Source organism: Chanos chanos, chromosome 8, assembly GCF_902362185.1.
Source record: "Chanos chanos chromosome 8, fChaCha1.1, whole genome shotgun sequence".
NCBI classification, from domain to species: Eukaryota; Metazoa; Chordata; class Actinopteri; order Gonorynchiformes; family Chanidae; genus Chanos; species Chanos chanos.
In genome coordinates this window covers 38,680,022-38,892,521 of record NC_044502.1, presented here as the reverse complement: position 1 = coordinate 38,892,521, position 212,500 = coordinate 38,680,022, and the positions used below count along the sequence as shown (strand labels likewise).

General features: G+C 40.7%; 17 protein-coding genes across 29 annotated transcripts in view; 8 read left to right on the top strand and 9 right to left on the bottom strand.

Moving 5' to 3' along the window:
* The window catches only part of nkd2b (NKD inhibitor of WNT signaling pathway 2b), a 22,172-nt gene extending 7,948 nt beyond the window's left edge, over positions 1-14,224 (bottom strand). The window contains exons 1-3 of the mRNA XM_030783286.1: positions 14,200-14,224; positions 14,056-14,082; positions 13,852-13,946 (exon numbers count right to left, since the gene is read on the bottom strand). Of these exons, the coding sequence (XP_030639146.1) occupies positions 13,852-13,946; positions 14,056-14,082; positions 14,200-14,224 (147 nt within the window). The remainder of the gene's footprint in view (positions 1-13,851; positions 13,947-14,055; positions 14,083-14,199) is intronic.
* Positions 14,225-18,407: 4,183 nt separating this feature from the next.
* On the bottom strand, positions 18,408-21,932 carry trip13 (thyroid hormone receptor interactor 13). The gene is made up of 13 exons (XM_030782711.1): positions 21,847-21,932; positions 21,451-21,637; positions 21,147-21,273; positions 20,650-20,705; positions 20,448-20,538; positions 20,109-20,181; positions 19,888-19,951; positions 19,709-19,795; positions 19,404-19,510; positions 19,039-19,192; positions 18,824-18,936; positions 18,600-18,669; positions 18,408-18,503 (listed from the first exon to the last, which is right to left on the bottom strand). Exons 1-13 carry the CDS (start codon positions 21,930-21,932, stop codon positions 18,408-18,410), a joined length of 1,311 nt encoding a protein of 436 aa, XP_030638571.1.
* A 658-nt stretch (positions 21,933-22,590) lies between these two features.
* Positions 22,591-28,508, top strand: brd9 (bromodomain containing 9). 2 transcript variants are annotated; one of them, XM_030782295.1, is made up of 17 exons: positions 22,591-22,688; positions 23,348-23,568; positions 23,662-23,745; positions 23,838-23,970; positions 24,093-24,150; positions 24,330-24,474; positions 24,625-24,735; positions 25,331-25,512; positions 25,796-25,928; positions 26,025-26,100; positions 26,250-26,345; positions 26,457-26,589; positions 26,717-26,828; positions 26,963-27,013; positions 27,174-27,276; positions 27,631-27,801; positions 28,357-28,508. In XM_030782295.1, the coding sequence occupies exons 1-17, from the start codon at positions 22,640-22,642 to the stop codon at positions 28,455-28,457; spliced, it is 1,959 nt and encodes a 652-aa protein (XP_030638155.1). In that variant the 5' UTR covers positions 22,591-22,639; the 3' UTR covers positions 28,458-28,508. The 2 variants fall into 2 exon arrangements, with proteins under 2 accessions (XP_030638155.1, XP_030638154.1); XM_030782294.1 differs by having other exon boundaries at positions 23,662-23,751.
* Positions 28,509-30,436: 1,928 nt separating this feature from the next.
* On the top strand, positions 30,437-34,767 carry zdhhc11 (zDHHC palmitoyltransferase 11). Its single transcript, XM_030783194.1, has 11 exons — positions 30,437-30,445; positions 31,308-31,529; positions 32,305-32,483; positions 32,757-32,858; positions 32,982-33,106; positions 33,354-33,509; positions 33,642-33,757; positions 33,986-34,044; positions 34,288-34,351; positions 34,428-34,503; positions 34,595-34,767. Exons 1-11 carry the CDS (start codon positions 30,437-30,439, stop codon positions 34,765-34,767), a joined length of 1,281 nt encoding a protein of 426 aa, XP_030639054.1.
* Positions 34,768-42,679: 7,912 nt separating this feature from the next.
* Positions 42,680-46,064, top strand: tppp (tubulin polymerization promoting protein). The gene is made up of 3 exons (XM_030782618.1): positions 42,680-43,008; positions 45,554-45,707; positions 45,855-46,064. Exons 1-3 carry the CDS (start codon positions 42,680-42,682, stop codon positions 46,062-46,064), a joined length of 693 nt encoding a protein of 230 aa, XP_030638478.1.
* Positions 46,065-49,006: 2,942 nt separating this feature from the next.
* On the bottom strand, positions 49,007-53,381 carry cep72 (centrosomal protein 72). The gene is made up of 11 exons (XM_030783193.1): positions 53,306-53,381; positions 52,777-52,904; positions 52,465-52,657; positions 52,188-52,302; positions 51,895-52,058; positions 51,639-51,709; positions 50,493-50,586; positions 50,188-50,366; positions 49,866-49,992; positions 49,570-49,681; positions 49,007-49,097 (listed from the first exon to the last, which is right to left on the bottom strand). Exons 1-11 carry the CDS (start codon positions 53,376-53,378, stop codon positions 49,007-49,009), a joined length of 1,347 nt encoding a protein of 448 aa, XP_030639053.1. The 5' UTR covers positions 53,379-53,381.
* Positions 53,382-53,654: 273 nt separating this feature from the next.
* spire1b (spire-type actin nucleation factor 1b) lies at positions 53,655-85,785 on the top strand. The gene is made up of 22 exons (XM_030783192.1): positions 53,655-53,741; positions 54,680-54,773; positions 54,979-55,060; positions 55,165-55,534; positions 57,009-57,084; positions 63,456-63,700; positions 66,236-66,267; positions 71,899-72,138; positions 73,352-73,477; positions 75,968-76,042; positions 76,293-76,457; positions 77,037-77,123; positions 77,443-77,572; positions 78,598-78,639; positions 81,480-81,640; positions 81,833-81,926; positions 82,049-82,191; positions 84,026-84,163; positions 84,523-84,593; positions 84,754-84,781; positions 85,157-85,305; positions 85,521-85,785. Exons 1-22 carry the CDS (start codon positions 53,714-53,716, stop codon positions 85,783-85,785), a joined length of 2,841 nt encoding a protein of 946 aa, XP_030639052.1. The 5' UTR covers positions 53,655-53,713.
* Positions 85,786-89,540: 3,755 nt separating this feature from the next.
* Positions 89,541-90,703, bottom strand: baalca (BAALC binder of MAP3K1 and KLF4 a). The gene is made up of 3 exons (XM_030783191.1): positions 90,502-90,703; positions 89,914-90,059; positions 89,541-89,630 (listed from the first exon to the last, which is right to left on the bottom strand). The coding sequence occupies exons 1-3, from the start codon at positions 90,701-90,703 to the stop codon at positions 89,541-89,543; spliced, it is 438 nt and encodes a 145-aa protein (XP_030639051.1).
* A 1,013-nt stretch (positions 90,704-91,716) lies between these two features.
* Positions 91,717-98,914, bottom strand: atp6v1c1a (ATPase H+ transporting V1 subunit C1a). Its single transcript, XM_030782280.1, has 13 exons — positions 98,815-98,914; positions 97,226-97,398; positions 96,585-96,652; positions 95,441-95,526; positions 95,239-95,333; positions 94,638-94,729; positions 94,329-94,427; positions 94,040-94,108; positions 93,119-93,211; positions 92,737-92,830; positions 92,532-92,629; positions 92,220-92,346; positions 91,717-91,812 (listed from the first exon to the last, which is right to left on the bottom strand). The coding sequence occupies exons 2-13, from the start codon at positions 97,355-97,357 to the stop codon at positions 91,717-91,719; spliced, it is 1,149 nt and encodes a 382-aa protein (XP_030638140.1). The 5' UTR covers positions 97,358-97,398; positions 98,815-98,914.
* Positions 98,915-107,328: 8,414 nt separating this feature from the next.
* Positions 107,329-111,727, top strand: azin1a (antizyme inhibitor 1a). 3 transcript variants are annotated; one of them, XM_030782166.1, is made up of 10 exons: positions 107,329-107,491; positions 107,624-107,797; positions 107,968-108,140; positions 108,254-108,391; positions 108,726-108,807; positions 109,066-109,140; positions 109,388-109,553; positions 109,642-109,751; positions 110,040-110,254; positions 110,411-111,727. In XM_030782166.1, the coding sequence occupies exons 1-10, from the start codon at positions 107,384-107,386 to the stop codon at positions 110,520-110,522; spliced, it is 1,353 nt and encodes a 450-aa protein (XP_030638026.1). In that variant the 5' UTR covers positions 107,329-107,383; the 3' UTR covers positions 110,523-111,727. The 3 variants fall into 3 exon arrangements, with proteins under 3 accessions (XP_030638026.1, XP_030638024.1, XP_030638025.1); XM_030782164.1 differs by having other exon boundaries at positions 109,636-109,751; XM_030782165.1 differs by having other exon boundaries at positions 109,636-109,751; positions 110,022-110,254.
* Positions 111,728-111,896: 169 nt separating this feature from the next.
* klf10 (Kruppel like factor 10) lies at positions 111,897-114,653 on the bottom strand. The gene is made up of 3 exons (XM_030782639.1): positions 114,406-114,653; positions 113,190-114,015; positions 111,897-112,876 (listed from the first exon to the last, which is right to left on the bottom strand). Exons 1-3 carry the CDS (start codon positions 114,565-114,567, stop codon positions 112,599-112,601), a joined length of 1,266 nt encoding a protein of 421 aa, XP_030638499.1. The 5' UTR covers positions 114,568-114,653; the 3' UTR covers positions 111,897-112,598.
* Positions 114,654-121,416: 6,763 nt separating this feature from the next.
* On the top strand, positions 121,417-152,594 carry ubr5 (ubiquitin protein ligase E3 component n-recognin 5). 6 transcript variants are annotated; one of them, XM_030783363.1, is made up of 59 exons: positions 121,417-121,590; positions 126,296-126,340; positions 126,661-126,742; positions 126,984-127,060; positions 129,631-129,750; positions 130,443-130,453; positions 130,550-130,728; positions 130,982-131,141; positions 131,259-131,408; positions 132,616-132,827; positions 133,087-133,203; positions 133,307-133,417; positions 133,616-133,770; positions 133,947-134,064; positions 134,327-134,511; positions 134,617-134,726; positions 135,343-135,455; positions 135,970-136,113; positions 136,278-136,389; positions 136,479-136,633; positions 137,078-137,275; positions 137,517-137,727; positions 137,970-138,096; positions 138,551-138,702; positions 138,829-138,924; positions 139,217-139,340; positions 139,460-139,557; positions 139,721-139,875; positions 140,072-140,163; positions 140,291-140,437; positions 140,679-140,797; positions 141,023-141,149; positions 141,284-141,413; positions 141,759-141,919; positions 142,198-142,437; positions 142,679-142,802; positions 142,920-143,031; positions 143,509-143,640; positions 144,612-144,869; positions 145,182-145,450; positions 145,849-146,060; positions 146,274-146,507; positions 146,790-146,863; positions 147,325-147,497; positions 147,633-147,746; positions 148,011-148,228; positions 148,339-148,459; positions 148,579-148,921; positions 149,341-149,428; positions 149,547-149,691; positions 149,889-150,019; positions 150,119-150,179; positions 150,292-150,467; positions 150,592-150,676; positions 150,785-150,940; positions 151,083-151,196; positions 151,562-151,706; positions 151,924-152,009; positions 152,213-152,594. In XM_030783363.1, exons 1-59 carry the CDS (start codon positions 121,529-121,531, stop codon positions 152,423-152,425), a joined length of 8,379 nt encoding a protein of 2,792 aa, XP_030639223.1. In that variant the 5' UTR covers positions 121,417-121,528; the 3' UTR covers positions 152,426-152,594. The 6 variants fall into 6 exon arrangements, with proteins under 6 accessions (XP_030639223.1, XP_030639222.1, XP_030639219.1 ...); XM_030783362.1 differs by having other exon boundaries at positions 150,289-150,467; XM_030783359.1 differs by having other exon boundaries at positions 130,443-130,728; positions 132,634-132,827; positions 145,849-146,081; positions 148,579-148,924; positions 150,289-150,467.
* A 916-nt stretch (positions 152,595-153,510) lies between these two features.
* On the top strand, positions 153,511-161,018 carry mtdhb (metadherin b). 2 transcript variants are annotated; one of them, XM_030783357.1, is made up of 13 exons: positions 153,511-154,020; positions 154,869-154,970; positions 155,105-155,189; positions 155,695-155,880; positions 156,416-156,466; positions 156,637-156,807; positions 157,147-157,215; positions 157,412-157,486; positions 157,880-157,998; positions 158,265-158,375; positions 158,459-158,545; positions 158,665-158,779; positions 159,303-161,018. In XM_030783357.1, the coding sequence occupies exons 1-13, from the start codon at positions 153,682-153,684 to the stop codon at positions 159,365-159,367; spliced, it is 1,575 nt and encodes a 524-aa protein (XP_030639217.1). In that variant the 5' UTR covers positions 153,511-153,681; the 3' UTR covers positions 159,368-161,018. The 2 variants fall into 2 exon arrangements, with proteins under 2 accessions (XP_030639217.1, XP_030639216.1); XM_030783356.1 differs by having other exon boundaries at positions 155,692-155,880.
* Positions 161,019-164,384: 3,366 nt separating this feature from the next.
* Positions 164,385-169,452, bottom strand: LOC115819688 (beta-1,4-galactosyltransferase 3). The gene is made up of 6 exons (XM_030783190.1): positions 169,182-169,452; positions 168,100-168,335; positions 166,315-166,502; positions 165,795-165,917; positions 164,983-165,087; positions 164,385-164,601 (listed from the first exon to the last, which is right to left on the bottom strand). Exons 1-6 carry the CDS (start codon positions 169,450-169,452, stop codon positions 164,385-164,387), a joined length of 1,140 nt encoding a protein of 379 aa, XP_030639050.1.
* Positions 169,453-184,469: 15,017 nt separating this feature from the next.
* On the bottom strand, positions 184,470-209,256 carry psmc4 (proteasome 26S subunit, ATPase 4). 3 transcript variants are annotated; one of them, XM_030782027.1, is made up of 11 exons: positions 209,196-209,256; positions 190,160-190,258; positions 189,663-189,849; positions 188,958-189,104; positions 188,066-188,175; positions 187,760-187,853; positions 187,450-187,617; positions 186,531-186,607; positions 186,259-186,427; positions 185,818-185,873; positions 184,470-185,074 (listed from the first exon to the last, which is right to left on the bottom strand). In XM_030782027.1, the coding sequence occupies exons 2-11, from the start codon at positions 190,241-190,243 to the stop codon at positions 184,961-184,963; spliced, it is 1,206 nt and encodes a 401-aa protein (XP_030637887.1). In that variant the 5' UTR covers positions 190,244-190,258; positions 209,196-209,256; the 3' UTR covers positions 184,470-184,960. The 3 variants fall into 3 exon arrangements, with proteins under 3 accessions (XP_030637887.1, XP_030637886.1, XP_030637888.1); XM_030782026.1 differs by lacking the exon at positions 209,196-209,256 and adding an exon at positions 190,950-190,985; XM_030782028.1 differs by lacking the exon at positions 209,196-209,256 and adding an exon at positions 190,950-190,985 and having other exon boundaries at positions 189,663-189,756.
* On the top strand, positions 196,397-206,621 carry scn1ba (sodium channel, voltage-gated, type I, beta a). Its single transcript, XM_030782029.1, has 5 exons — positions 196,397-196,457; positions 203,461-203,627; positions 204,511-204,751; positions 205,983-206,124; positions 206,555-206,621. The coding sequence occupies exons 1-5, from the start codon at positions 196,406-196,408 to the stop codon at positions 206,619-206,621; spliced, it is 669 nt and encodes a 222-aa protein (XP_030637889.1). The 5' UTR covers positions 196,397-196,405.
* A 959-nt stretch (positions 209,257-210,215) lies between the features above and the next one.
* The window catches only part of gramd1a (GRAM domain containing 1A), an 18,108-nt gene continuing 15,823 nt past the window's right edge, over positions 210,216-212,500 (bottom strand). The window contains exons 19-20 of one of the 2 annotated variants that reach the window (XM_030782025.1): positions 212,063-212,183; positions 210,216-211,498 (exon numbers count right to left, since the gene is read on the bottom strand). In XM_030782025.1, the coding sequence (XP_030637885.1) occupies positions 211,409-211,498; positions 212,063-212,183 (211 nt within the window). In that variant the 3' untranslated portion in view covers positions 210,216-211,408. Of the gene's footprint in view, positions 211,499-212,062; positions 212,186-212,500 lie in introns of both variants that reach the window. The other variant, XM_030782024.1, reaches the window with a different exon arrangement.

Below are 212,500 nucleotides of genomic sequence, written 5' to 3'. Positions count from 1 at the left end.
CGAGCTTAAGTTGACTTAGACCTTATTAAGCTTTATAGCTGTGTGGCGTGTGGTTGTTCGCCTTGATGTTTGAGCAGGCAAATCTTACCAAAGCACTGTGTATAGTGTTATATGAAAGTCTGAAATGTATTACACTAGATCTCATCACTTCATCAGATACAGTTTGCTCATGCTCTCAAATATCTACCAGATGTTGGAGGCACCCGGCACTGGCAAATCCCCCTCACAAGCCAGGAACCACAAATGTGTCAAACGCTTCAGCTTTTACAACCATTTTCAAAGGCCAGTTCTTAACATGATCCACAGTGCTCATGTAACACTCACAGATCAATGAGAAAGCAGACGAAAATTCAATCTGGACAATGAGAACACACACACACACACACTGATATATTTAATATTGTCGTCATTCCAGATGGTGACCCTCCAGAAAAACTCAACCGGCGTCTTACACATATCAACCTTCTTCTATAAGCTGTGAACACTGCTTCACAGAGGTTCTGACAGCTGGTGTTTTCTAACATGAGGAAAAATACGACAGACTACAAAACCACACACACACACACACACACACACACACACACACACACAGAGACTGGACAAAAAACATTCTTCAGTAGAGGGGCATGCGAGACTGGGCCGGGACAGTATATCAGCGCCAGTGCCGGAGAGGCGGCTAAATTCAAACAGGATGTTCTTCTGTTTCTGTGCTCCATGTGAAATTCTGTAAGCTGCTGCTCAGGCCCCGAGCTCATCCCCATAGCCAATAGTGAGCAGGCAAAGGCCACTCCAGCTTAAAAGATTTGTTCCACATTCCACAGGCCCTTTAAAAGCCACAGTGGACCCCAGATTTGCAGCCCGTCCGTCAGGTGGTAGTAACGACGCGGACCCCTTTGCCGTTCCGCTCTCGCTACGTTCTCATAACATTAAAGGCTTAAAAAGAAAGGCTAAGCTAAAATTAGTATCTGAGGCATTGTGCATCAGATCTACTGGCGAGATCAAAATCTCTGATTCATTACAGAGACATCAAATGTCCAAGTGACTTAATATTTGAAACCAGACAGCAGAAACCAGAGCAGCAGCATTCCACAAGCCCGGAGTCTGACTACAAAAACATCCTTTTGAACCGCAGCTTGGATGTCCCTGCATGCAAAGAATACTTATCAGTTTGGTCTATTGTGCAAAATGAATAAATAAACATAAAACAACGGACATTAAAGACGACGGAATGGCATCGACAAATATGGTAGAAATAGATAAGCCATCAGCAGACACCTTTTGAAATTTGAGACCGTGGATGACAGCTGATTTATTCATTGATACCAAATGGGTATGTCACCAGAAGGATCTAAACACAAAAACACGGTAAACAACACTAGACACACAGAATGCAATCGCCTTATTACAGTATATTCATACTGAGAGAGTAGAATTAATGAAAATATGCAGGCTAATACTTAAAGGGTTTTGACATCCCAAAAGAAGATCAGAGCAACTTTCATCGTGTTTCATCACGACTTATCAAAAGACCTGCCCATCAAATCACAACACCATATCTCTGTTTGCCTTCTCTGACATAAGATAAAGCCTGTGATAGAGGAGATAGGAGCTTCACCATGCAGGGCAAGGAAAAGATAGCAGTTCACCCATCAGCGTTACAGCAATGAAAGGGCAAGCTGGAGCAGATCCAGTAAAACCCCAACATGTACTCACTCCACACCTCACAGTTTCCCAAACCGCTGCCAGTACAGGCAGCAACGATGACCAATCAGATTGTCATGTCATCATCTTTCTGAGTCATTATACAGGCAGGAACAATGACAGTCTAACCGCATGTTTAGCTAAAAACACAACCTCCCTACTCTCAAGCCTGGCTCCCTATCAGATCTCTGTGCATTGTACTGGATATCCTATTTCCATAGAACCTTAGAGGACCCGTAGAGCTGCCTCGACTATCTTGCCTCTCTGATTCCCTGTGTCCGCCGGGGCCGCCTCCCGTGGTGCTTGGGGACTGGCTGGCCCATTGAAGCCGTGGACATTCTTGACACGAGTGCAAGAACAGGCTTAATTCCAAGCTGCGAAGTTCCTCAAAGCCTTGGCACTGGACAGGGAGGTCATTCTAGGGTCAACTGTTACTCTGTTCACAGTTCTACCTAAAAATACTCCCCCGGACACAGGAAGCAGGGGGCATCTTCGGGAACACTGACGTTAGACAGAACATGTGAAATGGACCCTTGCCAATGGATCACTTGTAACAATGCTTGGGCAAGAGTTGCGTAATGTTTCTTCTGGGGAAAAAAAAAAAAACGAAAGTGTAAATGGATGGATGAATCACATCACATAATAGAACAATCTTGCAAATATCAATGGAACAGTGTTTATATATATATATATATATATATATATATATATATATATTCTGTTTTTGTTCTTCTGAAGTTCTTCTTTTAAATCTTTCCTCTTTGAGTTAACACACCATCGGTTTAATTTGGCACTTGCTTCTTACACTTGATATGTACAAAAAATAACAGTTCCCTCAAATGAGCAAATAACTATAGCAGTTCTAATTCTTTGATATTACTAACCAAACCATGGCTCCTTATAAGCTAATATTATTTTATTGCCTTATTTTCCACGGTTCTAAAGAGGACGAGCTATCAATCTTTAAGGCACATGTTTGCTATTCTCCCATGCAAACATCCTTGTCTGCGCCTTGGTGACCTGAGAAACTGACACAGTATGAGCATGTATGTGTGTGTGTGCACACACATGTGTATGTGTGTCTGTGCATGTGTGTGTGTGTGTGTGTGTGTCTAAAACAAGGTTCCCTAGTGTGAAATTCTGGAGCGTAATTCATCCATAGCAAAAAAGCAGAGATCAAAAAGGTTCCTACTCCTCCTCCTTTCTCTAGCTTTTGCCTTGCGCCTACAGAAACCTGCGCGTTCGCACTGATAATTACAGGAAATCAGCACCGTGAGAAAGTTAAACTCAACATCGGCAGAACCTCTAAGAACTCCGACCATTACTACTAATTACGGTGCTGATTAGGATGTAGGGTGCATTTTGCCTTGAGGCACAGTCGGACATACTAAAGTATGCAGCGCTGATCAGGTAGACTGAGCGTGAAGCCGGGGTAAAGAATCTGAACCCATCACTAAGAATAACATTCAAACGCTACAGATATAACATTCCTTTTTTAAAAGGACTAAGAAAAAAAAAAAGCAAAAACACAATGTCATGTAGTGATGTCTTTTTTTCCTGAGAAACAGAGGGCAAGTGGAATGTCACTCAGTGTGGGTTTCACATACACACTGAATAGTGATGTGGGTAAAAGTTCATAAAGGGTTGAGATGTAGTGATACAATAACATTCTTGTGTAGATAGGATCAGTCAGACCCACATCAACATGAAGGGGAGAGGTGCCGCGCCAATACTCTCCGGAAAAGTGTTCCTGCTGCTCTGTGTTGCCACAAAGACCCGAGAGGTTTTCCTGCCTGCACAGTTTTTTAATAGTAACCTTACCAGTTCTGTGTGAGAGAAAGAAAGAGAAGGAGAGAGGGAGACAGAAAAACAGAGGAGGGGTAGTCAGAGAGAGAGAGAGAGAGAGAGAGAGAGAGAGAGAGAGAGAGAGAGAGAGAGAGAGAGGGGCAGAGGAGGGGGCAAAGTATATTCTAAATATATCTGAATGAGGTTTTTCTTGTTCAGCAAACAAAAATCTCTTTCAGACAAATCTCAGTTAAGACTGTAATGATATAGAATAAATGAGTTCATGACTTTGGGACCCGTGTGGGATCTTCGAAGGGAAGAAAAAAAAAAAAAAAGATCCAGTCTCACTAGTTTGAGTTCATGTCTGTCTGACATGAGCAGATCTAGAATGTTCTAAGAAATGCCTATGGTCGTAATGTGCTCAATGGCACTGTTTATTTGAAAGAAGCCTGTAGGTCAACAGTACGTAACATAGCAGACAGACTCCAGGCTGCTTTTGAAGTAGTGCAGCCTTTGCAGGAAGTAGGTGAGAGAAAAGAGCTACCTTCAGAAGAAACAGGAACAGTGGCTTCTTTCAGTCTCTGTCTCACCCACCCACCCCTTTACATTTAACACAGGTAAGTAACTCAACAGACTCATATTACCAGCACAGATACCAGCATAAAAACCTACACTGAACATGGTCCCTAACAGGTTTAGAAGGAAATAACAAAGAGAGATGGTCACAGAGTTTAAAGTGAAGAAGAACATGCTTTATTCCACATTGACAAAAGAAAAAAAAACCCACCTTTCTTCCACACGGGGGTTGGAAATTCAACAACACCACCCCCTGCCCCACACACACACACACACACACACACCCACATTACTTTCCTCTAAGCAGACAACCTTTTCATTCAAAATGTAAATTATAAGCACACAACATCATTGATGCAAATATAACACAAAAAGAGACCATATAAATCCGAGTTTCACTTCTATGACCGCAATAATATAAACGTCTTATTCTAGCCGAGACACATCTGGAAGTGCGTCCTGATGGGGAGAGCAGGTCGAAGTAACAAAGGGCTGTTTGCAGCTATTCCCAATCGGAGAGGAATGTGAAGTGCAGGAGACCCGCCAGGCTAGCTCTGTCTGCAGACCTCATTTCGGCCTTTGAAGCTGCCAGTGTGTTTCGACAGCTAACCAGTTTCAGATGTGACCATGTAGTTTTATGAGCTGAATAATAGCGATACCTACACATGTGCGCGCTTGAGGTCCAGAAGAGGGTGGCTCATCTTAGCGTAGACGGGAGAGAGGCCGAACGCAAGCTCAAACTTCTTATCGCTTTATTCAAATTAATGACACGGCAACTGCCGTTAACAGGTAAAAGAGAAGAAGAGAGGTGGGCTTTTAAAAACTGCCTACGACACCGAAACTCTGAATGTAAAAAAGCCAATAAGAGTGGCTTAAAATACCACAAAATCACCCATAGCAGTATTCCCTTTGCTGGATATCTACTTAACACTCAGCTCTTACGCAACGGACTGTCCCTGTCATCACAGTCTTTACTCCACTTTCATCAAAAGAGCAAAACCAGCAACTAAGGCAACACCTCCGTTTCTCTCTCTCTCTCTCTCTCTCTCTCTCTCTGCTGTGTTTGTTTTGTGTGCAGACAGGAAGCAGGGTTTAGGGTGTCTGTAGCCTTAGTCTACAGGGACATAAGCTTTGGAATGTGGAGAGAGGATGATGTTTCGGAGGCATTTAGGGCGAGAGCAAGGGAAGCCTGTGTTTGTTCAGAGAGCTGTTGTTGTGAACGCATTATGAACAAGCGTTACATCAAGCATTACGTCAAAAAAAAAAAAAAAAAGAAAGGAAACTATATAAGCCCCAAACAAAACTAAAGTCAAAGACAGAGATACCTCTTTTTTTTTTTGAAGTAGGCACAACGTTCAGATCTGTGTCACAGACGTACACAGGCGTTGAGAACATGGCGCGAGCTGTCTTTCCGGCATATCTCTGTAATGTTTACCCCACACCTGTGCAAAGAAATCGATGTATGCTTTTCCTGAACTTAAGGGCTCAAGACACAACCTCTAAATGTGACCAACGCCTTAAAGAATAACAACACAGTCACTGTTAACACACAAGACTATGTCTGATGACTAAGTCTAAAACATAGCTATAATGTCCCTATCATTTAGACTTAGGCCTAAACATATTTAAGAGCAGAAAACATGATGTTTAATGAACTCTTCCTGCTTTGTAACGTGTTAATTGCAAACTGCGTACTGATGCAATTTCTAAAGACGTATAATTAACGGTTGAAAACAATGCCTTGGAATTTCAGCATCACAAGACCACATTAATCCTTTTTACAAGTCAAAACGGAAAAAAAAAAGAACAAACAAACGGAAAAAACGTGACAATAGGAATCTGTTTGCCACACTCGCAAAACATGAAAAACGTACATTAAATGGAAGTAAACAATTTCATTGTTTTGATACAATGCAAAAAAAAAAAAAAACCCCGATCCAAGATGATGACTGAAGCTTTTCAATCCTGAAAAGTTTCACAGGTTTTTCCGACCACAGCTAGCTCTCGTCAAGAAATGACTGATTAAAACAGGCTTTTCAATTAAGAACCACTTTAATGACACCATCTATAATAATGAGCATAATGAGAGGAAAAAAAAAAAAATCAAATACTCCCTCGACTGTGCTAGGGCTTGCAAAATGAAGTCCGCTTGGAAAAGAACTAAAGCTTTCTATGAGGGAACAGGGGTTTATATGGAAACATACCTTACACACTAAAATGTAATAACCTTTGAGTCTCCTGGTGTTTTACTTGGCTGGGAGCTGCACAAGATCAAACACAGACTCAGATCCAGCAGGTTTAGCCAAAAATGTCAGCAGTGAGCTCTTGACTCTGGCTCCAGGTATTTTCTTTCCTCCAGCTTCGAGCTACAAGAGGAGCGCTCCAGTGTTAACCCTGCCCGCAACACCAACCGCAAGCGGTCAACTCAGTCATTCAGGAAAAAGGCTGACCTTGCCAGCGATCATTGCTCTCTTCAAGACTCACATTGAATAACCACAGCCCAGACCTGAATCCAGTTTTTATCTGTCAGATTGATACACGAGCCAAAGTAACACCCTGTCATTATAGTCATAAAATTTAACTGCTTGTGATATACTATTTGTCAATGTCTACATGGATAATGCCACAATTTGCTGTCCAAATAACTACAGATAATTTAGTAATGTGTGATGAAAGTACAAAAGTGCTAATCAAGAAGAGACAGAATTCTTTCTCGGTAAGTAAATAAATTCGGGATATTGTTTAAACTTCAAATTTCTCGAAGTTGAGAAATAAAGCCGAAAAAGTTGGAAAGCTTCTTCCCATAGAATCTGACCACAGTAATTGTGGTTCCATGAACAGAGCAGTAATTTGCATTCACTATGGAAAACACTCCATTACATGTGATCTACCAGTTGGGTTTGATGGAGGACCACTCCCTCACTCCCCCACCCCCGAAAAAAAAAGCTGCATTATTCCCTAATGTCCCTCCTAAACACTGCTTAGAGGAGGATTTGGCTTCAAGTGAGCAAACACCTTCAAAGAGCCTTTCACAGTCTAAATATCCTCCAATAAATAAACATGCAATCTGCCTGCTGTGTTCAAAAATCTTTTTTCCATGAAACCCTGGTCATGCACAGCACTTGCAGTAGAAGAGAGAGAGAGAGAGGAGAGAGAGAGAAGAGACAGCGAGAGAGAGAGAGAGAGAGAGAGAGAAAGAGAGAGAGGAGAGAGAGAGAGAGAGAGAGAGAGAGAGAGAGAGAGAGAGAGAGAGAGAGAGAGAGAGGAGAGAGAGAGAGACAGAGACTGAAAGTGTTTTTCTCATTTACATTGCAACATTAAAATAAAATGTATACATCACTTCTATATCTACCAATATCACACATAGAAAAAAGAGAACATCTCAACAGTTATGATGTACTGAAGAGCCCTGGCCTTAAAGGCGTAGACATTAATACTTGTACAGTTCCTGGTGTTTGGTTTGGATCTCGAGATTGGAGAGGAAAAAAAAAAAGTGAAATAATGAATCGAGGATGCAATCCTCATGCGAAAAGATTTCATTCATCTCTCACGCAAAAGCAAGCAACGCGATGCATATCGACATTGCATCAATACCCAGTATAAAAAAACCAAACAAACAAAAAATACATTGTTAACGCCAACATCCATTCTCCTCTTGCACTCCTGCTTCCCCGACACTCCTGTGTAAACCCCCCCACCCCACCCCACCCCACCCCATCCCCCTCCCTCAGACAAACACCCAGGCCCTGCCCCCCACCCCTTTTTGCCACCACAGTCCCTTCTTTCCCTGCTCCAGGATTTCTGCTGTACAAACCAGGAACAGATGTGTGCTGGGGCCTTGCTGAAAGACCCCGCTGTTCTGGAAGGCAGCCACATGCTTTTCATTCAGAGATGAAGGCTCGCAGCTCCCCTTCTTCTGCGGCCAATTAAAAAAAAAAAAAAAAGGAGGAGGGAGGTGGGAGGAGGGAGGAGGGAGAGTGAAAACCAAACTCTTCAAATATCCTCAAGTCTCTTAAAGATGAATGCTACACAAGCACACCTTCGGCGTCCGCCGCTTCGGGCCAGAGCCGCCCGCCGGTTTGGGGAGCGAAGCCGTCGTCTTTTTTTTTTTTTTGCAATAAAGGGAAAAACTGTGAGGAAAACACGTGGTTGAGGACAGGAAAGATGGAACTGTGATGAATGGTGAAAAAAAAAAATTATAGTTGGTTTATACAGGTAACCGCCAAAATAAAGGAAACATTTGAGTAAAGGATGTATGCAAAGTAATTTGACCACAGGTGCTTTCATGCATACATGTTTCCAGAGTGAATTTAGCAATTGACATGCCATCATGTTTATGGTTATGTATAAATATATCAGAAAAGGCCATTATTTGGGCTGTCATGGCTAAAGGAAGAGAGATATGTCATGTTTGAAGGGGGTGGTTTTTGCAAGTTGGAGTGCTTGTTTCCCATGGTAAAGATTCTGGAGGCTCCATTATTGTGTGTGTGTGTGTGTGTGTGTGTGTGGGGGGGGGGGGGGGTGCATTTTTTTTTTAAAATGGGTTAGCTGTACTGCACCCTCCCTTAGAGAGTAAAGTTAAATGCCAACAAGAACAAATCGATCCGAGCATTCATCTTCATCTAGTGGTGAAACACTTAATGGGACGGGTCTCTCCCAGGATGACTACACCCTCAAATCACGGGGCAGAGGTGGTCACCGAATGGTTTGATGGTCCCTGGTGTAAACTGTACAACATGGCCATTTTAGCCACCAGATTTTTACCGTTATTGAAAAAAAAAAAGGGCAAAAAAACGAATTTCTCCAGGAAAACTAGTGCTGCATCCCTCTTGGCAGGAGTTCTGGACACTTATATGACTTATTCCGAACCATATAAGACATGTTTCGTTGGTGTTTCCTTTATCGTGGCACTTACCTGTATTTCAGAATAAGGCAGTCAGTGTTAGAGAGATTAATGGTTATGACAGATATGTTATTACACACGATAGCCACGGGCTATACATCCATGCCATTTTTCCAGACAAAACACCGCTGACTCGGAATTAACATTTGAAGACGTAAAGACATGCCAGAAACTGGCGGGCTCCAAACAAAACGTTCATTCTCTGGTACACTTCTGTCAACTGGGAGAGAATTATTTTTCTTTTTCAGACAGATATGAAGTTATAACTTAGTTTGAAACAGAAACCTGGATGATAGATCACTACGGAACATTATGGCTGAACGAACAAGAGATTAACAACTGGCTATAGCACAAAATGCTAAAACAATGGACTGCTTGTCTCTGGTGTCATTTTCTCTGTGTATCCCAGAGGAGCTCTGGACAACACTCTCATCTTAAAGAAAAAGCTCTCCTGAATTCTGCATTTAAAGGTTCTAATAGTGTTTCTAAAGTTCGTTCCAAATGTGCAATGTGCTCATTTTCATAACAGACTAGCACTAATGAGAAAGAGATCCCACTGGGATGAGATAAGACCTCAGTACTTGAGATAGTCATTTACATAAAAATCTTCAACAGAGCAGTGGGTGATTTGCTCTACTTCAAGCTGAATAGTATAAGCCATTGTTACATGTTGTCACAGTCCACCTTAAGAGGCTTCACACTTGGGAAGCCGTGGAAACAAAAAGAGCGTTGAAAAGTTGAATTTGTCTATCATTGCAGGGGCATCTAAGCATGCCTTAGAAGGGGCCACAAAACTACAGAGAGAGAGAGAGCGAGAGAGTGTGTGTGTGAGTGTGTGTGAGAGTGTGCATGTGTGTGTGGTAGACAGTGAGAGAGAGAGAGAGAGAGAGAGAGAGAGAGAGAGAGTGTGTGTGTGTGTGTGTGTGTGTGGTAGACAGTGAGTGAGAGAGAGTGTGTGTGAAACAGGACTGTTGATGTTTCCAGTGTTGAAATACAGTGAAGCCTCACATGCACTCAGAGCTGGGTGAGCGTGTTCAGTCTGCTCTGAGCATTAACTACAGGGTTGGGATGGAATCACAAGCTTTCCATGATGATTCTGCACACAGGGGGCTCTTGTCACAGCTTCCCACAAGCTTTTTGAGCAACTGCTATTTTGGCTCACAAATCTGACCACCATTTTGATCTTGCCTCCAGCGATATTTCTACTTGGAGCCAGGTGTTTATACAGGTATGACTTGTAACACCTGCGACCAACAGTGAAAAGATGTTTTCTCAAACAGGGCCAACTCACCCCACTGAGTCAGCCCACACTTGAGAACTGAAAAAAGACATTAAGCCGGTTATTCAGTCAATCATCGTTACCTCCCTGTTCAGGGTTAACCATTTCAGCGCTTCATTTTTTTTACGTTCTTCATTTTGTTTTTGAAGTGCTCTCAGCCGTTATTGGTGCTAAATGTGAAGATCTCTATACAACATCCAATTCAATAAAGTCAAAATGCGACAATGAGACGGGAGTGAGCGACCTAATTTAGCGCAATATTTGGCCAAAAAGCATATCTTAACTTCAAGTACTCTCTCTATCTTTCTCAAACTCTCTCTCTCTCGCTCCCTCCCTCTCTCCCTCTCTCCCTCTCTATCTCCCCTGTCTCTCTCCCTCTCTCTCTCTCCCCCTGTCTCTCTCTCTCTCTCTATCTCCCCTGTCTCTCTCCCTCTCTCTCTCTCCCCCTGTCTCTCTCCCTCTCTCTCTCTCCCCCTGTCTCTCTCTCTCTCTCTCTCTCTCTCTATCTCCCCTGTCTCTCTCTCTCTCTCTCTCCCCCTTCCCCCCTGTGGCTGTTCATCCCCTCACCCATCCCCCAGGATACAGGGACAAGAACTCGGTGGCTCCAGTGATATCAGAGAGCTTTAATAACTCCCAGCTTCACTCTTTGAAGTTGCAGCCAGACAGCTAAGGAATCCCACTCCCCCTCGCCTCTCTGACAATGGGTAAGGGGGGGAGGGAAGTCTGACCAAACACCAGATTCGGCCTCTCCTAATCTGCAGCCATCAGGATTGAACCTGCCTCCACAATACCGAAGGGTTTGGTGAAACAAGACAGCCAAAGACAGCACACAGACACCTTGGTATTTGTTTCATCGTAAGTAAATTAGTAAATTAACCCAGTTTTACCAACGATTGTGCACATCTGCATTAAAAGACGGATTGCTTCAAACGTAGCTGTCTAATCCCATTTTAATTAACTCATCTCTAGTCTTTAGAACATACCATCTGAATCTGTCCAAAGCTGGTACATTTTTCCAATTAAGACTCCTATCTTTTGCATATGTCTATCAGATTCTCATTAAACATTAAATATTAAATATTACATCAAACATTCAATTTTCACAGCTATTATGGTGCATTTTGATTAGGGGATGAATATGAATATTAACAAAGTCACGCATTCTGCAGTTAAAATACCTGCGCTACTTAGGGATATCTTTTTTGTTGTAGCTGTTGTTGTTGTCTGTTATCGCAACATCAAAGAACTGTTTCCTCATGCACACATTTCATAGAACTCTAAAAATAGAATTCTGAAGGCTCTTTTCTTTATGTTTGTTGTTTTTGAAGAACACATAAAAAGCTAAGAATACCACAGCACAGCATACACTAGTCAAGGCCCTCATTAGGAACTGAGAGACGAGACCATTAAAAACCACTTGTGATATTTCACTTTTATATTACAGATGAAAGTTTAAACCCTGTCAACATTCCTCATGGTGAGAAATTCATTAGCATATTCATTGGTATATTTCATATTCAGAAAATCCACCAGCTTCCTCCACAGATTCTGTTGGTCTTTGTTGTTTGTTTCTTCCCTTTCAAATTTGCGGTCCAATTAATCTAATTATTTCACTGCCAGTTGCTGAGTCCAGACTGAAAGAAAGCTATTGGAAACCGCTTGAATAAGAGCAACTTCGACTAGCGTATATTACAGTAATGTGTGGATGAGGGCGAAAAACTACAGGATGGCAAACCAGTTATCAATGGCCTTACCTTCAAATTCATCCTACAAAGACCTGTGCAATACTGGTGATACTATTCTATTATTCCAGAAATAATATTTAAAGTATGCGAGCTCTCAGTGAGAGATGGCTATGACAGTGAGAAAAAAATGGATAAAAATAAAAATATAAGGATAAGACAATTCAATATACAAAAATCTGTATTTCTTTTTCAAACAGGTAGTGCAATTAGCAGTGCAAACTACAGAAACGTACACACAAACATGTTTCGACAACACAAAAGGCTGATTTGTGGTGGATAAATGCTGTGTTAACTTAACATGCCCATCTTTCCACTTTACATCAGCAGACTTCCTGAAGGGCTTAACTCCAAACAAACACATAATGCAGAGTTTCATCTGTCAACAGACCTCTAATTCGCCCAGTTCTGCGTTAAGAATGAATGAGTCTTTAATATGCACTTCAACAGACAAAGAATAAATCAAGGCCAAGTCTTTGATTAAATCAAACATGGGATCCACCCAATAACGACTTTCAAGCCTGCAATGTACTGATGGTGGTTTCCCCTTGAGGGAGCACTTCAAGTCGAGGGAGAAAAAAAAAAAAAAACCTCTCTTCTCTTAATATGTCATAGGTGGGTGGGTAATGAGTGTGATTTAATCCATAACTCTTCCAGTAAAAGCCACCCACCCACATAGGCCAGGCCCCCACCATGTTAACCAATCATAATTTCTGTCTGGAGCTCTTTTTAGCCTTATGCCCTTCAACATGACATGCTAATTGATGTGATGTAATGCTGAGGTACACGGCGCTGTCCTGTGGGAATAAGGTTATAATGGGAGGCATTGAAAGAGAGACACAGGACTCAGTGATGCTGCCAGAAGCAGGAGGAGCGACCTTTGTGTCCACAGTCTGACTCTACCTTTACCCAAACCGAGCTCTGACAGTGATGTAACGGTGCCTCGGAGCGCGCCACATTGCCAAATCCCCTACAGGTTCAAAGCTGTCAAAAAGCTACTTGTGTGCAAGGGGGGGGAGTAACCACTTTGTTTCAAACCTACAGCCAAATATGACAAAAACAACAACTCTTAACTTTATGGGGATCTGAACATGTCTTTGCAAAGGTCCTCTGAATGCTTACTTTGGTTGATTTGTTCCCTGTTGGTGTGATGACAACAATTTCTCTCTTTAGGTAGCACAAGTATGCTTTGACAACTTTATGGTCTGTCACATGTTGTTCATTATGTGGTACAACTTCCAAAAGCTTTCAGTAGATACCATGATACTGCAAAATCGAGTTTAAACCATCTGCTGTAACTGAGTATTTAAATACAGAGAATTAATAACTGCAACATCAACTAATTGTTTTCCTACGGTACAGTGGTTGTTTTAGAAAAAGAATAAACAAATAAAAAGTGATTGAGCAAAGTGAATAAAGGAGTGATTATACATACATTTCAATGCTCTGCTAAGATATTTGAAGATTTACAGCAATTACAAGGTGTTTGTTATCTAATAATGTGCACGTCTGTTCAAGTCTGTTATGAAGACAGCTCAATTAGCCTTCGTGCCCTCGTGAGACAAAATTAGTAGCTTTAGACAGACACATTGTTCGCTGCGTGTCGTTGGTTCAAAAACGATGCTCCCCCCAATTTCTCAATGCAGAGCATCCAGCTTTTGAAAAGCAAAATAACTGCCATCTTCACATGGTAACAACATTAGAAACTGATTCTGGCTTCTTGAATTATTGTTATTATAAAAATGTAACTTAGCCAAATAATTGTGACAGTAGTAGGTGTACCTCTAAACATATCGTAAAAGTTAAGGGATAACCACATCCGAGACGGATCTAAATAGTAATACAAAATAAACCGTAATTTTTACCTGAATATCTTTTATTTTGTGCTCCGACGCGCCATATCTTTCGCACTCTTCAACTCCCCTTCTTGAAATGAATGAATTCACAACAAAGCTGTCTCCTGAAAAAGTGTAAATCGACAAAAGTAAGATTTTTGGAATCAATTGACATGATCCTATTTCATACGGTATTATCGTGAAATATGTTAAAGGCAAAACTGTGGCACTTACCCTCAGGGTTTTCCCTGCGTTTACATGCTACATCCCCACAGCGCAGGGAGCAGACAGAAAAAAAACATTATTATGTGCGCAAATCATATTCCTTCCACAGTCTTATAATAAACAGTCAGGCGCATTACAAGATGCACTGCTTACCATGCTTGGATTGAAGTTTGCCCATTTTACTACAAGTTCCACTTGATCCGTTAAAACCAACACTCTTCCCCTTGTAGAGTCAAATCACTCGATCGACTGTCACATTATGTCCGTTTGCAAGTGCACACGAATAAACTCCAAATTCGGCAGAAAATAACATTCTTTACATGGCTGTCTTAGGAAAATATATGCTTTTCATTCATCCATAGTAGACCGGTGTTCCAAGAGAGAATCAACAGAGAGAGACTACACACTACTCCTTGCCTCGCTCATCGCTCAATGCGCAAAAACTTAGGATAAATGAGGTAGGAGAGAAGCGCTCGGCTAGCCCAACCCAGTCCCACCGATGACAATGGCGCCCCCTGTCGGATATATCCGAAACACTACTTAAAGGACATCGAACGTGTTAGCGACCGTAGAGATATTGATCCGTAGTATCTGAAAAAAATATTTTGCAGCAGCAGACACTGACGAGTCATTTCTTTAGCCCAACATAAAAGACGTGTTCAATGGTAGGAGTAGATAGCTTGTGTCCTTGCTTCAAAAAAGTCTGTGGTCATTGATAAGACACCCAGTCTATTGTGTTTTGCTCTTTCCGCCAAAACTGCTTTCAGCTGTCTAATATTCTTATTGGGTCTAATCAAGGATCTCTTTTGAGGCAACATGAAGTAATATACTTGCACCACAGATTCATCAAAAAGACACCTAAATAGGACTAAACACAAAGCACCCTCTGATCACAGTTGTAAGGTACAGGATGAACAAAGACAATTCCTATGGGGAGACTCTTTCGAGCCTATGCTATGTCATAGTTTTAGCAAAAGACATTGTTTTCAATCCCCTCTCATGGGGGATTGTTATGCCTCGTTATGCCTAGCCCTGCAGTAGACACTCTAAGAGAGCTAGCTAATGTTACAAACAAGACATTATGATTGGCAAAACTTAGATATTGTTGAGTGAGCAAAATTTTTGGGGGAAGTCTGGAAGATGCATTAAAAGCCCAGGCACTGGGGGGGTGGGGGGGGAGACAGCCTTAATTCTAGCCGCACCGATGACATGTATTTCCAACTTGCTGACTGGTCTGCCGAAACGCGAGCAATTATCTTCTCCCCAGCGTGATCATTCTGTTTCTTTTTCACATATTTCACAAGCCCTGATGTCCTCATTGACACGATATGTCAGTGCAAACCCCACAAAACTCTATCTCCTCATGCCAACCGCTTTGGTCACCCCTAATGACTTTTTCAGCAAGATTTAACATGAAACCCATTCCTTTAAGGTTACCGTCCTCAGATCCAATGTGTGACTACACAACAGATGTAGTAACCGACCCCCCCCCCCCCCCCCCCCCCCCGCTCCCCCTCCCAAGCCCACCTCCCCACAGACCACTACCAACAGCTGGACCATAGCCAGAAGATCTGCTTGAAGCCCAGGCAGAGGTGGGGGTGATTAGTGTGGGTACCACGACAGGGAGGGATCAGAGCAGTTAGCTGCTTGTCAGAGACCGTCTTTTAGATCACCATCTCCAGCTGACTAGAGAAACAGACATTTGCATAGCTCACTGATGGCCGCTCCCTTTGATCCCCCCTCGCTGCAGCTAATTATCACCATTCCTTTTTCCCAGGCAGGCGTTTGGGTCGTCTCACACACTTCACTAGCTTTCCCTCTCTCTCTCTCTCTCTCAAACTCAGCTCGTATCTATCAGGGTTTCAAACGAGACACCAAAACACAGGGGGATGTGAAGGGGCAGTCGTGCACAACTGAAACAAATTGTTCAGATACAGATGTAGGAATGTGCGTCTTTTATTCATCTGAAATCAAGTCAGGCTCCCGTCATGACGATTCAAATGAGTCATCAGCTTGAATGGTAAAAAAAAAAAAAGGAAAAAAAAGACTGCACTGGGGACTGTGTACAGTAGTTGCAAAGTGATAATTTATTACTTGTGTCAAATGACAACACATAATGAATGAGGTGAAGTATATAAACTGAGACCCCATTGTGGATGGAAACACATTTGTACAGGAAAGAAAATGACTTTAAAGGGACCATATTTTGCTTTCCAAACAATCACAAACTTGAGTTTCCCCAAATTTGTCTGAATCAATCTTTTGATTACTCCAAACAATGCGGCGTTTCTCCTTTTGAACCCCGTTTAAATAAAGCTTAAACAGTAAATGTCTGGCTGTTTTCATCAACATGTCAACAGGCTTATTAACTCCTCACTTTGTATATTACTATTGGCAGTTACACGGATGTTCCAGTGCTTAGGGGCATGTACCTGAACAACCTTTTGAGAAGATAAACATCACATTGTTTGTTTTGTTCAGAAATTTCTAGTAGTTCCAAACCATTTAGGATAGTGATAAAACTCTGTAACAATAAGGCTTTTGACTTTTGCTTTCTCTCATGATTGCATTAAAACAGCTGCCTGCTGTTGGAGAGAGAACAGAAGAGTGATGAAAAAAAAAAAAAGAAAAAGAAAAGAAAAGAAAAGAAAAAAAAACGCCTCCAGACATTGCAATTATGGGTTCTCTTTCCCATCAGGCTTGTTTTGGTCTGAGCCCCTCCTTCACTCTGACGATTTTTTTTTTTTAATCATTCTGTGCATTCAATTGAGAGAAGGAGAGTGAGAGAAAAAAAAAACAGGGCATGAATGTTTTGCAAGCATTCACTTGCTTAAAACCATCAGTTGGCAGGAGGGATAATGTTGACAAATGTCAAGTCTTGTTTTCAGTTGTTAGAACTGATGCTATGGATGTGTTAGGATTTATCTGTGACATTAAAAATATAAAGAATTTTAATAAGGTGGAGCTTAGTAAGGTTTGAAACTTCGATTCACGAAGTCCTATATTCAGTAAATACTACGGGTCAAAAATCAAATGAAACAAAGCTTATGAAGGAAAAATAACCCATAGGGCTTAAATTTGTATATAGAATTGTATGAGGGTGATCTTCATACATGTAAATTCTCTTGGAATGAGCATAATCAGTTGGATATACTTTTGATTTTTTTGTCGTCGGCTGTTTGCCAGGTTGCCAGACAAAGTCCTCATTGTCTAAGCAAATATGTTTCAGGTACACAACAGCACATGTAAATTGAAAAAAACCAAGAGTGTGGATATACCGGTTCTCCTGTCACTGCCATCTGGGCGCAACCGAAAAAACACATATTCAAATTGTCCTTTGAAATGGTGGAGAAAAAAAAAAAAAACACACACACACACATTTGAAACTTTATACCAGAGGCCTGTCAAACATGGCATGGCAGTAATCTCAGAAGATCACGAAGTGTTATATGAACTTGTTTTAATAACCTGCAAGGCATCGTCATATTTACAACAAAACTTGACAAAGAAAGACGAAACAAAAGAGCTTTGCAGAAGAAATACGTAAAGATCTTGCATAAAGTTACAGAAGATTCAATTATAGTCAGTAAATCAGAATATCTGCTCAAAACAAAATAAAAGCAGTCTCCTTGTAACGGTCTGACAGCTACTACATGTCTTCACCTTTAAATGAAGAGACATTTTCACTTAAACCTCAAAAACACAGTTGCAGATGAATGAGTCCATTCACAAACTCTGTACCTTTGTGCCATCTGGTGGCTGTACACTTAAACATGACTAACTAATTACACGATGGCGTAAAACATCACATTCACAAAAAAAGTTCAAACTTTTTTATTTTACCAAACATGTAATATACAGTAGACATATATATATATAAAAACACCAGTAAACAGCAGGAACAAAACAAACATATGTCAAATAAACTTTTCAGCTTTCAATGATTCCACTTCTGCATATTTAATACACCTGTCACATGCAATTACAAGTTCTGTCTAAACAATAAACAAGGAAACAGATGTCTGACAGGTGGAACGGTGACAGACTATTGTATTTGTATGCTAATTAAAGAACAGAAGAAAAAAGAGGGAAAAGAAGAAGGAGAAGAACTATCGCGGTCGTGTGTGACCGTACACGTAGAAACCATTTCGTTAGCCGTAGTGTAAAGGATGTCACGAGCAAGCAGACGGAAAACCAGTGCCAAAACACGCTTTTCCGGACAGCTCGAGTCGTTCTCGGAGGACACGACACAGTTAACATTAGTTTTCACGGGATGAGGGGTAGCGGTGAAAGATAACACTGATGGACCGTTTTAAACATTCGTAAAAGCTGAATCGTCACTGAGAGTCAACAGGCCATGCTCAAACGCAGTTGACCAAGTTCGCCTTCTCCTCAAGCTGTTTGTCGACCGCTCGGTCCATGGCATTCAAGAATTTCTCAAGAGTCACCGTGGGCGTCTAAGAATGGACAAAGGAGATCAGATTAACTGTAAAATTTAAACAGATATGTCACCCTTCGTACATCCAGGTAATGGCAGTATTACTGTGAGCTACCTTCACAAACAGTGCATGGGCCAAAAAAGGAAGTTTCCTCAGTACTCGTCCACTTAGACCTTTGCTCTTCCTGTAAGGAGGGAAGGGGGTATGAGAGACAAGCAAATACAAAGGAGCCCCAGTGAAAACAAAATAGTTTGCTTGTGCCACAGATATTACTGACAAAACCCAAAGTGTACGTTGAACTCAACAAGGGGTAGTCAGCGAAGGAGGAAAACACTCACTCAGCGATGTCCCGAAGAACGAGGCTGAAGAAAGACACGTCGCTTTCCACGTAGCCCATGGTCTCCAGCTCAAACATAGTGAAGAGCTGCTGTCTTGGGTAAACGATCTGACACTGTAAACCATCACAGCGGGTGCACCGTTACTTCTCTTCCGTTTAAAAGAAAATGTAAGACCAGGTCAGAGGGTGGAGATGCGGCTGGTGAAAGAAACCCACCTTCATGAGCTCCTCAAGACAGGACAGGTAGATGTTGAAGATGCCGTCCACTGACGGGGGGCCGATGTACTGCTTTATGTCAGCTCGGTCTACAAAGGCCAGATCAATCTTCTCTGTTACGTTGGAGGTGGTGAGGATTACCACGTTAGAATGCCTGGGACAGAAATACAAACGTATGCGCATCGATTAAAGGAAATAGGAAGCGAAGACACATAGATTGAACATTGGCATTAAAATAAGAAATAGAAACACAGGTTAGATAAGGAGCTGAAGTGTATAAATGTGAATGAGAGAAGTCGGGTTGAGAACGGAGGGGGGCCCTGTTCAGAGACGTTGGGAAGCTGCCCTTGCATGAAGAGACTAACCGTTTGATCTGGTCCAGCTGAGTGAGGACTGAGTTGACCACCCTGATGGCATCAGACGGCTCAGTGCCGGCACAGGCAGCGTTACGCGCTGCTGTGAGACTCTCCACCTGTCAAAGCACAAAAACACTCCATCTACCTCCACCCAATGACCCACGAAACATTCACAGTAACGGCACAAACTAACTGCATTTATGTATTGTATACACAGATCATACACACAAAACAGGAATGTACCACAAACCTCAATCTGTCCACACTATGAAACAACGACACACAGGTGTTGAGAAAATACAGAGAGAACAAACCTCATCAATTAAGACAAAGACCAGAGCTTCTTTGTCATCAATCAGCTGTTGAATTTTCTGGAACATCTTGGTTACAAGTTTTCCACTCTGTAAAAAAGACGCGAGTCTGGTCACGGTTAAATAGCACAGACTGAAAGAAGCTTGTGACAGAGTGATATGACATGAAGGATCAGCTGTACCTCTGAGAACCATTTGGAGAAGAGACTGTGACTGTTTATTTCCACAAACTGACCATAAGAGTACCTGTTGGGTTTGAAAATAAACATGTCTAAAAAGCGGGTAAAAAAAAAATGGCTCATTAATAGCTACAAATGTTGGATTATAAAATTTTTTTAAAAATATAAAAATTAAACTGAATGGTTAAAGAATGGTAATTGCTATTCCTTTAATCATAATTTACCTGTTTGACATTCGAATGGAGAGTTTCTGAGCGAGTGCTTTACACAAGGATGTCTTCCCGGTACCTGGGGGCCCTTTAGGATGAAATCATATGTAATACCAATATGAAAACAACCATTTAAAAAAAAACAGTGAATGAATTTTCATCAACAGGTCTAACATAATGCAGATGTACACAGTTGAGTATATATCAGAAGTCACATTACTGAATCCTGGTATCATCAAAATACCAAAAAACGTATTTTTATGACATGACAGTCTGATTCTATTCCATTATTAACTAAATACATTTGCAGTTTACCAGAATGCAAAACAAGAGCATATTTCCTTTATCCCATACCATGGAGTAACACCACCCGATTCCATGCAATAAGGTTGCTGTCAACATTTTTGTCAGAGAAGAAAATTGTTGTTGTGACATAATCCAAGAGCTAGAGAACAACAGGAAAAGCAATGCCACTATAAGTATTTCCATAGACAGACATTCATGTCTATACACTGGTTCATTAGGTAATATTCCAGAGATGGAAAAAATTTCTTACTTGAGTTTTAATACCACCATCATAAACCAGGCTTTCCCAGATACCATGAAATTCAGCTGTAAAAGAAATTGATGATATTTTACACACAATTTAAAAAATATTTTATAGAAGATGTAAACATTAAAAGAGTGAGTGTACGAAAGCTGCATGACATCACAACAAAGCAATAATACAGCAACAGACATAACACTGTAGGACAGTTACCAATCCTGTTCCTGGAGACCTAGAAAACTGCACTTATTAAATCTTCTTTTTCACATCCACTTCAGCTAACTTATCAAGCTCTTGATTAGCTGATGCAGGCGTGTTTTAGCAGGGGAAATCCTAAAAGCTACAGATCCACCTAGATGAGGACTGCGAAATGGACCTATGACATATGAATGGACCTATGATGTATGAAGTAATTTGAAATATCTTAAGTACGAGCTAATACTTAGAAATGATCATAAGGCAGACAAGGGAAACAAAGGATGATCACATAGATTCGAGCTGCCCACCTGCTGGTAAGAGCCAGCTGTTGGCAGCAGAGAGCTCTTCATCTTCCTCCAGGTTAAGCGTGCTAGGACCATCATTGTTCAGAGTAAATATATGGATACAGAGGTTCCTGCTCTTCAGGTCAATGGGCTACAGTGAAAAAAAAAAGACATATATAACGAAATATCTAAAAAAGGGATGAAGAAAAAAGTTCATCTCTTTAAATGCATCTGAACATTAATGCATAGAAGAGGGAGTTAAAAAGAAAAACGGTCTTTCTTCTGTGATCAAGAATCTGATGATATTAAATACAGATCAAATTAGCACTTGGGAGAGGTACTGTAAAAGTAAGAAGTAATGTACCTCATGTTCAACGTCCACAATGGCAACCGACTCCACATGTTTGGTCAGGAAGTCCTCATCAAATTCAGTCCATTTGTAGGGGCCCAAAACCACAGAGTGTCGATTCAGCAATGCATGAACATACATCCTTACCTCTGTCCTCTTTGCCGTGCTTTGGGAATCAATTACAATAATATGATTATAGCTCCCCAACCCAAATACATCCCATCATTCAAATTCTTCAAGCCATTAATATGTAAATACATTTACATTATAGGCACATCATTTAGATTACACAAAATTTTCATTTAGAACATTGTACTTAGTACGACATAAACCCAGCACAAAGTCAGTCTCCCTTCATTTGTTAGTCATCAATACCTGTTGGATTTCACAAGCACTTCCACGTGGACATTGACAGCAGGATTTTTGTTGGGGCTTTTTTTAAGGTCCCCAACAATGTCCATTTTCTCGCCATCCATCCCTCTAAACAATAAAGTGTCAAGTGTGTTTCATAAGCAGTTTTTAAATAACAGCAAACAAACACAGTAAGAAAATGTTTCATCGTACCATACAGTTAGCAGTCGGTGTATTTAGCGGGGGTTCAATGTAAACATCAAACCACAGTGATTTAAAGTGTGACAACACTGACAAGCTACGGAGTGCGACAATATGACACTGATACAAGTCACAATCACTTTAAGCGTCACTGCTCATCATCACTGGCCAAACATACCACCGGAGGTTAGCTAGGTAAGTAGCCCAGTTTTGTATACCAATATGTATCCAAGCATTCTTTATGCTAATTCCAACGCTAAAACATCTGTATTCGATCGTCTGCCAGTTAAGCAGTTAAAATAACCAAAGCATGGCAGTAGTTATTTAACACGATCATATCTGACAGTGAACGTTTTCTACTGATGTACATTTCTAAATGTAAGTCGCTGTCTATTAGCGTATAAAATATGTTCTTTTATAGAGAAGATTAAACTACCTTCCGATTCACACCACAGCTGAAGTTTTAAATTGGCGCGCAGGACATTTTTACCCGGAAGTAAACGCCCATAAAGGAAGTAAACAATCGCGAGCTAATGTTGCTTTGCTGTAAGGGACAATTACATTTTTGAGACGTTATCCTCAAAAGCAAATTCATATCACCACTGAGAAAATTAAAATGGGAAAAAAGCACAAGAAATATAAACCCGAATGGAGAACAGTAGATGGTGAGTGCGCAGATTATTCAAACTTACCCCTCCCCGAAGCTATTACTGCAATATAGTTGTTAGCGAGTTAGCTACGTAGCGGGGGGAATGAATCAACGATGCAGTTTTCTGGTACTCCTAATGGGCAGATAATAGGCTTCATGCCTAGTGTAGGCACAACTCTCTCAGTGTCACTGGGCTGGTTATACTTACTTCATTGTTTGCAAACTGTGTAGTATCTGCGATCTTTATTTGATTTGATTTAAGTTAAATAATGTTGCTATTTTCATTGAATATCTTGCCGATCACGTATAGCTGAATGAGTGATCAGAAATTAGACATTTAGCTGCTCTTTCCAAGTCATAACGGCAAAATGGCACGTTCCCTCTAACATATTTTGCTTTTCATTTGCATTGAACAAGTGCTATAAAATGAGCTGTGAAACTCGTTACATCCCAGTTACAATTAGGCGTGGGCGTAGAAGGATAGGGAACAGATACGGTCTGCCTGACTGTCTGTTAGTGTAGGAAATATTGGTTGATGGATCGTATTTCAAAAGGACATCAAACAGAGTGTAATAATTTTTATCTGTGTCTATTTTATGTTGACAGATCCTAGATGCTGAAGGGTGTTGTCATGAAAAATCACCTCTAAATCTTTCACTTTATTTACTTTGTCAGACTATGAGGACAAACCTTTGGAGAAGCCACTGAAGCTTGTACTGAAAGTAGGAGGAAGTGAAGTCACAGAACTGTCAGGCTCCGGTCACGATTCCAGTTATTATGACGACAGATCTGACCATGAGAGAGAACGTCACAAGGAGAAGAAAAAGAAAAAGAAGAAAAAATCTGAAAAGGAAAAAGACAAACACCTAGATGATGAGGAGCGGCGGAGGAGGAAGGTTAGTGAAAGGAGATAATATTTATGATTCTCCGTTTTGTTAGAGTGTTTTTAGTCGTATCATCGCTGATACTTGTATTTCGATCTTTCTTAGGAAGAGAAGAAGAAGAAGCGAGAGCGGGAACAGTCCGAAATTGCAGCCAGTGGACCGGTGGACCCCTTCACGTTACCCAGACCCGTTGAGGTGAGATCACCGTGTCAATTTATCAGCGCAAATATGAAAACAAATGAGTGCGGTGAGGCTGAGTTAACACTGAGATGGTGTCGCAGGTGGTGGAGGAGAGGAAAAGGAAGAGGGATAAGTTTGAGTCTGAAGCTGAGGTGGATGAGTTCCACCCGTCAGTGAAGGTCGAGGTGGAGCAGCAAGCGGACAGACCCATCCGCGCCTGCCGGACCCAGCAAGGTACGGCAGCGCAATGGGACGTGAAGAAGCGGCGTTCTGTTTTGCCCGTTCATAAGCTGTTTGAGATACGGTACCGATAATGAGTAAGCGCTTAAGTTGTGTTCGTTATGTTCTCCGTCTAGAAAGTGAATGCACACCCCGACAGCAGCTCCTGGAACATTTCCTTCGCCTACTTCAAAGGTAGAACTCTTCTGTCAGAGTCTATGATGTCTATGACCAAATGTCGATGATCAGGCGCTGTATATGCTCATCAGAGACATCCAGATCTTAAGCTTAATTAAAAACTTACTCTGATGGCTTTTCACTCTTTTTGTTTTTCTTTTTTCTTTCTCATGTTGGTTGGATCTTTCTCTTTGCAGAAAGGACCCCCATGGCTTCTTTGCCTTTCCAGTGACAGATGCCATTGCTCCTGGTTACTCTATGATTATCAAACATCCCATGGACTTCAGCACGATGAAGGACAAGATCACATCCAACGAATACAAAACAATCACAGAATTCAAGGTATGATATGAGTGTTTCATGTATCTCTGGTATATTATTTATCACAGTTGAGAGGTTAGGATCATAGTCGTAGGATGTTAATTTCATTTATGTAGCTCCATAGTTGTATTGATGTTAACCCCGTTTTGCCTCTGTCTTTTTCATCTTTAGGCCGATTTTAAGCTAATGTGTGACAATGCCATGGTGTACAACCGGCCAGAGACTGTCTACTACAAAGCTGCAAAGAAACTCCTCCATACAGGCTTCAAGATGATGAGCAAAGTAAGTCATTACAAATGCAACCTGATATGTCATTATAACATAGATTCCTGAATGTCACAGTTTATCCTTGTTTAGATTATGTGCATTTAATGTCGCAGTTTTTATTTACATACTCTCTCACAATGATGTTATCAGTCTGAGGTCCGTACTGTACAGTTATAGGGAATTTTGGTTACCCCTTTATTGCTGTTAATCCACTCAAAATCCACTCACTCACTCACTCAATATCAAAGCCGCTTCTTCTAATTAGGGTCGCGGGGGGTGCTGGAGCCTATCCCAGCGGGAAAACACCCTGGACAGGTTGCCAGTGCGCCGCAGGGCAGACACACGGACAAACACGCTCACACACACATTCATACCTAGGGGCAATTTAGTGTCTTCAGTTCACCTAACCTGCATGTCTTTGGACTGTGGGAAGAAACTTGAGCTCCCAAAGGAAACACACACAGACATGGGGAGAACATGCAAACTCCACTTAAAAACCATCTTTGTTTTAAACAAACTATAACATTATCCCATTCCCCATCACGGTAAACGGAATTCTTGCCTCAGGAGAAGCTGGCATGTTTGTCCTCTGTCTATGTTCCGTTCACAGGAGCGGTTGTTAGCTTTGAAGCGTAGCATGTCTTTCATGCAGGACATGGATTTTTCGCAGCAAGCTGCCATTTTAGGTGACGAAGACCTCGCTGCAGAAGAGCCTCCTCCCGAAGTCATTCCTGTCCATGTGGAGTCGGCCAAAAAATCCAAGAAACAGCCCGTCAAAGAACCCATCATCAGGTAATGTAACTGGCACTGAAGCTGAGTTGTACCTGTTCTAATTTCCCTCAGGGTGTTTTAAGGGTTAGCGTTTCATTGCTAGGTCTGTCACTAAGAGCTGATTCTCTTGTGAAAACGTAACGGTGACGCCTGAGTTATTAGTCAGCCGTTAGACACAATTCCAGCAATTGAATTTCCTGCTAAAATCTGAAACGTTTAAGTGAACCTACCTGTATGTAACAAGCCATGCACAGTGAATCTAAAGCTGTGTGACTTTCAGCCTGTCTGCTCCTGTTGTGTGTAGCGACCTGTATGAGCTGGAGGGAAACGCTTGCAGTCTGACAGACAGCACGGCAGAAGAGCACGTCCTGGCTTTGGTAGAGCATGCAGCTGACGAGGCGCGGGATCGAATCAATCGCTTCATGCCAAACTCCAAGGTACAGAGCAACATAACGCCTCAACGCTGAAGATGACCGCGTAAAGCCAGTGAGCTGATATTAACGTATTTGATTCTTCTCTCACTTTTCATCTAGATGGGCTACCTGAGAAAAGAGGCAGATAATTCTTTAGTGTACACTGTGGTGAATCAGCAGGATCCAGAAGCAGAGGGTATGATTCTTAATGAAAAATGTATAGGTTGTAACATAACTTAAAGAGTCCACTTGCTCTATTACAGTTGTCCTTTTCCTTCATACTGGCTCTCTAGCCAAGATAATCCATGAAGTAATCTCTTGTTTTTCCTCATTAATTTTTCACAGAGGAGGAGACTCACCCCGTGGATTTAAGTTCCCTGTCCAATAAGCTCTTACCTGGCCTTACATCACTGGGATTCAAAGATGATCGTAGGTATAAAGGTATGTTAAACTTTTCGCTGGATCCGCAGTTGCATCAACGATATAGTTCCTGTGCCACAAATTTTTAAATTGACAGAGATTATAAATGTATATATTTCTCATTTCATCTAGTAACGTTTTTGAGCAGCGCATACAACACACAGACCCTTCAGAATAACTCAATATACCCTGACCTGCTGCCAGAGGAGATGGACTTGCTCTATTCAGCTTATGGTGATGAGACTGGTGTGCAGTGTGCTCTCAGGTACTGCCTCAAATCTCCCATGGACACACTTACGCTTTCTGTTAGTGTTAAAGGCCGAGAATTCAGTAATCATGTGTTCAGTAATCATCTCAAGCTATTATTCATGTGTCCTCTTTGTGTTCTTCAGTCTCCAAGAGTTTGTGAAAGGTTGTGGGGGTGTTACCAAACGACTTGTGGATGAACTGCTGGATAAGATGACAGGTGGCGATCACTCTAAGGCTGTGTTCCAAATCCGACAGGTACTTCCTTCATTTCATCATGGTCTCATGCGGTGAGGAGGATGGGTCTTGTCCTTATAGCACATTAGCTGAATGTAATGTTTTACAACAGTTGTTCATGTTTCAAAAACTTTTCGTGCTCTCTGCCATTTCAGAAAAGAAACATGGTCACTGATGAGAACAAGTCTGGTATTTGTGGCATGCAGGTAACTTACCATCAGCACAGAATGAAAATTTTTTTGTCTTGCGTTTTTTTTTTTTCAGTAGTTTTTATCGAGATGTTTCAGTGTCAAATGTCCTTGTATTTTGGAATTCAGAATTCTTAAACATGTAGTGTGATCTTATTTACTTGTTTCTCTGCCTCAGGGTGCAGAGGGGAGTGGAGTAACAGGGGAGAACAACTCCGTTTTGGATTTCATGTCTATGAAGAACTACTCAGATATGTCACTGGATATGCTCAACACTATAGGTGAACCATCACACCCTCTTGTGGTAGAAATTTGTATAATTCACAAGCGTCACTAAATACTATACCCCAACGTGTTATGTCTTGTCTTATAGAGTCTTTTTGAACAAATATTGCTTTTCAATACATTCTCAGTCAGATTCTATCAAAGAAAAAGCCATTAAAAGAAATTTAAAATTTTCACCAGTAGTTTATCATACTTTATAAAATGTCACTCATATATTTAGCGAATCTAGCTCTCGTTTGCCAAATATTTTTTGTACATGCTAGTGTCTGTAATGTCTGAGACAGAGACAGTGAGATTAAAGAGCACATGTACTTCATGCGCTCTCCTCTGGTCTCCTCCCTCGTGTTCAGGTAAATCTGTGAAGAAGGAGCCTGATCATGAGGAAGGCCATCCGCACTTTGATGATACTGCCAAGTTGCTGCAGGAGTTCCAGGATGCAGCAGTGGACAGGGTGGGCTCCAGACCCTCCTCCAATCTGTCCTCTCTCTCAAACACTTCAGAGAGGGACCAGCACCACTTGGGTAAGGCACGAATGACAGGTCCAGATGTCGTCAGTTAACATGTGAATTTACTGATTACAAAATATACGGAGCTGGAGTCTTCAACATTTAGTGAATTTCAGAACTTTGACAATGAACACAGAAACAGGGCTGGTTGATTATGTTCTAAAAGAGCAGAAAAACCTATGATTTTCTTGGAGAGAGAGTGAATGGGTTTTTGTTTCACAAACATTTAACACAAGTGTAGTTGCTTAATAGGTGAAGCAATAATAGTGTTTAGAAAAAGATGTGTGGATTTCCCTTGAATCGCATTTCCAAATGCCATTTGTGATCTAAGAAGATTAGTGAGAGTCAACTTGTGGATACAAGCCACTGAATAAATGTTTTTTTTTTATAAAAAAAAAAAAAAAAGGATGAAAGTGTTGCCGTGTAGTCATGTAGCTCATTGACATGAAATAGCTGGAGACCCCTGACATAAAGACTTTCCAGTGAGCACAATAGTGTACACTAACATTGCTGTCTAGGATGAAATTAAACAACAGAAATGTCTTGTTTACTTGCCGCTCTTCTTATCAGGGAGTCCATCACACCTGGGTGTGGGAGACCAGTCGGAGATGGTGCATGATCCCTATGAATTCCTGCAGTCTCCAGAGCCAGGATCCACTGCCAACAGCTGATACGCTCTGCCCTTGGCACGCGTTTCTGGAGAAGCTAGCTAATTATATGCTGTGTAATTACGTGCTTTAATTTCATGGAAACAGCCTGTGCCCTTATGTTTGTACAGATTATTTGTGTTGCTCGTCGTTTATTAAAAAAAAAAAAAAAAAGTAAATAAACGTTCAACTGGTGTTTTCCATTTTATTTTGTTCGTGTGATTTTTTTTTTTCCCCCCCTCAAAGCGAATTTCGGATTTGTTTGTGTCGATGGTTGAATCTTTACGGGACCTTTCTTCTCTTGTGATCTGGGCCATGTCCCCCGCCCTCTCACTGGTAACTGCAGAACAGCCATCAGAAGGAAGTATCCATTTTAGCATACCCACTTCCCCACTGTGACCTGGTGTGATATGCTTCTGAGCTATCCCTCTTTGAAAGCAGAGATGCATTTGTTTGTTTGTTTGTTTGTTTGTTTGTGAAGGAAGGAAGGAGAGAGCTAGAGAAAGTTTGGTGTTGATGATGACATGAAAGGGAGGTGGAGTTAACGGTCAAGTGTGAAATACAAGAAGGGGCAATAAGCCATCTGGGAAACTTCTGTACCTTATGTAGGACTTCTCTAAAGCCTTTTCTCTTTGTTAATTATAATTAGATTTGACTGAAAATATAGGCCCTGTGTAAGTCTTTAACTGTGTAAATAAGATTAAGTGTGTAAAAAGAGCGAGTTATTCATAGAAAGTTGTCATATTTTGATTTTCATTTGCATTTAATCTAGAATTGCTAGTCAAACTGGATAGGATCTCTCTATAACATTTCCTGGTGCAGCATAAGAGCACTACTTTATCTGATCGGACCTGATGTCTATCCCTGACCAGAGAACAAAGAGCCTCAGTACATATTGGTCTTATTTATTTAATTTATGTGCAAAAAAAAAAGCCTTAAACATGTAACATTGGTATGATACCAACAGTTTCAACAGTGTATTTATGTTCACACAGAATTAAAAAATATGCAAAAAGACAGAAGAAGGTTATATATAAGCATCATGCTCCCTAATTGGGGATTACGTTGTGTGACTTTGGCCAGTGCATCAAAATGCACTGTGAGGTGTAATTTGATCAAAAGGAAAAAAAGAAGAGGAAGAATTTGTTTTCATCAGCGACACTTCCTATCTAACTGTTTTGTTCCTCTTCTCTCTGGTTCCTTAATATTAGCAATTACATTGTGATAGATCAGTTGCCAAATCTTACTTTACGTACATGTGTAACTGTCAGTCAGGTCTTTTCGGTCGAATCTGAGTACGCGACTCTGTAGCTTGGTATCAGATCAGATGATTAATATTTAGTTGCGTCAGAGATGACATATTCAGATGCCTAAATTGGCTTAAATTGGCGAAAATATCTTATGTGACGTCGACAATATTGGAACCGTGGGAGGACCGTGCCGAACGCTCTTTAGGACCACGGGGACGAAGATTCAGACGAGGTCTGTTTCCATAGCAGTCGCGTTGAACTGGAGATAACTTCGTGAGCACCTTCTCTGACTCGTATATGGAAAGTAATTTTCCCAGGTTTATTAATATATACTACTATGCTCCGTTTAACTGTTTAATTTTTTGTAATTGTTACTGAATGGAATGACATGGTTTTTAGATTGATTTGAGTTTCAGGTCTTTTTCTGTGGCCTTTTTAATAAGACACATTTCAGTCCAAGCTGAATGTGTCGACCAAGTACAGCTATTTGTTTTAAGCAGCAAAACATTTTCCTGTCACTCTCCTTTTGAAAACTACTGAATGACGACGGTGAGTATACACAAAACATGTTTTGGTCTGTGTTGCATGTTTTAATTCTTTGAATAAGTCTCTCCAAGCAGTATTACAAGCAACTACGTTAGTTTTTTAGTAGCCGTCCTACTTTATATCGAACTAATAGGGTTTTTTTCGTCCAAGTAAGCGTTTAAATCAGAATCATAAAATAGCCTACGTATTGCTCTTCTAAATTAAGTGATGACTAATGTTAAGATGTAATTTATTGATATATTACCCGAAACAGAGCATTAGAAAAGCATCATAATCAAAATACTGGTAGTGTTGGAATGTTTCAAATGGAATCTGTCAAATGTGAATAAGATTTCTTATGACTTGAACCCACAGTGACGACAACTACCCTACGTTGTTCGATACGTACAGCAGCTGAAGTGAGCCTGGAAACAAGCCATACGAGGTAGGTAAATAGCTTGGGATTACTGATTACATTTGCTAGGCAACCGCATATCTTTCGATCATTTTCACACAAGTAGTTGAAGAGGACGCCATCCTATGTTGTTGTAGCCTACGTATAGGCAGACTATTAATCAAGGTAACCCTTTATTACTTTTCCATCATTTCGTATTTTACTGATTGGGTGCCATGCCACCCTTTAATTCAACAGAAAAGACAGAATATGATTGAGTGTGTTTGATTAATGTTGCCACTATTATTTCAGAACAGTTTGAATCAGAATTTTTATGACTGTTACAACATACTGTTTGCTTTTTAGAACATTTTACCAAATCCTGCCAGTTTGATTTTTTCAACTCAGTCATATGGTTCCACAGCATTTCACAATTCTTCACCTCTCAGTTATGTAAATAATTCAGCATATCACCTCTATCATAATGCAAGCTGTCCACCACTACACGGCCATACTTGTAAATGACTGAAGAGCACAGAGCCAATGTCACACTCTATCTAAGCTAATTTCCCTTGCAAATGTGAGCCTTTGTCCAGCTTATGATGTCCCAAGCAGCATTGCTGTCTGTCTGTCGCTGCACACATATATATGCTTTTGTACACAAATGGAACAAACTGTGATAATTCATCGATATCCTTTTTCTAGATGAAGTGTTTTGACCCTCGGCTGCGGCGCACAGCCCCCACACGCGAGGGTAGCAGGAATGATCTGGTCACTCCACCGTCACACTCCAGGCTCAACGGTTGGTCTCTTCCACTCCATGTCCTCCAGCTGGTTGGCTGGTTCATGTACAGTTTTATGGCCATCGTGGGATTTGGCGTCTACATCCCACTTTTACCGTCACCATGGAACTATGCTGCATATTGTGTATCCTTTACATTTGTCTGGATAAACACCCGGCTTTCTGGACATTACGCCCAGTCTTTCTTTGCTTATTTGTTTGTTTTGGCGACGCCTATGGTGACATAACACCCTTTCCTGGACATAAATCAGTTTTCTTTATGAGACATGGCATATTTAGTTCCTTGTGTAAAATAGTTTCAGCGAGCTTTTCAACTATACTTTGTGGTAGTTCTCTTCAATTCCCAGTTTCATGAGCTTGTTGCTTTTTTTTTTTCAGTTTGGTCGTTCATGAATGTAGAACAGTTGTGCTTAGTGTGTGTTATATAACACAAAGAGATGTTTCAGAGTGTTGGAGCAAAGCATGGCTTTGACTTGTGTCTGGGCATGGCATCATTTCACAGCAGATGGGCTGTTGTACTCAGCCATGACACCACCACAAACATTACTGCTGTGTGTGTGCTGTGTGACGTCAACAGTCTCTGTTAATGTAGTCAATAGGAGTGCATATAAAGCTTTAATTTATACCAACTTAACACCATTCTGAAGAACAGTAAGATTTTTATAGAATAGTGGCTTGTGGCAGACCATGGCCGTTGTTGTAGGTTTTCTCTTCAAATCAAGCACGAGGCATCCTTTTTCAAAAATAATGGAAAAGTTTCAGGTTTCAAATTTGAATCATTTCCATTTAGAGGAGATTCTAAGCTTAAACTCTTCTTTACAGTCTGTTTATCTAGACTCTCTGTCTCTCTTCTGTCTAGAGATGTTCCCCTGTCTTCCTTTAACATTTAAACTGGTACAGGTCATTGGCACAGCTTTTGTTCTGCATTTGGTGACTCACCTGGCAGCAGCATCCATAGACCCAGCAGACCTCAGCGTGCGTGCCAAAAAAGACTACTCCTCTCCCATGCCTGTCTTTGACAAGAAGAAACACCCTCACGTCATCCATAATCAGCACTGCTACTTGTGTGAGGTTGACGTGTATGTGTCACTCAAACCATAACCCAGTTTTGAAAATGTTCAGCTTATTCAGATTTTTAGGCAGTTTTGGGTTCTAACTTTATGTTCAGGAAATGTTGTTTTGTGTTCTAACTTTATGTTCAGGAAATGTTGTTTTGTGCTCTAACTTAATGTTCAGGAAATGTTGTTTTGCTCTCAATATGAATCATATTAGTCATTCAGCATCCTGCTTGTTTTATAAGTGACTTAGTTTGTGTTTGCTAAGGTTAATCTTGGTGCTGTGTTTCTCTGCAGAGGGCCTAAAGTTAAACACTGTAGTAATTGCAACAAGTGCATTGCAGACTTTGACCACCACTGCAAATGGCTCAACAATTGTGTGGGAGGGAGGAACTATTGGTAAGGAGAAGCATAAGTTAAGAGTACGAACACCCTGTAACTGTTATAGTTTATTGCTGTTTTATTCGTGACTCATCCCCCCCCCCCCCCCCCCCCCCCCCCCCCCCCGGGGTTCTTCTCCAGGTTTTTCTTCGTGACCGTTCTGTCTGCTGTCTTCGGAGTGTCTCTTCTCCTTGTTATCATCTTGTTTGTCTTCATTGAGCATTTTGTGAACCCAGCCAACCTGCGCACCGCACCTCAGTTTCGCTGTAAGCCTACCCTGCAGTCCCTTCCGTTTGTTACCAATGGTAGCTATGCATTATCTAAACATCTATATTTTGTGGTTTTCTATCACTGCAAAAAAAATTTGTGGTTAATAACAGATGTTTTTATTTGAGTAGACTGGGTTTTGATGTTACAATGCTAGAGACACCTGATAGTTTTTAGCAGATGGTGTCTCAGTGCAGTTCAAATAGTTCTAATACTTATAAGAGAGGACTTGCATTATCTACACAGATGTAAGAGGGAACAACACTTGGCTTGCCTTTCTGCCACTGGCACCTATGGAAACCAGCTCTGCCAGTCTCATGGTATTGGCCTTTATCACCATCATGCTGTGCTTTGCATCTCTGTTACTACTGTGCCATCTACTGGGCTTCCATTTATATTTGTGTAAGTTTACCGTCGCACAGTTAAACAGGTTTTACTACATATTTATTTGTGTTTTTGCCAAGTCTGTCAACACCTCTCACCTGGAGGATTGAAATAAACTCCATACAACCTGTTTTCTCTCCCTTTCCGCAGTATACATCAAGATGAGCACATATGAGTACATTATGAAACAGCGTCATTCACAGAACACAAAAGAGCGGGAAGCCGGAGCCAGTCGCTCCTCATCCACCAACAGTGCCCCAGCACTAGTGAGTGACTCAGCAGCATTTGTACCATGTGCTGTGTCAGTTTTTAATTAAGTTCACTGATTCCCCTTGGTGTTAATAAGACCAGGGAGCAGACACATGACGTGCTCTGAGCATGCAAGTTTGCAGAACGGCAAAATGTTCTACAGTTAGTGGCGATGCTGTGGTTAACACCTTGTTTTCCATGTGGGTTACTTGAACACAACTATGTACTGCTTCACTTGCCCGTAGAACCTTGGCCCCTTGGAAACGTCCATAGATTGTGATGCATCTTTCCCCAGCAAAACCAGGTAATAATGAAGGCACACGTATATAGTACCTCACAGAGATGGGACATTTCAAATATGACGATTATGAAGAGGGAAGTGTGTGCTGTTGCAACGAGGAACCACCTAAGGAGTAAAGTGGCTCAAATAATAGTTTCCCATAATTCATGACCTTTGTAACCCATTGAATCCTCTATAGTGAGTTGCTAAGTTTTTTTTTAAAGTTTTAGTGCATCAGTTTAATTTACTGTCACCTTTCACCTTCAGTACCCTCAAATACAAGGATCAAGGAGAAATTTCGGGTCGACTCTCAGGACCTCTTTGTGCTGAGGTAAGAATCATAATCAACATTGTCATTTCTACAGTCATCTGCTCACTCATCATAATAACTCTAGTCTTTATTGCAGATGGAACACTTTAAGCAGTCACCTAATGCAGAGAATCATTACTATGGATCCAGAGCATCAACACAAGCCATACCAGGTTTGTTGAGACAGTTTGCCAGGGGTTCATGAGGCACTAATGCAAAGCAAGGTTTGTGGTTTGTTCTTGACTTCTTTTCTGCTGGTTGCAGGTGAGGCAGGGAAGGCTAGCTCTCTTGGCTTCGGTCTTAGTGGAGTAGAGAAGGCCCAGAGTTCAGAACAGGTCAGCGTGAAGTCTGTGGAGGGAATTCCCATAGTCCAGAACACAGCTGGAACATCCATCATGGATGCTGCAGTGGTTCATCAGCAGTTGTCCACAGATTGACAGGAAAAATCAATGCATCCTCCATACTTGGGATCTAAGGATTCTGGAGGAACATCTTCTACTTGATATGGGCTATGACATGGACCAAACATGCAGGATTTATTTTCTGAACAAAAGATCTGTATTAAGTTAGCCTGTGAAACTTGTCCTGTACAATGGACTGGACAGAAATACTGTTGACTTTCACTGTGTGAAAAGTTCATTTGTCTATGCAGTCAGATAAGCACACGAAACACGGAACGCTCCGGTGCTTCTTGATTTTATTTCAGAGCAAGTCGTTCATTTTGTTTGCACGTTGGCTTTTTTTATGTGATCAGGTTTTATTCTATATGAATTCAGTCATCAGATGACTAGATGAAATGTATTTGTATAAATACCTCTACTCTCTAAATTATTGTGAATCACGTTCATGTTTTACCTGTATTTGTTAATAAAACCCCTCCAATACTGAAGAGACCCTTGCTATTTGTTTCTAGACTCTTCCACATGATGGAGCTGTTGTGAGGTAACCACTCACCCTGAATGACTCCAAATGACAGAGCACAGAAACATCCATTGGTTGCTATGAGTCATGGTGTGAGCTTTAGACTTGGTGCTCTCTCTCTCTCGCTCTCTCTCTCTCTCTCTAATGACTTCATATCCACAATGTGCCCTCAACTCAAACCTGTCCTAGGCTCCCTCATTTGCTTAGCACTAGTGGATATAGTATTATGCAATGTCAGTCTATGAGAGCTGATCTGTGGTTGTATAACTTCAAAAGGGTTTCATGAGATGCAAACTAGCACACTATTACTGGGCATAGTCATTGAGGAAATGCTAAAAATGTCTAAAGACATAAGGAAATTACTTTAAAGATAACCATCAGCTGTCCCAAATGCATTCTCATAATCTGCATCACGATAAAGGAAGTGGATTGAGTTTAATCTTGGTCTCTGTTTTTGGGGAAACATCTATTCTCCAGAGAGAGATTACTGCTGGCCTTTGTTAACTGAGTCGCCAAAGACATCTTGTGCTCGGCAAAAAACCAAAAGGTCACTTCCTGGAAAAATATTGTGTTTTTTCTTTTGAATATATTTATAAAATAAGTTTTATTCGAAGCCTTGGCTAAGTGACAGACTGCAATTTTCTGCTATTGGTAATTTCTAGCTCCATGCTCGACATTGCACATTGTATTCTAAATATCATTTTAACTCACCTGTCATCTTTTAGCCCTGCATAAACTGTCATCTGCAATAACAATAAAATTAACATTTAACATATTAAAATTACTATATCTACATAGGCACTATAATTGCCACTCAAAGACAGTGACCTGTCTTCTCTTGATTATACCTGTGATTTTGTATTTTATTTTGCATTGGTGAGGTGAGTACGTCTGTGCAAGAAAGAACAAAAAAGACTTTACCTTGAAAGCTAGACCAATAGCAGACGATGAGCTTTATCACAATGTATTTGTTCCTATCGTGTATGTATGAGATACTCGCTCCTCATAAGACTGACAGGGCTGACAGCCAATCAGCTAGTGTACTGTCTTTCGGCATGTTCCAGGGCTTCAACCATCTCGCAGAATCGAACGCCAATTACATGAGAGCAGTGTTTTGGTCACATCTCCAGTTCTCACGATTATTACTGGATGTAAATATGTTTATATAAACAGTGGTTGGACGAGAGGAACCAAACGCATAGGACATATCGTATAGGTAAGTTAATGCAACCTTTTTTGATTTTTGCATAACCTGTGCTGTCAAAATGAAAAGCCGTGGTTTTTCATGCTGCTGGAATTATATATAACGGTTTTACAGAGATTTATCAAATGCATTCTGTTTTTGGTGAGCCCGACGTCTCAGTGCCTCAGATGATATAACGTTACGTAGAGAAAATCGGTGTGTCATATTAAAACGTTATAATAACAGGAAGTATTTTTTCTCACGTATGGTTTCATTTTCTCCCTCGGTTTTTACGTAATTTCGCGCCTTACCTTTTTATGTCCATCAAGAACTTTAATTGTTAGACATTTTATGTTATTTGTAAATTTGAACCAATTGCACCACTGCAAGCTATGCACTGCACATTGTACAATAACAATGGTCATGTGGGTTGTTTCCTTTCGCTCGAGCATGAACATCGCCAAGGCAAGTTTATGTAACGCATCTTAGAAACAGGTCTGGGATAGATCTCCGCTGGCATATAGTCTCTGTGTTCATGGCGCCTTGATAGATTCATACTCACTGCCAATTTTAGCAATCTTGTAATCGACAAACATATTTCTGAATTCTGCTGCTGATGACATCACTTACTATCGATCAGCTATACTGGCAGGGTAATAAAAGTCAGATGTTGCAGCCTTTGTTTATTTTCGATAACTCAGTGTTAACTGATGTGAAACTACATTGCACGCTGTATATCTGATTGTGATTATACTTGTGGCCTGATATGAGGACATTTTGGTCAAATGATTGTCTAGTATCTTATTGAGCATTTTAAGTTGTACATTCAGAAAAAAAAGATAAGTGTATTCAATCAGTAAAATAAGCGTGCTCATCCAATAACAACAACAGCAATAATAATAATAATAATAATAATAATAATAATAATAATAATAATAATAATAGTTTTTTAAGAGTGACCTGTTTTGCCATATGTTCTTAAATTAGATATGCATGATGAGAGAACAGTAATTTGCTGAATTTGCCCCAGATTCAGCTGTTCTGGGCAGCACAATGCTCTGAGAGCCAATGGCTTCTGTCATCAGCGATCTGACTCAACACATAAATTGTATGACCTACAAATAAGTTTTCTGCGCAAGAACTGATTATCTCATTATCTCATGCAATAAAAGCAACCTTTCACATGAGTGCGAGCAGTGTAAAAGGTTACTTTCCATCAGGGAGAGTGGAAAGTGTAGTCTATTAACATGTAAGTACATTTCCACATTTAGGAGAAATGGTTACTGGAAGAGGAATGATGTTTGTGAAATATCAGTACATTAGATCAGAGGCCCTTTTTGGGCCTACACCACAATACTCTGTATTTTTTTTTTTTAATTAGAATTCTGTCGTCATTCAAACTGAAATTAAATCAGTTAGAATGGAAAATCTACCTCAAGCTTATACCTCTTAGTCTTTTGTTTGGCAGTTAGAATATGTGTTATTCTCAATCCTTCAGAGTTCCCCCACAGTTGACATGCAGCAGAAATGGCCCATACTTGAATTCAAGAGAGCACCTCTGTCATAACAGCCCTTCCAGGGAAATATATACACTTCTTTCCCTCTGTCTGAGCTGACACTGAGAATGTCCGCAGTCATTTTTCATTTGGAAGTCATTTTTCATTTGGAATAAATATGCCACTGACAGCTAGAACATAAGGGTTCCACATATTCTAGCTCTATCTCTGCCGTGAACTATGCCTTCAAGATTCAAGAACTTTATTGTCATTGTGTAAGCACAACAAAATTGCAGTTGTGTCATCCTCAACTGGTGCATTCTAAATGTATTGTGTAGATCGGTGTTTCTCAAGGACTTTATGCCATGCACAGTTTTGTATCTGACTTACACTAACCCACCTGTTTTAACCGATCAGTTAAGTGTTGGGTCGTTTGAATCAGAAATGCCAAAGTTTGTGTATGTGTCTGCGCGTGTGGGTGGTTGGGTGGGTGTGTGGGTGGGTGAGTGGGGGAGGGGCAGTGGGTACCTGAAGACTGGGTCAGACATCATGTATACTACTCTTGGGAAGCTGTAGTGCACATGATGCCTGACTCTTTGTACACTGTTTACATGTTTTTATGGTGCATTGTTACACCCAGTAGCGTCCACAGGCCGGACGGATATAATACATTGTTATAAATGGGATGAGGTTGGGGACAGTGGTGGGCAGTGGTGGTGCCCGACGTACAGACACACAAAGCGGTGACTTGAACACGCTGAGGCTGGAACAGGACGGGTGATGTAATCGCTTCTGCAGGCGTTGAGCGGGGGGTGAACAGGGGGCATCTCTGAAAGACTGGGCGTTGTGGTCGCTTGGCAAGGCCCCATTTCAGCGCAGATACCAGAGCAAGGCACTGCTCTGGAGGATGGGCAGGCCCTGAGCAGATGGGTACTCTCCATGCCCAGGCACTACCACAGTACCCATCCAAGCGACGCCCTCAACAACGCACACCTTTGCTCCCTTCCTGTTTAACACTTATGTCATCGCTAATTTCGTTTTGTTTAAATTTGTCATCTTTATCGTATGTCCGTATTGTTTTCGAGTATAAAAAGTGTCCTTTTTGCTGTGGCACGTGATTCGGTTAAAAATAGATGGTTCGAAATAGGGCAATGTTATGTAAAATCAGTCATCTGTGCAATGCAAGTCCAGAAGGCAAATATATGGAAGCATGTACTCATCCACTCACAGATTTGTCTCTTGAGATCTGTCCTCATGCTAAGAGCTCTCTCGTTCTCTCTACCCCCACCTCCCTCTCTCTGTTTCACTCTGTAATTAACAAAAATAGGCAAAAACAATTCATGCCTTAGAGAATGACAGATGTTTGACATATTCATTTTTTTTCCATGTCAAAATCAGTATGTTAATGAGGTCTCGTCTAATAATGTTACATTTTAATGTGTCATACATACATGGAACATGAATTACTATCTAAACTGGTGGCTAAAACATACTATACCAGCAGAGAAACTTATGGCAGGACAGTCACTCTGTTTTACACTGGGTTTTCTCAGTAGTAATACATTCATTCTGTCACATTTGAGTGGAACTGTTAATTTATTAGTGGAACTGCAACTTTAACTATATCTTTTAAATTCAGGAGTTGAAGTGCTTGTGGCTCCTGATTTTCCACACTTTTATATTTCTTGTTTGTTACATAATTGAAAACTTTTAGCACACAACTTCTTGTGTTGGATATGCCACTGTTATTTCAAGATTCCTTCATCTTTGGTTAGTGCTGTTGGTTTTCTCAGAGCCAAAAGGATGACAGTAAATAGAAGTAAATAAAAAATATTTGCTAAACTTGCATACTTACAAACGTCAAGTTCATACTTGCAGGGGCACTCTTGAGGTCTGAATAAACTAACTTGTTCAAACACATGCTTCAACAAGACCTTCAACATTATACAGAACAGATGCACTGTTAGGCACTCGTTAGTCATGAACAGTGGGCAAGTATCTCCCTGGTTTTAGTTAGGAAGTGGAAGTGAGATGAACCAATGTCAAATCATATTTCAGATATCTTCTATTTCGTGAGAGAACTGTTAAAGCTATGCCACATTTTTTATTTTCACCTCAACCTCTTTTTTTTGATAAATTGGACGGATTTTAGCAATAAAATACATTTTAATAAATTCACAGAGTAAAATAACTAGCATCTAATTTAATTTATCAGGCTTCTAAATGATCCTTACTGCAACCGTGATAGTCTGCGATGTCACTGTGTGTGTATGTGTGTGTGTGTGTGTGTGTGTTTAGGACAACAGACACAGCTGACACATCGTCAGACAATGGGCCTATAGTTTATGCTGAGCTGAATGGCATTATTTATTGTCATTAACAAACGTTTGTCTCTTCGTAGAATGAAAAGTAAAATACTGAGCTCTTCAATAGGGACATCTTCAAGTGGATTTTGAGGATCTACTGTTAGATTGACTGTATTTAGAGAGTCCTCTTTTAGCCCATTGTAAGTATTGTGCCATATACAATAAAACAAAAATCTAACAGTTGGTACCACCCATATAATGCGGTGTGTGTGTGTGTGTGTGTGTGTGTGTGAGGAGGGTGTTCTTGATGAGTTAAGCAGCCATGACATTACAAGAGGAACCCAGTGTTTCTGTGGCTTTGGGATGTTAACTTTCCATTCATGCTGAACCGCTGTTAGCTAAGGTTTAGCTGCTGTTTCACGCATCTTGGCCAGGCTAATCACCCAGACAGACTATTGACATAGCAGAGGAAAGCTTGGTGTGTTGGCAAAAATGACAAGCTATGTCAGAGACTTCATGGTGTTGTTCTTTTACCATGGCAACCTTGGGCCTTTGAGGCTATGCTTATGATGCTTGTCCATTATGGGAGCCACCGGAAGGTGAGTGCTGTGTTGTCAGTGGTTCAAAGTTTAAATGTTTAATGTTTCTAATTGATTCATGTTTAAAATGTGATGGAAGCTGTTTGTAAGCTAGATAATCAATACTTGAGTCCTGTTATCCTGAATGCGTGTAAATATGGATGCATAAGTTCATTTAACATTTCATCGCTGCCCTAAAATATGCTCTTTTAAACTGACCCTCAAAACTGTTTTCAGATGCCTCTCAGATTACGCAAGAAAAAACACTACCAGGGTTCTGTTGTGGTCAGAGGAATGACATGTTGTGATCAGAAGAATGACAATGAGAATCATTTATTTTCAAATGTACAGTTTTGGCTTTTAAGCACATCTGAATGAATGTGAAGGCATATAAAAGACACGAATTGCAACAGACACACGGGGAAAAAAAATGCTGTTCAAATTACAAGTTCGATGAATCTTTTTTATCCATTCAACTGGGGAGATGTGTATACTTTGCACACAGATAAAACTGAGTCCTCAAGTGCACTGGAGAAGACTGGGGTATGTACCCAGATTCCAAGAGAGTTGATTGCATTTTAGTAATCTTAGAGTAATAGCTCAACAAGGCAAAACCCTGTGGGATTTGGTCATGTGAACTCTTCCTGCAGAAATCTGGTATCCTCGTAAATGTTGCCTTCAAAGGTGTACAACACAGGCTTTGCCTAAAGTTAACAGCGACGCTATTTTAAATAAGAGATAACCATAAACATGACATAATGAGGTATGACAGAATATGAAAGTGAAAGTGATGGTGCAAGTATGAGGGTTAGCATAGACAGCTTGACAAGGACGAGAAAACTCTTAAGATCTCGTTTTATCCTCATTTGTTTTTTGTCTCATTAACACTGTCAGACCAACAGGAATTTAGATGTAGCTTGTCTTTTTATTCTCTTTCAGCTGCATCAGAAGAAAAAGAGAATCACCCAACACTAGCAAAGTGGATACCAAGACAGAGCAGTGGAGAGGCACCACAAAGCCTAGGTAAGACTGGCACTCGGTGCTTTTGATTTTAGCGTGTCATTATCCTGGTTTATTTCACAACACAAAACAGGAGTGAATGTTGTAATACTCATCCTTTAAGAAGCCTACAATGCTTCCATCTTGCCGTTGATTCAAATGCGATAAGCACACTTTCATATAAAATGGTCAGTCATAAAGGTTCTGAGAGAATTTGGGAATATAGGTCCAGCAGTATGGCTGTGGGAAATACCTTGATATGAATATAATGAAGTTTTGCACACTCTTATCAGGCAGACCAGAGGTCTGTCTGCTGCTTGCTAGAACCTTGGCTGGCTGTGTGCTGAATTCCCTACATGTCTATTAATAAATGCTCAGCTCAGGTCTCGAGCGCTTACAACATCTGCCCATTCACAGTCAACTCACTCACTAAAGAAGATAAATAGTCTCGCTGCTCTTCCACACATGGCAAACTTTGGCAGATCGTTTGAGTCGAGCTAATAAGTGTGGTATGAAACATAAGGCTAAACTAAGCACAGCACAAAAAGTGTTTCAGTCTCAGAGGATCACAGAATCAGTGCGAACTGGAAATCCTGCTCTGTTTTCTCTAGGCATTAGAATGTGCTGATCCGTAAACCACACACTTCCGAGACATGGTGATGAATTCTCTTTGTGTCAGTTTTAGCAGTTTACTTGGACTCAGTCATCACTTTTTACACATCTCTTGAAGATGACGTTGAGAACATTATGCTATGCTGTTTTCTCTAAAAACACTTCATCCACTGAATAGAGTAAAATGCTCAGTGCAGGGTTATTGCAGCCTAATAACACTGGCACCACAATGTTGTGTGTATCGTTACAGTGACATGGAGGAGTTTAAAGTTCAGACAGCAAAGCACCCCGCTCCTAACCACGCTCCAATGCGACCACATAGTGACCAGTCCAAAGACAGGGCATCCAAGCGGCTCTCGTCCGAATCTAACGGCACCAGCGAGGGAGGGGCCGGAGCTGCCACACCCGTAGAGGTAACAGCCCTGGAAGAAGCGTTCCGCAGGTTCGCCATCCACGGCGACACACGGGCCACTGGGAAGGAAATGCACGGCAAGAACTGGTCCAAGCTCTGTAAAGACTGCGGCGTCATCGACGGCAAGGCGATTACGCTCACAGACGTGGACATTGTCTTCTCCAAAGTCAAGTATGACAGCATCTCTACCATGGTGATTTAAACAACATATGATTCAGTATGGGCGTCTGTGCACCGGGGGTTTTCAATGCGTGTATGAGGCAAGCTAGGAGACAGTTCGCTCTTTCACAGGACAGATCGGGGCTTCCATTCAGGGACCGGTTCAAATGGCACAGTAGCGTGTTAAGAGGCTGTCAGACAATGGTTTTAGCTATTTTTCATGTGTTTGTCCCTCAAGATGTGATGAAAGGGTAATGTTCCTCAGTAAAGGAGCAGATTCATGTAGAATCACGACCAGATCTCACAGAGATGTAGGCCCATGATTGCCCACTCTTACTCACTATGATGTCTGCAGGCCAGATGGAGTCATCGCCATCACTGCACGCTTAGGCTGAAATTTTAATGACAGTACATCACCATAGCAAATTCCCAACAAACACCTTATTTAGTAGCGCAGTTTACCGGGACAGGGAACTTCATTTTTAATAAGATTTAAAAAAAAAACAAAAAAAAAAAACTGCCTGTTTATTCGAGACGGTCCACGCCTTGTCGTTTGTTATGTGGCATTTACGTTGATCAGAACGTGGGTCGCGTCTGATCTTCACTGGGGCCACAGTGAAGCGATTTGTTTCACCCTGGCTGAGCCCTGAGAATAAAGATTATTCTGCTAGACAGCGTCAGAACAGCAAGGCCAGAAAAGACAGCACGTGCAAATACTGGGTCATCTGCTGGGAAGCTTGGAAGGCACATATGTCTAATGTGCGTAGCTCCCCTAGTGAATGATTTTACAGACTGTGGGTCCATTGCATTGTAGTACAGTATTCAGCATGCATTAATTCTCTCCATTCATACATGGCTGTGCTTGGCTATCCTCAGTTATTCTGCTTGTTTGCCAGCCAAGGCACTGTACAGTAAAATCCTAACAAAGCGTGTGGTGTGTGTATGTACGGAGCTGGCTGAGTGTAGCATGAGTATTGTCGTGGGGGGAAGGGTAACGCTGGTGTCATAAGAGGTTTTTTTTTTTTTTTTTTCTCTAGGCAGGGTCGAAAAAGCCAAGCATGCAGATCTAACCTTTCTTTTAATCATGGCTGAAGCTTCACATCAGCATGTAAGAGATTAAACGTGCTCGTGTACAATGTAGGTCCTAATGAAGCTCCATGAAGCTCCACAGTCCCTCAGGGTCGTTACCATGGTACTCCAGCATAACACAGACGGATAATTTATGGATTTTTTTCTTTTTTAATGTTTAATTCCAGGTTTCCTATATATCTTCAAAAGAAATGTCCTTAGATGTGTTGAAGTTTTACACATTACTCAACTTATAATGGCTTTGCTCACACGATTACGCTGACTTGTCTCAGACAATGAGAAATATTAAAAAGACTATACATATGCATTCTTAACAATGCAACCCAATGGTTATTAGAGAATACAGAAGACTTACTTGTCGTTTAGCATTTTAGTCATATAAAGATATTTTGCATGCTCCTGCAAAAGAGACAAGCACACCAGCTGGGAATAGCAGAATTTCACATCTGACATTAGACAGCATGGAACAGTCAGAGTGGAATGGTGCTCTGAAGTGTTTAACATTAACGGATCACCCAAACAAAACTGGTCACCAAAGAAGTCAAATTCATAATAAACCCAAAGAGACTGTTTACTGAGGCTTGTTGCTATGACAGCAGGAGACTCCAGGCTTTATGGACTGTTGTTTAGGTGATTTATCACCACAGCAATGGTTGTTTGTATTTGTGTTACTATGCACATTTTACCATGGAAATGAAAGTTGGTACAGTTAGATTAAACAGACTTGTGCCCTTTGTAATGTGCAAATATGGCTAAAGAAGGAACCTGGGGCTGACTGAAGGAATAACGGTAAAGCTGCTAGAAAAATGCAGATGTGAGCTAATGCTAATCTACACAAAGAAAGTCTATTTTTGCATAGGATTGAATGATATTAAATCTTCGTGTAATGTCTTTTTTGTTTTTTTTATATTTGTTGGTTCAATTTCTTATGAGGCAACTGTTTGTTTCTGGTGTAATCCAAGATATCAGGAGTAACTTTAAGTCATTTCCCAGTGTATCTGCAGGTGTTGCCTTTCACCCCTTATTACAAGTGCCTGTTCACTAAGAGCTGTTAAACGGTGAATGTTTCAGTAATGCTTGTACTCAGATAGCTGTCTATAACGGTGGGGCCCTCTGGTCTGATATGTTTGTTTTATCGCATATGGCTCTGTTTATGTGCGATCTTTTCTCCTTGGAAACACTCGGCACAGATGAGAAGCAAATTCTTCCTGAAGAGGACCATTATCTGAGCAGTCACAACAAAAACTTGAGGGCGGCTACTTATTTTATGCATGTCTCCCTCACATTATTCTATCAGTGAGATCACAAAAATAACTGATTTGCAGTTATGAGTATTAAGCTCTAAGTCTTTCTTTCTCAGGCACCGTAGGGAAATTTGATTAGTGCTATGTGAATTGCAAAGTGATTTTACTATACCATACTATAAATGATCATTTTCTTCCCCTTTTGTGTCTTATTTGTATTTTAGGAACAAATCCAGTCGTACCATCACATTCAACCAGTTCAAGGAGGCCCTTGGAGAGCTAGCTAGGAAGCGTTTTAAAGATAAAACTGGCGAGGCAGCAGCAGAAGAAGTTTTCAAGATGATAGAGGGGAAATCGCCCGTCATATCTGGAGTAACGGTAATTTTCGGTTCCGGAAGAACAGACAGTTCGGATTTTAGTCCTGCAGTCCATAAGCAAACACCTTCTAATACATAAAGAGTTTTTAATGGATGTGTTGTGGGATGTCTCTCGTTTTTAACTGTCTTTTTTTCTGCCTCTCGTCAGAGGGCTGTGGCCTCCCCAACAGTGTCCCGTTTGACTGACACCACCAAGTTCACAGGCTCCCACAAGGAACGATTTGATGAGACGGGTCGTGGGAAGGGTAAGGCAGGGCGGGTGGACATGGTGGACACATCCGGATACGTCTCTGGATACAAACACGCAGGGTCATATGAGAAAAAAGTTCACCAAAAACCGCAGCCAAAAGCCATGTGAGATTTACTGTCCTGACAAAGAAACAAAACAGAAGACAACTTTCTCCTTAGGAAAAAACAAAAAAGCACAAAAAGATATGACTTTGACAGTATTTTTGTTTGTTTGTTTGTTTGTTTCATTCTCTCTTTTTTTGGTGACTGAAATACATTTTTGAATTCCTACTTCTATGCTGTTTGAAAACTGGAACACTGTTTACATCAATACAAACACATCACCAGCTGGTACATTCCCGAGAAATCGCACAGTTCTGCCAAGCTCTTAGATGAACCAACAAGATCTCTGAGATTAAAATATATCAAGTTTCATTATGCAATAGAATCTTAAAGTAATTACCATTAGGTTGGATAACATTGCCAAGATACAAATATTTAAAAAAAAAAAAGAAAAAAAAAGAGGCATCACATTGCTAACACATAGCACTTTTTGTTGTTTATGTTTTGTTTTGGGGTTTTTTTTTTTTTTTGGTTTGTTTTTTTAAAGACAGGAAAGCACTTTTGGACTTTTTTTATTTTTTGCTTAAGTGGATGTTAATTTCGCAAGTATTTCAGAATTACTTGAGCTTTTTTCCCTCTACCAGTTAAATGTTAACTGACTTATCTAAATCTCCAGATAATTTTTTTTTAAATAACGTTTTTTATTTAAATGTTTATTATCAGCACTATATACACGTGTACCTGAGTTTGTTATGCATCTTTCTTTGCTGTTAAGTTGTTGCCACAGGTCTCCCATTTTCATAGATGACAGCTTAGCTGCCGGTCTTTTCATATAAGCACTGTTAAACTTCAAAATCCACAAATGAATTGACGTTACATTGAAAAATTCCATTCTAAAATTAGATCACTCTTGTGTGCACCACACAACTTGATATTAAGGAAAATCAAACACAAATCCAAGGTGAATTGAAACTACTACTTTGGCACGCAGAGATAAGATGAAATGTGTCGAATACGATTGTATTTATAGTTTATTGGTTTATTGCTGTTTTTATCCAGCTGTCTAGAGTATTTTAGAGTATTAAAGTATGTATTTCTAAAACTATGGCTTATTCGTATACAGAAACACTGGCTGCATCTGTGTATTTATTGTACATTGTGCATTCATGGTGTAACATCAAAAAGACTCAGCCTGTTCTGAAATGAGAGACTTGGCAAAGGATACCCACAATGTTTGACCACGATTTAGAGCAAGTTTGTTTTGAGTCATTATAATTAGCGTTGGTGCTCTTATGACTAGAACAAACATCAGCTTCAGTTATGGTAGAGCACAGAACAAACCACTGAGGCTAATATCTGACAGTTACAGCTGTGTGCAGAGGGACTGCTGAGGCCAACAATGTGCTTTTAAGTGTAATTTGGCATATATATATATATATATATATATATATAAAACTGCATTCTTGTAGTGATTTCTTGTAACAAATGAGTCTGATACTATATTACTGAAATCTAATATTACTTTTACTGTTGAAAGTGAAGATTTTATAATCCTCTCTACAGAAAAAAACTCATTTATGAATCAAGTACCGAGCATAGATAGTTTAGTGAGCATAACAGCTCTGTAATAAGTTTCAGATAGGTACTGAATATTGATTTAACTTCTTACAGTTTATGTTAAGGCACTATGCTATGTTTTAGCATGTGTAGCTTGTCAGACTAAGAAACAATGTTTACAGTAAAAGTGTTTCGCCAAATAATATGCACTAACTAAAAAGTAATATATTGTGATTATGTACGCCCTTTTTAATTTCGTTGTGTTGAGAGTTCTTTGTAATGCATCACTACATGAATTAAGACAAAAACAAAAACAGATGAAATAAACTATTATGAAAAGAAAAAAAAGTTAAACAGGTAAAGCAGGTAAAAAAACAACCTTTATTGGTACAAAAATGATATTTTGTGGAAACTGTAAAATGAGGAAAGCACATAAAAGCATATTCTTATACAAAACATCTATTTTTCAGACATAGTGACATAATGCTCCTTTCTTTAATGTAATGCAAGTCTGTAGATTTTCTGCTTAGAAAGTGATTCATATTTATAATACCAAACCACCAATTAGTGTAACTGTTGTTGTGTTTAATATATGATTTGATGTCTTGTGTGCTTCATGCCAAATACTGTAAACCTTATGTTTGGAAGAACAATGTATTTTGTATTTTTCAGATAACTTTTTTAAATGTTCTCTTGTGCCCTGATGCATGTTATGTGGTCATGGTAACGTTCTGGCGACTTAAATGTGTCCGAGTTTTGTAGCATCGTTGAGAATAATAAAATGAAATCCTGACCTGGAAAAAACACCTGAATCTCATTTATTTTTTATCTATGCACCCCCAACTGCTCTCAGGCAACGATACCATATCGAATATGATCCTTAAATTTGACATTCTTTTATAAACATAACCCTAACAGAGCAATACAGTTAATAAAACTTCTAGCGACAGATCTTTAGCCTGGTGTGTGTGTGTGTGTGTGTGTGTTTGAGACGTCAGACACACAGGACATGTGAAGCTAGGTCTCAAGCGGACTAGGACAAGTCTGCAGGTTCTCTCAACTGAGTAAATGTAAACATAATTTTTTTATTATATTTGTGCAAAATCATGTATTACACCACAGATAAACCTTTCCAAGACACTGAACTTTTCATTTGAACTTTTCATGGTAAAAAACAAAAGAACTGTGAAAATGTATTGTATTGAAAATTGACTAAAACTAATAAATTAATGACAAAATGAACAGTTTATGAGCACAATGTCTGACAATGTACTAAACTAGCATTAAGACTTTTGATGGCTTTGGTGGGGGAGAGTGTCCATTAAATAAATATTTTACAAATATCATCCTTTACAGGTCCGTGACGGCAATCAGCATGAACTCATTTTGGGTTTAATAGTGAAGTTGAAGCAGCCTGTTACCATGCCACTGTAATCAGACACTGTCCTCATGTCAATGTTGAAGCTTCTCTGTCTCTGCTTTATGATGTGCCTTGGTCTCCTTCAGTTCCTGCAGTAACCGTGTGTTAGTGGCCATCAGGGACCTGAGAGAATCACCACAGACCATCACCATGACCAAACACCAAATAATCTGGCAAAATGTCACATTGCCATGAACTGTATCCACTATTACCAATTCAATTACTGATAGTTTGCTGGGAAGAGGACTGCGGCTTTGGCCTGCCAGGAGTTCTCTGACTAATCTGCGGTCTGTTCAGAGGAGTCTACTTTGACTGACATAAGTGACAAGAATCATGACTCCAGACAGGTGGCTCCACTTACGTAATGGTGTTTAAACACTCAAGTGGCCCATTAGGAACACTCACAGCTCTCAGTCATGTAGCAGACTAAAACACTGTGAATGGGTCACAAAAGCTACAAAGTGTGGAAAAAAAAAGAAGACATACACACATGCTAACACTCACAACCATTTAAAAAAAAAAGGATACCTAAAAACACTTTGAGATAAAACACAAACACCATGCTCATGTGAAAGGAGCTTTTCCTTTGACTTACTTGTGGCTTTCTTGCAGCATGTCTGCAAGTTCTTTCACTCTCTGTCCCTCCTGAACTCTGTCCTTCTGCTCTGCCAGCTTTTTCTGCAACACATTACCCTCAGACCGTCCCCCTGAGAGAATACAACCATATTATCACATCAGCAACTGAAAAGTGGTTTTACATCCATGTCATTTTTCCACTTAATTCAGAAACACCAGGAAAAAAAAAAGAAATTCCTGAATCCTAACACATAGCTTTCCCATAAAAAATACAGACAGATCACCTTTTTAAAACAAACAAACAAAAAAACAAACCATTGTCTTTGGAGTTGGGTATTTTCTTCATCCTAGAGGACAGAAGTTTTTCCTCTAATCTGATGAGTTGTTTCTGTAAGGACACGTTGTCTTCCAACACACTCTTAAACTGCTGATTAAGCTTTTCCTGTAAAACAGAGGACAACTTCAATGACATTTAACATTTGGAGGATGACATTCATTTTGGTGAAACTGGTGTGTGTGTGTGTGTGTGTGTGTGAGAGAGAGACACTATATGAGTTAGCAGGCTAAAGGGGTGAAATAAGACACTGGAGAGAGTTTAACGTGTTTAAAATTTTCTGTTGATAAGTGATAAACTTACAATGGAGACATGAGCCTCTTCAAGTCTTGTTGAGAGACTCTGAATCTCTGTTTTATATTCCTTCTCTTGTAGCTCTGTTTGAGTATTTAATGCTTCAATCTTCTCTCTCAGAGTCTGGACCTCTTCTTCTCCACTCAAAATGTCTTGTTCCATCATTAAAATGATCTGAACAGTGTTCACTGGAGACACAGGAACAAATGATGGAGAGTAAGAATGATAATCATGTCTAAATGAATCCTTCTCACACAAGCCAAATGGATCTCATGACATCTTAAAAACCAGGTCTGGAGACACTGAACACTCACTGAGCAGACTCTTATGAGGATGTTTCTCTCTTGGCTCGGAGCAGTACTCATTCACCACACCGAGGAGTAGCTCCATGGGCCTTTTGTAGCTGCCCTGAAAAGTTAACTTTTCAACATTAACCAAGGTTTCAATCCAATGTATGTTCTACGTTTTACCATTCTAATCCAGGGCTCTGTGAGGGACATATGAGAGCCTAATGCAATGTACATGCTGTGGGACAACCACACAGAGCAACTTTGCGATAAATAGTATAAGTAAGAGTCATGCTGTTCACCTTCGGTAATCTTAGTTTGCTTTTGCTGTCTGTCGACGAGGAGTCTCTCTCTGACTTTCCTTTATCCCGAGGGCTTCTGGGAGACAGCTGCATTTGATATGCAGCATTTGACAGGCAGCTCTTTGAAGAAGTAGCTGTCTGATCATCTTCTTGAATAATGCAAAAAAAAAAACAAAAAAAAACCCCCCACATTAAGAGAATTTCTTTTAACTGTTCTGAAAACTTCCCACGCAAGAGCTTTAACTGAACATATAGGCATTTTAATACGACAGTGTCTTAATCCTGCACGCCACCTTTTTCATTAGACCTTTTCACACTGGGGTGCGGCGTGAAATTGCTTTGTCCTCGCACCATACTGAGCCGATGGGACTTCTTTGAGAATCTTTGAATCAGAGATGCAGAGAAGTTCCCCTCCATGCCGACAAAAGTAACTCTGGGTCCATCACCTTCTGTTGAAGAAAAAAAGACTTTCTGAAGAGTGCACCAGGAATGAATCTGTACTAATTTTTGTTTTCAATCTAAAAATGCAAATTATGCCAGCATAAAGACATTAAACTAAAGCACTTGTAATTAATTCTACATGGAAAGAAAACAATGAAAAATGGATCTGTTGAAAGGAGTCATTCATAATGGGCAAAACCGCCCTAATTCTACGTTAATGTTTGATTATACAGGGGTCTGTGAGGCAAATGTCTCCCCCTAGTGGATAAACAGGATGCTACACTTACCATCTTTCTTCCCTTGGTTTCTGAGAATGGATTTAGCAGAGTCCTTAATGGGTGAAATAAACAGATCAACAATAGGTCCAATCACTAGTCTGATCTGCAGCAAATACAGTTATGAATATGTTTTGGTACATACAAAAATTCACCTGATTGTGTGAGGAGGTTACAATCTCAGGATTATAATCATTGAGTAAATTAATTATCTCTGCGGAGCTTTCTAGAGAAGGAAAATCCATAATGACATATATGAAACATTACAGCAATTACAGAAACACGGAACCTAACAAACAAAATCACTAAAAAAAAAAAAAAAAAGTTATAGAAACAAATTAAATAATCAGCTGAACACTGATATTAAAAAATGTAAAGATATTGATGACACTGGCTTGTGTCACAGCTCACCCTGTTCATGATGCAGATATGTTTGAGCAGAGGTAGAATGACCAGGCATTTTTTTAGGCAAGTCTGTGTTGGCCACGTGGTTTAGAGCAGTCTCCTCATTACCGTCTAGCACTGAGAGTTTCTTTATCATTCTGTTCACTAAAGCCATCCTGCGTTCACTACTCCTGCAAACCACACACACACGTGTAAGACATCCAGAGAAAGAGACAGAGCGACCCCCACACAGTTTCAAAGTGCTGCACATTCAACTTTTGTTTTCATCGTAATTGGTTTTGCATCGTGTTTAGCAATACCTGCAGGCTTTGTAGGCTGTAGATGAATGAGATTCCTCACTAGACTCAGACACTGCCTCAGAGGAGAAAAACATAAGAGCAGCTCTTCTCTCTCTGTCTCTTACTGGACAACCATCTGAAGCCAAACGAAAAACACTTTTAGATAGATAGACAGATAGATAGATAGATGCTAATATCACATATATATGAGGGGAGACATGAGAGACACTGTAGAGTGCACTGGACCACGGGTACACTGGGAGACAACATTATTAGACTAAAAGATGGTCATATGTACCAAGTTTACGAAGTTTAGACAGGCCGTGGATTAAGTACAGTCGGTAATCTGGATCTCTCGTTACAACAGGGTTCAGTCTTAAATCCAGTTCCGTCAGGTTCTGCAGTTTATGTAAGACAAGGACGTTCTTAAGGGATGGTATTCTGTTGTAGTATAAATTTAGGCTTTCAAGCAGTTTCAGATGCTCAAGTCCCTGTAAAGTAAGAAGGGGTATAAGCAAAATTTCAACGCGTTTTAATAGCAATCTAAAAAGCAAATGGCATCATGATAATTACTTTATGAATGGAAAAATAGTCGGTTTATAACATTCACCTCAAGAGAAACCAGCGCATTATACGAGAGATCCAAGGTCTTCAGTCGAACGAAATTTTTCAAAGAAATTCCTAAATGACTAATTTTCCCTTCGTAGGTCCCTGGTAGGAACAGCGATCTTACATCCGCTGCAACATGGATAATAATCAATTAAACAAATATTGTCTTACAAAGACGGCTGTACCGCGATCTCGACAATATATTGGTGAGTTAAGAAAACGTTTACAAAATCACTTTGTTAATGAAATATCATTGAAGGACAAAGGATCTAGGTGTAGATGGAGGACAGAACAGGACAGGAGGGACAAGATGTAGCCCACTACACAACGGAACTATAGCAACGTTTACTAACTTAGCTAAGGATGGGTAGCTGGTTGACTTCACAAATAATTATTAACGCATGCTAATACTGGCTGTGTACTACACATTTGCATTTGTGGTGTAAATAACTACAAATAACTCGTATCTGTAAACAATACACTATACTTTAAACTGTAAGCAATTTTCAAATCGCCGATAACGCTTTTACCGAGACAGTTGTGCTGGAGACGTAGCTTTTCTCTGATCCATTGCTCTGTTATGGTTACACAGCTTGCCGCCATAGTTTCAAAACCTTATGTGACACTGAGCATGTGCAGTAACTCAATGTTGTTCATGCGCCTCCCCGCTGTAAACAGTGGTGTGTTTCAAAAGAACGCGACGCAAAATTTACGAGCGACGCAAATGCACGAAACGTCTCAGCATGCCTTCTTCTCTGTGCTTGCGTTCCCGTGGACTTGTGAAACGTCATCAGTCACAGCCTACTGTTTCAATTCAAAGTTCGCACCTCGCCAAGTACAGATCAAATACCCGGAAGTATCCTCGATTCGTGGGTTTTTATCAAGGATGCATCAGGAGATGACTTGTGTGTAAATGCATTTTACACAAAGTAGAGGCAATGGCGACAGAGGAACTACCACATAACTGTAAGTTTCGTATTATGACTGCTGTTCTGTCACCAAATGTAGTTTTTAAGATTTTTCAGACGAGAAAATAATCTTTTATATTTCGAATATGGGTCGATAAATATAGCACCTCCCTTAAATGTTAGGAGATGTGACATCTGCAAGCGGACCAAAGTAGCTCTAGCCAGAAGCCCATCAGCTGTGATGTCAGTAAATAAGAACGCCGCTGTTCCAAATGCAGAGTGCACGTCGTCGGGAGTCCGTGGACTCCCGAGCTGAACTTGCTAGGTCCGAACTCCCAAGAACGGGAGTCTGTACTCGATGTACTCTGTGTTGAGAAACGGCCAAATGTAGATAAAATACCCGGAAGTTTTCTCAATTCGCGGGCTTTGTTTTATTAAGGATGCATCAGGAGGTCACTTGTGTGTACTTGGGCAACGCGATAGGAAAAACATGTAACTGTACGTTTCGTATTATGATTGCTGTTCTGTCACCAGATGTATTTTTTAAGAATGTTTCGAATATGGGTAGATAAATGTAGCAATGTACCCCTTGAAAGTCCTAAATGTTCGGAGATGTGACATGAGCTAGCGAACCAAGCTAGCCAGCAGCCCTCGTCAGCTACGTTGAGTGTCCGCGGTAATCCCTGGACAATAGTCTAGATAAACCCCTAGTTTATTTCCCGCGGGCTCTGATGTCTGTAATTTTAAAGAAGATATCGTTTTGGACGAGACTGGTAGTCTATGTCAACATTTTAATGTTTCATGCAAATCAGATTGGGGTTTAGGTTCACAAAGGTATATATTATTGTATTAATGTAGCTAAAACTTTTCCAATTGTGTAATCGTCTTCATTCTTAAGTGTACGTGACTGTAAGTGTGCACCAGAAAAACTTACCTATATAAGCAGTGTGACATTTTAAATTAATATTAAAAGTAAATACATATCTCTTTATCCAGGGACAAACGAGGAAACCCAGTCGCTCATTGAGTGGCGTGCTGCCAATGACAAACTTTTCACTGGCAAGCGAAACTCATCAAAAAATGGATGGGAGTGAGTATGATTTTGAATGATTGTGTCAGTGCCTGAAAGTGTGTTTGTGTGGGGCAGAGTGAAGGTCAGATTTGTGCATCTCCCATAATGATCAATACCTTATTGAACTGTTAAAGTGTTACAACGTCTTAGACTGTGCCATAAAATGAAAAAAAAAACCCCAAAAACAATCTTATCTAATACCTGACACTTTTATTTTGTCCAGAATCTTCGTGGCCGCTTCTGGCCTGGACATTACTGCCAAGCAGGCCAGAAAGAAGTGGAATAACTTAAAGGACAAATATAAGGTAATCCGCCTGTGTCTCCACTTTGTACAACACAATGAGCTTAAGAAGCAGGACTGTGAATATGTTCAGCAACCCACATTATAGTAACTGAAACCCATTTTCAGGAGCTTAGGAACCCAGCCACGGGCAAGGGAGTAGAAGCTGGTAGTGTGACTACTGCCACCTGGCAGTGGTATAACATGATGGATGCTGCACTCCAGGGGCAGCATGTCATCAGTCCGCCCCGGGTCATTGCAGCTAACCTGACTGCCGCTACAGGTTCAGCTCGAGCAAAAATTTCATCTGCCGAAAGCCAGTCACTTTCAAGTATAGCTAAAAGCTACGCCCCTGTTACGGAAATCTCTTCAGTCAAGATGGAGGACAACCTGATCGTGGCAGTGTGCTCTTTGCCCAAATTGTATAATACCACATCAACAGCCCACCAGGACAAAGAGAGGGCATGGCGGAAGGTCGGCAAGACAGTTGGAGAGCCTGGTAAGTGTTTTGTTAAGAGAATAATGTTTATTTAAAATGGAATTTGATTAACGCTATAGCTTGCTAGTGGTTTTGTACTGTTGCTAGCTTTTCCAACAGTATAGTTCGCATTAAATTAATCACATTAAATAAATTCATAAACACATTAATTCTTTTGTAATCATGAAACACGTATGTAGTTAACCATACTCCTAGGTCACCATTTACTGCACTATTATGCATCATGCTAATAATGCCTCAAGAGCTAGGTAACTAGCTTGCTGAAACATCATCAATACTTGGCTGCAGTGATTTGTGAGCTATCATAGAGCAGTGTTTCTCAGACTTTTTGGTGTCGGCACCCCCTTTACATGAAACACTCAGGGTTACGTGCCAAATGTGTGGGCAGCCGTGGCCTAAAGGTTAGAGAACCGAATTTGTGACCAGCGGGTTGCCGGTTTGATTCCCAGGACCAACATCCACGGCTGTGTGTGCGAGCAAGGCACTTAACCCCAACGCTCCCTGGGCGCAAGGAATGCTGCTCCTGCGTCTGTTGTTTGTGTTCACTGCTGGTGTGTTGGATGGGTTAAATGCAGAGGACAAATTCACTGTTCACAGTGTGTGTGTGATCACGGAGATTTACAATTTATGAAATACGACGTATTGTTTTTCAAATATATTTTTTGCGGATCCCAGTTTGAGAAACACCGTCATAGACCATGTAAAACTAAATTTGGGAGCAGGTAGCCTATGCCTGACAGCCACTATTGTTGGAAAACTTAACTGTGTCTTTAACTGTATGTATCTGTCTATTTATCAAACTCTGATAATCTTTTGCTGTGTTAAAGTAAATACAATTGAAAAGTATGTAAGGTATACATCACAGTATTGCATTGAACTATGCTTTCTCTTTGATATCAGTAGTTACTCACTTTTGCTTCCTTTCTGCTTGTATTTGATATTTCAAAAAAAAAAAAAGTAAATTTTTAAGTCAGATTTAGTCCATCTGTCAGTTTAAGCTGTTACGTCCATTTAGTCTTCTCAGAGGATGTCTGTTGCAAGCATATTTTAAAGAGAGGAGAAAGGAGCTTGACGTCAGAAGTGGCTCAGCTACAGGCTCAGGGAAGAAATGGAAGTATGCTGGTGTCTTGTCCTTCCTCGACCCCTTTGTCCAGCTACGGGAAACCAGTGGCAACATGGACAGAGGGGTTGTGGAAGGACAGGCCCAGTCAGCAGGGCAAGGGTCAGGGCAGGAGCCAACATGCAGTGGGGAGGCAGAGGCAGGCGTAACTTAAAGCAGGGAGTCAGAGAGAGGAAGTTGGTTGTGAAGAAAGACATAGCTTAAGATACTCACCTTCAGGTTATTCATTTAGTACATGTGTTAGTTAGTACATGTGAAAGGACCATTATGAACGGTTTGCTCTTTTAGGAAATATGCTCCGACATAAGAATTTGTACTCACCTGATTGCTTGTAAACTCTGTCATTTCCCACAGAAAGTGACTCTGGTGCACCTGACCTTATTGAGCAGAAGGAGGAGGAGGAGGAGGAGGAGGAGGAGGAGGAGGAGGAGCCTGCCCCAAAAGCACCACGTAGGGCAACCAGAAGGAGGAAGACAACCAGTATCTCTGTTTTTGAACAGCAACTCCTGGCTGCCCTTCAAAGACCAGCTGAGGCCACCCCTGTCCCTCTCAGTGAGGACGAACTGTTTTTTAAAAGTCTCCTTCCATCCATGGAAAAGCTGACCCCTGAAAAAAGGGCAGAGGTCCGGTTAAAGATTCATCAGATTGTGTACGAGGCATTGTACAATTAGGCCACCCCCTATTAAATTTGTTCTCGTTCAACTTACCAGGCACTCCAACTGTCTTACTGACCTTCACCCATGCCACTCTCCTTTAACTTGTCCTGGTAGCCTGTTAATGTGGTATCATACAGTGTTAAAACTCAAATATTTTATTTTAATGTCATTTTTTTAATCTGAAAATTTGATAAAACACATGGATAAATTGGATATGAAAAAATAAAAACAACATATTTTCAAAGAGAGAATGTTCTCTGCGCAGTTCTAATAATTTAATTGTTTCTTTTGTCACTACTTTTTATTACATTTTTATTTTTAATGTAAGACCTGAAGGACACACTGACTGAGTGACTTGAATTAACTGCTGTCTCTGCAGGCGCTGTTGAGAAAAGAGGGAAGAGCAAAGCATGGGTCAGTTTCAATGAAGTGATACAAACTGTGGTTTGATTTTTGTGGGCAGAGCTGGAATTTTGCTTTTTTTTTTATGTTGGTATGTGGGTCGCTCTTAAAAGAGCTGTTTGGATGATGTAGTTGTGCTCCACACCATGTCTTGCCAGGGAACTGCATCTTCAGTGGAGAGATATGAGGTGAAGGTTTCCCTTACTTGAATGGCCTGTCACTCTGCGTTGTTGGTAGCAATTCTAAACTTATAATTGTTATATGCAAATAAGAATAATTTTACATGTGTCGATACCCACCGGAGACAGTAGTTGGCAGTGGTGGACAGTACGAAGTAATGAAGTACCCTTTTCAACTATCTATACTTCAAGTATTTCCATTTGGGCTGACTTTTTACTTTAACTCTACTACATTGTAAAGCAAAATATCTTACTTTCGACTCCACTACATTATGCAACATGTCTTTCCTTCTTACTTATGAGTTTAAAAAAAAAAAAAAAAACAATTGTCGAAACTGAAGTGCAGCAAGCACACCAATCAGGGTACATTGCACGCTCTAGTTGGCTAATTGGCTTTGACCTGTCGCACCTAGCCTATTAGATGTAGCTAGCTAGTACAAGAACAGTGCAACAAAAAAGCCCAAAAGCCTAAAATTGATCGCCTGGAAAAATGACAGAAAGTTCTGAATCTAACTCGCCTATAGAAGTCGGCTCACTTCAACACCTATGGTCTTATTTGAATGAATGTTTTGAAGTAGTGAAACAGAAGAAAGACTCCTTCATTTGCAAATGCCTGGTCTGCCTGCCTACACACAATTTCTTCCTTCAAGAATTCCTCCTCAAATTTGAGGAAACACGTAGAGGTAAGCCCATTTTTATGCTAACATGTCATTAATGGGTAATCTAATGTTAGCTTGCAGCCTTGAAATCTTTCATTGTGTGTGTGGTTACAATAATCCGTCATTACCATGATTATGTCGTGTGCATAGCTAGTTAGTTAACAAAGTAATTGGTAACTCTAGAGCAGCAACGCAATACGACAACAGCAACTGCAAACCTTTGGTGGATGCCCTCTAAGAAGGACTGCAGAAGTGCTTTGGTGACATGCTTACCGAACTAGAGTTCACAACTACTGCAATCTTTGTGCCTAAATTCAAAACATCCTGGACAAAGGATGAAAACATTCTCAAACTAGGTAAGACTGTTTCAGTCATCCAGTTTTGTTTTTGACAAGTGACATTACTTAAAGATTTGGGGGAACTGAACCAAACCATTTTAAAAGGATATCTTACTCAAACGATTATATCATGGAATTCATATAAAGTTGTTTAGTGGTTAGTTTCAAATGCACTTTGGAAATACACAGGGCAATACTGTTCTTTTAAAATTCTAATCTGGAGAAATGGTTATCAGTGTGATTGCAAAAAGTTTGAACAGATTCTGGTCTGGACTGTATCAAGGACCATGTGCAAGATGTCGTCAAATGATGGCTCCAGCACCTCTGATGAAGAGGACTTCTATGCAAACATGAAAGATACTCATGGTTAGGAAAATATCAGGCAGTTAGATGGCTACCTCACCTGCAAAGTTGATCATAAGGAAATTCTAAAGTCCTTCCCAGCAGTGTGCAAGTTGTCTCTGAGGGTGAATACTGCGTTACCCGCTTCAGCTGTTTGTGCAGGGCTTTTCAGCACAGCAGGACTTATTTTCAGTCCCAGGAGAACAAGAATGGACTCAAACAACGTTGAGAATCAGCGCCTCCTCAAGCTGAACAAAAGATTCTGCAGCTTTGCTTAGATCATGAGTTCAATACTATATTAGAAGTTGTGTTGTGGGGAAATCTCAATTTGCTCCAAAATACCCTAAAACTGATTTATCATGCACACATTCACCTAGACACACCTGCACGTACACACACACATACACATATACACACCTGCATGCATATGCACGCAGACACTCCTGTCTGCACACACACATATACACAGACACACCTGCACGTGCACATACATACACAGACACCAGGGGTGGAAACGATACACTCAGGTCACAAGACAAGATGATCCTCCATACAGGGTTCACAACACGATACAGTCTCGATACTCTTTTTATCAAATGTAATCAGACTAAATGGGTAGCCCAGTATTACTATCTACACTGAAATGTAACAAATCCCAACGGACAAAACTTGCTTTTAAGGTAGTTTTAATGGCAGAAAACAGGGATTTTACACCATTCCTGTGAGGTTGTGTGATGTGCTTAGCTATACTTGTTGCATTAGAAGATGTTTAAGGTAAAATTAGTTTGCAGATCTTACAAATAGGCATGTAGCTAATGGACGGATCTGACGGGCATAGGCCTGCCCAAAAGACGCATAGACCCCCCGAGTTAGGATGGAATTATTTAATTTTTATATTAAAAAGTAATTCATTCTTGTTTGTTAAACTGGTTGATAATATAACTAAAATATCACAACAAACGCTCCTGAAATAAAGAAAATGTGCTAATTTTTTATTTGTATAATGCTTGATGGGTTTGACTGACATCTGTATTAACAAGTTTGGTTTTGACTTTATAGTTCAAGCGGTGTAAACATTTTAACAGGAGATAGCAGCTGGTTTTCCACCCAACACATTCACCTATTTTAAGGGCATTCATGAAAATTTGGCTAAGGAAATGTCTGTGCACGTTTCCATCAGCTGTGTTATGCGGATTAAAAATGTATACTCTCCTCATCGCAGGAGGAGTTGTGAACAGCTGTGGATTTAAAACTTGTCTTGGGGAACTTCAATAGAAATACATGCTAAAATTGCAACAAACCCCTTGTTGATGCAATGAACCTGTTTCCTTCAACCAGTATCATTTTACCCTATGCTGATCACCTCTTTCCAGCGAATAAATTTCTTATGTGACTTAAAAGACTTGATCCGAGGTTTAAGTCCTTTGTATTAAATAGTTGGATGGAAACTCAGCTAGTGTTGTGACAGCATTATATTGCCTGTTTGTTGTGACAGGGCATGTGTCTTACTTCTGGTTGTGCTTGATGGAAAAAAAAAGCAGCAGTACTTTGTGATTTACTACATATTCCGTTTCAATGCAAACAAAGACCAGAAGATTATGTTATTACTACGTTACCCGAGTCACTCCCCAGTTCAACATACTGCTCTTCACCAAGACCTGACGGCGAAGCGGGGCAGACCAGTGTTGTACCTCGTTCCACTCCTTCAGGGAGCAGCAGTTGCATGCATACTGTGACATTCTCTTTCAGTCAGTTCACTCAGTATAACTCAGTATACCCATTTTAGCCATGTACTCACGCCCCGCTGTGGAGACGCTGAACTAGGAGAAAGGAAAAACACGTTAGCGCAGTCCTGACCCATAGGAAAGGACAGCATGGGCTAAAGAAGAGGTCGCGACATCTAGGCTATAAAAACGCACAAATGTGTGTGGTGCAGCCCAGGGGACCATACACCCCTGACTGTAGCCCCACTGCACAGTGCTCCCCAGCCCGTCATGGAAGCATCTGTTGTCACCACTTTGCAGATAAGAACTCTCCCTATTGCAGAGCCTTGGCAAATCAGACAAGGCTCCCTCCACCGCTGCAATGTAATTCTCCTTTGGAGATGATGTGACGTACTCAGGCGGTGTGACAATGTCCAACTCTAAAATGCACGTATTAATAATAGACCTTGTGGCACCACCACTATCATTGACGGCATCATACCTAACAGCAGTAGGTATTTGCAAAATGTGAATTTGTGTCCCAACTGAAAATGCGCGAGACAGCTATGAAATGCGGTCACTCTGCGCCCTGACAGATACACACGACTGGTGAGAGAGCATATTTCTGATCCGATGAAAGAGAATTTCTGATTCAGAATCAAAGCTCTTTTTCAGGTTTATTGAGAAACCCAGATTCCGAGGCTGAGGCAGCAGAGCAGCAGTGTGCTCTTCGGCTTGCTCCCTCAAATGCGAAATTATAGCCAGATTATCTAAATAAGCCAAAACGCTGCCTCGACACACTTTGTGAAAGTGCGAGGTGCCAGGGCAAGGCTGAATGGCAGAACCAGGTATGCGTAGGCTATGCAAACCTCGAATGCAAACCATATGCACTAGCTGTGATCCGGATGTATCGCTCTGTGAAAGTATGCATCTGTCAAGTCTACTGACATGAGCCAGTGCTCTGGGCTGACTGAGCGCAGAAACTGGTGAGGTGTCAATACATGAATTTGAAAACTCTCAGATGTCTGTTGAAAACACGTAGATCCAATATAGGATGCAATCCCTGTGCCCAGGTTCATTGGTTCATTTTGTGAGCCAAAGTGCCCTTTATTGCAGGAACATTGTAAGGCATCTTCATTGAGACCAAATGATGAAACACATCCATACTGGGAACCTGAGTATTTTAACATACCCAAACTGGGACTCTGAAACCCACCCCACCTAAGAGTAAGAAGATTGGGCTGGTGAACTGTAAGTGCACCTGTGTTGGGGGCAAACAGCTTGTGCTTGGGAGTCTGTATTGGGCAAAAATGAGTCCATTTCGGACTGGGCCATTGAACAGAGGGGGGTCAACACCACTTGGGTGTCACAGCCCAGGGGAGGGCTGTGACGTGTCCTGACCGAACATGCCTCTCCCCACACACACCTGAGCTAGGAGGAGTTATTCTTTTTCTTCCTCACAGTAGGGTCTAGCAAACTTGCTAGCAGCGTTGATGTAATCAAAAGTGATTTGCTGTCACGTGACGTGAAATTCGCTTGCTCATTTTTCAAACCCGAAATTTCGCTTCGCGTCTGGTTGAAACGCACTGTAGGACTGTGCTTTCTTGGTTTTTGTTGTGTATTATTGACTCTCATTCTACAAAAGATTTCTTGTTTTCTGCAACAGACTGACAGCACAGAGCATAGCAATCATATCAAATATCATGTAGGCTACTCAGTGTGACCTCCCCTGAAAATCGCTGTGTGAACTTAAAAATGTATTTCAGGATTGGATAAATTATAATTTATGACTGTAATCTCTTAACACCAACACCAAAGCATTCCTGATCCTGGAATGTCTTAAACAGAAATTGGAAGCCTATCCCATGTTTGAGCGCAAATACGTTATATAAAAAACGAGTACTAATTATAGTTGATAGAATTTATCGGATACTGAAACCAAACTAAGTGACACCTCTCATCTTGAAATGTTGGTGATGATGACACTCTCACGAAGCCCTATATTCTGGAGCGCTTCTCTCGAGCGTCTTTTTAAACTTTAATATTAAATCTGACGTTGGTATGAAACAGCATCAAAGATAACCTGATTGTTATTATGTCAGGTGATTAGTGGGTGTGTACTTGCGTTGATTGCGCCATACACTTGTCTCAGAGCTGGAGAGAAAAAAAATTGCTCATAGGTCCAAACGTGCCAATATGAAACTTGGCTCTCTTTAAGACCATGCAATTTCATCCATCATATTACTTGTGTCTGTACGAAACCACTGCAAGGCGTGAAGCTGGCCATTGAATGGCAGTGCTGTTGCGAGGGTAGGGATCCACATCACTCTCAATGACTCCAGCTCGCGAGGCAATCTGTTTGTTTCTCTCTCCAGCACACCTCGTGTTAGTGGTCACTCCTCTTGTGTATAGAATGAGAGGATGGCTGAACAACCAGATGCTGATGCGGACAAGCTGATGGATCCTGCGGTCCATCGGACTCGAGACGACGAGCAGGATCCCTCGCATCACAATATGGATAGTGATGATGAGGAAGACGAACTGTCGTTGGAGGAGATTTTAATGCTTTACAGTCAACCGATTAACGAGGAACAGGCCTGGGCAGTATGTTACCAGTGCTGTCGGTCTTTGGCGCAGGAACAGGGAAGAATTAATTCCAGATCTGCCGATGTATCGGTCTTGGGTCATGCTAGAAAAATTGAGGGTCCAGGAGATGTGAGAATTCACAAAGACGGCACTGTCAGATTGCAGTGTACAAGCAGTTCAGGTAAATACTGTATAACAAATATGTAAATTGAATTTGCACATTTGAACATTTCCACAGAAGTGGGTTCATAAAACAAAGTGATAACGTTTCGGTTGCTTCACCAAGCAATGTGCCATAAATCTTACCAACAGCGGGGTTCTCTTTAGTCTCAAGATGATGGAAATAAGCTCAGGTGACTGTTTAGTATCACTGAACAACGTCTGCTTTAATGTAGACGCTCAATCCTATGCATAATCTTAATGCAAACATTTGAAATAGGACAGTTTGCGCCGAAGACACGGGCTATCAGTATTCCTTGATGTGAAATTCAGCCATTTTTGTACAGCTTAACTGCTTAGAATTATGTAACATCCGTAGGTTTCGAATCAGTCTATCATATATAGAAATATACATTTGCATTCGTTTTCAAACGAATTCAGTAAACGTACATATTTCTTACACACTAAAAATAAGATTGTACTGAAAAACATGGCAGTTGTTGACGCCTGGTGGTGATTCACAATTTCTAGATTGGCCGTTGACACAAAGGTGTTGACAGAGTCTCTCTTAGTGGCGGAGACATTCCTTCTCCTAATTCGAAGGAGTGGATTGATACGGCCCAATTATACTCACCATAGGTGAAAGTGTTTGCATATCAGTAAAATGCTAAGGTATGTTGCTGTCTGATTTTTGAATATTTTAATTTTATTGCTTGTAAATGTGAAACTACATTTAATCTCCCTATCACTGTTTATATGGGTGTTGATGGATTCCTTCTAATACGTTTAGGTTTAGGAAAAGGTTACTAATGTTATTTCCTAGTGTGACTTCCTTGACGTTCACCTAAGATGCAGAAATTCTGTGTCATTTTCATTCAGGCATTGTGTTAGGTCATGCTGTTTGTTATTTACCTAGGCACGTCTTGCAGAGTAAGCAGGTCCAAATGACGTTTTGCTGTGTTTCTGAAAGCTGTCAGTGAACCTCTGATAGTTCTCTGTCCTCAGTAGTCTGTGGTCAGGGTTTGCACCAAACATGTCTGTGTAGGCTATGTCTGTCTTTCACCACCATGAATCTGTGCCTGGCAGTGGAATGTGTTGCAAGCATAATTGATGTCGAGACGAAATTGTACAATTGTATTAAAAGAAAAACACTTTCCCCTCTAAAATCCACTTGCAACATAACAATACAGTAATAATCTGTGGTTATTAATCCATACCCAACACCAGGCATTGTCATAAATAGGATACAGACACAACCACTTTAGTTAAAGGGTTTAATCATTGCTGTACATACTGAATCAGGTGTTTTGTCAATAAATGAGAGAGAAAACATTCCATTCAGTGGGCTGTTATAATTAACACTGCAGAACCATTAAAAACATCAATCAGGGAAAATATTGGACGAGAATTTCATAGTTCATAGTAAGTCCGAAGAACATTCAAATCTTTTAAAAGCTGATATTTTCACCAGGATAAAGTGGTTTTGTTGCTTGGCAGAACAAAATCTGACTCAGATGGCCTTAAAGAGACCTCCCTTACATTTAATGAAACCCATTGTGTTGTATCTTTATTTCTTTAGTGTCTCACTATTACAGTGAACCATTTAGGCCTAAGAATTTGAGGGGAGCGATGGTTACTGCCAGCTTGTAGTCAAAACAAACAGTACTTTAAGTAGTTTTGCGACAATGTTTGCTTCGCTATAAAGCTAATAAAATAAATATGTGGGTCATGGTAACATGGTCTTGCTGACAATTAAATAAGTGGTTTCTTGATGTTTTGGACCATGGTTTCACTTAGAAGGAATTTGGGCCAATCACGTTATACGAAATTGCTGGTTGGCGATGACCTCATTGCAAGCACAACAATACACCTTGATTAACCTAGATCTTTGGCATAGATCTCAACTATTAACTAATTTGACACTGGGTAACATGAAAGTATAATCATAAAATCCTTGTAGATACAGTCCCATTCAGAAGGCAAACACAGCTTACTAGAATCTTAGCTGATAGTAATATGTATAGTCTTATGAACAGAAGCTACTGTTCTGTTTGCTGGAATGATGCACAGAGCTTGAAACTGAATTGAATGAGATCATGCACCATTTTAGAGCAATATTTTGTCGAATCTGAGTCTAAGTAATCTGGGATTTACTGCAAACATGTATTATAATGAAATATCACACTCTCTGTTTGTGCTCCTAGATTCTTTTGACTTATGTGGACTGTAATTTAATACTGGCAATGCTATCAGCACCACATAAGTTTGACGTTAATAACGAGATCTGATTGGATACATTTGCTGAGCTTTCATTTCTCAAGATGTGGGTTTTTTGGGGGTTTTTTTTTTTAACTAAGGACGTATTTGATTACTGGATATGTTGCCAGTTGCAGCTGCTCCCTTCATATCCTACAGATTCCTCACGCTTTACATAAGAACAACAGCGCTGCAGATCATACATCAGTTGCATAACAGATGCGTATGTATAGCACTTTAAGCTGCTTTATCTGACTCTTTTTCATTCATGACTGATTGCCATCTTTTTCTCCCCCACTAGGTAAACACGACTCAGCCTGCTCATCATCACAGGTGAGTTGGGCTTTCTGCAATCTCTGCTTGACACATCAGTGATTAGGGACAACACAAGAAAACAAACAGGACGATTGAGGATGTTGGCAGACGTTGCTTGTTTTAAGCCTTTACGTAGAATTACTTATCTTATAATGCTCAAACCCCTCCAAATTTACGAGCTTTATTGTATTTTGCATTAAGAGGCTCCAAAATTAAGGTGGTTCCTCTTTGGTGGCATATTTCCCAAAACCGGTAATAAAAATGTGTGTATTCTTGACAGTAAGTTTGCCACCCTCATGAACACCTTTTTAAAAAGGCATATGAGAAACAAAGGTGTGGTGAGAAATGTATTTTTGGCTAGTATGATCATCAGTAAATGTCAGAGATTACAGAATGTTCTCCCATGGAAGCAAGGATGTAAGCTCTCCTCAATCACACATCTCACTGGATTGTCTGTGGATTGACACCAGGTCCCATGTTAGCAGTGGTCCAGTGGTCTGCTACTACACCACAACAAATACATGGCTCGAGTTTGTTTCAAAGGCAGCTATTGTCTCAAAATTATACAGACTTTGGCTTAGAGCAACGTTTATCTTTCTCAATCTTTCAGAAATCACAATTTATTGTTCACTCTTATCTTAGTGTCGGCCTAGTTTCTGGTCTATCTACTTAGCACGCAGTAGGCACAACGTAGGAAATGTCAGCCTGCTAGCCTCTTGCTTTGAAGTCAGAAGATGCTGACATTTGAAGACCAATTAGTGAACTATAACAATTACACTCCAGGCTAGTATTATCATCAGCAGTCCAGGCATTGATAGAGACCCCTTATGATCCAAACCTTGTTTTTAGTGTGTGCCAAGCATATTTTTAGAGGGCCGTGGCATAGCTCCTAGTTTAGAAACTAAACACACCAAGGTTACTCTGTCAATAAGACCGTTTATTAGCTGAAACTGAGAATCTGAAACTGTGCTTAAGAACTTGCTACATTCCGTCAGTACTGTTTTGTTTTATGGTTGTTAGTCACTTGTACAGTTGCTGATTTTTTTTTTTTGGCAGTTCCAAACAAATATTTGTCACGTCAAGTTGCTTCTTATCTGTCAGGGCTGGCATTCAAACCTTTCCAGCCTTTTCAGCAGTCCATCAATAAGCTCGAAAAGCTTTTTAATGTTGTCATAAATAGCTGGGATAACATTTTTTCTGTACACTGTGCGGTGTGATCAGACACGACAAGGGGGTTACTTTGATCACTGCTCTGTCTGCATTTTCCGCATTGGGGTGTTGTCGATGATGCAGCGCGAAGCCTGAAGCAGCATGAAGACTGAGGGGCAGATGGAAGGAGAATCTGACACTCCATAGAAACAAATCCTCTAAGCAGCTTTACAACTGAAATGAGTTCTTCACTGCTGTTTTTAACAGGCTGGGCAAAGAGGAAAAGTGAAAAGCCAGTGAAACTGGTGTGATGCTTTAATACTGGACTCTGGTCATGACAGGCCATATTGTCCCAGTTCTTGGTTGTCTCTATTCATTCGCCAAATCCTGGGGCTTCAGGGCCTCTGAGATAGCCAGTATATGCTTCTTATATCCATAGTCCATATCCTCTCAAGACTGCTCTGACCTAGCCCACAGGCCCTCACACACACACACACACATACACACACACACACACACACACACACACACACACACACACACACACACACACACTTGTTACCACCCTCTATTTTTATCACTCCCTGTCTTTCTCCAGTGCAGTTAAAGAAAAAAAAAAAGCATAATTCTTTGTGCTGTGATACTCCTATGATTCAGGTTTATTAACTTTAATTTTGTTTTTCATGCGCACGTATGTTTAAATCCATCTTATGCTGGCAGTCCAATGCCCAGTGGACTCCTGTTGGGCAAACTGACCCACTTTACCTCATTGCCAAGAGACATCATCTGACAGTGAACCATCCCACGTTTCATCCAGAAAATGTTCAAAAGCTACCCCTGCTGTTTTGGACCCACAGTTTCAGGCTGCTCATAGAGTTATCACCAACTCACAAAACTGTGTCAAGCTATAACAACTCAGACATTGCAATAGCATTATACTGAAATTAAACGGCTCAATACTGCACCCAGGTAGCCTTGATCTTGGATAATCTGTTTATACGCTGTAATTATGTGATTTTATAAACAAAAAAATGAATGGGATTATTCTAAATGTTATCCTAGTCCAGAACTAATTTATTTTCTAGGTTGCTTGCAATGTGGTTAATTCGCATAAACATGCTGACGTTATTATGGTCCATCATAGCTTGTCTGGACAATTGAATGTGCCTATATGATTTTGGACTCGCGTGTACCCTAAAGAAAAATGATTTAATTTGAATATCTTGAGCTATGTTCATTAAGATTGCCAGGAACTGTCAATGACTGGTTTCATTATCATGTGTGGACATTTGTAATAGAGACAGTGACAAAGCCACACCAAGCTCAGAGTTTGACATTTGAAAGAAGTCTTTGTTCTCAGCAGTCTGACTCTATAGTCTCAGTAGCTATTTTTGTTACTAAGATGTTTATTGTGAAATCGTATTTATTCAGCACTGTATATCAGAAAATGAAGTGTTTTCTGTTACCATACAACCTCTCACAAAAGATCACTTTCCAGTGTAGGAAAAAACTGTGTTATGTTAGCCTGCCAACGTACAGTCCTGGATTTGATGTCCTCTTTCTGTGCTGTAGTTAAAACTCTCCGGTCTCGTGACGTTACTGACTCTGTGCTGGATTAAACTTCATCATTTTTTCTGGTCTTTACGGTCAGAGTTTACATTCTCATTGCTTGTTATTTAGTTAGTCGAGCCTTGAAGTCAAAGCATACTTGGAATTGCTGTCCTAATTGTCAGACTTAGTACCTAGTGTAAATGAAAGCCTTTGAAGTGGATCTCCTAAGAAAGACTTACTTATTTAAACTGTCATACACACTGCAGTGATTTTGAAATATGATCAGCAATGCAGTGAATTGTGTGTGTGTGTGTATGCGTGTTAGAAATGTGAAAAGTAGATTAAATCAAATTTGTATGCTTTCATTAATTTATAAGGTTTTTCTTCATCCTTGTTGTAATTTTAGTTTTGCACGGTCATGTTTCTCATTTTATTCTGATGACACTGTTGTCTGCAGACATACTTCACAGTGTATTTATTCCACTGTTTCAGAAATAATAACAAACTAATCATGTTAGCCAAGTAAATATGTTATTTGGAACAACAATGTGTGTTCACTAGAATTTTTATTTGTAGTGTTTTTACTTGAGTCCAGCTATGCAACTGTGGAACATTTTAGAATGATGGTGATTTGAGTACATCACAACAGACCAAGAAAACAAATGTTTATTTGTTTCCATCAGTACTGTGGTGACTGAAGAACACATGAAACGCAATATTTTTCATGTGGAAGTCTAATAAACCAGTTTGGGCTTAATCGTTACGTAGTAACTTGGGATATGAGTAACTTAAGATACGTTACAGAAATGTGCATTGAAGTGGGATGCAGGCTTGCTCTGCATTACGAACTGCATGTCTCTTCCAAAGTTAATGCTGGATGAACTTGGCACTATATCTGGAGGCAGTTGTGGATGTCCCCATGTTTGTTCATTGATGTCATTTAGGGTTAGCCTGCGTGCCTGTGTTGCTCCCCTATACCAGAGTCTTTGCAGCAGCCTGATGTGTAAGCAGCAGTCATTCAATGTCATATTTTAAGCTTCTCAATCTCTTGGAGATGACAGGACCACTAATTTGATTATGTAACACAATGTCAGAAATCATTCCGAGTAATAATTTTGATTCGTATATTTATCTGGTTTTTTCTGCATGGACAGCATTCATTCATATATTCACTAAGCGTGGTATTCTAAATTGGATTTTTGCATGCCCTTTTTGTGGTTATGTCTGTGGCTTTTTTCCATTCTTTAACACTGTTGAATAACTACATGAATACCAAGAATGGATATAGCAGGTTTCACTGGACAATAGGTTTAACTACAAGACAACAGGTCACAAATAAAAGTCTTGTCTTGTGGGGAAAATGTACCACAGTCAAAACATTTCATAACAAAATGTTATTACTTAAATGCCAGAAACTCCCTGATACCGAATGTAGAGCAATAGAGTAATAGGAAATAAATGTTTGCCTCAAAACTACTATGACATTTAATACTTTTAATATGCATTCTGCATTTACTGTTGTATACATTACGACACACTGGTCTCTGTGATGTTGTTCTTCACAGGGATGTTTATTACATGGGCAGGCTTTTAGATGTTTGCCGCTTCTTCATTTAGCCAAAGCTCTTCGGTTCCCTTCTCTCGCTCTTTTTCTTTCTTTTTTTTCAGTTGTAGGCTTGGGAATGAAACTGTGATTCATTGGAAGTAGAGTAATGCTGGCCTCAGCAATCCTGGCAAGCAAGAGAGCAATTTCTTATTGTCAGCCTGCCTCTAAATTCTTAGCATGTTAACTCTCAGTATCCAAGGGTAAATGTATTTTATTGCACTTTTTTTAAGTCCATAAATGAGAACTTGCTTTTTGTATGCCTGTCGGCCATGGAAAACCCACGTATGAAAACTGGGCAGAGATGTATTTTCCTTGAGACATATATTGTGTCCAGTGACAGAGGCATGAGTAAAACTGTGTTGAGTGGACAAGAGAGTAGGTCTTAGGAGCATAAGTAGCCTGCATTAGGAAAGGTGAATAAAATGGGGTCATTTCTCCTGGACAGCGAGGTCTCTAGGTTCCCAGGCCTAGCAGACTGATAGAGAACAGATTCACTCTTAAGCAAATCACTCGTCCTCTCCTGTTTCTTGGTGATGCATTGTTTCACCGAACAGAGCCTAGATTTATCTGATAAACAGAGGATTCAGAGCGCTGCCGGTTTCACCCTGTTTTGCCTCACAATAACTCTGGTCCTCAGCGTACGTTTATCAGAGACTATTCATTTGTTATGTCCCACTGCATAGAACTGTTTTGTCACTGACAAATCTGCTGTTGTTTTTTCGTTTTTTTTGTGCTTCCTTTTTGGATGAAAAAATAAGTCTTCTGCGGAAGAGAAGAAGTGCTTTACACATGCAGTCCACACGGCAGAGTGTGTACCCACGTACAAATGTGGAAGTGGATTACATAACTACGATATAAATCAATATTTATTTGTATTATCCACAGGATAAAGGATTAACGTCTATTTAAAGCCGAACCACTGTAAAATATTTGTTGTCTTTTAATATGAGTGTTATGTTTTCGAGAGAAGATTGTTATTGTGTCGCTTCAAATAAAAACCACTTTAGCTTCATCGTTTAGAAAGGGACTTTAAGGCTGTTGTGATTAGAAATGTCTCTCCATGACTTTGTGTTTGTGTGAATACGTATTGTGCCTTTTGGCTCTTTGCATTATATCCTATGATGTTATGGTGAGCTGTGTACTTTTGTAACAGGTGAGAGCATATTTCGACATGTTCATAAGGTCCTGTACTTAAACCCTGTGAATGTACAGCATATGCCCCATGTGCTGACATATGGAAGATGTGTATAAAGTGAATGACTATAGCACCATGTTTGGATATATGTGTGTGTGTGTGTGTGTGTGTGTGTGTGTGTGTGTGTGTGTGTGTGTGTGTGTTCCAGGTGATAGAGTCTCTGGGCATTATGATCTATAAGGCTTTGGACTATGGTCTGAAGGAGAACGAGGAGCGGGAGCTGAGCCCGCCGCTGGAGCAACTCATCGACCTAATGACCAACATGTCAGAGAGTGACTCCTGTCCAGACGAGGGCTACGAGGCCACAGAGGAGGAGGAGGAGGAGGAGGAAGGAGTGGAAGGCCTCACTCAGACATGTAGGATTCGTAGCTTCCGGGACGTTCTCAAGGTATTAAGTGTTGAATAAATAATAATAAGTTAATCGTTTCTTGACACCCTGTAACTGTTTTAAGTAAAAAGTATTTAAGTAAAAGTATTTATTTAATGTTTATCAGCATATATACATTATCATCACATTATTTCTTGATCATCCGAAGCATTGCAAAGATGTTTTCATACAGCTTTTGAACAGGAAGGACCATGTTGTTAATGATATGACAAGCAACATAATATAATTGTGCTTTACATATCTCATGTTAATTGAGGAATTTTTAATAGCTCTATTTACATACAGTACTGATTACATATGAGCAGTTTTAATTTTCACACAGGCTTGTATTTTTATGATGCGTTCCTATGTTACATATTCTAATGAACTGGTAATTACATAATGCTCCGTCTGCATAGTGCTTACCCAGTGCAGTTTGCACTCTGCAGGTAGGGACATTAGCTGCTAAGAGCATGAGGGTTTTTTGTTTTTTTTCCCTTCTTTTTTTTTTTTTTTTTTTTTTGCTTGTGTGCAGAAATCATGACTAATGTTTGGAGGAGGTTAGCAGGGCAGGAGCTGAAGAGGTATCCTGAGGAGAATAGCGTGTTACTATTCCAACTCAGCACTACGTTATGTAACTTGTACTCTCCAACACTCCTCAGCCTGGAGAGCCGCAGTAGTCATTTTAGGGCAGCGAGATTGAATCAGGAAGGATTTTAGAGGCTGCTGGGGAGGGAGGCATGTTCACTGGTTTTGATTTCAGTGTAGCCGGAATAACCTACAGGCCCTCCTTCTCTTGACGATCACGTTCCTTTTTTCATTCTTTTAATTTAATTTCCGTATGTATTGTCCTGCCCATACGCTTTCACAAACTGTCCTTAGATTTGAAATCATGTGGGGTTTTGTTCCTCTGGTCTGATGGGTAGAAAAGAAACAGCTCAAGAGTGAAATGTTTATGAACGTATAAGCAAGCGAACAACCATTTTGTGAATCATATGGCAGAGCAATGAAAAAAAATAGTACAAACTGATATACTGCAGCCAGAAACCAGCAGAGTGTGACTCAAACCTCCATCTGTCTAGTTATGTGAATCAAGGACAATTTTAAGCTGATGTATATATTTGGCTTCTCCATATTCCACGCAGGATGTGGGTGTTGTGAATTTCAACATAGCAATTACAAAAATACTTGAATTATTTACTGACCTGGTGTGGAATATGTTTTCCATCTGTAGCTATGCGCCTCCCACCTACCCAGTCCGTCAGACGCGCCCACGCACTACCAGGCGGTGTGTCGAGCTCTATTCGCCGAGACCAAGGAACTGCGCACGTTCTTGGAAAAGATCAGGAGTGCCAAAGAGGTGAGGCTTCAAACGGGCGCCTCTCATTTCACAGACATCCTAATTTATCGCCGAGGACGCTCCAGCGTTTTAGAGACTTGCCGTGCGGGGACTAGGGCCGTGTCATACAGCATTAAAGCTGTCGGTGTGAAAGCTGAGCGAGTGATGGTGTTCGTTCGTGTGAACTTTGCATTATTAATAGGATGGTCCCAATATGAACCAACGTATTTGGGTGATTTTATTCCAGATTGTTAAGCACTCTGCTCTCACATGTTCCAATGACCTTTACATCTTCTGTCAACTACAGCTCTGTGATAAACTTAACTGTGTATCAACTAATTGGCTATTTACAGAGAGGCCCACAGTGAGTGGACAAATTGGCGCCACAAAGTGGTTCTCAGTTGTTATCTAACATACATAATTAAATACATCAGTCTTAATGAAGTCTGGAGTGATTGGTAAGTAATGAGTCTTAAATAGGTGGTCATTAGTCTTAAATGACATTTAAAAGGAAACGCTAGTCATGTTTGATAGTCTTTCTTCTGGTCAAAGCTGTCATGAATGTTCATTTTTAGTTTAAGTTTTCTTTATGAACTCTTTTTAGTAACATGTTTGTCTCTCTCTGTGGAGTATCTCTCAGGGCATAAATGTGTTAGTTACGAATTGCATTTTTTTAAAGACTATGTTTATGGTTTACGTTTCATTTATGTTGATGAAATAGCGCAAATCCAATTGAAAGTGTTGCTTGGTCTGACGTTGTAAGTGTTCCTCCCTCCTTCCTCCCTGTAAGTGTGCCATACTGGACAAGCCTCCTTGGCCTTTTGTTTGCACAGAAAGGAGGATTTTGAGCATTATATAATTCCTCATTACAAAAGAAAGGAGATTCTTATTACAGGGCAAAGTGCAAATTGATGAGGGTGAGAGGGGAGAGAGAAACCTTCTGTTGCTTTGTGATTTGTTTGTTGAGTTATATTCCATGCTGTTGTACAGTTAACTAGTGGAACATTAATTACTGAATGGTCTTCATTTATTGCTGATAATTCGTTTGTGTTTACACAATAGTACTCCATCACAAAATGTGCCAGTGAAGGGAAAATTACATGAATCTAAGAACTGGGTCAAGGTCACACTGTGTGTGTGTGTGTGTATGTGTGTGCGCATGTAAGATGAGATGGACCCCTCCACCTTCAGGCCTTTGGCCGTTTCTGATGGAACTGTTCTTTCCCATGAGGGGTTTACTGTTACCACACTGAAAAGCTGCCCTTTTGTATCATAACAAAAGCTGTCCTACACAGAGAGCCTGTTAGGCTGCTATAATTGCACCTGCATTATGCGGGCAGCCTAAGGAGAAAACACTCTCAGCTGAAGGAGAAAAGCTTACGCTTTCACAAAAGATGAGCTACATTGTTCATTATAGCACCGAGTAAATAAATACATGATGGGTTGAAATGTTAAATATCTAGAAAATATGACCATCCTGTAGTTGTCCCTCTATGTTAAAATAATTTTATTCTTATTGGACAAGAAGTGTAAAAGAGGTATTTAATGTGTTTTTTAGAGCTCCGACCGAATGCAGAGTCTATGCCTGCCCTTCTGGAGCAAAAATAATTGCAATTTGTTTCGAAATGGTTGTCAAAGTGTCTGTAATGTGATCTTTGATGCAGAAACCTGTGGTATAGTCTGACTCTTAGAGAGTCGGAGTCTCAGGTTAGCAGTTCCTGTCTCTTTCTGTCAGAGAACAGATCTCTCTCCGCTGAAATTTAGGTGGGCGTTTGGTTACGTTCCTAGCACTCTTTGTCCTAATCCTGAGTAGGGAAAGTGTACGTCTTAGAAAAGACCAAATATTTTAAAAATGAGGGTCACGCCCTCCGTTGCCAGGCCCATCTGGTTCTGCCTATCAGTGTTCATCTGCCCCTGTCTGCTGATTACCGGACTCGTTAGCTTATTATTACCCACACCTGTTCTGTGCAATCAAGCCCGTTTGTCTCCTCCTATTTATACCTCCTGTTTGCCAGTCTAGCAGTGGTAGTTTTCTCGTTTTCACTGAGTTTCTGAGCCGTGTTGTTTACACTTCTGCTTGATCTGTTGTGTCACGACCCCTGCTTGTTTTTCCTCTGCCCTAGTCCTGCCTACACTGTTCCTGTTTGTTCTGGTTATTTCTGAAACTTTGCCTGTTTGTCAGATTTCATCTTTGCCAAGCCTTTTATTCTCTGTTCACATTCTCTCGGTATTTGTTTGACCTGAGTTTGTTTGAATAAATCATTGCCCAGCACATGCATGTGGCTCCCTCATCTAATTGTGACAGTGAGTTGTCAGGTATTAGTATGTTTTTCATGGTTATACTCTGTCCAAGGACCTTCAAGTATGTTCCCCTTGTGAATTGTAAAAGTGCACTGTTTTGTCAATCAGCTGGCACAACGATGTCACGGTGGGCCTAGACCCCTTTCAGACCAAATGGTTATCAACCAATATTTTACGACTGAAGAATTGTATTCTGTTGTTATTTATCAGAATCTTCGTAAGATGGAGGGAGACACAGTTGATGAACCTGGTAGAGACCTGAATGAGCTACAGAATGCTGATTGGGTAAGAACCTGATCATATTCTCCACAAGCTGTAATCTGTATTTAGGGGCTTTGGTTCACTCCAACTTGTCTTTTAGTCATTCATCTGCTCTCAGCAGTAAGCCTTTCCCCTCAGTACTAAAATGGTATGCATGATTTAATACCAAGTAGGTTGCATTGACCTTTAAGTATATGAGGCATGATTGACACATTTATAGAATAAGACCCACCCCTTATGGGCTTGACAGTCGTTGTGCTGTGACACCCTGCAGGCACGGTTCTGGGTTCAGGTAATGAGAGACCTGCGTAATGGCGTGAAGCTGAAGAAGGTGCAGGAACGCCAATACAATCCTCTACCCATCGAGTTCCAGCTGACGCCATACGAGATGCTGATGGATGACATCCGTTCGAAACGGTACAAACTGCGTAAGGTCATGGTGAGTGGAGCGGCATGGATGGATTTAGTACCAACCTGGGCTGAAATCTCATTGTCACGCTGTAGGATTATAAAGCAGCTCTAAATTTCCCAAACAGATGTTCTACAATGTTCCCCACATAATATGACGCAATGGTCCCAAATTTCTCCTAAAACTAAAACCTTCCAACGAGTCCTAAGAGGTTTACAAAATCAGATCTTGTGTTTTTAAGTGATTATGTTCTTTATTAGAGGAGCAGCATGTTTTTCAGATTTGAATGCTCAGTATCATCTTCCTTCATTCATTTGATTACCTGATTTCTAAACTAGCTGTTGAAAGTTTATTGTGATGTTTCTGCTTAATCACCTTTCTAGCCTCTATCTGTGACTTCACTCCCTTGTTCATTTTGCACACTTATAGTCACTTTCTTTTGTTTTGTCTTTTTTTATGTCTCCTCCTTGACGAGTGAGGGCTATAGTCATCAGGACAGTGATATGATTGCTGTGGGTGTAGATAATAGTATAGAGAACATTTGAGATGAAAGAGAATCTCAAAGATAATGTCAAACTGGCTCTCTTCATCATTCCTTGTCTTAATCAGGTGAACGGAGACATTCCTCCCAGGTTAAAAAAGAGCGCCCATGAAGTTATACTGGAGTTCATCCGATCCAGACCTCCTCTCAACCCTGTAAGTGCCGACATGAAAGCCCTGAGAGATGTAGCCACTGCTGTGAATTTGCTGTATGTGGGTTTAAATTTTTCATGCCTACGGCCCAATAGTTGAAGTGCAAGCCATTTGACGCATCACCTCATAGACTTCAGGTAGTTTAAAAAGCTGTAGCAGTTTTTCTCCTACTCGTCTAAGCTCTGTGGTAAGCCATTTGAACAGTTTGCATTTAAGTATGTGTGTGTGTGTATGTGTGTGTATATGTGTGTGTGTGATCATGTTTGTGTGTTTGTGTTTGTGTGTGTGTCTGTCTGTCTGTCTGTGTGGTATTTGTTGACAGGTGGCAGCCCGTAAGCTCAAGCCCCAGACTCAGAGACCTCAGAGTCTGCACGAGCGCATTCTGGAAGAGATCAAATCTGAGAGGAAACTCAGACCTGTGTCTCCTGATGAGATACGCAGGAGCAGGCTGGGTGAGAGAGGACCACACACACACACACACACACACACACATACATACACGTGCACATATGGAGATTACATGCACATTTCTATACACAGAAAAACATGTATCATCCATGTTAGAGACACTATAGTATCATTCTGTCTGATACTATAATGCTTTTAAACAAGCATGACCTATGACAATGGTACTGTGAAAGCTATTAGAAGGCATTGTAATTACTTTCAAATGTCATTTCAAATGTCTGTGGTTACTGCAAATTCCAGTATATCCATGCTTACATAATGCTCGCAGTTTTATGTTGTAATCAAGCTTGTGCTCAACTGGTATCCAGTTGAGACTTTGCTATGCTATTACTGAATATGTGGCATATACAACCTGACCTTTCCTCTCTGATTACAACATATTACCTTTACAACATACACACAAGAGCCAACAGCTTCTGGGCTGCATCAGACATGGATGAATGGAAGACTGCTTTGCTCTGAGTGTTTGTGGTATAATAACAGGTCAGCTACATCAGATAACACAGGAGCTCACCGTAGCCTAGCGATTCTCAAATCTGGTTCTGAAGGTCCAGTCTCCTGTCAGTTTTTGTCCTTTTACCTGGGAAACAGGTTTGTGCAGTCGGCAGCCAATCAGAGACCACGTTGACTGGCTGATATGACTCCAGACCTCCAAAACCAGATTTGAGGAACCCTGTTGTAGTTTCTATTTACCCCCCCCCCCCCCCTTTACTATACAGTCTATCAGATTGACATTTGATGAAGTTAATGAATTTTTCCATTCGGGTCAGTATTTGATCTGCTCCCCCAGCTCTCCTCCCTTATGTGTGATTCACTTACAGTGGCACTTATCTGAAAATGCCACAACGATGGAGTCAGAATCTAAACAAAGACTGAGGTGTCTGACCGAATTTCTTCTGTTTGATATTTTACCCAAATCTCTCAATAGAAGGCTTTGTTTGCCTCCACTCCATATTTGTCTTGCAATTTACTTTACTGCCTGTGTAACTCCCTGACTGTTTTCTTGCAGTAATTCGACCACTTAGCATGTCTCAGAGTTTTGACTCGTCAGGTAAAGCTCTGCTTGGTTACCTGGCCTCGGTTTTTTCCCCGTCCTTTGTGTGCTGTGATTGGATCGATCCATACAACACATCACGGTCGTGCATCTTCACGCTTTGAGTTTCAGTTGAGGGAACATTTTTAGGATTCTTTTCTTATGAAAAGCATTCTTTGTAATTGTTGTCATGAGATAAAATGAAATTTTCTGCAACCAACATCCCAAAGATCTTGTTAATTTGAGCAGCAGTTTCTTAACGATAGTTAATTCTTGTGTAACAATAATTAACACAAAATAAATGCACAATCAGTGGCCGGTTTATTAGACACACCACCCGTTAATGAAATTCAATGGCTCCTGCTAATACTCTCATTGTAGTGCCTTGCTATATAAAGCAGGCAGACAGGCATAAAGAGATCCCATTACTCCTCGACTGAACAACAGAATGGGAAAAACAAATCACTCAAGCAACTCTGTGTTGCCAAGTGCATGGGATGCTCAGAAATGGCTTCATTTCATGGCCTTTCCCACATGACAGTGTCTAAGATTCACTGATACTGGTGCAGCAGACAAAAAAACCCATCTAATTAGAAGCAGTCATGTAGGCAAAAACAACTTAGTGATGAGAGAGGTTTAGGTAAAATGACAAGTATCATCCAAGCAAACAGGCAAATAATTGAACTGTACAACTCTGTTGGTAGAGATTTGAAATAAGTAGTATTAGTCTGTAAAAAGGTCCTGCCTGGTGCTGAGAGAGCAGGCAGGTGGTGTTTAAGTATAATGGTGTGGGGAGTGTTTACTTGGCACACATAAGGTCCAATAATATCAGCTGAGCAGCATTTGAATGCCAAAGCATATCTAAACAGTCGCTGCTGAGCAGGTGCATCCCATTAGGGCTACAGTTTACCCTTCCTCGCATGGATGGTTCCAGCAGTATCATGCACTAAGTCATAAAGCACATACCGTCTCAGAGTGGTTCCAGGAACAGGGCAGCCAGTTCACTGTTCTTGAGTGACCCGCACAATCCCTAGATCTCAACCCAGTAGAACAGAGTTAGAGCGAGATAAAACAGGCTGTTCGTTGATTGGACGTCCCGCTGTCCAGTCCACTGCAGTAGCATGCTGCCTTTGTGACTGCTCGGGCCAACATCTCAGTGGAATGATTTCAATACCTCATAGAATCTATATCCCAAAGATTTCAGGCTGTTCTTGATGCAAAGGGGCATCTGATCCAGTGAAACCTAATAAACTGGCCATTGAATCTATTTTTAAGAGATTTTCCATTTATCCACTTATCCCTCAACTCAAATGTCCTCACCGCTTTTACCTATTGGCTCTGTCATTGTTTTTGGCTGTGCAGTTGTTTGATACTGGTCAGCAGGCTAACTGTCATACGCAGAAATGAAATATTGATATGACTGGTGAAAAGAAGTAGCATATGTACCATTATTGAGACTTTATACATTACCCAGTGTTTTAGGAATATTTCACATTTTGTGCTTATTTTACGTTTAGCTTAATAAGTTATTAGTGTTTTGATGATTGATGATACTTCATAAAAAAAAATTGTTTGACAGTTCAGAGCAAAATTACATGTTGTTTCATAAGATAAAACAGTTAAGCTATATCAGGACTTTCATAGAAAATAAGCTTTGTGACACAAAGAGGCCTTTCATCTTTGAGAATGAGTCTGCAGAATTTAATAGGAGGGTTAGCCATGTCTTCAAACAGGGGACTGACTGTAGTCACACACTCTTGTGTGAACAAGAGTACCTGGCCATGAAGCAGCTCGGCCTATAATAATAAAGTCTGTGTTCAATGATAGTTTATGTTTTAAGGCCAAATTTACCAGTAAGAACTAATAAAATAAATAAAAATCAGACCTTTCAAAACAGAAAGATGACAGATTTTGATTAAATGACCTTGCGGTTTCTGACCCTGAATTAACCCAGTATAAAATGTAAAAATCAAAGAAAAAAGGCCTTATTCAGAAGACAGACTTCACTGGTAAATCAATGTGTGCTTGACATGGTACCTATTCAGACCAGTGTCCTCATCCAATCACTGCTTTTTATTTTAAATCTGCCTTGTCCATGGCTGTCATCATCAATGTGGTATCCATTGTGATGCTTGAGTGTTTGTGCACATGTGCAGACCCCTCTGACTAACCACCAATCAGCTATTACTCAGACAGGTTCTGACTCATTTTAGAACCCAACAACACCACATTATAACATGTCCTGACTGAGACAGAGAATGTGAGCATTTTATCTCTTCTGTTCACTATTGCATATTCTATTCTGTCTCTTTATCTCTTCTGTCATGCTATTACATACTCTTATAGGTTGCATAGGTTGTATTGCATATTCTTTGTTTACAAAAAAGCACACTATGAAATTTGCCTGTTTGAAACAAATAATGTGGCAACGCTTATGTAATGTAGCTGGTGATGGTGTCTAAATGAGCAAGAAAATTCTAGTCTCTACTCTTTTGGCTGATTGTCAAGATGAGTTTTCCTGTTTGTAGATTTTTATGGATTTTTGCAATTTGCATTATGACATTATAGTTCAGTAAGTTTTTTTTTTCCACAAGGAGAGAGAAACCACCTGAACGTACACATCTCAATTGTGTCTTATTTGAAAATGTTATAACTAATGAGGAATGATATTTGGGAAGTCAAAGATCAAAAATGATTTTCTTATTCATTTTCCAAATCATTTAACACACATGTTGTTTGTTTGATATTCACTAGTTACATGTTGTGATAGACTCACTTCTCCTTCCCTCATTCACCTTCCTCTCTACTCACTCTCCTGCTTAGACATTTACATAAAGCGTTTTTGCTGCTCTCTGCAGATATGTCGACTCCAGAAGGTGCTAGAAAGGCATCCAGCACGCTGTCTCTGGCCAACGGTGCACCACATCATCAGAACGGCTCCACAGGCTCACAGGGGCTTTTTCAGAGAAAAAGGCTCCAAGCACCTACGCTGGCCGAACTGGAGAGTTCTGACTCAGATGTGAGTGTGAATATGTGTGCCTTTCCTTTCCATCACCTTGTCTTATTTTTTTCATGTCTGTCTATTTTTAACGTCTGGTTATTACAGCAATAACATGTTTCTTTAAGGTTGAATATTCTTTACAGTTTAGTAACACAAACATAATATAATGTAGGATGAGTCAAGCATTAGCATGGATTGATTGTGCCATAGGATGAAACTGTGGGTCAAAGGTCAGTGAGCAGTTCCAGCATCTCTACTTCTGTAGTGGAGGACACTTCTCCGGAGTCTGTCCTGGGCAAGAAGAGTAAGTCTGCAACCTCAGACAACTCACTCCCATCATCCCTCCATGTTTCTCACAGCACATTGCTCCTCACAGGGAGATATGTGACAGTATGTCTCCCTTTACTCCCTCCCTCCCTCGCTCAGCTCCGCCCATGTTCCTGCCCATCTCCACCACCCCTCAGCCGGAGCGACGCCAGCCTGCCCAGAGAAGACACTCCATCGAGAAAGAGACACCCACCAACGTCCGCCAGTTCATGCCACCATGCAGGCAAAGCTCCAAATCCCTAGTAAGCCCACTCACAAATGCGATACATTGTGATAAAAAAAAAAATGATGGTTTGTATATGCACTGCAACCTCACTTCCTGATAGGACAGTGAGTTGCTTTACGTTATTGTTTTTTTTTTTTTGTCATTCAGTGGAATGGGTCACACTAACAAACTCCTCTAAACAATGACTCCTTCGTGCACTAGAGCCTACAACAAAGTTTTTGTCCTCCACACACCCCAGAGTTATTTCTTCATCTCTCGTTCTCCAAACGCCTCCACCCTCTGGTGTTCAGGTGGAGTTGCTAGCCTGTGGGTTCAACCACTCTCTCTCTGCTCTCCATCACTTGCGGAGCCCCCTCTCTTTGGAGGCGAGTGTGTTTTCTGCGCTAGGGGCCGTGTTTGCTCTGTACAGGCAGGCGTGTGCCAGTGGAACAGAGCTTCAGAAGGTTTGCAAGTTTCTGACCTCAGTACCCACTAACATAGCTGCCGCAACCACGCCTCTCGCTTGTCTAGGAGCCGTAGCCAAGTCTGTTCTTTAGCCTGGGTTACGCTGTACGCTTATGTTGTTTAACACTTAACTTGACCTCTTCAGAAGCTTATACGATCCCTCATAAATATTCATGGTTATTCTGTAAGGCTTTAACCCGTGACATCATGAGACTTTCATTTGTTCAGTTATACATTCTATGTTAACAGAAGAATAAAACATTTAATTTTTTTTTTTTTAGCGGTAATTTGTAACAAGCCCACTCAAACCCTGCTTATGTCAGTTGACGCAGCACATTTAGTAAGGAAAGCTTCTTCAAGTTAAGTGTTAAATAGAGTAGATTGTAATCTGGTAGTCTGCTCTAAGAGACTGAGGTCTTTACAGTTCATTGAACATTAATCTAAATGCCTACTTTCTCTCCCCCTAGCCAGAGTTGCCCATGCCCATGATGAAGAAAATGTAAAGAAAAACAATATGCACATGCCTTACTCATTCAGTATTAAAACGTACTGTTTAACATGTGATGACAAATATGAAATGGCTGAGGTGTCTCACATTAATTTTTGTTTGGTTGAAATTCTTCTTGTTTCTTTAATCTACCAAGGTAACGTTTTCAGAAGATTACTCAACACACAGACTACTTTGACTAACACGTATCTATTTCAACATAGCCGTGTTCATTCTAAGCTTGAAAAAAACCCCAAATCACTGTGACCTTGCAAAATTTCTAAAATCATTTTAAAAAGATTGTGTCCAAAAACAGCTGTACCTATGTTTTGTTATAGCAAATATATTCTGGCAGTAAAAATTGGCCTTAGCCACAGGGCCACATAAGCACTTGAAATGGAAGCAGTCCTCTCCTCTACTTACTCAGAAGAGCAATCAATGAGGAGAGTGTGTTGAGTCATCAGTACTGTCAGGGAACAAAAAAAAAAGCAAAACATTCTATCCATGGAAACAGCAGGCCTTTAATTAGCTAAGTAAACTGTGCTTCTGACAGTTTTAACATCAACATCCCTGAAGAGGGGTTTACCTGAACTGAACTCCTCTTAGCTATAATTTCACGTTCCCTAGAATCTTTAAGAATTCCAAGATCAGTTTGCAAGATGTGCTGGGAATACCATATGCACAGTGATGTTGTTCATTTAATGAAATTCACTCCTATATTTTGGTTCTGTACTCTCTCTCTGTCTCTCTCTGTGCACAATCAAGACATTTTGTCACAGAGTGGAGCCTGTCAGACTTCATTCTGACTGGGTCTGGAGAGGTTTGCAGACGGCCGCTGTTTGGCAGGGGTTAGGGTAGAGACAAAGACCCGTGTGTCTGATGTCACCATGGTAACGGGAGCACTTTGCGTTCCTGGCAGGAGGAGTTCTGTTACCCGGTGGAGTGCCTGGCGCTCACGGTAGAGGAGGTGATGCACATCCGGCAAGTTCTGGTCAAAGCGGAGCTGGAGAAGTTTCAGCAGTACAAGGATGTGTACAATGCCCTGAAGAAGGGCAAGGTGAGACATGGTAGTCAGGAAATCACAAACTAATTATCACAAGCTGTCTACAGGTCACTAGGTACTTAGTGAAACAGTTAATCTATTGCAAAGTCACACGATGGTCAGGTGACTGTTGGTTATGTATTAAACAGTTAGTGCAAATTCAAATCAAATAACCACTTTCTGTAAGGTTTCGGTGATGGCTAATGTTTGCATTTTGAGTAGATATGTGAGTTTTTCACAGTTGTGTTTTGCGCAAAAATAACACAAATGACTTAGCGCTGTGGTATGTGTGTCAGTGTAATATCCACTTTCAATGTTTGGTCACGGCAATCAAAAATGGCAACCAATCACAATTGTACTCCTTTGTCACGCAGCTCTGCTTCTGCTGCCGCACCAAGAGGTTTTCATTTTTCACATGGTCCTACACCTGTCAGTTCTGCAAAAGGTAAAAAAAATCAAAGCTCTTTCTTGCCAAATATGTAAACTTGGAAACCCTGCGGCCTCTTTATGTTTAGCCTGAATGGTTTGAGAAAGGTTTTCTATTTTCGATTCAGCCTAAAAGCAGAGAACATTAAGAACATTCTTTCTTATTCTTTTACGTACAGGCCAGTCTGTTCACAGTGCTGCAAAAAGGTAAGTCATGTCTTCATTCCAATAGAAATGTACATTGAACAACCGCCGTGATATTCAATGAAATTCAGTCTTTTATCAGCTTTTCTTCTGTCTTAAACAATGCAACTACGCCGCAAGAAAAATGCTAGCAAGTGAAACTCTTCGTCCTTTAGTACCTTAGTACTCTTAGTTCGACCAAAAATAACAAGAACTTCTTTGGAAATAAAACTCTTGATACAAAATTATTGGAATTATATTTAGATGTAATGTACTGTTGTGCAATATATTAGTTTGAATAGGAATACATATCTATGAATTCATTGTTACACACTGTGGCAATTTTGGGTAACGTACTCTGAGTACTGATAGATTATATTTATATGATATTTGACTCAGATGAGGCTGCCCTCTAAGCCCTATGCCAGCCTACCCATTTACTCCCTGGGACCCTCAACCTCCACCCTGTCCAGAGAGGAGTCAGCTAACAAGCCAGAGAAACCCGGCCCCAGCCAACAGCGACCCAGCCTCCAGCGAACCATGTCCAGGTACCAACACCTACACAGCAGCACTGGTTCAGAGAGAGTAATGGTGATGAAAAGCGTTATTTGTGGGTGTACTACCTCCACTGTTATTCATAACCATTCGATATTCCTTCACAGTGGTATTCTAAGGGTATAGGTGTACTTAGAAATTTCATGAAGGTTTACTGGTTCTTCTTTCAATCTCAGCATCTCAGAGTTTTTCTTCTTCCCTCTCCTAGGCTTTCTAAGCACAGTTCAAAGCCCTCATCTTCATCATTGCGGGAGGAGTTGGAGCTCCCAAAGGAACTGACCGAGGACTGGAACACCATGGAAGTGTGTGTAGACTGCAAGAAGTTCATCTCCGATATCATCTCCTCTAGCAAGCACAGCCTTTCTCTGGCCAACAAACGCGCTCGCTTAAAGCGCAAGACACAGTCCTTTTCAATGTCTACGCCTAAGGGTGCTGAGTTCCGCCCCTCAGAGAGGACTATCAATGAGGTGTAGCTTTTCACTCCCACACAGAACAATGGGGAAAAACAAACAAACAAAAAAAAAAAACGAACAGGACTAGACCCGGATCGCTGGATCCCCGTATGTCCTTTTGTTTTGCCTCTGTGTAAATTAGCACTGAGGTGGGCTTTCAGAATGGAGCAGTTTAGTGACTGTGGCCTATTCACTCTTATCATTGAATACCAGCTCTTCCCGAAGAGATGAAAACAGCATGGTCAGCTCTGTGTTTCAGCTTTTAGACTCGTGTACATACGAGTGCCTCCTGGCTGCCCGTTTCCCTACGTTTATCTCTGCCATCCATACGGCCAATGAACAGTGGAGACGTAACAGTTAAGTGTAACGTGTTACCCCTAGAATCTGTTAGTTTAACCCTCATTCAGGTCGCTGTGAGGGATGGATCCCTCTGTTATTCATCCATCCAGAGAGTGACAAGCACAAATAAAGGGTTTGAAAACAAAGTGGGTATTCAGAGTGACTTTATAGAAGGCTACGTTTTGAGTTTGAAATAAAAAGTGACAGGGAAATGCAAGGAAAATATGACCAAAAAAAAAATTTAAAAAAAGCTAAATCATTGAAGTTTTGTGCATTTGAAGTACTGAGGATGTGTTTTGTAAAAGGTCGATTTTTGTATTGTAAAGAACTTACATGTGTATGTACGTGGTGTGAGGTCCCAGTCTGGGTCAAATTTGTAATAAATAATTGATTCATTTGATTTGACTGATAACTAATTCAGGATATTTACAACTTCCATAGCTTAAATTTAGCAACTGCCTTTTTATATATATATATATATATATATATATATATATATATATATATATATATATATATTTTTTTTTTTTTTTTTTTTTTTTTTATTTTGATCTGGTGGGTGAAGTGAGGTGTATGGCTGATTTGGACTGGAGGCACAAAGAGTCAGGCCACAATAAAGCCTTCGTCTTTCTTTCTTTCTTCCTTTTTTTTTTTTTTTTCAAAAACTCTACCTTTAAGCCTTTTAATCGGTTCATTTTTTTTTGTTTTCTTCTGATGTTTTGGAAATGACATCTTAAATAGTGAAATATGTTGTTATGTTAATGATTTTCTCCTGCTGTAGAAAAACAAGACTACAACTGGATAACCAGAGCAGCACGAAACATACAAATGTATAGACAGTTACAAATCTGGCTAAAGTCTGAATTACAAAACATCTTACCCATGCTATGTTTCTCTTTGTGGTTGTAGGCAAATGGGTGGACAATGTTATATAAATAGAAGCATCCTTTTCCCAGGATTCCTGTTTCAGAGCTCCAGCCAATCCTGAACCTTAAACTTAAAGTCTCGACAGTTCAAATATCATGTACTGGTGGATAAAGAAAAGAGTCTGTGAGTGGTTGAGTATGTAATGTTTGTCTTGTGTAGATTTTTTTTAATTGCCTGTAAGAATTCATTTTCACTTCGGTGACTGGAATCTTTTTTTAGTACGTTATGATTGTACAGATCATTTATGAAACTCTGTAATTTAATTTTATATGAAGTGAGTCATATGCTACCGTTCAGCCAATGATGTTGAGGCTTTGTAAAGATGCCTTTTAAATGTCTTGATCTGTCCTGACTCTAATCTCGTTTGAAAAAAGGCTGCCCTTTTTGCGACTGTGGTGCGCATGTGTGTTAAAACAGCTTCAAGGCACAAATTTTAGGAGAGAGGATTGAACTGTTAAATGTCCTTTTTTGGTTTTGTTGCATTCATTTGATATATGTTTCTCCCGTCATTGTAAGCGTTAGAACAGTACAGCATCATGTTGTTTAATCGTTTTGCCTTAAAATCACTGCCTCTTTCTAAGCATCACATCGTTATGGGATCATGGTCCACCCAAATAACATTCACATTGTTCAGTGATTTCCAGATACCTGCGTGTTCTCAATAACCATACAATATAAATTATGGCAACTTCTGTGCAAGATGCCTCTCTAATAACCATATTGTTATTAAAACACACTGAAAAGTCCAGTAAGTACAGAAAAAAGTGTATCTACAGTGAAGTTGTTGTGTGATTGTGTAGGTTAAATTGATAAACTGGCACTGGGATTTTTTGTAAAATAGATTAAGGTCATGGATTCACAGCTTATCATATAAAAGGTGTCCTTGCTAACCTCTTCAACATAAGCACTAGAAATGAGTTTGAAATGAGATCAATTTTCATGCTCAGGTTTTGTTTTTTGTTTTTTTTCCAAATTTGTCATTCCAAAACAGACATGTTAATCCAATGGCTGCAACGTGCATGTATGTACCTACTGTGTAGCTTGTACTAATAAGCTGTTGCTGTGATGATTGGTTCCCAGGGTTTCAAAGATATCCATGATCATAGTAATAAAATCATGCAATACCTTTGGATTGTATGTTGAATGTTTTTATGAAGGCGGCGAATATCAAATACAGTGAGTTGGAGATGCTATGCGACTTATCAAACATCTATTCAGTGTGTTTTGAAGTGGTCTCATTTTTATCTCTGGAGGGTTTGTGTTATGAAACAAGTGCTACAAATACCCACATAGATGAATATGCTGACATTTTCATACATAAGACAAAGCAGACGAATTGAATCAGTTCATTGATGCAGATGCTTGCAAATGCTGCGGATCATGCAAATGTTAGAATGACTGTTTTGTGGCCCAATTTAATTTCCATTACTGTACCAGAATGTCGAGTTTGAACCGTCTCTAACTGCATACTTATTACTGCTTGCCTCCTGGACGATGGTATCACAGCTCTTACATTTTGACTCTTATTTTGGTTAATTTTCAGAAGCCATCGTTTCTGATATTTGTGAAGCATTCTGAGAAATGCCAGGAATATGCCAGGCTATGATTCATAAGCTGATTTGGGAAATTAGATTTCGTCAATTCCTGATAAGATTATATGTAGGGAGATTTCATTAAATACAGAATATGAAGCATTGTTCACATTCTGAAGGTCTCCATCTAGGTTACGATACTATTCCTTTTTACAGCTCTCCAATGGAAAAAGTGAGATAAAATTAACAAATACATATTTGATATGCATCACTTTAATGACAGTAAATATTTTCTGCGTCACTGAACAATGTAATGATATTGGAGAAAAATAAATTCCCATTTTTTAAAAGTATTAGATCCCAAGCTCATGGCATACCTATACTTTCTCCACAGAATAATCATTTTTATACAAAGCGCAGCACAATATCAGTGATCTAGTCTTCTGTAAACTTACAATAATATTTTTATACAAAGCTCAACACAGCTTCAGTAGTCTAGTCTTTTGTAAACTTACAACCTGAGGCATTTTATCAAACCAGCTAGGCACTGTGATATCTACACACATTAAAACACCACCAGACCCTATGTGTCGATCTGTGTGCACATTTAAGTCAGATAGAGAATAAAGCTTACAATAACTTTGAAGAAAAAACAGTAAAAGACAGTACAAAAACACTAAGTATAGAGCTAAAAAACAAAGACTGAATTCTTCAACACACTTAAGTAACATTCTCTGCAGCATTTTCCAGTCGGCAAGGGCACCCCCTTTCCCAAAATGTCTTTTTTGTTTTTTACATGCTGTCAAATCACAGTCTGGACATCTAATCCTAAAAGAAACAGTAACCACCTTGTGATGTACTTTAAAAGGCCATTACATTTGCATCTGCAACTGAGGTGCGTTATACTGGCCCACGTCTCGGTTTTGAGGATCTGAATTCCTGCACAAATCTATGGAATCCAACCTCTCAGCCTGCACGTCAGGGTGCTGTTTTCTCCATGCAGGATACATGGTGAACACTTTTGGTTGCAACCGCCTCCTTGGAGGGTTTCTTGGTATTCAAATTCACCTGGGGAAATGAGAGGGAAAAATGCTTAAAAAAACAACAACCAAGCAACAGAAATCCTTTTGCTTTAGACCACTCCATACTTGATGACAAAGTGTGTGAACGCTGGAAGTGGCCTTAGTCAAAGAGAACTAAATGCTGGTTTCCAGCCACTTCTCTCAACTCTCGATATTGCCCCTCTACACAATCGTAGTTGAACTGAGAGAGAGAGAACAATGGGTACTGATTTAAATATTTTACTATTCAGAGGCATCTGCAAAACGTGTGAATGGCACAGGAGTCTAACCTCATCTCTCTGGAGAGGTCTCTTCTGATTGCTCTTGGTGAAAGTGGAATGGAAAGGCTGTCTTCCACATTGTGTGCCTATGTTCACCATCTTCTTTTCCCTGGCAGAGGAACTGGTGCACACTGGATCTGTATGGCCACTGTCTTCTGCTTCACAAAGCACAAATGAAAGACCGTGAGACACGTGGACTTCTTTTCAATGTTTTTCACAAATGAAAGACAGGAACTGTGTTTAGAGGGTAACATCAGAACCTTCACTAGAACCTTCGCGCACGCACGCCTGCACGCGCGCGCGCGCACACGCGCACGAAATAAAAACATACAACCATTAGATAACACTACAATGGAGAGGAAATTTGGAGACAGGTGCTATTTTTAAAAAGAAGTAATCTAACAGAGGTTTGCTATCTGCAAAAAAATGCAGCTTCTATAGATATGACGTCAAAATGTACGATGTATTCATGCCCCGCTGTAAGATGCGCTTATATAATAAAACAATCTTTTATTATTTGAGAAACACAGTTAAACTGAACATTAATGTAATGTGAATTCAATCTTTCCCACCCGACAAGGTTCACTTAAAACTAACCTGGGCATGTTGCCGTGTTTTCCTTCATCGCCGTGTCTGTGCTGTCATTAGTCCCACGTTGATGACTGTTACTATAGCTGACGATGGCAGTCTGGGTTACCTCTGTATCTGTGTTCGTAAGCCATGTCGACTCAGTTTCTCTGGTCCAGCTCTCGTAGTACCGGGGTTCGATCGTATCAGCCCTACTTCCACCGCAACCCATTGAAACCACAATGCGCATCCTAGGTACCACTCGACTCATATGAGGCTTCTACCGATGCTGTGGTTGAATCACAACGCATTCCCTTCTCATTGCAGTTCACAATGCACTACCGAAAGTCCTCGCTTGCACGACTCCCTTTCACAATCAATTTTTCTGGATTTAATGATTACACTGGGCTATGTGATCACCCACGTCATGACCTACGTGTAAAAATGTAAATCAAAGGTGCGACGGACGGGTCCATCGCGGGATGGGTAAGAAACGTGCGTTAAGTCACGCTGGTTTGATGCTCTAGGCTTACACGTTAAAAAGAAAAAAAAAAAACCTGCGTTGTTTTGTAGCTGCAGGACCACACACAATACAAAGTGTTTCAGCGCTATGCAGTTATTAGCTGCAATTAGATTAAAGTCAGTGTTTTATTTATTTATTTATTTATTTTTTAAACTCTGTTTCCATAACATCTTCACGTATACACACACACACACATATATATATACCTTTTAACACCAAAATGTACAGATCAACACGTATATATATATTGGATCTTTACAACACAATTCAATTTTGAAGAGAATCACAGCTGGGTTAAAAGGGGAAGGTGTTCCCACACAAAACAATATCAGTAAATATTATTAGCAGATGCAGCTACCACAAGGAACTACACAAGGGAGGAATGATTGAGACTTCATGATCTCTCATCTTAAATAAATCACATCCGGTCATTTAAGCACATATAAATAAGGTAATGTTGTAAAAAAAAAAAAATGTAAACAAAATTGAAACCATAAATAAGAGATAGTCCCCTGCCTTGTTTGTTGAAGGGGCAAAGGGCAATACTTCTCAATAAGGAATGTGGAATGATCATGCAAGAGTGAACGAGGGAGAAGGAGAAGGAGAGAGAGAGAGAGAGAGAGAGAGAGAGAGAGAGGATGGGGAAATATACAGAGCAATGAACATAGTTCTCCACGAACACGACGCAGCACAAAAAGGGAAGGTGAGAGAGGGGTGCGGCTCTATTTGAAATCAAGCAGGTTGCAGTCGATTTTGTAGTACACATAGGGATAGTACTCCTGTTGGCTCAGGTTCAGACCCGGAATGTCCATGGCAGACTGCTGCAGAAGGCAAGGAAATTACACGGCTCATTTACATATTCATGAGTTATGCTAATACACAGTGCAGACAAATGAATTTGTAATTTTTTTTTATGTAACACTATTACAACAGAATTTAAACTGCAATGAAACATCTGAAAATGTAAAAAAGAGGTGGAAATTGATCTACAGAAACAACAAATCTGGAAATTACATAAAATATAAGAACTACAGAAAAAATGTACAACCTAATCCAACAATGAGAACACTGAATATTTCTTTCAAAACGCTGGAGTTTCCAGACATGATTATACGGCCAAGTTATCACTATCACTGAAAAAAAACCCCCATCATTCAGTGATATCAACACTATCACTATTCTTTGAGAGCACACTGGATCAAACCTCACCAAGGTCCAAACTTACATCTATGATTGCAGCTGCACTGCTGTCCAGGTGTTTGTACAGGTCATAGAGAACTTCCCTCAGTTTCTTCATGTTCTTCTTATTGGGCTGTAACAGCATTGCTTGGAAGTTCACGGGCAACCCATATCTGCGAGGACAAAACAAAGAACGCGTTCCATGGTATTATGCTGTAACACAACTTCCTGTGATATCAAAATGCAATGACATTTTAACATCATTTTAACAGCAGAACCAGCTGGCATGTAAACTGTCTCACAACCAAGTCGATGCAGATAAAAATACAGTTCAGAGGCAGTTGTTTGTCTTCAGTACCTTAACACAGATTCCACAAAAACTCTGAGCGCTTTAATGTGGATCCAAGCAATGAAGGCTTCACTGAAGTTCACCTTCAGCCATCGTACCAGCGGCCCCTACAGAGACACCAGACAGATTTGATTTAACATCAGCATCATCAATCACCACTCTTCATTCACTGACAGGTTTGTAGCTTGTTTGGGGGACGGTGACTGATGCATACAAACTGCTTTTTCTTGTCAGTGGAAAGCCTGGTCATCTCCTCCTTGTCTGCCTTCATTTCCTCCTCATTGTACTGAAAGTCTCGAACAGTAAATCTGTGACATAAAAAGGAAATATGGAACATCCATATTTGTAGAAATAACTCAACGTGAGTAAATTATAAACTGACCTATCCCGATCTCAGCGGGATCGGGTCCAGGAATCTTTCAACGCATATTCTACACGACATATACTTAACGCATACACGTTTCTCTGCTATGGAAACAAAAAGAAAAGTAAAATACAGTATTTTTTTTCTGACATAGGTGCCAGAGGTGTCTTTAGTATGAATGGAAGTAAAGCGTGAAGGTTAATACTGGGCCAGCAAAAGGACTCTGTCTTACTTGTTCTCTCTGGCTTTGTGCTTGAAGTCATCAACAGCCTTCCTGAAAAGAGTGACACTAAAGAGGCCACTGTCCTGGTCTTCAAATAGCAGACTGTAACAGGGGAAAAGAGAAGATTCTCATCGTTTACAGCTAAAAGGATGCTGATAATAACGTTATGAAACTTAGGGACAAATCCCATTGAACTGCTTTAAAATGAGATGTCAACTAGGGCCCTATTAAGGTAATATACTGGTGGTGAAAAACAAATTCTGCAGATCTGACCTTCGAACATGCATTTACATGTCATTTCAACAGTTTGGACACAAAAGTCAAAAGCATTTAAATCTGAACATGTAAAGCAGTTTTGAAAATGATTCAAGTAATTCTCATAAAGATTAAATTCTGCTGTCTTGAACTGAGTATGAGTTGAATATACAAAACAAGGTTTTACTTAGGCGTTAATCCTCCAGTCTACAATTTTTTTATGAGCCTTCACAAGAATGGAGCAAGTAAGATGGGTTGCATTACAGACAGAAAATTAAACTTCATATTTCACAGTGAGCAAGTGAAAGAGAATGAGTGAGTGAGTGAGAGTGAGAGAGAGAGAGAGAAAAGCCACACTCTCTCTGGGGGGATGAGGCTCTTGTCAAGCAACGTTTCAGTGATAATTGGTTTCCTTAGCAACCGCTTGAGCACTAATCTCTCGCTATACGAACTCTCAACACTGCTCTCATCTGGAGGTAAATCAAAAATGTCTACTCCTATCTCGTTCCTAGGTTTCACCCCCTCTTCCTCCGAGCACGAATCTCAATGCCATTACGGTTTTCAGAAATCATTACACTCAATTTCATTTCAACAAAGAAAGCTATATTCCAATATTCCTCTGTCGCAGACTCTCATACGTCTACAGTGATAACCACAAACACACTGAGCGCATACTTTGTGGATCGAGGCACCACCATCTCGGCCAGGGTTTCATAGGTCTTCTGCCAGTCAGCATAACTTGTCCTGTTGAGTGTGCAGATTTTTTGTGTGAATTTAAGGGAGTAAAAATAGAAGGACAGCACTAGCATAGCACAAACACAGCAGGACTGAAGAATGTTAAGATTCACCTAGCACCATGGTACAAAAATCAAACCAGATTGGATTCATCAAGCAAAAGTTCACCAAAATAAATAAATAAATAAATAAATATGTTAAAAATAAATAAATAAATAAATAAACTTACTTAGGTACTACAACCAGCATAGTGATGAGATACTCAGAGTCAAGCACAAAGTCTTCTTTCTTGACAATGTCAGCCAAGCTCCTTGTCAACAGACTCCCCCTGGTGAGATCATTTTGATCAAATTATAACAAATTACACAGAGTGTACAAACATTCTGCAAACGTTATACAGCCTCACGTTTCTTTTGTAAGCATATTTAACGGTTCATTTGAGAAGAATCAACTTAACTCTCAATAAAATGCAAGTAAAGTGAGTTTGATAACTCAATTAGGACAGGGCTAGGGGAAAAAAAGTGACTGCTCCACTCACGCGTTCTTTCTCTCCAGGTTCTGCAGGTTGCCTTTCAGGTTGTTGTAGGCTGACGCTCGAGCCTTCAGATCATTGTCAATCTGTGTTACTTGCTGTTGAACAGTAGGGGGAGGCAGAGAGAGAGACTCAGAGTTTTGTATCACTGGAGGATAAATATATTCTATAATCATACTGCCCTAACATCAAGTTTGACAACGTGTATTAGCATTAGTATAAAAATATATCATTGATATGAATACATGACTGAATACATCATTGTTTCATTATGATATAAATGCACCATTTTTCACACACTCAAACTCAAGTTTTGCAGAATTTTGACATTAGAATCAGCAACTTTCACAAAATGTCAATCACCGTACAAGAAGATAATACATTGATTTTAGTGACTGACGTTTGAAAATAATGCCTTTATGTATGTGGTCCGCATCTTAATTTTTATTTTTAAGTTACATTTCCAGCCTATGTCCCAGATTACACATGTATTATACATCATTTGCAACCTATATTTTTAAATCATTTCTAATGTTATGGGCCATTACACAATGTGATCTATGAGAAAATTTACACAGGACATGTATGTTTATGTCATAAAACTTGCCTTGGATATAATCTCAGATATATTCTTCAGAGACTGCTTAATAGGATATTTGGCCATATCCCATTGAAATCTTGTGATGTAGGTGACCAGGTCCACTGAAAGAGACAAACGAGAAATCAAGTCGTTAAAACTGGGTCGGTTCCCGTCGTTCCCGACGTGACAGATTACGCGGGAGGCGTCAGCGTTGTCGGTACATCCTCACCTCCGTTCGCCAGCAGGTTCTCCTGCACTTTATCTCGGCCGTCCTCCAGCACATCGGCCATGTACTGAGCTACCTTCTTCACCACACTGCGAACGGCATCAAAAGGGATCACACACAGCTGATACAGCTACACACACTTTCTCTATGTTTTTCCACATGCTCTTTGTCAGAGCATCAAAGGTAAAACCGACTGAAGGAGACACCTAGACGTTGACACACCGTGTGCGCAAATACATAAATAATCAAACCGTCTGAAAGAGAACACTGTAGTTTCTAAACCATATTTTGACCGTAATGTAGCTAAGTGGAAGACAGATACGTCTTGAAAAAAAGCTTTTTTTTTTCCCCCTGAATAATCTTATGGCGGTGGTTTGAATTGTTTGAGTACATGTGAGACTGTGTGTGTGTGTGTGTGTTTGTGTGTGTGCGTGTGTGTGTGTGGAAGTGTGAGAATGTCTAGACGGGTCTGATCGCATCATCAGTTCCTCAAAAAAAAATTCAAACTAGCCAAACTACTTTTCATTCCAGGATATAAAAACTTTCAAAATGTAAGAGTTTTGTTTAAAAAAAACCCCAACTAAATAGAAAAAAATAAATAAAACAGAGAATTGATAAATATTTCTACTAGTGACTGTATCAGGTATGTGTCAAAGAGTCTGCCTGTATACAAAGCAAGGAAGACATGACTATGTGTGATTTTGAAGTATTTAAGCCTTGCAAACATTTATAAATAGGCTAAATTCTGGGAGCCACGGAAGCTTAAGTCATGGGATTTAAATATGACTGAGGAAAGAGGTGCTGATGTGTCACCAAACTGCTAATGGCTAATTTTAGCAAGAGGGCACATTAACCACATTACTGTGTAAAATTCCTCACTTTGGGTGGGTAAACAGACGGGATTAAAGCGTTTCGACCGCCTGAACTTTGGGCACCGCTTTCACTTCACAAGACATTAGATGAGAGATACAGAGAATCATACTATTTAGGCCTAAATATAACTGTGAAAAGAAAGCTTTAAAAAGCTGGTTAAATGTAATGAACCACATAACCCTTGTGCAGTTTTTGACGGCTGTTAGCTCAGATGCTTGGTTAATGAATACAGTGACACCAGAACCTAATCAAATAATGGACAAACTAACAGTACCTTTCAACAAAAGAGTCCAGTTTGGCAAGCTCATCTGACAGCCCCACTAAGACATCTAGCGTCCCAACCTTTGAAAAAGGGAAAAGAGACAGAAGCATGGCTAGTCTTTGATCAGAAACCTGCATAATGAAGCAATGTAAACCCAGCAGGGCTGTGTTTGGTCAGCATCATGTGAGAGTTAGTCAGCCAGCAGGGACATCTGAGGCCCTGAACGCTTCTGATGGCGCCGTCTTTTTTTCCGACTCCGCCAGGCGTAAGAAAGAAAGGGGGAAAAAAAGGTTTGAAGCGACACAAGGCCACCCAATGTGAGGGAAAGGGCAGTGGGGTCAGATCGCCCAGGGCAACAGTTCTCAAGGTCAAATCTAAATGGTGAGTCGGTAAACAAATATTTCATGACAATCAGTTTACTTAACAAGCGCTGTTAGAATAACGAAAGCGTCCTGGATCCAAGCTGATGGGATCTCCTATCAATCACCTCATTGTTTGTTACTCAAATCATGTTTGCTCCCATACAGAGTGGATTTGAATACAGACAGTGGATACTTCCTTTACTATTAAGAAAGACTGTCAAGTTCTCTTGTCCTTTGAGCTGTTCAATAAAGAAATATACTTTCATCAACCCAACAGTACGAGAGTCTTACCTTAAGGTCAGGAATATTGAACTTGTTGTTGGTGGACAGGTTGTTGGTACGGGTGGTGGCCATCATTAGCTTGTCCCATGTCTGCTGACAAGTCTTCTCTCCCGGGGCCGAGATCAACCAGAACTCCGTCATGACTCAAGACCGTTAGTGTGTGGAGGCTGTGCAAAAGATGGCTGGACAAAACACAGACTTATTATTTTTAGCATGTCTCAAAAATGATCTGCTCAACACTTTCAACAAAAGTATTAGCTGTTTTACTGATATTAACAAATCTGGAGAGTGATAAGATTTGTATTTTATGCTAAACAACAGCTTTGCCATTGCTGTTTTGTCGTGAGATCCAGCAGTGTGGGTAACATTATGGCTGTGTTAATCCGTAATATCATAGTCATATGTTAGTTTACTCCATTCCATTTATAGCAACAACCCATAAATGCAATAAACACCTTTTCTAAACTGCAAATGACAAATTACTCTGAAAGAGGGGAATAAAGTAAGTTATTAGTCTGAGAAAGAATGCTGCACTAAATTAATATTTTGATCATTTATAACTTTGAGACTGGCTTGCCCAGTATATATGATATGACATGTGTTCATAGTGGGTGCAAAAAAGCTCTTCAACATCCTGGTCAATTGAGTTTTTTTGGGAGGGGGAGCACTGATGCAATTTATGTTTTGTCAGGATAATCTGTCCACTATAATATGAAGTAGACAACTGACTCACACTTCATTCTCAATAATAATAATAATAAAAGAATCTTTACGGGCTAAAAGAGCTCGCTACAAGTCAAGTGAAAATAATACATATGTAAACAACACATCATCTTCCGACAAACAGAAAACAAACGGGAAATGGACATAGTTTACGGAGATGCCTTGCGCGTCACGGACTGTGTATCTAACCTAAAGGCTGTGTGTATGCCTCATTTTAGGAGGTCGACTGTTTATTTTCAAGATCGTGCAGTCATATCACATACTATGGTCGTGTCTTAGTGAGGACGCTATAACGCATGCACTTCTGAAATAGCTGTCTTGTAAATTCCTGAAAATCGTCATCCCCTGGAAACTTTGTTGCACGAGGCCATTTCCTTAAACTATCACTTGACAGGTCACGAGTTACTCCAGAAATGAATTGGCCGCAGGGCCCTCGCCTTACGTCTTCATACAAATACAGATACAAGTAGATTTTTTATATTCATTCAAAAAAGCATAACCGATTGTTCATACACACATAACGCCAGCCAATTATGATGTATCGAAGCGACAGATCAGGAGGGTTGCAGATGTCCATCTTCAGCGACCAATCAGTATTGCACGATCGAAACATAAGAGGAAGGCAACCGCTCAAAGTATGATATTCTAAACCGCGCCGCTACGTTCATAAATGATTATCTACTCTATTACTGCAGTACTACAACATGCTAGGTCACGAAGAGAGTTTAGTGGCTGCCTTGCCAGCTAGAACAGATCTGATAATCCACCTGCATCAAAACAAGGCAAATGATAAGAAAGGTTAAGATGCTAGCTGTCTTACCTGGATAGTAACAAATAACATGAACAAAGTAGTATCAAATGAGTGCCTGACTTACCTCTTCAGCAAACGATGATATGATTACGAAATTTCTGTCAGTGTCTAATTTTCACGATTTGACATTCATAATTGCCCGACAATCTAAAATATTGCTCTTTCCACACAGCATCAGATCCAGGGTCAGCTGATCAGATGAGACGTCTTCTTAGCTGAGTACAGCTCCTATACGAGATGCTCCTGTCAAAACATACGACATCTACTGGTTTGGAGGTGTCATGGCAGGTTAAGAGGAACTCGGAAGAGACGAGTTGAAATGTGTGATTACAACAAACAGAAAATGTGTAGCTTGCTGTTGGTGGTGCTGAAATAGACACATCACGTTTATGACAAGTGCAAATAAGCAACCTTGTTGAATTCTTAACCTGTTAAAGCCTTTAATTCAAAATAAATGTCCTAAGAATCTCCTTCTGAGCTCATCCTCTTGGTCAACTCTCAGTCTTACATTTTTAATGTAATTTGGTTTACTTTTCATTGGCTGCCTAAAAATTGTTAATGATGACTAAAAGGCTTGAAGTTCTGTCAAAGTGTCCTTTGAAAATATATAATGTCTGTAGGGATATTTACAAACTGAACCAAATTGAATGAATCAAAGTGTCTAAGTGCTCAAAATACAAAGAGAAAAGATAAACAACAATGCTAACAATATTTGTCTAACATGTACTTTGAAAATGCCAGTAGAACACTAATTCATATCTGATTCCTTTTTTTAATCTGCAGTTCTTATTGTGCAATTGTAAGCAGTTCAAGTTATTGATCCCATGAAACTTTGATATAAAGGCCTGTGTCCAGCTTCTGTTAAACTTCCAAATTCTTGTTGCTTGCTTTAATATGTTGGTATTTACATTTTTGCTGCGAGATGAATGTATTTAGGAAAAAAATTCAATAAAATAACAAGACAGACAGCTGAATATGATGAACTCCATTTTTATTGTCCTGTCCAGGTCCTGTACACATACAACCTTTTCTCCCCACTAGCATCCCATGTTCTGTATACAGCAGTTCTACATATATTGGTTCATGTTTTACATTTTTCATCTACCCTATTATTATAAAAATCTACAATAGCTACCCTGTTTTCGAAGAACTAAGGCCTCCAGCTGACTTAAAGCCACAGATAGGAATGCCCAGTCAGCAGCCACTCCAAGGGGTCATGGTATTCTAAATCTGGACAGGAGTCCCTCTTCCTGACAGTGGGTGTCTCCCACCCTGAGTTCGGGGAAAAGCCCACAAAGGGATATGTTTATGGAGTTCAGTAGGTCTGGGGTGCATTGTTTAGGATACAATACAGGGACTGGCTGGAGCCAACCCCATAGATCAAACAACAGGGTGGGCTGCCCACTGTCTGGCCTCCATCCAGGCCGACAGGGACATGTCTGGGCACGCGGTCCCTAATCATTCAGCCGTCTGCAGGCCAGGGAGGCAGCAGGCTCAGGAAAGGTGGATATTTAATCTGTCCGGCCTTGGCCCCAGAGGACTGCTATGTCCTGAGTTTCTTTTTTTTTTTTAACCTCCTAACAGGCCAATATGTGAATATGTTCTATTCTTGCAGAAATGACATCTCTTAGTGACAAAACCCTCACATATACTTTAACATATGCTGTAATTAACATATGCTGTAATTAATTTCTTTCTGGATACTCACGAACGATGTATTTTTCAGGATACAATGTACTAAATGATAAAACAAACTGACAAGGTTCTTGGAGGGAATCCATATCTACTTGTATGCAAACCCAGACAGGAATATGTTTGTACACTATATTAGACAATTAAAAAGGGACAGCAGAGACCTAGAGACATTGTTTCTTATGTTTTGCTGAATTGGGGAAAGACTGCAATGTAACATGTTATTTCTGTACACACTACATCTCATCTTTATATAGATAAGGGTACCATAAACTCAGAGATAAAAGGTAAAAATACAGAAAGGATACACTTTGTGTTATGTCTGAGCCAATGCAGGCATAAGGTAAATGTATACAACACTTGTATCTAAAAGGAAAGGCTTTTGACTAGCAGTAAGGTAATTTTGGTAGACAAGATAGATCTTGGAGGACTGAGATGTACAATTACATCATTAGTAGTAATAGGAGCCCTATGCTATAGAATTGTTTGGTGTTGGCTTTTGTACTATAGCATGTTCTATAACAAAATATCTATTTTGAGCATGTGATTTTAAAAAGAAAACCACAATGGACAGTAATCAGCCTACATTTAACTCAACAAGACATGTTTGTGATTAAGTACAGGACAGCTTTAATGGAAGCTTACAGCAAATCAGTCTTTTAAAATGTTTTTAAACTACAAATAATCTTGCTTGCACTTTAAAGAACAGTGCTAAACAATAGAACTGATCCACTGAGACATTTTATGTAGTAAAAGATGCTTCAATGTCAAATATTTGCATCCTTGCTACTGAGTGATTTAGCATAACATAATTGTGTTACATCAATAGATTATTATCTACAGAGTAGATATTTACTATAATTACAATATCCTCTGTTATCTAGAACTCTGAAAACGTAAGAAGCCCTTCCTTGGAGGAGTCATAAAAGGTAGAATATGTCACAAAATGTTGTGCTCAAGAGATCTAAAAAAAAAAAACAAAAAGAAAATTTTGGAGATACGTTGACAAAATTCTTAACAGGTTTAAGTGGAATAAATCAGAAATAACAATTTCTGATAAACCTCTATCTGTTTTCCAGGAGGACATATCCATAAATGAAATGTGCTACTGTTTTCTACCAAGCTTGAGGCCAACCCCCCCTCCGCCCCTCCATGTCGAGCCTTTATTGTCATTTTACATCGCGATGAATCATTAACTGTAACAGGTAGGCGACAAGCATATCATGAGTTCATTTAGGTTTTCTGAGAAAGGAGAGATGAAAGGTGACAGATAATGTGGAAAGTGTACAAGATAAGCCATGGTGTTTTGGTACCAGACAGTCTGTTTTTCAACCAAACTGACATTCAGTGGTCAAAGGGCATAAAATGCCTTGAACAATTCAGAGACAAAAACAAAATTTAAGTTTTGCTACCATCACTACCATTCACTATATACTGGTATTACATCATGCCACAATATTCTAAACTTGCTGTTTTGCTGTTTGGTTGTTTTTGTTGTTTTATTTTTGTTGTTTTTTTGTTATTCTCACTATATGGCTATGGCTCCTTTAGTTACAGTTACTATGCCCATGAAGCTCTCATTAAAAATGTTAGCTGTGACAGTCCACCTCAGCAAGTCATTTCAAAACATTATCATTTTTGAAACAACACTACCAACTCTCTTCAAAATATCAGCATCAGAATCCTCAATTTATAATAAATATTCTGCTCTCTGGGATCAGATAATAAATCAAACCTAAGAAAACTTTATTCTTTATGAGCCTCTTTACTTAACAGCGCCCAGAGTCTCATTGATCACTAGCTATATACAGTAAAATAAACTTTATGAATTACAACCAGAAAAACAGAGCATACAAAGACCAACCATGGTTACATAGCATTCAGATCAGTGCTATTTTAAGGTATAAGTCTAGCAAAACTTAAATGTCTTTGAGCATGATCTGCGAGGCGATAATTGTTCACATGATTACAGAAGAGTAAAGAAAATTACTTTTGATAACACACGTTATATATGTTTACGGTGCTGATGTCCAGCTCAGGTTGTTGTCTTGCACAATGTCTGATCCAAAACATATATTTGCCATGACTGCGCAAAGGAAATAAAAGTACTATTCCTTTGGGAGGCCTTTCGGATAACATATGGCCCTATTGCTAGTCCTCCAACCACACATTTCATTTTGACTGTTTTGATGAATTTGTTTTTATCATATCCCACACAGCAGTTAATGTAAAACTTTGATGAAGAGCGGGACTTTTGACTAAGCTTGATGGAGGAAATGGTACTTACTGACAGTTGCTAAGCACTGTTTAGTAGATTGATATTTCCATCATGAGGGTCAACAATGGTCTATAACTCTGTACTTGAACCTTACTTAGGCGTCAGAAGAAAAGATACGTTAGGTGACCTAGATAGCCCATTGAGACAAATTGCGTCATCTATTTTCACACTAGTTTGCAGCAAGAGATTTAAAAATCATGAAATTAAAAATGAGTAATAAGATGGCCCAGAGATCTTATGAGGTTATGAAGTATTAATAGAGAGACAATAGTTGTAAAATTAACCATAGGAGCATTATGTTTTTTTCTCCCTTTGTGGTATAGCAGATTTAAAATGTATTAATTTCTTTGACAGTCCTTAGATATTTTGTCTCCAGGATGAATTCCATGAACCTGCGTTTTTTTAACATTATATGAATAACTGACTGACATCATCTTTAATTTAATGCTCTTTGTTTAGTTTGGTCTTGGTTTATTATAGCGCAGACTTCGGAAGGTCAGAGCATGATACAATCTAGCCTGCACTTGTAAATGAGAATTCCTGCTGCACAATGCAAGCAGCAGACTGTTTTCACTTGCGGTGGGTGAAATGTATGTCTTGACAAGGGCGAACACCCAGAGGCAGATACTATTATGACTAGAACAATGGCAATCAAACATTGCGTTCTGCTGGAAGCCACTTTAGATGCTATGTGAGATTAAATGCCATATTTCTCATTTATAGTCTGTAGGGAGCAAGCACAAAACTCGGAACAGCGTTGTGTGGTGCCAGGGAGAAACTTTCACTCGCAAGCTTTGACAATAGTCTGAGCAACGCTGCTCTGATGTAAACAAACAGAGCCATTGTGTCATTTTCCCCGACCAGTTCCCTTGGCTCAACTTACTTTCATGTTAGGCCGGGCATATTTTTGGTACAATTTCATGCAAACGGACACAAATAAAAAATACATAGAGACGGATTGCACAACAGAAGACCTGTAGAACTCTGAAATTTAAAGCATGTATGACTGTAATTTTCATGGTTTATTTTGCCACATGACTCATCTTATAAATGTATTAAACATTTCATGCTAAATCATGGTTATCTAAATTATTTACACACAGTTGGTTCCACAGTTTACAGTGTGTGACAGACATGAATGACCATGCTGATCATGAAGAGGAAGAAGATGACGGAGTTTAATAATAAGATTAAGAGTAAAAAAAAATGAACTACTCTCTTGCATGTGTGCCTGTATGTGTGTGTGAGTGTGTGTGATAGTCTTTTTAAACAGCAATAGTTTTTTTCTGAAAACAATTTACCTACTGCAGTTACATAACCAAAGCATTTAAATCGTTATTTTTTGCGATACTGAGCAATGAGCAAAACCAACAAGTTAACATTAAATAACACTATATGTAGATGATTGTGTGCATTTATTTTTTATCAAAAACTGAATAGTACTCAAAATGCTGACGTTCTTAAGAGCGTTGTTCTGGTGGTGCCCAGCAGTTTCAGCAATACGTATGACTGAGGAAGTTAAAAAGACCAAACCCCTTTCTTATCACTGGACACTCGGCGATAAACCTCGTTGGAATAAATGCTCCCCTCAACACCGGATTTTTTAAAGGTGCGACTCTTGTGTCTATGAAACAACATCTCTACCCGCACAGGTCACGGAGAAAGCAACATTTTTTGAAGATCGCACACCAGAAAAGTTCTAATTAGGCTACTAATCGACTTCGTAGCATTATGAACTACGAGGAATTATTTGTACGATGCCTGGACACAACATATTTTCGTGAAATCTTTTGACAGAGAGTGTCACTGCTGAGGTATGCAAGAATTATTATAAGATCCTATTAACTGTAATTAATAACCAATGGTTTTGAATTATTTTTAGGCACTCAAAAATTATTTTCACAATATTTTGTATTTGTGCATACTGTAGTTGACTTTATATTTTTGAATAACGCCAAACTGCCAAAACATAAACCTCGTTTTAGACATGCTGTAATTTTAAATTGTTTGAAAACACTGAATATCTGAAAGAACTGCTTGTAAGACTTTCTTCAACATGCATAATATGTCTACTTTACCTACTTGGTTAAATTAATTGCCTCTCATGAGAAACATTTAGTTTGTTACTAAACAGTCAGTCCTATGATGAAACGACTTTATTTTTCGAATGGAACTCCTCCCTCTTGCTTCCATCTACCGTACGAAGACAGCGCGCCTGTGAAGGGGCAGATTACCTCTAAGGTCCTTGCAAGTGGGGTCGGCCAGGCTTGGTTATGTATAAACCGAAGTTCCTCGCACACAAAATCCGCCTCGTTTCATATATTGTTACCCGAAAAATCCTGTAAAAATTCCGCCGAAAAAGAGAAGACGATTCACCCCCAAATTTGGGAATTCACCGGACGTAAGTGGCTAACCAGTGTAGCTAGCTACCTCTCATATACGTTAGTTTAGATTCAAAACGGTTGTCATGTATTACTAAACTAGTTTATGTCTTTTGATAACGGTCGCCTCGATTAGATTAACTAACCCGGTTTAGCTGGCTTCTAATATAATTTCCTTGGTTACCTATTTGTATTTATATTGGCATTGCTGTTATTCTGCTAGATATGGATTATTTATACTGCTTTCTATACAGTCTTTCCGTTCAATGTTGTGCTAATACTAGTTTAATTCCATCTAAAACACGGTAGCAACTGTTATGTTCGTTGATATTTGCTGCTGGTGGTAAACCTATCGTAACGTACAGTTAGAACTATGCCTCTCGTGTGGATGGGAGTGAATGGTGGTAATGTAGCCAGCTAGCTTACTCACTCTGAGAGATGTCAGAGTCGCTTGCAAAGTATTGCGTTGCATTTAATAGAGGGTCTTAAAGTTATTTTCAGCTGATGCTATAATTTACGTACAAACACCGATCTGATGTTTTCAGGAAGCAATTTTAGTTGTTTTTCAGAAATGTGGTCTATTTTAAAATTTGGCGGACTCATTCATTTCCTGACCGGATTTGAAATGATACTGTCGCCGTGAACTAGCTATATTTTTTTCAAAAATGATTAACGTTTTGACCACACCTTCGTCAGACAACCAACACGTACAGTATAAGCAAAATGGTTGGCTATCAAACAAATTGGTTAAAATTGCAGAATTGTGAACAAACAGAATAAGCATAGGTTGCATGTGTAAGTTGCTCCTCAGTCCGTTACAATCCGTCACGAGATGTATGCATCGTGTGGTGCATGCAAGTTTTAGTACATTTGATCAGTTTGAATTGTCAGTTGTCGAACTTATTGTGCCCTCAAGGTTTGCTTGACTGTTACTATAAATGGAACAGAAGACGGTTCTTGCAGCAAGTGGTCTTTCGTTAGTAAATAGTCATTTCATGCAGAAATCTCTTTTCTGTCCCCTTTGTTCTTTTCCACTGTTTCAAAATTTCCAGCAACTTTAAGATTTTTGAAGACCACAGTTTTGACGTGCTATGATTCATTTCTCAGGCACTGAAGTATCGTCAGAGAGACCTAGTGGCAGCTCTTTACCAGGAACACTTTGACTTTAATGCAGAGCCCCCTTGGGATCCCAGCTGATAGCTGGAAAGCTCCACTGTCTGCGTAAGTATACAATCCACACATCATGTATTTAACTGTGTGTGTGTGTATGTGTTTAACCCAATACATGTTGCAGTGTTATTTACACAAGTACTGGCTCATAGCTGAAGGTGAGGGGGTGTGCTGATTATTACTTAGGCAAATTACGTTTTCCATAGAACACAGAGAGATTCGTCTGAAACCCAGCATCTCCCCTGTTGTTTTTTCAAAGCTCTGTAGCTTCTTAAGCATTTCCGTTAAATCTATGAGACGAAACCCCATGGTTTTTTTAAGACGATATCTGACTTGATCACAGCATTTCAGGTTGAAATTTGCAGTTGTACTTTATTAAGTTCAGTTAGTCAGGCTGGACATGCCTAGGGGTCAGTGGGGACAGTTCTGTGTTCCTTGCTGACCCTGTGGAATCACCCACCAAAGCTTGTACTAGAGTACCCATGTGTCAGGACACCACAGTGTATAATAATATCAGACGTCATGTTATGACGCCAAAGATTTCATATGTTTTGTGCATGTTAATACCATCAGACGAAATCTCCAACAGAGTTCCTAGAAGTCATTGTGAATAATGATAACAAGCCATCGTTAGGCAGAGATGCGTGCACATTTGTTTTTAAAGCAACTTGTGCTGACATTCGGAGCTGAACTCACTGATCTCTGTAAATGCTGTCACACACTAGTTCCTGATTGGTTGTAAGTAGGCAGGGCTTTGATTCTTTTGCATATGTGGTCCCAGAGGATCTTGATGTCCGCTGAACCGTAAACTTTGCTGGTTCACCCAAAGTCTATGTCAAATAAACAGAACAGCTGCTGTAATCTTTTTTGTCATTTTAATTAGTGGCATCCATTCTGCTGTTATGTAAAAGACTTTGGCATCAGCTCCCTATTGCTTTTCTTCTTGTTATGATGGGTATTAATTATAATATGCAGTTATAGATATTGTATGAATTTGTATTTTAAAGTCTTCTAATTTTTTTTTTTTAATTTTTTTTTTTTTACAGTTTCTAGCATATTAAGGATCAAAGGGCGGGGGTGTGCTTTATGACTTTCAAACCATCAGATTACGGATGAAGATGAAGGGAACCGTGAGTGATGCGTGCCACTCTGTTAAGGTGGTAGAAGGAAGTGCGGCTTTCCAAGACGTGATTGATAACCATATTTATGAGCAAACTCTGGTAAGTTACTATCTCACTGTAAGGCGTTTCAGATTCAGCGTTTGTCAGAATGTTGTCCTCTGTATAATTTTCATTTACTCAGAAGCTCATATTCAGATATTTAATTATGATTCATGATTGCGTCTCCCTCAGACGCAGAAGAGTGCCTTCTTTGTAGCAGACCTCGGGGTTGTTTTGTGGCAGCATGTTCGGTGGAGAACTCACATGGACTGGATCCGACCTTTCTACCCGGTCAAAAGCAACAGCAGCCCCGTGATAATTGAGCTCTTGGCAGCTCTAGGAACTGGTTTTATTTGTGCCAGTAAGGTAAATACACACGATTATTACAACTGTAGATCCATTTGTCTGCCCTCAGCCTTGTTTGGACTTGTGTATGACCTTGTTTTGCGTTTTCAGAAAAGTGACATGACTTGAAGCACACTGTGTTTTGATCCCTCTTTGTTTTGTTTTGGTTTGGTTTTTTTGCATCATTTCAGCGTGAACTCGAATTGGTGAGAGGTCTTGGTGTCTCATCTAAGGACATCATTCTTAGCAGTCTGTGTAAGCAGCTCTCCCAAATCAAGTATGCAGCAAAAAATGGCATTGACCTGCTGGTGTGTGACAATGAGGTCGAGTTGCGTAAGATTGCTCGCAGCCACCCCGGAGCAAAGTAAGTCACGTGAAATGTGCGGTGTTATAGACAATAAGAACGTGTTTCACTCCATCACTTTGTACGTCATGTCACCTGTTTAGCTTTTCTGATCATTCATCTTGCTGCTTCAGGTTACTATTGCAGGTTGCTGTGATGACTGGTTGCCAGGAAGAGGAGGAGACAGCTATGTCATTGGGTTGCTCTCTGAAGGACTGCAGACACTTGCTGGAGTGTGCTAAGGAGCTTAGTCTGCAGGTGTCAGGAGTCAAGTAAGTCTGATTGTGCAGTCCTGTCCACAGAGAGAAAACTGGTAAATGGTAGCTTGCCTAAGACACAAATATGTTGCAGAAATATCATGGACATGTACAAGTCAGATAAACCCCTACTGACTGCTGAGGATAGTTTGACAATTTTTTAAAAACTTTGCATTCCCATAGTTTTAATTTTCAAAGATGAAACAGCATGCATTTACGTATTTTACAAATTATGTAAAGTGCACATTTTTATGACTTTTATTTATATGTAAAAGTTTAATTGGGTGACTCCCACAGGCTACACATATTTACGGAAATAAAACCAAATCATATTTCTGCCCCTCGTCAGGTTTCAAATCCCCCGCCACTGTCAGGACCCTGAGGTGTACACTCATGCTGTTTCAGATGCCCGTTGTGTTTTCGACATGGGAGTAAGTGACAGACTATGAATGCAACTATTTTGTGCAGATTAGAACAAAGTCTGAAATATCCTATTAGTGCCATAATCCTGATAAATTACTGCCAGAAATGGTGGGTTAGTGATGTAATCCTATCTATTTAATAACATAAATCTATTTAAGGAGTTACTGATATTTTAATTGATGGGAAGAGGTCTCTGTATTTGTGTGGTATTCGTTGAAAGTCGTTTTTAAGTGTTAATGACTGATTTCCTCTGCCCTTCATTCTAGGAGGAGTTAGGTTTTCAAATGCACATTCTGGACATAGGAGGAGGTTTTGGTGACACAGAAGATATGTTACAAAAGGTATGGTAAACACACTGAAATACATCTTATCATGCCTGTATTTTTCTATAACTGAATTTTCTAAATTTACACTATAAACATTTATCATAAGCGCTCCCCCACCAATAACTCCTGCTAGTTAGATGATTTAACTGCAGTTCTTTCACAATTTTGTCTATGCTGACGTTCATTTTCTACAGTTTCTACCTCACTGAGATTCATTTGTGAGAAGAATTTATGTTTACCCTTTTAATATTCACTGCTGTAGGCAAAGAGGGCCGTGAAACCTATCCTGGATGTGTATTTCCCTCCTTCTACTGGTGTGTCAGTCATTGCAGAGCCAGGAGCCTACTATGTTTCTGCAGCCTTCACGCTGGCCGTGAACATAATCACAAAGAAGATGGTAGCCCGTGATTGCAGCAATGACTCACAGGGTTAGTGTGTCTTTAATGCATTGGTCTTTCTGTTTCACACAATCAGGAGATCAGGGACTCATGTGGTTCTGTCTGTCCTCAGATAGAGTATCTGCAGATGATGAGCCTGAGTTCCAGTACTACATGAATGACGGGGTTTATGGCTCTTTTGCATACAAGCTGTTGGAAGATTCTATCCCAGCTCCATCTGTGCACAAGGTAAATAAACACAGGAGGAGACACACCCATGTGCTGCCTTGGAAAGGAACATTTAGACGATTGCTCGTGAACAACGAATGTCAGCACATACTACGTGGTTTTATTTAACTCACAAAGAATGTTATTCAAATAGTTACGTCAGCATAGATTAAAATTAAGTTGTTGAAAAACTGCTCACAAGTGTCAGTATTCAAGTTGGAGAGACTGAGTAAAGTTGTAGACAAGTAAGTTTGGATCAGTGCCTTAGTGTTGTAATTTGTAGATAATAAGGGGGCCATGTATCTGCAGGTGGTGTCTGCAGAGGAGCCTCTGTTCTCCAGCAGCCTATGGGGGCCCTCTAGTGATGGGCTGGATCGGGTTGTGGAGCACTGTCTGCTACCTGAACTCAGTGTAGGAGACTGGCTCCTGTTCAGCAATGCTGGGGCCAATAGCCTGGGAACCTTATCCTGCCATGGAGAAGAGCATATACCGCACATCTACTACACAATCTCTGCAGGCGATTGGTATGGAAGGAGCATGTGTGTGTGTGTTTGTGTATTTGAAAATGGACTGTGGTTCAAGGGACTCTTTTTTTTTATTTTTGTCCCTTTCCAAAGTCTATGTTTTTGCGTATATTCCGTTTCATCAAGATCTTGATGAAATTTTGATTTTCTTAACAGGTACGAGATCCAGAATTCTGGCATCATCTTAGACACCACCATGAAAAGCATCTCCCTGGTCCATTGTCTTCCATCTACCTTGCCAAAGGATTCAGTTTCCTCTCCAGCTTAGCATAAGTCCCTGCCCAGGGCTGGAATTCCCTGGTATTTAAGTCTCTGTAATTGTTATTATAAAGGCAGACAGACAGGCATTGAATGATCCTCCAGCCAAGAATATGATGAGGAAATTAGGATGAGAAGACCAAAAGGACAGCAGGTTTATATCAGATGCTGTCATTGATGAAAGGTGTATCTGAACAACCTGTCTACTCAGAAATAAAGTATGCAGCAAAAAAAATGAGAGACTTGGTCTAGATGGGACCTCGGTTATAGTGTCTGTAATTTCCGTTTACACACATGGTCAATCTATTTAATTTTTTTAACAATATAAAATATCTCCATAATATATCTGTATACGTACACAGATGATCTTAGTCAGTTATCTGCCCAACATGGGTCAACTATTTATTGAAACTAAGTTGGTGTTCATGAAATGTTAGGGTGTTTTGCATACAAATATATAATTGTTGTATGACATTATTCTGTCCTGAATAATCTACATCATACATACATAAATAATTATATTGGCATCTAATCATACCACAAACAGGCATGCTTATTCAGAAGTCCTAGAAATGCTGGACTCATGGCAGCATGAACAGGACCTTAAACTCTTCTTTCAGGTGGTAATTTTATTTTATACATGTCTTAAAGGCAATTCTTGTATTTGAATGGTTTTGTGATATTGTCTCGCATCTCTGAGTAGACTTGTTATGAATATTTCAAAAGAGTGTTCAGCTGGTGAATATATTTAACGCGAATTTTATGTTAATAGTGGCCTCCAGGAGACCACCCCACCCACCAGAGTTTGTTTCCAAATATGCTTGCTAAATGTGTTGAGCACACAAAATAACTGCCCTGTTGCAAGCAGAGACTATGACTCTCCAGTGCTCTGAAGTCGCCGTGTTGACAGGTGATTCAGCACTGTGTTGGATGCCTGGTTGTACTGAATAGTACCAGGGCTCATGGAATGTGTTTTGGATGGTTTTGTGAAAGTGTGGATGGTTTGAGGGGGCTGTTTTTTTAGAAAGGTATGAATTGTAAGTTCTACAAATCTGTCTATGACTGATGGAAGTGTGTTTTGTAAAAAGGCTTCAAGACAAAACGAGTGGTGTTAAATGTCAGATGTTTCACATCAGTATACATTTTTACACCGGTATGGGAAAATATGCACATGAAGTTCAGGCATCAGCAACAGGTAATGGCCTTTGTTGTGCTTGTCAATAAAGAAATCTGATTTATTGCTCAAATGGTTTCTGTCAAGATTCTCTATGATACTGTGGTCCACTTGAATTTAGTTCGATTCTGTTGTTTCAGGTCATATAAGAGACTGAGAAATGTGTTCCACAAAGAGACAGTAAAGACAAAGAGGGGTGAAATGTTCACATATTAATTATTTATTGTAAAACAGAAGTACAATCTGGTTTCTCACAAAGTTTAAAGTTTAACAAAAGTAGATAGGTGAAAAAAAAAAAGTCAAAACTTGTGCAAAAAATACTCGCTTTTCTAAACATTGCTTTGGTCAAACTCGTAGAGTATATCTTTACTTGTAAATGATACCCTGAAATAAACAAACACTATATAGATAACATTAATAATGAAAAAAACAGTATAATGCACACACCTCATTTGCTAATACTTTTTGTTTTAACACTGCTACATTATTGCCACTTTATTAAACAAAAACATCCAGCTCCTTTGACAGCTAGGGGCTGTTCTGTTTTACACTGAAAATATCATGCAAGTCATTTAAGCAGCGGTGAACTCAAATGGTGGTAGAGCAGTACCGTACCACTGCAGAAATAAAAATGTTCGTCTGTACAGGTATTATACCACTAAATTACTAAACTGTGACAAGATACCATTTTGTTGAGGAGACAAATGACAGGTAAGTGAAACTGAAGTTGCTAACTGCTGTGAAAAAAGTTGACCTGAAGTGACATCTTGAGTAAGAGTGGTGTATGGTGTAAGTATTCCCCATACACTGCAGAGTTATGTGCCGAGTCCTCTATCAGTGATTTGAGTGAGGAAACTGCCGGTTTGCCAGTGGCCTCTTTGGGATGCTTCAGTCCTGCTATACTTGCTGTATTCAGTTCAAGTTTGCTCTAGTCAAAACTGGGTCTGAAGGACATAAGGTAGTGATGTTGCTAATATTTCTGACCTCTAGCTGCCAGCCGGGCGTCTTCTTGCCTGCGAGGTGGCGTCGGGCGTGTTTGGTCAGGTGGTCGCTACGCATGAATCGGCTGTGGCACACGGGGCAAACGAAGCGCTTCTCACCCGTGTGGGTGCGCCGGTGACGGGACAGTTCGTCTGATCGGGCGAAACATCTCCCGCAGCCCTCCCAGCTACACGTAAATGGCTTTTCACCTGCAGGACGTGAGGAGGATGTCAACAGCTGTGCACCTTTTTTTTTTAAATTGTCTTTGCATCTGACCTCATACAACAATACCCACAATTACATCTTTTAAGTTTAAAACCGTTCTGAAAATTTTTTGGTTGCTACTCACTAAACAGTATCAATTAGTTTTGTAAATTCTGGGCATTCAATTGGTAATGTGCAGAGAAGGGGGGAAAATGCAATTGAATTGAACATTCATTCAAATATGCAATATTCAGGGACTTTTAAGTGTGGCTAGGAAGTATTGCATTAAACATATATTCCATGAAACACCTATTGTACCTGTGTGAGTCCTGACGTGGGCTTTGAGATGAGAGCTCTTGAAATAGGTCTTGCCACACCCTGGATAGCTGCAGACGTGACAGCGAACCCGAGATGTCTCAACACATTGAGGAACGATGGTTTTCACTACTGGGTTGAAGCCTGGTGCAGGAGCAATAGCGGGTAACTTGGTACCTGTGGTTGCTGCCGACTGTTTTGGGAGTGCTGTTTGCGGCATGAGAAACATGACTGGACCGCTAGGAATCTGATTCCCTACAAGGATCACAGATGGCTGGCAAACTGTGGAGCCTGCTGTTGGTGCACTGGCCACAGGTTGAGGTGAGACGGAAACTACTGAATTATTAGGGGGTCCAAACGAAAGCACCTGGAATACTGACACTGACAGACCACTCACAGGAGACCCTGCAGTGGTTAAACCAGACATCACGCCAACAGGTGAGGGGAGATTTACAGTCTGTTGAATGTGAGGAGGAGCTGGCTTAATGAGTCGGTCAGAGTTTAGCAGAGCAGGGTTTACCTTTGAGTCATTTCCAGAAACGTCACATGACTCGTTTTGGCAGCTCCTTTGTGAGTCTGGTATGGTGAAATGCTCGGTGGTTTCTCTCGCCTCCTGCTGGCTAGGACCGGTATTGCATGTACCGGGTAAAACATCTGAAGTGTGCTTGATCACACTGGTGGCGTGGGACCTCATCTGTGTGTCGTTCCTCTCTTGGAGCACCAAGTTCTCACCGGAGGCAGTCTGAACTGGTCCTTGAGAGTTAGTAGTGGCACAGTCAGTGGGTTCAAAGTTCAGCGGGCTGTGTGGTGGAGTTATACACTGTAAAGCCTGGTAAAAGAGAGAAAGAAGTTTGTGTTGTGTAGATATATAATGATAGTCTTAATATTTGCATTCATGTTCATTTACATTTTACTGTTGTATGGCCTATTTCATATGGGTTTGTCATGAGAATGACAAGGCGCGGATTTGTCATGACATTACAGTAGGAGTACATAAATGTAAACGGTTCAAAAATCCCATCACACAACTGTATAACAAAATCTCTTTTGTTTGACCTCTTTATTACACCTCTTTATCTGGCTTCATGTAGTGACGACCAACGAAAGTTTCTTGTTACATTTTTTTTTTTCCAGCCAGTCTCATCTTCTCTTTTTAAATGGTTCACGACATTTGATACCAAGTGTGTGAATATGAAGGAAACAAATACATAGCACTCACACAAGGAGATTCTGGGAATTCTGCAGGACCGGGCAGCAGAGAATCTTCTCCACAGTTATCAGAGCAAGGTGTCAGAGGCCGAAGTTCTATTGGCTGAAAGTTTCTGGACCTCCAGTTGCTGTTCATAGACATCAGAACCTCCACAGCCTCCAAGTCTCCCATGTCTGCAGAGTGACTCCCCAGAGTCCGGCCGATCACTTTGTTTGAAACATCCTATGGCCCCGTTTTGAAGACAGCACATGAGTGACTAAGATAAAATGTGTACCTGATAAAAGCAATTCTATTCAGATCAAAAGTCTTAAGTTAAGTTCTTAAGTTTGCACCTCTACCCCAACTAACTAAAGCCAAAACTCAAGTCAAACTAGAGTCCTACAATATATCTCCTTCTCTCTGACTATGTGACTTTGAAAGTAGCAGCAGACGTATTTGGAATGGATGCTGTATGCAAACGTTCATGTGAACCCTGCATGATCGGGGAGTGTTCCCTCTCAACTTAAATACCCTTTCACCTATTTGTGAGACGCCACACGAAGTGCGCATGAGCAAACGACCAACTTCTCTCTAACCGTGCGAATACCATGGGATTCGTAGTTTCCCCGTTCCTTTATATTTTTAATTTATTTACAATTTTAAAATTAGCACGAAATCAGGATTAATTACTGGATCCGCACACTATTTTCCATGTACCTATTTTTTCATTATTACACCTATGTCATTTTGGCTATATTAGCGGATCCATTGACACATTCCGAACATTTATCATTTTTATGGAAACATACTCACATCATTCGGCATTTGTGAGAGAGAGGGTAAAGTGTTCATGTTGTTCGTGTTGTTACAACGGCAGCCTCGTGGAGTTTTTTCTACTGTTCCCATGAGGGGGTGTTACTTCTGTTTTCTTGTCTTACGAGGGATGCAACTTTCTTCCCTGATTCATTCAGACATTTTAAACGCGGGGGGGCCAGTGTAGGCATGGTTCCACTCTAAGCCAATCAGTAGTAAAGGTGTGTGGACAGCTGACCAATGGAGTAGAAATAGACGCGTGATCAGTAGCTGATACACGTCGTGAAATGTGCATGGACGTTGCGCTTCGGGCGTGTGAACATGACGGACATGCGGGCTGGTGAGTGACCAGGGTGACACAATTTTGAGTCATCACAGCAATGATACGGCATGTTTCATAAGATATCTTTGCCTGTGCACGCTTACTTTGTTTTCCATAGACTAGGATTCTTCAACTCTAAAACACGTATTTTATCCATTAACTTTCCAATTACATTTATGGTCACTACTTTATCAAAACTTTTATGTATTGTGGTGCGTGAGTCTGGCAGTGGTGCTCTTGAATGTAACCTGCTGGTGTACGAAAGAAGGAAAGAATAAAACAATGTGTTGTTAATGCTTCAGTGTAGCATTGACTAAACAATTACAAAACTATTTAAATAAGATTAAATTATTTCTTGTAGCATGTTCTGTTGTTAATTTCAGGTCATGTACAACCACTGATGCATCTGTAAACTCTTACCAACTCTTTTTTAATACATTCCATTTTTAGAAGAAGAAATTTGTCTGAAAAAAAAATTGTCAGCTCTCTGCTGTGCCAGTGTTGATCAGCCTGGGCTGGCATCACCATGACCCTGTTGACTTGTAGTACCAGCTGTACCAGTCTTCATTACACATTCCTCTCTCTCTCTCCCACACAGCCAGTCAGGTCGGCTTGATCGGTTTCAGTAGCTTGGTGAGCTCTGGTCTTGGTAGACACATGCAGAGATGTTGTGTCATTTCAGCTGCTCCCAAGAATAATAAAGACATGAAGCATACTGTGTGTGTGTGCATGTGTTTCTGTCAAAGACCCACAATAGTACTGATATATATTTTTCTTAAAAGCTCACAAAACTGCTAAGTGGCGTGTGTGTGTGTGTGTGTGTGTGTGTGCGTGTGTGTGCGTGTGTGTGCGTGTGTGTGTGTGTGTGTGTGTGCACGCGCGCGTGTGCGCAGAGAAGGCCGGGATTGGATCCATTTGTCTGTCTAGCTGTAAACCAAAAATGAAACAAATATGAGGCGCAACTTTGTAGGTGATCATGTGCATTTTACATACATATACCATGATTACATATGTGCCTAAACTCAGTATGTCATATGCAAATGATATCTGTATATTGTATATTGAGTTTAGGCACAAATTACTGCTAACCAAATTCCACTTTCTAAATTATTTGGTGAGCACAGTCCTAGGATATGAGCAACTTTCCTTGTCTTTAAGTTATGCCAGCAAATGCTGATAATAAGCAATCTGTGAGGACTATTGTGCAAGTAAGTCTGTTTATCCTTTGCAGACAAAATGATACTGTGGTTTTCCGGGACTGAATCTGAAAATTCCGTGGATTCACAAGTCCAGCAGTTATTCTCAGAATATGCCATTGCCTGCATAAAGACGGGTTATTTTGGTAACTCCCACACAGATGTGATCCGGTTACAGGACTTGGAAGACTGAAAGTGTTGATGTAGCCTGAGTGACAAGAGCTGATGTTACTACTCTGATGCCCAGTATTGGCACCCATTTGAAAGAACTTAAGAGTAATCCTAGGATTGTAGGGCCACGGAGACTTCTAGAATTTGTTGTTCTTTGGTGGTTTACTTAATGTATATTACAAAGACAGCCACATTATTTTCTTATCCTGAAAATGGATGCTAATTGTAAGACTGCATCAAAGCCCTTGGTAACAGTGCTGATAAAAAAGTGCTTATTCCACCTAACATTGTGCTCAGTTTGAACCCAGTTCAGACTGAATGACCTAGATAGCGAGTATGTACACAAGCAGAAGCATAAGCTGGTCCAAACAGCTATAGCCCTGAGGAATCTCTGTTCAGTAGGATCCAGTGAGTTAATTTTGGTATAATTCTGCAGAAGTGTGGTTCTCCAAGAGCACGATGGCTATCCTTCACTAAAGCATGTGTCCTTTCCTTTTCGAGGTCATTCAGTTAACCTAATATCCAGTAACACTTCAAAACAAAATTATTGCAACCTACGTGGCCTGGACAGATTCTTGAAATTTAAAATAGTTCGTAACATCCTGTTATTTATCTTTGCCTTAAAAAAAAAGACATCTGCTATTTTTGGAGATGTACGAATAATCATTGTACACAAACAGTTATCTACGTTTTGAGGGCAGTGAACCCAGAGACCTCCCATGCACTGATAAAACAGTTTTACATTTCCCTTGATAGTATCAGGGTATGTTTACCCTCGTAGTTATTCTTTAACCATTTTTCAGCTAAAAATAACTAGAGCTATATTTGACTTGGCAATTTACTTTTAGAATGCAAAAGTGGTTTTTGAAAGACATACGCGCCTGTTCAAAACAGATGACCCCCATCACTTGGATTTGGGACTAAGACCACGCCCCAAGACTCCATCCGTTGGACCATTCAAAAGGTAGACATCTATAGTAAGGTCCATCATTTCACAAGCATGCCATAATGCATATACATTTTACCGTGACTGCATAATAACATCTTTTTTGGTGCATACATTATTTTTAAATGATTTCACACATAAATGTGACAAAGGATACGTTCTTCATAGTCTTTTGTTTGAAAAAGCACCAAATGGTATGTCACTCCAACACAGTGCTTCATGAAGACTTGTGTGCAGCAACACCAAATAGTAACATTTTCATGAATGATCCGATTTCCTCCAAAGCCAAGTTTGATCTTAGTAACTGGATACAGCATGTATTAGACAATCTTACAGAGAACTGCACAACCCAACATGATCATTATTCCTGTTAGAACAGGAAAAAGCGCAGAGTGGTCAGATCTCTCCCTCTCAGAGAGACTGTAATGTTTGTCGGACATAATATAGGCACCTGATCTTGTTTTTCTAAAGCGAGTAATGGCTGGAAGATCCCAGGGAAGTCCCCATATAAAAATCAAAGGGTACAAACAGGGAGTTCAAACAGAAGCTAAATCCTGCCATCTGCTGGTGCTTAAGTGACATGAACCAATTACTCACCAAATAAAGAAATAAAATACCCATGATCATGTTGATAAATCTGTGGAAGGCGCTAAAATGCACCCAGTATTTATCAAATGTATGTCTTTATGCTTTTTTGTACACAAGAGGTCAGTATATTGATGTAAATCGTTTAATTAGGAGGTTTATGAAGGTATACCTTTCCCCCAGATTTTTTGCAAAACTGAAATTGTTGTAATTTGTGTGCAAAGGCATCCCTATGAAGTTTTCCTTTCACATTTTAAATATTCTTCTCTTTGAGCAGATTTTGCATATCAGTTGTTAGTTGACCGTGACCATTTAATTTTAGATACCATTATTTTCCTCAAATATGACTGAATGGGGTTCGGTAGTGCTCAGTGGCTATGATAAAACATAAATAAACAGTTATTTAGGTATTTATATATAAATTGACAAAAGCATAGTTTTTACAGTGGGTGGTTTTTGGAGTGTTAGCCAGCTCAATTTCAGCCTTTGTGGAATAACAGTAAAACAGCAGTAAAGATAATATTACCCAAAGTTATGCATATGTAGTTGTGAATAAGCAAAATGTCTGTTATGTTTGTGAAGTGTACACTCATTTAGACAATTTCCAGAGCCACAGTAAGATGTTTTCATTCTATATTTGAAGGCTAATCATCCCATCAATGGCAAAAAAAAAAAAAAAAAAAAAAAAAAAAAATATATATATATATATATATACACACACACACATATATATATATACGTGCGTGTGTGTGTATGTGTACACACACACACATATACTGTATATATTTTTAAATTATTATTTCCACAATTATGTTGGCCCATTGTTCCTGTGGTATCAAGTTATCATTCTAAGACAACAAAAGTGGCTCATACTGAAATTATTGCACTTAATACGGTAGATTCTGTTGTCTGAAAATAAATTCTTTCTGTTTATTAATTGGCCTCACTTTCAGTTTTATTGTGAAAAATCCCCTCAGTTTCCATTTCAAAGAGCACTGGTTTAGAATATATTTGGAAGGGTAAGAGTCCCTATGCATTCTCATAATGTAGACTTGGACAGATTAGTGTATAGAATACAGAGTGCTAAGAAAAAAATGATTACAGGAGGTTTTGTTGTGACAGTGTATAATTCTTACACAGTAAATATTTTAAATGAATTTTAGTTCATTTACTGATGAGAAACGTCATTTTACCACAGTTCCTTCTCTTCTGCACATACGGCAACATAAACATGTAACTGTCCTCAATCACACTCCAGAGGGGCTGCCTGCACCAACTGCTATTTGCTGTATCTCTCATTTATCTCTGAGGTGATGGGAGCTGGGGAAATACCAAAGGCAAATTTTAATTGAGGTTAATTGACTAAATTAATGAATATATCTTGATGAAAAGGTATATACTAAGACTGTTGTTGCATTACCCATGTGGGATTGATACCTCTCCTTTTCTTCTTTGTTTGCCATGACAAATAGTGAAGCTACTAAACAACTGCATTAAGCCATTTCCACTAAACAATCAGTACAATAGATCCAGTTAAGTGTGTTGTATTAAAAAAAATGTTGTTTAATGAATGCGAAACCCTTTATCACTCCACGTAATATATTTAGACCAATAACATCTAATAAGTGTATAACATCAAAAGCACCATATAAACATTAAAATGGCACTGTATCAGAGTCCAGCACAAATATGGTGTTTTATTGCATCACTGTCTCGTTCAATTCTGCCTAGCAGTAAAGATCTATTATAAACACAGAATTTACTACAGTGCTTTTCCTCTACTGAACAGATGCATTAAAAAGCAATATTTGCATTCCATATATGCTTCATTCTTTTAAAATAATTAAAAATTTACACAACTCCCACATTAAAGAAATATATGTGTAGCTTATCCAGCTAACCTACATTATTATTGTCTGAAGTGTTATCACTTCTAGGGTAAATTCCCACTGAGACTCCAGTTAATTATGGATTTGTTAAGTCAGAAGGGGATTTGTTAATCATGATTTTCCTCACATTTGCCTAGTAACAGGAAGCACTGTACATCATCTGTACAAAGTAAAAACTTGGAATTAAAAACTCCTTGCAAATTATTAGGAAGATTTCTAATTTTTAAATACAAACATGTGGTATATTAAGGAATTGACAAGCAATGTTTTTGAATATTTAGTTTTCACTGTGGTCTAACATAGACATATAAATGCATGCTTTCTCAATTCTTATGAACATAAGCGTGGATCATAAACTTTGTTTTAATAAGTAAACTGTGAACCGAGGCATCATATTTCACTTTTGTTGCAGAAAAAGGCACAATGAACAGACACAATAGCATCAAGGCATGTCCCACAGGTTAGCCAGGAACAATCACAGATCAGTCTCAACAGACCAATCAAATCTATCGCTCTCTGTTGCTCTGAAATGTGAGACTAATCCAAAACTCAGAGCTGTGACACAGCCCTGATTTCCTCAGAACATTTGTAGTCCCATAGGACACACACACACACACACACTCTGCCATCATCATCATCATCATTCTAAAAACCTCTTGCTATAAAGAAAACATAACAGAGGAGGCAAAAGAACACAGGCATGAAGATGTATGTTCAGTGTTGGCTCTGCTGTATTCCCTTTAGAATGGCTTTTAGAATTAGTTAATTTATTTTATGCTTCTTTTAACGCTATTCATAAAGATAAAAATGAAATGAAATAACGGAGAATTGACTACCAATGGTTATACTGCGGTTTATTAAGTGTAGCGAGCCTTGTGGTGAACAAAAAATAATACAATGCTTTCTCACTGACAACATATGCAGATTCTTCATGTGATGCAAGTGTCTGTTTCTTGCCTTTACCCACTGGTCCAATCCAAAGCGCGTTACCATATTTTCTTGTTAGTGTTCAAGGTCCAACCAGAGTCAGTGTTGTATCACTGCTTGTCGACACTGAGCGAAGAAGCCAAGTAGAGTTAAGATGGCGGCATGTGGGTGAGGAGGCTGTAGATCTGTGCTCTGGTTGTCTTTCTAAAAAGGACTTACATGAAACCACGTTATTAGAGTTAATCAGAAATTAACAGCCCCCCACAAAAGTTACACGTTTTTTGTCTTATTTTGGACTAAACTCATGACGTCTATACACTTTGTGGTTCACCCGTTGCCCGGGACCGAGGACCAGCTCAATGACAGGTATTTGTTTCGGGCGGGGAAATGAGGGTTTAAATCATTTTAGGTATAGGGTGCGGTAAAGAACTGTTATTTGTACCCTTATAGTTTGTTATGGTCAATCTGTGAATGAATCTAACCTGAAGAGAATTTCGTCTGAGTGCATAATTAGGCCCGGTATTTGGTTCAATCTTGCTCGTCGTCGCCGCTAGACAGCAAGCTAGCTAGCAATGCTAACTGGAATGATTGGCCGATAGTCAAAGTTGAGACGGACAATGCGGGTTGGGGGATGGGAAGAAAAGAGAGGGAACATCAGTGAAAAATATTTCTATTTTTAGAAAATGTTGTTTTTTCAGATTATTATTGTTAAATTTCGAAGACCTGTATTGATTTTATTCGTAATTTCAATATTTTTGCATGTTCATGTGGAGCAAAACAAAACCACTGAAAAAGTCGCTAGCTAGCTATGCTAACTGCTTAGCGAGCAGTTAATCGAGAAGATAACTGCTCGCTAGGCAGCTATCATTAGCAAGAAAAGCTTTTAGCTTGATATCCTGCTGTCTAATCAGCTAACCATATCCAGCTATCTAGCTGCCCTGTCGTAATCATAAGTACTGTCCTTAGTTGGTTTATCTTGTTTTGTGTGCATTATTGTAATTTTTGTTGGCTTTCTGGCTAGTTTGTTGGCTTGTTAGCAGCGCCGTTAGATCTTCTAACCTAATTTGGGTTAGCTAACCTTGGTAGGATAAATGCTGTGCAGCCTGGTGGCTAAAATGTGGGAAGATACGTACAGTAGTAAAATTGGGACGAGAGACAATAAACAACATAGCTAGCATGGCACACAGTAATATACTGTTTGCATCGTGAGGAGATGCTAAGTATTTTGGTCTATATCTTTTCGCTTGTGTTTGTCTTTGCCACGAACGAACCAGAAAAACCTGAGAGACCATAGCTCCACATTCAATGTGCCTTGCAACGTTTTGATTAATTCTTCAGCCAGAACATCGATCACCTGATAAGTTGCATTTAAAGTGCAAAAAGATTAAATAGATGTACTAAAGTACAAAAGCCAATAGTACCAATTCCCTTGGTCATTGTGAGTGTGATGGTTTATTTAGCTTGTCCACTGACGGTTGCTAGTAAGGCTAAAACCAGTCGTTTAAATAGCTACCAGCATTGCAAAGGCTTTTGTGTCTGTCTGCAGTTCAGTTTACCTTTCACTGTATTTCAAATGCCCAATTCTGTAGTAATCTCCTTGTTTTCCGAATAAAATACGACATTCTCTTATTTAAGAACCGATGATTATGATGGATTGCGGTGTACGATATATTAAAAGTGACGGGAATTTTGCTCTTAACCATTAACTAGTATAGAAGGATTCGTTAAGACCCAGCTTGGTGGAACAAGGGGAGTCTCAGTCATGACAAATGCCAGAACGTGTGTGGCTATCTTTGTGCTTCCTTTTGCACAGGGTGTTGTGACCTGTATTTAGAAGCCACATATGTTCTGTTGTGAACCTGTTTGTGCTCCTATTTTGACCGGTCTACATTAGTCAGAGGAAATATATGTTAAAACGATTATTATATGGCTTACAAGTTAAAATGTTTAGGCCTAACGTGGCTCTCTGTTGTGTTAAATTAACGTACTTGAAATATTGTGAAAATGTCTTTATTGTTTGTATGGGCTTTCTTTATAGAGGATTTTTTTCCCCCAAATGAGTGTGATTTTTAATGTAGGTCGTTCAAATTCTGGTGTAGCAGGTTACTATGTATGCAAAAAAAAAAAAAAGAATTCTCTCATATTTTACTGATGACATGTGGCCTGTATGTCTGTTGCCCCTGCACTGACACATCCTTTACAACTATCTGCTTCCTTTGGTTGGTAATACCTTTTGACATTTCTTCAGTAGGCTTTTTTTTGCAAACTGTTGACTAATGGATATCTTAAACAATTTGTTGCCATTATGCAGTCAGACAACAGTCTAATATTTAGCTGGACCTTGAAAAAACTGCCACATTGTGGTTCTTATGGTTACTTGGCCCCCCCCCCCCCATTTTTTTTAAATGTACTATTAGTCGTGCTATTACAAAAGCTCACAATTTGGGGTTTACTTGCCTTTTTCATACTTGTCAGCATATTTCATAATACTTAGCTGATTCACTTGATTATCTTGTATGATTGCTCTTCACAGTAAGGTCTTATGTGTCTCCAGGTTACAGCTTGTGAAGTTAATTGCAGTGGTTTGTGAATGTCCTACACAGTTATATCAGTGTGCATGTAACTATATCTATTTTAACAAACATTTTTAGGCTGCTCTTTCAATATGCACTATGGTAAAGTAACATGAGGGTTACCTTGTGTCATTTCAGGAGTAAGTAGTCTGTAAAAGCTAGTAATGATGTGCACTAACCTGCAATTTGTAAGCAGTGACGTGTAGAGGCTGTGGAAGTGAATTAATTTGAGGGAAAAGAAGCCGTTTTGAACTGGGCTCACTGGAGCTTTTACCAGGATGTTAGTTGGTTCTTTTGATACTTCCAGATACTTAAAATATTCCTTCTTCTTTGTCATAAACATGCATTTTCTGTGATGGGTTTAACAGTGCTTAGTAATGTATTTAAGTATCGGAGAGTTAAAAAAGCAAAGATCTCTTTGTTTTCCTCTATCATCTTCCATACCAAGTTATAATATAGTTCATACTGTTGTTATTGTTTGTCACAGGAGTCAGCAAGAAGTAGAGTCTTGCAGTTTTAGTCTTTAATAGGGATGTGCACTAATCTTAATTTTTTTCGTCGCTGAGTAATTAATGGAGCATATGAACAAATAATTACTTGTTCCGTCTTAATAATTTCTCAGGCAGATTCATATCTGGAAAATGGCTTTTGACTGGCACAGGTCAATAAGTAATCTGTGTTACTTCTGTTTAGATCTTCCATTTAACGAGACGTCGGTCATGGACTGCCACAGAAGAAAGTGTTAATAGAAGGCAGTGTTTACAGATGACATCAGGCCCATGCTGACATGAATGACTTTGAATTAATGTGAACTGGCAGTTTAAAAATCAGCTTGGATTATGGCTAGAGATTAGCCTGATCAAGTCACTATTTGCCTAGTCAGGAAAGGAGCCACGAAGATATTTTTGTTTGGTAAACCTGTGAAGGTTATTGATACATTGATTGATTAGATTTGAAAATATTGAAACAAAAAAGGGGGAATTATTTATCTGAAATGAATTAAATGAATAATTGGATTGAATGTTGAATTACAAGGAGAGAGGTTTATTGTCAAAATGTGTCTAAATGTCAACAGAGGTGAGCTTTCCTTTTGTCTCTGTTGTGCATAACGTTGTTACATTACTGACTGAAAATGCAGCCTGGCTGGTGCATGCTAGGTAGGTTTTTTTTTTTTTTCCCTCACAAAATGTTCTGCTCGTCTGTTATGATGACTTTTGTCAGTTAATTATTGCAGCTGGGGCAGTGATAATTTTTTGCACAGGTGTATACTGTAGTGGAGGATATTGCCACTGAATTGTTTTTTCAGGAAAGGAGGCCCAGTTTAGCTCATGTGTCCTGCTGTGTTACCACATCAGACTGGATTGTGAAGTGATGCACAGAAATGTGGGGAACAAACAAGATGCTTTGAAACGGCATTCACTGGAACCCATTAAGTTTTGCTGAAATTAAAAGGTTTGGATCCACTGCAGCTTAGAAGTTCAGTAACTCTGCCGTTTGGGTTCAAGTCTTGCATGTTTGCGTAGAGCAAAATTTACACAAGCAGTTTGTGTTACTGAGATGAGAACTGAAATGTTCGTTTTCTGCAAAGCAAGTTTCTTCTGTATTGAGAGGGTAACTTGTGATTCAGGCATGCTGCCCCAGTAGGCTCTGGCATAATTTACATTTGACGTCAGCTGCAAGGCAATTTTTATGGTCCTCCGCACCTGGTTTTCCTATTCAGATGCAGTGTAGTGGTCAAACTTCAGTACTTCAAAGTCTCTCACTAGTCCCACAGATATTTAACAGCAAAGCATTATATCACTCTCACACTCTCTCATTTTCACTAGCATGCAATGCTTTTGGAAAAATGACCTTTAACATTAGCAGAGCTGATGGCTGTTTGCATGCTCTTAATCATCCTTGAATGTCATGTGTCCGGATTATGCATAGTTATAATCACAGAGTTTAAATCATACAGAGGAAAAGCTGAGATAACCCACAGGCCCATTTAGGCTATTTACCACAGTGATTCATAGTCCACAGCCTTTCACCTTGGGCTATGGCCTGTTTTTTCATTTACATTTTCCCCGCAGGAGTGATGGCAAATGTCATTATGGATTACTTGGTGCATTTAGGCCAAACCATGACTAGATTCAGAGCAGGCACGTAGGTTGTTACTCTGACGTACAAAAACAAAGCCAACTGACAATGTCCTTATTTTAGACTTACTGTTTAAAGACTGTTAAGTATTACTATGGGCTAAAGTGATTGTGCTCAGAATGCAAAGTAGCATTAAGATAGTCCTATACTGTTAAGTGACAAGAATCAGAGCTGTGTCAGTTATGGTCAGCTGATGTTTAGCTTGGGAGCATTTGATCATTTGTGTACACGACATGAACGCGCATTTATCACTGGAGGGAGGGGTTGTTGTAAGGTAATTATAATTAATCTGAAACTTATTTGAATATGTTTCATATAAACTAGCAGTTGTCTTCATATTTCTGTTTTCAATCAAACAGGCTCCGTGAAGTGTCAGAAAAACTCAACAAATACAACTGCAACAGGTAAGATATAACACAGACACAGCGATAAAGTCATATGCATCATGAACTAGTTCACCACACCGCAACGTCACTTGCTAGCTCTAACTCTGTGACATCCATAGACATTTTAGGATAGCGATTGCTTGGCATTTGTGTAAAACTTGATTTTGAATCTGAGGCCACCTCTTAGAAACATACAGGTTACTAGCGGACTTTCTGCATCAAAATGTGTGAAATATCACCTTTCATGTGCTTCTGCAAAATATAGTCTTGTGGTCCTTTTCATTCTGGTAACTTTAATGGAATTTGAGAACTGGCTAATGTGAATTTCTCTGTTCCAGTCATCCACACCTAAATCTGTTGGAGCAGGCCACACTTAAACAATGTGTGGTTGGACCAAACCATGCTGGTTTTCTCCTTGAGGTAACATTGAGGGTCATGTAGTCCTTCATTCACTACATGTTTTACTTTTTCTCTTTTGCTGTTAAAATGCATTCATCATGTATAAAAGTTTGAACTGTGTTAACAACAGAAGTTTTTCTGTTATAGACATGTAAAGCCCTTTGAGACTATAAATAGTGATATTGGGCTCTAAATAAACTTATTATTATTATTATTAAAGACAAGAAACAGGTGGAGTTTGATTTATTTGTTGTTGATTTAGGATGGACGCATCTGTAGGATTGGCTTTGCCGTGCAGCCAGATCGGCTAGAGCTTGGCAAACCAGATGGAAGTGATGGGTGAGACTTTCTATACTCCTTTTTAAAGATTGTTAAAACTTTATTGTGTGATAAATGTCCCTGTTAGAGGGATGTCCTGAAATGGAGGTGAGTGAAAAACCATTGTGACACTGTCCCAAACATAAATAATTAGCCTATTGACACAGTATGTGAGAGCAGCACGTGGGTCCCCAATTTAAGACATGCCACAAATCTGCGTCCCCAAAAGCAGCAAGAAGTAGGACACCCCGCTATTCATTTTGATAATAACTTCTAAACTAATTATTTCCAACAAATAAGGCAGATAGAAGTGGGTATGACAATTTTGTATGAGAATATAAAAAAAAAGTCTGTTTTGTGGCTCAGCTTACATATAATGGCTTACCAGCTAATGGACTTAAAGTTGCTTAGCGAACCTTTATAAGCATTGGATCTGTTGAGGGAACAAATGTAAAATGCTAAAAAAAAAAAAAAGAATTGGCCTAGTGCTAGCTCTTAGAGTCTTCCGCATTACTTCTGGTGAACTGGACACACCAGAGTCTGAATTCATGTTCATGTTATTAGGGTGGCACAAGAATTGAGAACATCCCACGTGTGTGGTACCCAGGTGTTGGATATCTGACATTAGGAGTGGTTTTCTACGATAGCCTTTTCAGTCACACTGATGTGTGTGGAGATACATGACCACAAATGACATAGGCGACACGGTTATAATTGAGACACGGACAGCGTTTATTGTTTTATAGTGTTGGTAAGCAGGGCGGCTCTGCAATCGTCAAAATTCCCCATTGTTTTTAGAGCTACCACATCGGTTTATTGGACTGTTAGATGATATGTGTATTTTGTATTGAGATTGCTAGATAGTGTCTGTTATCAAATAAATACATAGTGAAATGAGTGTGAACTCATTAATATATTTATGCGTCATCTGCTCATGATGAAGAAGAATAGCATAGAACATTTAGGCCTTTTAGTTGTCAGCTTTTCTCCATACAAAGCCGTGTGCAATGTTTTCAGCATAAAAATCATTATATTTTTAACACTCGGGGTGGGGGGGCTATACGCATAGTTTCTATTCATCTGGTTAAATAAGATTGCAAAAACCACTTCTGGTCTGTTTTTCTGCAGAGCTGGTAATTTGTAGTGAGAACAAAATGAAATGAGCTGAATTTTACAAAATTAAAAGATTGTTTAGACTGTTATAGCTTGCAGCAGTTAGCAGATATGTAGGTCTGAGAGAGCATTTAAGAATATTCATAGAGTTTAACCACTGCCATTGTTGAGACAGGGGGTGGACGGGCCAGCTCCACTTTGACATGCCCTGCAGATAGTATTACAGTTGTTACAGAATGCACATAGTTGTTCCTGTAGTGCTCTGAGAGTGCTAATCGTTTCTGGTTTAATCTGATGGGTCACAGTGTCTCCCATCTCAGACATCTCATCATAGCTGAGTGACACTTCCTCAGGCTGTCTGTAAGTGTTGTCTAGCACCACAAACACAAGGGACTGATTTTTTTTTTTTTTTTTAAGAGTTGTTTTATATGTCATTATTTTTGTTGGGGTTTTTTTTCTTTGAGAGTTGGTAAAGATGAAAGATTTAATGTTCTGTCTACAAATCAAACAAGTGCTCTCAAATGCAGTTATAGAAGTCACTCAGAACGTGCACGGCAGAGCTGTGTGATGTGGTAATGATCTGAGAATCAGTGTACCTTGTCTTACAGTGCAGGGAACACGGTGTTTATACCTCTTTGAAGCAGCTACACGTTGCCAAACAAGTATAAAGGATGAATTTAGGATTATGTGATATAAACAGTTGTTCTGAAATGTTTACTGCCTGTATTCCTTTTAGAAGGCTCTGAGCAGGAAAGATGAGGCTGATAATGAATGTGGATCTGTGTTTATATCACTGCATACCTTTTTTTTTTTTTTTTTTAAAATTCACTTGTTGCCTTGCATATCAGCATGTCACTACCCACTCACAACACTAATGTCTTTTGGTTTCTTTTTTTTTAAATGTTTTTTTTTGAGAAAGAAAGTAGACATAATGCCTGTGCGATTCTTACTATGTGGTCTTAAATTATGTACCATTTGATGGGAAGTTATATATATATATGAGTTATATGGCTTCATTTAAAATCTTGCCACAATGGAAAAGGGTTTTTAACTTTCTGTGTTAGATATTTTCTTGTGGCTACCTCCCTTTGCAGAAGTTCAAATTAACCACACGTATCGCACATGTATTATGTTAACATTCTGTACTCATCCTATTGAACTCAAGAATCTGGTGGGTTTTTAAAAAAAAAAAAGGCATGATAACACATAATATAAGGGAAAGTTTCAGCAGCTCTCAAAAAAAGAAACCGCAAGAGCCTTAAAAAAAAAAAAAAAAAAAAAAAGAGGGGCTTGAACAATAGACGAGTTGCAACTAATTCTGATTCCCAGGGGTGTTGCCATGCTAGTCTTTCCCCCACGTGTTAGATAAGCCTAAATACCCAATTGGCTTTTAAAGCCTGGTGTATATCCAGGCTCTACTATCCAGTCCCCATGTGGGACTGTAGGTTTGTAACTGATCTCCCATCTTTTGTTTCCAGTTCAAAGTTGAGCAGTGGTTCAGGGGCAGGAAGGACCTCCAGGCCAGGCAGGACTAGTGATCCGCCCTGGTTCCTGTCTGGTTCTGACACACTGGGCAGACTCGCAGGCAACACCCTTGGGTAAGTTCTGGTAGGGCTATTAAAAATGTAGCCATCAGGTAAAGCCGGCAGCCACGCATACCATGGTGCCAGAGAACTGTTGGAAAATCCCTGTGGTTTCCTTTCTGTTTGGTTGTATTGTACTGTTTTTGTATGAGGGGGGAAAAAAAAAGTCCCATCTTAAACATCATGTGGAAAAAGTCCCAGCCTCCAAAACAGCTCAGAGGGTTATATATCCTCTCCTGCAGAGGCTGTTCAGGGCCTTCTTTACGGTATTTGTAAGCAATTACACTCCAAAAGTGTCTCCATCAAAATGAAAAAAGAAAAGTGAATATACTCATTTTGGTGCACTTAGATTTTTTATTTTATATCCTTGGCAATGTATCATAGTTTATTTAGGCTTCTACTGTTGTGCCAAATTTGCCCCATATTTTTTGGTTAGGATTTCCACCATTTAAAAGTCCATTTTCACTACACTCTGACGTCAGGCTACCAGGGTTGTTGGAATAAAGTTTAAAAAGAAAGTTTAACCTTTGCATACCCACACTGGTAAAAATCCATGGGACACCACACTGAATGGTTGTCAGTTATTATGCCTGTTATATGGAAGTACTGTTTTCCTTTTTAGTTTCTGTTGGTGATGAGCCAGTGCATTGTGGTCAGTTGTTTTCTCCCACTGACTCTGGCCCTGTGTGTGTTTGTTTTTTTGACAGGAGTCGCTGGAGTTCAGGAGTTAACGGTGCTGGGAGTGGTGGTGGTGGAGGAGGAAGTGGAGGAGGAGGCACAAGCGGAAGTAGCGGAGGTGGCGGGGGCGGGGGAGGCGGCGGCGGGGGCGGAGGAGGTGGCGGTTCCTCGGGCAGGTCCTCCACGGCGGCGCGGGACTCCCGCAGACAGACGCGGGTTATCCGTACCGGCAGAGACAGAGGCTCCGGGCTCCTGGGCAGCCAGCCTCAGCCTGTCATCCCAGCGTCAGTCATCCCCGAGGAGCTGATATCTCAGGTACCTCCACCATACACGGGACTGACAGGACAGCGCTTACGCTTCCACAGAGTCTGCCCTAAGCTTTTTTTCCACACTGATTTTTCAGTACTCTCCCTTTCATTTCGACAAGAAAACACTCTTTTTGACTGTGGCATAAATAAATAGGTTGCAGGAAGGATCTGACTCTTGTTATCTGTCATCTGGTAATGATATCTGGGGGGGGGGTGATTGGACCTGACTTATTTTTCCGTACTTATCCAAACTCCACCAGGCCCAGGTGGTTTTGCAAGGGAAATCCCGAAGTGTAATCATCCGTGAACTTCAGCGCACAAATCTTGACGTGAACCTGGCTGTCAACAACTTGCTAAGCAGAGATGATGAGGACGGGGACGATGGTGATGACACTGCGAGTGAGTCCTACTTACCCGGAGGTAAGTTGCCTCTTAGTCTAACAATGTTATATTTCATTTTTTAAAAATTATTTAACTTTTTTTTTTTTTTTGAAACCTTTTGTCATATTAAACATTTGTATTGTTGCTGTGTTGTAGAAGACCTGATGTCTCTGCTGGATGCGGACATCCACTCTGCCCACCCCAGTGTCATCATTGACGCTGATGCCATGTTCTCTGAAGACATCAGCTACTTCGGTTACCCATCTTTCCGCCGCTCCTCCCTGTCACGCCTGGGCTCCTCACGAGGTAACTGCCAGAACACACACACACACACACACACACACAAGCACAAACCCTCTGTGTCAGCAGTTTAGACTAACTTGTGATGTGGTAGTCTACTTACATAAAGAGGGCCTACCTAAGTCCACATATTCTTAGCTTGTTAACCATCTAATTGTTTAAAATAGGCACAGTAACCTAACTGAAATAATGAAGTGAATTTTTCAGAGTAATTTTACACTATGTAAGATGAGCTCTGGTTTACAGCAGTCCACCACTATACAAGGCATAATGTGAGGGGGTGCAGTATTTAAATGAAACGATAAACAGTTCTTTATTCAGTTCCATTGGGTGACATAGAAAAAAAATAGGATTATTTGCACCTGCCATGAAGACTTGCATGTCTAGGCTTTATATCGACTGTAGTTTTTGGCCATCAGCCTTTGGTTGCAGTAGGATCAATGACAAGGTGTGGTCACCATTGAGTAATGATTGTGTGTACGCGCGCGCGCGCGTGTGTGTGTGCGCGTGTGTGTGTGTAAGAGAGAGATAGTGTGTGTGTGTGTGAGAGAGAGAGATGTCTGCTGCATGATTAGAGTTGTTGCACATGGTGAGCCCTCTGAGAAAGGCCCGTGAGGCCCTGTTGCAGACCTGGGGTTCAGTCTGATCACAGACCCAGTAGTGCACATGAGAAATCATACCCACCCTTTACTGGACACCTCTGCCATAAAGCAGAAACCATTCAGTCGTAAACATGTCGCAGGTGCTGTGCTGACAAACCGTGACTGTTAATGTCAGTTCATTAAAAAAAAAAAAAAAAACAGCTTGTAATCAGGCTCTAAATATGAAGGTGAACATCTTTGTTCACCTGTTCTTACTAACTGACTCCAGCAGTCATGGTTGGTTAGATCAGGTATTGCATTCGTTAAAGAATGATATTGGCTTTGTACTAGTTGGTGTTAAGCAAAGAGTTACCAAAAAAACAAATTTTGCATGCATATATATTTATATATATATTTTATTTTATTTTACCCCCCACCTCCCCCCTCCATCTTTTCTTTTGTTATAATCATGGAGTACCTCGCATTTCCACATGTGAGAGTAGACACAAGTGTTGTTTGTCATTCTTCAAATTGAATTAGTTGATATGAAAGAAAACTCATTATTATGTCATGGGTCTTTCCCAGAGAGTGGCTTACTTTTATCCCACTGGTGTGACCCTATTGCATACCAGTTCTCCTTCTGCCCTTAGAGCGTGACTCCGAGCTGTTGCGTGAGAGGGAGTCTGTGTTGAGGTTGCGTGAGAGGAGGTGGCTTGACGGCGCCTCCTTTGACGCCGAGCGTGGTTCCACCAGCCGTGAGGGCGAGCCCAGCCTGGACAAAAAGAATGTCCCCCTGCAAAGCCCTGTCTCTCTCGGAGAAGAACTGCAGTGGTGGCCTGACAAGGTTGGGCGTCCACCATAACGTTTCTTGAACCTCAGCTGTTTTCCCTGGGGCAGCAAAATCATGATACATTGACTCTGTACATTTTAAAACTGTTAAACTCCTCGTATTCATAAACCTACTCTTTGACTGTAGCCGTGGGCTGATGCAGATGATGCTTGTTACTTGTCATTGATACATGCATCCTAAGAGTTTTGCATTGTTGCAGTTGGCTGTAGATAAGTTATTTAAAATATTTCTTTCTTGCTGAATGATCTTGAAGGATGGCACACGGTTTGTGAGTATTGGAGCACTGTACTCTGAGCTTGTAGCAGTGAGCTCCAAGGGAGAACTGTACCAGTGGAAATGGAGTGAACCAGAACCCTACAGAAATCCACAGGTAAAGACTGTAAAATACCACAGATGCCTTACAGGCACAACAGATGAGTTGTTTTGTTTTGTTTTGTTTATTCGTACTACAAATCGTTATCCTCCTTCTCCAGAATCCTTCCATCCACCACCCTCGTGTGTCCTTCCTTGGCTTAACCAATGAGAAGATCACCCTCTTGTCTGCTAACAGTATCCGAGCCACAGTGGCTACAGAGAGCAACAAGGTATGATAAAGTTGATTTTATTGATGTTTTATACCTTCTGATTGTGTTGTTTACATTGACTCGTGGAGTATATATACATCTATCTATCTATCTATCTATATATATATATATATATATATATATATATATATATATATATCTTGGATGTAGAAGTGCAGACATAAAGATTAACATGGTTTAAACCTTGCGGTGCTGTAGGTGGCGACATGGGTGGATGACACACTGAGCACAGTGGCGTCTAAACTGGAACACGGAGCCCAGACCTTCCCAGAGCTGCAGGGCGAGCGTATAGTCTCCCTACACTGTTGTGCCCTCTACACATGTGCCCAGCTGGAGAACAGCCTTTACTGGTGGTGAGTATCATAGTTTATATGTATGTTAGTGACTTTCTTAATCTCCAGCAGTCTGGATGTGTGGTATACAAATTGTACGTATAAGTACAAAACGAATGGACCCGCTGATTATGTGTAGATAATATTCTCTCTTCCCGTGCACTAGTGCCTAACAGTTGGTTTTGACTGTCCTCTAGGGGTGTTGTGCCTTTTAGTCAACGAAAAAAGATGCTTGAAAAGGCTCGGGCCAAGAACAAGAAGCCAAAGTCCAGTGCAGGCATCTCCTCTATACCCAACATTACTGTAGGAACTCAGGTGAGACAACACATGAACGTTGACTGTAATGATGGTTATCTGTCATGTTGCCCAAGATCCTTCTATAGCTGTCAAGACAGTTTGTCTCATTCTCTCTACACATGCTATGAAATGTTTATTGTTTTATATTCAACTGGATCAGCCTCAATGGATAATACAGCTGTTTGCTTTTTTTTATGTAATATATCGTTTGTTATTTACAGTATACTATTTTACAAATGATGGTCCAATGATATTTATTATTTGTCTTCTCGCTGCCTAGGTTTGCCTGAGGAATAACCCGCTTTACCACGCCGGCGCAGTTGCCTTCTCCGTCAGCGCTGGTATCCCCAAAGTAGGTGTGTTGCTTGAATCTGTGTGGAATATGAATGACAGCTGCCGTTTCCAGCTGCGCTCCCCAGAGAGCCTGAAGAATATGGAGAAGAGCACCAAGACCCAGGAGACAAAGTAAGCAAATGGACTACGATTCCCAGGATGCCTTTTGTGTAACATGAGCGTGCTCGATGAATTGCGTGTACATGTGTACTTGTTTTAATTGGTCTGTGCTTTCAGAACGGAAAGCAAACCAGAGCTGGTGAAGACTGAGATGGGCCCGCCTCCATCGCCAGCTTCGACTTGTAGTGACACATCCTCCATCGCAAGCAGTGCCTCTCTTCCCTACAGTATGTTTCCGTCTGTTAGCACGAACTCAGTGACAGTCCCACAGACACTCTCTGTTTAACCTGTACCAGATATACCAGTTCTGGGTATTTTACTTACTTTTCCCCCTTTGATTAATAGAAAAATATAGGCCTTGTTGTTTACTTTACTTATGTTTGTCACGCAAAAATAGACACAAACAGTAACCTCCTCAGTAGGGTAAAAATAAAAATATATAATAAAAAACTGTTTTTAGTTGTACATTTCACTCATGTATTCATAGTCTAGTAATAGGAACATGATTATGTCTGTAATGATTTGCGTTAGACTAGTCAGACCAGGAATCTTTGGTCATTTTTAACCCTATCAAATAACTCTGGTAATTGGCTAGCTGACTGTGGTTTGGAGTCCAGGGGAGCACTGTCGGTGAGTTGGTTAAGCTTTGAAGCGGTGCGGCAGAATGTGGTTGACTAATGTCAAAATACTCTGCCATTTTCCGACCTTTTGGAGTCGTTTGGATATAGTTCGATTTCTACAAGGTATTGCCAGATGTTTGACTGGGGAGTGCTATCCTCCCAGTTTCCTGTGCGGTGCTGGTGCTGGAGTGAATATACTAAGTCTTTTTCTGATGTGCTCCAGAGCGAAGGCGCTCTACTCCAGCTCCTAAAGAAGAGGAGAAAGTGAACGAGGAGCAGTGGCCTCTGCGAGAGGTCGTATTCGTGGAGGATGTTAAAAATGTCCCTGTGGGAAAGGTGGGTGCGGCCGCACTCCTCATCCAGCTTGCTCCAGTGGAAGCCTCTTCTTTTCTTTCTTTCTTTTTTTCTTTTCTTTCTTTTTTTTTTTTTAAATTATTATTCATTTGTATGTTTCAATGAACTGTTGTAAATCATTCTTTTGTAAAGCAAATTGTAAATTGCTTATCAAGATGATTTGGATTGTTTAGCACGATATTTTGAAAATTGTTGAAAAACCTTTTAAAGTTGAGATTTCACATTTCTAAAGCTGTATTTTTGACTTTTAAAGAATACTGAACTGCATGTTGAGTAGTATGGAGTACTTCTGTCGTTACTCCTGTCTCTGACGTGTTAAAACTGTCATCAGCTCAATGTAAAAGTAAAGCATACTTTGTTACAGTAAAATGATTGTAATGTTTTGCTGCTCTTGAAATGTATACTGTTTTCTCTGTGTGTGTTCTTGTTTTGTCTTTGTGTGTGGTGACTGGTTAAAGACGCCTAATTTGCAACAGCTTTCTCTTTTGAACTCAAGGTGCTAAAAGTCGATGGTGCATATGTTGCTGTGAAATTTCCAGGGACGTCGAGCAGCGTGAGCAGCCAGAGTGCAGCTCCCACTGACTCTGACCCGTCCTCACTGTTACAAGACTGTAGACTCCTCCGAATAGATGAGCTACAGGTACCTACACACACCCCAGCACTCACAACACTGAGTACACTAGTCAAAAACTGCGCCGAAGGCAGGATGTGCGTTCCTCAACAAATCATTTCTGTAAATGACAGGTCGCATTGTTTGGAAGCTGCAAAACCTGAATGCTTTTTTTTTTCCTCCCTTTTTTACAGGTTGTTAAAACTGGTGGAACTCCAAAAGTTCCAGACTGTTTTCAACGCACACCTAAAAAACTTTGTATCCCAGAAAAAGCTGAAATTCTAGCTGTTAATGTTGACTCCAAAGGTAAATGAATTATAACTGGAATGATTATTTCAAAATAGGTCTGAAAATGTTTTTTTCTAATTAATTCCCAATGGTTGTGGTCTTTGCAGGAGTTCATGCAGTGCTGAAGACAGGTAGTTGGGTTAGGTACTGTATCTTTGACTTGGCCACTGGCAAAGCTGAGCAAGAGAATCATTTCCCCACCAGCAACCTGGCCTTTCTCGGTCAGAGTGAGTGTAATGTCGCCATATTCACTGCTGGCCAGGTAAATCTCCTCATCTTTATGACTATATGATTTGCACGTTCTTAATATTGACAGCACATAAACTACCATGGGATAGTGATTGTCAAAATCTGTTAGTTTAGGTTTTTGTCCTGGAGGATGGCATTTATTATTTGGTATTTAATCCTTATGCGACATAATTGACATCTTTTTAACATCATTAAAATTCTTGTTTTTACTGAATTCTTAGAAGGTTTGACGACAAAGACATATAAGAGGCAGAGTAATACCCTGAGGCTAGACCTGGGCATAGATTATATTGAGTGTTTTGCTAAGTTTCACGGAGGAAATGAAAGGATACTTAAAATATCCCCATATTAAACATGCAGTAGGCCATGACAGCTGCTTCTGTTTCCTTTTTATGCTGACTGAAGTTGTGCTTTTGAACTTCTGCTCAGCTTGTTTTTCTGCCCGTCTTTTATTCAGGAGAGCCCCATCATCCTGAGGGATGGGAATGGCACCATTTACCCCATGGCCAAAGACTGCATGGGCGGAATACGAGATCCTGATTGGCTGGACCTGCCGCCCATCGCCAGCCTGGGCATGGGAGTTCACTCTCTCATCAATCTTCCCAGCAACTCCACCATCAAAAAGAAAGCTGCTATCATTATCATGGCTGTGGAGGTATTACACAACATGACTCATCTCAGCACTGTCAGTAATCGCCAACCTGGAAATTACCAAACCTTCAACAGCAGCCCTTACACAGTAGACTGAAGCCATGGCTTGATAGTGTTTTGCCTTTTGTATGACCTTTGTGTCATGGTCTGCATCTAGAAAGCAGTGATGACATTTGCTGAGGTCTGTTGATTGCCTTTGATGGTTGATTGATGTATGTGTGTGTGTGTGTGTTTGCGTGTTGCAGAAGCAGACGCTGATGCAGCATGTGCTGCGCTGTGATTACGAGGCGTGCCGTCAGTATTTGGTGAGCCTGGAGCAAGCCATGCTGCTGGAACAGAACCCTCATGCGCTCGACGCCCTGCTGAGCCATCGATGCGATGGCAATCGCAACCTCCTCCATGCCTGCGTGTCTGTCTGCTTTCCTGTCAGCAACAAGGAGACCAAGGAGGAAGAAGGTAAAACTGAGTCAAGCTGCATCTATACTGATATGATTTATACTGATATGATTTTACTGGTTCTGATTCAAATCCTGTGTGTCTATGAATGGAAGCATGCATCACCCTGGACCAGAGTCTTGAAATTTGTTAAAAAAAATAAGGACTCACAAAGATTGAGACTCTTGTTGTTTTTTCCCCTCTGGAATGTTCTAGATGCTAACAGTCTGCGCGGTTCTGTGTTTTTTGCTTTTGTCCTGCAGAAGCTGAGAGGTCAGAGAGGAACACTTTTGCAGAGAGACTGTCTGCAGTGGAGGCCATTGCCAATGCCATCTCTGTGGTCTCCAGCAACAGTTCTGGGAACAGGACAGGATCTTCCAGCAGCCGAGGGTAACTGTCAGCTTAGTCTGCTCATGCGGTTGCTCGTGTGTGATTGCCTTGGTTGTCTGGATTGAGACATGTGAATGGCAGGGTTCCACAAAGCTCCGCAGGAGGATGACTCTCCACCCTCATTCTGTTACTGTCAACACTCTTGTGTCTTGAATAATAAATGTTAGCCACTCTGTATTCTGTAGTACTTAATGTTAGCCACTCTGTATTCTATAGTAATACTAAATATCAGCCACTCTGTATTCTGTAGTAATATTTAAGGTCAGCCACCCTGTACTCTGTAGCAATGCTAAATGTTAGCCACCCTGTATTCTGTAGCAATGCTAAATGTTAGCCACTCTGTATTCTGTAGTAATGCTAAATGGTAGCCACTCTGTATTCTGTAGCAATACTAAATGTTAGCCACCCTGTATTCTGTAGTAATGCTAAATGGTAGCCACTCTGTATTTTGTAGTTTGCGTCTCAGAGAGATGATGAGACGATCGCTTCGTGCTGCGGGCCTTGGCCGCCACGAATCTGGCCCCTCTTCCAGCGATCACCAGGATCCCGTTTCTCCGCCGATCGCGCCTCCAAGCTGGGTCCCAGACCCTCCTCCCATGGATCCAGGTAGACTCACCAACCCTCAAAAACAAACAGCCCGTGAACCATGTCAGACAATAATAACCACCCCATTCCATTGCATGGCTTGTGTTAGCCTAACCTCTGGCATCATGTTAACATCCTCTCTGCTAGACGGTGATATTGATTTCATCTTGGCCCCCGCCGTAGGCTCACTCACCACAGCTTCCACAGGCACCAGCCAGGGGCCCAGCACCTCCACCATCCCAGGTGAGCCCTCCATCACCACGACATACGACAGCACCGAGCAACCGTGCCGGCAATTAATCATTAACTTTATCATTAACAACTGAAACGGTATCCGATTAGATATTTGTTTGGGATTTTCTGTCACCTCGGGAATTGGATCATCAGTAAATCTGATGACATGCCTAACATAGACTTGCAGTGGCTTCACTATGGGAATGCTGCATCTCCAGCCATTCAATGCATCTTGTGTTATCGGTGTAAGATCCGGTTTTGTATGTCTTTATACTCATTGCTCACGAACCTCTTTTTAAAGGCCCGTCCACCGAGCCATCGGTCGTGGAGTCTAAAGACCGCAAAACCAACGCTCATCTGATCCTCAAGCTGATGTGTGACAGCGTGGTCCTGCGACCACACTTACGAGAACTCCTCTCCGCCAAGTACGTGTTTGAGATCACCCTCGAAGCTCTTTGATTTGACATCACTTTTTAACGCTGCTGTATGTCTGTTAAAGTTAAGAGGTTTTGTATTGGGTGCTGAGAGATGTGCTCTCTGACAGGGATGCTCGTGGAATGACCCCATTCATGCTGGCAGTGAGTGGGAGAGCTTACCCAGCTGCCATCACCGTTCTGGAAGCCGCCCAGAAAATAGCTAAGGGTATGTCCTTTAAAGGAATCTTATTCATTAAGACACACGTGTCGTCGTGGCCAGTGAGTAAATTACTGGTGGACCTTTTTTTTTTCCTCCTCGTAATGCAGTTTCCCACACAGTACTTGATGAATCAGAAATGTGACTCGGAGCCTTTGTGTGTTTTTTGCAGGTGAGTCGGGTATCGGAGAAAAGGAGGATTCAGACTCTGTCTTTATGGAGATGATCTGTCCGCCTGGCACCAATCCGGATGATTCCCCTCTTTACGTCCTCTGCTGTAATGACACCTGCAGCTTCACCTGGACCGGTGCAGAGCACATCAACCAGGTCAGCTTACACATGCACGCACACCTGCACGCGCACACACACACACACAGACAGAAGCATTTTTAGGCTCTGAGGCCCTCTGACAAATCTGCTTTTGATAATCCCACGCATGGAAATTTGCAAAAGTTCAACTGATTTTAACCTTGAAAAGCCTGGTATGTTATAAAGAAACTGACTGAGTGTGTGGTGTCTGTAGGACATTTTTGAGTGCAGAACTTGCGGCCTGCTGGAGTCTCTGTGTTGCTGCACTGAGTGTGCCAGGGTATGCCATAAAGGCCATGACTGCAAGTGAGTACATTACAATGAGCCAAACTACAAATCAGCTGAAAATTCTCTGAACAAAAATCAGTTGTCAAAATATCAGAACGTACGGTCAAGACTTTGAGAGCTTTGTTTTGTTACTTTTTTCCCTTAGACTGAAGAGAACCTCTCCCACGGCTTACTGCGACTGCTGGGAGAAGTGTAAGTGTAAAACGCTTATTGCCGGACAGAAGGCGGCTCGTCTGGACCTCCTCTACAGACTGCTCACCTCCACAAACCTGGTTACTACCCCCAACAGCAGGCAAGTCGCCCCAAACCGGCCGCTCCCAACACGATAAACAAAGCATGTCCGTACACGGCGGACAGCAGATTCACAACAGAGCACCAGCAGCACTGACAGGTCACCGTTATCGCCCACCGCAGTGACAGTTTCACTGGCCGTGGCCGAGCAACTAGACACACGAAATGGCTCTGACGGAGGTGGTTTTTGATCTGTTTTGACAGTCTGTTTCTCACTAACTCTTCTGCTCCTCTCATCGCAGGGGAGAGCACATCCTGCTGTTTCTTGTTCAGACTGTTGCTAGGCAGAGCGTGGAACACTGCCAGTACCGCCCGCCGCGAATAAGGGAAGACAGGAACCGAAAGGCTGCGAATGCAGAAGGTCTGTGTGTGTGTGTGTGTGTGTGTTTGCTTGTGTCAGGCCTCTCCAAAATAAATCCCAAGAGAGAGTGTAGTTCTTAAAACCGGTTATGGTTTCAGAAAGAAATTCGTAGTTAAAGAAAGCAAACGTTACTGACGCTGTGTATTTAAATAAATTGTCTAATACACCTGTTTTCAGCTGATGTTGTACTGAAAGTTCAACACGAGTTATGTTTATCTGTCTCAGACTCAGACATGCCGGATCATGACCTTGAGCCTCCACGCTTTGCCCAGCTGGCCTTGGAGCGTGTGCTGCAGGACTGGAACGCCCTCAAATCCATGATCATGTTTGGCTCCCAGGAAAACAAAGATCCGTGAGTGGCCTTACCACAACACCCTTATCGCAGCAGGAACTTAATAATGAATGACCTTTAGTTGACTTTACCCTAGACCTAGACATCATGGGCTTTGTTTGTTTGTTTTTTTTTTTGTTGTTTGTTTGTTTTAGACTGAGTGCCAGCAGCAGGATCGCTCATCTCCTGCCTGAGGAACAAATGTATCTTAATCAGCAGAGTGGCACCATCAGACTGGACTGTTTCACTCATTGCCTCATCGTCAAATGTGCCCCAGACATAACAGTAAGTCACATCACTAAACCAGACAGCAGCCTTCACAGGCACGGATTTAAAAACATCATAGGCAGAGCGCCGTCGCCCAGAGAACACTTGCTCAGTGGAAGATCACTATGGTGTGAAAGCATTAATGCATGTTGATGCGCTATAGGAAGGGTCTGTAAACAGCTTGTCCTCTCACAAGATCCCCTTAGCTAGGTTTCATTGACTCTGTTGTAAATTTTGAATTACTCAAGAGAGAGCTGGTGAAGGCATATCATGTGATATGCGTGACTGTCCACTCACATTGGGGTGATTTTTTTTTCCATCAGCCCACTGATATCCTGACCTGTTCCTGTTTGTCTCCTGTAGTTTATTGACACTCTGCTGGGCACTCTGGTGAAGGAGCTGCAGAACAAGTACACTCCTGGCCGTAGAGAGGAGGCAATCAGTGTGACCAGGAGGTTCCTGCGTTCTGTGGCCAGAGTGTTTGTCATCCTCAGTGTGGAGATGGCCTCGTCCAAGAAGAAAAAGTATGATGGAGGCTATGTTTTTTCCATATTATTTCATGATTAATCCCACCAGCCTGGCTGTGTGGTAATAAAAGAAACTTTGATATTCATGGATGTGTTGCATAATATAATACGATGCCCATGCATGACCAGCTACAACACTGAAACCTGCAATGAGTTTAGTTTCGAACAGAATGAGACTGTAACTTTTTTTTTTAACTCAGTTTTAGTTATGGAATTCCTCCACTGCCTGCAGATGCTCATCTTTTTTTCTTATCCGTGTCCTCCTTTTTCCACAGTAACTTCATTCCTCAGCCGATCGGGAAATGCCGGCGTGTGTTCCAGGCTCTGCTCCCCTATGCGGTCGAGGAGCTGTGCAACGTGGCAGAGTCGCTCATCGTGCCCGTGCGCATGGGCATCGCGCGGCCCACGGCACCTTTCACTCTGGCCAGCACCAGCATCGACGCCGTGCAGGGCAGCGAGGAGCTTTTCTCTGTGGAGCCTCTGCCCCCGCGGCCCTCGCCAGACCAGTCCAGCAGGTGAGTCCAGCAACAGAGTTCTGGTTGTGACAGAATGGGCAAACGTGGCTTTTTATCTTAACGTAACACTGTAATGGAGACTCGTTATTGCAGTCATAGAAAAGCACTAGTCACTCTCTGTGGGTCATCTGATTCCTGGGTCATCGTCATTTTATGTGACCCTCAAATGACGCATAAATGCATTTTTGGTCTGTTATGGTATTTGTGACGGCCACGCTATCTGTTGGCTTGTGCCTCTCAGCTCCAGTCAAACCACCTCCTCCTACATCATCAGGAATCCCCAGCCTCGCCACAGCAGCCAATCCCAGACGGTCCGAGGACGAGACGAGGAACACGATGACATCGTGTCTGCAGACGTTGAAGAGGTAAAGAATCTCATTAGGCTCAAGCTTTCCGTTCCCAGTCCATGTTCAGCGCACAGTCCTGACTTTGAGACAGAATGAACCAAACTGAACTGTACTGACAGTTGTGCGTATTTGCAGGTGGAAGTGGTGGAGGGTGTTGCTGGGGAGGAAGATCACCATGACGACCAGGAGGAGCAGGGAGAAGAGAATGCAGAAGCCGAGGGGCAACATGATGAACATGATGAAGATGGTGAGATTGGTCAACTCTGTGTATTGCCTGAGACTCCTCTCCTGTACTTTTCCTCAGTAAATGTTTATTAATTTAGTAACTGGTGTTACTTAAATAATGTATAGTAAAAAATGTAATCTCACTGACTAGTGGAAGTATCTGGAAACACTTGCTTTCAGTTTATAAACTCTTTTTTTGGACTGGTACACAGTTGAATTGGTTGTCCAGTTGTCCTGATTACCAGAGCCTTTCAGTAGATTCCTCTGCCAAGAGCTCTGATTGATAAAGTAGACATGACCATGTCTTGTACTGTCTGCTCTTTTAATGTTGCTGATGTGTACAGTACATACCCAACTGTTGGAGTGGCAGTTGGAGTGGTTTGTTAATTCAGAAATGAAAACAAGCAGCAAAAAGGAATCAGAACAGGAAAAGGAGTTCCTTCAGTCCGAAAACCAAAAGAGCAAGCACTGAATCATGTGATGTACTCTCTCCCTCCAGGCAGTGACATGGAACTGGATCTCTTAGCTGCAGCAGAGACAGAAAGTGACAGCGAGAGTAACCATAGCAACCAGGACAATGCCAGCGGACGTCGAAGCGTTGTCACCGCAGCCACCGCTGGATCTGAAGCAGGTACTTCAAAGGAAATTTTTTTTTAGTTGGTAATGGAAGTTATTATTTAAAATCTGATTGCCCTCTTTATGTCTTCTTTCCCTACGTATCTGCAAATGAGAGACTGGGTTTGAATTAGGTCAGCCTTTCTTTAGATGTCTGCTCGAGAGAAATTTTTAGCTCCCTCATTTAGAATCTGTAATTGGGGCCTGTATCAGAAGTACTTTAAGATTAGTGAACTTCAGTTCTGATTGTAATGCTGTTAATACCTCAGTATGTCACCCTCACCCCTCCAGTGAAAAGCTCTCAGTAGCTCTTGAATGAATTTTTAGACCAGCTAGTTCTTAGATCAACGCACACTTTCTCATTTACAGGGAGTAGGGTGTTGCTGGCATTTCCTATGTTTGGTATGGGCTCTTCTTTATTCTAATGCACATGTCAGGAAGAGAATGAAAGTGTTCACAGTTTATCTGAAGACTTTTCCCCAGCGTAGAGTTCAGTTCCTTCATCACAGTGTTGTTTGTTTCTGTTAACCAATAATAAAAGTCAGACTCTTGGACTGAGCTCTTAGAAAACGTGCACACATACTGTTAGACCTCAAACTAATCGTGTTGGTTCTTATTTAATCCGTTTGTTTTTCTCTCTTAACAACCAAATTAACTGACTGAACTTGTTTTGTCTATTTTGCTTATGCTTATCGTTTCCTACACCTAACAAACTTAGTTTATTTAACCACAGGCAAACACAGGGCCGAGAGAGATTTGTGGGGGTGGTTTTTTTTTTGTCTAATGTAAGAATAATGAAGTGAAGTTTTTGTGATTCACGGGATTAACTGAGTTATCGTCTGTGAGTTTTAAAGTGGTTGTGGTGACACTGAACACTAACCAGCACTACGCCCAATGTGACTTACATTTCTCAGTATTGACCCTACCCCTCGAGCTTACACACACTCTCTGTGTCTTGAACTCTCCCTCTCCGCTGCCCTCTCCAAGGTGCCAGCAGTGTCCCTGCCTTCTTTTCAGAGGACGACTCTCAGTCCAACGACTCGAGTGACTCAGACAGCAGTAGCAGCCAGAGTGACGACGTAGACCAGGAGACCTTCCTATACGACGAGCCCCTGGAGAGGACCACAGGGGCCGCCCATGCCAACAGTGCCGCCCAGGCCCCGCGCTCCATGCAGTGGGCCGTACGCACCACACCCAGTCAGCGTTCTGCTGGAGGAACGCCCTCCAGTTCCTCTACGCCTGCAGGTCAGAGACTTATACAAGAACTCTGAAGTAAAGTAACAGTCTCAGAAGATCTTTGGTTTGATTTTTTTTTTTTTACACCACAACAGTGCAGTACTGGTGGCACTTTCGTGTATTTGTATTGAATCTTGGATGTTTTTGGATCAATTGATGCATCACTTCAGGTAGCAAAAGTTGAATGTTTTTGGTTCATTTTGTAATGAATATAGTCCAGGGCCCAGGGTTGTTGAGTCTGTTGTGAGGTAAAAATGTTCTTTACATGATACCTCTTTTTCTTTGATGTAATTTGTAACATAGCCGTGAATTGTTTTCCAGCGAGTTCAACAGGCCTCATCTATATTGACCCGTCCAACCTGAGACGTAGCAGTGCCATCAGCACCAGTGCAGCTGCAGCAGCTGCGGCCCTGGAAGCCAGTAACTCCAGCAGCTACCTGACTTCTGCCAGCAGTCTGGCCCGTGCCTACAGCATCGTCATCCGTCAGATTTCCGACCTCATGAGCCTCATCCCCAAATACAACCACCTGGTCTACTCCCAGTACCCGGCTGCAGTCAAACTCACATACCAGGATGCAGTCAACCTGCAGGTGGGTTTGACCTCAGGCCTGGCGCTTGAAGTCTGTACAGAACGCAGTCTGCTTGTTGAAGTTACCTTGCAGCCTAATACAGGCATGATAAACCCAGAGGCTTTGGTGTGCTGGTGCACTTCCTCTGACATTTTCTTTGTTTTCTGACTTGTTAAGTCATAGGATAATCTGTCTGATGTCATGTAATCCTAATCTTGTTTTAATTCAGTCAAAATGCTTTCCTGTGATTTGTTTTCTGAGGCATGTGTACCACTTCAGCCATCGTAATTTTGCACTATTAAAAGTGCCACACTGGCCTGTTAAACCCAAACAGCTGTGCGTAGCATGTTCTTAATATCTTAAGTGTTGGATTATAGATCATAATTAATCTGCTTTGTGTGGTGCTTTTCAATCCTCAGAATTTTGTGGAGGAGAAGCTAATCCCAACCTGGAACTGGATGGTGTCCATCATGGACTCCACAGAGGCGCAGCTGCGCTATGGCTCAGCACTGTCCTCTGCAGGTGACCCTGGTCACCCCAGCCACCCTCTCCACGCCTCCCAGCACGCTGGCCGCAGAGAACGCATGACCGCCCGCGAAGAAGCCAATTACCGTAACCTAGAGGGCCGCAGGTACGCCACAACCACAGCAAGGTACTGCAAAACAAACCCGCCCAGGAAATCAGTCAGTGTCCACAAGATTGACATGTTTTGGTTATTGAGTTGACATGTTTCGAGCCGTTTGTCTTTTTCACTGAAGGTCTTGATTATCCATTGTTTGTTTTAAACAGAGTGACACTGATTGGATATTTCCCTGACTCGCTCGTTGTTTGTTTTTTTTTTTAGGCGTGCTGCCACCCTGCTCACGGCTCGGCAGGGTATGATGTCAGCGCGCGGTGATTTCCTGAACTACGCCCTGTCTCTGATGCGCTCACACAATGACGAGCACTCGGACGTCCTGCCCGTGCTGGACGTGTGTTCTCTCAAACACGTGGCCTACGTCTTCCAGGCTCTCATCTATTGGATCAAGGCCATGAACCAGCAGACCACGCTGGACACCCCACAGATTGACAGGAAGAGGTGGATAACTCACTCTTCTGAAATAAACCGTTGATAGTGCACTTAAAGTCACACTAATAAAGACTTATGTATATTACTCTAAATATTGCCTTAGATTGAAAATACACGGGTGAAAAGAAAGGCTGTTTTGTATTAAATGTTTTGTGATGGGCGATGCCATGAGTTCTAAGCTTTGAGTTAGCAGTCTGTTGAAATGCACTGGTTTTGAAACAAAACCTGATGACATGGGGTCCTGAAATAGCTTTGAATGTTTCATGAACAAATGTATCCTCTTATCTTCAGGAATCGAGAGATTCTAGAACTGGGTCTGGACAACGAGGATTCAGAACATGAGAACGACGAGGACACCAATCAGAGTGAGTCTTCCACATAAACTGTTCTTGTAGACCTTAGGAAAAAAAAAACATCTTGTGATAATTTATTTCTTTTGTCCCATGTTTCATGTTGTCCCATGTGCTGAAAATGTGCATGTAGAAATAATAGGGCCTTATTGTTATGTGAAGTACTGTTAGGGCTTCTAGGATTGGAGTACAGACGCAGAAGAAGGGCAGTTAGACAGAATCGCAGCAGAAAGAAGCAGACAGCTCTCAAAGGTATAAATCAGATAAGTCAGATTATTAAAAAGCTCTGAGTACAGCAAGAGAAGTTTTTCTGCTGAAGGTAAATAAAATGAGTGTTAGTCTCATGTATCTTTATTTTTTTTCCAGTACTTCAGCTCCATCCAAATCTCCTTTTGCTGTTCACTTAACTTCAGCACAGTCTTCCCTGTGTAAAACCAAAGAATGGGTCTCAGTGTTTGTTTTTTGTCGTCCCATAGGCTCCACTTTACAGGACAAAGATGAGGAGACGGTCCCAGCCGAAACAGGCCAGCACCACCCTTTCTTCCGCCGCTCGGACTCCATGACCTTCCTTGGCTGTATCCCCCCCAACCCGTTTGAGGTGCCTCTGGCCGAGGCCATCCCATTGGCAGACCAGCCACATCTCTTACAGGTGAGCCTTCATTTTACAATAGCCCAGCTTGTCAGTCATGGTGAACTTCATCTTTAAGCAAGCCTTGCAGTTTTTGTGTGTCTTTGTGCCTTATGAAATGTGGAAATGTCATTTTGATTTCCTGTCACCTCACAGCCAAATGCACGAAAGGAGGATCTGTTTGGACGGCCAAGTCATGGCCTCTACTCTTCATCGTACATGGCAAGCAAAGGCTTGTCTGACCTGATAGTGGACAGGAACTGCCTAGAGGTAAATATGGACTTTACTTCACACGCAATTTGGTTTTCTGAGCCTTTAGGCCTGGGCTAAGCTGGTGAGAGTTTCATTGATGTGACATTTTCTGATAACAGGGTTATTAATTGGCTGAGTAAAATAATTAATTGTTAGATAAAATCATTTTCAACTTGCTGATAGGAAAGTTGCTGTAAATCTTGCAGCACTTCTACAGAGGACTTACAGAGAACTTTTTTACTCGGAAACATCAGAGTGAAAAGACTTTAATCCTTCTCACAGATTTTACCCACTAAGATGTCCTACTCAGCAAACATGAAGAACGTTATGAGTATGGAGTCTCGCCAGAGGGGCGGTGAAGAACAGCCAGTGGCAGAACAGGAAATGGACACCTCCAAGCCAGGCCCCTCCCCCCATGATCTGGCCGCCCAATTAAAGAGCAGCCTTCTCGCCGAGATCGGTCTAACTGAGAGCGACGGCCCACCTCTGCCCACCTTCATGTAAGGCTTCTGTTTAGGATTGTTGAACCAAGGAGGATGGCTACATTTACATTGTCCATTTCAGCCAACTGTGACTGCGACTAAGTACAAATTCTCTGTCTTGTCTTCAGTCCCCATTGTAGTTTCATGGGCATGGTGATCTCTCACGACATGCTGCTGGGACGCTGGAGGCTCTCTCTGGAACTCTTCGGCAGAGTCTTTATGGAGGATGTGGGAGCAGAACCTGGATCTGTGAGTTAAACATATCAGAGCAATCTTCAGCAGAATGTTCCTCTTACACTGTTCACAAATGTATGGACTTTTACTGTTCTTGGTGGCCTCATGTTCCATTCATCTGACACCTGTTGTAGATTCTGACGGAGCTGGGAGGCTTTGAGGTGAAGGAGTCCAAGTTCCGTCGGGAGATGGAGAAGCTCCGGAACCTGCAGTCGCGGGATCTGGCCCTGGAGGTGGACCGCGACCGCGACCAGCTCATCCAGCAGACCATGCGGCAGCTCAACACTCACTTCGGCCGACGCTGCACCACCACGCCCATGGCCGTGCACCGCGTCAAGGTTACCTTCAAAGACGAACCAGGCGAAGGCAGCGGCGTAGCGCGCAGCTTTTACACGGCCATCGCCCAAGCCTTTCTCTCCAACGAAAAACTGCCCAACCTGGACTGCGTACAGAGCGTCAGCAAGGGCATGCAGGCCAGCAGTACGTGTTAACCGTCTTTTACTTTATAATCAGCAGAGTAACAGAGGATAACACAGGGGGGAAAAAAAAGTGTCATGTGAATTATTTAAATTAAAGCAGAGTCATGAAAGTAAACGTAATAGTTGATGTTTCAGAGACTTACATTAACACATTGCTTTAAGGATGGATGCACGAGTACTCATCCCACTAACCTTGACTAACATGACATGTCCTTGATTAAGTATGTGAAACTTTTATCTGTAATTTTATGCGTTTGTAATGTCTGCGGTGGTGACTGTTTCTGCTGAAGCTTAAGTTGTTCAAGGCCTCTTATTTGAAGGGAGTTGAGGGGTCTGTCTTATATAAGTTGCTGAACTGAAGCCAAGTAATTGGATTATTTGGATTTGAGACACGTCCTTTTGTGCTTTGGTTTGCAGACCTCATGCAGCGTCTGAGGAACAGAGACAGAGAGAGAGAAAGGAGAAGCGGAGGATTGAGAGCTGGATCCCGTCGTGACAGAGACAGGTGAATAATAGCACGGCCTCGGGTTTGATAGATGCAGATTAGTCTGGAATTGTGCTGACCGTATGTCCCACCTAAAGCATGCAGATCTCTGATGGTTATTCCTGCTGTGCTGTGACAGGGATTCGAGAAGACAGCTGTCCATTGACACGAGGCCTTTCAGGCCTGCATCAGAAGGGAACCCAAGCGACGAGCCCGACCCTTTACCTGCCCACAGACAGGCCTTAGGAGAGCGGCTCTACCCCCGCGTGCACGCCATGCAACCGGTACAGAGAGAGCACTCTCAAACAGTACACGCTTTAATGAAAGAGCCCCGGCAAGGCTTATCGCATTTATTTATTTTTTTTAAATAATGCCAAAGTTGCATTTCCTCTCTTCTCTAAGGCACTTTAAAATGTGTTAGTTTTGTCTGGATATGACAACACAAGAGAGCTGAATTTGAGGAATGTGTTTCTGTCTCCAGGCTTTTGCCAGTAAAATCACAGGAATGCTGCTAGAGCTCTCCCCAGCTCAACTGCTACTGCTCCTGGCCAGTGAGGATTCACTGCGAGCCCGAGTGGAAGAGGCTATGGAGCTCCTTATTGCACATGGAAGGTACATCCCTTTCTCACTCTCTCCCTCTGACTGTCTTTCTTTCACGTCCTCTATAACTGCTGTCAGACGAACGCTAAAACCGCTTCCTTCTCGTCACAGGGAAAATGTTGCAGATAGTATACTGGACCTTGGTCTCCTTGATACTCCTGAGAAAGCACAGGTAATAAAATGCGGGATGTCACCCTCACTTCTTTTTGCTGAATTATGTGGAGTTCTCAGGCTCTTCATCCTAACCGGTCACTGATTTAACCGAACTACCTCTCCTACAGCAGGAGAATCGTAAGAGGCACGGCTCCACCCGCAGCGTGGTGGACATGGAGCTGGACGACCCTGATGATGGAGAAGATAACGCCCCTCTGTTCTACCAGCCTGGTAAGAGAGGCTTCTACTCCCCACGGCCAGGCAAAAACACAGAGGCCAGGCTCAACTGCTTCCGCAACATCGGCAGGTATGAAAATGCAGTTGCCTCCAGCTTTATCGCTCATATTATCAACCTTCAAAGCAGAACAGCAGATTCAGATCTCTTATACTTAAATACTAGTGAGTATAATCACTGTTTGGTTTTCCCTTAGGATACTTGGGCTATGTCTGCTGCAGAATGAACTTTGCCCAATCACTCTGAATAGACATGTCATCAAGGTTTTGCTTGGTAGAAAGGTGAGTCCCAGCTTGTATTATACTTATGCCTGAGCTGTGTGTTTGGATGAAGTCCAGGTGTCTGTTTTGTACCCTGTTCTCTAAAGTGCTCATTTTTCTGTGCCGCAGGTGAATTGGCATGACTTTGCTTTCTTTGACCCGGTCATGTACGAGAGCTTGCGGCAGCTGATTCGCCACTCTCAGGCCGGCGAGGCAGATGCTGTTTTTGCTGCCATGGATCTGGCTTTTGCCATTGATCTGTGCAAAGAAGAGGGGGCTGGACAGGTAACGAATAACCCCATCAGCCCTACGTTTGAATCACTCTTCAGTTTGACAGTTCACGTGTTATGTTTCAGAGATGGTTTGGTTTGATCTTGTGTTTGGTGGTGTTCAGTGGAGGAATGACTTTTGTGTGTTATTGCCCCAGGTGGAGCTCCTGTCTGGGGGAGTGAACATGCCTGTCACGCCCCTGAACGTATATGAGTATGTGAGAAAGTACGCTGAGCACAGAATGCTGGTGGTGGCTGAACAACCTCTACATGTAAGTACACTGACACATTTTCACTATTTGGCATTTTAGATCTGAATTATCACGTCCCGTATGATTCTGTAAGGCCCCCCCCCCCCAGCTTAACAGAACATCTTTATGAATCCTCTGGTCTTCGGGACAGAGAAACACAGGGTTCCTATATCTGTTAAACCAGAATGTTATAGAGATCTATTTTATCTGCATTTGGTAATGAGACACAGAAACACTGTCCAGCTACTACAGCTACAGCAGAAGCTGTTAATGCTCTATGAAAGGGAGACATGCATAGATGTCCATACAGGATAGTCCGGTTCAGCCACTCTAATGCAGTAATCCATAACCAGATTTAGCTAAGTGAAAACTGTGCCCTTTTGTAGGCAATGAGGAAGGGGCTCCTTGATGTGCTTCCGAAGAACGCCCTGGAGGATTTAACAGCGGAGGACTTCAGACTGCTGTTAAACGGCTGCGGAGAGGTCAACGTGCAGATGCTCATCAGCTTCACCTCTTTCAATGATGAGTCAGGTACATCTCACTCTCTCTCTTCTGGTATGGTTGCACTGTCACAGGGGTTTTTAAACAGGGTTTTTGTTAGAGCTGTAAGTAGATGTGTAAAAGTTTTAGCTCTTCTCTTTTACTGAGAACCTTTCTGATCGATTAGATACTTTTTTCATAAGTTGAATCTAGCATAATATTTTAGAAGACTGCCGTCTTAAATCATTTTTCCTTGTTTCTTTTAAAGGAGAAAATGCAGAGAAGCTTTTGCAGTTCAAACGCTGGTTTTGGTCCATCGTCGAGAAGATGAGTATGACTGAGAGACAGGATCTGGTAAGACACGCTTCTCTTCCTGTCAGTTGGACCAGGTCTCTTTAAACCACTTTACTTACATAACCTTCTGATTGCATCGAAATCATACGAGGTCACACTGACCAATACCGAACAAGGAACTTGCTCTAGCTGTGCAGAAGTGTATTCATTGTTCCCGTTTGTTAAATCACATTTGTCTACTTTTTTTTTTTTTTTTTTTGCAGGTGTATTTCTGGACCTCCAGTCCATCTCTGCCAGCCAGCGAGGAGGGATTCCAGCCCATGCCCTCAATCACCATTCGCCCACCAGACGACCAACACCTGCCCACCGCCAACACGTGCATCTCTCGCCTTTATGTGCCACTCTACTCCTCCAAACAGATTCTCAAACAGAAACTTTTACTAGCCATCAAGACCAAGAATTTCGGTTTTGTGTAGAGGTTGACAAACATGTTTACTGTTGTGTAATATTACTAGTTCCATTTTTGTAGATTTATTTTTTTTGTCTATACAATTTTATGAAATTTAAAAACAAACAAACAAACAAACAAATGCTGCCGCATCCCACATGGCAGTACGTTTTTTGTCTGCGTTATGAACACAGACAGCTTGTTATTTTATTTTATTTTTATTTGTGTTTTTTTTTTGTTTTGTTGTTGTTTTTTTTGAGTAAATATACATTCCTGCATTTGGCTTTGTAAAGTTGAAGCCCGCAGCTCTCAGCTCCATTGGCTTGAACTATAACTTCCCAGGAATCTGGTCAGGCAGTAGACTGTCCGCCGAGCCCCAGCCAAAGATGACAGCAGAATTATTTAAATAAAAAGAAAAATTACACTGTGATTATGATTTTTTTTTTCCCTCCCCTGAACAGAAAAGATATCACTGAGAGTTCACTGCTGCTTTTGTGGAAAGTCATTTTTCTTGTATAGGGGGAGTAGGGAATTTCAAAATAAACTTGGATGCAAACTATTAATTTGGTCTCCACTTTTCAGTTTAAAAATGCCATCTCCCTGTACAAAATATTTGAAAATGTCTGCTAAGTTCAGTGCCACTGCAAATGCTTAACATGATTGAAACATCAATGAAACATCATATATCTAAACTTGTATTTTCATTTCAAGTGAGGAAGTCCTGTGATGTTTACACAATTCAGCACTGTACTGTAAATTGAAGTCTGACAATACAATTATTTTCTATGCTTTTTCGATTTCATGTAGCTGCACATTTTTGTTGTTCAATTCTCTGTTCTAGATATCACGGTTTACTCGACATCACCTTACTAGATTTACGATAGCCCGCTTTGTATAGTTAATAAATACTTAGAGGTTGCGCCTTTTTCATCAATTTGCTACAGAGTGGTTTACTGAAGTCAAGTTAAACGTGCAGCTTCTATGGGGTCAACTCGGGGTAGAGTCTGTGTTGCATGGCCCCGCCTTATATGCTGATTTTAGCCAATCAATGGGCGGGATTCTGGCCGAAAGCAGAGTCATTCTAGCGACAAAAATCTCGGCCGTTAGCAAGTAGTGAGTGTGCAGACTGGTAGCTAAAGCTAACAGCGAGACGGGGCACTAGTCAGTCGTTTTGTATGTGTCCAACTTGCTCACAGAGAAGCGGTTGCTAGCTGTAGCTCTATTTCTGTAGGACATGTATTGAATTTCTTTGAACGTTTACTTGTGGGTTCCATCACACGTTGCATGATGGCACCAAGTTGGCAGGAGGTAGCCTCACAGCAGGCCGAACAAATAGCGAATCGTCTCAGGGAGTTAATGTCATCTGGCGTCGTTTTCCTCCATACCGAATTAGGAGTGGATTTGGGACTGAAGCCCGAACATTTTCCGCAATGGGTTATTCTCTTAACACCATGTATAGGTCTCTTAATAATGATGGTATTGTGGATGTCGGTCTCTCGGGGGATTTCCAAGCAGCGGTCTGTGACACCTCTCGAGGAGACCAGAGAAATTACTACGGAATCTGTCAAAACAGCCAAACCCGAGGAACCGAAGAAAAAGAACAAAAAGAAATCTGCTGAAAAGGTACGTTGAAAGTCAGCGTGTCGCATTTCTAATAGAATTAGTTTACTTTAGTAATTGAGGAAACCAAGACACCAGTTACACCCGACTGTCAACCGAGCGACCAAAAGCCTTATTCTAGCTAGGTTAGCATTATAGCTTACTTGTCACGTTAACGTTTAGCTGCCATTCTGACGGGGATGTGTAAGCTGTCTTGACATCTCCTAGCTGGCCAGTTGATTTCAAATGCGTAAGGTCGCTTTCCAAATTTGGAATTGTCATGCTGCTGGACATGTCTAATAATATGGAGCCAGCTTTTGGCTGGGCATCTGCTAAATGGCGAGCGAAGTAGCTAACAGAACAACACAGTTTTCATGAGCAACCTTGTAGGGCTCAGGGTTCTTACAAGACTGATTGATTTTTGCTGGATAGTGACATGTGTTCTTTATGTTAATACGCTGGTCGCGACGTGCAGCCGCCCAAGATAACGTTTGCTATTCTGTCGATCATTTGAGCCGCTCACTGGCGACATTCTCCAGAGCTAATGTCCGGTTTAAAGACATGTTCTTGTCCAGTTCTATTTAAGTGAGGCTAAAGTTAAGTGAAAAACAGACGTTCGTGTTAACCTCGATATAATTGTACATTAGTTTGTGAAAATGCATGATAAAGCTACAGTTACTAGCTGGATTGAATTGCACAATGAGCGAGTATTGCTTAGGCCGTGCAATGCATTGTGGGTAAGACAGTAACTTCCCGAATTAAATCATAGCACATTGCAGTAAGTAAATTTCAGTACATATTCTGCTATTTTTATCAGTTTGATGGGATTTGTTTCCCCTGACATTTGTACCTCCATTTCGTATCCATTCCAGAAACTTCAGACAAACGGTCGAGTTGCTGTTGAAGTCCAAGAGGAAGTTAAAGTGGCAACTGAAATCAAGCCACAAGAGCAACCAGAAATCAAGACTGATAAGGTAACAGATTCTGAGCTCAAAAAGAAATTTCGTTTCATGTAGAGTGGAGGATTACAGCCCACAAATGAGTTGGTTGCCATCATATCGTGTCGTGATGCGTTCATTTGATAGGACTTGTCCATTCTTCTGTTTAGGCAAAGAAGAACAAGAAAAAAGCAAAAGCAGTGATCAAAGAAGCCAAGACCACTCCGTCCACTGATGGCAAAGAACCAGATGAAGGTATGTCCTAAATCATGATTGGTAAGCATTCTGCAAGAGTACATCCATTCACATCCACAGACTCGCCCATACCAGCCAATGTTTACAGCTTTGTATTTCACAAATGCTGTTTATGTCAAGGTTGTACTGACAACATAATAAATGTACTCTCTGTAATCTTCCAACATCAGTAAAGGTTATGAACATTCAGTAGTTCTTGTACGCATTAAGAAGAGCAGTAATATAATGATTAAAGATGCTAATATCCCTAATACTAATAAACTACTCCTTGCTAATGACTAGTATGCATGACTATGTTATATGGTGCTCTTGCATTTGTAAAGGCACTGAATATAGTAAGCAAAAAAGTAGGACGGAATAAATGATCACAATTTTATGAAGGGGCACACCTGAGCTCAAACATGTTGTGGATAGATTATTGTTTTGATGTTTGTTTGATGTGTACACAATAATAGACTATTACTTTTGCTTAAGACAAGTGAACCTAAGTAACTATGGCTAGCAGGAGCTTGGGAAACCAAAGTCAGTAACCGGGAGAAGAGGCAGCAGCGTCGGAAGGACAAACCGACCAGTGACAGCTCAGCCAGCCCTGGAGGACCGGAGCCCACCAGCAGTGTACCCGCTGCAGAGCAGCCCAAAATCGCCATCCCCTCAGAACCCTCCAGCCAGAAAAAGAACAAAGAAAACAAAGGTACTTTAAACCCTGAGGCATAAAACACTGATCTAGAGACCATGATAAACCTGTCAGATCTTTAGTCTCTTTGTTTTCTGTCTGTGTTGTTGCTGTGATATATGTCTGCTGTTATATGGTGCCTCTTGTAGGAGATGAACAAATTCACATGCAGTCAAATGTCTTCAATTTCCTGCTGAAGCATCTGCTTGTCACGCTGATGCCGTGTGACCTAATGGAAAAACTGGCCTGAGAGGGGAAACCTCTGGCTTGATGTGAAAGTCTCCAGTGTTGTACTTCAGTAGCTTTCATACTTTTTTTTTTTTTGCTGGAGATGAAAAATTAGCGTTGTATATTAGTCATGATAAAGAGATTAGGCTGCCATGATTACTCTTTCATTATTTTCACTTTCCAGATAGTTTTATCCTTGACAGCATATAATGTTGTGTATAAAGAATGGGAAAATTGCATTTAATTGTCAAAACGCAATACTGAACTGGAGAGTATTTTTAAATCTCTCCTCACTCTGATCCAGTGCCCCTGTGTCTCTCCACAGGAGAACCCTCCAGAGCTAAACCAGCAAAAGCAGAGGCTGTGGTCCCACAAGGTAAAGATGAATCCACAAACGCAAAGTTACTGCTTCTTCCCCCCCCCCCCCCCCCCCCCAAAGAACAGCAAATAAATACTGCTGATGGATATCTCTGTGTCCTCCTTACCCACATAGTGAGTGTCAGTGGTGTTTAACACTTTTAACACGATTGGTCTACTTGTGTCTAGCGGTGACACCCCGTTGGGACGAGGTGATCGGAGGGACTGATGGGGGATGGAATGACCTCGGTCTGAAGCTGTCAGCCCAGATTCCTGCTGTAGAGCCTGAGAACTGGACCCCAGTCGCTCAGTCGTCTGAACAACTCAAGAAAGAGCCCCTCTGGAGTCAAGAGATGGAAGGTACTCACCGTCACACATTACTTTTTTACGTTGGCTTGAAAATGTTATTCGTGAGTGAGCCTCTCAAAAATTGAATAATTTTTCTCGCTCACTTGAAATTGAACGTGTTAGCTGAGAGAGTTCACATCAGCAGTAAACTGTTTGAAAACCAATGTTTTAAAAAGCTCCGATATCAGTGTAATGCAGTGGAAGCTCCAACTGTGAGACTGTGCACGTGTGTGTGTGTGTGTGTGTGCGCACACTTATATCTCATTTTAATGACTGCTCAACACTTGACAAGCTCAGAGTGTTATGTACCTGTTGTCTTTGTTAACTGTATGTGCATATGATTGATGCTAGGATCATGGACCTTTGTTGATGGGATACAGAATCCAGTCCCTTTCACCAGACTGTCTGCTACACCCGCCGGTAATTTCTCTTTGCTCTGTCATATTTACATCAGTAAGTGTTGAGCAGTGGTGTTTTCATTTGCTTCTTTGTTATCTGAAAATGTAAAGACATTGGAGATGAAATGCCCAAGCAGTTTTAGGAGTTTCCGATGCTGACGGTGATCTCGGTATGTGTAAGAAAACTTGTTGTTTTTCTGTTCTGCGTCTTTTCGTAGCTGGAGATTCCCAGGCCATCCCTGACCTTAGCTGGGCCTGTCAGCCCCTGGTAGATGACGAATGGTCTGGCCTGAGTAAGACCCTTTTTTTTGCCTCCTTTTCAAAGACAATGCCTGCAGTCTAGCAGTCCAGTCCTCATTGTTTGTTTGTTTGTTTGTTTGTTTTTTGAGGGTGACCTCTACGTACTGTTCTGTAATCTGTCTTTGACCAGCCTGAAGATGGCCGGGTTACTATTTTGTAAACATCAACCAATGACAAATTCAACCCTGCTGCCCGGCCACCTGTAGAGCTGTGTGTTTGAGTTCAGATTTACTGAAGTGTGTCCGTTTACATGGGAGTTAGTTGTTTGATTTCCGGCATGTTTGTTAAAACTGGATTTACAACGGTTATTGCAAACTTGCTAAGCTTAAACAAATGTAAACATTTTATCTTTCTATCTTGACATGTCTGGCTCTCTGTGTTTCCAGATGGCACCACTGCTGACTCCTCAGACTGGAATGCCCCCTCTGTAGAATGGGGCAACTACGTGGAACCACAGCCGGAGTGCACACCCACTCCAGTGCAACCAGTCACACTGGAGGTGCAGGTCAGTCCCTGGGAAGACTGTACAGACTGTACACAGCTGGAATAGTTTTATCTAACGACAGTCTTCAGGGCTTTTGCTGTGTTCATCGTTAGTGCTCATTGTCACTTATTGTCCTCATAGTCACTCTGCCTGTATGGTTCTGTGAGAAAGAGAAAAAGTACGTTTTTTGTGGTATTGTATACATGCCAGCTCAGCGATAAAACAATGCTGTTGTGTTGTAACGCGCGTTTTCTGTTCCATCGCTGACGGTTCTTTTGGCTTCACAGGTATCTGATGAAGAGAAAGACAAGGGAGAGACTGCTGCCCCTGGAAGCGGCAAAGCCAAAAAGAAAAAGAAGAAGAAGAAGAAAGCTGAAGATGCTGGAACTAATGCCCAGGTGAATATTTCACTCCCAACAGCTAAATGGTGTCAGTGCGGATATTTCGGTCATGCCTCACCTACCTCTCTCCTGTATTTAAGGAGGAGGCAGAGAAGGAGGTCAGCGCGGCGGGCCCCGGCGCGTCCGTCCAGCCGACTGCCCTGACTGCGCCGGCAGCTGCAGCGGAGGTCAGTGTACACGCACAAGCACAGAGTCCGCTGTCGATCGCAGCAGTGTTGCGGGCAGCGTGCCACACGGACCAAACCACGTTTTCAAAGCATTGTGCTGCTGTCGGTTCTCTCTGCAGATCCAGGTGGAGGTGCAGAGCAGCGTGAAGCAGACAGCTCCGGTCCACGTCCCCCAGAGGCCAGCAGAGCCCGAGGCCACAGGCAAGAAGGGCAGCGCAGCCGCGGCCACACAGAGTGAGTCACACGCTAACATGACTGCTCCATGGCTCCCTCCGACTCTCAGTGTTTTAAACGTTACGCAGAAAAAGATTGGGTTAGAAAAAACATGAAGTAATATCTCTACCTTTTCCTCTTCTTCTTCTTCTTCAAATTCTCACCATTTCTACTAAAGTCTATCTAATACTCTGTAGGAGAAAGGCTTGCATTGTTTCATTGGTAACGTGATATATAAAAGAGGATATGTACAATCCAGAACGTCAGGTTATAGCTTATCATCAAAAATGCATAGATATATGAACCGCAGATGCATTAGGCAACCACCATAAAGAAAATATTCATTGTCGTTTTATTATGTTTTAAAAAGTACAGCGGACATTCACAATTTCGTCCATTTGTAAGAGAGTCATTGAATTAGTCTTTTTGGTAACTGACTGAAGGAAACAGTGAAATGATGTGTCATAACTGTGCGTTTGATATTAATCCTCGTTGAATGCTTGCTTTAATCCTTACTGAACCTTTCCTCTGATGTCTTGTTCAGAAAAGCCTGAGGAGAACTGGGAGTCAAAACAAGTCAAAAAGAAGAAGGCAAGAAGAGAAACATGAGTGAGACTCAATCCCTGAGAATTATATGCAAAAAGATAAAAGAGAAAGAAAAAAAAAATAAACAAGATGATCATGTATATGCAATACTTTGGATGTACAGAATTTCGTACCAAATGACTGTACTTTTTTTTAATGGGAAAAACACCAATTGACAGAGTATCACCTTGTGTTCGAGAAGGTTTCAGTCCCTACAAGCTTCATCTGCAGTATAGGATGCACTGTGTGCTGCCGCTAGACTAACCTCCTGGAGACACACTAAGAAAAATGTTTTCTTTTCTTCTCTTTCTTTTGTGAGGATTTTTTTTTTGAAGATGTATGTTTATTATTATTATTATTATTATTATTGTGATAAATGTGATGTTATGATTTGTCTTTTCAGTGAAATGTTGTGTGAGCAAAGAATATAAAGTTAGAAATGGAGCAAGCCCCAACCTTAGTTCCTTTAGTTCCAGGGTTGCGCGTTGAGCTCCAGATAGTCAAAGTCTGATCTGGACATCCGCTACAGGCCGACTACTGATTAATGGATGTTTTAGCTCGCAGCAGAAGGCTGAACATTCTGGAACTTTTGAATGGTATGTGAGCCACTCGTGTTTAAAAACCGTTTCTGTGAGAATGAACACTAAGATGAATTCTCTTTTCTTGGTGTATCTTATTTTTTTTTTTTTTTTCAGTGCTGCGTAATGTCCAGAGTAGTTAGAGAGATTTTTGGCACTCGTTGTCTGGTACTGTAGTAGTTTACTTTAACGTTAATTTACAACTTGTTTTTTTTGTTTATTTTTGTTTCTTCCTCTTAATATGAAACATTCATTTACAGTAAAAAAAAAACAAACAAACTTAAAAATCAAGCCATAAGTAACAATAAAATTAAAGTAAATGCTGTTTTCTACTTCTGAGTGGTTGTTGCAGTAGTTGAAAATTGACAAATGTTAACATATCTGATAATGTGATATTTTCTGAGAATAATGCTTTCTTCCTAGTTTTCTTACTTTACCTTTGCTCAGTTTCATCAAATCACAGTTGACTTCTGATGTAGTACAAGGGTGTCAAAGTCTGCAGTTTTTTTAAAATGGCTTTTTACCGTGTTGGTTCGGTCAGTGCAGCGTCAGGAACAAAACTTCAAATGCCTTAACCTGTAGTGTGCAAGATGAGAACTAAAAATGTCTGTTTCAAACAGATCCCTCTATCGTAGCTGTCGGTTGGATGGTAAAGTCTTTTTTTTTTTTTGTGATTTGTACGAAAACAACACCATGTATGCTCAAGTTGGTCGTGCTTTGGTACAACTGATGTGGCAGACTTTTACAGTGACATTGTGCTAAAACTAAAGACCATTACATCAAGGTCATGACATGTAGTGTCGTTATGGCTTCCTGACCCATACATTAATAGATTTCAGTATGTCCTTGTCCAATGTGTGCTATGCCTGGGATTTCTGTTTACTGGAGCCTAGAGGTTCAGGTTACAAGAGAAGTAATGAAAGTGTTGCTTCATTCAACACCTGCCTTATGTATCATTCTTCCTTGTCATGAAAACATAAAGATTCATTTTCATCTGTTATATGAAGAGGGAAAGACTTTTTTTTTTTTTTGAAAACTTTGTGTCTGGCAAATTGTTTTCTTATCTTAAATGAAAAATAAACAGACAGTTGTATGCATGTTGTGTTTTTCTCTGTCTTGTCTAGGAAATGTCTTCTTTGTTATGTCAGCTCTCGCTCCTGTTTGCTAAAGACTGCTTGTCTCATTAAGTCCAGCGCCAACCATTTGAAATGAAATATGGGGGTAGTTTTGTGGACAAAAATGAATTAGCAAATATTGAGGTAGAAACATAAAAGACTCATATGAATTAAAAAAAAAAAAACCTCATACTGACATCTTTGAAACTGCTATGTTAATGACTTTTTTTTCTAATTTACCTCATTGTGGCAAAACATGAACATATTAAAACAGACCTCATCCCCCATCACTCATTAAGTAACGTATTTACAAATTCATATTCGCAAATAGATTCCGGGTTACGTTTAAGCACTCTGATCTCTTTTTTTTTTTTTTTTCTGACTGAAGCTCACATCATTATTCTGAAATACCTGATAGAAGAAACGCTATCACTGCATATTCAAGACGTAAAACACACACCTTAACTGGAATATTTGTTTTATTAATCATCATTATAAGGCCACTGGGTACTGTGCAGACTTCATTGAAAGAAGAGGAAAAAGAAGAGGAATCACATTCTCATGCTAACATTTTAGCACTGCTCTTCTCCAGACTGAATCAATGGGTGCTGAAATCCATACAAAACACATTCATAGTCATTTCATGTCGTAATGCCCTGACTCGTTAACCTAAATCCAAAACTGATATTTGTAATCCAAATGGCTCTGAATTATTACACGCAGGAATTTAAATCTGGATGGATCAAGATCCTGAAGCGTTCCGGATTTCAATCATGCAAATCATTATAATTAATCACACGGGCCTGGAGAGAAAAATCGCAATAATGACACCTTTCATATTTCATGAGACAACTCATAATTGACTAGAACCGCAACACCCATATGATTCATAATTATCCACATCAAGTGTCGATATGGCAGCTCAGCTGTGGGCCAGTTATCGTTGCTACAGTCATAATCATATTTCTCTTTAGAGGCTTCATCTGGCTCTGATATGGAAAAGACAATAACATGAACACCACCCAAATCCAAAAGGAAAAACAATTAAAAATTTAGCCTCCGTTTGATTTCAATCACCAATTCAATATCTATGTCTATGTTAACGGCGCATAATTTTAGTATATCAGGCATTACACTGACATAAGTAAAATTATGTCATACATTTAGAAAACTATAATTTGAGGACCCAAAAAAAGAGAAAAATTTTGATACCTCTGACTTGTTTACATCAAATCTATCTTTGAGTAACCTCCCCCCCCCCCCCCCCCCCAAAAAAAAAAAATCCAATATGGACCAAACAAAGTCCACAATCCCCAATACCACACGCACACAAGCCTAGTAAGAAGAGACACCACCACCTGGAAGTCAGACACTGAAAAATAGCAGCATCTGAATCACACTCTAATCTCTACACTCACATTCCGATAAAAATGATCTCACACACACACGCACACACCCGCAAAAACTGGGGAACATGCACAAAAACACTTGCATTTCACCCCCACAGAGCAGAACTGTTTTCTCTATCTGGAGTCATTAAAAATTTCTTCTCTCTCTCTTTCTCTTTTTTTTTTTTTTAAAAGGACTTCCTTCACTGCCCTCTTTGGTTTCAGCCAGGAAGCCTAGCACTCTCTACCACAAAAATACAAATGTCATTTTTCTATGCGCAAAATATAGAAACTTACACAAGGTCGTAAGAGAGTTCAATAAGGATTAAGGATGGAGTGAGAATGATTAAGACAGGAAGTGAGCACAAAAAAGTGGCAATTAGTGGATTCTACTATCCACTGAAAAAAACAACAAAACAAAACAAATACAACTGAGGCCACAGAAACCATTTTGAGTTAGCATTCACAGAGGAAGAGACAGGCATTTTTTTTTTAGAGACAATGGCTTGATCCCATTCTAATCACCTACAAAAACACTCAGTGGTATGTGGCAATAACCTGCTTAACTGAATGTATGTTAATCAGCATGTAATAATTCCATACAGCATAAAGACTGGCCATCTGTCAGTGGTTCTTCTAGACTCTTCTCTCAGCCAGACCAGTATATCCTCAGCAGCTGCTGAGCTGAGCAGAGAGTTCCTTTAACGCAACCTGCCTAGAGTGTGACTTTAAACACAAGACAAACCCACCAGCCCATACAAACCCAATATGATCCAGCACTCTTTAAAAAAAAAAAAAAAAAAAAATCTACTGAGAAGATGAGTGTAAAATGCCTTACAGATATAAAATGAACCATGCTGAGAGGCAGGGCAATGTACCCCCTTCAAACCGACAAGACACAAAAGTTCCAATAAAACAAACAAACAAAAAGAATACAGACAAGGCATAAAAAAAAAAGTTTGAAAAAAAAGAACGAATGAAAGTGGTAATGATGTAGGCGTCTGAGCAGCAGAGCAGTTCTGATTGTGTCAAGAATATGGAAGACCATCTTCCTCCTCCTCCTCTTCATCTTTCTTCTCCTTTCTGGAGTGTTCAGTTGTTTCATTTCATCAGTACATAAACAGGGGAGTTAATATTCGAAGCATCAGTCGGAGGATTAGAGTCGCCCTATTTCAATAACAAAAACAAGAGAAATCCTCAAAAGAGAACTAAAACGCTCACGGGACCATATATCTGGCAGAACAGAATCACAGCTGCCTCTAGAAAGAGAGAAACAGCACCGGCTTTTAGATGGCATTGGTATTGCAATCACGGGGAAAGAAAGGAAAAAAAAAAATTAATCCAACTATTTTCTCAGAGGAAGGAAAAAAAAAAAAAAACTGAGCAAGGACAAATAGAGCGTAAGAGTTATCTAAGGCAACGGAGGTTAGACAGTGCCACTTAGCACTGTGGATATGAACTCACAGAGTGTGTCTATTCTGCTCTTCTCATCTACTACATGATCCTTCCTCAGAAAAAAAAAAAGCCACTGGTGTCGAGAGAGAGATCAAGTGTGACTAAGGAACATGAAGTAAATCATGCTAAGAGCAACATTCAAGAGTCCTTTTTGTTTCCAGTCTGGCTGTCTCTCTCTCTCTCTCTCTCTGTAAGTGGATCCAAACAAGAGAGAAATTTGACCTGGAATTACCTCAGAACCATTCAGTAAGTTTGCATTACTGTTCAGAATGATGCATTAAAAGTGCTTAAGTACCCACTGGTCATGTGACTGAGATATGGTGAGAGATGGAAAAGGCATTAATGTGAGGTAAGTCCTCCGGTCCTACAGGTGGCACAATAGATCTCCACTAGAGGCAGATATTGTGAGTCTGCTGCAGACTGAAGGCATGATATCCCCCCCCCTTTCGTAACCCCATCTGACCGGACTGAGGATAGTATGGGTCAGGTGTCGGTTACTGGTAGACTAGGACTTTGTGAGCTCTTTGAGGAGTTGGTTTTGGGGGGGGTTGTCAGGGAGCTTAGCGACAGGAGCTTTAGTGGGGTGCAGGCCTGCCTCGGTGCCGATGTTGACAGTGATGTTGGTGAAAAGTGGCTGGTACTGCCGTGAGATAATCTCATAATCCACAGTATTCATACCGTCCAGTTTCCATGTCTGTCGCGTTTTGGCCAACATGTTGAACCTGGAAGGAGAAGCCAAGGAAGAGTGAGAGAGAGAGAGAGACAGAGAGAGAGAGAGAGAAGCAAGTTAAACACCACACTCAACACCAAAGCTTAACTATCAAAGTCCAAGCATGACATTGCCTGTGACACACAGGTTCACAAGAACATCTCACATGGAAAACACTTGCATGTCATCAATATCAAAAGTGTTTGCAACTCTTCCCGGCCTCAGTCCCTTTCACTGGATTACAAATACAATGGCAGTAATTCACACAAATTCAAGAACATAGAAAACACTCAAAGGCTATCAAGATATCCAGTCAAAATGTGTAGGACTGAGTGTTCACCAACCCGCATTCCAGTCCCCTTACAATGCGTTTTCTGGCAGTTGTGGAGCCTACCTGCGTGGGTTGATCTCATTGCCCTCATCAAGCTTGTGTTTAATCATCTTGTATCGGCCAACGGCCAATGATGGTCGGGTGATCACCATTCCACCCAGAGACACCCTGAGAACAATAAAACAGAGAGAGAGAGAGAGAGAGAGAAAGAGAAAGGGACAAAAATCACAATGCATTCCATCACTGAGTTTGTGGGTTTGAATCTCAATGACACTGATGTCTAATCTCAGCTGGAACCGGCAAAAACAAAGAACACAACAGACTGTGCTTTGTGAGGGTCAGTCGGGCAAGACTGTCTCCATGCTGCACTAACTCTTAGCATTGAAGGGGCTCCTACACATTTGTAAGTGAATCTAAGGGAAACGGAATAGGTCTCCACTGGTGCTACGTTCCCATGGAGACACATGGAAACCATGTCAGCGAAAAAAAGGCAGCTGACTTCTCGGGGGGCCACACCACCATAATGGGTACTTCCAAAAAAAAAGTGGGGGGAATTAGCTATTTCAGTTTGGGAGCCATGGAGGAGAGAAATAATATCTGTTAGATATCTCTATACTGTCTCCTCAGGTTCAACCCATAAGTAACTCTTACTACTCTGTTACTTTAGTTCAATTTATTCAATTCAACACAGAGGTGTGTTTGTCTTGTTATCTTTTTTTTTTTATAACAGTTTTAGTCAGAAACTGCACAGTGCATGACGTTTGACTTTTCACACAGCGTAACCTATACACACACTGACACAGAGCAGAATTTAAACCACGCCTTTCAGCAAACAAGTGACAACCCCCCCCTCTCCAGACGTGCTCCTAACTCACCGCACTCCAATGTCGTCGTCTTCACCTCCCCAGCCCCAGTAGTTGTTAGGGAAACCATTCATTTTGAGGTACTGGTCAGGGGTCAGGGCTGACACCCCTCCAAAATACATCTTATAGGGCAACCTGTGGGAAGAGAAGGGGAGAGAGAGCCGTTTAATGAAAGCGATCCATTAGGGAACAGCATGTCAGGGCAAAGAAAAGGAGCCCTTCATTAAGGCTACAGCCTAACGTGACTGGCCACTGTGAAAGGACAGAGAAACTAGAGGAAATCAGGATGTAAAAGTCTCATTGCTTGAGGGAACTATTTCATGAACACAGCGAGAGAAAGAGAGAGATGGAAATACAACAAACGAATAGAGACAAACCAAAAAAGAATATCCAGCTAAATTACAGGGATTCAATATGTCTCTGTGCCTCTGATTTCTTTGTGGATACAAAATGATAACACCAATATGACACTCAAAATGATGCATGGTTCCTTTTGAATATACGTTAAGCAAAGAGGTTCTGTCACACTGACTTGTAGCCGAACTTGTCCATGGCGACGGCAGCGTGTTTGGGGTTGGGGTCACAGGTATAGGTGTTGCGGTCGTCCTCAGGAATGAGATCCACATCGTGGAAGAACAGACAGTCCCAGCTTTCCTCGCGCATGGCCTCACGGAATCCCACGTTCATCAGCTTGGCCCGATTAAACGTGTAATTACCAGCCTTCATACAAAACACACACACACACACACACACATCACACACACACATCACATCACACACACACACACACACACATCACACACACACACACACACATCACACACATCACACACATCACACACACACACACACACCACACACACATCACACACACATCACACACACATCACACACACATCACACACACATCACACAATGTCAGTACTCAAAGCCGTAATGGGGAGAAAAGGAATAAGTAAGATCTTTTTCCACCAATTAATGAGCATCACACATTATGACTGTGCAGATGTTCCTATGCTGAATGACTGCCTGGTGTGAGTGTATTTTATATTCATTTCTCATAAAACACACGTTCCACATCAGAATGAAAAAGTCAAAACCACTTTCTTCATGACAAATGAATTGTCATCAAGACTTGTTCAATATCAAATTCCCTACATCTCACAATATTAGTAGAAACATTTCCACCTCTGATCTAATAGTGAATAAAATTCCTCAAGATTATGGATTTACTGCTAGCCTCTTCATACGAGGGGGAACCACCAGTCACAGATATGAAGAAAGGGATTAGTTTTTCCCTATTCCGTTAATCAGCACTGTCAGACATTTCTTAGTCAGAGGAAACACAATTTCATAATGCATATGCCTTCTGTTCTGATTTACCGCTTTGATAAATAGTGCTAATGGAGGTTATACGATACAATCATTTAACCATTAACTGGAACAGAGAGATTTCCAATGTACATTTCCATCACGCTGTAGAATCAATTTACTGCATTAAAATTTCTGCCTCACCGCAGAATGGTTAGAGCAAAGAAACAATAATTGAGTTAAGACAGCCAACACACAACTGAGACCATGAATCAGTTTCCATGGGCCAGAAGTCAGGGCAGCCAGATGTATAAATCAGAACACATTTATAAACATAACTGTGCTTCCTGCTATTTAGCATAAACCAATTAAAATGGTATAAAACAGTAATACTGCCAAGGGTTTTATGACCGGCTGATCTGGAGTCTGTCTACTGTGTTAATGGCAGTAGGAGCCTCCATGTCATGTCACAACAGCTACACCAAAAACCAAAAATGATTATTACTTATTAATTAGCACATACACAAAGCCCAGTAAATTTAAAAGTAAAGTCAATTTTAAGTGTGAATAGGTGAATGACACAGAACAGGACTGCATGGAAACACTGAAGTCTGATCGACAACACCAGGAGGCACTGTTGAGCTAAATTCCCCTCGGCAATGCTCACCTGGGTATATGCCCTCATATATTGTATATATTACTTAAAACTTCATATATCTTCCACTGTTCAATATGGGTGGCATGTGAAGTTGGATATGACCATTTCACAGTGCAGCTGCTTACTGGCAATGTGGGCTCCAATGTAGAAAGCACTGGCTATTGGCTGTGCATGTGTGTGCGTCTGCGTGTGCACGTGCGCGTGTGTGTAAATGTATGTGTGTGTGTGTGTGTGTGTGTGTGTGTGTGCGTGTGCGTGCGCGTGCGCGTGCGCGTGTGCGTGCGTGCATGTGCGTGTGCCTCTGTGTGTATGTGTGTGAGAATGTGTGGGACTGTGTGTGAAACCCACCTGATGGATGACGTAGATGCCATAGTTAAGCTGCTGCCGCTGAAGGAAGGGATGAAGGTAATAGAGAAGGTATTTTAGGTGGTGTTCCCTGTTTCTGTGGGGAACAATTATGGCAGTTTTGTACCGCGCCTCGCAGTTCGGTGGTCTGTAACGCCCTCCACGAATCACCAGTGGATTTTTACGTTCCACCTGCTCAAGGGTGAGCCCAGAGGGGAAACTGACATGGATTGGTCCAACTGTTCATACAAAAAAAAAAAAAAGTATGATTGACTTGTTCAAAGAACAGTGGTTAATAAGACGTCAGAAAGGCTCTGTCAAGCAAATAACACACTTTTGAATCACGTATTGAGATTTACTTGGCATGGGCACCATCTATCCACACATAGCTAGCTCAACAGGTTTGCACTATGTGAAACTAGAGTGGGTTGGGAAAACAGGTAGGTCGAAACCGTCGGGATACAGGTCGTTTTTGAAACTTGAGCACTGAAGACTCACTGTGCATTTGCATAATTACCATTAATGAACTGTTATTCCCTCAGGTCATGTTAATGGGAATTTGACAATGAAACAGGCTCTGCTTGTTTGTTTGAATGGTCAGTGTTTTTCTGTGACAGTTTATTGTAAAAACCTGAATAAAGCTTTGAAGACAGCAGCAGCAGCAGAAAAAAAAATATATCAAAAGATACAAGGTACAACAAAGACAATAACAAATAATACTTGGAATTTCTTTCTTTACTGGATACAATCTCTCATCATTTTATGCATATAGGCATTACATAACAAAAGAGATATGGCAATGCTTGGCAATGCCTGGCACAGCTGGAAGTAATGTTGGTGCATTGTTGGTACATCAACGTCGGCTCACCGATGTGTGTGGTGTGTGGTGTGTGTGTGTGCGTGTGTATTCATTATTCGTTTACACACACACACAATACGATGTGCTGATTTCTGCTTTTTCTCTTCTCTTTCTGGTCTAAGTTGGCAAATTATTAACAGGAGTGGAAACATACTGGCAAAGGGATGCATTGTTAAGACTCATTATAGATTACACAGAAACATACAGGGGTCAAAACTCCACTCACCTGTGAGAGGAGACGTCTTGGGGCAGTAAGCCAGATCCTCTTTACCCTGGGCTTTGGTCAGCAGGGAGAGGTTGGCATAAACATCCACGCCCGTGTGGTTGCGCCCATGGCTACCGCCGGCCTGCCCTGCACCGGTCTCCATTTTACGGAAAATCCGGAAAAAGTATGTCACCCTCTTATGGTAGCCCTCCCTAGAGAGAAGCGCCATAACAACCAACTGGACACCCAAAAACATGACCAGGTAGCGCCACTTGGACTGTAGACTTAGCATGGTGACAGCACAGTTCCCCAAAAAAAAAAGAAGGAGAGGAAGAAGAAGAAGACGAAGATGAAAAGCCCCACTGAAAGCGCAGCAAAAAGGCTGCCTCACTCTTACACTTCTTGACAGGTAAAACTCTGTTCAAGACTCCTTTGTTCTATAGTGTCTCATTCTCCTTAAAAAGGATTTTCTCTGTCCAAACGTTCATCTGATGCTTAGTGACTGACACCGATATACAACTGTGTCTCTTATGGCAAGATATGAAATTCGGTGAGATCAGACCAGTCGTCCTCTGAGATGAGAGAAGAGACTCAGGCGATCCACGAGATGTAAACTCAAAACAAGACTGATGTATGTTAATTTTATCTGTTAATGAGAAAGATCTATGTTTAGGAAATAAATAGCAGGGTGAAATGGCAGAGGAATTGGAAGGCACTATGTGTCTGTACTGCAAAAAGACAGATGTTAAAATATGACAAGAATTAGCGAGAGAATTCTTTGGGGGGGGGGGGGGGGGGGGGGGGGGCGAAGAAAAGAAAGGAAAAGAAAGGAAACAAAAAAGAAAAAACAAAAACAAAAGTTCAGCAGTGATGTGTCTCTCTTTCAGATCTCCTGTGCTTCCCACTCAGGTTTGTGAAAATATTACTGTCAGTCAAACTGTCAGGCAGTTCTAGATTCATCTCTGTAATCATAAAACCCTCTCAATGTCGTCATCCCTCTTCAAACTGCCACATTCCTCTCGTTGCTGGTCTGCTGAGTCATGACCTGCTTTTCCCGTGCAAGGGAGGGGGTGCGTTTAAATTTGAGTTTTGATTTGAATCGGTCTTCCGTATCTTGCTGGCAGTTCTCCACAAAAGCACGTAATAAAACAAGTGACAAGAGTTACTCAGAGCTCTGTCCTCAGCGAAGCACTCTCGAATGACTATGGAAGGAGTGGCCGGTGGACAGTTGACAGAAACCTGAGATAAATGACGGAGGGGTTTGTGTGCATGTGGGGAGGCGTGTTGGATAAGATATGCTTGAGGGCCAGACGGGAAGGGCTGGGGGAGAATATTGGACCCCAGCAGCTATTAACTCATTCCACCATGCTTCCTAAAGAGGATCCATGAACCAGACAGCAGCTGGGCCAAAGACAGGAATCTGAAAGACAAAAGGGAAAGGGGGGGAGGGGTGTCGATTAAACACACTCATATGCCCTATGTTTTGTTTGTTTATTTACGTCCAAACACACAAACAAATTGTCAAAAGCTTTCACACAAGCACTTGACACTAAGCGCTAACAGCTTGTGGGTGTTTTTATTTTCCCCGCTCTTAAACTGCACAGTTGGGAGTGTTTGGACAAATCAAGCTCAGTTTGTTCTGCTATGGCATCTTTCCCAGACTCATGCCCTGCTGCTTGCAAGCGGAGCAAACAGCAGGGAGGCCAAGTCTGTGCAAGATGTTAACACTGCTTCACACTGCTGTTGAGACAAACTTCACATCACAAATACCACCATACTTATACCATCATATTACATAACACTGCACCACGTCATAAAATACTACTCTACACTACACTGTTCTACACTACACTTCTCTATTCTGCACCACTCCTCGACGTGTTACGATTCACTACCTACACTAGGGATGAAACGGTTACCGGTTTCACGGTAAACCACGGTAAAATTCCCCACGGTTGGTATCACCGTTTCAAATTTTAATTATCATTAAAACCGTGGCTGATTACCGCGGTTTGAAAAACTTAAACTCTGTCCAGCATCACCATAATTTAGCAACAGTCTCCCAGACGCAGGCGCGCAGGCTTAGTATGCAACGTAACTTTGTTTCCTGTCAGTGAAAACACGAGGAAGGCAGTGACAGCGCTCCGGAGATTGAATTTCGTGTACGTTTGTATCTGCATATTTTTGAAGCCGAACGCTGTTTAGACCAGTTTATTTCCTTCTTCTGCATGGATTTTCCAGCGTAACTGCGATGTTACAGCATTATTTACATTTGTCTGAAGTTACGTAATTAGCTGCACCCTTCATCGCGTGCAGACTCTGTTCGCCCATTACACACAATAACATTTTACGTAGTATAGTAAAAAGTCACCCAACCAACATATTTTGTACATTTAAAATTCCGCAGCCGTCGAATTGATTGTAAAAGTATTCCAACAGGAGAACCACTATACTCCTCTGTACTTATGTCAGTTGTTGGACTCACTGCAATTACTATCTCTGTCTTCTTAAGACTTCTATTTATGTTATTATTTTAATGTTTATGCAAAGAAACTGTGCATAGTGCTGCTAATTTTATTTGCGGTTTTCAATATAAAACTTGGTGAAATGATTCCAGTTTGTGTGTATCAGTTTTTGAACATTTTCAGCACATTTTAACAATACCGCGAAAATGCTGATAACTGTGATAATTTTGGTCACTATAATCGTGATATTAAATTTGCATACCATTTCATTTCTGATCTACACTACTCCTCAACATTATATACATCAACATTCTCCATTACTTCTCAACATTATATAGGCCTATCTCAACATTTTTTATTACTCTTCAACATAATATACCTTAACATTCTCCATTACGCATCAGCATAATTTACCTCAACATTTTCCATTACTCCTTAAGATTATATACCTCAACATTTTTCACAACTCCTCAACATGTTACACCTAAACATTTCACATTACTCCACAACATCATATACCTCAACATTCTCAATTACTCCAAAACACAATATACCTCAACATTCTCCACTACTCCTCAACATTATACACTTCAGCATTTTACACTACTCCTCAACATTATACACTTCAGCATTTTACACTACTCCTCAACATGTTACAACTCAGCATGTACACTACTCCTCAGCATTATGGACATTCCACATTACTCCACAACATAATATACCTCAACATTCTCCATTACTCCTCAATTTAATTTACCTCAACATTCTCCATTACTGTTCACCATTATATACCTCAACATTTTACACTACTCCTCAACATGTTACAACTCAGCATCTACATCACTCCTCAACATTATATACCTCAACTTTCCACATTACTCCTCAACTTTACATATCTCAACACTCTATATTACTCCTCCACACATTACACAATATACCTCAAAATTCTACACTACACCTCACCATACTATACTACACCTTCACATTTTATTTTACTCATCACCAGACTACACCATATTACACTACTTTTAAGCATACTACATTACTGCTCATTATATTATGCTAATCCTCAACATACAACAGTACAACTCAGCATATAACACTACCCCTCACAAAGCAATATAACACCTTACAGCACTGTACCATAAACATTAAATCACATAATAAACGTAGACAAATCATACAACGTCACATAGCACCACTCTGCACCACACTATATTACAGCAAAAATATCATAACCAACTGCCCCCACACTGTAATATCCTGCACATGGCCACAATAAACTATATGACAGATAAACACCATTCTAACACTTTTCTCTGACTAAGACCTCATTTGGCACTGGACTGGTTTTCCTGTTTAAATTCGAGCTCACTTAATCTGCTTTATGCTGCCTGAGGGGGGGTTGTTTCAACGCATCTGTACTCACAAATCAATTACTGCTCATTAAAACAGTCACCCTTGGACCACTAATCCTAATCCTGGGATAGCTACGGGATTGGCAGATTGTTGTGAGTAGTCTGGGATGAAGCGGGGTGGTGTGGAGTGGACACACGAGGGAGATTTCAGTGTTTGTACTTGTATATATAGCACTACACATCCGCAAAGATAAGCATTTCTGTTTCAGCAACAATACACGGCACTCCTCCCACTCAGCTCAGGCTAATCCCCAGTCAATCCACAGCAGTCTAGCAGCAAACAGCTTCACTACATCTAGCTTGTTAAGAGCACACAGAGACAGAGAGATAAACAAGGAAAGGACAGGGGCAGATCAGAGAAATAAAGAATGAGTGCGATAATGGACGGATGCAGGCAGAGAGAGAGAGAGAAGAGTGAAAGAAGGGGAGGGGCTGGAGGTTGTTGCAGCAAAAACAACTAAGGACCAGTATCTGCGGTTGGAGCTAAAAGCATTTAGAGAGCTGACTGAGTTTGACTCTTCTTTGTCTTTTTTTAGAAACACTACATCAATCCTTAAAACTCTAGAGTTAATAAAATAGTTCCTGTTTCTGGCCAGTGAGCAATACTCAAGACACACAAAACTGGCCTAATATGATCATGTTTGAATGACATATGAGGTTTTCAAAGGCAGAAATACATCAAAGCAGGAACAGAAAGCCTATCCAAGTACACAATCAATCCTACTGTACTATGCAACCTAGCCAGCGCACACAACTTATTCAAAGCAGATGAAAATATATTCGGGATACTTACCGAGGCATATCAAAATATCTGTTCTGCAATAAACACTAGGAATTCACAGAGTGTTGAGAAAGAATAATGGGAAGGCTTTTTTTTCCCTGAGAAAATTATACTACTACTATACATAATTAAAACCAGACACTCCACTGTCCAAGCCATTGTTGGAGAGAAAAATAATAATTTCCAGGTCGTACAGGCTAACAATAAAGTCAGTTACCAGTTATACAATTTTGACCTTTCTCTTTAAACAAACAGTGACTAAAACATTACCTTAGCCTGAATAAATGATGGGTGGGGAGCAATAACAATAACCTTGAAGAGATAGGTGCCTTTTAAATATTCATTTGATATGTGCAGGAAAATGTAGTTCTGCAAACTGATTATCTGCTCAGTGCCTCAGTAGATGTACATCACTTCAGATAAATAATGAATCCAGAACGCGAATGCGGACGACACAACTTCTGTAGAACACAGTTTCCTTCTAAAGTTCTCCAGTTTAATGGGTAAGGCTAAGTTTAATGTCTAGGTTGTGAAAGTACTGTGAGGATGTATTGAGAAGGAATATGACATGGTCACATGACTGCTGAGTGTATAAAAAAAAAAAAAAGAAAAGGAAAAAAAAAAACAAAAAAAAAAACCTGAGGCTGGAAAAAGCTGATGAATGCATGAGCTTCAGGGCCAGAGGCAACTGTAATTTAACCAAACTCAGCAGAGATGCAGCAGCAGCACCACCGCAAAAACAAAAAAAAGAAAACAGCTTTATGGCTCAAAAGAATAAGAGATGACACAATGAATTAAAAGCTCTCTCTTAAAAAAAAAAAAAAAAAAGGGAAATAAATAAATAATACAGATGAAAATGTTTCATCCAAACTGAGGAAGCAGAAGAGTGAACATTAAGAGGAGAGAGGCAGAAGGCAGAAGGTACTTTAAAGCAAATTAGTTTCTCTTTTCTTAACATGCCACGATTCTTTTGTCTGCCGGTGGACTGAACCTGTTTTCCGATGACAAGATCACAAACAAGCTTTTATGCTCCTCTCCACTTCCGTCTCTGTCTTTATCCTCTTATCCGTGAGGAGCATAGAATTGAATTATGTCAGAGTAGTCTATAAATGTCTCCTGCACCTCAGGTCATGAATATTATATTTATACATACGTTCACATACATACTGAGTCGTCTTCTTGCAAACACACACTTCAGTGATCAGATGGACAGAATGAGGAAGCTGGAGCCTGGGTGGGGGATGTAGACTGAATGATGCATGTTCAGTAAAGTGTGTGTATATGTATGTAGGCCTAAATGTGTATGTGTGTATGAGAGAGACCGAGACAGACAGAGTGAACAGGAGAGAGAGTGAGCAAGAGCAAAAGAGAGAGAAAGAGCCACAGAGAGAGACAGAGACAGAGAGAGAGAGAGAGAGAGAGAGAGAGAGAGGGAGGGAGAGAGAGCAAGAGGAAGAGAGAATGAGTGATGATTGTGTGGATGCTGGTCACATGCAAACTCCCACACACATATAGCCCAAAGCTACTTTCTGAAGCTCATCTGGGCTGTGGAGCTGTACAGTACAGTGAAGCAGCCAGAGCAGCGTGAGAGATGGATGGGGGGGTGATGTTAGTTCAAATTCTCCCTCAGCTCAGCCATACTCTGTTTCCAACCCCCCACTGTCTCTTTAGACACAGAGGGAGGGAATGTGTGTTAGGCTAACCTTCATTTAAAGGACAGAAAAAGAGGGAACAGTCTCAGAGCTGCAATCAGTGAAATGTGAAAGGAATAAAAAGGCTAAAAAAGAAAAATCAAAGACCGACTCAAGAGTTCGCTCTGAATTTTGTAAAACCCCGGAGGGCCAAAAAGAAAAAGAAAAAGAAAAAGAAAAAAAAAATAGCAGAACGTAGAGATGCAGGACAGCATACTGATGAAGGAGAAGCTTGCTGAATATGGTGGATAATATTTCAAAACATCTGGAGAACATCTGTCCGGTCTGAGGAGGGGAGAGTGGACAGGGTCAGAGGAGGTCTGGAAACCCCTGGCTTCATTGTCGGCAGGTTGTTAATCAAAGCTCTCCAGCAAGGGCTTGGAGACAAGACACCAATTCTACATTCCACCACTTTTTTTACTAGACTGGGTCATATGTCAATCCATCAGGCATCTGTCAGTGCAGAGGAATGCGTATGTCTCTTTATCTCTTCACTGTCTTTGAAAATCCACGGATCCTCAGTGCAGGAAAATTAAAGACTACCACAGTCGATGCAACAGCATTGGGCTCGAGGGTCTAAGGGATCTGTGCTTATTTCACAACACAAATCACTGATCGTGAAAAAAGAGAAAAGAAAAAAAAGAAAGAAAAAAAAGTCGTGTCTCTCAACAGGAACTGCCTCTAAACACTGTTACATAATAGTCATACAGAGAGCAAATTTCATAATGCACAGGTTTGATTTTTCCTCCCAAGGACCAGAAACCAAGACTTTACCAGCTCCGAGCTCTACGACGTAAATAGGTTAGATAATCTCTTTTCTCAGAGAATGAATACCATGGCCCACAGTCAGGAATCTAACATGTCACTCATTTGTATTAAGAATATCGTGCGAGTCGAATTTTCAATACACGTGACAAGATGGGGGAAGGGGGGGGGGGGTGGTGGCATCATTTCAAGCTAGGGCCTGGATGAACACACAAAGTCTCCAATAAACCATTTTTCACTGGATTACCTAGAAGGCCTGGTAAGATGTATTCCAAGAAAAAAACAGGACTATCCTGTCTTGACCCTCCGCAGAGCCGGTATGAAATGAATGGCGGAAGCCAAATGCCTTCATATACTGTATTGGCAGAGAACTGATGTTTAAATGTATGCCCGTCTCATGTTACTAAGGTTGTGTCACATGACGGTGTCAAAAATTTATAAAAATCTTGTTCCAGTTACGTGACTCTTGTCGACATGCTGCATGTAATTGCAGATTTAATGTAACACAGAGGATGAACTGTCTCAGGAAAAAAAAAAAACTGAAGCTACACCGTCCCAAAACATTGAAAAAATACAATTTTGAAGCAGTTTCAAATATTACTGTGTACAGACACTAAAGTTCATTATGGTACACTGTGATAAAGGGACAGTGATCTTATGAGTGTGTAACTTAGAAGCCAAGATAATGGCCACTGAAATCCTAAAAGGAGTTTCACCCCAAATGCAGCACTGAGAAATACTGTATGGGCTTGAGTCTGAAGTGGGTTAAATTCAACTTTAGCTAATATGCCTTTGGCTAACATAGGAGTCACAATAAGCCACAGGTAAGGAGGTCAAAAAAAAAACCAGGCAGTAAAAAGTATGTGACAGAACAGGGTTAGGTTAATGTTTCTTAACCGCTACACTGATAGGGTTTATACTCAGTCATTACCGGTAATTCAAGATCTTCACTCTAGATAAGTACAACTTGACTAAAGAGAGTCCAGTGTCTTCAATATCCTGTTTTTTAAGGTCAATCAAAAGCCCAAATAACTGTCCAGATAAACATTACAAGAGACAATGTAGTATGATTAAACTTGCTGTGTTCTATTGGACAATACAACTTGTCTCTTGTGGCGGCACAGTGGCGTAGTGGGTAGTGCTGTCACTTCACAGCAAGAAGGTCCTGGGTTTGAGTCCTTTCTGTGTGGAGTTTGCAAGTTCTCCCTATGTCTGCGTGGGCTTCCTGCAGGTTTCCTCCCACAGTCCAAAGACATGTAAGTCAGGCAAACTGGAGATACTAAATTTTCCCTAGGTGTGAATGTGTTTGTCTGTGTGTATGCCCTGCGATGCACTGGCAACCTGTCCAGGGTGTTTCCCCGCCTTTCGCCCAATGAGCGCTGGGACAGGCTGCAGCACCCCCGTGACCCTAATTAGAATTAGCGACTTAGAGAATGAATGAATGAATGAATGAATGAGTGAATGAATTTGCCTCTTTGCAACAGGCACATGCACAGATAGACCCCAGGTGGTGCTCAAGCACCTGCCCTATTGGCCTCTGACTAGATAAATGTCCTTTTTGCAAGACTTTTTTTTTTTTTAACTATTTCTTTTTCTAATTTTATATTTTAGTTTTTAAATTTGGCCTATGGCATCAATTGTCAATTAGAAGCGTGTTGTAATGCCCGACGACTGCATTTGAGTTCTAATTCTGAGAGACTGCACGAGCCCCTGCCCCTCCCTCCTCGACTTCCCTTGTAACAGGCACCCCAGTTACCGCAAGCAAATCAAGCGCTTTGCGGAGCAGCATACACGTCTCCCCGACCTGCCTTCACTGGTGACAGCCAGGCACCGATAATGTTTGCCTTAAGCCTTGGCATTGTTTGTCACGGTTGTGAAATTATACCACTATTAAAACATCTCAATACAGCCAGCCCAATTCAGGCAACAGCCCACCATAAAGTTTAACAACAAGCAAGCTAGTTTGGCGTAAAATAGCGCCGTCAGTGAAAACGAGAGAACTCCGGCAGACTAGTTCCTTTGTCAGGCAACTGAAACAAATAAATATGCGTTACGTGGCTAGTAGTCTATGCAATCATATTTGGATATCAGAGACGTCAGCTGACCTGTCACCCGTCACAAGAAAATGTGTAAATAGGCTATATGATTCGTCCACTGTTTACAACCTTATACTGATTAGCAAAAGATTTAAGATATAGCTTGGTAAATTACCGATTCTTACTCCTGTGCAACAAAATTTACTGGTAGTTGTAGGCAAGCCAACTTATTGTCATTTCAGTACGATAGCCCAGGGCCTTTACAAGTTCAGATTTGAAAATTTAACTGTTCATCTAATTTTACTGAAATCTTATTATAGGTCCACAATTTATTTTAACTACACAACGTGGTTTGGCGATTCTAAATCAGACATGAAGCTACTTCAGCTAAATATTAGTATTTTGTAAGCATTATAGTTGGACTTACCTTACATAAGTTTGGTCTACATTACGACACTTGCAGTAATCCATATCATGTATTTGCCTTAAATATTACAAAAACATTGCCAAATGACAAACAGCCCATTAAAATTTGACAGCAAAAAAAGCAGGTATGTAGCGCACTTAAAGTTGGGCCACTGAGAGTTAGTCTGGTGAGGTTTACTGTTGTAATGCATCGACTGTCACAAAGCAGTCTTACCCACTAAAGCATGCATAATGTGTCATTGTTTTCTTTGTTGTTACCTGTCCTTATCATAAAAGTAGAAATAGTGAATGCTAAAGACCATCGTCTCTGTGTGGACTGATAATTTTGTAGAAATCTGTTGAGTATTAAACATCTGCATGAGAATGGGTATTGAAATAAATAAGTATGTAAGTAAGTAAAAGATGTGCTCACTTTATTTTTTATGAATAATTATAAGAGGGGTGCCCTTTTTTTTCCACCCAAAATGTCTGTGCACCAGAAATCAAATGGAGTTTGATTTAAGCCAGATGCAAATCTATTGGTGCACAGGCCTCCGCTGTGAAATAGCCTTAAAGTGCTCTTAAGCAAGTCTCTTCATACAACCATCCTTACTGTACAATTACATGTGCTCGGATATGGTCAGCTGTGATTTTATATGCGAGAGGACAAACAGTAAAACACATTCTGTGTGCAGTTCACTGGGTCAGTATTGGAAATAAGAGAACAAAGATAGCTCAATCAATCAACATCCTTCCGATACACTTAAGATTGTAAAGACAGTATAATGGACTGGAACTGCTTCACAGTGCCTGCTTAAAGACTCTCCACCACTGACACAGTACTCTCTCTATGGTAACACATCAAACATAGAGAGCAGAACCCCTGAGGGCTTGCCTTTGTGTTGAGTTGTCTTAGACCTTTATGAAAGACAGACAGCTCTTGGGTCTTAAGAAACCTCAATTCCCAGTATTGCACAAGAGTTGTGTTGGCTTTTTTTTTTTTTTTTTTTTTTTTAAATATAATTCTCAATTCTGAGGAAAGCACTACAATGGCTGTCAGCACGCAGTAAACAACACCTGAAGGTGTTTTTCAAAACCCCGCTAACTCTAACAGAACCTGAACAAACAGGTAATCTTAATCAATTAGGTGCAATACCTGTTAAACACTAAAGAAGGTATAGCTAAGGAAAATATTTGCTCAAGGCTTCGACTGAACAGCCATCCTAGTTCATCAAGATTCTTGGCTACAGTTCCTGGCTTACAAAGAAGTAATTTTCAAAGAGAAGAACGGAATGCATTTTGTTATCATTTTCAAGGACAAAACGTTAGAGCATGTGAATCAGCTTCCCCGTAACTGGATCAACTGGGAGGAGAACTTTTTTCAGGTGCTGATCCACCTGTTCCCTACCTTGTGAATTCAAGGCTCGGCTCTAACCCACACTACTTCAGCAGGAGGTGTACACTTTGTGCTAGCATGACAGCAACCTGCTGCTTGACTTAGTAACCAAGCAATAAGATCCATGGGGATCCAAAAGGAACCAAAACACAGCAAACAAATAACAAACAGGACATAAAAGCAGCCAGTCAGCTGGCAAAACAACATCTGACAGCAAAGAGAGGTGGACATTAACTGTTATGCATCCATTTGATTTTATTTTCTCATCAAGAAAGAAAGTGTAGAACAAAAACATGTGAAATAATACTAAAACCACTGATTTATTTCAAACCAATAGTGAAAAGACTTCTATAAACACTGATTTAAATTATAATAAACCAGAACAGATTTTAATTTCCCTTGTGGATTTCAGAGGAAGTCCTCTCTTTGACGCTCAATTGAATAGATGCTCATCATATGACTAGTCTAACAAGAATGATTTCAACACAAAAGATTCTTGTGACTGATTCCTCAAAAGGATACCAAAACCTGTCCTTGAAAGCTGTCTATTGTTAGTTCAATGCATAACTATATGGTACTAGTTGTAGTTATAGTTGTACCTTTAAAAACAAAAGAACAATCTAACAGTTCAATGAACAGTGGTGTGTGGATAACAAGCCAAACCATGTGCTTGATCAAGCAACACCTAGGGGCCTTTTGTTCACTGTTCTTACTCTTTACTCATTCCCCGAAGTGTTTAAACAGCAGTAGGCTTTTATACATCTAACTAACAGCTCCTACTCAAATGGCATCGCCCATTGCAAACCAACTATTTCCTGACAATGATGCACCTGTTTTACGCAATACAAAAAGCGTGAATTATGCTCACCCTCCATCTCTGTAGACTGTGCGTTTATTCTTAAGAGAGTTTGAAACGGTATTACACACACCCCAAAACACTAGCCTACTCAATATCAAACGCCTTTTCCAGAAGGCACTATTTTCAGAGACTGAAGCAGAATTGGAGAAGAAAGTTCAGTGACATTTTTATTGTATGCCAATCAATCATTTGCAAGAAACCTGAGAGGAGAGCTGTGTTAGTTTATGTTTAGGAAACTTAGTATATATGTACATTAAAGTATATTAAGTAATTATTTAAAGTTTATTTAAGCTTTTATAATGAGCGATAAAGGAAGACACGTTATCTCTCTTCACCTTTTAGTGTTGGCCCGTTCAATGTCTGTCACTTTTATACTGAGAAAATATACATGCAATTCGGTTATAAAAATCAAGCTGTTACTCGAGAGCATATTCTTGCTGATGCAAGTTATAATAATACGCGTATTAGATTCATCTTAAAGGTGTCACCTCTATGGTGAACAAAATACTGACGTTCGGTTACTTATCTTAGGCAATGACGACAGGCATTATTAACTTTTATTAAGACTTCCGGATCTCTGTTCCTGTTTGAATTCACACATAAGCTAAATACAAGGAAATTATTGTTGCAATAGGCCGTTTTCGGTTATTGACCACAAAACTTGAAATACTCAATTAGCTTTCAACACAGCGACACACACTTAAGTGTAACTGAGTGATTGAGCTGATGCTGACAAATTATTTACTTTATATTACTCACAGTGTGCCCCACCGATTTTCAGTACTGTGCCACTAAATTAATCTGATTCTGAGCATCAGTACTTTCAGTCAAAATGTTAATATACTACAAGTTAACATTTATATTTTAAAAAATCCAGCAGAAGTTTGTAAAAAGAACGTCTTGAAGTAGGACCCGCTTTAAAAGCAAAGATTTCTGCCAACAACAACTGAATAAAGATAGGCTATTGGGCGTATGTTATCATCTCTCATTCGAAGAAGTAGGTTTCTCTCCAGCCGCGTGTACAAGTTGGAGATGAAAGAAAGCGCCCATGCTCAAGAGGACTGCAGTGGCCCAGTCAGTATGTCAGAAGACATTTAAAAACCCGATAAAAACATGTCGTATAAAAAAAATCACGTCTGTATTTAAATGACACAGATTGACAAGAACAATGATCACTCAACGTCATATAATACGACCCCCGCTGAAAAAATATTTTCGTTCACTAAAAATTACATAAAGGATACCAGAAAGGACTAACGGAGTGTTATTTTTATGTACCTTAGAAGCAGACACTGGCAAAAAAAGTTACAAAGTAGTTGTACAGTTCAAATACACTATGTAAAGACTGCCTTAACACACAACATGCAGAGACAACTTTGGTTCCTTCACAGACTTCAGACAACTAAAACAACTCGGAACCACGCAGTAATCAGACATAAAGGTTGCTTCTTTCAGCTAGCTGAATACATCAACACAGAACAATCAAAAGCGACAGAAAACACGAGAATTGTGCTGTTATTAACTGTTACACTTGTTTACCGACCGTAGTGACAAATCTAAACTGTTTACGTCAACTCGAAATAAAGAGGTGTTGCTCTATAGTTCATGACAAGCCATCAAGGTAGCGTGAAGAGAAACAATACACCGCGTAACGTTGCGAGCTAGCTTACTCCTGTTGGCTAACACACTGGGCAGCTAGCTACGCGCTATCGTGATACAAATCCAGAAGATACAATTCAGTTTATCTTATTTATCTTACCACTTCAGCCCGAAGTGAGACTCTGAGGGATTTCTTTAATCGCTCGTTCTTCTCTGCTTCGTTTTTTCCATGGTATACATTCTCAGCGTTACGTTAGTGTTGTTCTCACGAAGTTAAAGCCAACCCTGTTCTCTCTGTATGTACAGGAAGTGATGCACTGTGCAAGGCTGTGAAGCGAACTGAGGAGGGAGGTTGAAATTTGTGAGTACAAAATTCTCGCAACCTCTCATGTCGCCACCCCTTTCATCTCTTCCTTCTTCCTCCAAATTTAGAATGAAAGCATTAAACATTCCACGATCGGTCATTTCAGTAGTATTCGAACTGCTAATGGCTTTTATGTAGTATCAAAATACATCCATATTTTAAAGACTGACTTAAGCGAGTTCATACCCTAGTACCACCATGTATTGCAAATACTGATGGTACTCGACGTCTATAACTTTAATGACATCTCACTCCTCAGTTGAAAAGTAAGAATAAACAGTTACTGAATTGACCTTTAGTCAATTTGGTCATTAAACATATCGGGTTTGGTAAGCCACTATAACGATAGTAAGATTTATATAGTTCGCGGTGAAATGCCCAGAACGCTTCAATCATCATTCAGCGAAAAAAAAGAAATCTAATCAAAGCAGATGTATGCACATAAGGTGGACGAGTTTCACTTGACAGTGAGCAATAGACTTTGAACACCTTACGTTATCAAGAAAAAATGTGATATGGTGAGAACATATCAGTAGAGCCATTAGTGTTGCAAGAATGTCATTAGAGTCGCCAAACTGGCAACTGTCCCAGCCATAGAAACTCGAGCTAACTTGAGATGCTGATGTGGCACCTCTATGGCATTCTCTCTGTGCAAATACCAATGGGGCATATTTTAGATACTTTCTATTGATCCCCGTGGGGAAATTAAGTCTCTGCAATTTGACCCACGCGGAGCAGCCTGTACTGTTTGGATGTTGACGGCGGGATGTGTTCTGCGGATGTCACAATTCACAGCTGCCTTACTGTTACTATCACATGTTGAGAGATAACCACAGGCATAAAATAACAAAAGAAAAATAAAAGACGCCGTACGTTATTTTCAATTTATGTGACCAATAATGAGTGTTACTCAAGTCAAGTCAAAACAGCCCACCTAGTTCTCAGTTGAATGTCTGCCAGAGGCAGTAAGTCAGAAAGTATGCAGAGAGGAACCCCCGATCTCTATTGTCCCTCTAGTGGTCTAATAAAGAACTACAATGTAAGACTGAAGTGCTTTGATTCATGGTCAGTCAAAAGAAACAGGAAAAAGGATTTGACGGATAGCTGCTCTTGCATGTGTAGATACAAAGCGAACTCAGCGTACTGATACCTGTACCGTATGTATGACTTTATATTGGAAATGATATTCATATTGTGACCACTACAGTCTCTGGATAAATCTGTATGTTTCTTCACAAAACAGTAGTTTTCAACCTTTGTGTATATGAGCAGAAAAATGTTACTATACAGCTGTTTCGATATAGACCTAGTCTTTGTGAAACCCAGAGAGTTTTACTTCACTTGTGAACCACACCTCAAAACTGCATTACTTGTACTATATTAAATTCTACTCTTTTGCATACATAGGGAAACCTCCTCAGTGTTAAGAGCTCAGTATTTCGGTAATTTTGTTGACGCATTGTACAAAGAGCCTAAAATGGTCAATGTAAGCAAGCAACTTGCTCTGACAAAAAGACTTGCTCAAATTCATTTTGTGGAAAACATTTTTAATGGTTATTAACTGTTGTGTACAACTTGAATCATATCAATACATGAAGATAACATTGTGTATTCAGGGGAGTACTGGACAAAGAGAGATATTTTAGTTAGTCAGATAAAGCGTGACACGTAAACAAGCTGCCAAGAGCCAGTACTTTAAAGTGTAAAAACCTCAATTACTGAAGTTATTACATTTTAAGAAACACAACCAAGATTATCCTGGCAGACCCATAGCAGTTTGGCTGGACTAATAAAACTCGTACTCCAGATGTGAATGCTTGTCTCTGTCCATTTCCGTGTTCCAAGGCTGAAATCACAGTCTCATTTTTAGACACTGAACCTTGAGTAGCTAAAGCAAGGTCTGTGGTGGGTCAGACCTCAATAACATACTGTTCATACAAATAAACCCTGAAAAAAAAAAACATAAAACAAAAGAAAAACCAGGGAAAGATCTAATGCCAATTTCAGATGGAAAAACATTTCTATTTGTAGAACTCATGCTCTTGCTCATCCTTCTTGATAACAGTCTTATAGGCCTTCTCAAAATCCTTAGCCAAGACGATGTATCTGTTCTCACGCACAGCCAGCATGCCAGCCTGAGAGCAAAGGCCAGAGAAAGACAGAGAGAGTGAACACAGGAAGCAAAACACATTAAAAAAAATGTTTACTATGGATCAACCTAATACAACTACTGAGAATAATAATAATAATAATAAAACATAACATCCTGGGATTCAGGTTTATAAAGAAGAATATGCTCCGACTAGTAATCACAACAAAATTATGATGCTTTGTGAACTGTGTGTAAAACAATCCAATTTCACTTTTCACTCCGAACTTTTCCTGGCACATCAGCGTGCCAAATATTGAACTGCAACCAAAACGCAAATTTTGGAATGCTTTCTGCTGACACAACAATCTAATCCAGCAGCTTTACATAACAACCACAGTCAATAACCTTATTAAAAGAAACCGGGTTAAGAGTTCCACGAAGAAAGGGGAAAAAAATAAAAATAAAATCAGAATTTCAAATTCAAAACACTAGTAGGACAGATAGGGCTGCATATTGAACATGATGGTAAAATTCCTAAGTGATAGGATGGAATAATGAAAAATTATCAAACAAAACATGACTTGATACAACACTGTCTCCTACCACAACAGGTCATGTGTTTTGGCAATCATTTGGGCCCCCCCCCCCCCCCCCCCCCCAACCCCATTCTAATTAGATGTGTTGAAAAGATCAAACCCATAACAGAGTTTGCTGTCAAACCCACAAACCCAGCAGCTGACTGACTGGCTTTCTCAAGGAAGATCCTGCTGTGTAAGTATGACTCACCTCCTGGCAGATTGAGTTGATGTCTGCTCCAGAAATCTTGTCTGGTCTGGCAACATCTGCACTCTTGTTAAGGTCTACACTTACTGCCTTTCAGAGTACAAAATGTTAAATCAAGAGAGCATTTTTTCAGGGAGAAAGTCTGAACATTCTGGGTGAGGACTCAATACACATCAGTTCAATGCTGTTTAAGAATCCACGTGTCTGCCACTAGACTAGAAAGTTCCGTTGCGTAGTTACACAGACGGAAAATCGTGGATTGTATTTGCATGAACTTTGACAGCTGTTCAACCACACCTAACATGTTTCATAAACAAACACTTTCATACGCAAACTGAGTCAGAGGCAAACACAACTCTATCTACCTTACACACCCATCAACCATATTTACTGAGGTTTTAAGCACAGGTCCTGGCAGGACTGAGGGTCGTGTGCTAAGGATACAGTCCTCTAGGTCGACCTCCTCTGACAGGTTCATCTTGCTGGTGATGGTAGAGAATATCAATCGTTTCTGACGTCGGTCTGGCAAAGGGAATTCAATCTTACGGTCCAATCGACCAGGACGCAAGAGGGCAGGGTCCAGGGTGTCGGCTCTGTTAGTAGCCATGATGACCTTGAGTTGGAACACATTAAAACCGTCATGAACGGACGCTGATTTCACTATAGGACAGTGTGTTAAAACAGAAGCACTGTTCATTTTTTTTTCTTTAACTTACTTTAACGTTCACATTCTGGTCAAAACCATCCATTTGATTCAGCAACTCCAGAAGAATCCTCTGCACCTCTCTGTCAGCTACGGGTGGGAAAGAGGAAAAGAAAGAGTCAAGTTATTTTTTACCATTACCTCATGGCCATTTAACCACAGTAGAGAGTGGCTTTGCAAATGCATAATGTAAACAAAGAAACGCGAAACTTACTCAGTTTTACAATATAAACAAAGAAATTTGAAACTTACTCCTGGGGAACTGTCCCTCAATAACTGAACGAATTATTTACTGACTAGACTGGTAAGATGAGACTAAGTCTTACTTATCATCCATGCATTTCCCCCCCCTGATTTTAATCATCATGATTCCACTTTTTTCCAACACTAACCATATGTCATTTGAGGAGCTTGCACTGAGAACTAGCTTGGAGTCTAGTGTATGTCGACTGAGTCAAATCACTGGCATTTTTCAGAAAAATTCAAAATACTGTTTTGATCCAGAATGTGCTCTTTTTCATGTGACTTGAGACTAAGTGTACACGCACATAGCAATGTTCACAGCAGCATGAGTATTCTCAGCACATATGTATCTTTAAAAAAAAAAAAAAAAAGTGTTGGGGTTTTATACTTTAAATAGTATGTGTCATGAAATACTTGAATGTTATCATTCATGAAAATAGACTAAATGTTGACCACGTCCTGGCATCCTTCAATGTTGAGAGAACATTTGACTTCTTTCTGCTTTAAGAACTGGGGCTGAATCTCATTTGAACCAACTGTGTCCGTAAATGAATGAGAACCAGCAAGGGTAACAATAAAGCTAAACGTCTATAATTATAATGATAAACTGCACCTCAGACGAAGCTCTCTGCAAAAATATTCAAGGGACTTTTTAAGAGGGTTACATGAGAAAAACAGTGTTTTCATACCTCCAGTCTGGGCATCAAAACGCTTGGTTGCAATAGCATCGATTTCATCGATGAAGATGATGGCAGGGGCGTTTTCTTTTGCCAGTCGGAAGACGTCACGCACCATACGTGGCCCCTCCCCCAGGTATTTCTGGACAAACTCTGAACCCACCACACGAATGAAGGCCGCTGAAAGAGAGATGAGGAATTAAACCAAAGCCAAAAAAAGACCAACGTCAACAATTAGCACACAGTAGTTGTACATACTGCAGGACACCCAACTAGGCCCTTTGTTCTTATATTTATTGCTGTAATTCAAGCAGGAGTCTACCTGTGGTGTGATGGGCCACAGCTTTGGCCAACATGGTCTTCCCACAGCCTGGGGGGCCATACATCAGCACCCCTCTGGGTGGGTCAATGCCAATCTGAAAATATAAAAAATATAAGTAGGATGAATAGTCACATCTCAAACTGACAAGTCAACCTGCTATAATTCATTTACTCAGATGAAGAAAAGGGAAAGAGAGAAATTAATGAGATGACTGAATTTTCACAGGGAGAAACTCTGCAGTTCCAGAAGCAGTTACAGTAAATAATGATCTGTGGTCACACACACACACACACACACACACTGTACCTGTTTATAGAGCTCAAAGTGTGTGAGAGGGAGCTCCACTGCTTCTCTGACTTCCTGCTTCTGGATGTCCATTCCTCCAATGTCAGCATACATCACGTCAGGCTTTTGATCTACGTGGAGAGTCAACAGCCATAGAATTACAGCTATCGTTCAATCATACGCACAAGCCCGTTGAGCAAGCACGAACCCTTTGAATTTGAGTTGAATAAACATTGAGACTACATGGCATTTCCTCACACAATAAATAATTCCACACGTAAGTTATGTCTCAATATATTTGTGTGTACACAACCTCAGCGTGATGTATCCTGTCAAGAGCAGGATCAAGCTACATTAACGGATGAGCAATTCTCTCAGAACAAAAGCAGTGTTCATTGCCCCTAAAACAAACTGGCAAAGTGAGTTCTTGGAAAACCTCTGATGATTTCAGTTATCACGTACTCACGAGACCCTTACATGAAAAGAACAAGCCAACTTTTATCACACACGTTTTGGCTGGCGTCAGGGCACCAGTGACTGACACAAGTTTCTTTAAATATAGTAAGACAGTGATGTCAATTCAAAACACTGAAGCTTTCTGTCATTCTGCTCCAGTATATAAAGACATGAGCTTTTTGAGCTTTCTCTGATACACAGAACGTGTGTTTCCTAAGGAATGGTCCAATATCTTACATAACAAACAGATACCTGAAATCCAATTACTTAATGTATAAAGCACATTTATCTAAGGCTTAGATGATTGTACGAGAGGCTTAAGGGACTTCAATGATCCAATTCCTCATGCAGAAGCTGAAAGCAGGTGTTTTTCTTATGGGACTGGAAAACATAATATTCATGAAAAACCTCCGGGTGAAAGAGGCCAAACCAGTTGAGAGGAGGTGACACTATGTACCTGAAGTAAGCATCATAATGCTGCTGTCTGCCTCTGGAGGGAGCACATCCACCAACGCATTACTGTGCTTGTGTAAAGCCACAGAAGCATTGGGTTTTAGCAGCTCTCTGTCTATGGTACTCAGGATACGCACATAGTAGTTGGAACCTGGAAGGTAAAAGTGTAAAAACATTTCAGGGAGGAAAAAAAAAAAAGAAGAAGAGGAAGGAAAAAAAAGGAGGTGGAGATGGAGTTTAGGAAATAAAAAACATTCCAGATTCACAATTCCCCTTTAGTCTTAAGTGAAATACCATTACACTCTCTTTAGTGTTTTGGTGAACTAAGACTCTAATAGAAAAAAAAAAAAGACATATGATATTCCATTTCCACTTGTTTCTCAGCAACTTTCAGTTCAGCCATCAAGGGGGAAACTTCTTGCTTATTTTCAGTCAGGATTAACATATCTGGCCAATTAAACAGAGAGTATCAACTGAATCCAAAAGGTACTGGCTTCTCTAAGTCAGCTCAGGGAAAGTACACTTAAAGTAAAGCCTGACCTTAAATGTTCTTTTAAATTTGGATTTAAAACATAAAAAATGTTTTGAAGGGACAATGCATGTTTCTCTCACAGCTTCTCCTAATTCTCTGTAGCATCTGAGAATTACAAATGTGATAAATATATCTGTGTAGACTGCATTGTGTATTGCTGAGAACAGAAGACCTTACCTGTGGTGGAACCAACAATGGCAGTGTTCTGATCCACAGCCTCCAGGAACTGCCCAATGACCAGAGGGATGCTCTGTATTCTCTTCACTTCCTCCTGTGCATGGAGGAACTCTTTCTTCAGGTTCTTCTGTTCATCTTTGATGTACTCCTCCTGCACCTCCAGAAACTCCAGCTCTTGCTGCAACTTCTAAAGCACAGAAAAAACAAACCTCAAGATTTAACCAAGGCACCCCAAATTATACATCTTCCACCACGTTCTCTGTGAATTTCGACAACAATTTGGTTTAAACCTGTCTTTAAAATTAATTCCATCATGACAATAAGACATTTTCATCGTCAGATTACAAAGAAATATCTCAGATGCACCTCAGTCAACTCTTTCAGAAAATCAAGACTAAATCCAGACTCCAGACAGTAACAGCATTAAGACTGACTTCTAATGTATTAACGCAACCAAGACGGTGTGAATAAATATATCATCGATGACAAAATTTTACCTTATATCTGCTGTATAGGTCCTCCAAATCTTCTGGTTCTGGACCCAAGAAGGATAGGCCTGTCTGAGGGCGCGAGCTTAGCATGGCAGGTACGTCGTCCTAATGAATAAAGTTTGTCAAACATGGTATTGTGAATTATGGATGCCACTCAATTTTCATTAGCGGCCCGACTCTTACCCCGGCGTGTTATCTAATTATGTCTCCTTGACAAAATTAGACATTAGGTAACATTTTGATGTTGCTACTATAGAAATGCTAAAGACATGTTTGTAATGTTACAAACGTCTGGTTTAGTCCAACGAACGATAACTGAACATTTCTGCTAATGCTAGATTTGCAAATGTTAGCTAGCATGCTAGCTACCCGTCTGCAATAGCTAGCGTTTATCCACTTCCCCGCACAACCAGTAGTTGGCTAGTTTTTAGCATACATCTCACAACAAAACAAACCAATTGCTGTGACACAAACTGAAATTCGATATAACTTAATTTTGGCGGTACCCTGTGTAAAAGAAACTATAACCAAACTATAATGTCAAACCATCATCATATATATTTGTTATCGAGTGAAAATGCTACGTGGTTAGTGTATTAAAGAGTGGCTGCATGACGGAGCATTTACTGCGGGCTGAATGAATTGGCACATTTTATTTGAGATAAAGTTCATCTGCTGAACACTCTATAGGTATACCGGACAACGAGATGAAAACAATCGAAAGCTCGAATTGCCGGTGGACGGAGTGTAGTAGTTCCTAGATTTTTTCGCTCAACACATCATTTTGTCACCTTACCTGCGCTTTCTCCAAGATTACTCCACCGTCCTCCATGTTGAGATTTGTTCAACTGACGTTTTGTCGTAATACGTAAGGGAGACGTAGAAGGTCAAACTGATTTTGTTCCTGTGGGAATTGTAGTTTTCTTGCACTGAAAACTGCTCGCCTGATACAAGTTTTGCTCTATTGTCAATAATGGCTATGGTCAAATTTGGGTCTTTGATCAGTGTAAGCTACTATCAGGCACCCAAGCAGGGGAGGGCAATGAAACTTTTCTCCTCTTGCCGATATACATGTTTCTTATTTGAAAATACAACTTCCTTCTCAACCAGCGATGTAACACATACAGTATGAAAAAAGCATGATGAGCATCAATCATACCGGCTCAGAATGGTTATGAGCTCATTATTGCCATCTGTTTAGCCTACTGTTCACTCTGGATGGAACCATTTCTCTGTAAATATGAATGTAAATGTAAAACAATTTGCAATCAAAAACACAAATCATACAGCACATGACATTACAGTGACAACTTTGCAGTAAGAGGAAGAGTTTGACAGTGCTGTGTTTTGTTTTTCCTCATGGTCAGCAAATTAATTTACATATAAAGGTAAAACATTATACCATATACATAAACACAGGCTTCCAAATATACACATTGATTGCCTTGTGGGAATCTAAATATGCTGTAGACCAAAGCTATAAGAGCACAATGCCTCATTTTACAAACCGCATAAGACAGTGTCGTAACTAAATACAACATCAGACATGTTTCAGTCCTGGGATCCCTCCTCTTTATTCTCTGCATGTTACTACTTATCACTTCCTAACTTCCAGGTTGGACTATTACAACAGCCATTTTTTATGGAAGCACTGTCATAAATGTATTGGAACATAGAACAAGGAAGCTGAACAGGTACAGGGATGTGACTGAGGGAAACTGAGGAGCTGAGGAGTATAGCCTACACACCCCCACACACACAGATATATATATATATATATGTATATGTATGTATGTATGTATGTATATAAAATGACATAATGGGAAAATGACACAGGTGAAGATGGTGATTAGATCGTGAGCTGGTTGGACTGGTGGTTAATGAGGCAGTAAAACAGAGCTCTGACTTGCTAGAGGAGAGGCACATGGATACAGAGGTGTGACAGTCACCAGTATAGCCTCTTATAGACTGTTGCATGGTGCTGTCCAGATACTCACCAGGACTTAATGGCACAGTTTTATCACTCTTGTCCTTCAAAATCTGCATGTGTCCTCCCCCAAATTCTGAATAGTTATTAAATTGCTTCTTATCCTACCCCAAACCTTCCATGACTCAGTCCTTTAAAACTATGCTTCACTGCTACTCTATAGCACATAGCTGAAATCCTGCTGTCGTAAACAACCAGTCCCCAGATCTATACCTATACACTGGACTTTTAAACTGGAACTCTGTTTTCTGTGTTCTCAGGAGGGCGAGTCTGTCTTACCCAGATGTAAAAATGTTTCAAATCCTATCTCTCTGGAGTAGCTCTAACGGTGACGGAATATTTCAGATTGCTTTTTATTTTTATAATATTTTAATACTGTGAACTTCTTAAGTTGACAAAGTAATTTTTATATTAATATCTGTATCAGAGGAAGAAGAAATACTTTGTCACACACAAGCCAGAGCAATGAGCAATGAAATGCAGCCTCTGCATTTAACCCATCCTATACACCAGTGAGCAACCAGTGAGCACATACACACACAAACTAGGAGCTAGGTGGGCAGCCGCAGGCACCTGGGGACCGACTCCAGGTCTTTTTGCGAGCGCCTCGGTCAACATAACCCTAGCACACATGTCTTTGATGGTGGGAGGAAACCAGAGCACCTGGAGGAAACCCATGCAAACAAGCAGAGAACATGCAAACTCCTAACAGAAAGGACCTGGGATGGCTGGGATTCAAACCCAGGGCCATGTTAGGCAACAACGCTAACCACTGAACCACAGTGAAGCCCATACTGTATTATACTGTTTATTGCATGGTACATTATGCAGTTATTAAACAAAATTGAGTCTGTGTATCATGATCTCCTTCGAGACTAAAATGGGTTATGGTTTCATTTCATTATGTCAGTATTTATCATCAGAAGAGGCCACCAGCTCAATTAAACCATTGATTGATGACAGTAATGCTCTTCTAAATAATGTAATAACCACTGATTTTTACAAACCACATGTGTGAACAATGGCTCCCCCTAGGGGCACAACAGAGTTCTCACAATGTGGGGAAACATTTGATTTTCTGATTTGGTGGTAGTAAACAGAATTAAAATCCAAGAAAAAAAAGCAAGTAATCTAAAGCCTAAGCAATCTATACATTTACTTCAACCAATCCTTACCAATGCCAGAAAGATATCATTAAATATATGCCCTGTAAAAAGGTGTTGTAGATATATATTCCACACATGTTTTAGTTTAATTTTATACTCTTCTCTCTCTTAAAGTGACAGATGGGAGTGTTTTGCATAGTCACAAACCAAAACATAACTAAAGGGCAGTAACAACTGAAGAACCTTAAAAATGTTCAGCTGTAATTCATTTGGGTATCCAGCACAGATTCCCGGATGGATCTATTCCTATATTTTGCTACATCAGTCACAAATGAAAAGTAAAACTGTTTACGCAAGTGATATGCACAATTTACAGGTGTCCAATTCTCTAATAAGTGGCCTCAGCTCTACTAAATAGAGGTGGGTGAAATCTGAAATTTCCTTGCATATAATGCTAGTTTCATTGTTATTTTTGCCTAAAGAAAAGTTTCTTTCTTTCTCTCATTTATCAGCCGAGTAGACTGAAGAGTCTCTGTGTGTATGCCTGTGTGTGCGTAAGAGAGAGAGAGAGAGAGAGAGCGAGAGAGAGAGAGAGAGAGAGAGAGAGTATACCACCGGGTTAGGATTGCTCTTGCTGTTGTCAAACTGCTCATTAACACGTTAGGGTTCCACCGTATTTGTATCCTGAATTAGATAACCACCATTTATTAACCGTTTGTGGACGTATATTCATTTTGCTCCTGCATAAGAATAGCAATTGAACAATGTGATGTCTGGAGGTATTTCATTCATGTCTGTCTGTAACGTCACGAAAAAAACACAATGCATCCCTTATGTTTATCAACAAACATTAAATCGACGTTGCCATAACAACTTGCAGTTGCACCTCTCCCATCCCACCACTGCAATGCATCACTCCCACCTCCCTCCCCCATCTTCCCTCTACGCTACCCCTATCCCAAGGGCTGATCAATGTAGCATCCATCGTGCAGACCATGCGTTTTCGCCGACGCATCAGTTTTAGACATTGCACTCGATGGCTTCATCTAACAGGAGATTGCGCTGCCCAGTGAAATAATATTTGTTGCCTGCATTATTGTGGGATAAGCACTGAGGTCGAGCACGCTCGTTTTAACATTCGATTTGTTAATTTCCGTTACACATTAAATAATCTGCCCCACGGCAAAGGTTGGCCAGGCTCACTGGCGGAATGATTTAACGGTGCAACCGGGAGGTGACTTTCAACGGCAGAACAGTTTATGGAGCCAAAAGGAAGGATAGCAGAGGACTGGCTAAAATCTGATGAAGAACAAACGTGAAAAGGGAACGTTTTCCTCTCAGATACTGGAGGTTATCGGTAACGGTAGGCTTAAAAATAAAATTAATTGCGTTTTGTAGGCTCGTCTCTGTAGCCTACAAATCCGGTATAATTACATTTCCAATTAAATTACTAGAACCATCATCATATTTTACAGTTTACTGGGTTTCCCCCAGTTAAAAAATATTTCGATGGTTTAAGCGCAGTGCTTCGTCACACCTTGCTAATTTTGTGCAAACGACGATGGAATGTAGCTGAATTCACCTAGCATACGTCAAAGATGACTGAATGATTTAACAATTTTCGCAGGCCAGGATCGGTTCCAAAACCCTTTGAATAGTCAACCACGGACAATATATTTGGAACTGAATAAAATTATATTGCTTGTAAGATTCGACAGGCAGTCACTGACTGGCAAATAAACACTGATATAATGGCGTAAACCCCAATGACTATTAGGTCATTGTAAAGGTGGACGGCCACTACGACTGTCAAAGGAATGAGCAAACGGCCTAATACTTCATGTCAAAGTCAAGAACCGTAGACGCTGACAGCTAAGCTCGTTTTCTCTGGAGTGCATTGTAAGGAAAGAACATTTGTAATTAATATGTGGAGTAATTGCATGAGAACATTTCATCTAATTAAATTAATTGCTACACGTTGCATGTAGATCAGGTAATCACTTAATTTTATAGAGGGAATCTTTTCGGAAGTAAATATATGTATATTCACATAGAGAGAGATAGTTTTAGAGATAGTTTTCGCGTGTCGCATATGTCACGTTATAAAGCAATAAAAAGAGGCCAGCAATAACAGTTTGTGTGTCAATGGGAATGTAGAAATATGGCCAAAGACACATTGTTACTTTCATGCTTCCGTTTGTCATTTTAGATTAATTCACTGTGGACCAAGAATTATCCCACCGAAAGACTTTTCTCAGGTCGAATGAACTGTTTCCATTTCAAAACACATTTCTTTAAATCTCAAACTTTCAAAGGACTTTGAATCTCACTGCACAGTCTCATTGCACAAATATATTTCAGATCACCAGTCTTCCATTGTTTGCACAAATTCTGTCAGACATCTTATACATAGATTATTTAAAGAAATCATTAACCTCAGATATACATCTTTTCACAGATACATTATTTTTGGACAATTGTCAGTAATTTTTCACTTTAAAGTCCAGATATTGGATTTGAGTTTGCACATGTGAGTTAAAAGGACGCATAACTATTTATCATAAAACCGCATACGCTGGGTGTGTCGACGGGGCCCTCTACACGTGGCCAGGGTATAAATAGTTTAAGAAAGGCGCTGAAAACAATTACTTTCTGAAACCTGAGTCTGTGTGTCTGGCACCCTGGTTTTTCTCTGTCTCTGGGTAACTGAATACTGAGCAGCTGGACTCTTTAGTGGACAGACTGATTGAGATCGAGGAGACAGACCAGAGGAGCTTGTGCTGACCACCCTGTTTTAGCACTACAAGCTCCATCCTACACAGAGCCAGCACCCACTGCAGAGGAGGAGGAGGAGGAGAAGGAGAAAGACAGTTTTCATCTGAGTTGGAGTGTGAAGCTGCTTGGAAACACACACACAGACCTCAAACTCTTGGCTTCCCCCCTGCCTGCTTGTGTCCCGTTCTTTGTCCTGTTTTTAAACGTTTTGGCTCTACTCCGCAGAGAGCCAAGGATATACATTTCCTTCACAGAACTCCTGCCTTATTTTGGATTACCTGCAGAGATCTCTCCCTGTCAGCTGTGTGAGTGTGAGGGTGTGTGTGTGTTTTTGTCTGTGTGGGCGTGTGTGAGCCAGAAAAGAAACGCGTCTCCTGGGTTAAGATGTCTGCAGTGCGGCTGCTGCTGGTTCCGCTCGCCTTGTGTGTGATGCACGGTAAGTGTACTGAGGGTTGTGACTTGACTCCGGTAACGTGGCATGCATGAGCCACAGGTAAATTAAACCTAACTATCTGTGTCTGTCTGTCTATCTATCTGTGTCGGGACATGCCAAGGACAAAGGTCAGCCCCCTTTGTGCATGAGGGTTCGTCCAGGGTCGAATTACAAATATTTTTAGTCACTGTACTGAGATTTTAGCTAAGTGTGTGATTGTAACCAGTGGTTTTAATTTACTGTTACAAATTTTAATGCATATACTGTAGTTATTTTAATAAAGCCTATAGTTTCAAATTTATTTACTGTAGTTATTTTAGAAATACATAGCGTTTTAAATTTATTCATGGTAGTTATTTTAATAAAGCCTAGAATTTTATATTTATTCACTGTAGTTATTTTTTCACTGTAGTTATTCACTGTAGTTATTTTTTCATACTTGTTGCAGCAGCCTCATCCTTTTTAGTGTCAACGCAGTCCTGGGATTCACTATGTGTCCTCATTTCGATGGCCCCCTAAAACGAATCTCGTCTTACAATACCTCTGTTTAGTCACGTTGTGTATTTGTATGTGCGTATTGTGTTTTGGGCGGTATTCCTCAGTTCCCCAGACTGCTTAGTAAAAGCCTGAACCAGCTGTTGTCGTGAAGGCATGCGAGGAGATGGCTGGCCGCAGTTAAATGGACGGCATAAGCGGTGGTAAAAAAACTCGCCAGTATGAAAGAAGAGCAGACTTAAGTGGTTCAGCACAGCCTCTGAGTCCATTATATTACTGTTCTCCTCTAACAGCTTCGTATTTCCTTCTTTCATTCTGTAACTGTATCACTGACGGGTGCCGTCAGTAAATATGAACTTTACCACCGGCACAGATAAAAATGAAGAGCTGACGGAAAGTGTCACCACTCTGCTCCGTAATTTGTCTATGTTACTAAAGCCTTCAGTGTGTGCACTTATTACTAATCATCATCCATATTATTGGTTTTCCAATGCAGATAATCTTAACCTGGTGTAAATGGTGGTAGTAAATGTCCTTAAATGTCCCACGTGTCCTTAAGCAGTAGTGTGAAGTATGGAGCAGGAAAGAGTACCACACATGTTTAGTGAGTTGTGCCTTTCATATTATTGCCTAAGATGGTAATATTGGTTAGATGAAAGGTATTCCCATTCTGTCCTCATTGTGCATTTCATACATTTTGAATTTTGTGCCTTCCCCTGAGCAATGAGATGACTAATGTTATGAGTAGCAACAGACCCCAAGTAAGGATAACCCATGTACAAAGAATGAATTGAATTATATCCTAATTGTTTGTGTCTATGTATATGTGTGTGTGTGTATGTGTGTAGAAGGAGAGAGAAGAGAAAGAGAGAAGAAAAAAGTGAGAGAAAAAGAAGAGAGAGACTATGCAGTAGCTGTTTGATTCTTAACACTTGTTCTTTAACTGTCTCTCTCATATGGTCCTCCACACTGATGCTGTCATGCAGCTCACAGGAAGCCAAGACAAACACATTGGCAAGCAGACGATTGCACGACTGTTTCTGGATCTGCCAGCAATTGGATGCCAAACCATATCACAAGGCTGGGCGATTTGGCAAAAAACCCACATCACAATGTGGTTTCATTTTCACCACAGTAATGATGAATACAAAGATCATTTTCTGAACCACAATTATGTTCACAAATGTGACATTTCTATTAGCACTTTTACTCTGATAAGCTGTTGTATTTTTGTTTAAGACAGACAAACGCACCTTTAACCTTGCACCTTATATGTATTTGCCTATGCATATTTCTCACAGATCTTATAATGATCAGAAGATTCATCATGTGATCTTTGACTATGTGTGTATAGTCTATAGTGTCAGTGTAGAATCTGCGTACCTTAATACCATACTAGGATTGTATGTAAACAGAGTGTAATGATTGATTTTGGGGTGTGAAGACTATCACATTAATCTTAACCATCTCCGAATAACTCTAAACATGATTTATCTCATTCTGCACCAATGGACCTATGGAGAAAATCATTCTGTCTCACTTGACAAGGTCAAATTCCGAAGGAGATTGCAGAATCGTGGCAGAGAATTAAAAAGGAAGCAAGACAACTGAGGAAAAATGACAGCACAGGCAAAAAGAAGTAAGACTGTTGTGTAATGGTGCTTGTGTAAGCCAGTTTTTGTGGCACTGACCATCGTGAATGATGACCCAGGCAGAAGCTTAGATGACTGGGAACATTTGAACCCATTCAGTTAAAGAAGATAAGACTGGAGAGAAGGGGGGTTGGTTACACCGACTGACGAGAAGATGGTCATTTGGGATTTGGAGAGTGAGAGCAGGACAGAAGAGGGGATAGCCACAGGGAGAGCTGCTTAGTGCTATGTAACCACAGCCCTTGTTCCGGTGGTTTCCTTATATCACACAGCTAGCCAAATGACCCGCTACAGTCAAGCTACCATTTGACAGAAAGGTTTTCAACCGATGTCCTTGAATCGGATTGTAAAATCTGATAGATTGAGTCATTCAAAGGTGGGAGCTGTTGTGAGGACAGACAATTAGTCCATAAATATACCGATAAACAGGCAAGCAGAAATTGAAGGATCCTGTCATTGAATATTTATGAGATACTTTGAGCGTCAAGGCACACTTGTACTTCTTTCATGCGAGATATCACTCAGATATCTACATAGAATTAAAGTGTAAGTTTTCCTACTTTTGAAAAGGTTGTCCTAAGCTCACAGTGTTAGGGTTTTTTTCATTTATCTGTTGATGAGGCCAACATAAAGAGATTCATTGAAAAGCTGCCTATGAGTTAATGGTGACATTGTGATACAGCTGTGCTGATGACTGAGGTAAATTAATGGAGTAAGGGCAGATGTATTATACTGCATTGTGTGCAATAAGTAGGACTGTCCCATATGAATTTTTGACCGTGCAGATGTGTCAGTAGAATAAGTAATTTAGTTTCTGAATGATGAGAATATCTAATGCGTGGTGGAAGAGGTTGTAGTGATCATTTTCTGAAAACTTTCGTCAGCATAAAAATCAAACCTATTGCGAGGATATTGAGCCATACAAAAAATATTTTCTGTTGTAATCAAATGCAAAATTGAGGCAAACGCCTCTGCAAAATACTTTCTCCTTAAATGATCTTCAAATGAACGGTGTGGCTTGAAACAGGAATGCCTTGGATTTCCCCATTTTGACTGTAATCTGAGTTAGTCTGGAAAATCACATCAGTCTTGGTGGCTCTTTACTTGCCGAGGGGTAATTAAGTGACGTTTAAACACATTAGCGGTGATACCGGTCGAAACTGCAGTCACTGTTAAAATAAGATAGCGGGTTGAATAGCGTTCTGTACGTCAGTGCCAGCACGTCGCCTCCCCTTGTGTGTGGTTGACATTAACATGAGGGCTTAGAGTTGTTCTCTCTGTGTGACCGGGGAGCGATGAGAGAGAGACTCCAGCTGTGATTCTGTCACGTGTGTTCATGAACAGCTGGATCATAAGCTGTTGTCTGTGACTTTGCTATTTTAGCTGCCATTTCTTTTTGCATTGTGAGAATGGGTTTTTGTAAGAGGAAGATATTCAAGATGTTCAGAGATAGCGAGGTACGCGTGAGGCTATGTTAGAATGCCGCAGTGGAATATTAAGCACTTTGAGAAGAATGATAGTGGGACAGAGAGAGAGAGAGAGAGAAATTAGAGCGAGGGAAGGAATGGATTCCATTAGTGTGTTTGCTGTCTCCGTGCCTTGGATTGCCTTTCTAAGGCCCATTACCGCACATAATGAGAGAGAGAGAGAGAGAGAGAGAGAGAAAGGTAGAGAAAGATCAGGTGTCTGCCACTAAAAACAGAAACGGGCAGAGATGCAAAATATGATGATGTCATTCATCTAACTCTGCATCTTGCGTGTTGTACTTTCATAAGTGCCTGAACAACGAGGCAAATATTTCCATAATAATATCTTAATTAGAAGTGTTTCCTTTGGTGGATTTAACCAGGAGGTGTGGAAGAGAATGAGGGGAAGAATGGACAGGCAGTAATGAATGATTTAACCCTATTGATCTCAGAGAGCGACAGAGAGAGAGAGAGAATGGGAATGAGAGGGAGATGAGCGCATAGAAAGTGAGAGAGAGGCATAGAAACACAGAGACCAATGAGGAGAGGGCAATTGTGTTTATAGCAAGTTCTTTGCTAAATGTTTCACTGTTTTATTCCGGCAGCAATAGTGACGCAGGTCTCCACATGTCTAGCTGCAAAATGCCACTACATGTGCAGAAGTGTGTCTCTTTTGTGTGTGTTTGTGTGTGTGTGTGTGTGTGTGTGTGTGTGTGGTTGGGCTGGGGCGTGCACATTCTAATTCTGTCCAAGGGCAGACAGGGATAAATGAGTGGCTGTTCTGTGCCAATTAAAGATTGAAGAACCTGCTAAAATCCTCATTTAGATCTTGAGAGGCCAAGGAAGGGAGAACTAATTAAAGTTACGTATTCAGAAATGCAGTTTAAAACCCATCTCTTTTTCGAAGAGCTAGTCGCAAGTCTTCTGCTCTTCGAGAAGTTGCAGATTACACTGTGCAATAGGAGGAATCCTGTGCCTTGTTCTAGATGTACAGTGCCTCCGGAAATGTCATTGGTCTTTACCCTGGACCAGTAAAGTCACCATTTAACTTCAGCGAACGATTTTTTGTTAATTCCTTTGTAAAATATAAAGAGATGCATGAAAATGAAAAAGGACTGTGGCGTGCTAGATTTCTAATTTTGGTGGACCATGTCATGACTGCTTGCGGATGCTGTGAATGGAACCTTTTGTTTGAGAAACAAGATGATAAAAACAAGTCGACATGAATGAGCCTTCTGTATGTATGGAAAGTCTGTCCCCTGGAGTTCAGTGTCCAGGGAAATGTCAAGGATGTTTGGCATTTTCTCCAGACACCACAGTGTGTACATCTATGTTTCATATAAGCAGAAAGGCTGGCATGGAAACATGCATGTTGTTACGGTGCTGGTGTTTCCATTTCTCTCTCTCTTTCTCTGTCTCTCTTTCTGTTCTCTTTTCCTCTTTCTGTCTGTCTCCCGGAGGAGGAAGAGACTGTGTGGAATCCGTACATCCCTCTGTAATAACTTAAAATGAAGCCTTTTATTTTTAAGACTGTGTCTGTGTAGAGGGCAACATTTTGACTGGTGGATGTGTCCACTAATAGCATGGATTAAATGCCTGCTCTCTCTCTCTCCTAATCTGCCATTTTCTGAAAAATGAGTTGCATAACGTAATCTCTGTATATGCTTGTTACGCAATGGCCATAACAGAGCAGTAACACTAAAATTAAGGCGGGTGTCCTTGGCACGTCTGAGGGTTGCTGTGTCTGCATGATGTATAAGCCTCACTTTATCTATGTCTGTTGTCTCTTCGTGTCTTCTCTCTCTCTCTCTCTCTCTCTCTTTCTCTCTTTCTCTGTCTCTCCTCTCTCTTTCTGTTCTCCCCATTCTTTACAGTCCTGTGTCCTTGTGCTTGTCCACTAATGTTTCTCAGTGTTGTCCTTCTGTGTGTCTTTCAACCTTGTCACATAATGATATATTTTGTTCTCTCTGTAATCCAGCTGTTGTCTTGTGTTGAAAGCAGTTTATTTAAGCAAACATTTAAGCATCATAATTAATCCCCGTTCTGTCAGGGGAAAAGGTCCAGAACGTTCCTCTTTGATGCCCCAACACCACTGGTGTCCGTCATGCATTTTTCTGTACATCAGCATGGACAGTCCACCCTGCTAATCTTCCTCATCTGACTCTCAGTAAATAGCCTGTGATAATATTGTGTTGATAATTTTCTCTCTTCCCCCTTCTCCCCCTCTCTTTTTCCTCTCTGCAGTCCTTCAGCAAGCTTTATACGTCTTCCTTTTCCTTTCTAGACGTACTAGTCATCAGTTGCTGTAACTGTAGAATGCTTTGTTAACACGCTTTCTTTCTTCTCCCTGTCCTTCCCTCTTTCCCCTTTTCTCACCCCATCTCAGCCCTCCTTGAAAGGATGGTAACGATCCCGTTTCTTTCTCTTCCCTAGTTCCCTCAGCTAGGGGGGGGAAAAAAAAAACAGTCGTTGTTTCCAGAAGTTTTAAAGAAAAAGAGTGATACCCTTAAGAGCATGAATAATTACTCAACAGCCCAAGAGGATGGTTCTAGTGTTAAAAACAAATTCTCAATGAGTGCATTGTATTTCACTTTGGTTGATTAGATCCCGCTGTGTTCACTGCCACGCTGACAATCTGTACAAATGTGTCTGCTCTACCTCACTTCATTACGGTCAGTCAAAGACTTCTCCAGAGGTCAGGGTTGACAATAGCAAATGGATCATTTGCTAAAAGCGATGCAGATGCCTCGGTCGAAACTGACGTTTGCGGTGTGTGAGAGAGACACTTGGACAAACAGGTGTGTTACTCTCAATCCATGAATGCAATCTCAGTGGCATATATAGAGACCTACACATCTATATATGACTGTAGATAAGTTAGTGAGAGATGAAACTGCAAGAGGATGTGGACCAGCATCACTCAATGCTGACAATTTATTTCCCCTCAAAACCCCTTGTTTTACATTGGCCTGTGTTGCAAACCAAAGATTTTCTTCAGCTAGGATAAAAAAAAACAACAACCTGCGTTATCAATATGTTTCGCAGATAATTCAGAATAACATACAGCTCTGCTGAAATAATGAGTGGAAATAAACTATGCAAGAAATCGCTTGAACAAAGGCCTTGGGAAAAAAAAAAAACCAGCATGCGAAACAAGAAATGCAGGGAGCACGCACTTAAAAAACCCCCACTACTGTTAGAATGCTTGCAAGACCTTAACAGACTTCAGATAGAGAATTGCAATTGACTGCAAACAGAAAGCACAAACAGAACACAATTTAAAAAAAAAAAACGGGCATCAACCGAACACGTAACAACCACAAGTATCATTTTAATGTTGCGAAACATGAAATTGCAACTGCAGAATCTGACCGTCCGTCGTGTTCCCCGTAGCATGGCTGTGTCACGGCGCTTGCGTGGAAGTCGATTCAGACACGGAGGCCGTGGCTGGAGAAGGCTTCAAACTGAGCTGCATCTCCTGCAAAATGAGGGGGGAGGTGCCTGCCGTAGCTTCTGTGGAATGGCATTTCATGGCCGAAGGAGAGAGCGAATTTGTACACGTGAGTAGGTTCCTGTCAGAGATCTGAAAGGCTTTGGCGTTAGCTTGTATTGCTCAGACTGTGAAGACCAAGCGAAATATTTACCCCTTTGCACTGTGCTTGTTCATACAAAACTGGGTTGCTTTCAAGTTGTTTTTCTTTTGAAACGCTGTAGAGCCTCAAACAGAATGAATGAACAAGGTGAGAGGTAAATACATAATGAAGAGCATTTTAGAGAAAAGAAGGCCGAGCCTCACGCTGAAGAGCAAAAGTTTCCAGTGACATCAGAGAGGAGATAAGGAGTGGTCTTCTCCGGTGAAACGGGAGAAATGCATTTATCATGAGGGAGCAGGACCATACATTTTTCATGACTTTAGCCTTTCCCTCGTGTCAGCATTGGACCTACAGAACTGTTTCCCTTACAAGAAACATACTCAATCAAAGTCCCTGCAGGACAGGAATTAGACGTCAGTTCTCTTCAGAGACGCTAATAACAGCAGATTGCGTAGGTCCTCTGTCAGACATTTGTGAAGTTGCCTCCCCAAGCATTTCTCCTGGTGGTTACAAGAGTGCAGTCAGGAAAGATGGTGACGTTTTTGTCTCATCTGGTTGTATCGTTTTCCCTCTTGTTCAGTGTAATCAAGATACGAGTCCAATCACAACCGGTGTGTTTTATTTACCACATTTAGTAGTGCTGCACAGCCGAGATTGACTATTAGGAATAGAGCACAGATAGTAGACACTACCTGCAGATTGGTTGTAAGTATGGAATCGCCTCCAGTATTGTTTTTTAATCTGTTACTGGCAGGTAGAGTCAGAGAAATTGCGTTTGAGCTCCGTTTTAATGCTTTGTTGGCCAACCTCTGTATATTCAAATTGCATTCCTGCTTTGGTTTCTGTCCAGATCTACAGTTATGGGAATATGTATGGAGTGATCACAGATTTGGAGCGCTTTGGAGATCGTCTGGACTGGAACGGAAGTAAGAATACCTTAGACCTGCAGGATGGCTCCATCTATATCCTCAACGTCACCTATAATGACACGGGCACTTACCGCTGCCACTTTGACCGCACCCTCACCTTCCCCTCTTACGAGTTCCAAACCAACGCCACCAAATTCATCACTCTCAACGTGGTGGGGAAGGGTAAGTGAGAGGAGAGAGGGAGGAGGGTGGCGGGGGGGATACAAGGGTGATGTTGCTTGACTGTAATCAAGTCTCATTGCTCCATGGCGATAAAGCAGAGAATGGGCAACGCTGAGCTGTCCAGATGTCAAGATCTATCCCTGGAGAGCAGTGAAAAATGAGGATGCTGAAAGACAGGCAGGGGATTTTTTTTAAAACATTATTTTTAAATGGGAGAGGAGATGAGAAGAGAAGAGATAAGAGGGGAAGAGACACAAAAGGTGTGCCCACACAGTGGATATTGTGTGATGACTCAACACTGTAAATAAGGTGGTATGATTGGGTTTATCAAAAGCAAGGACACCTGAATTGTGTCCTCTGTGTCTCTTAAGTAAACATTGTTGCCAAGGCAACAGGTCGTGCATCATTGTTTGAAGCTTTGATTCATACCGCTTTTGCATTTGCGTGCGTATTGATGTTTGTTGTAAAATAGGATATTGTTTGGGTTTGTTAGCGTAGGCATTCAGAGAGAATGAAAAAAGAAAAATGCTGCTAGACTCAGTGGCTGTCGCTGACTGACACTGGACAGTCTCAGCACTTGTGTCACAGTCGTCATAACATATTAAAGCATCTCATGCCAAGATCTGACAGTGACTGTTGAATATGCCACGTTGTAGGTTTCTGATACGGTTGTTGTGTAGCTTGGGTAATTCAGAGTGACAGCATAGAGGATATTTGTGGAGTATTAACTTTATATCATGTGCTGTAATCTTCACCAAAAGTGATGTAATTTTCCAAAAATGCCGCTGGGTTCTCCAGCAAAGCATGATCTCATGTTAAAACTTACAGTGCCTAATGAACTGTGACCTCCTATTTTGTAAGAACCACTGAAACCCTGTGGTCGAAAGTTGGTATTACACTTGACTAAATAATGACTTGTTTTGGATTAGAGCAGGGGGGTGGGCAAATCCGGTCCTGGAGGGCCATGGTCCTGCTGTTTTTCTTGTCGACCAACTAAATACAGTCTCTGATTGGCTGAAGAGCATGCACACCTGTTTTCAAAGTGAAAATCAACAGGTAGCTAAGAGGTGAAAACAAAAACCGGCAGGACACCGGCCCTCCAGGACTGGATTTGCCCACCCCTGGATTAGAGGGATCAAGTCACATCCTTACTGTTATACATACCTGACAGTTTTAAAATCTCTTTCTCTCTCTCTATTCTCTCTCTCTCTTTCTGACTCACTCACTCTAGCCACTCGTGGAATGGCATCCATCCTGTCTGAAGTAATGATGTATGTTTCCATCATCGGGCTCCAGCTCTGGTTGGTGGTGGAGATGGTGTACTGTTACAGGAAGATAGCGGCTGCAGGGGAGGAGGCGCTGAGGGAGAGCGCGTGAGTACTCCCCTCCTCCTCCTCTTATCGTCACTGACAGTTGCACAGAATGGACATGCCTTGTGTAACACTATCTCTGAGTGCACTTGTTTTCTCTGGTATGTCAGTTAGGTCGTTTCAGATCACAACTCTTCGTAGAAATGGCCAGAAACAGAAACCCTTTTCTTCTCAAGTCTTTTCTATCCTGTACCTTTCTCAGTACTTCCACTTTTTTTTCCCTTCTCTTTAAGCTATTACGTATTTCCAGGTTTCTTTGAATACTACTTTTCTGGCTTTGTTGCTCCTGTTGTGGAATTCAGAACATTTCTTTACACTCCTAGCTGTGCAACTGTCTGTCCCTTTCTCTCTCTCTCTCTCTCTCTGTGTTTCTACATCTTTGGTCTTTACTCTTTTCTGTCCACTCTTGTTTCTTTTCCTCCCTCTCACTCAGGGCGGAGTATTTAGCTATAGCCTCGGAGAGTAAGGATAATTGTGCAGGTGTGGCGGTGGCTGAATAACACGGGTAGGTTTACCCACTCGTTCTATGAAACTACCAAAGGCCAGGTCCTAGCATGTGCACAAACAAAAGGTTTTTTCTTTTTTTTTTATACCTGCAAGCACGTTTAAAGTCAGCCAAAACCAATACCCACCCACACTTTTCTTTTTATATACAATGCACACACGCACGTGCACACACACACACACACACACCAGTTTTCTGACTAAGTACAACTTTAGAAATAGTCTCTTACTTTTCCCAAACTCTTTTAAATGAGCTATTCTCATCTGCATTCTGACTTAAAAACTGTGTTTCTTTTCAGGGCCAAAAAAGCACTCAAGCGACAACTTTGATGGTCCAATGAAACAACGACCTTGATGTCTTGCCATGATATCATCAGCCGCAGTTTCTACGTACACCCCCAGACCACAATATCCTCTACTGCAGTCAACACATTTGACTGTAACGCTCATTCCAATCCATCAGGGAAGTCATGACCCACCTTATGCACATGATTCTGTTTGAGACAAGGCACAGAACCTGTTACAATGTAGATAAAGACTGAATGAATGACGTATAAATGGATACACATCATACCGTAAATGCAACTAACACAAAACACTAATATGGCACTAAACACAAACTGTACATATTCTTATTTAAGATCTTAAAAATTCTGGATCATGATAATGCTAGCGATTTATGGTAAAACATCTACTAACCAGAAGTACAGTACTAGAGACCCTCAGGACTACAAAGATTATATAACGGAAATAAACATGTGAACTGAATTATGTATAAAATTCAAGAACTGGCAAAATGAAGTGTTATGAAGTATCAAGCGTGAAGTTAAGTAAGAGTGTCTTGATGCGTACCACATTAGGCTAAGCGGTTAAAAACAGGAGGAAAGATGGAAAAGAAGAAGCATTCGTTGTGAAATAACTCGTTAGCTGTGATCACATCTGTGGTCATCCTTGAGTAATGATTGTACAACAACACATTTGCAAAAGAGCTTCCTGCTGACAGCATGTTTGTTTGTATGCTGTTTTTCACGTAAACAATATTTGTTATGCAAAGATACAATATACGTTTTCCTTCTCTCTCTCTCTCTCTCTCTCTCTCTCTCTCTCTCTCTCTGTCTCTCTAAGTGTAATGCAACAGATTCACTCTTCTGACACAAATCACAGTTTGGGATTTAAATTGCTTTACCTTTCCTGATGAAAAGCATTTGACCGTCTTAATGGTACTTGTCAGTGAAAAGTGAGTGGGTATATTAAATTAGGGGTAATGAGGATTTAACCACATCACTCTTAGATCACATCTCTTTTAGGTCACACATAAGCAGCGCCCATGTAAAATAAAATTGTAGCCCGGCGAAGTGCAGGGGACAAGAACATTAATCGACAGATTTTGGACTGCAAAAATAAGTGGCACAATGATTAAGGGCTGAATGGGAGTTGGTGCCAGTTTGATGTAAGGTCAAAGTTGAAATCTGGCTCTGTGCACATTGTTCCTCTGGCAAGGCACATGTATGCAAAGCCTTCGCCTATGAACACATGAAACAATCGAACATCCAATAAGAAATCAAGACAATGTGATGGATTTGTCCATGAAAAAACACGAGAAACCCCCCTGCTGTCATCTCTGATGAATTTCCTCTCGGAAACCAATTTTTGGCACTGCCTGCAGGGGGCAGCACAACACTGCCAAACTCTAATTGCCGTTCTGCATGCAACTAAGTAACTTTTTTTTCTAATGAATAACGTCTTTGTGACACAGATTTTATTACCTTTGAGATACTACGCACTGTAGTTCTATTTATATGTTTTGACTGCATGCCTTCTTGTAACAGTCAAGGACATTTGTTCCAAAAAAGTTCAGGCACTGCGCAAACTTTTTATTTATTGTTTCCATCTTGTAAGTAGCAAATGTCATTGTGATAGCAAACAGGCACAAAACATCGAAATGACTTTCCTCACATTTCCCGACAACTGTGATATGACAAGCTATTGCATATGGAATCTGTGTCTTATCAGGACTGCAGTTAATATAGATATAAGACCATAGGCTACTGACATGTCACTACTGAGTGAATGTGAAGAACATGAAGAATTGGAGAGCTAGACATCATCTACAGAAAACACAGACATCATCTACAGAATGTCTTCTTTTGGTGCTGAAAAAAAAGCACTCCTCCAAGACACTGTACAGCAGGCCCGTATGATTTTTATGGCCTAATCATACAAGTATGCACTTCTCATGAAAGGTATATTATGTTGCTTGCCAAACCCCATTATGAATGAGATATTATGAAATAAAGATGTAATTACAACAAAGGACGTGTGTGTGTTTTTTACTTTTAAAACTATCCTACAAAGTAAAAATGGCGAAAATCAGTGGCAGCATGTCAGTGTCTGATGCTCTGGTTGCTAACACTCCTCAAAAAGCAGGACAACATACACTAAATTACATTTTCACTGCTTTAAAACTACTCCAGTTCTTGGAAAAGAGCATCTTGGTGAAATATTTGAAAAGATTCAGTGAACTGAAACTTATACCAAAGCTCAAACAACATAGAATAACAATGACTTACCCTGAATGTTTGCTAAGCATGTGCCTTTTCACAAACCTCTTTTCATCTCACCTTTGTTAATGTGGCAACATTAAAATCCTCTTATACTGTTCATTTCATTTTGTACTTTAAGCCCTCTGATAGGAAGAGTGTTCCTGATCTCTTCTGTTCAGCCAAAATAAACTCCAGTAAATGAAACGGCCAAAACCCCATGCACATGAGTAATTGTGCAACATGGTCAGAACAAGTATGAGTGTTTGAGTAAAAGGCAAAAAAAAAAAAAAGAATGGAGCAAATGTCAGTTCAAAAAACAAATTATCACTCACAGTCATTTGATCTTTGCATATTTAATCGCTGTCATCATAGCTGTTACAATCGAGTCTCTTTTTAAGTACATTCACCCAACCCACACCCTCTCTCCCTCCCTGACCCCCCTTCCCCCTCCCCCCAAATAAAAAGTACATCCTTTATGTACTAGTCATCAGGGGCTGTGCACAGCAAGTCCCCAGACAAACATCTAGAATCAACATTCAGGAGAGGGAGAGAGGAGGAGGAGCAAAACTGAGGGACTGAATAAAAGAACGTGTGACATTAAGACGGTGAGGGAAAGACAACAGCGAGACAGAGTAGACAAAACTTTAAATAAAACGCAAAACTGGGCAACTCAAAAAAAAAAAAAAAAAAAGATATAAAACGGAAAACCTATAAAATGAAAATGACAAACACTTCACGATACTGTAAGAAGTTCCCTTTTTGAACATCGTTTGGGCCTCGACTTTTTGCTTGGTCCTTTACATCCTTTGCACCCGACTCGGTTACTAACCGATCGGTTCTACAGCAGTTCTGAAGTATTCCACCCGGATTCAACAGAATACAGTTCAAACTGACTCAATATATGGTTCTGACAGGAGGTGGGCAAATGGCAAGGGCCACTGACAACAGCTCAGATCAACAGACGAGAGGTTTTCATTTTTAAATGAAACAGATCCCACGATATTTGTGTGCGTGTGTGCGCGCATGTGCGTATGCATGTAAGTGTTTGTGTGTGTGTGTGTGTGTATGTGTGCATGTGAGAGAGAGAGAGAGAGTGAGAAATTACACACAAAATCAGAAAATACATTAAAAAAAATTACGTTAAGTCTCGCTGTGACATAAGCTTACTCTTTCATCATTCAAACTCGATATTTTACCATCATACAATATCACCCTTTTCATTCCTAAGGATTTATTTGCTTTTCATTATTGCTAAAATCAGTACTCATATCTCTCTTGGTCCCTGTGTGACACATGACACAGAACACAATGCACAGAATGATTCATGGAGACGAAGAGAGAATACTCAAATTCAAGTCTAGTAAATAAATACTGTAACGGTCAAACGCAAGCATTCTCGCTTTCTTTTCTTTTTTGTTTTTTTTTTTTTTTACAAAGTTCAGTCTTTTAGTGATTGAGGAAGAGAGAGAAAAAAAAAAACACCATCATGAAGATTTGGTGTTGAAAGGTAGGGAGTGCCTCTCACATCTAAAAAATAACGACAGTTTGTTTCTGAAATGATCTTTGTACTCCAACGCCGGTTTTGTCCGAGGTCACTGATGGCGTCGAGACCGGCGGAGGAGGGCGGAGGCGAACAAGATGTCCTTTCCCTGAACGCACAGAAATCCTTTTTCCCTGTTAAAACATCCCATACTTTAAATTGTTCGAGGAGTTCTTCCCAAACGGGAACTGCAGCAGAAAAACGGATCGGTGTTCTGCCTGGAGGCAAACTGGTTGCTGTATGTAGGTTGCGAATGATTTGATTTCCCTGCGTGATCGACTTCGTTCGGGTTACAACCACTTTAAAAACGATGATCTCTAAAAAGTCTAGCCGTTTTCCTCGGGGTTTGTGAAAAAAAAACCTCCGGAAGGAGAAGGCTCAAGGTGCGGAAAAACATCTGACGGTCATGTACGTTGGGTGAGTAAGAGGCTCGAGAACCGTAATTTTTGGATACGGTTACAGCGCCTTACGCCGAGACGTTATTGCTGTGGTTCAACAGGATCGTTTGGTGTTGTAAAATCTGAATGTTGGGTAACTTACCCAAAGATTACACCACTGCTGATTTGTAAATTCCATCAAAACCAGAATGATACGTCAAAACACGTGCCCCGTTTCCCCAGGCTCCAGCTCCCGGCGGAGTGAGGCGTGTTCTGTATGGGCAAACGTGGAGACAAAGTGGGACAGAGGGGGGGGGTTTTCATCAGTGCTCTGTGAGGGGTTCAGAGGGGGTCTCCGATTGGGACTCCTGAGGGACAATTCCTCTGTGTAGCTTCTCCAAGGATTGTTTCATCTGTTTGGAGAGAAAGAAGCGCTTTCATTTCAGTCAGTTCCATTACAAAAGAAATATGTTTCTGTCAGAGCTCTGTGTAGAGACCAGGGACACTTAAAAGAACTGAACAGAGGACACTGGCTGTCAAGTGAATTTCTGTGTTTTAATACTGTAACTTCCAGTTTATGTATTTGGGTTAAGACACTTGACAGTGTAGCATTAAAACACCTGATTGAGGCCAGTCTTCCTATTAAAAAAACCCTTTAATTAAGCGAATGTCGTGTACCAGTGCTGAACTAGCACTAAAATACCCTGTAGAGAACATCTGCGGGACTCGTGTTAGGAAAAAAAAAAACCCATTACAAAACACAACTACAAAACACAACTTCAAATCGCTGTGTGACGTGGATCTGAAAAGAATGTGATGAGATGGACTGAAATTTGACAGGCGATTTATGACGTAAATAAACACTAGATATGAATCTTTTTCATATCAAAGCTTTAGAAAAAGTTGATGTTTAACTGGCATAATCTGAAGGGATCAGGCCTTTTTTAGTATGTCCTGTGAACGGAGCTGAGACAAACCTGGTCCAGTAACGTGACTGATGACTGAAGAATCTGTTGCCACTTATTGAGCTGGGCTTGGTGGAACTGTCTCTGCAGCTGTAGCACCTGGGCCCACTCACCTGCAGTCTGGGGCAGAGGGCTAAACAGAGACAGAGAGAGAGAGAGAGAGAGAGAGAAACTGAAAATTAAAATGGGAAGACAGAACTGAAACAAGAGAGAAAGTGAGCTATTGGAGGAATTAGGTAAAAGTTGCTAGGTTACATGTTTGGGGAAAAGCCACTATAACTGGTGTTGCTGGAAAGCGCACACAAAATTTTCGATACTGTGCAATAATAGACCCTTTAGTGATTACTTAAAGAGTATGTTTAAATGGGCTCTGTGACAGTGGAGTGTCTGTGAGAGAGTAGGAGTGACAGTGGAGTGTCTGTCTGTGAGAGAGTAGGAGTGACAGCAGAG

What these genes read in the sequence shown, in the direction of transcription:
- trip13 (XM_030782711.1), bottom strand. Translation starts at nt 21,932, where the DNA reads ATGGACATTGTTGGGGACCTTAAAAAAAGCCCCAACAAAAATCCTGCT. An exon ending in TCGGGTGGTGTTACTCCATG is followed by an intron (nt 20,182 to 20,447) that starts GTATGGGATAAA and finishes TTCATCCTAAAG; the next exon opens with GGCCCCCAGGTACCGGGAAG. An exon ending in TCTTTGTCTTAATTGATGAG is followed by an intron (nt 19,511 to 19,708) that starts GTTTGTTCTCTC and finishes GTGCTTTGACAG; the next exon opens with GTGGAGAGTCTCACAGCAGC.
- brd9 (XM_030782294.1), top strand. Translation starts at nt 22,640, where the DNA reads ATGGGAAAAAAGCACAAGAAATATAAACCCGAATGGAGAACAGTAGAT. An exon ending in AGGAGCGGCGGAGGAGGAAG is followed by an intron (nt 23,569 to 23,661) that starts GTTAGTGAAAGG and finishes GATCTTTCTTAG; the next exon opens with GAAGAGAAGAAGAAGAAGCG. An exon ending in GTCAAAGAACCCATCATCAG is followed by an intron (nt 25,513 to 25,795) that starts GTAATGTAACTG and finishes TGTTGTGTGTAG; the next exon opens with CGACCTGTATGAGCTGGAGG.
- zdhhc11 (XM_030783194.1), top strand. An exon ending in CCAACAGTGCCCCAGCACTA is followed by an intron (nt 33,758 to 33,985) that starts GTGAGTGACTCA and finishes ACTTGCCCGTAG; the next exon opens with AACCTTGGCCCCTTGGAAAC. An exon ending in TCTTTCCCCAGCAAAACCAG is followed by an intron (nt 34,045 to 34,287) that starts GTAATAATGAAG and finishes TTTCACCTTCAG; the next exon opens with TACCCTCAAATACAAGGATC.
- tppp (XM_030782618.1), top strand. Translation starts at nt 42,680, where the DNA reads ATGGAGGAGTTTAAAGTTCAGACAGCAAAGCACCCCGCTCCTAACCAC. An exon ending in ATTGTCTTCTCCAAAGTCAA is followed by an intron (nt 43,009 to 45,553) that starts GTATGACAGCAT and finishes TTTGTATTTTAG; the next exon opens with GAACAAATCCAGTCGTACCA. An exon ending in CCGTCATATCTGGAGTAACG is followed by an intron (nt 45,708 to 45,854) that starts GTAATTTTCGGT and finishes GCCTCTCGTCAG; the next exon opens with AGGGCTGTGGCCTCCCCAAC.
- cep72 (XM_030783193.1), bottom strand. Translation starts at nt 53,378, where the DNA reads ATGGCGGCAAGCTGTGTAACCATAACAGAGCAATGGATCAGAGAAAAG. An exon ending in ATGCGCTGGTTTCTCTTGAG is followed by an intron (nt 52,658 to 52,776) that starts GTGAATGTTATA and finishes CTTACTTTACAG; the next exon opens with GGACTTGAGCATCTGAAACT. An exon ending in TCCTCATAAGAGTCTGCTCA is followed by an intron (nt 50,367 to 50,492) that starts GTGAGTGTTCAG and finishes CTGTGTCTCCAG; the next exon opens with TGAACACTGTTCAGATCATT.
- spire1b (XM_030783192.1), top strand. Translation starts at nt 53,714, where the DNA reads ATGGCGACAGAGGAACTACCACATAACT. An exon ending in GCTTCCGGGACGTTCTCAAG is followed by an intron (nt 72,139 to 73,351) that starts GTATTAAGTGTT and finishes TTCCATCTGTAG; the next exon opens with CTATGCGCCTCCCACCTACC. An exon ending in CCAGACCTCCTCTCAACCCT is followed by an intron (nt 77,124 to 77,442) that starts GTAAGTGCCGAC and finishes ATTTGTTGACAG; the next exon opens with GTGGCAGCCCGTAAGCTCAA.
- baalca (XM_030783191.1), bottom strand. Translation starts at nt 90,703, where the DNA reads ATGGGTTGCGGTGGAAGTAGGGCTGATACGATCGAACCCCGGTACTAC. An exon ending in AAACACGGCAACATGCCCAG is followed by an intron (nt 90,060 to 90,501) that starts GTTAGTTTTAAG and finishes TTTGTGAAGCAG; the next exon opens with AAGACAGTGGCCATACAGAT. An exon ending in GACCTCTCCAGAGAGATGAG is followed by an intron (nt 89,631 to 89,913) that starts GTTAGACTCCTG and finishes TCATTTCCCCAG; the next exon opens with GTGAATTTGAATACCAAGAA.
- atp6v1c1a (XM_030782280.1), bottom strand. Translation starts at nt 97,357, where the DNA reads ATGACGGAGTTCTGGTTGATCTCGGCCCCGGGAGAGAAGACTTGTCAG. An exon ending in TCAATATTCCTGACCTTAAG is followed by an intron (nt 96,653 to 97,225) that starts GTAAGACTCTCG and finishes CCTTTTTCAAAG; the next exon opens with GTTGGGACGCTAGATGTCTT. An exon ending in TTTGTGGAATCTGTGTTAAG is followed by an intron (nt 92,347 to 92,531) that starts GTACTGAAGACA and finishes TTGTCCTCGCAG; the next exon opens with ATATGGGTTGCCCGTGAACT.
- azin1a (XM_030782165.1), top strand. Translation starts at nt 107,384, where the DNA reads ATGAAGATGAAGGGAACCGTGAGTGATGCGTGCCACTCTGTTAAGGTG. An exon ending in CGCAGCCACCCCGGAGCAAA is followed by an intron (nt 108,141 to 108,253) that starts GTAAGTCACGTG and finishes TTGCTGCTTCAG; the next exon opens with GTTACTATTGCAGGTTGCTG. An exon ending in GTTGTGTTTTCGACATGGGA is followed by an intron (nt 108,808 to 109,065) that starts GTAAGTGACAGA and finishes CCTTCATTCTAG; the next exon opens with GAGGAGTTAGGTTTTCAAAT.
- klf10 (XM_030782639.1), bottom strand. Translation starts at nt 114,567, where the DNA reads ATGGGAGACTTGGAGGCTGTGGAGGTTCTGATGTCTATGAACAGCAAC. An exon ending in AATTCCCAGAATCTCCTTGT is followed by an intron (nt 114,016 to 114,405) that starts GTGAGTGCTATG and finishes CTCTTTTACCAG; the next exon opens with GCTTTACAGTGTATAACTCC. An exon ending in CCACGTCAGGACTCACACAG is followed by an intron (nt 112,877 to 113,189) that starts GTACAATAGGTG and finishes CACGTCCTGCAG; the next exon opens with GTGAAAAGCCATTTACGTGT.
- ubr5 (XM_030783358.1), top strand. Translation starts at nt 121,529, where the DNA reads ATGACGTCTATACACTTTGTGGTTCACCCGTTGCCCGGGACCGAGGAC. An exon ending in TGGCTACAGAGAGCAACAAG is followed by an intron (nt 133,418 to 133,615) that starts GTATGATAAAGT and finishes GCGGTGCTGTAG; the next exon opens with GTGGCGACATGGGTGGATGA. An exon ending in CAAGGGCATGCAGGCCAGCA is followed by an intron (nt 148,925 to 149,340) that starts GTACGTGTTAAC and finishes TTTGGTTTGCAG; the next exon opens with ACCTCATGCAGCGTCTGAGG.
- mtdhb (XM_030783356.1), top strand. Translation starts at nt 153,682, where the DNA reads ATGATGGCACCAAGTTGGCAGGAGGTAGCCTCACAGCAGGCCGAACAA. An exon ending in AAAAGAAATCTGCTGAAAAG is followed by an intron (nt 154,021 to 154,868) that starts GTACGTTGAAAG and finishes TATCCATTCCAG; the next exon opens with AAACTTCAGACAAACGGTCG. An exon ending in CAGTCACACTGGAGGTGCAG is followed by an intron (nt 157,999 to 158,264) that starts GTCAGTCCCTGG and finishes TTGGCTTCACAG; the next exon opens with GTATCTGATGAAGAGAAAGA.
- LOC115819688 (XM_030783190.1), bottom strand. Translation starts at nt 169,452, where the DNA reads ATGCTAAGTCTACAGTCCAAGTGGCGCTACCTGGTCATGTTTTTGGGT. An exon ending in CAAGACGTCTCCTCTCACAG is followed by an intron (nt 168,336 to 169,181) that starts GTGAGTGGAGTT and finishes TTGTATGAACAG; the next exon opens with TTGGACCAATCCATGTCAGT. An exon ending in GCATCTACGTCATCCATCAG is followed by an intron (nt 166,503 to 168,099) that starts GTGGGTTTCACA and finishes TTTTGTATGAAG; the next exon opens with GCTGGTAATTACACGTTTAA.
- psmc4 (XM_030782026.1), bottom strand. Translation starts at nt 190,985, where the DNA reads ATGGAGGACGGTGGAGTAATCTTGGAGAAAGCGCAG. An exon ending in ACCTATACAGCAGATATAAG is followed by an intron (nt 189,850 to 190,159) that starts GTAAAATTTTGT and finishes TCTGTGCTTTAG; the next exon opens with AAGTTGCAGCAAGAGCTGGA. An exon ending in ACCAGAATGTGAACGTTAAA is followed by an intron (nt 186,428 to 186,530) that starts GTAAGTTAAAGA and finishes TTCCAACTCAAG; the next exon opens with GTCATCATGGCTACTAACAG.
- scn1ba (XM_030782029.1), top strand. Translation starts at nt 196,406, where the DNA reads ATGTCTGCAGTGCGGCTGCTGCTGGTTCCGCTCGCCTTGTGTGTGATG. An exon ending in CGCCTTGTGTGTGATGCACG is followed by an intron (nt 196,458 to 203,460) that starts GTAAGTGTACTG and finishes TGTTCCCCGTAG; the next exon opens with CATGGCTGTGTCACGGCGCT. An exon ending in GAGAGAGCGAATTTGTACAC is followed by an intron (nt 203,628 to 204,510) that starts GTGAGTAGGTTC and finishes GTTTCTGTCCAG; the next exon opens with ATCTACAGTTATGGGAATAT.